The sequence below is a fragment of the Sminthopsis crassicaudata genome, chromosome 5 (genome assembly GCF_048593235.1).
Source record: "Sminthopsis crassicaudata isolate SCR6 chromosome 5, ASM4859323v1, whole genome shotgun sequence".
Lineage (NCBI taxonomy): Eukaryota > Metazoa > Chordata > Mammalia > Dasyuromorphia > Dasyuridae > Sminthopsis > Sminthopsis crassicaudata.
This window is the reverse complement of record NC_133621.1, coordinates 113,358,968-113,586,227: the sequence shown is the minus strand read 5'-3', so window position 1 is coordinate 113,586,227 and position 227,260 is coordinate 113,358,968. Positions and strand designations below refer to the sequence as shown.

General features: G+C 39.7%; 1 protein-coding gene across 3 annotated transcripts; it reads left to right on the top strand.

Moving 5' to 3' along the window:
- The first annotated feature begins 10,362 nt into the window (after nt 1-10,362).
- NRF1 (nuclear respiratory factor 1) lies at nt 10,363-133,187 on the top strand. 3 transcript variants are annotated; one of them, XM_074267946.1, is made up of 12 exons: nt 10,363-11,919; nt 29,438-29,823; nt 42,852-43,083; nt 51,697-51,811; nt 59,722-59,848; nt 67,096-67,236; nt 86,658-86,816; nt 88,678-88,875; nt 89,706-89,807; nt 94,835-94,992; nt 104,291-104,415; nt 130,866-133,187. In XM_074267946.1, the coding sequence occupies exons 3-12, from the start codon at nt 42,861-42,863 to the stop codon at nt 131,027-131,029; spliced, it is 1,512 nt and encodes a 503-aa protein (XP_074124047.1). In that variant the 5' UTR covers nt 10,363-11,919; nt 29,438-29,823; nt 42,852-42,860; the 3' UTR covers nt 131,030-133,187. The 3 variants fall into 3 exon arrangements, with proteins under 3 accessions (XP_074124047.1, XP_074124046.1, XP_074124048.1); XM_074267945.1 differs by lacking the exon at nt 29,438-29,823; XM_074267947.1 differs by lacking the exons at nt 10,363-11,919; nt 29,438-29,823 and adding an exon at nt 13,698-14,460.
- The last annotated feature ends 94,073 nt before the right edge of the window (nt 133,188-227,260 follow it).

Below are 227,260 nucleotides of genomic sequence, written 5' to 3'. Positions count from 1 at the left end.
TCCTTTCGGGGGAATATCTGAGAGGCAATTTTTTATCTTGTCCTCTCCTTGACTTTTTATCTAAGAGGCCATGCTTCTTCTTTAGTTTATTTTACCAATTTTCTTTACATGAATATTCTTTTCCTGCCCCTTTCAAGAACAATTATTTCCACATACAAGAGAAGAGCATTTTACAAAAGAAAAATCAATAGGACTTTGGGACTGATTATAAGGAGACAAGAGAGAAAGAAGAGTACAATGTTTTAAACCTGAGTAACTGATAAAATAGTGATACTATTAACAAAAATAATGAAGTTCTAAAGAGGAGCTCTCTTATTGGAAAGAGGATAGGTGCTGGGTTTAAGATGATAATGGAACATACTGATGGAAATGTTGAATAGACAGTTGGAGTTTCTAATTGAAGATTAACAATGATGTCAAAATTAAATATGCAAAGATGCTGGGCTTTCCCTCTACAACATCTAGGGTGACTAAATTCTTTCCCCAGTACTACCCTACTTTAATTAAAATTGAAATAATGTTTGTTAAACATCCTCTCTAGATCCATGCTTATTATGTAACTTAGGAACTCCTCCCTTTCCCTAATTCTTGTATGATTTCTGGAAGAACATGGACAAGAATGACAGGACAAAAAGCTAAGGATATGTTATAATCTGTACAATGAGGTGATAAATACTTGCATCCCTGAGACCACAGATCTCTTGAAGCATTGGAGCATTTTTTTCAATGTGATTTTTAAAACTCTCCAAACCTTTTATTGCATATTTTAGAGTATCATTTTCTAGGTATTTTCCCCAGTCTTTGTAATAAAATTCCTGCAAATAATGTATAACCTGACTTCAATGCTGTTAAATGCTTCTATCTCTCCCTCTCCACTACTTTAAACAAAATAGTTACTGTAACAGATATTATGAAACACTATCAAATTGTAACCAAATTGATCCTTTTCCTTGTTTACCTCTCAACTCTGCTCAAGATCTTTGATGAAAATCTACTTAAAAGAAAGAATTCTTTTCAATCACTCTACAAGCCTTCATGAAGCACTTATCACATTCCAGACATGGTGATAAGTAAGGTGGAGAGTAAGAAGAGTAAGAAAAAAATAAATATCTGCTCTCAAATTGTTCATGATCTAATTTGGTTAATTCTTCTGTTCCATAAGCATTTGTTTTCTTTGCTCAGAACTTGTATTGTGCTTTCAAATAGTGATTTTGCCCTCTGAATTTTAATTTTCCTTTTCAATAACATCTTTCTTAATTTTCTATTATTATTATTATTATTATTATTATTATTATTACTAAATGGGGGTATAGTGAAGCTTAAAAGTATTGCCTTCATATCTAACTTTCAAGCTGGTCTTAACTAGTTCATTTTTATCTTTAAATATCCTGGCAATTTCCTCTCTGCCAAATGTGCTGGCATCTTTACTTTTAGTTAACTTTATTTTCTATTAGTCCCCTCATCATTTTTTGTTACCTCAGTTCATTTTAAATACTCAGGCATTATAAGTTACTAGAGGACTTAGAGATCATCTTGTCTAACCCTTTTATTTTGCAGATAAAACTCTTGCCCAATAGATCAAATCATTTGACCAAGGATGTCAAACTAGTTAGTTAAAGAACTAGGTTTTTAATTAACACCAAGAAAACACAGGAACTCTATCAGCAAGCACCACACCATCCATATGTGGAACCATTACTTACAGAAAATGGAGACATTTTTGAATGCTGTGGATAAATTTACTGACTTTGGCAGTATACTTTTGGGGATGTCCACATTGATAATGAGATTGACACAGACATTGCCAGAGCTAGCTCAGCATTTGGGTAGATCTGAAGGAAAGTGTGGGAGAAGAGAGGGATTAGACTGACTGCCTAACAAACTCTACAGAGCCGTTCTGCTGACCTCATTGTGGATCTGTAAAACCTGGACAGTCTACTCATGCTATGTCAGGAAACTGTGAATCTATACCTTGCCTTTGGGTGACTTTCCACAGTCCTCCCTCATTTAAATCTAATTCATTCACAAGTCATAGCAACACTTTCCTGATGTCATGGTCCTCTTCAAGAGCAAAGGACAACAACAACCACAGACTTATAATTTCTCATTAGCAACCCCTCCCATTGCACTGAGAGCAAAGTCCCAGAAGTGTAGAAAACTCAACAAATTCATTTAACAAATCTTTATTGATCATGTGAGGAAGGTTATTCCCTAAGACTGCTGGAAGCTCCTTCTAGATATCTCCACATCTCTGAGCATGAAAAATTATCTAACCCTAAGCTCTTTACACTACTCTAACCCATATCAAATTCTGTTTGTTTCCATGCTGACCACCCCCAGAATCTCAGAGTTGAAAAGAATCTCAAAGGTCAGTCTGCTCTAGAGACAGAAAAACTATATTTGGATCTCTCTTCAGATATTTATAATTTGTGTGACCTTGGTCAAGCCACTTAGCCCCTCTGTGCCTGTATCCTCATCTGTAAATTTAGGGGGTTGGACTAGATGACTTTTGAGGTCTTACCCAGCTCTATGTATATAAGCTTATGAGCCATCTAGTTTAATCCAATTTTGACTGAGCATGACTTCAGATCTGAAAAATCATCTTCAAGTCTTTGATTTGAAGTGAGAGAGAATCTATTATTTCCCAAGACAGAGCATTCTACTTTTGGATAGCTAATCCTTAAAAAACAAAACAAACAAACAAACAAAAAACCAAAACCAAACAACAACCAAAAAAAACTTTCATTGAAACTAAATCTTTCTCTATTTGCTTTTCTATTTATTTTTTTTTTCTCCTGGGTCTTTGAGACTAAGCAGAACAAATTGAATCCTTCTTTTCAAAGATAGTCAACCAAATACTTGAAGATAGGTACTGTGACAGCTCTTCTTCAATCAATAAACTTTTATTAAATGTATACTATGTTTTAGACGTCTCTGCCTGGAAAGAATGTATGATCTAATGGGGAAGACAATAGAGAGCAATATATATATATATATATATATATATATATATATATATATATATATACATGAAGATAAATAGGAAATAATTACAGAGGGAAGACACTAGAATTATGAAGTATTGGAAATGGTTTTCAATAAAAGATGAAATTTTAGTTGGAACTTGAAGGAAGCCAGGAATGACAGTACGTGAAGTTAAGGAGAGTATTCTAGATGTGGAGGACAAAGAAAATGCCCAGAGCTAAGAGTATATTGTTTTTGAGATAATAAGGCCACTTTACTGGGTTGAAGTCTTCGTGGCAGGGAATAAGGAATAAGAAGACTGGAAAGGCAAGATGGGACTAGGTTATGAAAGGCTTTGAAGGGGTTCTTCCTGCTGGCCCCCAAGTCTTCTCTTCTTCAGACGAAACATTCTCTGGTCTATCTCTGTATAATATGAAATCCTTCCTTTCATCATCTGGACTTCTTCCTCTAGGGATAAAATACTGGAGTGGTTTGTCAATTCCTTTTTCATCTCATTTTACAGATGAGAAAACTGAGGCAGACAGTGGTCAAAGACTTGTCTAGGATCCCAAAACCAGATTTAAAGTCATGAAATTTTCCTGATTTCAGTGATGACATTCTATCCACTGTGCTGCCCAGCTCTGCTCTCTAGCTTACCAATGTCTTTCCTAAGATGTGTTTTCCAGAACTGAACATAATACTCCATGTGATCTGACTAGTCAGGATATGGTAGAACTATGACTTTACTTTTTCAGGATGTACTCCCCTTTTAATACAGCCCAAGATCACATAAGGTTTTTTTGGCTGTTATGTTACACTATTGAATCATATTGAAATTTTTCGGTAATTACGTTACAAGTTTTACTAATGCCTTTTATTCTTTATATCATGGTCATTTCCCAAGATACTGTTTCTACCTACCCCTATAGAACCCTCTTTTGTCATGGAGAAGAAAAATTAAGCAAAATCAAATAATAACACTACTGTGTTTACTGTGCATATATAATATTCTACACCCATAATCTTGTATCTCTCTACCAAGAAGGACATGTTTTATCAACTCCAAATCTTTTATAAACAAGTTACGTTGTTGAGTCTCTGACATATAATATTGGTGTATTATTGCCTTCCAGCCTACTTTCCCCATTCCCATTGGCAGATTGAATCTATACTGGGTGGTTGATTATGTATGCCCTTATGGTTTTAGGGATACCTGAGAAATGGGGTAGAATATGTCTATATTGCTAAAGATCATTAGCCCTCATTGTTATTTCCTAACTGATGACCAGATATTCAGAGTTAATTAGCTTTTAGAAAGAGGTATTTGCTGAGATGGGATAATAAGAATAATTGAACTAAGACATCTCCTCAAAATTCTGGGCCACATTATCCAATAAGTACCTATAGATTCCTAGTGAAACTGGACTCAGGCTTACAGAGAAACATGTGACAAAGAAATAACTCACAGCGCCTGATCGGATGGAAGTAATTTTATGCTTTTTAATAATTTTTATAACAGTCCCTTTCAGTGTGAGAAGTTCCCTAATGAACCTGAAGGGTCAAGGTCAGGGTCCTTTAAAAATCATATAGCTGAATCTTTCTTTCTTAAAGTTTAATTTGACATCTCTCAGCTCTAGCCTTTATGTGTTATTTATAACTGGGCTAATCTCTCTGATAACATGGTCAATACAGGAAGAGGGGAGTGTGATATTCTCTCTGGGATCCTCTTCTACATTGTTTCCTTCTGATACAGATGCAAGAGGTCTGTCTTCTCAAATTGTTCTTGAAGTTTGAATTTAGAAACAGTTGCTGAAATGACTGATGAAAATCCCTTCTCTGATAAGTGTAGATCTTAAGTTACATCTAATTCTTTCAACCAATCCCAACACATTTCTCCATCTGACTTCATCTAATGGCTCTGAGTATCCTTCCTTACTTGGTCATTCACACCTAGTTTGTATCTTTGATTGATTAATTGATTATGTAGAAGTACTTAGGGTACTTAGGAATTTTAATTTATTTAATTTAATACAAGTTATTAATTAATTATATAATTCAACCAAAGAAATTTGTACTTAATAAAGGTATTTAGGACATAGAGCATCTAGTTAGATACATTAATTAGGATTACTTTGTGGAACATCACCTACACTGCTAAGGTGATTTTTGAGCCCATGAATTACTTTAAATTTATTCCTATTAGATTTTATCTTATTAGAATAGGCCCAGTGTTGGATTCTATTAAGTTCTTTTTGAATTAGAATATTAACTATTTCTCCTATTTTTTTGTCATCTGTAAATTGAATAAACATTCCTACTGTGCTTTTTCCATGTCACTGATAAAAATGGTAACCAGAAGACATCCCAGCATTGATTCATAGTATTCCTTTAGATACTTCCTTTCAAATTGATGTCAAACTATAATTCATTACACTTTAGGTTTAGTCAGTCAGCCATTTCTAAATTTACCTAATCATTTTATCATCCAGTATTCCTTCCTTGATCTCTTCTATGAGGATCTGCTGACAGACAAATGCCATCTCAGAGGTGTTCATGAAAAGGGGGAATGCTGGGATAGCCTGGCATACATATTTAACTTTAGTAGAGCAGACTTCATGAATCTAAGAAAGAATGGGCAGTATGCCATGACCTTAGATTCTACAGAAGGATTTGGGTCAATCAGGTTGAGAGGCTGTCCAGAATAAAATCCTAATGACGCAAAGACAATTGATTCGCCTGAGGGGAAAGAGAGAACTGAAACCCTTCAAAATCTGGCTCCAAACTATCTTGCCAGGCTAAATGATTTGTATTTTATCTTGCAAGCAATAGGACACCACAGAAGATTTAGGACATTATTATTGAAAAGTTATTGGGGTATTCTTTGGGGCAGTTTTTTCAGATTACATTCATCTCTCTTCATATATTCTCTTGCTCCAACCAAACTGACCTGCTTGCCAGCTACTTTATACAACACCCATTTCCCATCCCTGTGCTTTTACATGCATTGATCCCCAGATTTAGCATGTACCCCTCTCTCTTATCTCCATGTTGGAGAATCCTGAGCTGCCTTCAAGGCTCAGCTCAAGTACCTCCTACATGAAATTTATCCTCATCTTTCCAGTTGCCAATGCCTTTTTCTCATCACTTTCACCAGTAAGTGCTTAATAAGTGCTTCATTTATCTTTGTTTCAGATGCAAATCTGAAAAACAAGCTATCTATACCTTTATCTAAATCCTTAACAAAAACTATTTAACAGCAAAAGCAAAGGCAATCAAGACAAAAGAATAAGTGCATTATAAGGCTAAATAAAGTAAGGGGAATGATTTAAAGTTCTTTATAACTAGGCCCTAACTTGGCTTTCCTGCCCTATTTACATGTTATTCCATTTCATGCACACTGAAGTCCAGACAAACTGCCATCTTACAGTTCTTCCTACACAACTCTCCCATCACCTCCTCCAGTTGTCTCCTATGTTTGGAAAACACTATTTCTGCTTCTTAGAAACCCTAGTTTCTTTCACAGGTTGGCTGAAGCCTCAGCTTCTACACTGAGTCCTTCCTGATCTTCCCAACATTTAGTACCTCCTCCTTTTCCCAAATTTTTATTGTTCAGTTATGTCTGACTCTTCATGATTCCATTTGGGGTTTTCTTGATGATGCAGTCAAGAATCACAAATTATGTGAAGTCATTGATAGTTTGCAATCTACACTAACAGAAGGAATGCCTATGGGATACATTGAGATAGATAAAACAAAGGGATTTAGTTTAGAAGCCAAGGAAGAGAGGTAAGTATGTTTATATGCCTTTAGAGATATAATAATGCTAAAGCTTATCCTTGGGTGACAGAGCAAAATATTAAGTATGAACTAGCAAAACAAACTGCAACTCTAAGATATGGAGCCTAGGAGAGGAGCCTAGAAAGGGGAAAGAAAATTAGGGTTTGTTTAATCACAGAATTATTTAATGCCATGAAGACTTTGGACCAGGAATATTGCTAAGAAGAAAAAAGGGTAGGGAAATTCAATGGTTCCTTTGCCATGATCATTAAACTAGAAATCATTTTCTTGCTTTACTTCCAAGTTATGGCAGTATAAAGTTAACTAGAAAGCAGAGGTGTTGAGGATTCCAACTAGGCTAACTTTTTGGGGGGGGAGGGAAGGAAATTATCTTGGGAAGATTCCATATTTGTTTATTTTTGTGGCATGTGCTTTTCAACAAATTAAATTATTGGTGTGGCTTTTGTTTTTGTCTTTGTAGGGCAATCCAGGTTAAGTAACTTGCCCAGGATCACATAGCTGGTAAGCGTCTGAATCCAAATTTGAATTCAGATCTTGCTGATTCCAGTCAATCCTCTATCTACCTTACCATCAAGCTGCCCCTTATCTCAAAATTATTGATACTTTTTTTTCAACAAAAGAGCTGTTAGTTCCTAATGAGAACACCAAATAACTCTCTGACAAAAGTACATTTCTAGGAAATCTTTATCATTATTTAAAATTTTTTTTCAAATGTAAATTTTTGTTATTTTCTACTTATTAGTATTTTATTTTTCCAATTACGTTAAGATAGTTTTTAACATACCCTTTTATAAACATTTAAGTTCCAAATTTTTTCTCTCCTCCCCCCTTCCTTCCCATCTCCCCAAGATGGCAAGCAATCTGACACAGATTATACATATACAATCATATTAAATATATTTCCACATTAGTCATGTTGTGAAAGAAGAATCAGAACAAAAGGGGAAAAAAAGCATAAGAAAGAAAAAAAGTAAAATAGTATACCACGATCTGCATTCAGATTCCATAATTATTTCTCTGGATATGAACAGCATTTTCCCTCATGAGTCTTTTGGTAATATCTTAAATCTCTGTTTTGCTGAGAAGAGCTAAGTCTCTCATAGTTGATCACTGCACAATGTTGCTGTTACTGTGTACAATGTTCTCCTAGTTCTATTTACTTCATTCAGCATCAGTTAATATAAATTGGAAACTTTTATTCTTAATGGAAAGAAGAGATGCAACTTTTAACTTTTAATTTAATATGACAATATGACAATTTAATATGAAACTGGCCATTATGTTTGACCAAAGCAGTTGTTTTATGTATATGCTGTGCCATTTTGGTTTTCATGTTTCTCTGAACTTTTTATATTTGTTATTGTTGTGTTTGTCCTTCGTTCTCAAGGAGGACCATGCCATCAGGGAGGGGATGCCATCACATAAAAGGGAATTGGATTTCAATGAAGGAGGCTGGGCAAAGTCTCCTGCCTCACTTTCCCCTCCAGAGCCATCTGGGTCCAGTGGCCAGATAGATATCAGGACAACTGGAGATGGCCCTAGATGAAATGACTCATTTGTTATTCTTGATCCCACTGTCACTTTCTATTACATCCATATACCACAATTTGTTTCATCATTTCCCATATTTGTTTTTTTATCTTTTTGTTATTACAAAATACTCAGGTGAACATTTTTGTACATATGAGCCTTTACTTGCTGTCAATAATGTCCTTGGGTTGCCTTTGTAGACTCAGTGGTGGAATGTCTAGATTAAAGACTGTAGATAATTTTATGGCTTTTATTGGTGATTTTTATTGCATGAAGTTGTTTTTTCAGAATAATTGAATTATCCAATTCATCATTTCTCATGGTATAATAATAATTGATTACATTCCTGTACCACAATTTGTCTAGCCAGTCCTCAAAAGGCAGATACTCTTTTACTTTCCCATTTTTTGCCACTAAGAGAAGAGATGCTGTAAATGATTTTGTGTATTGGGTGCCTTTCCTTTTTCCTTGCTTTCTTTGATAGTAGTAGTAGTATAGTTCTAGTAGTAATTCATTTAGGTCATTTTGCTGTTTAGTAACTTTTGGGGCATAGTTCCAAATTACTTTCCAAAACAGGTGGATCACAGCTTCAGCATGTACTCAGTAAGTGAAGATAAAAAGAATGGGATGAAAATGGATAGGTTTTTGGTTAGGTTGAAAGTACAAAGATGGATAAAACAGAGACTTGATAGCTTTACTGAGAGCTTTCCATTCCAGCTTTAGGGAAGGGATTATAAAAGAGAGTGCTGGGGATTTTTGTTGTTGTTGTTGTTGTTGTTGTTGTTGTTGTTTGTTTTCTGGCTTTGGTGAATGTTTTTTAAAAATTTTAAATTTAAATATAAAAAATATTATTTCTACATATAATAGAATGTTTTTAAAAATGTATATGAAAATTTGGTGGTTTTTTTTTTTTTTTTTTTTTTTGGCTGAGGCAGTTGGGGTTAAGTGACTTGCCCAGGGTCACACAGCTAGGAAGTGTTAAGTGTCAGAGATCAGATTTGACCTCGGGTCCTCCTGAATTCAGGGCTGGTGCTCTATCCACTGCACCACCTAGCTGCCTCTGTGCTTTTTTTTTTTTTTTTTTTTTTTTAAAGGATGTAATAGTTTGTTAGAATTCCAAATTATCCATTTTGTTTGTGCTTCCTTCCGAACTTCCTTCTATTCTCTTCTGTGTATTAAAAAAAAAAAAAAAAAGATTTTAATAGCCCTCTTCTTTTTGACTTTACTATTGCTAGCCACCCTCCTCCCACCAATTAATAGAAAGGAAACAAACAAACAAAACAATTTGTAACAAATAAGGATAGGTCAAGTAAAATCAGTCTCCATAGTTCAAGCAAAGCCAAAAATTTATGTCTCTGCTTTGTGCCCATTATATCTCTCTTAGGAAGTAACATGCTTCATCAAAAGTCCCCCAAAAGTTGTGATTAGTCATTGCTTTAATCAGAATCCCAGAGTTTTTAAGAGTTGTTTTTCCTTTATAATGTTGTCCTTGTATAAATTGTTCTCCTGGTTTTGATCATTGTATTCGGAATCAGTTCTTACTACCTAAGATCAATCTTTTTTTTTTTTTTTTTTTGGTAACATTTTATCATTCAATAATATTCGATTTTAGAAGAACATTTTTATTAAAGAATTACATGAAATATAGGGAGCATGATTATCAGGTTTGCAAATGACCCAAAGCTAGGAGATATAGCTAAAATATTGGATGACAAACTAAAATAGTATGTTACGGCTAGAAATAGAAAACTTATGTTTTATACTTGGATTCAAACAATAAGCTTATTATTAAAAGATAGGGTGAGACTCAATGGTATGTAGTGTGAAAAAGTTCTAGAAATTTTAGAATGCATATTTAGTGAGCAAATTCAATATGATATGGTGGCCAAAAGAGTTGATGTCATTTTAGGCTTAGAGGTTTAAGATTTCAGAAATAAAGAATTAATAAGTGCCTTTGTATTCTGCCGTGGACTATCTTTGGAGTCAATTCTCAGTGCAACAATTAAAAAATATATATACATTGATAAGCTAGAGGGTAACCAAAAGAAGACAATTCACAGTTCATTTATTTCAATTAATGAATTAAGATGCATTTTATTTTGACACACTTTTCAATGACCAGATGACTGTCTAGACAAAGTTTTTTAAGGAGTTGTAAATGATAGCACTTGTCACTCTTTAATTTTGTAGTTGAAAGCTGTTAACAGAGTTTGTTTTCATTTTGTGTAGTACTGGCATTGTGGAATTTGCTAATGAGTTGTTGTATTTTGTGTTGTCATTGTGTATGTTCTTTTGCCATGTATTTCTCTGCTGTGTCTAACTTAAATGATTTTAATTCTCTGAATTCTTCATAGTTGCACTTCCTTATTCTATAGTTTTGTTTTTCAAAAGACCTTTTTAAAATGTATTTAACACATTTCATGTTAACTATAATATGTCATAAATTTAAAATATATTAAACATTAATATATTACACATGAACTTATGAAAATATAAACTGTAATAGGCAATATGATACATATGTATATATTTACAATCAATGTACCAATATATTTCACTTATAATGAAAACAATACAATAAACAATACATTGCATATTAAATCTAATGTTTACATTCAATGTCAACAATGTAATAGTACATCAATATATATTTATAATAAAATATAATGAAGATAGAAAATATTTACATATTGAGTATATTTACATAAAGTATATCAATATTTATAACATGTAAATGCATCAGATATTACATGTTAAATGCAATGTTTTTAAATTTAATATAGTATCAATAACATTTATAGTGAAAATACATAATACAATAGATATGTTAACTAGAATGTATTTACTTTAATTTCTAATAATTTGGATAATATCCATAGAGCATGTGTTTATATTAAAAATGGATATTTCAGATTAAATGCGATGTTTACATTTAATATCAGATCAACAATGTAATGATATTAATCGGATGTATATTTATTACTAAAACAAGTAATAAATAATACGACATATATGCTGGTGGGGATTATGGGGGAGAAGCAGGGAGAGATGACATTCGGGTTAGAATTCTGGAAGAGTGGAGGGAGCCATAATAATGGCACCACCGGGGGAAGGTCCCCGAGAAGCCGCTTGGATTGAAGAGGCACCATATTGGGAAGGTCATTACTGGGCTGCGAGAGATGGCGCTTTTTTCCAGACTTGTCTTTAGCCATCTTCGATCGGGTGACTACTCTCAAGGCTTCGGCACTTTATTATTCGAGTTGCTCGTGTGGCACACGCCACAGCGGGGCTCCGTTTCTAAGGCACTGAGAAGGTGGGGAGAAAGGGGAGGCCACACAATTGGCCTCGCGAACTTCACCGCCCGCAGAGCAGCCACTCTGACCTTCCCATCATGGCGGCGGGGCGGGCGGGCGGGGAAGCAGGAGTCTCCGTGCGTGCCGTGCGTGCTCCCCCACCCCCTCCCTTTTCCTCCTCCTCCTCCACCTCCTCCTCCTCCTCCTCGGCGGCGGCGGCGGCGGCGGCAGAGGCGGTAGCTCTCGCCATTGCCGCTGGTGGCAGGAGGCGGCGAGGAGCCGGCGCGGTCGCAGTCTCCACGGCGCAGGCCCGCGGTAGCGCAGCCGCTCTGAGGTGAGTGCCCTACCGCGCAATCTCCAGCTATTTCAGCCCCGGCGCAGCCGCAACACGCCGCCCGCCCGCCAGCCCGCCGGCCGGCCCGCCCGCCCGCCACCCCGGCACCCAAGCAGCGCCCCCCGGCCTCGGGGCACGGCGGCTCCGGCTCGCCTCAGGCGGGGGGCCCCAGCCCGGCCCCGCCAAACCGCCACTCCGAGGATGCGCAGGCCGCGCTAGGCCACGGGCGGCCTGGCGGGCCAGGGAGGGAAGGAGGGAGGAAAGGAGGGAAGCACCGTCCTGAGGAAGAGCCTCGGGTCGCCGGGCTCCTCCGCCCCGTCTCGGCCTCGGCCTCCCGCGGGCTCTGGGAGCCGAGAGGCCCCGGGAGGGCGCGGGACCGGGCGGGGCCGCCGGCCTCCCCGCCGCGCCGGCCCCTCGTCCCTGTGCTCGGACTGGGCGGCGGCGGCGGCGGTGGCGGTGGCCGGGGAGTCCGGCCTCCGGGTGGCCTCCTCCCGCGCCGGGGTGGCGTGGGCTGCCTCTCCAGGTAGTCCGGCGGGCCCGGCGGGCGGGGGAACATGGCGCTTTGCCCACCTTTTCTCCAAGTTAGGAGGGCGGAGAAGGCGGCGGCGGTGGCGGCAGCGGCCGGAGCCGGGAGACAGCCAGCCCTTTTGTACACAACCCATGAGGAGGGACATTTTTCCCTCCATCCGCCCACTGGAGACCGTGTCCTTGGCACTGGGGTCCTTGGGAGCCCCCGAGCTTTGGGGGTGAGAGCCCCCTCCAAGCGAGGGCCCCCCGGCCGCAGAAAAAAAAGGAGGGGGGCTCTCGAGCGTCCTCGTGTGTGACTGACCATCGCGAGCCCATGCCTTGCAAGGAGGGAATGCCAGAGCCGCTTCTCCTCCCTTTTGCTTCCCCCGGCCCCCAGCGGAGCGAGGCCGGGGGTCCCCGGCCACTTGGGGAGAGCGGCTGCCCCCCAAGACCCTCCGGCCCTCGGAAGATGGCATTTTGTGATTTTTTACAAAGCTTCCTGTGGTGCTGGTGCAGCAGCCAGATGGAGGAGCTGTTGCCTTTTTTCCTCCAGCCCCTTTTCAGAGCTTAGCATGGAAAAGGCTCCCATCCGAGCCACTGGGCTTGGTGTTGGGGTCGCGGCTTCCGAGGGGAGCCCTCCCGGGATGTGGTGGACGGCCTGCTTTTTTTTTAAATGGTAGGTTGAGTTCAGCCCGGCAAATGTTGAGGCTCCACCAGGTGCCAGAGACGCTGGGGTCCCCAAGCTGGGCCAGTCTGTCAGATGTGACAGGCCCGGCAATGGCACCCACCCCCGTGACCCTCGTCAATTGCAGGGGCTCGGCCCCCACAGTCTTTTCCTTCCTCGGTTCTTAGGCCGAGCCGGCTGGGGCTGGCTCCGAACTTGGATCAATGGCTTAGGAGCTGCCTCCTCTTAATGAGCTGGTGTGGGGGGATGCTCCTACATGGAGGGGACCCCAGAGTCATGTCTGAAAGCCTTAGAGACTTAGTCTCAGAAGGTGCGCTGTGAGTCCCGAGCACCCGCCTTTTTTGTACATCAGCACAATTGTGAGACTTGAAAATAGTTCGTGGACATAATTTAGTATGCTTTTACTGTAAATTCAACCTATCCTACGGATAGGACATGAATTCTACTTACTGTTTCACTATTTTTTTATACTTAAGATTTTTTTTTTTCATGCTTTGAAATAGTCTAATAGACTTAAAAAAAATGTTTCCAATAAATCTGTCAACAGCCCCTGTCTTTCCCTCGTAAGGGTTTTTTTTTTTTTTTTTTTTTAATTTGAATGAGATTGGGTTCTGGATTCAGGAAAAGATTGGTGGGGTGAGAGGGAAGCAGTAGGTGGAGATTTTGATATTTCTTGGGCTCATTCCCCTATTCTCATGTGGATTCCACAATTGATATTCCCCCTGAAAGGTTCATTCCCCTAACTTCTCAGACATCTGAAAGCCTAAAGTTCTTTGAACCAAAGAGCTGAAGTAGGGATTATCCCCAGTCTGTCTCTATCTAAGCAAGAGGGTGCTAAGACATTTATACAAAATTTAATCATTCTCAATGGTCTCGGACTATAAGCTCTGTGATGCTAGGGACAGACATTCTTTTACCATCAGCATCCTAATAAGTGTTGAATAAAACAGCAAATAAAATTGACCATTTTTCCATCAACAAGTGCTTGTATATGTGTGTGGTAGTTCTGATGCTGATTTTAAGCTGTGCTTTTAATATAATATTCTATTTTCCCTCATGTAAAAACCATTTTTAATAATTCTTTTCAGAAAAAAATTTTTGAGTTCCCAAATTTTCTCCCTCTTCTCACCCTTCCCTGAGACAGTAAACAGTTCCACATAGAAAAAACGTGCCATCATGTAAAATATTTCCATTTTCTGACTTGTAGGTTTTTAAGGAATCATAGGGTACACACTAGTATCTCTCTTCAAAGGAAAAATATCCAGATGTTAAAGTCCTGCCTCTGGCCTATACCATTGAAGAATGAAATCACAGGATCATAAATCTAGAGCTGAAAGACTTCACCAAAGGTATTGTTAGGCTTTGCCAGTGCTACATAGGGAAAATGCATGTACGTCAAATGAGTACCTGGTTGAGAAGTCATGAGAACAAAAACCATCAACCTTCAACTGATTTCTACTGGATAATCACTCGCACCTGTTTTTCTGTTGAGAAGGATAGAGGAGCGATTGCTGAGTTGCACAAGTGCCTGTCCTCTCACTTTACCAGGAGTTTGAGTTCACTATCTGTGGCTGTAATTAGTCCAGGAAATTTGATATCTGAATTTAGATCTCTGTGTGACAACATGTGCTGTCTCCAGATGGAGCTGGTTTCTTTGTAGTCTATATATAATTGTGTGTTTGTAAAATCAATCTTGCAGATAAATACAAATCTTGGGTCTTTGAATATTTTATTGGCACTGTCATCACTACAGCTCTTAACTGTTCCTTTTACTGTTCCCTATTAAAACAAAGCTCATGCACAACTAGGGCTAATTTACAAATATGTTTTCCCCAAATCTAGCAAAATTAATAGAGACAACATTGTATTTACCCCTTTTAGAACCAGTCCAGTTTTTCTTGGATGTGGAGTGAAACATTTTAATGCTTGATAATACATTATTAAAAGAGAGTACTTGAGCCACCTTGCAACAGTGCTGTGAGGAAAACATCGAATCTTAAAAGTTCTCTATAGAAGTGAGGTCTACATATAGTGACAGTTGTCTAAACAGAAGAGGCAGAGAGCATAATAGAGATGGACTAGCTTGGGCTTAAGAAGACTAGATCTTGAGCAAACTCAAGGCTATTCAATTTCAGAAAAGTTAACCTGTTTGGTGGTAGGAGAATCTTCATCAGATGAATCACAGGTCAGAATTTAAAAAAATCTCAGTAGAATGGCTCTACTCTAGTTTGTCATCTTTATTCCATGATTGCTGGCTTTGAAAATGAGATCCATCTCTTATTTCATTGTTGATGCAATCTCAGGAATTTATCTAAATTGAAATTATTGCTTAAATCTGGAGTTTGTTTCTTGGTTTGAGTACTTTTGAGACTTGATAGAGGAAAAAGTCAAAATTAGGATATTTGAAGACATCACAGTCAACCAATGAATGAATACTTTTTAGTCTGACTAAGAAGAAACTTCTGTTGAGAGTTATTTTTATTGTATCATTGACAAAACTCAGAATGAAAAATAGCTGTCTGCACAAGGGAAGTAGAAAAACTATGCAAGAGAACTACTGTTTACTCCAGACTTCCATTCAGAATTCGATATTAGGATTCACCCAAATGGTTTAGTTATTGAAAAGAACCTCATTAAATGATGTTTTAAGATCCCTGGTTAGTGTTGTCTTAATGGAGAAATTTTTATATGTAGGGAAAGTGATGGCATGCTAGGGTCACCCCACCCTGTTGTAGGTTACTTCCCTCATGCTAAAATTGAGAAATCATCTGTCACTCTTAAATTATCTGTTCAGTGAGGAAATTTTTCTTGGGTCCAAAAAGTATGTCTTTTCCCCTGCCCCTAAAGGAGATATTGCAGCTATCTTTAAATGCACTAGTATGGCTTAAAATTCTTCATATATTCCTGAATAGATGAGTTCATGAAGGAATTATAGATTGTAATAGAAGCATTAGGACAAGAGGACGCTTGGTTTGTCAGTCTAGCAAGTGATTACTGAGTTTTTAGCATATATGGCTTATGTCAAAACTTTTTTCCAAAACCTACAAAAGTTACTTTTAGATGACTAGTTTTTATGGATTTGCTATGCTTGTATTTTATATACAGTAGTTGTATTTTCTGCTGTGCTGTATTTGAATGTTAACTTCTAAATGAATAAATATTTATAGAGATAGACTGACTAGCAATTTAAATAGAATTTTGATGTGTTTTTAAGTGGTGGCTGAGTAAACTTTGCAAAGAAGCTTTACCATATATTCAGACAGTTTTGGAAATATTTTATATTCCATCACTAGTAGTGATAGTACTAAAGAGCAGAGACATTGAGACCTCCTCTTGTTACTGATGCTGAATGATAATGTTTCTAGCTAGCCTGGCAACAAATATCCTACAGGGAATTAGAGAAGTGAGGAAATTGTAATAAAAATATGATCATGATAGACTTTTAAGCAACTATTGCCTGAGGAATAGATTGGAGTCATGGAGTCATAAGGGCTAGGAGTTTTCTGCTACTAAATGGAAGGGGATGAGGGAAACTCTTTTTAAAATTATCCTCCTTAATTTGTCTTTGCTTCATAATTTTTAGAGAATTCTGAATTCTAGATGGATTATAATATAAAATTTTCTCAAGGGAGTTGCTGAATTCAGGCAATTCTTGATTTATTAATGTTCTAATCGCCTGTCATGTTCTTCCTTGGAGCTGTGGTTTAGATAATCTTTGAGGATTAAATATTTAAGAATGGAAAAAAGTTGTGAAAAACAAAAATAACTTAGGTGAACCAAAACAGGTGTCAGATTGACCAGCTTACAAATTTCTTCATTTTGTTAATTGTCAATTAGATAGATTCTATCAATCTTAAATTCTGTCAGAGATATTTTAACTATCTCCTTATAAATTCAAACATCGTGGGAAGACTAAGGTATTTCTGATCATTCACATATTAGTGTGAATTAATTTAGAAATATACAATAAAAAACACCTGAGAGTGTGTGTATTGAGGGAATATGATTGGTTTTGAGAAGGTAAAATGAGGTACCAGTCTTCTAGAAGAGAGAGCCATAGTTATAAACTGTTTAGATAAACTATGATGCCATATTTTGTTCGGTTCTTACTGGATGCTAAGTCCATACTTAATTCTCTAGCTCAGAGTTCACACCTTTAGTTCAAACCTTTAAAGGAGTTTACACCTTTAAAACGAGCTTGCTCATTGGTTGTAAAGGAGTTCCCACAAGTCCATTCTCTGGGAGGATTTAAGGAGCCAGGATTCAGGAAGAGGAGGATTCAAGATGTAGTGTTGACCGGGGACACTTGGATAAGAACAGATTCACAAGTCTAAAGGAAAAGCCTGCTTGTGGAGATTCACTACTAGGATTGACTTCCGGGAAATCCACAATCCCACATTCTTGGAGGCAGAGTCTGATTCATTCCCATGTCTACCTTCGCTCTGGCTGGAGGTTCCAGAAACCTCCCAAGAAACCTGCTCCCAGAGAAAAGGATTCACAGAAAAGAAACCTCCTCCCAGAGAAGAATTATAATTGAGAGATGACAAGGACTTTACATTTTGGTGCCCACAACGTGGGGCAAGGACTTTTGCTTATCCTGACTAGGATTGATTCTGAGCCCGGACTTCACAATTTGGCGCCCGAACAGGGACAGACATGATCCTGATTCCAGTGGAAAACCCTCCGATCCAGATCTCAGTGGAAAAGTCTCTCTGACACAGAAATAAGCGTGAGTAATGAGGAAACTTTGTTAAAGAGCTAAAGTAGAGTTTCAGTGAAATGAGGCAAATTTTTAGAAAACAGCCTTCTATTTCTGTTCAAGGAAAATGTTTAGAGAGCATTATCAAGATTATGAAAAGCCAAGGATTGATTATAATTTTGGAGGAGATTACTGAACTTTTAAAAACTGTGCAGGTCAAATGTCCTTGTTTTTCTCTGGAAAAAGAATTGGATCTAGAGGAATGGAAATTAGTAGGAGAGGAATTCTGTCAATACTACAACAAAAATGGACATGACTCAATTTCCAAAGACACACTTCAAACATACAATATAATTCAACTGGCTTTAGGAAATTATATAAGTTATAGAATAAGGAAGAAGAAGGAGCAAAAGGGGGAGGTTTCAACTAAATGAGGTGAAAAGGATGAATCAGGTAACAATGGAGTTAAGTACAATTCTGAGCAACAGGAGCAATTCCCATCTCCTCCCTCAATTAACCCTTCAGGGGTGGATCAAGAAGGAGGAGGGGAAGAGGCAGAAACACAAACAGAATCACCTATGAAGCAGCTTGGGGTTCCCTCCATGGACAGAAAGATCTGGGGGAGGCTTTCACAAAAATAGAGCAAGGTCCCAATGAACTTTTTGCGGACTTTGTGGGACGTCTGCAAACTGCTGTCACAAGAACCATTGGAGAGAATTCAGCTACAGAAATAATGACCAGATATCTGGCTAAGGAAAATGCCAATGAGATTTGCAAAAGAACTATATGGGGATTAGACAAAGATACTCCTTTAGAGGAGATCATAAGATGCTGTGCTACAGTGGGAACAAATACTTTTTACACCCAGACTATGATGAACCTGGAAAGGACAAGGTCCCTCCTGGCAAGGGACTTAGAGAAACTCGTCGATGTTTTCAATGTGGAAAAGTTGGACATCTAAGAGCTCAATGGGGATATGGAGATAGAGTGAGAAGACAGGCTGAGAGAAGACCTACATCTACAGTTTCCAAAATTATTGTGAAACTTTGAATTATACACTTCAGTGTATTTATGATCTCATTGATCTGGGAACTCCCTCTAGTGGTGTAGATGGCAAGTAAACCCTAACATTTCTTCCTGGGAAATTCTTGTCCTTTACATCTTCCATAAAGAATCTGAGGTGCTCAAAGCCTTCCATCACTTATATTTATTATAATAATAGCCGTTTTCTGTGCTCACATTTCTAAAATTGCTTGGAAAACATTCTGCTTATTTAACTTCTGGTTTAATTTCCTCATCTGTACAGTAAGGGATTAAACTAGGTACTTAGATCCTTCAATTCCCAAATATGTGATCATGTTCTTTTTATTTTTTATTTTTTCCTGAGGCTGGGGTTAAGTGACTTGCCCAGGGTCACATAGCTAGGAAGTGTTAAGTGTTTGAGACCAGATTTGAACTCAGGTCCTCCTGAATTCAGGGCTGGTACTCTATTCACTGTACCACCTAGCTGCCCCGATCATGTTCTTTAAAATGGTCATCACTGGAATACCTTTTAATGCTAACAGACTCATTATTTAGAATTCTGGGTTTAGTACCTTTTCCTCTCCTTGGGCTACACTTCTTTTTTCATTTTTAATTTGGTGACTGACATAGGATTTAGAGTTGGAAGAGACCTTAGAGGCCATCTCTTCCAATCCTTTCATTTTATAGATGAAGAATCTGAGGTCCAGAAATGTTAAACAAATTGCCCAAAGTCACACAAATAAATGGCAGTGCAGAATTCCAAATCAGATCTTGCTCCAAGTCTAGCAACATTACAGGATATAGTATAGTGTGTTCTTATACATTGGTTCTCAATTTGACTCCAAATAGCTTTGGTATGTAGACCTGGTGATTGTATTGCTAGAGTAAATTCTAAGCACAGTTTTATAACCCTTTGGGGATAGTTCCAAATTGCTCTCCTGAATGGTTAGACCAGTTCACAGTTCCACCAGTAATTCATTATTGTCCCTATTTTTCCACATTTCCTCCCTCTCCCACTTTTATCCTTTTCCTTTTCTGTCATAGTCAATTTGATAGGTATTAAATGGTTCCTCAAAGTTGTTTTAGTTTCTATTTCTCCAATCGGTATTTATTTAGAGCATTTTAAAAAATATGACTAGATAACTTTGATTTCCTCTTCTGAAAGCTACTTTGTATTTTTGATGCATCTACCTTGATGCTGGAATCTTGCTTATTTGTGTTCTTATTTCTTAGTAATTTGAAAAATCTATAGACAGTGCTAGGCAGTACCAATTCATGTGAGCTTAGCTAACTACTGTACTTGTTTCATAGGATCATTGGTTCAGAACTGGAAGGAATTATAGTGAATCATTTAGTGTCATCAATACTATCAAGTATGTGAGCAGGATTTGTATCTAAGTGTTCATGGCTCCCAGTCCAAAGCCCTATCCACTACTCCACTTGCCTTGGAATTGGATTCTTTTTACTATACATATTTGAAAGAAGCCTGCTGATGACCAGAAGTTCTCCTCATTTGGTATAAGTTCCCTAGCCAGGTACACTCGGTTTTCTTTTTGAGCCTTTCCAAAATATCTTTCAGAATCCTTGGTGTTATTATTTATTTATTTATTCATTCTCTCCCTTCCCCCCCCCCCCCCCCCCCCGCTGGGGCTAAGTGACTTGGCTAGGGTCACACAGCTAGGAAGTATTAAGTGTCTGAAACAGACTTAAACTTGGGTCCTCCTGAATTCAAGGCTAGTACTCTATCCACTGCGCCACCTAGCTGCCCCCTCCTTGGTGTAATAGCCATTTGGGTTCTAATCTCAGATTAGTCACATGCTGGTCCCTCTCACCTCTTTTGTTTTTGTTTTCTTAAAAGCTAAAAAGTCTCTGGCTCCCAAACTTTTGAACTGCCTCCTAAAGATGAGTAAATTTGTCACATCCTGCTTTAGTCTGTGAACTTTGTGAAATCTTTTTGGGATATAGCATAGTGGACTGAAAATGACTGGACTAGAATTGAGCAGATCTTAAAGCATCTTGCTTTTCTCAGCCTCAGTTTATAAATCCATAACATTAATGGATAAGCCTGGATGGTTTCTAAGGTAATTCTAATTTAGAAGAGTTAAAATTTCTTTTTGATTCATTGGTGAAAGAATATCATAGGTAGAGCAGTAGAGGGGTTGCTTCTATCTGAAATGCTCTTTTTGATGAAGATTTTGACAAACCACCTCCTAGAAGGTGGGTCTCCAGGAGAAGCAGCCATCTTATAAATTTACTTTATAAACTTTTATTTAGGGGATTCTTGATTTATAAAGAAATTGCCTTAATGCCAGAGTACTCATAAGATCATGGCTTTGGAGCAGTAATGGACCTGAAACGTCAGAATCTGATGAGGGCACTAGTCGGAGTGGAGAAGAGAAGTGGCCTTCCCAAGGTTGTTCAGGACCTTTTCCATTGGACCACATGGCCTCTACCTCATCAGAACTGGGGCCCCAAGAGACCATTGTCTCTCTTACTTCTGGGTGTACTAAAATTTTCATCTGCAAAAACAGAGAATTGCACTTCTTTCCCAAGTCCCTTCCAGTTCTAAATCTGTGATTCTGTGTTGTGAAAATATATTAGTATACTTCCCCCTCCCCCCCCATTTGTGCTTTTATTTGACTGTCATAGTAATCAGAAAAGAAGTAGTCCAAAGCACTAGCAAGATTGCCTGGGTTTAGACTTGGGCTTTTCTCTTTGTGCACATTCAAGGCACTTTGTCTTCTGGGATTCTGTAGCTCTAATATTTCAACCTTTTGTGTTCTGCTTCCTAAGACTTGTTGTTTCTCCTAAATAGGAACTTACAGATCTCTTACCTGAAGTTAGGAACTAGTTACCCTGAAATTCTAGTGCTGCCTTTCCTCTTTTCCTACCCATCTTCCCCCATTTTGATGACTTTCAAAATTGAAAAAGTTGTTTGTTAGCCTTCTGTGATTTAAATACTAAGTTGTATGTACCTGTATAGAAATTTTATGATGTTCAGCTTTGAAAGTATTTATGATTTCCTAGAGGATAAGAACCTTTCATCCTCTAGAGAGTTTAACAATCTTTTTTCCACCACCACTTCTATCCATCTCCTTTATGTTTGGGAAATACACCAGTTTATAACTTGGCAGTTTTTCTTTTTCTTTTTTTTTTTTTTTTTTTTAAGTTCTTTTTTTACTAAAGCTTTTTTTTCAAAACATGCATGATTTTCAACATTCACCCTTGCAAAATCTTGTGTTCCAAAATTTTTTCCTTCCCCTCCCTGCAACAAGTAATATATCTTAAACATATGCAGTTCTTCTATACATATTTCCACATTTATCATGCTGCAGAAGAAAATCAAATCAAAAAGGAAAAAATGAGAAATAAGACAAAATACAAGCAAACAACAACAAAAGTGAAAATACTATATTGTGATCCACACTCAGTCCCCACAGTTTTCTCTCTGTATGCAGATGGCTCTCTCCATCATAAGACCATTGGAATTGGCCTGAATAATTTCTTTGTTGAGAAGAGCCATGCCCATCAGAGTCAATCATCGTATAATCTTAATATTGTTGTGTACAGTGTTCTCCTAGTTCACTTCACTTAGCATCAGTTCATGTAAGTCTTTTCAAGCCTCTTTGAAATCATCCTTTGGCAGTTTTTCTTAAGAAATTTTACTTTTATCTTAGTACTCAATCACTTTTCCTGACATCTAATGATGTATGATATTTAAGTGATCTGTGCACTAGAGTCTTGAGTTTTGCCTTTCTCAAAACTATATTGCTAGGTTTAATAGAATTACAATGCTTAATATTCCAGCATCAAACTGGAATTTGTTTTTCATAATCTTAATGTCCATTTCAAATAAATAAAAATTTCACATAAATTAATTTGGTTTTGTGGACTTTATTTAAAAAAACAACAACAAAAAAAAACCTTCCATATCCAAGAGGCTTTGTGGGGGAGGGGAGGGCTCTCCTCCACATCTCTCTGTGATTTTTCAGAGGGAGGCATGTAGCTTGGAGTAATATGCTTGTCTTTAAAGACTGGCTTAATGTAGAATAAATTCTAAATCCTGGGTTAACCTCATTTTCTCCCACCTATTAACTTACACATCTCTATTCCTTTTCATGACAGGCTTTTGGTTGAATGGACTTGGCATAATAAACTATTCTAGTAATTATCTTGGGATCTTATCATGATCATATTTATCCTCTATTTGAAAGTGTATTAGGCAGCTGTAGCATTAATGGAAACAAGCAGAATATGCTCTATTTATTTAGTTTATGTAGGAGAAGAATTCATTTTTGAACTGAGCTTACAATTTTTCCCCTAGACTCCCTTCTTCTGACTTTACTATTTCTCCCATATAGCTCTAGTCCCCTGTATCCTTAAGTTTGGAATTACTTCACTTTCACCTTCCATTGCTTATCAGTTTCTGAGTCCTATAGGTTCTACCTCCTCAGGATATCGGGCCTCTATTCTCCTTTGTCTTCCCTTGCTTGTGACTTCTGTCTCATGTCACATGACTGCCCACTGGAGTTATTGCAGTAGTTTCCTAATAGTTTTCACCTCCATTTTCTTTCTCCTCCTTCCTTCCTCTCACTTTACATTCTGTTCATCCTTCACATAGTGTCAGATTAATTAGTATTCTGTATGCATAGATCTGATCACTTCTTTTAACTAGGGCTTCAGGAGCTTGCTATAATCTTTACTAAATGAAGTTCCTCCCTAAATAAGTTCCTTGAAGTCAGAGGTTGGTTTTTGTTTTGTCTTTATTTCCCTAGTATGTGGCACATAGGAAGCTTATAATAAATACTTATTGGATTGAATGGAAAATTCACACAATCCAGAGCTTAGCACAGTGCCTGGCGCATAGAAGATGCTTAATAAATGCTTATTGACTAACTGACATTTCTTAACCTGATATTCAAGGCACTCTGCAATAGAGCACCAGCTTGTTTTTCAAACCTTATTTCCATCTGCCAAACTGCTTCCTGTGAATATAATCCAAACTCTCATCTCTGTTCTTTTGTTAATATTGCTTTTTGGGTTTGGAATGTACTTCTTTCTTTGAAAATACTACTCCATCTTTTAAAGCCCAAATTCAAATGCTACCTCCTCTATGAAGTCTTCCCTTAATCCCTCCAGTTATTAATAACCACTTCCCCTCATATATCACTTAGTAATGTGTTTTTATATTATCATTACTTGTGTATATGCCATCTTTTGTCAATAGGGCAGGGAATCATCCTTAACCTTTATGGTTTACCTTTAGCCCACTTCCCTGAATGAAATAATTGCTTAATCATAGTAGTAGTTGTGTAGCTATTGAACTAGAGTTAGGCCTCCAATGTCTTTCATTTTCAAGTTAGAAATAGTGGACACAATAAATACTTGGGGGGGGGGCAGGAAGTAGAGCTCAACTCCAGTTAAATTAAATTAAATAACTTTGATCTACAACCAAATTGATCTCACTACCAAACTTGATTTCACCCAAATTGGCAAAATAAATTTAATAAAACATGGCGGGGTTATGAAGTATATTACATCAGTAGAATTACAACCTTAAGCAATTTAACAATATGTGGTAAAGGTTACAAAAATCATACTTTTAGAGCTGGTAATTTTCACTGGTGGGAAGAGCCTGAAAATATCAATCAAACAAGCATTTATTTATTAAGTGCCTATTATGTTCTTGTCACTGTTCTAGGCATAGAAAATACAAAGTAAAAAAGCAACAGCCCTGATCCTCAAGGAGCTTACATTCAGTGGGGGAAGGCATCATGTACATAAATAAATACAAAATAACTTGAGATATAGAGACTTGTGATTAGGGAAGGTCTTTTCTTGATGTCATGAAAAAAGTTAGTGTTTCAAAGGTTTTCATAGTATTTATTTACAATGAAGAAAACTGGAAGCAACCTAGATGTTTACAATGGGCAATAGTTAAATTGTGATACAATAAAGTAATGGAATTTATGTAATGGAATGGAAAATAATGCAAAGTGAAAAGATTAGAACTAGAAAAACAGTGCATCCAGTAGTTTACCATCTAAGAGAAATTAAATGAGAGTATTCATGGACAAAGAAAATCCTTTTGGAGATATAAAGTGGCTGAAAAGTTATTTTTGTTGCATTGAAATTAAATGTAGATAGTTAAAAATCAAGTTTTGTTAGTTATATTGATATTCAATATCAAGTTTCCAGTAATTAAAAATAATGTACATTTGATGTTTCCACTTCATTATTATCCATTTATTTCTCATTGTCTTGTAATATTACTACTTTCTCTGCTACTGTACTGTAACTTTGCTACATATACATTTAAAATTGGAAGTCGCCTCTTAGCATGATAACTTATTTATCTGATATCAGGGAATAATTTGTTGTGCATAATAATTTTTCAAAGTTCAATGCAGTAAACATTTATTAAGCATCTGCTCTGCATGATAGACAAAAATGAAATAGTTTCTGTCATAAAGGACTCATATACTGCTGTGTGTGCCAATACTTTAAAAGTTGTAGCTATTCTTTTAAAATTAAGTATTTAGTAAGTCCTCTATGTGCCAGGCACTGTGCTTCGTGTTAGGCATTCGGGGCAAAATATGAAACATTTTCTGTCCTTAAGCAGCTTATATTCTATCAGAAGAGAAAATATATACACAGAAAAGCATGTAGAAAATAAAGACATTCTAAGGATGTCTGGACATGAAATCAGGAAAGGCCTTGTGAGAATCTTGAGCTCTGAAGGAAACAAGGGATTACAAGATGGGGGGCAGAGGTGGGAGTCTGAAGAGCAGTCTGGAGGAAGACAGAGTTTGGGGGCCGAAAGCAATCAGCAGGTTGAACCTAGGTTGTGACTTTCCTATTTGGTCCTGGAGGCCGGAGAGGGAGCCCTGGGAAGGGATTGAGCAGGGGGCTGGCCATCACATCTGGACTATAGGAAAAACGATTACCCAGCCAGGGCAGGGACTGATTGGCAAAGGTCAGGATGGGTCTGTAGGGAAGTAGTGTAGCCTAGGCTGGAGGGGAGAAGGCCCTGGGCTTAGAATGTGAGAGAGATGCTGTGGAGATGGGACAAGTTGGGAACCTGGCTGACTAGAGGATACTGCTCTCCAGAGGAAGAGGAGTTTGGATGACAAGGGGGCTTAGGGAAGGAAATAAACAGTTCTGTGTGGGAAATGGTGAGTTTGAAATGTTCATGTGGTATTCAGTGTGAAATGTCCAATAAGCAGCTGGAATTTTCTTAGAGTATGGCCCCATTCTTTTAAGAAATGGTCCAGACTTAACGTAACCTTGCCTGGTCATAGAAACAGCATTGTGAAAACGACATTGTGTATGAAGTAAAAAACCTTGGTTTGAAGCCTGGCCTTGTCACCACTGTGATCACTGGTGTATTGCCCTTCTTCATCTCACTCCTAATATGTAAGATGAGATTTTTTTAATAGTCCCTACAATTCCTAATTGTGTAAAATAGACTTCAGCTGTTGTACTGGGTTGTAATTTGGTGATGTCCTTGGGGATTCTATAATACGTTGGTCTCTCCAGCTCTACAGTAAACGGTCCCGACTTTTATATGCCTTGCTGGTGGTATGCCCACTTTCCATATATTCCCATCGCTTTTGTTATCAGGTTGGCTATGACTTCCAGTTCCTATTGGAGTACAGTGTTCTGCTGCCTGTTGGAAAACCATGTAGCCAAGCAAACATTCTGTCATATAGGGTCTGAGATGGTTTTCTTTGGGTAAAGCAGATGGGCTTTATTGCATGAACTTTGTGATGGCTATTTGGCTTCTTTGAGAACTTTATTTGGTTTATTTCTGTTTTCTTGACTTTTCTGTATACGTCATGGTTCGTAGGTAAATGAGGTGTTACTGAATTATTAGTTGTACTACAGGTAATCTCCAAAAGGTATGTATTATTGAAGGAGAAAGGGATCAGAAAAACTTGGTGGAAGAAGGCAGTAAATAAGTGCGAGTTTAAGGAACAATTTGTGATATAATTTAGCTAGGCCATGTATACATATGGTGAGTTTGGTGAGCTCTGAAGGAAACAAGGGATTACAAGATGGGGGGCAGAGATGGGAGTCTGAGGAGCAGTCTGGAGGAAGACAGAGTTTGGGGGCCGAAAGCAATCAGCAGGTTGAACCTAAGTTGTGACTTTCCTGTTTGGTCCTGGAGGCCGGAGAGGGAGCCCTCGGAAGGGACTGAGCAGGGGGCTGGCCATCACATCTGGACTGTAGGAAAAACGATTACCCAGCCTGGGCAGGGACTGATTGGCAAAGGTCAGGATGGGTCTGTAGGGAAGTAGTGTAGCCTAGGCTGGAGGGGAGAAGGCCCTGGGCTTAGAATGTGAGAGAGATACATTAGTATGAAAGTTATAAAGCTGGAAAGATACGTTGATAATGGAACGAATTGAAGGAAAACAAGCATTTATTAAGCACCCAAGTGCTAAGTGCTTTTCAACTTTTATTTCAATTGATCCTTTACAGCAATCCTATCAGGATAAGGGCTGTTCTCATTTTATAGTTGAGACAACTGAGGTAGATAGTGGTTAAATGACTGCCCTAGAGTCACAGATATTTTTTGAACTCAGTAGTCATCTAGTGTTTTTGAGAGAAAGAAAGAGGTGGGGAGAAAGGGGGAGGGGAGGAACAGAGACAGAGAGACAAAGAGAGAGACAGAGACAGAATGAATTAAAACTGTGTACTTAAAAAAAAAAAAAAAAAAAAAACTAGGCCAGGAGGTGTTGTAGAACCTAGTAGAAAGCAAGAAGATGAAAAGCATGAAAACCATTTGTCCAGGCAGGAGGTCCTGAGCACCTGAAATGAATTGGTAGCTTTAGAAGTCAAAGTAAGAGAAGAGATATTATGGAGTTAGAACTTACTTGTTTTAGTAATTAATCGAATCTGCCCATTCCCTCCTTATGTCCCCTGCCCTGTGTATGTGTAGACATACCAATATACACACCCAGATATTGTGAAGCTTCAAGCCAGAGTCACTGAGAGCATAGTGGGGCTCTTAATAGGAATAGGAAGTCAGAAGGAGAAGCTAATTTCAGACATGTTGAGTTCAAGTGAGGTAAGAATGTAAGGACAGAATGTAGGGGAATGTTTGTTTAGGGTGGAAGGAAGAAGTAGAATCCTTGAAGAGATTGCAAACTCCTTAGCTTTAAAGAGGAACTGTGGGGTTATTTCTATTAGTGGTGATAGCAAAGTTAAGGTAGATTGATAAAAGCATTTAAGTGTTTACTATGTACCAGGCATTGTACTAAGGACTTGGGATACGAATAAAAATAAAGAAGGCAGTCTTTGCTTTCATTTGGATGGGGGAAGATAATATATAAGGAGGTAGTGGAAAGTAGAGGAAAGGATACCCTCATGGGGACATGTCTGGAGATTACAAGAAGTGGGGTGATAGAAGTTGGTTCCCTAAATGAGACAAAAAGCTCACTTGCCAGAGTTATGAGGAAGCCAGGAGCGGAGTCCTAGTTTCTGGTGAATGGAGGTGATTGGTATAGGGGAGACTTCAGGAAATGGCTTACAATCCAATAGGGAATATAGGTGTCTCCTATTTTATTCTATCACCTGTCTTAGTAGCAGAGTTTTCTTACAGGACACACCATTTCTTCTCCATTGATTTGCTGGTTCATCATCAATATCTTGTTACCTCCATGTGGTTATTCCTCAAGGTTCTGCCCCAGGCCTTCTGTTCTCTTTTCTGGTATCCTTGTGAATTCTTCACATTTAATTGTCATCTCTAGACATATAAACTCCGCTTCTACAAATCTAAGTGACTTGCTCAAGATCACAAGTAGTAATTGTCGGACCTGAGGCTCTGAACTCAGATTCTTCTCATTTCAGGGCCAGTGCTCCATCTATTGTGCCATCTCGGTGCCCCATGGCTTCATAATTTAAGCATTACCTTCAACTCCTTATCCTACATATCCAATCAGTTGTCAAATCTTGACAGGATCTCTCTATAGTAGCTCTCTAATCTTTCTCCTTCTCTTTTCTCATAGAGCCCCCATCCTAGTTTAGACCTTCATTACCTCTTGCCTAAATTGCTGTAAAGATTTCTTAATTGATTTCCTTGCTTCAAGTTTGCTCTCTCCTCCATCTATCATTCACATCAATCCTAAAGTGATTTTTTTTCCCCCCCTAAAGTTTAGATCAGACCAAGGGTTTTCCAACTCATTAAATTCCTGGGGTTCCCTGTTACCTCCCTGTTAACCTATTATTCAAGTAAACTCCTTTACTTGGTTTTAAAAGTCCTCATAACCTGCCTTCAACCTATCTTTCTAGGCTTGTTATTTATCTCTGCCCTCCCTAGCCTCCATAGTTCAGCTAGACTGTTCTTCTTTCTCACACATGATGTTCCCTCTGTTATCTGAACACCTTCTTCATTTTCCCTGCCTGTTTGCATTAAACCTCAGCCTCCATCCTCTAAAGTAATAAGAAATAATGGCTGTTAGGTCCTTACTAGGTGCTAAGTCGGTACTTAACAATTCTCTAGCTCATAGTTCACACCTTTAGTTCACACCTTTAAAGGAGTTTACTCTAGACTTCTGAAAAGGAGTTTACACCTTTAAAAGGAGCTATCTCATTGGTTGTAGGAGTTCCCACAAGCCCCTGGGAGTACCCACAGCCCGTTCTCTGGGAGTATAAAAGGAGCCAACATTGAGCTGAAGGGGCAGTCTGGATTGGGTCAAGGACAAGACTTCCCAGGAGAACTTCAGGGAAACTGGAGGAGATTCAGAGCCGGGATTCAGGAAGAAGAGGATTCGAGAGTCTACCTTCGTGATGACTGGAGACTTTGGATTCAGAGGGAGCTAGAGACTGAGGCTGGCTGGTGAGATTCTGACAGGAAAAGATTCAAGACTTTGAAAGACACAATACAGAACTAAAGCCAAGGCTGCCTCCCCAAAAGCTCCCCAAGAGATCTCCTCCCAGAGAACGATCACAAATCTAGAGACAACAGAACATTACAAAGGGCAGCTAGGTAAGGCTGAGTACTGGGTCGGGAGTCAGAAAGACCTACCTTCAGATGTAGCCTCAGACACTACATTCACTTTTCCTGTTTGCCTCTGTTTCCCCATCTGTAAAATGCAATAATATCACCTAACTTCCAAGAGAGATGTGAGAATCAAAGGAGATAATAATTGTAAGGTTTTTAGTACATTATCTGGCACATAGTGTGATACACACACATACACACATTTCCACATATGCTAATGTCATTATTGATATTCCCTGCAACTATCTAGCACTTGTCTATCAAGAAGAGGGATTGTATTTCAGTCATTTCTTTGACATCTGTTGGTTACTATGGCGATTGAAATTCAGAGGTTTTTAGTGTTGTTTTTAAAATGTTGTTTCACCTACTTTTACTGTTAGCATTTCATTTTCTTTTACTGGAAATAAGGAGAATACATTCTTTTCCTCTTTCCATGAGGAAATGTGGTATAAAAACAAAAGAGTGAGCCCAGGCACCAGAAGACTTGGGTTCAAGTCTCACTTCTGGCCCATCCATCATGGCAAGTTCCTAAGTCAGTCTGCTTCTTCCTCACCTGGTAGATCACAGATCCAGGCCCTTTTTCTTTGCATGTCCTACATATCCAACAAGCTGCTGGACATCCAGGCAATTCACACTGTGTCCCTGCTTTTTTCCTTGCTCTAGGGGAAAACTTGCTCTAGTCTGTCATCACTCAGCTCTCAAATTGTCTTCTCCAAGTACAGTTCTGGGTTTATTACCAACTCCTTCATTCCCACATTCAGCAAACTCCAATAGCTCCCCCATACCTTCTAGACTCACACCTCATCTCCCACCCTTCCAAAAAGAAAAAAAGGCACTTCTGTAGATTTTTTAAAGGCCTTCATATCCAGCCTTTTCCTTTTATACCTGGATCTCTCCTTATCTCTCTCTCTTAAGAAGCTTCTCTGATTTGCTTCAGGTTCCATCTATAAAGTCTCACCTTTTGCAGGAAACCTTTCCTTGATTCTCTTTAACTTTAGTGTCTACTGGTGCCTTTCTTCTGAGGTTATCTCCCATTTTTCCTGAATGTATCCTGTGCTTTTCCAGTTTACTATATACAGGTAGCTATTTACAACTATAGTGTAATCATTTGCTGGTGCCTCCTCTCTAGACTGTGAGGTTTTTTTTTTTTTTTTAATTTAATAATAACATTTTGTTTTCAAAATACATGCAAAGATAGTTTTCAACATTCACCCTTGCAAAACCTTGTGTTCCAAATTTTTCTCCTTTCCCTCCCCTAGACAGCAAATAATCCAATATGTTGAGCATGTGCAATCACATTTATCAGGCTACACAAGAAAAAGCAGATCATAAAGGAAAAAAAAAAAAATGAGAAAGAAAACAAAAAGCAAACAAACAACAAAAGTGAAAATACCATGTTGTGATCTACACGCTACCACAATCCTCTCTGGGTGTAGATGGCTCTCTTCATCATAAAACCATTGGAACTGGCTTGGATCATCTCATTGTTAGAAAGACTGTGAGCTTCTTAAGGGCAGGGACTGTTTTATCACTTTTTTGTACCCCCAGCAATTAGCACAGTGCCAGGAACCTAGCAGTCACTTAATACATGCTTGTGACCTGTTGGCTCTTATTTGATTCGTGCTTCCTGTTGAAGATGCTGGAAATCTTGTGGTCATTTTTGACCCTGTTCTTTCCTTTGACTTTTCCAGTGTGGGAGGAAGGCAGTCAGGATAGAGTCTGTGTAGCAAAAAGAACAGTGAAATTGGAGTCAGGACACCAGAAGTTAAATCTGGAGTCTTTTTGTTTCAGTCCCTCACTTGTAAGTTTTTGAGTATCTCAAGACAGAAGCAAAACAGATCCTGCTTACATTCTGTTAGGGGAGACTTGTTTCCATGTTGTATGTAAATATATACAAAACACCTGTGTGATCAATAATTGAGGACCTTAATTGCTGCATCAGGAAAGGCCTGATTAGGAATGTCATTTCCACTGAGCTGGTAAGGAAGCTAGGGATTCTAGGAATGGGGCAGCCTGTTTGTGCAAAAGGCACATGTTTTGTGACTCAGATACATGTTCTTCCCACTTGCTAGGCTGCCTTATTATTAATGAATTATAGTAGCTAACATTGGTAATAGGGCAAGAGAGATCATGAAAGCAAATGGACAGTCCAGAGCTAGAGTGTAGTGTTTAGAGCTGGAACGAATCCTAAAGGTCATCATGTCCTTCTCATTTCACAGATGAGGCAGTGGGGGCCCAAAGAGGTAAAGGAAATGTCCAGGATACACATTTTGAACTTAGGTCTCAGATTCCAGAATCCCTTAGGCCTTATTCAGTCAGTAACTTCCTAGGCAAGCCATTTCACTTCGGGGCCACAGATTCCTTATCTGATGATGAGTGACTAAACTAGATAAGCTCTTAAAATTCTTTCCATTTCTTTAAATAAAGAAAAGGTCTTAGGACCCTTCTCTCTCCATTCCCCATCTCTCGATGACACTTCAGTCAGATAGAAACTCTCAGACCACACAGCTGTTGTGAGCAAAGGAGGCTGCTTAGAAAGTGGAGTTTTTCTGAGGTATCTGAGGACACTTGAATTCTATGAGTGCTTACTTCTGATTGAGTCATTATCACTGAGATTTTATTTTTAAGTGGACATAATGACTAGATAACATATTCATTAAGTAAACAATTAGTTTCAATAATAGCACTTTCTGAAGCATAGCTGCCATGGTCTTCTCTAAAGTTTTTCTTTTAAAAATTCAGGTTACCCGTGTTCTACCCACCACTTCTTCCTCCAGTTTCATTGCTTTTCCAAGCAATTAAATTTTTCTAATAGTGCAGATAACAACTCACCCATCTTCTAAAACTTTCTTTATTACTTTGTCTGTCTCTCATAAATCTTCCATATGGGGTCAGTTCTGTGCACTGGGTTCCTTTTAAGTTTTTGATTATTACATGATGGGCTAGTGTAGCACATGGCCTGCCCATCACTTTATCTGTTAGTTATCCGCTTGCCTCCTTGTCCAGGCATGCATCTTTTGGATATCTTTGATGGTACTTTTTAACATGTGGTTCATTATTGGTAAGGTGCCTATTGACATAAGAAAGGATATTGAAGGATTCTTTGAAGTGCACAGCAAATTTGGAATCGAGCACAATGGGTTCATATCAGGATTTTGACAATTAACTAGTTTGGATGACAAGTCAATTAACCTTGTCTCCATCTGTTCAAATGGACATGATACTTATATCACTTATCTCACAGAGTTGTTGGAAGGAAAGTACATTTAAACCTTAAGGTACTATATAAATGGGAATTATCAGCTAGGAAAGATCAATACATGTGCCGATAGGTTTGTTTCTAGAAATAGATTCTTAGGTTAGGCATCTGAAATGATGACATTGGGTAAGATCTGTTAGGCAGAATATCAAGACAACTTTTTAAGTAGATGCCAAATTATGTAATGGAAGAATCAGCAGAACTGTGAGGCCTTCCACAGAACAAGGCAACAATGCTATATTTCATAGGAAGCAAGATCTGAATGAAAGTATCCTTTGTGATGTGAGCAAAGGGTGGAGAACCTCAGGCCATTTATGGTTCTCATTAATGGAAATGAAGGAAGCTTCCACCAATGCCAGCTTATTTTAAGTGTTTATTTAATTTCAGGCAATTTGGGGGAGCAGCTGTCGCCAAGTGATCATCCAGCAAAGTGATCTGCCAACTGAATTCTGTGACCCAATTACATAAATCTTGGTACATTTAGAAGCATCCTGTCCACAGTCAGTTCAGCTTTCCTCTATTCCATTGCCTGATTACTTCTGACAACCATATTATCCATGTCTAGCATAAAAAAACCAATACCTTAATCTTAAATCTAAGGTCTAACTTCTGTAACTCACCTGTCTTTGATTTATAATGTACTTGTTATGTACTTGTGGGTGCACTTTTATAATCCTTTTGGCCATTTCTATTTTAATCTCTGAAAGATAGGGAAATGAATGTGCTTGTAATATCAAGAAGAAACTCTATCTGTGAATGGGTTTACCCTTTCTGGAATACAGTGTGGAATTAAAATTTACAATAATGGGGGGCAGCTAGGTGGCAAAGTGGATAGAGCACCAACCCTGAATTCAGGAGGACCAGAGATCAAATCTGGTCTCAGACACTTAACATTTCCTAGCTGTGTGATCCTGGGCAAGTCACTTAACCCCAGCCTCAGGTGGGGGGGAGGGGGGAGTTACAATAATGTTCATATACTTTAGACACTGTTTTCAAAAAATAAAAATTAAAAAAAAATAGGATTTTATCCTAAAGAGATTTTTGGTGGAGGAATAATTAATTAATCAATAAAAATAAACAATTATATTAATTAAAAATATCAGAATGATTTGATTTTGGTTTTTTAGAAACTGGACCTGTCATTTGATTAGCATAGAGAAATACTGATCTTCCTCTATCAAGGCATATTATCCTCTTCCCTGAAATTTATAGGCTATGAGAATTGCTTGGGGGCAGTGAGAACTTGTATGATTTGCCCCGTACCATTTTTATATCTGTAAAGACTGGGACTGTCAGTATTTCTTGCTGATTCTGAGACCAGTCTCTCTCTCTCTATCCCTTATATTATGTGATTTGGTTACCAAAAAGCTAAAGTCACTATAACTATCTTTTGTTCTCAGATCAATAAATTGGTAAATAACAGAACTTCACAACATGCATACAACCAGTTCTTAAAATTTTTTCTTATGTTCTGATTTATGTTAAAAACTTGAACATATGGAAATTTAAATAAATATTATAATTAAATATTTTAGGAATATTATCATTAGCTTTTTAAATGAGGCATATTAATAATCAGTAGCAAAACCATTCTAAAACAGGTAAGAGAACACTTAACTTTTATTTTAAGCAATTTAAGAGAAACATTTCCACTAAAGTCTTGATGATTTCTTGTGGAAAGTTGGTGATCTCAGGTTTTCAGTGTTTGGGCAGTTGGAATTCACATTCTGCCAAGTCATACAACATTATAATGGCTTTGAGTACAGCCTAGCAATTAACTGTATATTGAACTTGGGCTACTCCTTCAAGGATAAGAGAGACTCCTCACCAGACTTGTTGGCTAATAGCAGAAATGCTGTTTAAGTCTTAGAGAAATCCAGGAGAGGAATGGAATCATAGGTCATTAAAAAAGGTTGATTTAATTTTTTTTTTTAACCAGTTCAGATTTTTAATTAGTGAAGATTTAGCTTAAAAGGATACATGATTCTTATTTTATGAACTTGACTTAGTGCTTTAATTAAGACATGGCTCAATAGTATTAAAAAAGGACTCTAGAGGGGGGAAAAATGGTCTAAACAATTTATCTTCAAGTTTTAAAAAAAATTTTCAATATTTTTTGTTTTAATTTATTTTTAATACATATTGCTTTATGAATCATATTGGGAGAGAAAAATCAGAACAAAAGGGGAAAACCAGGGGAGACAAAAAAAAAAAAACAATCAGAAAAAAGAAGTGAACATAGCATATTTTGATTTACATTCAATCTCCATAGTTCTTTTTTTGGATGCAGATGGCATTTTCTGTTTATTGGGATTGGTTTGGATCATTGAACCACTAAGAACCAAGCCTTTTATAGTTGAACATCCGCACATTCTTGCTGTTATTGTGTACAATGTATTCCTGGTTCTGCTTGCTTTGTTCAGTATGTTCGTGTAAATCTTTCCAGGCTTGCCTACAATCAGCTTGTTCATCATTTCTTATAGAATAGTAACATTCTATTATACCTTCATATACTACAATTTATTCAGCCATTCCCCAATTCATGGGCATTTTCCAATTCTTTACTATTACAAAAAGAGCTACAAACTCTCTTTGCACATGTTTTTCCCTCCTTTATGATTTCCTTGGGATACAATACCAGTAATAGCACTTCTGGGTCAAAGGGTATGCACAGTTTTGTAGCTCTTTAAGAAGGGTTTGTTTGTTTTTTTTTAATGATTTTTGCTGAAATTAATTTGTCTAGGGAAAATTAATTTTATATAGATCTCAACCCCCATATGCCATAAGCTTCTATAATAATAATTTGTTTTAAGCAGCCGTTAATAATGTTATTCATGAAAAATGGAATTCTCAGTCTTTTGGAAAGAAGACATACTTTGAAGGGAGTAAGAAGGCTTTGGCAGTCATTTACCTGCATTTCCTATAGAAAGAATTACTCCAGTTAAAAATGGAGCTTTAAATAGAAAATGAAATTCTGCACTTGTTCTTTTCTTTCTTTCTTTTTAAATTTGGTTTTGGTGCCCTCTAGTGTTTCAGTCAAGTTATAGTAAATATATTATGAAATAGGCATTCTGAGGAGTTCTCTTTTCTTGAATTGTTAATCTAGAATCTAGATAATTTAAATCCTAATAATTTAATACTAACAACTACATAATTACATGTTCTCTATTATCTACTGTCATATAGAGACCAATACTTTAGCCCTAAACCTAAATTACCTAGATTTAGGATTAAAGTATTGATCTTCATCTATCATACAATCTGAGTAACTTAGATTCAAGATTAAAGTATTGGGTTTTGGTTTTTTTTTTTTTTTTTTTTTTTTAATGCTAGACATGGATAATATGGTTGTCAGAAGTAGTCAGGCAAAAGGTTTAGAGGAAAGAAGCCTTTCCACTACTTCTTGTAATATCAAGCAAAGTAACCACCATGAGAATAGCCAGGGATAAAGTCTAAATGTCTTTATTGTCTCCTTCTCAGTCTGTCTCCTTGCCTGGAGCCCAGGCTAGCTTTCTGGAAGCCAGCCATGGTGGTGGGAGATGGAGTGAATGTCTCTTGTCCCAGTCCTAGTTGGCTCTTGTATACTCTATAGGTGTCAATCTTGTAGAACTATATTAAGTACTAAGTACATATAAAACTAGATAACCATTGTCTCATCAATTCCACTGAGTTAACACCTTGTTGTAGGACTAAATCAAGCATACTGAGCCTAAGTATACTTCTCCAGAGTTCTGGCCCATTACAAGTAGAAGGAGTTTTGCCTAACTAATCTTTGTACTTAGCTACTAGCACAGTACTCTGAACATATACAAATACACAAAAGGTCTTTGACTTCATAAGTTTGGGGAATTTCTTTTGGGGGCTTTCTACTGATATTTAGTAGATAAGTCCTAGAGGAGAAGGAAGTTTCCTGAGGTACATAGACATTCAAGACCTAATTCAGGGTCACACACTTTGTAAGTGGGGACCTATGCTTTGATGACCACCTTCCTTTCCCTGTCCTTCCCCTCTCTGCAACATCCCTAGAATAAATTTAACTTCTTTGCCTCTCTGCTTCTTGATATTTACCATCATGACTTCTACTGCTTCTATCCTCATTCCTGTAATAATTAATGCCACTTAGGAGGAAACTATTTTCCTGCCCTTTCCTCATTGTTCTTTCATTCCCATTTGAATGTCTTAATCAAGCTGTCCCTCCTAGATTTCTTGTTCCATACTGAATTAACTGCCCTTCATCCTGGATATGCTTTCTCTCATATTTTTTTTCCATCTGTTGAGCTTCACCAGAACCTCTATCTTCTTGGATGAGACTCTACCTTCTCTCATAACTGACACATTGGACCCAGAGGGGGAATAAGAATACTTGCTCCTTGTTGTCATTCTGATTCTTTGCCTCCTTAACTCAGTAACTTTTACTTTTTTGAAGTCCAAACAATTAAAATTCTCCAAAATTAGGGTAGATGCAGTACACTGACCCTTGAGTTCTTTTGCCTTCTTATAGAGCTCAGCACCAGGTTCACCACCTTTCATTCCTTCCCCATTTCTACCTTTATCTTGGGGAACTTTCACATAGAGGCTTCCTCAAACTCTGTAACCTTCTATGGCCTGTTTATTCCTTTACTTCACCTTAGCCAAGTATAGGCCTGGTTACATGCTGGACCTTTCTGTTGCCTCTAATGAGGAAGTCTGACATCCTCCTATTGGACCATAATTTCTTATCATTCCTCCTCCCTGGGCTTCACTACTCTTATACTTGTTCCCCAACCTCATGAGAACTATATTCTCTCTACTCTTCAGAACTTTCTCAGGTCCATCAATGGCTTTATTCTCTGCTTTCTTCAATGTCGAACCATTTCAGCTCAACCCTTTTCTCCCTCTTGAATTCTTTCCTTATTGGCCTTTCTTTGTTTTTCTCTTGCCAAGCCTTTGCCCCAGATTACTCCCATATGAATGTGTATTTTTACAAATTATCGTGTACTTGTGTTTATATTTCTAGGGATACTGATTATTAGAATCCTCTATTAGAATAATAAGCTACCTGAGACTAGGGATTGTTTTGTTCTTTGTTATTAGATTTCCCCATTTCTATCCCAGGCTCTAGCATGGTAATAGTAAATGTTTTGTGCTTAATTGTATTTATGGTGAGTACTGGCCTATAGGTTTTCAGTCCTAAGGGTTACTTTCCTTTGTTGTTGTCCTTTGTCCTTTGTCCTTCATTCTCAAAGAGGACTGTGACATGGGAGGGGATGTCATGACTACAAGTGAGTTGTATTTCAGTGAGGGAGGGCTGTGCAAGGGTACCTGCCTCACTTTCCCCTCCAGAGCCATCTGACACTTTGCTTTAATTTTAGTTTTACAGTGAAATATCTACTAGAAAGTTTCATGTAAAAATATCAGCATCTCAAATTCTACATGTTCAAAGTGGAATTTATCATTCCCCTTAACCTGTCTCCTCTATCAAATTTCCATTATTTTGTTGAGGACATTGCCCTTTCTGTCACCCAAGTTGGAATCTTTTTATCTTTTTCTTCTATCTCACCTCCCATAAAAAAGCCATATTGTGTGTGTGTGTGTGTGTGTGTGTGTGTGTGTGTGTGTGTGTGTGTGTGTGTGTGTGTGACAGACAGATCAACTAGATACATGCATTTAATTAAAAAGCACTTATCATTCTTTAGATGCCATTATATATAGGTGGCAAAAATGAAAAGGTCCCTAACCGCAAGAATATCACATTCTCTTAGGGTAGATTCCATGCATACATATAAGTGTATATAAAAGAAAAACAAGTGGATTTTTTTTTTTTTTCCAGAGGGAATGGTCAGCAGATAAAGGTGATAAGAAAAGGCCTATACTTCTGAGAAATTTGAGGCAAGGATTCTAAGGCAAAGGTTAAGGAGGGAGTGTACCTCAGTTGTGGAGGAAAATTGATTTTTAGAAAGTTTTATTGAACTCTCTGAGGAGGTATTTCTCAATGCCAACTTGAGGATTCTGAATATCTGATCTTTTATCTTCCTCTTGACAGACTGACAGGCAGACACACACACGAATGTAAGGGAGAGCCAGGTCACAGTGTGTTTGCCAGGGCATAACATGGTAATTTGTGTTGTTGTATGAAGAAGGTAGCTGTGGCACTCTGGGCCCTTCCTTATTTATGTTACCTCTGGGCCTTTCCTGCCCCAAGTGTTTGGGCATGACTGGCAGCTCCTGGGGGAGTTAGTCATTCTTTGTGTGGGCTTAATTATTACTGTTTCTAACAATGTTACCTGTGCATTTGACCTTGGTGCCTTGCTGACTTCCAGAGGTAAGGGCACTTATCTGGCTATATACAAGCAGCTTTTAGGGCTGAGGTGAGGAGGGTGGTGGTGACACTGGGGTGGGCAGGCAAGGGAGAGAGGAATGAGAAACACAAAAGAAAGGGCAGTTACAAAAAAAGAAAGAAAATCAAAGTAGAAATGATGGCTCACCACGATACTGGAAAGAATGATGGATTTGAAGCCATAGAATCCAAGTTATACCTTGAAGGACCTTGGACATACCTTTGCAACTGGTTTTTCATCTGTTAACTAAGAGAATTGCAATAGATGGTCTCCAAGGTCCTTTTGAGTTCTAAAACCATGATTTATATCTTAAGGTTGCTTTTTATGGATCTGTAAAATACTTGGATCTTATCCCTTCTTTTTTAATAGTGCTTCATACTTAGTTGGGCACAAAAAAAAAATTCACTTGTTTTTTTATATACACTTATATGTATGCATGGAGTCTACCTAAGAGAATGTGAAGGTGTAAAGGTGTAAAGCTTTTTCCATTTAAAGACTCTTAGTTGAGGTGTAAACTCTTCTGCCCTCCCTCTTTTTAATCTAAGTTTACATGTGGGAGTCAGTCCTATAATATGAAGCCACTAGGAACCCCAGGGATATCACTATTTCATTACTTCCTTCAGATTTATTTAAGATATGAATTTATGTTATGTATATTTACTGTTTGGTAGTGTTTTGGAGTTGGGTTTTTTCTTTTTCTTTTTTTGCATTAAAAAAATTTTTTTTTTAGGTTTTTAAATTTATTTGTTTAAAGTTGTGTATAATAATTTCTGCCACCTCCTTAATTTGACTAGGTAGTAGATTTTTTTTTTTTTTAATAAGTTGTCTATGTATGAAGGGAAGCAATTGTTAAAAGTCTCTGGCCTTTAGTAATTGTTGATATAAGGGATATTTGTACTGGGCATTCTTTTAGCTGCATGTTATATTTCTAAGACTTTTGAAAATATTTTGCATTTGTTTTGTTTCCTGCCCTTTTCCGCATCTATTCAGTGGTTCAGAGAAATCACACTTCAAATTTTACCTGTAGTAGTTTTCTCCAAAGTCTTGCCTTCCTGGTTATCCTTAAAAGGACACACTCTTTCCCTTATTCCCTTTCCCCTGTGTTTAGACTCACCCGCCTGGATATGTTCATTTAGGAAGTTTCCTTCAATTCAATATCTATAGAATGTCTGCTCAGCAGATGACAACTGACTAGAATGTTTTCTTGAAATTGATGTTTAAGGTGTACTTTCCCTGCTAGAACTCTAGCAATATCTCATAAGCATGCATGTTTTTAATGTCTTTTAAAAAGTATTTTATTTTACAATAATATTTAAAGTAAAATTCATAAGAATTTGTCACCAGATCAAGAATTCTAAAGCATCTTTACCTCTATTTTAGAAATAAAGAGAGGAAAGGTGGTGGTGACAAAGTTATTGACTGGTTCTTTGAACAACATTGATGGGGAGGGGAAGTGTGGAATCCATTAGCCCCAAGTGCATGGAAACCCAAATCCTTTTGAAAAACCATGCTTCTGTCTTGTCATGTGTTATTTTAAAAATCATTTTGTGAAAGTTTGTGCCCTAGCCTAATAGCTAATGAGATTTGATGGGAAAATGCCATTTTGCACTTTCTTGCCTTGTCCTTTGTCTTGCTGATTTGTACTTTATTTTATTTGTATTTGTACTTTAATTTAAATAGTTAAGAAGAGCTTTCATGATAAATTTCCTGATGTAGACAGGAAGTCCAGACTAAAGCATAGGACAGAAATTCCACAGTTCATTGAGCTTGTTGGTGTGATCTAAAAGGCATATTTAAAAGAACAAAATTTTGCTAGCAGATTTTGCTTCATTTTTTCAACAGTATTTACTCTATATAAGCTACTGTGCTAGCATATGAAGGGAAGACTGGGGAAGATGTAAAGCACCTTAAAGTATTAAATAAATAAATGGAAAAATGGGGATTTGTATTCAGGGAATTAATAATATCAGAGGAGAGGCCAGATAGTTACAAAATTATTACATTTTACTTTCCCCAGGAAAAATGTAGTGCAGAAGCTGGAGTAAGAACTAAGACTACAAATAGTGATAGTTTGGAGCAGTAATATTTTAGAATGGCCTCTCCCTACCACAAGTAGTGGTTTAATTTCATGATCCTTGGAAATCCCATAGAGAAAACCACAAAGCACTGCCACTATGTTTGGCGTATCCCCGAGTTCAAAACTGGGCCCATAACTTCTCTTTACTTTTTCAATTGCCTCAAACCTCTTCTAAGCTTTGATTTCCCTTTTTTCTTCTGTCCCACCACCATCCTCATTAACCAGTTTAAAACCTTGCAATCATCTTTGATTTTATTTTTTCTCATAACTCTTTTTTCCTGTATCAAATCAATTCTAAATCCTATTGATTATTCTCCTGTAATCAAGTTATTATAAAGTGTGGTGCTGGGCAATTAATTTAGACTCTGATCTGAAGACAGGGTGCCAGCTGTTCCCCATACCTATGAAATCCCAGTTCTAGCCTCGGTCCTGGGGCAAGTAGTCTTACCTTGAGTATTGCTTCCTAATGAGTCTCCTTGTCTTCATTCACTCCAGCCTCCCAACCTATGTTCTTTTACAGACTGGGTTTCTTAATGGGCAACTATGATTGTGTTATTTACCTCCTAAGAGGTCTTTGATACATCTTGAGGGTGAAAAAGCCAAGCTCCTTAGTTAGTCATTTGAGGTCTTTCTAATTTGGCCCCATCCAATCCTTCCAACTTGTTTTCAGTCTCTCTCTCATTGTTAAGCTCCAGAGCTACAGAAAAACCAAAACAGTCAGCCTTCTTCTGTGAAGTCATCTACCTTCATGCTATTATCACATTCCTTCTATCAAAATCTTACTTGATTTTCAAGGCTCAGCTTACATTCCATCTTTCCCCTAAAGTTTTCTAGTTTCTATTATAGCTATCTGTATATGTATCTCATGTGCTTAATAGATTGTAAGTTTATTTGGAGCAGAAATTCTGTGATTTTTAAAGCAATGTTGCACTTTGGGTACCTAGTACTGTACTTTAAACATAGTAGACACCTAATGGTTGTTGACTGTAACTTTGGGTCTCTTTTAGAACAATATTCTGTGTTTTTGCCATAGAGTTTTGGATGGTATTTTCTATTTCTTTCTTTTTAAAAAACAGCTACCAAAAGGAGATTTTTTTTTTTTTTTTTTTTTTTTTTTTTTTTTTTTTTTTTTTTTTTTGCTTTGCCATAATCAGAATACTCCATATTTCTCTGAAAAGTAGCTGTGGCATTATATTGGATGTAGAATATAAATAACATATAGACGATGAAACTGTGGAAGCTTTTCAAAGTTCCTCTGCTACTGAGGAAAACTTTTCTTCATCAGTTTAAATTTTATTCCCCTACTGACACTTCTAATTGATTTATGTTTTCTTTCTGTCTTTTGCTTTTCTTTTGAAAGTATTTATTCATGGAGGAGCACGGAGTGACCCAGACAGAACATATGGCTACCATCGAAGCTCATGCAGTGGCCCAGCAAGTACAACAGGTCCATGTAGCCACTTACACGGAACACAGCATGCTGAGTGCCGATGAAGACTCTCCTTCTTCTCCCGAGGACACCTCCTATGATGATTCGGACATCCTCAACTCTACAGCTGCTGATGAAGTAACAGCCCACTTGGCTGCAGCAGGTATTGTAATCTAGGAGCCCTCGGTTTTTGGGTTTGTTGGGGGAAAGGGGGGGTTGTTATAGCTCAAGGGATTCCGTAGGTAATCTTTGCTTTCAGTCATTGAACATGGGGCACAGTGGAAAGAAGACTGGCCTGGGAGTCAGAATAGCCAGATTCTGTTATCAGTAATTAGACAATTCACAGCAAAAACTTCGTTTTTTCATCTATAAAATGAGGAATTAAAGTAGATTTCTAATGTCCCCTCTAATTCTAAAGTGATGTTCCCTTTCAAGAACCTGTTTTCTTTTGGCATGATGTTATTCCTAGTATGAAACTCTACTGAAGCAGAAAAGTAGAGTAAATAGCACATTTACTATATAGAGATGCCAGAAGCCTTGGATTCAAATCCTATCTTTTACATTTCTTACTTATTGGAGTGTAGACAAGTCTTTAACCTCTCTGATCTTCCTTTTCTGGAGATATTAGTTAATTTCTGGGCCTACTCTTTAGGACTATTATGAGGAAAGGAAAGATCTATAAATCAGTTGTTAAACATCCAATTAACAATAGTCATAATGTGTTAGTGGTGGTGGTGATAATTATGAGGAGGAGGAGGAGACTTAAGTTGACTCTAGAATATGTACAACAGTGGAAATGTCATTGTAATAAACATTTTGTCGAGGAATATTTGGGTACTAAGTAAGACCAGCCCAAAGCTAAGATTTCAGAGCTCCAAGGTTGAAAAGGCATAAAGATAACATCTATTAATTGCCTCACCAATAATATAATATAAATATATACAAATATAATATAAACAAATTTTCTAAGTCAAATAATTTTATAGAAACAATCTTCCAATTTCCCCATGATCTGAGCCTTTAAGGAAAAGGAGGTTGTTGATACACATCCTGAAATGGATTTTGGTAATTAGTGATGATGGCATGAAGTTTCTGAGGATGATAGTTGTAGAACATTGGAAAATAATAATAATTGACATTTATATTGGGTTTTTAAGTTTTGCAAAGTGCTTTACATAAATTGACTCTCATAATCCTGAGTAAAATTCTTCATTTTATAAATGAGAAAAAAAAGGTTAAGAAAGTCATGTAGCTAATAAGGATCAAAAGTGGAAATAGGCCTTCTAGATTCCAAGTTCAGCAGTGTATCCAGCATACAACATTGCCTTTCCTTTATGGAGGAGATTTTGCTAAATTCTTTACCAGGAATTAGCCTCCAGCTTAATGATTATTTTATAAGTGAGGTGTTCCTGGGCAGGTGACTAGGTGGGATGGCTTTACAAGGCTCTCTCAGCTTTATGGTTTTATGACAGCATGACCAAATGATCCATATACTTAACTTAGTCTGAAGTTAATAGTGACTTGAGTGTCATTTAAGATACTATATAAACAAATGGTCAGCCTAGAAGTATAAACAGTAGAATTTTAGAACTTGAAGGGACCTTAGATATTTCTGCCTTTATAAGGCTAGAAGCCAAAGTCTGAAGAGATGAGATGAGTTGTCTAAAATGTAAAAAACTTGTAATGGTATCTGTCAACCAGATTAGAAATGAGGATTCTTGGCTCCTGGGGTTTAGTGATACTGCTCCCTTCTTCCTGATCACTTCGGGCCCTCCGTCTTTGTTGGCTCATCATCCATGTCCTGTTCTCTAATTGGACTTACTCTCTTTTTGTTATGCATCCTTTCTCAGTTTCCACACATTCAATTATTATCTCTCCGGAGATGACTTGTAGATTCCTATAGCCTGCCCTCTTGCATCACCAAATACTTTTCTTATTGGTTGTCCTGTATATATCTCAAATTCAGTAGGTCCCAAACAGAACTCCTTACCTTTTCCCACAAACTGACCTCTCTTTCTAACTCCAATGGGTTAGAGGCTGGGTGCCTCATCCTCCCCCCTCTGTTTCCACATCTGGTACCCTCCTTAACGCTTTACTCTCTCTCCTCCCAGACCCAGCTGGTTCTGCTATGTTGTCACCACCTGTCTGGACTTTTGTAATAGCCTCCTGCTTGACCTCCTTACTTTAGATGTCTCTCTTTTCCAATCTATCCTCTGCCCAAGTGCCCACTTCCTAAAGCACCAGACTGTTACTCCTTGATTAAAAAGCTCCAGTGACTTCCTCTTGCTTCTAGGAAAAAAGCAGATACTTCTGTTTAGCATTTACAGTAGAGCTGCTGGCAGCTTTTCTAGGCTATATTGTAGCACATTCTTTTCCTTCTTACCCTTTCTGAGGTCCAGCCAAAATAATTTGCTGTTTCTTATTTACCTCCAGAAACTTTGTTCAGGCCATCTCTCACACGCTACCTCCTACGGGAGGCCTTATCCCTTCATGTATTAGTCCCTCAACCAGGTATTCTTTACTTTCCATTTCTTATTGGTCTTTACGGGCAGGTAGATGGCCCAGTGAATAGAGTTGCTGGGCTTAGAGTCAAGAAGACTCAACATCTTCATGGGTTCAAATCCAGCCTCAGACATGAGCAGTGGGGCCCGGGGCAAGCCTGTCTGCCTCAGTTTCCTCATCTGTAAAATGAGCTGGAGAAGATAAATGGCAAAACATTGCAGTATCTTTGTCAAGAAAACCCCAGGTGGAGTTACAGAAAGTCAGACATAGCTGAGCAACAACCACCGTGAATCTGCATCCTATTTCTCCCAGTGGGATAGGGAATTTTGAGGATGGAAACTTTTTCTTTTTTGTCTTAATATCTCCAACACCTAATGCAGTGCCTAATAATGATTTACTAAATAAATATCTATGGATTGGGTTCTTCTGCCTTATTGCCTTTCTGAGAAAAGAAGGTTCAGTAAAGCTTTGTTAGAAAGAACATAATGCAAATTGTACATGAGAGAAGCACAGGCTGAATCATAAATTATGATGGAAAAAACCCACCATTTTAATAGGGCTACTTAATGGTGTGCAGTGAGTTTTCCAAATGATCAGTTTTATTTACTCAATACCAAGAACTCTTTGATGTTATAGGTAATTAAACTGAAAAATGTTTAAATTTGGAATTGAAAATGAAAAATTAGTGAAATCCTTCCACTTTCCAGGAGAGGGCATGCCAACATTATAAATCTATATTCTAGATGGGATTCATTTCTATTGATTTGGGGGACAAAAGTTGACACTTTTTAAGGACAAGGATTTTATCCATTCACATTTCTTGCATTCTAATAGAATTGTTAGGACTATAGAAAACTAAGGACCATATAATTAAACCTCATTTTATATATGAAGAAGCTGAGACCCAGAAAAGAATGAATTGTCTCTACGTGATCACATGACTAATTAGTAACAGACTTAGAACCAGAATTCAACATTCTCAATATCCTTTCCTTAGCTTTTTCTACTACTTCAATTTGCCCTTTGCAAATTCTGTTTCTTTCTGACTTTCATGTAACTTCTAATTATACCTAATTCAGTTTCATATGCTAATTAGTTTTTAGGTAGCATGATTAAAATTAAAATCTGCAAAGAAAATCTTTTTTTTAAACCACCAAGGTTAATATTCTTTCCAGCTTTATGATTTTATTTGATCCAAAAGATTCAAACTCATGCTCTTGAATCATTTACTAGAAGACAAGAAAAATAATTATTTATTTTACTTGAAGTAAAAAATGAGTAGTATCATAGTTTTAAAAATACTGTTTATGATAAACAGATGAAAATATAAAGAACTTAGATAATCTAAAACATTATGAATCCCTTAAAAACCATTTTTTTCATATTTCTGACAATTCTTTTTGTTTGAGAAATGATTGGTTTAGATATTGGTCTCTTTTCATCCACATATGTATAAAAGTTTTAAAAAAAGTCAAACTTAATGAAGTTTCAGTAGTTACTGCATCTGTTATCTATGTAGTTAACCAGCAGTTTTATGTATATATTAGGAGTGGGTAAAAGCAGTGCACAAGGCAGGAGAGGAAGTATTCTTAAACCTTAAGTATTAGTGGTGTTTACATGTAAATTGGCTACATAGGAAGGTGTACATCAATCATAAAACTTGAAGATATATCAAGATATCATCCTATTAGTAAGGTGAATGCTTAATATTTTTTCTTTAAATATTTACTTGGTCCACCCTCTTTTAGGAGTTCATTACAATTCTATGTCACCACAATTAATAGTCAAGAAAATTTTTGGTTTCATTGGAGCCCATTCCCTCATTTGACCTTCTCGGTATGAAAATGAATGTTCTCGGAAAGGTTATTTGTGTATTTGTTATCTTTGTATTCACCATACTGAACAACTTAGAATATCCCTTTTTTTTCACTTTATCATTGTTAGAGTCCTTTTTCTGCATTCTTCATTTCCCCCCATATATCCTTTTTCAAAAGTGTAATTATCAATAATAAAAGTTTATCATCAAACACTCATATAGCTTATAAGCAAGGGATTACTCCTTGCTTGTATATGCATGTCATATTCCCATTAATTATTCTCTCCTATTATCACATTTTCTCATCTTCCAAAATGGAGGGTTATCGATTAGCATTCATCTATTCACTGGCATTCATATTAGGTCCTTTCCCATTCATTTCCTTAAGGAAAAATCCTATTTTAGACAGAAATGTATGTTTGCTTTTGCTCAGTTCCACATCCATAAAGTGCCTCTGCAGGATATACTAAAAAGAGAATTCTTTATTTTGAAAAATTTAAGGTCCATCGATAAAACAGTTAGCAATCACAAATAACAGAAGAAAGTATGTATATCTAGTGACATCCAGTTTTTTCTTGTTATGACATTAAATTATATACAAAGTAGGCTTTGCAACCCAAAGGCCTAAAAGAGGACTAAAATAGATGATCAGGATTTTTTAACGCAACCTTGACATTCTTTTATCATGATGATTACTTCTAAAAAGCCTTTGACTTTGAGTCAGTCATCAAGCTTTTCTTAAGCTCCTGTTATGTGCCCAGTATTGTTCTAGATGCTGGGGATAAAAAGACAGAAATGAACTTACTCCTGTCCTCAGGAAGTTTATAGTCCAGTGAGGAAAAGGGGATAGAAAATATCTGTCAATGAATCCATTGGAGAAGCATTTTAAAAGTATTTACTGTAGAATCATTGTGCTAAGTGCTGCACATTTGCACATATACATGAGTAAAATAGATGCAAGAGAGATGGGGAAGAGACTAAGCAGCAGAGGGAAACCAGAAGGGCTTTGTGGAGGAAGTAGCACCAGAACTGATCCTTGAAGGAAATGGACAGTATTAAGGGACAGAAGTGGCGGGGGGGGGGGGGTGGAGGGTTTCCCTGGAATACTTAGGTCTTATGAGTATCATGCATACTTCCCCCCTTCCCTCAATCTTTCATGCTTCCTGGGGGCAAAAGCAGGGAGTAGAGCTGGCAGCAGAACTGGTGATTGGCTGGCATTCACCAGAATGCTTCTCTTAGGGGAATCCTCCAGGTCTTCCTTGTTTTGAGGATACATTGGGAAACCTGTCATTTTGTAAGGAGCCCTGATGAATCCTCAGTAACCCAAATGTAAATTAAAAACCAAAGTTAGCATTCCCCAGTAGAGACTTCAAGATGTCTATGACTGCCTGAAAGAATACCTGCAAGAAGAAGAAATATAAATACTGTCAATGTAGGAGATATTGTGGAATGATAAGCACACTAATACACTGTTGGTGAAGCTGTGAAATAATATGACCGTTTTGGAAAGCAATTTGGAATTCTGCAAATAAAGTGACTAAAGTGTTCCATGCCCTTGGAATCAGAGATTACATTAGTGGGCTTATACCCCAAGGAGCCCTATCAATTAGAAGAAAGTCCTCGTATACTCTAAAATACTCATGGCAATACTTTTTTTGTGATAGCTAAGAATTGGAAGCAAATAAATACTCTTCAATTGGGGAATGGCTAACCAATTCATGGCACATGAAATGTTACTACAAGAAATGATATAGAGAAAAGTATGAAAAGATATCCATGAATTGAAGCAGAATGAAGTCAGCAGAGTTAAGAAAACAATTCACAGTGACTACAACAACATAAATGAAAAGAACGAAGACACATCAAAAAATCAAAAAGTAAATGTAGCAAAATTATAAAGAAAAAGGAAGATTCATATGAAGAAATATGCAAATGGAAGGTCCATGGATTTTGCATATTGCATGTGTTTCTGGACTTTTTCAGTTAGCTGTGCCAATTTTTTTTCTTTTCTAAAAATATTATAAAGCATTGCTCTCTAGGAGAGGGAGAGAAGATGGGGAGGGCTATGATAACTAAGATAACATCAAAAACAGAAATTATCACTAAGAACTTGTTTTTAAAAAGAGCCAAGGTTGGGTATCAGTGTTCTGTGATCAGTATTCTCTCAGGTAATTATTAAATTAGATTTTAAAGATGCTAAGGATGATGATACTAGCATTTGAAATAGTATAGCATTCTGCTTTGGAAGTATCTCCTCTTTGGCAATCACTCAGGGGATCTGCTACTATGCCTTTTTATTGAGTCCTAATGTACTTTCTAAAATTGGAGCAAGCCATGAGTTCAGTGCTTCCCACGCCTTTAAAATGCTATTTATTACATGTGGAATTTTTTTTTTCCTTGTTGGATGTTTGAGGTTGATTAGGGAGATAAAATAAGTTATTACTTTATGACTTACCTCCTTATCTCTAATGTATAGTACATTATGTTTATGGGAGTCCCATTAATAGACACTCTCAGTACCAGTTCAAATGAATGTTGATAGTACTTCAGTGGAATCACTTCTTGGTTATAAAAGATGATATAAAACTTTTGATTTTTAGGGAAACTGGTTTAAATAGCTATATACAGATATCCTAAACAATATATCTGTGAAAGCATGCAAGTTAACACACTTTTGATCTTAGTTGTTTGCAGAGTCCATAAATATGTTTTCAATGTTTATGAAAGGAAATGTCCTTGGCCAGTTGGAAACCCAAGAGCTAGGACTTCATGTTATAATTTTCCTGAAGCTTAGCTTTCACTTTAGGCATAAGATCTTTCATTCCAGTAATGAGGCAGTTTTGCTTTCATTGACCTTCTCTCATTAGGATAATTTTCATCTATTCCAGATTATGTATTTTCCTGCTAGAAATAAAGCTTTCATCAGCTAGGCCTTGTTGTTACCATCTCCTTTGTTGGCAACATTCCTAGAAAAAGAGGCTGTGATCCAGAGAAAGTTATCTCATTTGGCCAGCGTGTTTCTCTTAACTTTCTCTCAGATGCTCTTACAACAAGAATTTAATAGGTTTTTGTTGTTTATTTATTTTATTTTATTTTATTTTGTTTCTTAACTGTGTCTGTTTAACTTGGTGTTAGTATTGGAAGGTTTTAGAATGAATAGAAGTGAAAATGAAGTCCATTGCTGTGGGAGAATCTCTTACCATTTGGCAGTGCATCATTTGTCTTGTTACAAAATACATGTGATTATTATAGAAATAGTAGTGAAACCCCATAAGCCTTCTTGAAGACATATGCTTTACAAATACAGATTTGCCTTGATTATAAGAAAAAATTAAGAGCAAAAATCAGATTTAATCAGGTAGATAAATCACTTTATGAAGGAATTTGTTGCAGGATTCCTTTAAAGAGTCTTCACTAGTGCATGTAAAATGCTCCATTTACAAAATTTAATTTATAGTCATTGTGTCAAGATTATAGAGTTCATAACATTGCATTTTTTTCCTTGAAAAAATAAGTTTTCTTTGTCATAAAGGTAGTATATATAAGTCCCAAGATGTCTACATTTACAAGTGTGCAGTTATATAAAATTAGTAAAAAGTTTTGGGATATTTAGATTACTCAGTACGACCTTAGTTTAAATCCAGCCTCAGACACTTAACACTTCTAGCCATGTGATCTTGTGCAAGTCACTTAACTCCAGTTGCCTCACACGCAAAAAAAAAAAAAAAAAAAAAAAAAAAAAAAGAAAGAAAGAAAAGGGGAAAAAAGATAACTTACGTACCTGAAGTTTTCTAGTGTATTAAGCCTTGCATTTGGAGTCATAAGGCATAGATTAGAGTTTTGGCTCCTCCATTTAGCAAGCTCTGTGACATTGGACAAGTATTTTAGCTTTTGAAAACCCAGTTTTCTTATCTACAAAAAGATTGCACAGTCTGCTTTTCAGGTTGGTTGTGAAGAAAATATTTTCTAAGCTCTAAAAACTATATAAATATGGGCTATTAAAGACAATAAGAATGTTGCAAACAACTTTTGGGGGGTCATCACTATAGGTTATTAATTTTCCTGTAATGATTTTGTGATACAAAGTTGCCACAATATTTTTGTGTATAATTATTTCTTTAAGAGACAAGATCATTGAAACATAGAGACTTTCAGAGTTTAAAATGAGCTGATTGGGAATACTTAAAAACTTGAATCACCAAATATAGAATCACCAAATATCAGTACTGAAAGGAACCCATATCAGAGTTTAGTCTCCCCATTTCATTGATAATGAAACTGAGACTTGGTTAGGTTTCTTATCTTTTGGATAAAGTGAGGTATGCTGAATATTAGGATATGTTTATTGAAATAAATAGCAATTTGCATTTTGAACTGGTCTTAGTTTCCGTCTTAATTCCATTCTTAGTTTCCGTCTTAATTCCATTCTTAGTTTCAGTTCATGTATTTTGGTTACAGGTCCTGTGGGAATGGCAGCAGCTGCTGCTGTGGCAACAGGAAAGAAACGAAAACGACCCCATGTTTTTGAATCTAATCCTTCCATCCGGAAGAGGCAGCAGACCCGGTTGCTAAGGTGAGACTTTCCTATTTTAGTGGACTGATGATAGATTTAGAAGGTTTAGGAAAGTATCTTAAATTTTTTGAAAGTAGGGCTTATTTCCTTCTTTATATTTGTATAAGTGCTTGGCAATAGTAAGTGCTTCACAAAATGCTTGTCGATTAATTGATTAACTGATTGGACACTTTTAAGAGCAGAAAATAAGTAGATAGGCTCTTGTTCCTGGAGTTTAAGGTCTGAAGGACCTTAAATTAAGGTCCTTCTGACTCCAGGACTTGTGCTCTATCCACTGAGTAGCTAGTAATCTTGTTATGTTGAGAATAACACATGAACAGACTGGAAAAGATGAGTAGTGGCCAGGTTTAGAAGAGTTTTAGTGACAAACAGGAGATATTATTGTTCCCATCTTACAAATGAAGAAACCAAGACCAGAGAGAGAGAGTAAGGTATTTATCTGAGTCATGCAACTCAAGCATCAGAAGCAAGAATTCAGCCCAGGTTTTTCTGCCAGCAAAGCCAACTTTTTACCCACTACACTGTGCTCTCTGCAGCATTTGAGAGTCTCTGTAAGTATAAGATGGAAAGATGCAGACTAAAGGGTAACATGGCTGATTAGCTTCAGAATATGATTGAATGGCCAGACTCAAAGAGCAGTCCCAGTGAGTGATTTAGTATTAACTCAAGAGACTTGAGTGCCTCAAGGATCTATGTTTGGCCCTTTTATCTGCTTTTTGGATTTAAGTGTACATAGCATTCTTAGGATTGGCAAAGCACATAAAACTGAGGGATACACAGGATAAAAGGATTCCAAAGGGTCTTCCAGAGCAATGGGCCACTCTAATGAGATAAAATGTAATAAAGAGGAATGTAAAAGTCTTACATTAAATCAAAAAACCATTTGCGTGAGTATAAAATGGGGGAGGCCTAGCTAGCAATTAATTCATCTGGGGGGGAACCCCAACAGCTCAGAGGTTTTAAAGGAGAGAAAACTCAAGTGCTCTGAAGGCCACAAAAGCAAAAGCTAGACAGGGTACCTGGCCCTAGGGAAGGGATGGTCCTGTTGGTCTCTTCTTGGGTGAGATCACATCCAGACTATTCTGTTAATACCAGGGCCTCATTTTAGGGATGACTTTAGTCAGGAAGCTGAAAAAGTTCTAGAGAAGAGGGACTGAGAAGTGGAAGGGTCAAGATCATATATTGGTTGAAGGAACTAGAAATGTTTAGCCTGGAGAAAAGACTTGGAGAAAGGGAGGTGAAACCTACCTGTCTTATAGTATTTATGAACTAGAGGTTAGACTTATCCTGCTTAGCCCCAGGGAGTAGAACCAGGAACTGTGAACTGATATTGTGAAGAGACAGATTTGGCTCCTTATAAGAAAAACAAGAACATCTCATGATTTTTTTATAAAAAATGTCATTTAGTGTAAGTAGGTCAATAATTAGCTCTATCCAAAGACATAATGGTTTCTCTCAGGAGTGAACTCTTCATCTCTGGAGGCCTTAAAACTAAGGCTGGACCACCACTTGATTGTTGCATTGCATTTAATTTTTTGAGCAGAGCAGGCATTTGGGATTAAGTGACTAGCCAAAATGTCAGGCCAGATTTGAATTCTGGTCCTCTTGATTTCAGGGCAGGTACTCTCTCCAGTGTGCCACCTAGCTCCCCCCATTATTTATATTGTAGAGGACATAGCCATTTGTACAAGGATGAGTTAGCCTAGGTGACCTCCATGGTCCCTGTCCATGATTAAGGTTGGTATATTTTATAGGAATACTAATATGTTAATACAAGTGTGATAGTTTAGGGCTTCTAACCAATGGGATATAAAATACCTGAAGAAGTTCCAGAAAAAACATAACTAAGGTGATTTCAAGGTTTAGAAAACAGGCCTGAAAAGGAAATGCCAAAAAGATGTCAGTTTAAATAATATGAAAGGGTATTTCATATTAATTTTTTTTTTTTCCCCTGAGGCTGGGGTTAAGTGACTTGCCCAGGGTTACACAGCTAGGAAGTGTTAAGTGTCTGAGATCACATTTGAACTCGGGTCTTCATAAATTTAAGGCTAGTGCTCTATCCACTGCACCACCTAGCTGCCCCCCATATTAAATTTTTATGGAATATCAAGAGATAGTCATTCATCATAGGTGAAAACTGAATGAAACAAAATAGGCTTTTATTATAATAGGGCATATTTATATTTGACCTTGGTTTAAAAACTTTAATTCTATTATTAAGGGAATCTTTGGGGTTTCCTTTCTTTAGAAATGTTGATATTCTAATAAGCATAGACAATATTAATTTAGGTACAGTCCTTATTATAAAATAGGGGACTGAACTAGATGACTTTGAGCCTTAACTTGGAAATTATGAGTCTTTGGTTATAAATAGCTTAGAAATGACAGTAAACAATAAAGTTATCTAAATGGTGGACACTGCCTCCAACTTTGTTCATTGGAGTCATTAGTATTAGATCTCCTAACTGAAGATAAATATATGTTCACTTTGCAAATATTCTTTGGCATTATGCTTCTCGTTTCATTTTGATTAACTCTTAGTTACTGCATTTGGGTTTTCTTGGTAAAGGTACTAAAGTGGTTTGCCATTTCCTTTTAACCAGATCATTTGAGAGTGTCTATAAGTATAGATAGATTTAGAAAGTTTAGCAAAGTATCTTAAATTTTTTGAAAGTGGGTGAGTAAATTGAGGCAAACAGGATTAAATTAATTGCCCAGGGTTACACAATTAGTAAGTGTGTAGAGGCCAGCTTTGAACTAAGGAAAAAGTCTTCCTTAGTCTAGGCCCAGCATTCTATCCACTGCTGCCTGTAGATGATTCAACTAGGGTCACAAACCACTGTCCACTAGGCAGTATTACTGTGATTTACTTGCACCGTATACTTTCTGGTTTGAAATTTATTTTCACACGTAATTTGTGATGAATATGAGGAAGTTAAAGTAGTAATAACATCATTCAAGGACTACCAATGCATAATCAAAAGCAGGTTTGAACAAATTTTCCTCCAGTTAATTTTGTCCAGAAAGGTTATAATTCTGTCAGTCCTTCATTGTAAGGAATAGCTAGACAGAGGTCAAAGGCTGTTTAGTGGGAGATAACGACAATCACATGTCAGCAAATTGTCATGGCAAATTTGAGTTGCATCCTAGCTGGGCAGGATTGAGGCCAGAGCTAATCACAAATCCTTTTAGAGAACAAGACCAGTGGAGGAAGCCATTAAGCTATGTGTCGTGCGAACAGTGCAGCCAAGCCCTGGATTCTCAGTAAAATGTCATTTGCTCAAAATGAAAAATACAAATAATCTCCACAGGATTTGAATTAAATGTTATAGTGAGGGCCTTTTAGGGCATGGAGTTCAAAGCACTTAATAATATTGTGTTTATTTTAGAAATTTAAGTAACATCCATCAGTCATTGCTGAATAAATATTTACCTGTGAAATATAATCCAGGGTCTTTCTGCCTAGAAAGGAAGCTTCTGGAAATTCATAGCATAAAACAGTTCCTGACAAATGAAGAAGGGTCTTTACAAGTTAAAGCAAATTATAAAAATATTACAGACATAGTGATATGACCTAAATTAATTTAGGAATAATGTTATTCTAATTAAACTCTCAAGGGGTTACTTGACAGTATTAGATGAAATAAAATTTAATTAGAGTAACAAAAAAGAAATAGAGGGGAAAGGTAATAATGAAGGGATCTAATAATTTCAGACCTCAGATTAAGCAATAGTACTCAAACCTAGCTGGCATTGGAAGAAAAGCAAAATAAATCGGTGGAACATCATAGGGAAGAATCAGAAGCAACTGAATTCCATACCTCAGTCTTCTGTAAACTTTTGACAATATATTCCCTAGGGAAGGCATTCCTATTTGATAAGAACTAACGGGAAAATCAGAAAACACTTTGCTTTAAATTCAGTTTAGACTAATACATTAATCTGCAAATCAGAAAGGGATACCTGACTAGATCAGATACTGGCAATTGGGAAAATAATCTTTTTAAAAATATTCTGATAGGGGTCTGAGATCCAAGATAGAACTATTCCCCAATGTATAAGTGGTTTAAGGATCTGAACAAATTGTTCTTTAAAAAAAGAATTGCAAACTAATAATAACCTTATGAATATTTGTTTTAAATCACTGATAATAAAAGAAAAACAAATATGAGCAGCTGTTAGATTTTATCTCACACTCAGCAAATTGACCAGTCAAATAGCAAGCATTCATTAAGCCTATTTAGTATATGTCAGGAGCTATGCTAGGCACTAGGGATACAAAGACAGAAAAGGAGGTAGTCTTTGTTTTCAAAAAAGTTGTGTTTCTTTGGGAGACAACATGCACATCTATAAGTATTTGCAGAATAAATATATGCAGAGTATATGCAAAATACATATTAGTAATTAATAGTAATTAGTAAGGGAGTACAGCAGCACTTGGGGTAAGGAATGGCATTATAAAAGGTGGTGCTTGAATTGCCTCTTGAAAAGCATTTGGGCTTCTTTGAGGCAGAAGTGAGGAGGAAATGGTTCTCATCATGGGAATGGCTGAGATCAAGGTGTGAAGGTGGGAAATGGTGTGCCCTTTGAGAGGAATAGAGCAAAATGCATTTGTTTGGACTGTAGAGGTTTGGAAAGGGGATGATATATGATGAAGCTGAAAGGATAGGCTGGCTGGGGCTGTGAAAGGCAACGAAGAGTTTGTATTTGATTCTGAAGGCCATTGCAGTTTATTGAGTAAGGAGCCACATAATCAGATCTGTGTTAAGGAATCACTTGGACAGGTGTGAAGGATGGATTGAAGCAAGAAGAAGATCACTTAGGAGGGCATGCAGTAGTCCAGATGAGAGGCTGAGGACTTGAATTCCGGCAATGGCTCTGTGATGGGAGAGAAAGAGTCAGATGGCAGGGATGGTGGGGATTTGACCATTATTGGATTTGGGGGGTAGAGGAGATTTTGAGGATAAGACCAAGATTGCAAATCCAGTGCCATGGAGGGAATGCAGTTTCTCAATTTCTTTCGGCAGTGTCATTTGTGCTTCCCCAAATCGTCAGGATCTAGCCTGGTGAATTTCGGGGGTCTTTCCATCACATCCTTTACCCCTGCAGCCTTCTCTTCTGTTGTTAGGAAGCTGATCTCAGCAGCTACATCTTTTGTCTTCTTCCAGACACCATGGGTGTAGAACCTTTCATGAGATGATACGGAGCTGCCCCATCATTTCCAGGGGGATGGCCACCTTCTGTAGGGTTTCATCTGTTACTTAGATCCAAGTATTTGTTAATCCTTCTCCCATTTCTCCTGTGCCTTATTCTTTCACCCTTCTATCTTCTGATGGAAGTCAGAATTCTCTTTTGTTTCTTTAGATCCACGTTCTTCTTCATTTTTATACTGAAGCCCTTATTAAAGGCAGTATGTTCTATCAGATTGAAGCACAGAAGTCCTGGCTCACGTCAGACCCACTTCAGACACTAAATAATTCAGTGGTCCTGAATGAGATCTCTTATCTTTAAAATTAGGACATTGAAGGTCCTTTCCAGCTCAGTCTGTGTTCTTTTCACATCCTCCCCCTTTTTAAAAGGAGCACTTCATTCTCCCTGGTAATCTGAAGAAGAGAGAAACATTCCTCAAGCCCTTTTACCTTTTCCTTTTACAGGGGTTCTTGACTTGAGCCCTTGAGCAAGATTTAAAATATTTCTGGGATAGCTTATTCAATACAGTTGGTTTCCTTTACAATACTAGATAATTTATACATTTAAAGGCATTGTTCTTAAAAGGGTTCATAGACTTCACCAGGCTTCCAAGAAGGTCTTTGGCACAAAAAAGTTTCCACCTCAATTAAGCTCGATCACTTGGTCCTGGCAGAAATATAAGCATTGCATACTTTGAGTGGGCCACAGCATAATTTCCCCTGCTCTTACCCACTGGAAGTGAAAGCCTCCTTCCTTTATTGTTCTTTAGTCTGTCCCCTGGAGAACTGCTATGGCAAACTCCTTTTGGGTGATCTTTTAGCTCTTCTTTTGCTCTTCTCATTTTGTCAGTGCTTTCTTATTTCCTAGCACCTCCACAAGGATATCAATTTTCATTTCCCTTTCTCTAAAAAACATTTAACTTTAGTTAAATTATTAATCATAAAATTAAAAAGAAAAAAACCACACAACCTTCCTTTCCCCATTCTTTGGCTTTCTACTCTTCAAGTTTTCCTGCTCTTGAATCCTGCTTATACTCTTCCTTCTTTTTCTTTTGTCTTTCTTTTTGCTTTTTCTATTTTTTTTTTTTTTAAGTGTTGAAGCAGGGTAAAGTGACTTGCCCATGGTCATACAGATTGTGTTAAGTGTCTGAGACTGGATTTGAACTCAGGTCCTCTTGACTCCAGGGCCAGTGCTCTATCCTCTCCCTTTCCTTTTTCTTGTTCTTCCTTTTCCATTTTCTTTTTCTCCTATTCCTTCACTTCTGGTCTTTCTCCTTTCATCTTTTAACTAATCCCATATCTCCCCTCCTCTCCACATTTAATTTTTGATTTTTCATTCTACAATTCAAGAGTGCTCTCTGAATCTTTTTCATAATTTTTTCTTCCTTTTCTACTTCTTCCCTCTCTTTTTTGAGTCCTGCTCTTCCTTTTCTTACACAAATCTTCTCTCACCTTAAGTCTGAAGGCTAAAAAGAGACATAAACAATGGATGCATATTATGCTAGGAAATTAGAAGCAAGTAAATTGAGTTCATTCCGTACAGAGCATGGAGACAACATGTAGAAAGTACATATGTAGGAAGATAACGATTACATTTAGATTTAGGGAACCAAAATGAGATTAGGGTTTTTGGTGGTCAGGGAGTTAAATGATAAGGTCCAGGGGCAGGTTTGGGGTTCAGGGAACCAAATGGAAAGGTTTGATTCCCCTGCAACCCTTTAGGATTCGGCACAAGGGTAGGGAGTTTTGGGGAACTCCCTTCTGGTGGTGCAGTTCTCTGTAAAGGAATTTACAGACCCGAAAACCTAGATTGATAAAAGAGGTTTATTATAGGGATTGGAAGCATAAAGTCTGGTTAGGAAATAGGTGAGGATAAAAGAGAGGATGGCACTGAAAAGAGTATTCCAGTGGACAGAAACTCTTGGCATGCCAAGCATGGAGCTGGCATGTTTGGAACCTCTGCAAAGAGAAGGTTTTAGTTTGGCTTTCTTTTTTTTTTTTTTTTTTTCCCCCTGAGGTTGGGGTTAAGTGACTTGCCCAGGGTCACACAGCTAGGGAGTGTTAAGTGTTTGAGACCAGATTTGAACTGGGTCCTCCTGAATTCAAGGCTGGTGCTGTATCCACTGCGCCACCTAGCTGCCCCAGTTTGGCTCTTTTGTAATAAGAGCTTTGGCTACAAGCTGAAGGGGACTCGTGGGTGGAGTCCCAAGTTGGCTTTTTGGTGGGTTTCAACTTGAGCTGGAATTTGAATTGAATTCATTGAGTTTCAGGACTGAGTCCACCCCACCCAGATAACAAAGATGAAATTGTCCCTCAGGCAGGGTCCCTCATTGAGGCAGAGTTAAAGGAGATTTTCTCTTTCAAGGATTTTCAGAGTTTCAGGGTCCTCTCTTCAGTAATAGCTAAGAAAATGTCAATGGTATTAAGAACAATGAAAAAGAAAATACACATTAATACTGGTCAAAAAGAAAGACACTGTCATATACATTGTGATGTGATTTATTTTGTATCAAGACATACCTTTCTGACAGGCCTTTGGTTTTTCAGAATATTTATGTAGATATACTAACCTGAATACCAGACCTCATACTTTTTCAATAACATGGTTAATGTTAGAAGAAATTATACCTAATCAAAGTGATCTCAGAGCAAAATGAATATTAGTTGAGTATGTGACATTAACCGTCCTCCACTTTGTCCTCTCTTCTCTATCTGATTCAGGAAACTTCGAGCCACTCTAGATGAATATACAACTCGAGTGGGACAGCAAGCTATTGTCTTGTGTATCTCTCCCTCAAAACCCAACCCTGTTTTTAAAGTGTTTGGTGCAGCACCTTTGGAGAATGTGGTAAGCATTTTAAATGAATTGTATGCATTTTCTTTCCTTTTAACATTTCAACAAATTATTCAGTATTTGCTTGGGTAAACACTGAGAAGGATATGAGGCTGATGAAGAATGGTCCTTCCTCTTTTTGAGGGTTTCATACCTTAGTATGGGAGTAGCAGCAGCCGGGAGATGGAGTGGGTACCATGTTACACTCTGACTAAGAATAATCAACATGGTTCAAATCCTGCCAAAGAAATATCTGAAATTTGGGAATCTGGACCTTATTCAGCCTCTCTTTCTTCTTGAAAGAGTAGAAAGAACTGAGAGATAATAACAAAAGTTCACAACTGGAGAATGCTTTACAGTTTACAAAGTAGTTTCTTCCTAACAGTAAGTCTATGAGAAAGTTAATATGGAAGTTATCCTTTGTTATGCAGATAAAGAAACTGGAACCTAGAAAGGATAACTGAGTACCCAAACTCTCACAATTAGATATCAAGTTGGATAATATGGTCTTCTGTTAGAACACATTAGAACTCTTAACATTATACCTGCCATCTAAGGGAGGGAGTAGGGGGAAGGAGGGAAAAATTTGGAACAGAAAGTTTTGCAAGGGTCAGTGTTGAAAAATTACCCATGCATATGTTTTGTAAAGTTAATTAAAAAAAAAAAAAAGAACTCTTACATTAGAGCTAGACTCTAACTACTTTGTCCTTTTAAAAATTTATTTATTAAGCATTAACGATTATTAACAACCATCTATTTTTCTCCCTCTACCCCACTCCCCTGCTGGAAAAAAAGAAAAAAGGAAAAAGAAAGCCCTTGTAATAAGACACAAAGTTAAGGAAAATAGATTTTCAAATTTTCCCAAATGTTCATATGAAAAAAACAAGTGTCATATTCTGTATCTTAAATCCTGTCACTTCCCATAGGAAGTAGGTGGCATGTTTCATCATGAATCTTGGATCATGTTTGGTCATTGCATTTATCAGAGTTCTTAAGTCTTTCAAAGTTGTTTTCCTTACCATGTTGTTACTGTAGATTTTTCTTTTAAATAAAGAATAACTTGCAGCCCTGTGGGGAACTATATTAAGGGATTGTCTGGTAGTCAGAAGGACTTGAAGTGGTATCTCTGAAGTATACTGATTCTCCTTAAGAGTCCCCAAGCAAATCTAGGGAGGAGGTAGGGAAAAGGGGGAGTAAAATTGGAACACAAGGTTTTGCAAGGGTTAATGCTGAAAAATTATCCATGAATATCTTTTGAAAATTAAAAAGCTTTAATAAAAAATAATTAAAAAAAAAAGAGTCCCCAGGCAATTCTTATACTATAAGTTGTAAAACAGTTGTCTGTTTGTATAGATACTTACTACTTAAGTTCCCTACATCGACAAAATCATAAATCTAGACCTAATGTTTCCCCACCTCAAAAAAAGATTGAATCATTTCAGAAATCAAAGTGTAGACATTCTTCCACTATTAAATCATTAAAGAAACTATAGAATATTCATATAGTTCTGTGTATGTGTTAAAATCTACCTAGCAAGGTGCTCACAGGAACTGTATGCAAACTAATGTATACAGTAATAAAGTCAGACCTAAATAATTGCTTATTTTACACTGTTAATGCTATCTAATTAATATGCTTACTCAATAGCATATCTACCAAAATATTACTTTGTGGAGCTAGAAAAAATAATAATATTTAATAGGGAAACTAAAAAAAATCTCCAAAGAAACAGTGACAAAAAATGTAGAAGGGAGGGAGGAGGGGTTAAGGACTCATTTCCCCCCCCCCAAAAAAAAAAAAAAAAGCTGCGGGGAAATCAGAAAAACAATCAGAAATTATTTAGACTAAAAATTTCCATCAGATACCAAGATTAGCCCCAAATAGATACTTGTCTTAGATTAAAAGACCATATCATAAAGAAATGAAAGGTGCATAGGAAGTTTTGTGGATAGGGCAAGAGTTCATGCCCAAACAAAGGATAGAGAATCTAAACCATATAAAGAACTGATTCAAATTTATAAGAATTAGAACTAGTCCCCAATTGACAAATGGTCAAAAGCTATGAACAGGCAATTTTTAAGGGAAGAAAACAAACAAACAAACAAAAAATGACATGCTGGAAGGGCTTCAGGAAATCAGGCACACTAATATACTATTAATAGAGTTACAGACATTCTGGAGAAAAATATGGAGCTGTGTCACAAAATTTACATGTGTGCACACATGTGCACCCTTTGATTCAGTGATACTACTGTTAGGCTTTAATACCCTAAAGAGAGCAAAGAGGGGGGGGCAGAATCCATATGGACAGAAAGCATTATTTATAACACTTCTTTTTGGCAGCAACAAAAAAATTGGGAGACTATCACTTGGGAAACAACAGAACAAATTATGGCATAGGAATATAATGGAATACTTTGGAGCCAAGAGAAATAATGACAGATGATTATAGTTCCAAAAAAATCTGGGAAATGAAGTAAATAAAACCAGGAGGACAATTTATTAATAATATTACAAAACCATCTAACTGCCCCAAGAATAAGTTTTAAAAAGAAAAGGAGGATGAAAAGAAAAAACAGCAAAACTGATCAACATATTGAAAAACTCTGACAGTATATTTAATTTTTCATAAACCTGGATCTTCTGATTTTTTTTTTCATATATCTTTTGGTCCTAACTTGTTCTTTGTAATTTTATAACATTTATTTTTTAATATCTTGTGGTTCTTTTATGGCCATTGGGGTTTAGGGTTTGGGGGGGGGGGAAGATTGGCTCTGCTTTCTTCAGTTCATATAAATCTTACCAATTTTTAAAATATTCGTTGTTTTTATCATTTCTTACAGTACAAAAATATTTCATCATGATCATGAACCACAATTTCTGTGGCCATGCTTCAGTCAATGGGTAGCCACTTTGTTTCTAATTCTTGGCCACCCCAAAATCATAGACTTTTTCTGTAGTGCATTTTGTTGTGTGTGACCCATCTTGAATTGGGAAGATGCGTTCTCATTGACACTATAGGGATTTGTGTAGCTAAAAGTTGAGTGTTAGGAAGTTTGTTCTTTGAGACTGTCCCAGACAAGCCATTTTTCTTTTTTTTTTTTGAATCTTCATCTGTTAAGTAAAGATACTAAGATCTAACTTGAAGAGGAACAGTGAAAATGTATTGGTCTGATCATGATTAGTGGATAAAAATGCTTAAGAAGAATTGGCTTGGAACAAAGTTGGTAAATAACAGGTGTTAAAGTTGCAGTTTACCTGATAGATTTCTTTTGCTGATGATTTGCTGCCATAAAATATCCTCTCTAATTTTACACTTCCCATAAACTATGCAGGAATAAGCCAAGAAATATTTTGTGGAGACAAGGTAGGAAAATCAGGTTGGAAGTAGGGAAAGAGTTTCTGTAGATGGCACTCTTTCCTCAGAATCTGCTGAAAAGCAACTTGGTATTGTGGAATTTTCTGGGAGCTTCAGTTCCTTCATCTACCAAATGAAAATGATACTTTCAATGCTTTGTAAACTTTTAAGCATTATATGAGGTTTAATTATTTCTAATAATGAGGAAAGTCTGGTGTAAAAATTGTGTTGAAACATTTTATCTGTAAGTAGTTTTACAGGTGAGGAAATTGTGGTCAAGGAAACAAGAGTGGATCCTTAATTATAATAACATTCTCTATTAATTATCCATTGAATTTAAATTTTTCTGTTCTATTACAGTAGACTTGGGATGGAAAAATACCATCTGGATCCAGAAAGAGAACCATAGAGACTGAATGTGGATCAAAGCATACTATTTTCATCTTTTTGTTTATTGCTTCTTTCTCATCGTTTTCCCCTTTTTTCTTTTACAACATGACTTTAAACTGAGTGTACATGTATAACCTATATCAGTTAGCTTGTTGTCTTAGAGCGGGAGAGGTAAAGAATAGAGGGAGAAAAAAATTTAGAATTTGCAATCTAAAAATGAATGTTGAAAACTATCTTTCCATGAAATTGAAAAAATAAAATACTATTGAAAAGGGAAAAAAATAAAAAAGAAACTTAAAAATAAATAAATAAATGAAATTTTTTGTTCCTCTTTTTTCTTTGCCATCTCTACCCCAAAGGAGACTAGTTGTTTCTAGTACTGTTCTTCATTTATTGTCTTAAGCAATCAGTTTGTCTTAGACATAGATGTAAAACAGTAGTCATGCATTTCATCAATTGTTGCAGCATTTTCTCAGTGGTTGAAGTTTTACCCACCTCTGCAATCATTGAGGAGCTCCATCTATACCACTATTGTTATCATTGCTGTGGAGACTCAAAAGAATCCTGCTCTCAAGATGATGTTATATCTGGTAGATAAAACATTTAAATAATATTCAAAGACGTATGGTTGTGGCAGTATCTAGATTATAAGTATAGGAGATAGGAGTTATTCCAAAAAGCAGCATGGCTAGACCTTTTTAAAGAGTTGTGATTTAATCTGTCCTTTAAGGTTAACACCTTAAAACCTTAAACCATAACACCTCAAAAGTAGGCTGAAGAGGAATAACTATAGTGTATGAGGAGGACAGGTAGGAGACAAACTTGACTAGCATGGAGAAACTTTGTAGTAGAAGAAAATAAGATTAAAAATGCACAAGGTTTGTGGAAGAGCATGAAGGTCAGATGAGTGAAGAACTTATACTTTATTCTCTAGGCCATAGGGGACCACAGAGTCCTTTTGAGTAGGAGAGTGTTTTGAAGCAAGAAAAGTCGAGAAAGCAAGTCAGCTGGTTTCATTATGGGACATATCTAATTTGAGATAAATGAATCCTTTTGTGAAACTATGAAAATATAAACTAAAAATATCAAATCACGCAAATATTGAGACAGAATTCTTTGAATTCTGCCCTATCAGGATAATAATTCATGCAAACAAGCAGGATTGAGAAAATGTAGAAAAATATTTCTGCAAAAGAAAATGGTGACCACTCCTAGTACAGCTTTTCTGTCAGCTGTTACAAGTGATGGGATGAGGTAATTCCTTGAGGGATTCCCTACATTTCTGTTCTGTAACCCAAGACATTTTTGAGCAGCAATGTAGAAATTGCAGAACACAGAAGCATCTAAGAAAACTTGTCTTGGAGTCAGGAAAATCTATTTTTGAGTCTCTCTCCTGCCTCATATTGGCTTCTATTGCCTTATATGGGCTTTTCAATATCCTACATAGTTGCATGGGTTGAAGTAGTTTTCCTTAATGTCACTGTTATTAAATTCAGAACAAGTGTTCCCTGCATTAGTGAAATCACAGATCTAGACCAATACCCGAAGTCAGCTCAGCACAATACCTACTATAAGTTCCAAAACTCCTTAAGAATTGCAGAAATGAACACAAAACAATAATTCAGTTATGATTACAGAGTGATTTGATGCTTTAAAAATGGCCAGCTTTTACAATAGTTTTATAATAATGTCATAAAATTTTATCACAATACCAACTTGGTAACTTCTCTGTTGTTAATTATTTCATATTCCAATGCTCAAGCAAGAACCTGGCCTATTTTTCTGTAGACTGAGAAATAAACAGCTCGTATTGAATGCAGCTTTCTAGAAAGAAGCAAGAATAATCTCATCAAATTGCTATGGCAACACAAGCTGACTGCAACATAGTATTACATCATTTTTTAAAAAATTGTCTAAGTATTAGAAACCAGAATAATATTAATTTCTAAAGTCAGATCAGCTCTCCAATTTTTTCTTCTATTTTCCGTTTAACCTAAATTGGTTTAGCATATTTAGAGTATTTTATTTCCTTTCTGAAGAAGTAGGAAAATTACTGCTAGATACTAGAGTCTAGATGACTAGATAGTCAGGGGATTAGAGAAAGTATCTCTGTTTTTAAAAAGTCACGATAATGAAACATTCCTGTGCTATTCTCTCCTGGTCCAGATAGGGAAAATGCAAGACTATTAACATCTTTATAATATATTTTTAAAAATTTTTGCTTAAGACCTATGTGAGTGGTTTGTCTTATACAAGATGATATCTGATCCCATCTTGCTATGTGAGCATAAACCCATACCTCTGATTGTCTTTGTGCTTAGGGGAAGAGCACCCTTTTTATCTTAAGTGGATCCTGCAGCCCTTTTTATGTCTCTGGAGAGACAAATAAACTCACTATTATTTATTTTAAGTGTTTAACCTATTTTCTCTTGTGATAGAAATTTGTGCACGAACAATTATGCTGCTTCTTAGAGATGAATTACTGACATTGCAAAGGAAAGGAGGAAAAGGCCAGCAATACTGTTTTCAGACTGGCAGTTGTCCGATGTATAGCAACTTTAATTCTATCCTGAGTGATGTTGAGCACTAGAGAAGAAGGGACTTTGAAGGAGTCCTTCTCTTGCTTCTGTCACTCACTGGTAGTGACAGGTTTGGTCTTGAGCCACAGAGTGCCTCCTTAGCAGATCATTCTTGTTTTGTCTTCCTGTTTGTTTCCAGTTTGAGGTGTCCACTTACTGCCTGAGTGGAAGTCAGACCATTTCAGAAAACTAGTATCCAATCAGGACAGCAGCTTGAGTGAATAAATGAGACTTTTAAGGACATATATTTTACAATAATTTTTTTTTTTGATGGAAAGTGATGATAGTACTTTATTACAAAGTAAAGCTCCTTGGGTAGGAAAAAAAAAAGTATATTTGGTAAATGTGATATAAAGACAAAATGCCTTTGTTGCAAAGAATACAAAAGTAAATTAAAATAAAATTGCTATGAAGCATAGCAATAGATGGTTTGTGATGGCAAACCACCTAGATGGATGGGGAAAGGCACAGGATATAATGCAATGCACTGTTACTAAATTCAGAACTTTGACTTTAAGGAAACGAATGAAATGTGTTGGTCAATTGTTTATAATGTTCAGATGTTGAGAATTCAAGTGCAAAAATAGATAATCCTTACCCTCAATGAGCTGTCACTCAGTAAATACAGATAGAGGAGTGTGATCTAGAAGAGTTAGGGCAAGTCTGGGGAGTCATAAAGAAATGCCATCTAATACTTCTCCACCAGCTCCTTCCCACTTCCCCAGTGTTACCCATAATTTCATCAGCTCCTTTCACTTATTTTGGATGTTTCTTTGGGGCCAGCGGGTATTTTTATCTTCCAGCTGTGGAAGTGTTTGTTTACTGTGCTCCACCAAGGCTCCGGGAGGAGTCTCACCCACCTTCCCGTTGCCTAGCACCGAACTGCTCTTGTTGTTGGGCATCTTGTTTATCCAGGCCTCCTAATTCCCCACAGGTGCGCAAGTACAAGAGCATGATCCTTGAAGACTTGGAATCAGCCTTAGCAGAACACGCCCCTGCGCCACAGGAGGTTAACTCGGAGCTGCCACCTCTCACCATCGATGGAATTCCTGTCTCTGTGGACAAGATGACCCAGGTAAGGGGTGGGACAGGGAGGACGCGCAAAAAGAAGCTACGTATGCCGCGCCCCTGGGGGCCCAGGTCTGGCTAGGCCTCTTTCCACACCTTCTAAGTCCTTTGAGTGAGAAGAAAATTGGGTGGCTGCTGAGCCATCAGCAGTCGCTTGGTTCTGTCTGCAAAAGAAAGGGGCAAAGGGCCCTCGGTCATAGATGGATGAACCTAACCAAAGAGGAATGACTCATCTGGGCTTCCTCTAGTCTTAACACTGGTTTTTGGGTTTTTTTTTTTGTTTGTTTGTTTGTTTTTTGTTTGTTTGTTTGTTTGTTTTATCAGAAACTCTAATTTTTATTATAGATCAGAGCTGAGTGTAGGGAATTGTTAGTGTGTGGGACTTGGAGTAAGTTTCCAGCTACAGTCTTCCCCAAAAGCACTGCATGATTGCTAAGGAAGCCTCTTCTCTTCCTATGAGTAGGGAGTTGTTTGTCCTTCTCCAAGGTGACCTGTGATATCAGGGAGAAGATGCTGGGACTTTCAAATGACTTGGAATATGAAAAGAGGCTTTACCAAGGGAGGGCAGCCTCACTGTTTCCTCTGGAACTAGATGCTCCAAGAAAAGATGCAGGAAAAAGGAAAGGACCCCTGAAGATGGCCCTGGATGTAGTGGGAGACCTTGGCCTTTGTAAGCTAGGATTGAGGCAAAAAATGGCCTCTTTTACCTATTTAAAAAAAAAAAAATCATTTTGGGAGGGAAATTCTCAGGGTTTCTGACCAAAACAGAAACAAGTACTATTTAGGTTGACTGTGAGCAATCAGAATCCAAACAGTGACTCCCTGGGTTTGGGCTGGGATCTATTGTGGGCCAATCAGTGCAGCTTAAGATTGCAGCCCTTAAATCTCAAGGTACCTACCCTAGATATCCAAGATCAACATTTACATTCTTTTGAGCAGAGCACTTGCTAGTATATTCTGTGTGGATAGTAGAAGAGGAAGTTGTCTCCTTAGGCAGGGATGTTATATATATGGCTTATGCAGTTTAGTAAATCCACTGATATTTACATTTTCTTTTAATTTTTAAAATTCAAAGAGAGTAGATTAATTTAAAGCTAATGTTGCCCTTTTACAACAGAATAATCTTATTCAGTTATTCTAGTGCTTATCCCAAAATTCTTGCCTGAGGTTCAGTGGAAATTCATGGGGCCATACCGGGGATACCATTCTCAGTAGATGACATCTTCTCCTTCTACATTCTGGACCAAAGATTTGATCTGGCATATAAAGTTATTGGAAGTTGTATTAATTGTTGTTTATAAAAATCACACGGATCTTTATGAAGATCCTTAGTAATTTAAGTTAACTACACCAAAGGGGAAATGCTATTCAGTTGTCTTTTCTATAACTCCTATTATCCAATGACCTTGGCACTTATACTATAATAAAGACAACTTAAGGAGAGATTTCTTATCAATGCTAAATGTCATATTCTCTCTAGCTCTTAAATACCAGGAATATTGAATCTTTACTTAACTCTTGGCTTATAGAATAAAGATTACTTTAGTTTTAAATTTTAAAATTTGTCTTTATTCCAAATTTATATCATTTTTAAAGCTCTAGTTTTCATGATGCTTCTGTCTTTGATTTCTCCAAATGTGGCTTTCAAGAAACAAATATATTTCTTTTTCTTTTAAAATGTATGTTTAGTTTTGGGTATTAAAGGGCTTTGTTGTAGCCCCAAGTTCTAGATTTCATTCCATATGGTGATTTTTAAAGATCCTAGTTGAAGTAATAATACCCAGATTTGCCAAACCTAACTGTGAAGACATTTCATTTGTAGCCAAAAATTCCTATTAATCTGTTGTCGTTAGTGCTAGTGTGATGACCTAGAATCAATCCATCAACAAATATAATACTTTAACATTTATAAGTATTCCAAATTAATAAAAATTACTCAGTGTCATTTTAGTGTTAAATATATATTCTTGTATTTTAATTTATTGAAATTGGTAATATACTGTGTATCTGAAAGAGGAAATGATTATTTCAACTTGGCCATATGAAATTTGAGATGAACAGGTTCTTTTGCAGATGCTTTGATAAAGGAAGCCAAAAAATATCAAATTACATAAATATTAGCAATTTCTGAGATCAAGGGCACCAATAAAGTTTTTTTTGTTTGTATTTTAAAAAATTAAGAAATTGCATGGTATAGTAGAGCAAAAGGGTTGGCTTTGGAGTCAGGAGAGCTAAGCAAATCTTTTCTCTGATATTTACCAACTGGGACCACAGACCAGGAATACAGTCTGTGACCAAATCACTTGTCTTTTATGACTCAGCCTACCTAAGAATGATCTTATTAAGTCATAGCCACCATTTCCTCACTGCCCATCCCCCTAGTGAGACAAAACATACAAAAGCAAGCATTTATTAAGCACTTACTATGTGCTATACCTCTTGAGCCCCAGGAGGCACTAATACTGACAGAAAGAACTTGCCCAGGGAAATTACATCTTAATAGGGAAAACTAAAGGGTGGGAAGGATAGGGGGACAGGGGTTATGATTGAGAAGCCTATTGGCTTACAGCCTAGTGGAAATGAAGATATAATGATGGGGTTTGGATTCTGTTCTTCAAAGGAGGTTCTGAAAGAAGCCATCCAATCAGAGGCGAGCCCAAGAGTGGAGGAGTTACTACTGGGCTGTGAATTACAGAATTAGTGATGTACCCTGATGGACAGGTTAGAAGGGCAGGATCTGAGCTGTCAGAAGGAGTTCCCATATGCTGATGATATCTGAGATCCTTTTTTAATTCACTATAAAAATTCCATGTGGTCTTACCAAAAAAGTCGTGTGTAGGGATATTATAGAAAACAGTTTACTTATAAATAGGCCAAGCACCTCTTAGAATAAAGGATAAAAACCTTGTTTCTCCTTCATTGAACTTTCAGGAGTTAACATAATATCCTTGGTCATCTATTTAGGTGTCCTGCAACTCAGGAAAAGATTAGCAAAATAAGTTAGCAAATAAAATAATAAACATTTTAAAACTCACCTTCTTAAGGAATTTTTGAGGAATGAATAGAATCTATCTTTTTTTGAAATGATCCTTCTTTAATCCTATTCAAAGACTGGAAAATGGATTAAATGATCTCTTGGCAAGCCAGCATTGATTTTAATTATACGTGGAGAACTTTTAATTTCTCAGTGTCATTTGATTCTTGGGAATGGATTCTTGGGAAACAATTTATTTTGTTGAAATATGTTAAGAGATCTTAGAAAGATGAAGATTATATAAGAAACATTCATCTTGAGTATTGAGGTTGGCTGCAATTCACTCCTTTCTTTTTTCTTCTCCTTTCACTACTTCCTTATACTTCCTTTATACTTGTTTTCCTCTTATTCTCATTGGAGTAACTTGGATTGCTTTGATATTCCCTTTGAGTAATGATGCAACAGGCTGGTGATTTTTCATAGGATTTCAGGGAAATTTTCAGAAACACTATAGATTCAATGCTTGCCTCATTAAGAAGTTGTTCACAGAGGTTGACATGTTTTTGCTAAAATGACAAATTATTGTTCAATTTAGGCTTTTAAAAATTTAATAGAATATAAACATTGTTGATTCTACCCGAAGTACAGCTAAGCATGTCTGTCTGTCCTCTCTAACTTCATCCCTTCCTTCTTTTTCTGTTGCCAATTTTATAGTTTGTTTTACTCTGTAGAGTTGTTTAACTATGTTCTGAGCCAGCAGTCTAAATAATTAAAATTGCGTTAAATTTATGGGGAATTTTTCAGCATTGCAATAAAGAACAAATTTTTTTTTTCCCTTGAAAGGTTATTCAGAGTTTTGCTAATTCCCCAAATATTATAAGTGGATCTTTGATCAATAAATACATTTAGAAATCAAAGTGTAAAAGTACCATTAAGGAATATTTCATGAATTAGAAAACTAAATGAAAACTTTTTTTATTAGATGTTTGGAAGTCTGTTCATTTCAGCTCATGGTTTTCTTGCCATGGTTGAAAATAAGTTTTTGTTCTGGAGAACCAAACATCTGAAGTTTACTTTTACTGGTGTCCAGTAAAACTTTGCCCCTTTTTGCAGAAAATGTAAATCTATAATTCAAGTCCCAAGAGATTGAAGTGATGGTCTGCCAGTTAGGGAGTTTTCAAGTTGGATGTGACAGAAGTGATTGCCTTTTGTTTTTATGCATAGGAAAGCTGAAGCAATTGTTTCCATCTCTTTGGGAAGCATTTTTTTTCAATATTGAAATGAGTTTTTTTTTTTTCAAACACTGTATAGTCTTCCCTATGGCAAAAAAACAAAACATAAACCCCCAAACCACTCACCTATTGCTTTTCATCAGAATCTTTATTGCATTGAAAGAGTTTGAAGGGGATGTTTGGGGAGCAGGGAGGGTTGATTGGCACTATACTTTCAGGAGAAGGAATGATGTGCTAAGAAAACAAGTTGATATCAAGAATTTATTTTTTAATAACAGCTTCTATGGGGTGTCCTTGTATTAGAAAATATGAAGACGAGGATAAAGATCGTTTTTCCAACTCTGATTCTGTGAGTCTAATTATAACTACAAAGTGTTAAGGCTGATTTTTAATAAAAACACATCAGTAATTATATATCAAGAGTGCTACATTTTAAAGGTAGTCTCCATGAGAGACATAACTTATCTCAGCACTTTTGCTATTACTCAAAACATTTTTGGTGCTTCTTTTTTTGGAATTGCCATAAGAGCAGATTTTCAGGTTATGAAAGACTTTATAATGAGTGTAAGACCCAAACTGATGTTGCCCTTTTATCTACTTATCATGCATATGATACCAGATTCCATTTGTCTCTTTCCAAAGATTACATCTGTCCTCAGAAGTCAAATTTGTGCACACTTTTGAGGACATTCAAAAGAATGTGATACAAGCTCTGAAGGGATTTCTAAAAGGGGAGTGCTGTACAATATATTAATCATAATTATGACCCCGAGGCATTACAACATGCTGAGTCATCAGAGAATGATTCAATTATGCTAAGGGGATAATCCATGATCTCTATCAAGGCAGAAAATCGTGTAGTATTATATAGTACTTTTTGTTTAGTTGTTTCTCAGTCATGTCTGACTCTTCATGACCTCATTTGGAGCTTTCCTGACAAAGATACCAGAGTGGTTTGCTATTTCCTTCTTTAGCTCACATATAATATAATATTATTAAATTCTAGCACTGTAAGTCAAAAAAGAGAATTTATTTATTTATTCATTTATTTATTTATTTATTTTAGTTTTATTGGTGCTTTTTGTTTTTAATATCAGTAACTTCTGGAACTCTTTTTCCCAGCATGGAAATTGAACCCTCCCTTGTAAAAAGAGCAAAACAGTTAAGCAAAAATATTTAAGTTAGTGATTGATTCTAACAGTATGCTACATTCTACCCAAATAATCCTCCACCTCTTTACCAAAAGGGAAAGAGGTCTGTTTCATTTTTCTTGTCCAGGACCATTATTTGCATTTTATTTAGAATTAAAAGCTTCGTTGTTTGAATATTTTTTCATTTGCATGGACATAATCTTTGTGTATATTGTTCCTTTGTTCAACCCATTTCACTCGACTTCAGTTTTTGTTTCTTACTGCACAATGATAGTCTGCTTTCTTTATACAGCATAGGTTGTTTAGCCATTGCCTGTCTGATAAGTAACCACTCTGTTTTCATTTTTTTGCTGTCAGAAAAAACTGATACTATGAATATCTTGATGCAGATTAGATCTTTATTTCTGGTTTTGTTGTCTGCAGAGCATATGTTTAGTAATAAGATTGCTAAATTAAAGGATATAAACAATTTAGTTGATTTGTTTTTATAACTAAAATTGATATTCAGAATGGCTTTACCAATTCACAAGTAATTAATACATTTTAGGAAGGTTTTTTAGCCAGAGTTGAATGAAGCAAAAGGTTTTCTTGTGAGACCTCAGTTGACCAGAAAATCCTATTAATAAGAGTGGCCCATTTTCTGAGCTTTCAAGAATAGTGGCACAAACAAGAGGAAAAGGGAGGTTGAGATGAGATTTCTGGGATAGCTGTCCAACTGAGCAAATTGGGGGAACAAAGTTATTGTGTCTGAGAAATAATGTTCTAAATCTTTAAAAGATTTTTACTTCTAGAGGTTTGCTTATAGGAGGAAAATGTTTTATATATATATATATGTATATATATATATATATATGTATATATATATATATGTATATATATATATATGTATATATATGTATATATATATATATATGTATATATATATATATATATATATATATATATATATATATATATATATATATATATATATATATATATATATATACACTTTCTCCAGCATAAAATTTCAAGAATAATTCAGCATTTTTAGCATAAAAATAACTGCTCTCAATTCTAGCTCTAGCCATGTTTTTCTGTTGCTTCTTTTATCTTTGCTGCCAATTGATGAAAACATTTCATTGTTTCAGTAAGTGGAGGGGGGGGGAAGTAACACACTCACAGAATTAATTTTTTCCATTTCTTAAATATGTAAAAACCCTATAAAGAGTTGATGGTACAAATTGTACTGGACAATTAAAAGACATTTCATTGGGAACAAGAAATTAAGGCCCTGACTTTAAAAAGATGCTTATTATAATTGATGTTACTTGGGTGTTGGGTATGGATTTATTTAGTTTTTTGAAGAGGAAACTGTGAAAATAACCATTTAATTGCTCTCCTTCTTTAGAGATCTTTTATGAACTAAAGCTTTTCTTAAATTAATGAATCTGTCTTCCTATCCTCTCAGCAATCTAAGTTAGAAAAATATAATAATAAAAATAAGATATCAATATCAGACAAATATGAAAAAACCCATCTCTGCTAGTCACTGTGGAAACTATAGGGAACTTTATCAAACTGAGGACTTTTTGTGTATTTTTCTTTGTTTCATAATGTGGTATTGGTATACTGTTCAGTGTACTGGCCATGAACTTCTTCATAGTTAACTGACCTGACCTTTGCATCCTTTGCTGTTCAATAGAGTCTGACAGTATACACTTCATTTACATAGCATGTAAAGATCCATGGAACTGCAAACCTTAAAATGGGTCATCAGAATAAGGCTTTTTGGAAAAATGAAAGTATAGATATAGATACCAGTATATGGAGATCATCTCTCTCCTTGGGAGTATCTACTACTCCTTGGTAATATTGCATCTATCTAAAATTCTATTCATCTCCTTAAACTTATTTCTTGTTTATTTTATGGTTAGATTTATCTGAATCTGTTTTACTGAATTTTTCTTCCTGTGACTCATTTAACTTTTCCTTTAAGAATTTAAATGCTATGCCATTTGGTTCATGTACATTCAGCATTGATATTTATTTAATCTATAGTAACCATAGCAAATTATATTTCCTTTATTTCTTTTAATTATGTCTGATTTTGCTTTTGTTTTGTCTGAGATCTTGATCACTACTCTTATCTTTTTTTTTCAACTATATGAATTCTGCTCTAGCCTTTCATTTTAAGTAATGAGTATCTTTTTGTTTCTACTTAGTCTGTTTCTAAGTTGATCATTTTTCCTATGAAATATTTCACCTTTTCTTCTGTTTTAATTTTCCTTCAGTGTTTTGACTTTATTATTTTTATTTATTTATTTATTTATTTATTTATTTATTTTGCTGAGGCAATTGGGATTAAATGACTTGCCCAGGGTCACACAGCTAGGAAGTATTAAGTGTCTGAGACCAGAATTGGAACTCAGATCCTCCTGACTTCAGGGCTGGTGCTCTATCCACTGTGCCACCTAGCTACTCCTATTTTTAATTTTTTGATGTTTTGTTGAGTCATTAACTTCTACTTGACAATTCCAATTTTCGGAGTTATTTTTCTTCAGTAAGATTTTGTACTTCTTTTACCAAGTTGTTAATTCCCTTTTTATCTTTCTTCTATAGATGTTATTTTTTTTCTTTCTGCCTCTCTCATTTAATTTTTAAAATATCCATATTTTTTTCCTTTATTTAAAAAAAAAGCCACAGAAACAACTCTGACTCTTCTAGAAATTCTAATTGAACTTGTGTCCAATCTTACATTTTTCTTTAAGGCTTTGCTTGTAATATTTTCAAGTCATTGTCTTCTCTTTTTGTGTCTTGCATTTCCCTATCTCCATGGTAACTTGCTCTTTGTGGTCAGATTCTTTTTTTGTTTATTAATTCTTCCCCTTACTCTTCAGATTTCATGGGTTCTACTCCCTTCTGTGGGAAATGTCAGTCCAAACTTTTGTCTTTTTATATTGTTCTGCTGCTTTTGTAGCTTAGTTTCTGACTGACATACACATTTTCATATACTTCCAAAATAAGAAGATCCAGGAAGAGATCTGTGTTCTTAATCTCACCTCTGTGTGTTTCTGACCTTAGGTTTGGATCTGTTGAGTTTCTTTAGACTGACATTGGATTCAGTTACTGTTAGGCTCCTGAGAGATTCTGCAGGTTCAAGAGTGACGTAATTGATGATCCTCATTCTGGGACATTCTTGCCCTGGTCATTCCATTATAGTTTTATGTGTGGCTAAAGACTAGAGCTGTTACCCTTCTGCTTCTGGGCTCAGAGTTCACAGCTTCATTTTTAGAATAGAACTTGTTCTGTGCTCAGTTCTCATCTAGAGTCTGCTCTCACTTGCAGTTGCTTCTCTTGGCCCTGAATCAGTGACTCAGAATTGGGTAATGGCACATGCTCTTGCCCTCTGCCCTTGTGCTTTCTTCACTGGGACTCCATCCCCGGGTTCTAGAATGATTTTTACTGCAACCACCAGGTGTCTGGGCACCTGACCCACCCTTTGCCTAGAATCTTCAGACCTCTTTGTTTCCTTAAGCAGTCTTGTGTTTAAGGAAGGATAGACAAAAAAAAAAAAAAAAAAACAAAGAAAGGAAGGAAGGAAGACTCATTTGGACTTTTTCTTAGCTTTCCCAATTAGAATTTGGTATGGTACATTTACTAAGTTGTAGAAAAGGTGTGCTGAGAAAATAGGCAAAAATACTTCCTCTCATTTCACTTTCTTGAATGCAATCCCATTGCATCTACAAACTCTGGTATAGCGTGGTTAAAACTGTCACATGCCCTTTATGTAAAGGAAAGTGAAATTTAGATCAAAGCTTGTTTAGTTTCAATATGTAATATACACAACACATTGAAAAGAACAAGTTAGTGGTGGCCAGGTACTCCAAATTTGGAACAAGCTACTGTGTCTATGATGTGGTCTCAAATTGTACAGAAGATAGTTTTTTCAACTTGGCAAATTCCCAGAGATAGTACTGGTTAAATACTGGAAAGGAGAGTGAGGGAAGCTTTGAGACAAACTTGTAGCTCTACATTCCAAAGTTTTTGAGCTGAAATTAAATCTTACTTTGTACTAAATATAGGATAGGACCATGTCTTCACATTTGATATGCAAAAACTTCATTGGAATGTATTATCATAAGTGAAGGAATCTCGTGCTGTGGCAGCTTTCAAACCTTTTTCTTTGTGGTAACTAAAAAGTCCTCAGAGGGACTGCCATCTAACCATCCTATATAATCTTTTCAACCTCAAGCAATACTATACTTAATTATGATTAATTAGTAATAATAATACTTAGAATATCCTATACTTATTTTTGCCAATGAAAGTCTTAAACTACTGAAACATATAAGGACTTTGTAATTTTTTAATGGTGTTCCGTTCTTTAATAAAAAAGTTAAAACTAGTGAAGTATGACAAGTCAGTAACCATCTAGGCTATCTAAAATGAATTCAGCAAATAAATAGTCATAGTGCTGATAGTTGAAAAGAAGTAGACAAAAGAATAAAAACATTGTTTACTTAAATAGAAATTGATAATATTTTAATTATATACATAGCACTGGCAAGTGCATTTAAGACAGTAGATTATTAGATAAATAGATAGATAGCACATAAAGAAAAAAAAGTATGCATTTGCATAAATAAGTACATCCAAAAAAGATAACAAGGTACAATTTTGGGGGTGTACTAGCAACTAGATCAGGAAAGATAGTGCTTAAATGGAATTTTGAGGGAAAAGAGATACAAGTGAGATGGGACATCATTGCACACATGGAGGGTAGTCATTGAAAAGGTGTGGAGTATCACTTATAGGATAGCTAAGAGGCATGTCCAGCTGGTCCACAAAGACTGGGAGATGTTGCAAAGGTAGCTTGGATTATATTTTAAAGGGCTTTAAAAGCTAAACTAAAGAGCTTGTATTTGATCCAGGAGGCAATAGAAGACCCACTGGTCTTCTAAGCAGAGAAGTAATATAATCTTTAGAAAAAATCACTCTTTCCAGCTGTGTGGAGGATGGATTGGGGGGAGAGAGGCAAAGATTTATGGTGGGGATACTAATTGGGAAACTCTTACAGTAGTCCAAAAAGAAGAGGATAAGAATCAAAATTGGAGTGGTAGCGATGGAAGTAGAGAAAAGGGGACAGATTTAAGATGTTGTAGAAGTAGAATTGATCAAATTGGAGTTAGGGAAACTGAAGGTTCCCCTTGGCCCTGAAGTTGCAAACCTGGATGATTGAAAGGAGGAGAATGTGGGGGAGGGCGGTGGGAATGAGTTCAGTTTTGGACATGTTGAGTTTTAAGTATTTAATAGACAGTTGCAGATGTCAGGAGAAAACCAGGATTGAACATATACATTTGGAAGTCACATGAACAAATGAGATGATTAAACCTGGGGGAACTAATAAGGTACCTAGGAAGAGGTAATAGAGAGAAAATAGAGAAAGGCCTAATGGAAGCATGATATGAGTAATGAAATAGCAAAGAAAACTAAGACTGATCAGACAGGTAGTGGTGTAATTATTAGGTCTGAGGGGCAGGAGACAAGGTCAGAATTGCATTGGTTGCCAAGAATTTCACAGATAGGATATAAGTTCAGTGATCCTTGAGAACACAAATGACTCCATTTTTCTCTTTTTATCCTAGAGTAGAGTGCTTGAGACATAGCAGACACTCAATAAATGTCACTTAGGTTGAAATGAATTGAACTTGGCTGTGAAAGAAAGGAGAAAGATGGGATAGTAGCTCAAGAGTATAAAAGGCCCAATATCTTGAGAATTAGTATGAACTAGGTATGTCTTTATCCTAAAAGGAAGAAGCCAGTGAAAATGAAATTGATGGATAGTACCCCATTCTCTTCCCTTTAAAAATAAAGAGACTACATTGGTTAGAAGGACTGACCTTATTGAGATGATTTTCCTTTAGATAAAAGAGAAGAAAGTGGGGGCAGAGATTAAGTGAAAGGGTATAGAAACATTTTTCTCACTCCCAAAGTTTTAAGATAGTCATCTATCTATATAAGTTGAGCAAATTATAGCACATAAAATGTGGGATAGAGTATAATAAAAATGTCACACACACACACACACACACACACACACACAAACCATCATTTGAATTCTATTTGCTATTTCATTCTTCCCACCTTGTTCAACTTCTCCTCCTTCCATACTTGGGAGAGACAGCCAACTCCATTTTAGCCCTGGGCAGAGTTCATTTGTTCTCTGAATGATTCATACCTTTAGTAGAAGCTATGAAGGTAAATGGTTTCCTTTGAAAGACCTTTTCTTGCCACTTGAGAATAGATGAGGACCCTTAAGCCTCCTGAGCTATGGGCTGCTTGCAGAGTTAAAGAGGGAGAAATAAAAACTCAAAAGTAAAAGATTTGCAATGATAATTCATTAAGGGATAAAATAATTTCCTCCTGTTATGTTTTGAGTTGTCCCTTAATCTTGAACTATAACTAAAGCTTTAAGGAATCTTTCTTTTAAAATCTTTTATATCTTCTGCATTATCTTGACTTTTAACACTCCCATTTCTCCAGCACAGATGCACCTGATGTTTTGTTCTCTGCCCAATCTGCATTAAGTGGAACATTTTTTAGAAATCTGCTTAGATATCTAATAATTTGCGATGGGGTTATTGAGACTAAATTTCTGTGTCCTGTCCAATCTGTCCCTTACGCTGGTTTGCCTAAGACAGTATAGATTGGTATTATGAGCCCTATAAACCTGTTCTAGCCCTTAAAATTCCAATTAAAGAAAGTTTTTGTGCTTAAGCTTTAACTTTGCTGTTGCTGTTGATTGTCTCCCTAGTGGATTAAATACAAACCCATCTTAACAAGTTCTTTGAGTAGCCTGTGCCTTTGAAACTCTCTAGGACCAGTAATTAATCAATCTGGTAATGAGAAGTACAATATAGAATCCTGGGAAAGAGCCATTTAACTCTTTCACTCCTTGGCAGTCAGTTTTTCTTTGCTTTCATTATTTATTAAGGGAGCACGGTGCTTTTGATTCATGCCCTGTGTAAAAGTGGGTAAAAGCCAATGAATTTATAAAAAATGTGATGTAAGTTTGCCCTTATGAATGTAAATATTACTTTTATATCTTTATAAACTGAGTTCTAAAAAAAAGTTCTTCCCACCTTGTCCTTGACATTGTCAAATGGTTCAGCATCAGAAACTAATAGGATTTTATCCCTGGAAATGACATTAGAAAAGCCTCATTACTTTCTGCTTTGCTGTGGTTGGTTGGTTGTTGTCCTTCCTTATCTGGAGGACCAAAATGACATCGCTGTGTTAGAGTGGAGTCACAGAGTGTCAGAGGATGGCTGATCAGAGCAATATGAGTGGGAGTGCTCTGCTGCAGGCTGTGTGCAAGTAGTCCCTAGCGGCCATGCTGTGGTATACTGTCTTGGCAGAAGGGCTTCACCAGGGGTTGGGTAACCAAGGGGACTCAAACCCTACAGTGAGGCAGGGGGATATAAGTAAAGACTTTCCTTGGTAGAATGAGCATATAAGAACAATTTGCTGCTGTGCCTTAAGCGTCTTGGGACCTTTCTATCTGACCTAGTGCTGAAACCTTCCATATGTTTTATCTTCTCTCTTAGAATATGAGCTCCTAGAGACCAGGAGCTGTTTGTGTTGTCAAAATTTGGCACATAGCGCTTAGCGTGTAATAAGCACTTAATCAATAATTGCTTTTTCCATCTTTTCAGTCAGAAAGTAAACATTTATTGGTCAAAGGATATGAACAGACAATTCTCAGATGATGAAATTGAAACTATAGCCACTCATATGAAAGAGTGTTCCAAATCACTACTGATTAGAGAAATGCAAATTAAGACAACTCTGAGATACCACTACACACCTGTCAGACTGGCTAAGATGACAGGAACAAATAATGATGAATGTTGGAGGGGATGTGGGAAAACTGGGACACTGATACATTGTTGGTGGAGCTGTGAAAGAATCCAACCATTCTGGAGAGCAATTTGGAACTATGCCCAAAAAGTTATCAAACTGTGCATACCCTTTGACCCAGCCGTACTACTACTGGGGTTATATCCCAAAGAAATACTAAAGAAGGGAAAGGGACCTGTATGTGCCAAAATGTTTGTGGCAGCTCTTTTTGTTGTAGCTAGAAACTGGAAGTTGAATGGATGCCCATCAATTGGAGAATGGTTGGGTAAATTATGGTATATGAAGGTTATGGAATACTATTGCTCTGTAAGAAATGACCAGCAGGAGGAATACAGAGAGGCTTGGAGAGACTTACATCAACTGATGCTGAGTGAAATAAATAGAACACTTCAATGCTGTATGAAGATGTATTCTGATGGAAGTGGATATCTTCAACATAAAGAAGATCCAACTCACTTCCAGTTGATCAATGATGGACAGAAACAACTATACCCAGAAAAGGAACACTGGGAAGTGAATGTAAATTGTTAGCGCTACCGTCTATCTACCCAGGTTACTTATACCTTCGAAATCTAATACTTAATGTGCAACAAGAAAATGGTATTTACACACATATATTGTATCTAGGTTTTATTGTAACAAATGTAAAATGTATGGGATTGCCTGTCATGGGGGGAGGGAGTGGAGGGAGGGGGGGGATAATTTGGAAAAATGAATACAAGGGATAATATTATTTTAAAAAATTACTCATGCATATATACTGTGAAAAAAATTCTAAATTAAAAAAAGAAAAGAAAAAGAAAGTAAACATTTATTAAGAGCTCACTATGTGCCAGGCATGTGCTAAATACTTTGATTCTCATAAGAGCTCTCTTATATGTGAGTGCCTTTAGTATTTCCATTTTATAGTTGAGGAAACTGAGACATCACAAATATTTTGCACATGTGGTACCTTTTCCTCTTTTAAGATCTCTTTATGGGATACAAGCCCAGTAGAAGCACTCCTGTATCAAAGGATATGCACAGTTTGATAGCCCTTTGGGCATAGTTGCAGATTGCTCTCCAGAATGGCTGGATTCATTCACAACTGGATGAGTGATTTTCAGAGGCAATACAGAGGACTCGATAATTGATGCTGTAGGCAGTAGAGAGCTACTGAAGTTTGAATAGGAGACGACCATTCATTCCTTCATTCCTGATACCCTTATCAAATGAAGCTTTGTAATAGAAAAAACTTTTTAAGTTTTTAAGGACAGTTTTCTGCAATTTGTTATTGGCTTGCAGAAAAAATTTAGGGTCCCTTTGGTTATTATAAATTTGAGCTTACATATTGTTCTTTTCCTAATTTGTTGTGGGACCTCATTTAAGTAGGTTTATTTGCCTTTCTGTTTTTTGTTTTTTTTTTTTTCATGAATTTTAACTGATGTTAATCTAGCATTTCTGGTCCCCTCCTCTTCCCATCCCCACCAAGCATTTCATACATACATCAATTTTTAGAGCTGGAAAGGACTTTAAGAGACTTAATTCATCCCCTTTCAGTTTTACCACCCTTAAATCATGACCCAAACTTTGTTAGTCATTAACAAGCTTTTGAACTACCTAGGTTATGCAGGTAGGAGAATGGTCTTTCTCAGATGTCTTTGGGGTTTAGTCACTTTATCTTTAAAATATGGAAATTAAATCTTGTTTGCCTGAATGTAGGGAACCAGACCAGATCATTTCTAGAAGTTCCTTTCCATCCATTAACTCTAGAGCAGAAATTAGATAGGAGGTTCATCAGTAAGGACTAGGATAGTCAAGAAAGATTCTGTGAACTTCAACTGAGTCTTTTAAAGGACTGTTAGGATGTAGATGTGAAGAGGAAAGGATATCCCAAGTGAGGGCCTAGCATTACAAAAGGCACAAGCAGGGTACCTTCATGTAACTGTGAGGTGACCATGCTAACCCCAGCAGAGCTTGTGTAATGAGAAATATTGGAGACAAGTTTGTATAATTAAATCCAGGACAAATCCTGCAAGGTCTTTTTTTTTTTTTTTTAATGGTTTTTATTTACCAGATAATATGCATGGGTAATTTTACAACATTGACAATTGCCAAACCTTTTGTTCTAATTTTCCCCCTCTTTTCCTCCCCCCCCCCCCATGGCAGGTTGACCAATACATGTTAAATATGTTAAAGTATAAATTAAATACAATATATGTATACATGTCCAAACAGTTGTTTTGCTGTACAAAAAGAATTGGACTTTGAAATAGTGTACAATTTAGCCTGTGAAGGAAATAAAAAATGGAGGCAGACAAAAAAATAGAGGGATTGGGAATTCTATTTGGTAGTTCATAGTCATCTCCCAGAGTTCTTTTGCTGGGTGTAGCTGGTTCAGTTCATTACTGTTCTATTGGAACTGATTTGGTTCATCTCATTGTTGAAAATGGCCTTATCCATCAGAATTGATCATCATATAGTATTGTTATTGAATTATATAACTATCTCCTGGTCCTGCTCATTTAACTCAGCATCAGTTCATGTAAGTCTCTCCAGGCCTTTCTGAAATCATCTTGCTGGTCATTTCTTACAGAACAATAATATTCCATAATATTCATATACCACAATTTACTCAGCCATTCTCCAATTGATGGGCATCCACTCAGTTTCCAGTTTCTGGTCACTACAAAGAGGGCTGCCACAAACATTCTCTGCAAGGTTTTTTGATAAAGATGTTTAGACTAAGATGGCCAGACCAGCCACATAGAAACCCTGGCAAGGCCCATCAAACTGAAAATGCTTCAGATTCAAGTCCTGTACTAGACTGAAAAGGCCTGACTCTACTCACAATTCCTGTGAGTGCCCAGACGAAAGTTTACTTCCCTGGCTTCCATCTCGCAGTGTGTTGTATTCCCCTATTAGAAAGTAGATTTCTTGAGGCGCTTTTTTGTCTCCTCAGTACCTTTCATATATTGCATCGAATAGTTGTTTGATAACTTCCTGTTGCCTGATATGACTGGTATGCCTGTTATCTAAGAACCATCCTAGCTAAATTGAAAGGTTCATTTTTAAATAAACCTTTTTTAAGAGAATTTTAAAGAGGGTGAAGTTGAAAAGATTCCTTCTTAGATACTTAATAGTCATTTAACCTGAGTTTCTTTTTCTGTAAGGCAGGTGTAACAATAACATCTACCTCGTAGGGTTCTTATAAGTATCAAATGAAGTAACATATTTAAAGCACTTTGTAAACTTTAAGTGATACATAAAAGTGTATTTTTTTATCATTACCATCTCTAGAACAGTAGTTGCTTATCTGTGATATAAAAACCATGTCAGTGGGAATGTTTGATTAAAAAAACAAACTGTGGTAGCCAGAAAATGGAAACTGAGTGGATGCCCATCAATTGGAGATTGGCTGAATAAACTGTGGTATATGAATATTATAGAATATTATTGTTCTGTAAGAAATGACCAAAAGGATGATTTCAGAAAGGCCTGGAGAGACTTACATGAACTGATGCTGAGTGAAATGAGCAGGACCAGGAGATCGTTGTGTACTTCAACAACAGTACTGTATGAGGATCAATTCTGATGGATGAGGCCATTTTCAACAATGAGATGAACCAAATCAGTTCCATTAGAGCAGTAATGAACTGAACCAGCTACACTCAGCAAAAGAGTGCTAGGAGATGATTATGAACCACTACATAGAATTTCCAGTCCCTCTAATTTTGTCCGCCTGCATTTTGGATTTCCTTCATAGGCTAATTGTACACTATTTCAAAGTCTGATTCTTTTTGTTCAGCAAAACAACTGTTTGGACATGTATACATATATTGTATTCAATTTATACTCTAGCATATTTAACACGTATTGGTCAACCTGCCATCTGGGGGGGAGGGAGGGAAAAAAATTGGAACAAGGGGTTTGGCAATTGTCAATGTTGTAAAATTACCCATGCATATATTTGGTAAATAAAAATTACTAATAAACAAAACAAAACAAAAACTGTGTCATCATATTAAAGTTATTCCCTTTTATTTTCTTATGTGTCATATCCATAGTAAACATCTTTCATATTAAGTAGGGATGATAAGAAGATTTAGTAAAAGCCAAGAGATAGAAGGGCCAAAAAAGTTTAGGAATTCTTGCCATAGAAGTATACAAGTACTAAATTTCTAATCTTAGTAAATATAACTTGAATATACTGTTATTGCTGTTGTTCAGTCATTTAGTCATGCCCTTTTTTTCATGAGTTGGTGTACTATAGCATGCTGATACTATTCATGGAATTTTCTTGGCAAAGATACTAGAATTTGCCATTTCCTTTTTCAGTGCATTAACACAGGTTAAGTGAACCATCCAGGGTCACATAGTTTCTGAGTTTCTGCGGCTAGATTTGAATTCAGGTCTTCCTGACTCCAGGTTCCAGCATTCTATTCACTGAGCCATCTAAATGCCCCTGAATGTGTACTGTATCAAATCATTATGCTTCAAAGTAAGTTTTCATTGGGACTATTATCTTCAGTTGAGTTTTTGGAGATATTCACCTCCTTTAGTGTTCTTAAGTGATGAAATTGCAGAAATAAAGAGCTTTTCTTTAGAGACCGAAAAGAGAATAATGTTCTCTAGTTTTACATCTGTCAAAAATCCTCCCTCCATCTCTCTCTCTCTCTCTCTCTCTCTCTCTCTCTCTCTCTCTCTCTCTCTCTCTCTCTGTCTGTCTCTGTCTCTGTCTCTGTCTCTTTTTTTCCTGAAAGACTTGAGCCTAACCCATTTTATACAGGCAGAGTTAAGCTTTTGTTTCTCTCTGAATTTGAACTAAGAAAGGCCATTCTCCAAAGAGTCCAGGGTGAAAGAAAGGCATGACTTTGAGATGTTCTTTCTTAAAATAACCGGAGAAGTGACCTCATAAGCCAGTTGATAGCCTGGATTTGCAAATGGATATAGTCTTGTAGTCTGCTGCTTGACGCCACAGAGCCAAATATATACAAAAAAAGTGTGTTGTGTCATATCCTGTAGGCAGGATATGTCTTGTAGATGTGAGGGGTTTATTGATAGAGGTAAAGAAGCAATGCTCAGCACAGAAACTAGGAAGAAAAGGGCGGTCTTCACTGCCAATTGGAGCTGCTGGTATGGCTATGACAGTGTTGGTTTATTTCTTTTCTTTTCTTTTTTTTTTTTTTAAGAGGAATTCTCTACTACTAGAATAGGTAGGAATGCATCTTGTCTGGTCCTAGAAGCTGAATATTTCCATTTCCACTTTACAGATGCATCTTTGTCCTTAGGCCTGACACTATAAAATGCTTCCTCTGTTTCATTGCTTCTGGTGGCTTTGAACTCCAAGGGCATATCTTTTGGCCTCCCTCAGTGTGTGCCCTGCTTGATTTTGGAAACCTCTATATAAACATCCAGCTAAGGAGGAAGGCTAATTTTTGGAGAATGCCTGCAATAAAAACATTGTAGCCAATTTAAGAAATATTACAAAGTAATCACATTTGTTTAACTTTGATTCCTTGGATAGCAGAGAATTGAGGTAGCGAAAATGATGGTGGATTCTTTGTGATTTGTAATCTTTTGATCCAGTTCCTATTCATGAAATAAATCTGAATGGAGTCCATGCTGTAATTACATGCTATTTTCATTTATGTTGAGTATGAGAGTCTTTCTAATGCCTTATAGAAAATCAGAGAAATGTGTTTTTTAAGACATTTCTGCTTCTAGTTTGTTTTTTTTTTTTCCTAACTTTCTGCCTGTTACTTTCTGAAACCAAAATTGTTCTTTGAAAGCTAGTTATTGTTTCTGGAAAATGGTCCTTCTCCTTTGACTTTGTTTTGCCCCTCTTCTGCCCTTTTTTGCATAAGTTTTTTGATCAGCTGGTAACATTAGGAGTAAAATAAGTCATAGTATCAGGAGTACCTTGAGAGAGAAATCCTTCTAGGCAGATGCTCTTATTATAGAGGAGCAATATCAGGAAATATTTCCTAGAACATGGTTTCCCAGCATTAACATTTTCTAGATAGCTGTAGAGCAGTAGTCTCTTATTAGGTGCCCATTAGTCCTGTTCAGGATCTTGTAGAGTCTTCTAAAATCGCTCTCTGATTTGATAGTTTATAAGTACAAAGGTGGAGCGATTTCGTCTAGTACAAAGCAGCCTCACGCCTACTAATTGGGGTCTCTTTTCTAGGCTCAGCTTCGGGCATTCATCCCAGAAATGCTCAAGTACTCCACAGGCCGTGGGAAGCCAGGATGGGGCAAGGAGAGCTGTAAACCGATATGGTGGCCAGAGGACATCCCATGGGCAAACGTCCGCAGTGATGTCCGAACAGAAGAACAGAAGCAAAGGGTGAGTGTCCCTTAAACCATGTCAGGAAGATAGCATTTGCACGAATGGACATTGCCTCTTGTTTCCCCCAACTCCTTTCTTTAGTGGAGCAGCATAAAATTCAAATAAAATACAAAATGATCTACTTTAATAAGCCTAATTGGTTTCTTACCACTTTTCCCATTTCCTCTTCTTGCTATATAACCTCAGGTAAAGGCACTGCCTCTTTTAGACCTCTTGAGAATAGTTTTAATCTTATATAATGCTTAGAAGGAAGACTCTGTGTAAGCTAGGAGTAAAGGTCACTTCAGAGACTTGGATATTTTCTCAGTTCTTATTGTCTTTGTTTATTGTTGAATAATAAGTGGTTTCTCCACTACTTGTGTGGAGTATATTGGTAGGCCTGATCATGCTATCACTAGCTCAGAATCTTCCATTTATTGAAATAGAGAGGAGGCAAATGGCCAGTAAGTTTAAGCCAAGGTCCCTCTTTTTAACATATTTATTTTCATTCAGGTTATAAATTTCGTGGGAATGCCTATTTGAATACCCTAGAACCATCTATATTCAGGGTGTTTGACAAATAATAACAAAGATAATAATGGTTTAAACTTGTGTGTAGCACTTTACAACTTAGAGCATCCTATCCATTATTATTTGATGATGATGCAATTATGTAGTTGGTATAGAATAGTAGAATAATCCCTGGCTCTGGGATCAGTATTCCGTCAATATTTCTTGGCTGGGTAAACTGTAGCAGGCTGTTTAATCTCTGGCTTCCTCAGTTTCTGTAACTATAAAATGAAGCTTTCAGACTAGATGGGCTTTGCAGTCTCTTCCAGCTCACATCTCAGGCACACTCATCCACAGAACATTTTCCTTATAACAGCTCTCTGAGTTGCATTTCACAAATAAAGAAAAATGAGCTTACAGCACTGAGGTACAGATGATACAGATCCTACAGCAGGGTCAGGCATAGAACCTACCTGGTTCTAACTCTGCCCTTTGATACTGTACCACCCAACAAGTATCCCTTTGTAGGAGAGTTTGATCCCTGATCTCCCCCCATGACATGACAAGAATTCAAAACACAAGCTTAGGTGGATCCAGGACCTGGGGAACCCCAAATTCCTCCAACACTATATCTGGCATTCCTAAAGAGTCACTGAGGTCAAAATTACATTCTAGATCAAACAGCTTCTAATTAAAGTGGATTTGAGAAGTATAATAATTAACAAGTTTTCTAGAAAATGTAAGAAATCATTTTCCTAAAATTACAATAGTACTAATGATAGTGATAACTAAGAAACCTCATTAGGGTTTACAAAGTTCTTTCTTCATAATAAATCTATGAAGAAGGCAATCCAAGTGTTATTGTGCCCATTTTACAGGTGAATATACTAAACCTTTGAGAAATTAGGATCTATCTTAAATTTTTTCAATTTGTAATCTCTTTTTGCCCGAGAAATTTATCTGACTATATAACTATGTAAAATAGGTATACAAATCAAACATTTACTGCTAATAAGTCATAATTTTGTAGTCCCCATATACAGTAATAAGACTTCATATAGGGTCGTGAATCACTTTAAGAAGATGGGTTTCAAATAAGTATTTTTATTTAATCTGCTGGGGGGGGGAGTACTCCCATGAGATCAAAAAAACTTAGTCCAAGATCTTTTAGAGGGGAAAAGCATTTATTTGGTTTTAAATACTTGCCCTTCAGTTTTTAGGGATGTAGTTCATAGGGTGGGTTTTGGCTTGGTTGGATAAATAGCAGCAACGTTGACAGGGCTGATGTCATGGGCTGAATAGTGAGTAGTGTGTGACCTCTGCATTTTATACTTTGCTGAAATGTTACTTTCTGGCATTCTGTGGACAGGTGTCATGGACCCAAGCACTACGGACTATAGTCAAAAACTGCTATAAACAACATGGGCGGGAAGATTTGTTGTATGCTTTTGAAGATCAGCAAACACAGCAGCAGGCTACAGCAACACATAGTATAGCACACCTGGTACCCTCCCAGACTGTAGTCCAGACCTTTAGCAATCCTGACGGCACTGTCTCACTTATCCAGGTGAGTCTGATGTTTTCATCACTTGGGGTTCGGTTTCAGCTATGGCTCTTTAGCATTTCAGAAGCTATTCTCTGCCCAAAGATGCTAAGTATCCTTTAACTTTTAAAGGCCAAAATAATCACATTTATTAATCTAATACTAATGGAAATTATACTAGATACTAGGGATATAGAGATAAAAGACACATTCCCTGCCCTCAAAGCTCTTAAAATATCATAGATATATGATGAGCACCCTTTCTATATGACAAGCAGACAGCAATTGATTGAGTGCCCTTTCTGTTCCAGGTTTTAGTGCTTTAGTTCTGGCAATACAGAAAGTACCCATTCTCAAGGTGCTTATATCCTAATGTGAGAAGACATTACAAAATAGGGAGCTAGAATGGGGAGGGAGAGGAGCAGGGAGAATGAAATGGAGAAAAGGGCTATTTCAGGATGAAAAAGCCCCAGCACTGAAGATGGCTCCAGGGTGAAAGCGCCATTGAGTCACAGCAACAAAGTCAGAAGGACAGCTGGGAGAAGGGGTGATGATGTATATTTTTATAAAATATTATATTTGTTTTATATTTTGCTAAATATAGAACTCATCATATATTAAAACATTTTTTTAAATGGGATTTTAAATGGTTTGCTTTTACTCTGTCAGTTCTCTTTCCCTCAGGTGGGAAAATTGCACTTAGCGTTTGGGACTTTGGGATATGACTTGAAGGATTATTTGCAGATCAAGTTAAATGATTTTCAATATATACCTTCTAAAATTTTTGTTTATATAACCAAGCACTTCAAGTAAGGAGTTTTTGTTCATTGACAATTTTGTGTCTCTTTACTTAGGTTGGTACAGGAGCAACAGTAGCCACTTTGGCTGATGCTTCTGAGTTGCCCACCACTGTCACTGTTGCCCAAGTGAACTACTCTGCTGTGACTGATGGAGAGGTAAGAATAAGGGTTATACGTGCACCTGTGTCCTTAGTTCCTCATGGGGCTAAGGAAAATAGAGTGTCTTTTCTGTGGATGGGTAACATTTATTGTCCTTACACCTTTAGTAGAAACAGCAAACCCCAAATTTCTTAAAGAGTCTTGTGCTTTATATAATATGATATTTTATAAGACATAAAAATATTTGTATAAATGTGTATACATACACACATATGTACACATATATGATGTCTTTATGCTGTAACTACCAAAAATTTTATCTTTCTAAAATGTTAAAAAATAGTTTATGAAAAACAAGCAAATTTAATCATTGAGAAAAGAGAACATAGTTTCTTTAAGAAGAAATTTTGTCTCCAACTCTACTAGAATAGCTCTTGGTTTAAGTGTCTAATTTATTTAAGATTTTTAAAAGCCTTTGAAAAAGTTTCACATTAGAATTTTCCTCCTTCAGTTTTTTTGTTTTTGTTTTTGTTTTTTGATCATGGAATTTGTCAGGTATAGCGAATTGGCTCAAAGACAAGGAACAAAGAGGGTAGAGACAAACAATCAGATCAGGATAAGAAGGGTTCAAATGGGATCAGTGTCAGGACTAATCTCATTTAGTATCTGTTTAGAAATGATCTGTAAGAAGTAGTATCTAGTAAAATGTTCCTGTTAGTACATGACTGTGAAATACTAAGCTAAAAAAGATAAGCTGTAGGAGACTCTTGAATAAAAGTGGCAGTTGAAAATCAAATGTGTAAGTGGAAAATATTAGTTTAGAGAATAATATTATAACTTTGTGATCCCTGAACTATTAGTTAAAATCCAAAAAAGAAATAGTCACTATAAGTTATTTCCTGGATATATTCTCTATTATGGAGAAGAAACAGTGTGGTCAAACTCACAAGAGCAGGAAAATGTAGATCTGTTCATTGAATCACCCATGCAGCCTAGAGCCTAGACAATGGGCTCAAGGTGCTGAATGAAATTTAGATATGGTCGGTATGGGAATTTGGTTTGCTTGACCATGCATCTTTGTTACAAGGCTTAGTATAAGGAAAGGAGATGGTAGGGAGAAAAAAGAAATGCTTATTAATTAGGGGGGGGGGAATTATTAAATAAAAATAAATATAACAAGACAAAAACCCTTGCAATATCGGTGCCAATGAAGGACAAGATTTAGCCAACCCTGCCAAATTGGAAAGCCTTTGAATTTGGGGTCAGTTCTGGACCATGTCCCATCTTATCCAAGACCATCCCAGCTAAATTCAGAAATTCATTATGATTGGCTTCAAAGTGATGAATGTTTTGGCCACAGCAACTACCAAAAACCATTTACTGAGTTATAAATGTGTGAACATAATATCTACATCAGATCTATCTCAACTGTAGACTTTGGAAATATTACCATTGAGGTATGAGGATCTCACCTTAATGAATGAGAAATTTGGCTTAGCTCTGTGAGTCATTATCAAAGTAGGAATTTTAACTCAGAATTTCTTTTTTGGGGGAAAGAAGATGAGAGAGAGAGGAGTATGATGGAGAAAGGTTGATTTCTATTATGATTTCTATTTCTGTTATGAATCTTAGAAAAACATTTTAAATGAATATGGTGAAGGTTAAAAAAATCTATGTTATTCCAATTTCCATTCTATCAGTGAACATCATACATTTCTACCCAATTGTAGTTAGTATATACCTGCTATTCAGTGTTCTGTTTTTTTTTTTTTTGTTTTTTTTTTTTAACGTAATATTATTCCATATACATTTTTCAAGTATGGGGAAATGGGATACATTGTAATATACCATATTTTACTTGTCCTCCTACTTCTTAGTTCTCTACTGATCAAATCACTATTCTCTTAATATTCAGTTGCATTCTTAAAAAGGTTTGTTTTGGGGGCACTCTAACTCTGGATGATTTGGTCTGTTGAATCAATCAGTTGTTGAATGTGGAAAGTCAGAACTCTAGGGAAGTATACTTGAAACAAGGTGTTAACTCAGTGGAATTGATGAGATGATAGTTCTCTAGTTCACATGTATACTTAATACTTAGTATGGTGATAGTGATGGTTCTTTAAGTTCACACATAATCAGTATACTGTAATGATGTAATTACAATATGAGGGCTAAGAAGGATTGGAAGATACACATTCTATCTTTGACCATCCTCTGGTCGCTGTCCTGCCTCCTGCACTCCTGCACTAAGACCAAGGCTGATCTTGAGGTCCTCCAGAAAAGCTAGCCTAGCATTACAGTTGAACATTAAGGATGTCATTCATTTTGATTTTAATACCCTTCTTAATGGTATGGGAAGATACAAAGAAATACAAGACTATTTCTACCCTTTATTTTATTTATTTGTTTGTTTGTTTATTTATTTGTTTTGCTGGGGCAGTTGGGGTTAAGTGACTTGTCCAGGGTCACACATCTAGGAAGTGTTGAGTGTTATTTTCTACCCTTTTAAAAATGAAAACACAGGACCAAAAAGTTATACAAAACTTACAAATAATAGTCAAGTAAAAATTGATAGAGTGTAAAGTATATGCAAAATTTCACAATTTTTTTTGCATGCTTTAATATTAATATAAATGTGTAAATATTGGTTAACTCATTTATTTATTTTAAAACTTTTTATTTTCAAAACATAATGCATGGATAATTTTTCAACATTGACCCTTACATAGCCTTATCTTTCAGATTTTCCCCTTCTTCCCCCAATCTCCTCCCCTGGATGGCAAGCAATCCAGTATATGTTATACATGTTAAATCCAATATGTATAACAATTCTCTGAACAAGAAAAATCAATTCAAAAAAAAAAAGTAAGAAAATAAAATGTAAGCAAACAAGATCAAATAGAGTGAGAATGCTATGTTGTGATCTACACCTAGTTCCCACAATCTTCTCTCTGGATATAGATGGCATTCTTCATCACAACATCATTGAAAATGGCCTGGATCATCTCATTGTTGATGAGAGTCACATCCATCAAAATTGATTGGGTTGACTCATTTTAAAGATGAGAAGATTAAGATCCTGAGTCACATAGTTAACCAATGGAAGAGCTATAACTAGAAATGAAGTCTCTTTACCTCCAATCTAGGACTCTTTCTACTATACTTCAGTGGTGATGCTCATTGTTCTTATGCTGAAATCTCTTTTCATCGTTAATGAGTACTCATTCCATTGCATGAATTAGATAGGATTTATTTTGAAATTATAAGTAAAAATGGCAACATTACAAATGATATTCAGACAGTATAAGTGGAATTTATGGTATTACTGAAAAGGGAAATCTGTAACAACATATAGTGTATCTGGAGACCTGAATTAGAAACTAACCTACTAACTCAGGTACCCATTGACTAAGTGATAAACTTGAGACAGAAATAATCAGAATATTTGTTTAATTGAAGGATGGCAAGGGTAAAGGCAAAATATAGAAACATTTGCATGTATTTCAATACCTAGTTTGCACTTCTCAAAAATGCACAGAAACTGATGATGAATATTTATTTTTACATTTGCATATATGAAGCATATGCTGTGATATTCTGACATGGTTTTACTTAGCACAGATTAAATATGATACACCCCGCACTAGACTAGCCCTCTCCAGGGAAGAGGCAGGGACACGTGCAAAGAGGCAAAGGAAAACAGAGGAACAGAAACAGTTTGAAGAAAGGAAGGTTTGGTGACAATAGGTGGCAGTAGTGGCAAGATTAGCATTCTGCCTAGCAGCAGGACTGTCTACTCTAAGCAAAGTAAACTGCTTGAATAGGACTAAACTCTTGAAATCTTCTGTATGGATATAAAGTAAATTTTGGGGCAGCTAGGTGGCGCAGTGGATAGAGCACGAGCCTTGAATTCAGGAGGACCTGAGTTCAAATGTGGTCTCAGACACTTAACACTTCCTAGCTGTGTGACCCTGGGCAAGTCACTTAACTCCAGCCTCAGGGGGGAAAAAAAAAAAAGTAAATTTCATGGTGTTTTCAGCCTTGCTTCCCTCTTTGCCTCCTTTTTTTTTTTTTTCCTTAACATTGGACCCATATACTGAAAAGAATTCCTATCTAATATCTAATAAGTGGTCATCTAGCCTCTGTCTGAAGGTCTCCAAGGAGGAATCATTCCTTTCTAAGTCAACCATTTCACTTGTAGCTAGCTCTAATTGTTAGGAAGTTTTTTCTCTTGACATCAAACGTTAATTTGTCTCTTTGCTCTTTCCACCCATTGTTTAAGTCTTCTGGGACCAAACAGATCTATGTCTGCTTGAAAACAGCTGTCACATCCTTCCTGAATCATTTCTTCTCTAAGCTCCTAGTATCTCCTAGGTTTTTTCCCCCTACTTATCTTCTCTTCCTCTGTGCTTATTGTAATATAAATGGATCAAGCTACTGTTCCTAGATGCTATCCAGAGATAGAAATTTCCTTTTTAAAGCTATATCATGTAATCCCGTGTCATCAGGGGCCCATACCTAAATGGTATTCCCTTCTTCTAAAAAACTTGGATGCTTTTGACCAAAACAAATGATGTGATGTAGTTTGACTATGCTGCCCTCAGTATAAGTGATGGCCTGGTTTGCTTGACTCAGAGCCTATAAAGATAGAAGAGAAAAAGACAAGCAATTAAAAGCTTGTGTGCCTCTGTACATGTGAATTGTACAATTCTGAGAGAGGTATTTTCATTATCTAGCCTTCTTGGGGACTGTGAATCTTTCTTGAGAATATGACAACTTATAAATGTAGGAGAGCCTGCCTCATTTTGTCTTATAGGATAATGGAGAAGCAGTAAGAATCAGATGAGGCATTACTGAACATTTAAAGTCACCAGGAATACGAAAAACCTGTAACTACTTGCACTAGACTCTCATCCCCATCTTCAAATCTTACTTTCCCATTACTTCTTTATTTTCAAGTGGAAAGCAGTTTGTTGCCCCATTTGGTGAACAAATGCCAGTTTAGTAGCCGGTGGGTTTATTTTATTTGGAGTTGTCTCCCTTTGGTCCCTCTGGTTATTGTTTTTCTCTTTGTGTTACCACAGGTAGAACAAAATTGGGCCACATTACAGGGCGGTGAGATGACCATCCAGACAACACAGGCCTCAGAAGCAACCCAGGCAGTGGCGTCATTGGCAGAGGCAGCTGTGGCAGCTTCTCAGGAGATGCAACAAGGAGCAACTGTCACCATGGCTCTCAACAGGTAGAAATTAGAATGGGAAGCCCAAGTTTCCCTCAGAGGTGAAGTCCTACAAGAAGGATAATATATAAAATATTATGTGTTTTACCTATAATCATCATCTAGCTATTCCAATCTAACCACCTATAGAGATTTGTTAAATAGATCTCTTCTTGCATATTACCTATTGATAGAGCCATAGGGAGCAAGTTTTGAGTACTTCTTGTCTATTGAGCTCCCAACCGAAAGCTTGGTTTAAAAGAATTAGGACGAGGCAGCTAGGTGGCGCAATGGATAGAGCACCAGCCTTGAATTCAGCAGGACTGGAGTTCAAATCTGGTCTCAGACACTTAACACTTCCTAGCTGTGTGACCCTGGGCAAGTCACTTAACCCCAGCTCCAGGAAAAAAAATAAATAAAAAAAAATAGAAGAATTAGGACATTTAAGCAAATCAAATCCATTAGATTTGATCATTTCTTTGTATAAGCAAAAGAAAAGGCTTTTTTTCTTTCACCATACTCCTTAGTTGCCTAGATTCGTGTTTAAGCCATTCACTAGCTAATTTTCCTTACTTTTCTCTCCTTTATTTGTTTACCCAGATGTAAGTCTTGGGATCATCAGAGTGTATGGTAATTCTCTTCCCTTGAATGAACTGGGAAAGATTCTTACTTAGCTTTAGCAATTGAGATGATGTAATGACTAGAGCAGGGGTTCTCAAACTAAGGCCCTCGGGCCAGATGCGGCCCTCTGGGTTATGGCAAATGGGCTGAGGGGCAGAGACAGAGTGTGAGGTTTTGTTTTTACTATAGTCCGGCCCTGCAACAGTCTGAGGGACAGTGAACTGGCCCCCTATTTAAAGTTTGAGGACCACTGGACCAAAGCATTGCATTTGCAAACAGGAAGATCCAAATTTGAATCCTTTCTGTTACTTGTTTTTGTGACCCTGAGCAAGTCCCAAAACCCTTTCGGCCTTTGTTTTCTTATCTGTAAAATGGAGATGATAATATAGCCTATTAATAGGGTTTATTAGGATCAAATGAAATCAAATTAGCATGTAATAAGTAAAGTACTATATTTAGTACACATGATGCTCTTGTCACTATGCTGTAAGTCATACTAAATATGATATGGAGTGATAATTAAGTGCTGAATTGTATAGTCTCTACTATGCTTATGGTAGAAATTTAGAAAAGGGGATAGATTCTCCTGGAGTAATCAAGGAACTCTTCATGGAGGAGTCTTGAACTGAGGTCTAAAGTTTGTTTTAGATAGGTAGAGGGAAGGCAGGCAGACATTTCATATGGGGGGTTAGCAAGAGCAAAGATGGGGCGGTAGAAATGATCACCATGTGTGACCATTGTGTGAAGAATGATGGGAGAGACTGGCTTAGCTAGAGAGGAAAATTCCTACAGGAAGTTGTGGGAATTGAAATTGGGTAGATAGGGTGAAGCCAAACAAAGGTATTAAGATTCCATATGGTAGGCAATAAAGAGCCATTATTGGCATTTGAGGGGGAAAATTATATGATGAAAGCAGTGAGGATAAATTAGAATGATAGGTGGACTGAAGGAAGGAGATTGTCAAGAAGGCGTTACATTTATCTATGACTGCTGTGCTTAACAGGAAGAACTAGAGAGAAATGGTCTAATGTGAGAGAAACATTTCAAAGGAAAAAATCAACAGAATTTAGTGCTAATTGTGTATTGAGGGATGATAGAGGGGAGGAACAAAGAATATCCCAGAGTTTTTCCCCTAGGAAGATTGTGAATGAGAACTTTGCAAATAGGAAAGAAAAAAAGCGTGTATGGCAGAGTTCCTTAGGATGGAGACTGTGTGATGAAAGGATGACCACTGAGCTTCTTCAAATGAGCAGTCACTTCCTCAGGTGATACCTACAAATATACACACACACACACACACACACACACACACACACACACACACACACACACACATATACACATAGTTTTTGTTTTTTTTTTTTTCCTTTACTTTGCTCTTACTAAGTCCACAGTGTTAATAAAGCAACATGTGAAGTGACTTAAGGAGCACAGAGATAAGCAATGACTAAGCTCCCAGTCTTAAAATATCTAATTGTTTGAATTTTAAATTAATGCGATTCCAATGTCATTTCAAGCCCCTTGTTGACAAGTAGCCTCACTGCTGGTCTCAGAAACTTTGTGAAATGCTGGCAGTGGTACAGATCTCTCAAATCCAAGTAGTGATTTAGACTCGTTCTCAGTATGCCATAAGGGAAAAGATTCTCCTTCTTTGAAGTGGAAGTAGAAAAGAGACTGAGGAGATACTTAGATGTTCTATATATCTATTAAGTATTGGAAAAGCAATTAGCTAATGATGAATTAACACTTTGATGAAAGTTTACAGATAGCCTGCATACATTTACAGTATAATAATTCCTCATTTTGGGAGATTTCACAGGAAATTAATCAGAGAAAGTGGTCTTTCCCAGAGTCATTTATCAAGTCAAGAACTGATCTGAGATTAGAATCTGTTGCTCAGTCCTCTGAACCACATGCACTCTCAGTGTCTTGGAACTTACTCAGTTCCTTATAGTCTTTGTTCATCGCCATTCATTCTTGTAACAAAAGACACCCAGATAAGTTCCTGAAAAGTAGCAACAGTATTAGAAAGAACCTCTCTTCTCTTTAGCCTCAGAAACCCACATCTTTTACCTGCCAAAAGTAAGCATAGAAAACAAGCAATCGATGAATTTGCTGAAGCTTCTAACCAGCAGATTGGATGTTCCAGTTAAATGTGGGTGCCCTGGGAGCTGTGTGTGTATGATGGAAAATATGAGGCAGGCCCTGGCTCCTTTCACAGTTAGGACAAGGGTTTATTTCTAAAGTCTACATGGGTAATAGTTTCCCTGGAGGTCTTATTAACAAGCTCAAATGCAGCTGAGGTGACTATGGTGTTTACACCAAAGGAGAAGGCACAGAATTTACTATGGCATATAGGAGTCCAAAGATGTTGAAATCTGCTTGCAATCAGATAGTGGTGTGCCAGCTAATGTCAAGGGATAAGCGCTGGCAGTGAGCAACATGTACAGCTCTTATGGGTGATAAGGCAAAATCTGACAGTGGGAGGCTGTCTAGGCTGCTAGAGGAACTGAATCTTTCAAAATTCCTAAGGGGCAGCTACTGTCTGGGACCCCTTTCATTAAATGCCACATTGCAGTCAATTAAGTTGGAGTTAAGTCTTTAGCCTTTAGTCATTATTGTTATTTGAAATAACACTATTCTAAATCTCCCCCCAAGTTTTCAGGTATCATTTAAATTTAATTTATTGTTAGAATTTTTCTTAGTAAAAATTATACTGGTAAATTTGGTCATCCTTAATGTTCATAGAACTGACTATTTAGTTCCTGCCTATTTGCCTTTTAGGTACAACAGGAACAAGTCTGACAGTTACCTGTTTTGATTTAGCACCATAAACAACAAATGACAAGCTTAGGCTAGCCTACATCATGGCAGGTCAGGGAAGAGGGAGAAGGTAGAGAGGTTCTTTTGATCAGGAAAAAGAAGACTCAGAAAAAAAGTCCAGGATTCTGAGCAGTTCTCAGCCATGATTTTTAAGAGGCTTTCAAAACAAAGCTGTATTGAGACAGATGTACTATACATAGTAGGCCCCCAATAAATCTTTGAAGTCATGCTCTTCTGGTTCCCGATTTGAGAATCTATATATAGTTTGTCTTGATTTTTTTTTTTTTATCCACCCAGAGAGTCTTCATGTCTCTCAAAGCAAAATAGTAAGAGGTTTCTTTCTTTAAACAAATGACAGTACAATATCGTGGCTTCAAAAAGCCTGGGAATCACTGCCTTAAAACCACCCTTCTGATACCAAAGCATCATAAATTACCAGTTCTCCAGAAATTTTTGCTAGCCCTACCACTCTAATTTCAGTTATTTAGATGAGCTATCCCCCCAAAATAAATATTTATAAACATTCTTTTTGCACATCAGAAATTCTTAGCTTCAATTGTTGGAGCCCTTACATTTCTTTTCTTTAAATATATTCCTTTATAAAAATCTGTTCTTAGAAATGATTTATCTAATGCCTGAAATATAGTGTATGCTCAATAAATATCTATTGAATGAATGAATGAATGAATGAATGAATGAATGAATATGCATCCATCTTGCTAAGAATTTATATTATCTGGTCTGACCTTACACCTATGACCAGGCCCCTAGGGACTTCTAAAAGTTTTAAACAGTCAGTGATATTTTTGCATTTTATTTATTTCTTAGTAATCATTTTTCCTATCAGTGCATTTGGTTATATTTATATTCATTCTGAATTGTGTAGTGTGAAAAATTGATTTGAAAGTGATAGGACTGGTTTACCACGAGAAGTCATAATTGCATTTTTGTACCTTGTGCCAAAAGGGTAGCTAATGTTGTTTATACTTACCCAGCAGATACAGTTGGTGGGTACCTTGTTTCACCTTTTGATCTGGCCTCTCAGTTTATTCACATAGAGAATGGTTTGGTTTCAGTTTCTTGTCCTCAGGCACAAAGACCGTAGTGTGAATAGCAGATTTCTTCTGATATGAGGTTCTGGGGTGCACTGAGAGCTCGAGGTAAAGTCAAATAAATGGATGTAGTAACCCTTGTCAATTTTAGTATACCTGTACTCTATAGGACTCCTAAGAAAATCTAAGAAATTATTTTAAAGTGTGCCAATCCTAAAATACTAATAGCTACAAGAATCACTTTGCTCATTTTTATAGGTTCAGAATCAGCTTGAATCCAGAATTTCCTTCTTGCCCAGTACTTTGTATGAAATTGCTTTGATATCTTGGAGAAGATTACTATGCTATCACAAATTGTGCTGTAATGTAAGGAGAGAACAGTAACTAAGAATAGGAGAAATAAGAGGGTGTGGTAGTTGACAATAATCAGTTCATATTTCAATTGCTGTTGAATAGTTGCCTATTGCTATTGAGATACTGAGGAAGAAGCTTCCTCCAGTATAAAAAGAATGGGCTTGGTTTTAATATTAGCTATTGTAGTTAACTGTAGTGGTCCTGTTCAGTATTTTTCCTAACATAAAATTCATTCTCCTCTTGCCCCCCCCTCCAAAAAAAAATTTAAGTAACATAGTGTAAATATAACTGCATTTAAATATAAAGATAAATGTATTTTAAAAGTCATCTAAATCCGAATCAATATGAATGTGATGTGAAAGATAACTTAACTGTTATAATGGGTACCTGGAAATGAGATAAATTGTTTCTTCTCCCATGTGGAATAAATTACCAAGCTAAATAAATAGTTGAATAATTGGAATATATTAGATGTTCATTTTTTTCAAATTTGAGTAATTGTTGGTACTAATGAATTGCAAGGAAGGAACTTAACATTTTTAATGTGATTCTTTTTGCTCATTGTTGGTCAAAAAGCATTTAAGTGACTGTTATGTGTCAGTCACTATGCTCAACTCCCAAGATACAAAAGAAAGGCAAAAACTAGTCCCTCCCCTCAGGGAGTTCACAGTCTGATGGGGAAGACAACGTGCAAACAATTTTGCACAGCAAGATATGTACAGTATAAATTGGAAATGATCAACAGAAGGAAAGCACTAGTAAATGCTTCTTGGAGAAGGTGGGATTTTAGCTGGGAGCTAGAAATAGAAAGTAGAAATAAGGAGGGAGAGAATTCCCAGCCTGGGGGAAAACCAGTGAAAACGTATCTAGTGGGAAGATTGAACAACCTGTGTGAGAACAACAAAGAGAGTTGTGTTACTGTATCCTAGACTATATGATCGGGAGTAAGGTGTAAGAAAACTGGAAAGATGGAAAGGATTAAAAGATTATAATAGGGCTTCAAATGCCAAACAGAATTTTAAAATCCATGTTGGAGATAATAAGGAACCACTGGAGTTTATTGAATAAGAGAATGACATGATCTAGCTTGTACTTTAGGAAGATCACTTTAGCAGATGAGTAGAAGTTAAATTGGAATGGGGGAGACTTGAGACACAGGAACAAACCAGAAGGTTATTATAGTAGTACAGGTATGAGGTGATGAGGACCTGTATCAAGGTAATGACTGTATCAGAGGAAAGATTTTTGAAATTAGACTACAGAGGGTGACACCTGAATTCCAAGCTTTAGTGGCTAGGATGATGCTGGTACCCTCAATAGCAACGGAACTTTAAGAGAGAAGAGGGCTTAGAGGAAAGATAATAACTTGACATTAAGATATTTATAGGATATCCAATGGACAATTAGAGAGATTTGAGATTACAAGTTAGGCAAGAGCTTAGAGCTGGAGAACCATCAGCAGAGGGATGCTATATGAAACTATGGAAACTGATGAGATCACCAAAGGGAATAATGTAGAGGGAGACAGGGACTCAGGACAGAGCCTTGGGGGACAGTCAGTTAGTGGGTGTTATCCCAATGGAAACTAGGAAAGAGCAGTCTGACAGTGAGAAAAAGAACCAGGAGAGTGGTCTCAAAAAACCTAAAGAAGTGAGTATCAAGAGGAAGATCATTGCTAATTTTGCAGAGAGCAGTTTCAGTGAAATGATGAGTCTGGAAGCCAGACTACAGAGAATTAAGAGAGTGAGAGGAAGAGAAGCCATAGCCACAGAAGGGAGAAGAAATAGAGGACAAGAACTAGTGAAAATGGATAGAACAAATGAAGCTTTTTTGAGAAAGAAGGTGACATGCACCTATTTGTAGGTAGTAGATGGGAAGAGTTGAAGATTAACGAAAGAATAATAAGGAAAGAGGGAGCATCTCCTGGAGAAGATGGGATAGGATATGATCACTTTTGCATTGGGTTCCTGTAGGAATACTTCTGTTCACCTGGGCATCTTTGGCAATACTATTAATCTTCTATTGATTATGCATTACTATACTAGAGTAATTGAAGAATCTGTGGTTTCATTCTGCAAGAATTCCCTTTAACCAATGCAGATTTAAACTTCTCTGTGGCTTAATGACTTGCTTTGGGAGGGGAAATCATAACCAGGTACCATTCCTATGGTAATGAGCCTCTCATTGTGAGCCCATAATTTTCAGGTACCCATTTTAATGGTTCAAGGTTATCATCAGTAAAATACAAATGTAGGGCAGCTAAGTGGTGCAGTGGCTAGAGCACCAGCCCTGAAGTCAGGAGAACCTGAGTTCAAATTTGGCCTCAGACACTTAATCCTTCCTAGCTGTGTGATCCTGGGCAAGTCACTTAACCCCAACTGCCTCAGCAAAAAAAAAAAAATACAAATGTAGATGATTGCTCCAAAATAATTTCATTTTATGATACTCAGATATATTTAAAACATTAACTTTTTAAATTAGTTCTCTACTAATCAAACTAATTTGGCTAGACTAATCTTCTTACAGCATCTAGTTGAGAGTTTCATGACGCTGTCTTCCTGGTTTTCGTTATACTGGTTGGGCGCTATTCCATTTCATTTGCTGGAACATCATCTTTGTCCCATTCCCTCTCCCCTTTTTTTCCTCTATACTCTTATTGCAATTATCTCATTAACCTCTGTGGGTTCAACTGTCACCTCTATTCAGAACACTTCTGCACTGATATATAGCAAGTCCTGGGGTCTTACTGCTGAACATGAGTCCTTTATTTCCAGTTGCATTTTAAATATTTCCAATAGATGTCCCATAGACATCTTAAATATACCTTGTTTAATATCTTTCCTTCATGTCTAATTATTTGCCAAATCTTATCCATTCTACTTTTATTGTATATATCTCATCTTTTATTTCATCTCCATACATACTACCACCACATAGACTATTTCCTGTGCCTGGAATGCATTCCTATCTTTTTCTCTTTTCATGACTTCCCTTAGCTAAAATGTCTTTTTTTAAACATAGGAAGTCTATCCTAATCTATCCAGTCATGTCCTGCCCCCCAGAAATTGCTTCACATTTATTTTGTATTTAATTTTCAATGTACATATTATTCCCCTCAGGCTCCATAAGAACCATGGCTTTTGGGGGAAAGGAAGGGAGTTATATTTCTAGCACCTTAGCACAATGACTGAACATAATAGCCCTTTAATAAGTTTTGTGTAATAAATGACTATATCTCTTTAGGACCTACAAAAGTTTGCCTTAGGCTGATATAATTTTTGAGAAGTCAGGGTCACCTTCGTACTGTGATGAGACAACAGAGAGGAACTGCAGTGCTCTGCAAGACTCTAGGTTTTTCTACTAGTAGTGGAAGATATTCACTAAGCCATTCACGACCCTCTCATAAGGCTACTTGGGATAAATCAGTGCCTTGAATTTTCAGTGTGGTTAGTCAGAGCTGTGGCAATATATAGACTCAGAATAGAATAAAATAAACTGATACATGTAGATATAAAAACTATGATTTGACCTCATTTTGTATCATGTTCTGACTACACAGATTTAAAGTGTCCCATTCTGCCTTGTCCACTTATTGATAGTCTCATTAATTGGGCACATTGCCCCTGGTGTTCATTCTGGGAAGAAACATCAGTGAATTTGGGGTATAGAAAATTAGAGGGGAATAATAGTATGTAAATATCCAGAAAGGTAGCTTCTGCCAAAGAATGGGCCTCTCCCTCCATTCCACAAAATGTTTGGACTGCAGCAAAGAGGATTATCATTTTGCTGTGTCTGTTAAAACAAGGAAGCTTTGGCATTTACTGATCATTTTGAATTATTAATAAAAATCTTTGATGACGCCTCCATGGGATGAAGAGGGGAGACTTGAGAAAACTTGGGAGTACACATGGAAGTCAAGTTACCTACCCAGCCACCTTTGTGATTTCATTGGAATCAATAACCAAGTTATTATTTAACATTAGTTAAATATTAACAAATCTAGTTGTTGGGTTGTTCATTCCAATAATCCATCTCTTTTGCTACAGAAAGGCCTATTTCCAGTGGGCTGCCTCTGTTATTATAACAGAGAAGGGAAAAGGAAAGCTGAGGGATTATCAGTGAAGACTAATGGCATATGTATTGTGATTATGGATCACAATCCCCACTGTATTTGTAGGCGCTCAGTAAATGCTAATTGATGTTGATCAGGAAGAAAATAATAAAGGTTATCCCTTCCCATCCTAAAATACACACTTCATTTTTCATTTTTTAAGCTGCTTCTGGTTTTGTCCATTAGCATTTTTAAAGCTATTCTTTGGTTTCTTGGGCTTGCCATTAAGCCCTTGGTCAGAGGGTCACAGTTGGGTCCAGGAGGGTTAGTGAGGAGAGGGTGGGGGAGGCTGTCTGAATTGCTTCAGCTTCATGTGTCTCTTCATCTCATACATCCTTCTCTCTTAATCTCATGGCTACAGTGAAGCCGCCGCCCATGCTGTCGCCACCCTGGCTGAGGCCACACTGCAAGGGGGAGGACAGATCGTCCTGTCTGGGGAAACCGCAGCAGCCGTAGGAGCACTTACTGGAGTCCAGGATGCTAATGGTAAGAGAGCATAAATATTTGATTGAATTTCTTCCCTGTTTCCACTTAAACCCTCAAGACATGACTGACAGCAAAAACAACCCTGCTTCCCCCACCCCCAAAAAAGGAGATTAAGCCTTGGTTTGAGTAGTAACCAAAGAGTGCTTTTCTTTGTGGCAAACAGTTAGTGCCTAGGGATCCTTGGCCTCCTGCAGGGACGTGGCCTAAGCTCCTGTACATCGCTCTCATTCAGATTTTGAAAAGTAATTTAGAAATGGAAAAAGCCTGATTACTTTCCTGGCCCATACCAGATTCTATCCATGGGTCCTGATGAACTCCCCTAGTCTCAGAAACTTTTAATCCCAGTCATCGGTGGAAGGCAACTTGGGAAAGTGTTTTCCTGGCAGAAAATGTCATAGTGATGGTTGCTTAATTGTTTATTTGAAAGAGCTTTTGCTCTTAGGTTCTTTCAGTCTTCTATAGTTAAAGCAGGATAGAATAGGTCATCCTGCCTTATTTCAACTCTAAAGCTCTGCCCAGCACTCCTGGCCTGGTGGGCTGTAGTTAGTGTTGGTAAGCTCTGATAATCAGGACGCTTGGAGAGTTAGCATCACTTTCTGGGTTGCTATGTTAGGTCCGCTTCCTATTTTCTCTCAATTCATGGACAATTTCTGGGTTTGGTTTACAATATATAATCACACCACCATTCCCCCTCACCTCTTCAGTTTTGTGAATGCCATTGCCACTCGTGCCTTTGGTTCGAAAGGGGCAAAGTTTACAGAGTAGCAAAAACTACCCTATTCCAACTGGCATATAGATCAATTACTCAAAATTGTGACTTCTCCATAGAAGTTACTACAAAAAATGACCCAAAAAGGAAAACCAGTTCTTGTTATGCTTATCCTTTGAGCTGCAGTTTGGGGTTTTTTAAGGAGATTTTGTTATCTATTCTATTTTTCTCTTTCTAGGAATGAGGGGAGGAGAGGAGGTCAGAATGCTCAGCTAAACTCAATTTCCCCCTAACCCCATCTCTTGATAACAGATTTAACAGTCAGTTAGTTGTTGCTTCTTTCTCCTTCTTTTAGCCAAGATATAGGTGATAAACTCAATCTCTGCTAACTGTACATATCTCTAGTTATCTATACTCGTGCTTCCTTGTTGGAGACTCAGGTTGTTTTTTGCAACTAGGAAAAAAGGCAATTTCTGGTCTGAGGCCAGATAAATCAGTAGGTGTTAGAGCTAGTCTATCTTTCTAACATGTGACTGCTAGGATTTACTGAATTCTAGCCTTGAAGCTTGTAATTATCATTTTCCCTGAACTCAACATTTGTTCTTCTACCTTTGCACATTCAAACAAGCCCTTCCTATGTCTGGAATGCACTTCTACTTCATCTCTCCTTTTTTAGAATTGTTATCCTTCATTCAAGGCTCAAGTGTCTCCTCCATTTTGAAGACTTTCTTTATTTCCTATCACCAGTTTCTCCCTTTCATTCTCCCTCTATCATCACTATGTATTTGTATTTATTCATCTGCAAACCTGTCCTACAGGTATTGCTTTACTTTTTTGTCCTTGACTTCTTAGCATCTAGCATGATGTTTTATACATAGCAAGAGCTTAAGAAATATTAGTTGAATGAAATTCAATTCATTTTGCTTTTCCTATCCCATAAGGTCATCAGGTTGTCATACTTTATCATACCATTGATAAGTGAAAAACAACCATTTTACCTGCACGTTGGGACCCTAGAGACTGAACTTGGCCAACATCAAGTAAAATCAGAAGAAAAAAAAATACAAACAAACACTGAAGAATTCTTACTGGGAACTTAGTTTTCCCCCAAGCAGATTCTGAGCTGGTGATAACACTTTGGTATTTTCTTTTTATCTTTGCAAATTGCTCCGTGATGCCAGCGTTTGTCACATCTTATGATAATAGATTGTAGTTTTTTTCCTGTGTACTGAGCTACCATCACTTAAGTTCTATCAGAAAAACCTAGCAAATAGTTGGACTAACTATTGTTGTTTTTAACTGACCTGAAAATAGACGTTACTAATGGAAAAAAGGTCCAAGTTCCAGAAAACCTAGTTTTGCTATAGATCTTAGTAGCAGTGCTCTCCCCTGGGGTGATTCAGCTATCTTTCTGGGCTGGGCAGAGGAGAAATTCATTGAGGGAAAAGAAGAAAGGCATATGGGACCTATTTATGCAGCTTTAACTAGCTGTGAATAGGGCATTGGGAGATGGTGTCGGGGACAGTTTTTGGATTTGAGTGGAAGACTAGGACATGGCATTTTCCAGCTTTGTGCTATTAAATGAATTCTGGGCTCTCAAGTCCAGTTTGAAAACAGGCAAGGAATGCTTAGACATTATGGACGGCAGTGACCTCCTAGTTACCTCTGTGTCTCTGTGTGTCTCAGGACCTGAAACTTCAGAGACTCAATTTGAATCTTTTCTCAGGAGCTGGGTGTGGGAGCCAGTAAAGCCCCAATGGGCTTGTCCAGGGCTGCAAAGAACAGCTAGTGGGGAAGGTCCCTAACCCCATCATGAGGATAGATACCTCTCCTTTTGTCCAGAACCTTTTAGTTCCTGAAGCCATCCTGTGGTCTGTGATGCTCTTTTAACCATTTTTGATGCCAGAACCCACCTACCTGTCTTAAAAAGTCCTGTCCCTGGCACATAACTGTCTCTCCCCAAAGCCTAATCTAATCTCAGTCAAGATCCATCTCTGATGGAGGAGAGGACAATAAGAGTATAGGGAATGTGTGCCATTCAAAAACAGCCTGTGTCGACAGTTAACCTAAAGACTGGCATTGTTATTGGAAAGAAGGAAATAAACATTTATTAAATACCTGCTGTGTGCCCAACATTGTGCAGAGTGCTTTACTGATGTGATCTCATTGGATTCTCACAATGATCCTGAGAGGTAGGGACTGTTATTCTCTCTATTTCACAGATCAGGAAAGTGAGGCAGGTCAATGAATAGGTTGAAGAATATAGGAGAAGAGAGAAGGAAACTTTCTGAGATGTATTAGAGAGCTAAAAATGGCAAGGTTAGGCATGTCAGAGGAGTCTGAATGGAGTCAAGGATAACACTGAAGTTATAAGTATGGCTGAGAGCGTGATGATACCTGGTACATCCCATTTGTGTGAAGTTGTAAGATGTAAAGTTAACAATCAGGGGCACAGCCCAGAGACAGAAGCTCCCTTGTACCCCCCCAAAAAGGGCAAGAGTCTGTATTCTGCAAACTAATTTGAATAATGAAAAATTAGCTTCTGTAAAGGCAACCCCGTCCTGATAATAGGACAGGTTTTCCTAAGATCTTATTGTAAAATATCTCCCAGATGTAAGCAAATAGCTTTGGAAAATTGTACACAATTGTGAATCCTTGATTTAAACAGAGATGAAAACTGAGCTTTTGAAATTGTAATTTTGATTTTTCAGCAGTCTCTTACCATATTCTTTTTTGAACCCAAGAGGGCAGCATTGATCAGTTCCCCCTTCATTTAGCACTTCTGAAGCAGTGCTAGTGTCTGCTTTCCCAGGGTCCATCTCTGCAGCTCATGACCATGCTACCCCTCAGGGCCCGCTTGTGTCTGGGGTCAGACGCACCGAGGTGACTGTTCCCCACGTCCAGTGCCTCCTAGCTCTGCTCTGAAGGGCTTTCGGTGTTGGGTCTTTTACTCTGCGCACAGAGGAGGCAGCGAGGTGGTTCAGTGGGGAGAGCCCTCGCTGTGGGGGTGACCCTGGAAAAATCTCTTAAGCTCTGTTTGCCTTAATCCACTGGAGAAGGAAGTGACCGACCACTCTGCTGTCTTTGCAAAGAAAACCCCTTATGAGATCATGAGGAATCGGGCCCAACTAAGCAAATGAACAGCAGCAGTGCTGACTAGTCAGCTTAGTCGGTGCTCTTGGCACAGGCCAGAGTCTGGCTGCCTCGGTTTGCCTTGACAACCGCGAGGATGATGGGTATTCCCTCCTGATGAGTGCTTCTCTGAGGCCCATCCACCCGAGCTAAAAATAGCCCATATTAGTTCTTAGCCCTGCACATGCCCAGACTTCCTCTTTAATAGCTGGGCCTACTGTGCACTAACACCAGGGTAAAAAGAGCCCAAGAGCACCCCATGGGCTCGGGGCAGTGGAGAGCCTCTTGTTCTCTTGCTGCGTGGCCGCCTCGTGGCCCTCAGCCCATCGTTCACACCTCTACTTTGTGATAGTTTCTCTCTGATTTCTGGCCAGGCTCCTTAATAAATGGGAAATTTGCTCCGTCCCCCACAAGTTCTGGTCTTGGTCTAGCAATAGCTCAACTTTCTGCCCTTGCTGCTTTTAGCGTAGTCAAATGGACCATTTGAAGAGTTTATGCTTCTCCCTGCAGTCATCCAGCTAATCTGGATCCCCAGTCCTCATGACAGCCCTTCTCCAGCTCCCCAACTCTGCCCTGCTTCCTGTCCCTGAGAGGGTTCATCTGACACATCTTCCATTATCGGAGAGTGAGGACTTAGAGACCCCCAGCTGTCATGGCTGCTGCCATCCTGGTACCTTCCACATGCCCTGAATTAGGGGAGATGGACTGGAGGGTCGAGTCTGTTTAAAAATTAAAGCTGATTACAAGGTATTAACATTACATTTAAAGAAATAGCCAGCAGCCCTCCCCATTTATCTTGACTGCAATATGTTCCCTTTTGTTCTGCCCTGGCCCTGGCACAGAAGTCTGGCTATTAAAAGGCTCAGACACCATTGAAGGGGCTCGCCCAAAAAAGGGTTTAACATGGTAAATGGTGGTGCTGTGACACTGTGTAGTCTGTGATTCTAGCTGAGGCAAAGTTTTCTTTAAAGCCAGTGCAGATTTCATCTGCCCATTGTACTAACCAACTCAATGGCAGCAAGTTGGATGGAATGGAGAACATGGGCAAAGGGAGGTATATGAGATAAGGTTGGAATGTAGAGTGTTTTAGATCATAAAGGGCCTTAAATGCCAAGTGAAGGACTCTTGAGAGGTAGCAGGGAGTAGGGTAACCTTGGGCAGAGCAGCAACATGACTAGGGCTATACCCAAGGAGGATTATTAAGGGAGGATAGGAGGAGGAAGAGGGTGGACTTAAGAAAACCTTTTGGGAGGTTATTGCATTAGCCTAGGCAAATAATAATGAAGCTGTGTACCATATATACGCCATTATCCTTGTTTACTGATTTCTTTACTTCTTCCTCAGTCCTTTCAGCTTTTTTATTTGATAGCACTCAAGCCAGCAAACAAAACACTCCTGGTTTAATTTGGTTTTCTCCCCTCTTAGGGAATAGATCTTATTTCCTACTTAGCTGTGATAATAGTTATGCTTATTACTACTCTGAAAACTTTAAATCTGGCCTCAGATTTTCCTACTTATATGACTCTGGGCCAGTCACTTAACTCCATTTGCCTCAGTTCTTTCATCAATGAGCTGGAGAAAGAAATGCTAAACCCATTCCGGTATCTTTGCCAAGAAAACCGAAATGGAGTGAGAGAGAGTCAGGCACAATTGAAAAACAACTGAACAATAAATAGTGTGTGTGTGTGTGTGTGTGTGTGTGTGTGTGTGTGTGTGTGTGTGTGTGTGTGACTTGCCCAGGATCATACAGCTAGGAAGTGTTAAGTGTCTGAGGATCACATTTGAATTCGGGTCCTCCTGATTTCAGGGTTGGTGCTCTACCCCACTGCACCACCTAGCTGCCCCCATATAATTTTTTGAAGAGACAATAGAGATGTGTGAGGGGGTGTGTGGGGGTGTTAAAGCAGCAAGAAGAGTAAATGGATTAAAGGAAAGGAGATTGGCGTCCAAGGATGGTCATTGAGGGACTCCTATCTCCCAAGACTGCGTAGATGAGAGAGGGTAAAAAGGAGATGAGCATAACTGAAACCTGAGGAGACCCCTTAGCTTGTTCTTAGCTTGTTCTCCCTTCCCTCTCTGCCTCAGACTTCCCCTTTCCTCCTCCCCTCCCCCACCATTAGCCATTTATAGTTCTCAGAGGCTCTCATTCAAATCCCTTATCTGCCTTAAGAGGAAAAAAATATATAGTGGGATGCTGGTCCTGATGATTAAATAATTTCCTGGGGAATAGGGAGCTGCTATTCTTTGACTTATTGTGTGATGGTGAAGATGAGAAAAAGGGAGTAAGGTGTAAGGATCTGTTGAGGTTAACTACTCCCTGGTTTTACACATTGTCAAGCACTTCCTAGTTAATTCTGAGCCAAAACTGAAATATACATCTTTCTCAAAGTACAACCTAGTAAAGAAAGTATTCCCTTTAAGTCTGTGGAATCTGGCATTATTTTTTAGATCTTCTACCAACATATGGCAGGTGATTGTCATGTACCTCGAGGGCAGCTCAGAATTGTTTCCTAATCCCCATCATAGTAGAGTGTGATTACTAGGTACACCTCACCTTGCTAGGTGCTCCATCCCCATCGATTAGCTTGATCTTTATGTTCCAGAATGCCAAAAATACAGGCAATTAAAACACACACACAAATAAAACACCTCAGAGAGTAAGAAATATTTAAATGAGGACAGACTAGGGGCCCCTTCTGGCCCTATGGATGTGAAATACAAGGTGGTATTAGTGTTATTATTTAAAATCCTCCAGGTGCTTGCCCTCCTTGACCTTGGTCATATCATCTTACTCTCTTTGTGTAGTGCTGGCCTTCTCTCTCCCTTCACACAGTCTTGGAGCCCTGAGCCCAGACTTTATAACACCTTTTACACACACCTTCCCTGAATCTCTGCAGCTCAACAACTTTGTCTCCTTTCAATTCCTCTCTTAAAATGATTCTTCCCCAGCTTTTTCTTGATTATTACCAGTAGCATCATGGAATAGTATTTATTGTCTCTAATTCTCAATTGCCCGCTTCCCTAGTTTGTCTGATACATTTGTTACACATAGAACTATACCAGGACATGTGATTTCATTGATTATGGTCATACCCATCACCTCCAATATGACTTTAATATATGCTCTTTGGAATTGCCTATGGCCAAATTACTCATCATCTTAAGACCAGATTACTATTAAGTCTTCATGAATTTAACTAGGCTGGTTCTTTTTTTTTTTTTTTTTTTTTTTAATTTTTATAATTATAACTTTTCTTTTTTTGACAGTACATATGCATAGGTAAATTTTTTTTTTTTTTTAAACAACATTATCCCTTGTACTCCCTTCTGTTCCGAGGTTTTCTCCTCCTTCCCTCCACCCCCTCCCCCCCTCCCCTGGATGGTGGGCATTCCCATACATATTAAATATCTTATAGTATATCCTAGGTACAATATATATGTGCAGAACCGAATTTTTTTGTTGTTGTTGTTGTTGCAAAGGAAGGATTGTATTCGCAAGGTAAAAATAATCTGGGAAGAGAAACAACTAGGCTGATTCTATGGTATAACAGGCCAAAGGTGAACCTTTCCTTTCAGTAGGACTTATCAGAACTCAACATCATTTCCATGTCATGATTAGGTATTAGAGAAGACTACTAGAGGAATATGATTGTTATACCTAAAGCTTTATGATAACTGAATATTATTAGGAACATGCAGTTTTAACCAACATAATACATGGTGTTTCTTTATTTAAAACTGTTGCCCTGTTCTTTATGTCATTTAGCATTTATAAGCAAAAGATGGTATCTGTTGACCTTTGGAATTTAAACACAGGGTCCTGGAGCCAACTTCTTTTATTTATAATATAATCTGTAGCCACTAAGCACCAAAAAAAAAAAAAAGGATGGCTCCTGCTATATGTTTTTCAGGCCAAGACAAAAGCAACTACTATTGACCCTCTTTGTTGACAGGGAATTTGAAGAGATAATTTTGATTGGGATGCCAGGATAGAACTCAGTCAAATTATATTTCAGTACTACCTTTACCATAAGTTAGGAAAAGAAAAGTGAAAATCATTAGACATAGTATAACGAATATCCCCCATTTAGAACAAAAATCTCTTTTTAAGGGAGACAAGGAGGATTAGATAGACAGACCTGAAAAGATCTCTTCTTGATTAGGAAAAGAAGGCAACTCAGAGCTGTGGCCAGGAGGAAGGGTGGGGGAGGAGGACATTATGAAGGATGCAACCTGATCTGAATGGGAAGCTGGCTAGAGGCCTTGGTTGCTGCTGCAGTGGGGTATGGCATCTTGAAAGCAGAGAATGTTTCTCTCTGTATCCTTCCCCACCCCCACCCTGGAAGATAAGGCAAAATCCCTTCTCAGTTAACTTTCCAGACTGGGTCTTTCCCAATTAGGTAAGCTTCTTTTCCTCACTTAATTGTTTTCATCCTAGGAAGAGTTTGGATATATCTGATTTTTGGAAAATATTCCATTCTGTTTTGCTTCTGGACTTTTTTTTTTTTTTTTTGCTTGAAAAACAAGTTCAAATGTATGCATTGTTCTTTTTTCTTCTATTCTCTCCTTTTCTGCCTGTCATTTTCTATTCCTTTTTTTCACTTGTCAAAGCCCCCTAAAGTACAGAATTACATTTCACTAAGGAAAGTAGTTGGAGAAAGGGGATTCAGAGGGATGAGGGTTTGCCTTAGGGGATGATTAGCGCTAAGCAAAACAAACTTTAAGGATACACAAAAAAATTTCTAACTCTTTTTGAAGTGACAAAGAATGGAAGTCTGAGAGAGTTCACTTGTGGAATGGCTGAACAAGTAAGGGTATGTAGACAGGATGGATACTACTGTGCTTTAAGAAATGAAGGAGATGTTTCAGAGAAATCTGGGAAGACATAAGCTAATGCTGAGTGAACAGACTCTAGAGAACATTTATACAATGTGGTAAAGATGAGCAATATAGTATAGACAAGCAACTTTGAAAGACTTTGGAACTCTGTTCAGCATAACAACCAACCTTGATTCCAGATGACTAATAATAAAATGTAATACTCATCTCTGATAAAGAGATCAGGATTCCAGGGCATAAATGAGATGAAATACAGGTTTGTTTTTTGTTTTGTTTTGTTTTGTTTTTGAGATGGCCTGTATAGAAAGAAATTTGCTGGGCTTGATAACATTTGTAAGAGTCGCAAAGCACTTTACCCACAAACATTCCTTACAGAAGAGGAAACCAAGGCTAAGAGATTTGCTCATAGTCTGATAGCTAAGAGGTATTGGAATAAGAATGTAAACCCAAGTTTCATGATTCCTAGGCCAATGTTCTTTCTATCCTAGCGTGACTCTTAATAAATGCTTTTTTATTTCCCATGGTAAATGGCTATTTGCATAATTGTTTTATAAAATAGAATTACCCTATCTGTACTTTAAAAAATTACTTCAGAAATTCCATTCATAACATTTTCCAAAGCTATATATATATAATCTATAGTATTTTAAATTCATCCCTAGAATCTAAAGTGAATTAGGGAAAACAAATGATCACCTAAATTATAAGAAGTTAAATAAGTTTACTTATTGGAACTGGTCATTTAGGGTCATTGATTTTCTTATTAATTCAGGTATATAGATATTTATTAATACCAAACTTTCTCCTTGACAACACTCTCAATCCCACTCCTTCCTGCTCCTTACAACACTATTTCTTCCTCCCTCCATCTCAACGTCTTTCTTTCTGTCTCTTGTTCTTTCTCTGTCTTTCTTTCCCTCTTTCTGTCTCTCTGTCTCACTCACTCATCTTCAGTCATCTACTTATTTCAAGTATTTAGCACAAGTGCCTTATACATTGTAGTTACTGTTTATTTCAATCATATCCAACTCTTCATAACCTCATTTGGGATTTTCTTGGCAGAGATACTTTTAGAGTTTTTGCCATTTCCTTCTTCAGCTTATTTTACAGATGAGGAAACTGAGGCAAACAGGGTGAAGTGACCTTCCCAAGGTCACACAGCTAGTGTCTGAGGTTGAATTTGAACTTAGGTCCCCCTGATTCCAGGCTTGGTGCTCTATCCACTGTGCTGCTTTATCTTCTGTGCCACCTGTCTGCCTTACACATGATAGATATTTAATAAGTATTTATTGAATTGAGTTTGTGGATAGAATGCACAGAGATATTTGCTTCTCCCATAGAACATGAATGATTAGTTATAGATTGATTTTGTATATCTGGGGGGGGTGTTGAAGGGGTGAAGGAGACAAGGACCATTTTAAAAGTCAGAATAGTAATTTCAAGCATCATTTCTCTTAATTCTGAATGATTCTTTTAATCTCTTAAAATCTCTTTAGGTAGAACAAGCTTTTTTTATGGCATATGTGATGAAAAATAAACATAAAGAATGATATAGATGTCATCATCACCTTGCAGATGGATTTATTTAGAAACGGAAACAGGCCTCTTAAGATACTTCCCTTAACTTGTGGCCTGTATTGAATGGAGCATTTATATGTGTCCGTTTATATGTATTTGTTTGTTTGCTGTCTCTCTCATTAGACTATAAGCTCCTTGAGGGCAGGGACTATCTTTTGCCTCATTTCATTTGCCCAGCACTTAGCACAGGCCCTGGCACATAGTAGGCACTTGTTAAATACTTATTGCCTGACTGACTCAGAAGTTCGTCTTGGACATTATCACGTGATTGTTCTTTTGTGTAAAAAATTATTTATTTGAAATGATGAGAAACCCCAGTGCCTGAGCACTGTATGTAATGAACTCTTAGGTGATACGGAGCTGCTCTGGTGAATGCCTAGGTATTAGTTGAAAACAGCCAGCTGATAACACTCCCACTGGCCTTGTTTCAGTCCACTCATTTAAACTAATCAATGGGTCCAAAGCCGATTACGAACTGTCACTCTTCAGGGAAGCACGAAGTATTTTTCTAAAAAAGTCCTTGCCAGGGGAGGTGCCCCGCACCCCTTGCCACCTTCTGGAGAGCCTGCCTGCATCCTGTCTCCCAGTGACCTTCTCAGCCCGAAGACAGCTTGGCTTTGCTAAAAAGCAGCTCATGTGACTGCAGTAATCCTCAGCCAGTAAACAGCTGGGCAGGACGGTTGAGAGAGGAATTGGCCTATTTTTCCCTTCACTGCAGACTCTTCAGTGCATGAGACTCTTGAGATTTGAAACCTCCATGCAGACGGCGGCTCTGCTCTGGGGAAGCGGAGTGTTCCCCCAAATGTGGATCTCTGGTCTAGCCCTGGGTGGGTGCTCCGCCAGGCTTTAGAAGGGCACCAGCAGGGAGCGCCTATCCTTTAGACCTTTGGGAGAATTTTGGCTTTCACACCAGAACGTGGCCCCCTGCTGTGAAATGGGGAACCCTCGGGTCAGTTCCCAAGTGCTTTTCACTCCAGAGCACCCAGAAGATTACACCCTTGGGCTCTTTCTTAGGGGAGGGATGTGGTAATTCTCATTCCCTCTAACTTATCCTTACCCCCTTCACAATGACCTCCTCTGGCTTCTACTTATCCTCGGTTATCCTGCTCCAGAATAGCTCTCCGAAGGACATGACAGCTTCCCTGAATCTGTTTTTCCCTCCCCCTCCCCCAGGGAGATGAGCTGATAGCACTAGTTGGAAGCATGGTACAGAATGTTTTAGCCCTGCTCTCCATACTGGCTCTTTGCCATACTTGCCTGGTTTTTTAGTATCTTTTGTTCCACTCGTCCATTGGGGTCTCACTTCTGAAGAACTGGAGATGCCCTTGATCCACTTATTTAGTTATTCCTTCCTTTGGGGGTTTATTGTATAAGGAAAATATCTTCTTAAACACTGCTAATAGCAGGGTCCAGTTTGTGGGCCATTGACATGGAAAGGAGAGAGAGGAATTCATCTTTAGAAGGAGCCCTCAAAGCTTGTTTGTAAAACATTCTTGGGGTCACATTCCTGGGGTCTAGAGTTACCAGTACTTTCCCTTCCTTCACCACACACAACCCACAATTCCAGGGGTTTACAGTTGGTAATGATTCTTGTAGTTGATGCTTTTCCTCTCCAATGAAGTTATCTCCAGCCAAAGGTGTTTTAATGACAGCTCTAGGCAGGACCTAGGCAAAAGCCATACTTTTTTTTTGCCTAGTAAAGAAAGTGTCACAAGCTGTGTGTGTGTGTGTGTGTGTGTGTGTCCTGCATTCATCTAATAAGAAATCTAGCAAGTCTTGAATCAGTCATCCTTTTTGCTATAAAAATAGTTTTTAATCCACACTGATATCAGAAAATACAGTACCAGCAAAATAAAGGAGTCAGTGTGTACATTTTAAAAAACTATCAGGGACATAACAAACGGATATGTAGGACTTACGACAACTTTGTAAAAACATTTATGTTCATTAACAATGATCAGAAAATATTTTAATGCCTGTGAGAGCTTCCAGGAGTCCATGTTGTATCAGGCCCCTATCCAGTCTGTCATTTACTGAATGGGTCAGCCATTCTCTTGTTTCAGAATAAGGAGTCAGACTCTTACTTATAAAGAGACTTTGTGCCCAGGCTATGTGTGCCTAGCAGGAGTCAGATGTAAGTTAAAAGCAGAATATCAGAGGGAGCCAAACAAGCTATGTTAGATCCATATTGGAGAGATTTCACACAGGTTTCTACCATTTAACCATCATTTGCCTGGCAAAAAAAAAAATCACCCCGATACATTTTTTAAAACTGGGAAATCAATCATTTTATTTTATTTATTATTAAAGCTTTTTACTTTCAAAACATATGCTTAATTTTCAACATTCACTCTTGTAAAAGTTTGGGTTCCAATTTTTTTCCTCCCTTTCCCCTGTCCATTCCCCCAACAGCAAGTAATACAATATATGTTAAATATATATAATTCCTCTATACATGTTTCCACAATTATCATGCTGCACAAGGAAAATCAGATCAAAAAGGAAAAAAAAATGAGAAAGAAAACAAAATGCAAGCAAACAGTAGCAAAAAGAGCAAAAATACTCTATTGTGATCCACACTTAGTCCCCACAGTCCTCTCTCTCACCTCATTATTTTCATGACTAAGTTAAATGTTTTGTATCACTGCTAAGTCCCTTCAAGACCCTCTGGTCTTTCTGAGGCTTTGGATTTAGTGGTTTGGATTTATTTTGACTTTAGTAAAATTATAATTCTAAAAGTTAATCAAAGGAAGCTTTTTTTGTGTCAATAATTATAAGTAGCATTTTGCAAGGGAATTTTAGATGTTTCACCAACACCAGAGCCACATATTATTGAGTTTCAGGAAACTTATCTCTAACCAAGAAAATGGTGGAGCTTCGTTAAATGCGCATAACTAATTTGCGGTTTGCACAGCCATTGAAATAAGACAAATACAAACATAAAAATAACCATTATGCTCTGAACTTCCTGACAAGTAATTGGCAAAGTCTAGATTTTGTCTGTTTATGTGACTTGTTGGTGTGCTGTTATTACCCCTAATGCTTTTGCACACCCCCAGGTAACATTGGCCCCTGATTCTCAGGTTACGATGGCAAATACAGTGTTTCGTTTCTCACATTTGTTTAATAAGAAGCAAATGTGCAAGGCTGAACAGCAGCAGCCTGGCAAGAGCAGTTATCTGAAAAGGATGAATGGTCTTCCTTTCTGTGTGATGCCTTCTCGCCACCTACCCCCCTTCTCTAGCTGGGTATCAGATGAAGGTGTGGTTGTGGTTGGACTCTGCAAAGTGAATGTCTAAGTGGCACCTGTTTCATTCAGCAGGTCTGCTTTCCAGGTGCCCTCCCACTGCACATCTGCTCCGACAAAGCCTCTTTTCTCCTCTGGTCGGCCCATGGAGAGTGCAGAGTCCTGAAAAGAGGCAAGCCAGGTTCTGAATTTGCTTTGCCAGCAGAATCTCCAGTGACATTCTAATTATCCCCCAAATCTTCATTATTAGGGAGGCCCCAACCGAAAGTTTGCACAGTAGGGTTGAAGGAGGGGAGGGGAGGGGAGGAAAGCGTCCTTTCAGTTGTAAAGTGACCAAATTGGATCTAGGAGTCTTTGAAGGAGCTTAAATATGGAAGTTCGGACACCCCTCTGAACATGACTACAAAGACTGCCATCAGGTTGGCTTAAGTAAAGTGGTATCCAGTCATTCTTCTGAGTAGGTCCAGCCTCATCCTCTGAAGTGCTAGTAAGCCAGAAGGAATGCTTAGTGGAGCTGGTCAGCTTTCAGATGCAGATAGATTTCCTCATTTGTTCCCTATTGGGTTTTTCCCTTCAAAAAAGGGGGAGGGGGAGGGGCGGCAAAGGCGAGAACCTGTTTCTCTTTGACTCACGAGCCATGAATGTTGTTCTGGATGATAACAGAAATATGTCCATTGTGGAATGAGCAAGGAAAATGCTGGGAAAACATATTTTCGATGAACACCAAAAGTATCCAGTTACAGATTGAGTTTCCATCCAAACAATGGCAGCTCTCATGGTATTATGCCATGTGTGTTGCGAGACTTATGTACGTATATGCCATTAGATTGAGTATACTTGAAACTCTGAAAGGAACTCGAGGGTCAGCTGGGCCTTGAGCCCCTCTCCAGGATTCATTTTTAACCATCGGCAAAGGAGTAAAGGAAATTCAAGCAGGTCCTCTCCTTTCATCAGTGATCTCTGTCTTCCCTCCCCCGGCTGACCTCCTGGAGTAGCGAATTGCATCTAATGGGGACAGAAGCCTCAGGAACATTGGGTTTCAGCTGTCCTACCTTCATGACCTCTCCTTCCTTTCTTGAGCTGTCTTGACTGGGACCTCCCCTTCCTAGCAAAAGAGAAGGTGTTGACATCATATAAAATAAAAACTGTGCCATTACTTGCTCAATTCTGTATCTGAATGTTTAGAAAAAGTACAATATTTGTACAACATATAAAATCAAGCTGAACCCCTTAAGAGCAGTATCCCAATCAGAGACGCTTTAGTTTCAACTCAAAGTTCAACCTGTTCCAACTATTTATTTATATTTTTCTGTGTCACATAGGAATTTCCAAAAATTCAAAATTCCCAACTTTATCAGACAGAGCTTTATATTCCCAACTCCTCATGTGTGATCAAGTGCAAGTATTTAACCTCATTGTCTATTTGATCTTCTATATAGTAGCCCTGTCAACTGGTATATTAAAGGTTACAGCAGTAAGCTGCTTCAACCTCCTAAGAGTATGACCATATGGAAATAATAAACAGTAGCTCAAATTAATATAATGCTTTTCTTCCAGTGTGCTTAAATCACTTAAATCTTACATTCTTACAATTGTGAGAAGAGTGCTCTGTCCTGCCAGCTTTTAAGCAGGTAAATCATTAATTTTATAGTTAGGGAAAATTTGTTTTTGCTTAGGGTCTGATGATATGAAGATAAAAGTGAAACATTCACTTCACAAAGCTTAGATTTTATTAGAAGTGTATATTCATAAATATGGACACAGCCAATGCAAAATGAATAGCAGGTAGGGAGAAGAGAGAGGTCTCTGGCAGCAAGAGTCTCAGGAAAGGCTTTGATGAATCTTGAAGGAAACCACTAATTCGAAGACGTGAAAGTGAGGAGCAAGAGCCTATGTAAAGGGTACCAGAGATGGAAGGTCTGTGTCATTAGGGAAATGAAAAGGGAGGAAGAAGAGCCAGATTAAATATTTATTAGAGGGATTTCTTTAGTCTCAGAGGGAATAAAAGTAATATATTGAGTATTCTCATCATGGTTAGACTTTTAAGAAATCCTTTCGTATCATTGGAATGATACTTTGGAATGATATCTGTGGGGTCAGAGATGCCAGATAGGAGTCCTTTGCAGTCATGCAAGTAAGAAGGTGTGAGAAGGGCAAAGGGGGAAAGAGAAATCATGCGATACCTAGTCCCTGCACTTTGGCTTATTCTGGGCCCATGTCCACCCATTTTTCCCTACCCAGTATATGTGGACTGGCAAATTATGTGACATTTTCTTATAGCATAGACATCAGGGATGAGACTTAAGTTGTAACTCCCATTAATCTCCCAGTTCTATAATTAAAAAAAGACTGTACTCCCATGTCGGTTTCCAAATCACAACCAAGAGTAAAAGAGAAAAAAGGTGGTTTTTAGGAAAACAAATAGGTATCAGGGCTGGCCCTGTGATTTTATTCATGTGGGGAAGTCCAGAACAATGAAACTCTTTATCAGTGCAGGCTAGCATTTTCTTTGTTGCCCAGAGCAGTGAAAAGTTAAATGGGGGGTCAGCAGCCCCAGAAGACCTGAACCCAGGAGAGAGAGGACTGTGGGAATTGAGTGTGGATCACAACATAGCATTTTCATTTCTTTTGTTGTTGCTTGTTTGCATTTTATTTTCTTTCTCATTTTTTCCTCTTTGATCTGATTTTTCTTGTGCAGCAAGATAATTGTATAAATATGTATGCCTATGTTGTGTTTACATACATTTTTCCCATGTTTAACATATATTGGATTACTTGCCATCTAGGGGAGGGGGAGGAATTGGAACACAAGGTTTTGCAAGGCTCAATGGTGAAAAGTTATTCTTGCAAATGTTTTGAAAACAAAAAAGCTTCAATTTTTTAAAATTAGTATCATTAATTCCAAAACATTTTTGTTAGATCAGATGTGGTATGTACTTTCATTAACACATATTATTAAATGCTGACTATATAAGGTATTTGTTTATACTGTTAGAGTTTGAGGAGTTGTGAGATCCAGCACAGGAAAGATTTTAAAAGCCTTACCAAGATGGATATTAAAGATTACTTTAATCCTGTGAGTTTGATGTGATTATTGGGGGAACAGGTTCCTGTTCCTCTTCCCACATGCATGATCTAGCAAAATCAAATAGCTGTTTGCAGGCTGCCACCTGGATAACAGTATTTTCCCTATCTCTTGGTCAGCACTTTTTAAAACTTGTATTTTGTTGTCAGACTTCTTTGCAACATATGATACAAATCACAAGTGGAGTATATCTGAGAATATTATCAGTCAATTAGTCTTTATGGAGGAAAAAGGGCAAGAAAAGTAATTGGCTGGCCTAATGGCACCCAAAAATTGCAGGCTCTAGGTGGGCTTCACAGGTGGTGGATGGAGTATTCATTCTCATTGCAGTTAATTGAATCCCAAATTTTTTTTTGATATTTTAATAGTTTTTATTTACCAGATATATGCATGGGTAATTTTACAACATTGACAATTGCCAAACCTTTCGTTCTAATTTTTCCCCTCCTTCCTTCCCCCCCTCCCCCCAGATGGCAGGTTGGCCAATACATGTTAAATATGTTAGAGTATAAATTAACTACATGTCCAAATAGTTGTTTTGCTGTACAAAAAGATTCAGGCTTTGAAATAGTGTACAATTAGCCTGTGAAGGAAATCCAAAATGCAGGCGGACAAAATTAGAGGGATTGGGAATTCTATGTAGTGGTTCATAATCATCTCCTAGAGCTAAACAAATTTTTTTAATACTTTATTTTTACTGATTTTTTTTTCTAAATTCAATTTTATATATATTCCTTCCCTCTAACCAATGATACTCTTTTCAATGAAGATTTTAAAAAGGGAAAAAAATAATTAACCATTGACTAAGGCAATATTCCACTCCCATTAATCTCCCAGTTCTATAATAAAAAAAGGAAGGTGCATTTCCTGAAGTCTTCTCTGGGACCAAGTTTAATCATAATTATTCAAGTATTGAGTTTCTTCTTGTTCTTTCAATTAACACATTGTAATAGTCATGTCATCTTCCTTTTACTTTGTATCTGTTCATTCAAATGTTTCTGTGGTTCTCTGATTTCTTCATAGTTTCATGTAGCATAACAACATTCCATTCATGTACCCCAGTTTGTTTAGCCATCCCTCTATCAATGAGCATATACTTTGTTTCCAATTCTTTGCTAACATAACATTATTATGAATAGTTAGGAGTATATGAGATCTTTTTTTTTCTTTGACTCCCTTGGTAGTTGTCCAGCGATAGATTTTCTAGGTCAGAAGACATATGCATTTGCATCGCTTTGTTAAGTGCAATTCCAAATTGTTTTCTGTAAGGGTTGGGCCAGTCACAATTTATTAGCACACAATCTCTCCAACATTGAGCATTTCCAATTTTGTTATATTTGCCAAGTGTGAAATGTGTGATATAAAATCTGAGTTGTGTTGGATTCACACTTGTTGCTAATATTTTGGAGCAATCTTCTATATAACCTTACATAATTTTGCAATTCTTTTTTTTTTTTTTTTTTTTTTTTTTGAGAAAGTAGGGGAACGTATAGTCAAAAAAAAAAGCAATGGATTTGTAGTTCATATATTCAAATCCTGTATTTAAATCCTCACTGCCACTTACTGCCTGTGTAACATTGGACAACCTTTCTGGGTTTCAGTTTCTTCATATGCAAAATGGGAACATCAAACCAAATCGGAGATTTTTAACCTTTTTTGGGGTCCCTATGACAATGTAGTGAAATGGCCCCCTTTTTTGTTGTTGTTGTTTTTTACTTCCTAATTGAAAGAGATATTAAATTGCAGTTTGAAGTTAGTGAAAATGCAGACATAATTTTTTTCACATCAGAGGTCCCAGACCTCTTGAAATCTATTCATTGTTCCCGTGAGTGTACATGACCCTCAGATTAAGAATGCCAAGGTAATTGATCTATAAAGCCCTTTCCAACTCTCAGGCTATGATCATAATAACCATCCCTAAGAGTAAACCAATTCAGACTCTGCTGGCTCAGGTGAGACATTCCAAAGGGTATTCCATTCAAACAATTTGCCATTGAAAAACTTTTTGTTTCAGAACCATTCCTGTCCAAGTGAAAGAAGAAGGGGCTTTGTAATTTATTTCAGTTCTGGTGAGGTAGATAAGAATAAGTTTACAGTTTTCCCTAGAGATTTAGCATTTTGAAATTAAAGTACAGAAATCCTGGACTTCCCAGACCACAGGGACATAAAGATTAAGGAAACAAAATCAACTTCTGTCTAAGCTATAGTAATGTCGAGTGTTTTACATATATATATATATGGAGAATGAGGAATACTTTACCATTCAATAAAGGAAATTTATTACAGGGCCATCCTAATGGACTGACACACACACACACACACACACACACACACACATACTCTCTCTCATGATAAAGAACAAAATCAAAGTTATTTAGAGATTGTGATACTAATAAGGATATAAGCAGGAATTATGGACAATTTAGTAAAAGACTGGCAGGATTTATGCTGTGTGCAACTTATTATAATAGGAATACATAAGTCTGTCATATTCGGAGCTCAAGAGTCTCCCACAGATTCTAGTAATATTCTTGATAGGTTCTATCTAGTTCACCATTCACTTAAGATATTACTGAAGATATGGGGCTTCTTTTAATGTTCATCTAGTCTGCCCCTTTCCTTCTGCAAATGAGGAACTGAAGCCCGAAGAATTCAGGTCACTTGCCCCAAATCACCCAGAAAACAGTGGCAAGGCCAAAAAATTGAACCAAATCTTTTATTACTGTTGACTGTCTCCCCATGCTTCCTGCATTGTCCTAAAACTACTGGGCTTTCTTAAATTAATTGTTCATAATCATTTCAAATATCATTCGTTAGCTAATTCTCAAGATATTTAACAATGAAATCTCCCAGAGCTTTAGAGATTTAGATCTTTAAATATTTCACCTAGAAATGAATAGAGAGCAAGGAATCAACCTACTTAATTATGTGTGATACTGAAGACTTGATCCACTATCTTTGTACACATTCTCTTAAGGAGTTTGTCCATTTAGTATATCTTAGTTATTAGGCAAATGATAACTTATATCATTCCATCCCTAGTATATGGCCCAGTACCCCTCATACTACAGTGCATGTCTTAAATGGCACCTGTTTTCCCCCACCAGATTGCTCATCTTGTCAGTGCATGTGGGGGCCTGCCATCTTCCTGGTAGAGGTCTCTCTCAAATGTTTTTTTTTTTTTTTTTTCCCACTATCATCAAGCAATAATCAATAGCATGCATTAGAGTTTCTACCAGAGAATTCTCTGGGTGGGTTCTAGGTATTCAACTGGAAAAGAAGAAATGACCTGTGTATTTAAAGGGCACAATCATCAAGTTCCATTGAACCCTCTGCAATTTTTCAGGAATTTGCCCTATCCCTTTCTTTTTCTAGATGGAGAAAAGTGGGGAGGGGTGGGGGCTTTGAGAAAATAATCTGTGAGACCAGATCAGGACCTTTCTGTATAAATCTAGTTCTTTGTGTCAGGAAGTGTGCAGACTTAGCTCTCACACAGATTCTCTCATATACTATTGTATTTGATTGGATGTGATTTATCTATATATTTCTGAATAATTTTGCTTAAACTTTATGGTCCCAGAAGGGATTCTTCCTTCCATTTTAATTCCCAAGGAAAGCTCACAATAGTGAGTAGTCAGAAATAGTGTCAATAATCATCTCTGTTTACCCTTTATTTCTGCCTATTTTCCAGTTACATCACATCTCTTATCATAAATCTTATACATCACACCTCTTATCATAAATCCATGGTTACTTTAATAAGCAGATTACTTTTTTAAAAAATAGCATGTATAAATTTTGGCTTGGGTACTTTTTGGGATAAAGAGAAAAGGACCATTGAGAAAAATAGCTTTTTATAGTAGGAGCTGCATTGGTCACTAAGAAAAATGTTCCCCCAAACTCCCTAATATCAGCAAAAATCTGACTTAGAGATTCTGTCAAATTCTTTCTCACTCCCTTCAAGGCTCTAGGAGGCTGAAGTAGACCTATGCCCTCCCACTTCATGTATTTCTTACCAAAAAATCCATCTTTCTGATTGCTTCTCTCTGGTGAGAAAGTTTTGGCCCAAATGTAGTGTATTTTAGTTTGTTCAGCTTGTCTGTTGACGAGGTTAATACTATTTCTCTGGGTGGTTCTCCTTTTTCCTCCTCCTCTACTTTTAAATTTTTTTGACATTTCTTTGAGTCAAGCAGGCAACTAGCCATGTGATAAAAATTGGGGTTTCTACTATTCTAATTAGATTTATTTATAGTAGTTGACTGAGCTCTGAAATCTAGCCTTTCTTCTGTTTTCTCCACTTACTTTGCTAGCTTCTTCAGGACCACTTTCTGTCTTTCACTCCTGATTTTGTACATTTCCCAATTTTTAAAATGCCTTTATTCATTCAAGTCTTCCTCCAGTGCCTTAGTATGACTTGGAAGTGATCCTTCTTAACACATGAAAGTTTTGCCAGTGAAGGTTCAACAGGGACCTGATGATGTCCTATATGTCCATAGTCTGCCATCTAAGTTGGTCCTTTAACCAAAATTTGCTAGCTATATGATCCTGGTCAAGTCACTTCACTCTGCCTCAGTTTCCTCATCTATAAAATGAACTGAAGAAAAAAATGGCAAACGACTTCAGAATCTCTGCCAAGAAAACACCAAAAGGGGTGACAGATAATATTTTTCTCTAGAACAAAAATGACAAGTAGTAAATCCAAACAATTCTAAGGGCCATATTCAAGTACAGACAAAATCTATGGACTTAGAAAGGAAAGTAATTAAGCTTACATGTCCTAAAGGCAGCTAATACCATATGTTTGAAAAACAATTGTCAGAAATACTGAACAAGTCATGATATGTGAAAGTGAAAGAATACTTATTGTGCTAGAAGAAATGATGATAGTTCAGAAAAAAATATAAGAAGACATGTTTGAATTGATGTAAAGTGAAGTGTTCAGAACTAGATGAACAATTTATACAGTTAACATAAGTATTATAAAGACTTTAGAAGACTTATAGCTGAGCAACACAATTCATGCTATCCATTTCCATACAGAGAGCTGGTGGACTCAAGAATGCAAACTAAAGCATATTTTTCCTCTTTCTTTTTTTGGGAAACATAGCTAATGCTGGAATTTGTTTTGTGTGACTATACCTATGTGTAATGGGTGGGGTAGAGGTGAGAGTGGTAACTTTAAACAAGAATAAAAAAGTCTCTGCTCAAAAAATAAATAAATATAATGAAGTAGGGGGATGGCAGTAGGGATGGGGTGAGGGAGATTAAAAGAAACACAACCGCTGGGATGGACAAGAGACCTTTCCCATTATTTCAGTTTATGTGAGGATTACTATTTTTTCCTGCCCACTGTAAATTTTTTAATTTCCTTACTGTTCTTCTCTTACTTCTGTCTTATTTTTTTCTAACCTTCATTTGTGAATTTCAGCCTTCTTATTAGATCTAAATGGCTTCTTATACTTGCCTTTTCTTTCCTTATTCTATTTACATGTTCACATAGCCATTTATTCTTCTTTCTGTAGTACTGGCCTTTGTTTAACCTGACAATGGAATAACTTCACATTCCAGACTTCTAAAACCCCCTTGCAGCCTCTCAAATCCAGAAATACCTTGGGAGGTGGAGGCAGTTCTCCCTACTTTTATGAGTTTCTGGTCACTGGAGGTAGTAAGAGAATAAGAAAAATTGTGCAACTTCTTTCTTTTAAAATCCAACTTTTTCCAGTTGTTCCAAGCATTTTCCTCTGGCACTTCATTTTTAAACTGCACCTGTTTTATTCCTTACCTACCTGCACTCCTTTAAACAGTTTTTATTTTCAGATTATTTCCCTTCCATCTCCTAGCATTCTCTTAGTCTGATAATTTAGCTGCCTCTCATTCTGGATTTCATATGTCACTCTTCAACTTTTTCTTTTCTCCCAAATAAAAAACTATTTCACAACTAACTGGAAAAGTCTTAAGGTTGAAAGAGCTAGATAGTTACAGTAAATTAACAAATCTAAAAGGTTTTCCAGTTTGTGAGGCTGGCCAGCTCAAAGGCCCATCCATCCTTTCCCAAGCTACGGGATAACAACAACTAACATTTTTCTGGTGCTTTAAAAGTCTGAACAATTCTTTTACTTACATCATCTCATTCAGTCCTCAAAAGAACACTATGAGATAGATATACTACAGATAGTGTTGTCTGCATTTTACAGATGAGGAAACCAGCTAGTTGGTTACCAAAGACAGCATTTGAATTCAGGTCTCTTTGCCTCCAAAGAGACCATTCTATCCTTTTCTGTCACAAGAAAATCTGTGGACTGTGTGCAATTGTCAAAGCCTGAAGTTCTCTTTAGGTGTATCTTGTTACTTCTCCCAAAAAATTCAGTTGATTGGTCAGTCAGTCAATGATTTAATAAGCACCAACTACGTGCAAGCACTTGGGGATACAGCAACAAAAATGAGACAGTCCTTGTCCTTAAAAAGCTTAGATTCCATCAGACAGCCTGATAGATGAATTTATACAAAAAATACACATTCAAGAAATGAACAGTGACCTCATCATAGTTTCTTTGAGAATAATACATTTGTGCTAATAATTAACCTTTTTAACCTGCATCAAATGCTTGGCATACAGAACCACAGCAGAGGCAGAGATTAAGATCTTATTCAGAAAGAGTTAGTTTTATTTCCTATTTTAACCATCTTTAAATCTGAAATAGGAAAGCTGGCTACCTGTATGCATGCTAAGCCACTTCTTTCATTGATATCTATCAGTGGGTTTTGATTTCATCAACATGACTGTTCATGCCAAATTACACATGACACACATGACAATATATAATATTGCATATTGTGCCATCCTGTGTGACTTTTGTCCCTTTCCATCCATAAATCTCTCAGATGATATCCATCTGATGTGCAAAGGACCTTTCTCTTGTTCTTTCAGTATTTCACGAATACTGGTAGAATTCACAGCCAGTCCATCCATTATCCTTGAACTTTTACTGTTTCAAAGCAACTCATGAATCTTGTCCTCCCAGTCTGCCTAAATTCCACAGCCACATAGAAAATATCTGTCTGGTCTGTCTTTCCTTTTCTGAATTATTCAATTAAATACTTGTCATCTAGGTATTGAGTAACTGCAACTCAAATTCCCTTATAACACTTACTGCCTTAGTCCAAGTAAGAGATCTTGACATTTTTCTTACCATCCCCCTGAGGACCAAAAAGGATCTCAGCAGCCATGCTGCCTCCAGCTTGTGTATGTGTACGGTATGCACAACGGAATGATAGACACTGGGATAGCCAGCTGCATTCCTCAGAGGGCTACAATCTAGTTGGAGAAACAGGACATACACATCATAATTTAGGATAGTGCCTGCTTCAGTACCAAATGAACATTACAGACAATAAATTGGCAGGGGGGGAGAAAAAATGAGGTTAATGGATTTTTTTCCCTGGGATTTCTCCATTGTGAGAGATTTCTAGCCTCTTTAAGAAATAAAATATATCTAAAGAGAACTTCATGATGTCTTTGTGAATATGCCCAGAAAGGAGTGATTGAGACCAGAGGTACAGAAATATTCTTAATCTGAGCCTTTGGTAGCCTTTTGGCACTGAGTTATACCTAATCAGTTGGAAAATGAAGCAGAGCTTAGAAAGCTGCCTCATTTCATGAGTCACAGAATTTCCACATGCACTGTGGTCTGTCTTTTTAGTTAAAGAAGCCATGCTGCCTTGGATTTGTCGTTTCTGAATCAGTTTTGATCTCCAGGTTCCATTTTGGCCACCTGTGTACAACAAAGAGAAATTGTATTATATCCTGGGGAAAAGCAAACTAAAATTTGATGAGCATCTCCTGTTTGTAGGCTCCATGAAATAAACTTTTCCCTTTGATCACTTCAAGCCCAGACTTTTTTTTTTATTTTGTGTACATATTTTTTACATTACTTTATTTCAAAATCTATTTTTTTACTTACTGTGTTTTATTTTTCTAATTACGTGTAAATTTTTTTTCAGCATTCATTTTTATAAAATATTGAGTTCCAAAATTTTTTCTCCCTCCTTCCCTTAATTCTTCTCCCCCCCCACCAAGATAGCAAGCATAGGCTATACTAAAATAATCATTTTAAACATATTTTCATATTAGTCATGTTGTGAAAGAAAAATCAGAACAAAAGGGGAAAATCACAAGAAAAAAAACAAAAAGATGAAAATAGTATTCAGTTTTCATAGTTCTGTCTTTGGAAGTAGATGACATTTTCTGTCTCAAGTCTATTGGACCTAGAAGTGCCGCGTTGATATCAGTTGATCATCATATAATCTGGCTGTAGCTACTATGTACAATGGTCTCTTGGTTCTGCTCACTTTATTAGCATCAGTTCATGTAAGTCTCTCCAGGTTTCTCTGAAATCATCCTGCTGGTCATTTCTTACAGAACAATAATATTCCATAATACTCGTATACCAGAATTTATTCAGCCATTCTCCAATTATTGAGCATCCACTCAGTTTCCAGGTTCTTGCCACTACAAAAAGGGCTGTCACAAACATTTTTGCACATATAGGTCCCTTTCCCTCTTTTATGATTTCTTTGAGATACAGACCCAACAATGAGACTGCTAGATCAAAGGATATGCACAATTTGATAGCCCTTTGGAGCCCAGATTTCTAATAGTGAAAACCCCAGAAAGTTCTCATCCTGTTTCTGCCACTATGGAGCTTAACTTCTCTAAGCCCCCATTTTTCTTTTTTATAATAAGGGGATTGGATTTGATTCTTCCAATGTTCCTTCAAAATTCCAATATATTGTTAAAATCTCCAAAAATTTGTAAACATAAGCTATTACCAACCTTTAAGATTGACAGAAGATCATAAGGACCTAGCTTCCCTTAACTTTCTCTAAAATATTGTGAGAAAACTAAAAAGAAAAATCTCCAAATGGTGTGAAAGGAGGCTTGTTGCTTAATTAAAATTGAAATAACCCAAAATCCAAGCTGAGCTTAGTATGTAGGGCTAATCAGGTTCAAGACCTGAGCAGATGTAGCATAGGGAGAATCCCAGACCTGATTATTTTACCTCAGCATTTTAATTATCTCTCTTTCAAGGAAAGGCAGCCCCACCTTAAACCATAAGGGGTTTGTTAGCAATGTGAGCCAACAAATGTTGACCCTGAAAACATTCTCTCCCTCAGGTGATATTCATTCTGAGTTAAATCTATTTCCTTGATAGTAAAAACTATAATTAGCTTAGGATTTGGCCACAGGAGTAGTTCATACAAGTCATCAATTAGTTTTAGTGAACAGGGACTTAAATGCATTTGGTCATCTCTCATCTGGGTTTTAGCTGGATAATTGACATTATATATATGAAAGATATGTCCACATCTAAATTATTGATATGGCAAGAAAAAACAAATCAAGAAGAGAGAACATCTGGCAGAGACTTTGGCTTCTGACTTTGCCACTGACCTGCCTTAGAACACTGGGCGCTGCCTCCTAGCCACTACCTTTGGCACACTTCTCACCCATGGGTGAGCTGGGGGACTCCTCGTGCCCAAGGTTTCCTTTGCCATTTTTGACAAAGAGAATAGAGGGGTGACTGCCATGATGAGGGAAAGGAAGGAGAATGGAGCTGAGTGCACTTTCTGTTGCTTTGTGGATTTCTGCACCTACAGGTGCCCCTTCTTCCCCTCAGTGTGACAGCCTAAAGTTCATAATGTCTCACAGCTTCAAAAAAAAGCCCACTTCGGACTCCTCTTTTCTGTCTTCTGAAGTAGAATGTCCTTTCCTCTGTGTGATGTCAGCTGTCATGAAACGGAAGAGGGGGAATATGCTGGAGGCAGCGAGTGACCCTAGTTCTGTGCCTTTGTTTTTACAGGCTTGGTGCAGATTCCAGTGAGCATGTATCAGACTGTGGTAACCAGCCTGGCCCAAGGGAACGGTCCGGTCCAGGTGGCTATGGCCCCCGTGACGACAAGAATAGCGGACAGTGCTGTCACCATGGATGGCCAGGCTGTGGAGGTGGTGACATTGGAACAGTGACACTGACCTGGATCATGGGGTCATTTTCTACTCTACGACAAAGAAGTTTTTTACACGTTTGCAGAAGTGCAATCAAGCGCCATTAAGTCTCCCAACTTTGGAAGCAAGTTTTGTTATCCTTTTTTTTTAAAAGGAAAAAATGGGGGGAGCAGAGGACACATGAAATGGCATTTTTAAAAAAGCACCACTCTTGATTTTCTGATGCAGTGGAGTTGAATTCAACACTGTTGATTTCACTGTCCAGAAAATGCCAAATTGTGGCAGGACTCCTTTCTGCGGAAAACGTGTGTATATATGTGTGTGTGCGTGTGTGTGTGTGCGTGTGTGGAAAAATATATGTATATGTGTACATAGGTATATACACATCTACATATATATGAAATATATATATGTGTGTATATATGTGTATATATATATATATATATATATATATATATATATATATATGAGAAACCCACATTAAATTAGCTGTATGAAATCAAGGTGAGCTGTGGAAAAAGTAATTCACCCAGTTTAGTGGGTGGTAGGTTACACAGCTAGACACAGTTGCTCTGCTATATGTTTCTTCTAGGGCCATGCATTGAGCTACTGACAGACTCAGGCAGAGGTAGCCATGCCTTCTGAGAAAGCTGCCCTAAGAGAGGCAGTGAAATCTTTCTACTGGACTCACCCCAAGGAAAGGGACCGCAGAGTGGGGTGCATTGGGAGGTGTCCACACACGGGCAGGGATTGGGGTGAAGGCAGAGCAGAGGCAGGCACTCCTGGAGGCAGGGCCAGATTTAACAGCGCCCCAGGTGGGCCGGAGTTCCCTCCTCCACCTTCCTTGGAAACTTTTTTTTTTTTTTTTTTTTTTTTTTTTTTTTTTCTCAAACAGCAATTTCAATTTTCCTTTAGTCAACCCTGATTTTGGTCTTATCCATATGAACTGAAGAATAGAAAAGATAGATAAGATTTGAGGAAACCTATGTAAGTGTTTGAGGGGGTGGGGGGTGTATGTATGTGTGTGTATGAGAGAAAGAGAGAGAGGGAGGAGCAAGGGAGGAAGAAAGAGGGAGAGAGTAAGTGTGTGTGTGAGTGAGAGAGAGAAGGAGGGAGGGAGAGGGAAAGAGAAATCAATTTTCAAGGAACAGGAGACACCAACTACCTTAAATGTTTTCTTTCCTGCAACTTTGTGGCTTAACAATATTGAACCCCAGAACTGAAAGGTACGTCTGATTCACATAAGGTGTGACTGTTACTGATGATATTGGGTCAGAGTAAAAGAAAACAAGTGAACCAAGGACAGAATGTGTGTTCCCTACCCTCCAGGACTTTGATTCCCATTCATTTTCTTCTCTACCTAAGTGACTTTGGAGATAGGAATGGAGGGTTTACATTTGTACCCCAGAATCCTGGACAACACAGGTCCCGTATCTGTCCCAGCAAGCCCTGTACAGCTTTCCTGCCCCTAACAGTGGTTGTTTGATCTGTATATTCTTTTTACTCTTAAACACAATTTCCCTGCTGCAAGCGTTGGATTTCCAGTGGCAGATTATCACTTGAATTCCCAGCAAGCCGAACCTCTGCTCCTTGAACACAGGAATCCCTCTTCCTCTCTCCTCCCAGACCTTTTCCCCCCAGTGTGTGCAGCAGTGTATGTATTTAATGTTTTTTTAATACAACATTAAGAGATTCTTCATGTCTTGCTCAGCCTTTGAGAAAGTTTCAGATTCTCGGATTTGCTTGTTTTATATGAAGCTTTCCGATGTTCTTTGTATGTTTTTTTCTGTATGTATTGGGGGGAGGGGAACATTTACATATAAACAGTCCTAAGTCTACAGTTTGTTATTTTTTTAATTATTATTATTATAATTATTATTATTTTTTATTGTCATTGTGAAGATGTCCAGTGGCTTTAAAGTCCTTGTTTCCTTTGTGGTGAAATAACCTCCTGGTAGTTTGAGAGATTGCCAAAAAGATGGAAAAAAAAAAAAAAGCAAAAATCCAGTAGCAGAGCATGGAATCTGTGTTGTTTTCCCATTCTGTTTATTACTGCCTCATTCAATAAATAGTTACAGATGTGGCTACAGGAAGCGGGGATGTGAATTGTCTCTGGTGGGTGGGGAATCGTGGAACAGATCTTGGCCTCTGAGACAAATAAACTACCTTTTAGGAATGACTTTTTTATCTGTGGAAAATATTTGATGTTTTAAGGTAAAGACTTATCTAGAATTATATTTATATTAAGTACTTAATTTTCTGTGAAATAATTACCCTTGAATCAGGACCCAGAGCTCCGATGGGTATTGCCAGTTGGATATCTTCTTGCAAGAGATATCAAGGGAGGACACATGAAATTCAGGTTATCCTGACAGGGAGGACTGGTTGAATGTTGCAGTAGGTTATTTTCTCTCAAAATTCAGCAATCCCCTCCATCTGGAACTCTGCAGAGTAGCTGTCTTCTTTAACTATTTGAAGGGTTGTGATGGTGTAGGGAGAGGATTTGGGGGCACCGGAGGGCAAAGCCGGAAGCAGAAAAGTGCTAACCCTCAGACCTACCCAGAAGTGGAAGTTGGCTCTCTTCTCCCTCACTGACCGTCTCCACGCCAAGCCTGACCACTTGGTGGGCATGATGTGGAGGGGGTTCTTGTTCAGGCTGGAGCTTGGCTAAGATGGGCTCGGTTTCTTGCTAAGTCTTGAATTTCTACAATTCAGCACTATTATTTGTTTAATGTGACATGATAGATCCTTAATAGAGTAGGTCTCTAGACCAAAGAAGGTCGAGAACCACAGAACGAGTTGCTAAGGGAAAATGGGAAATATTCTTTCTAAAGGGATCTTTAAAGAAAGATTCTCATCCAACTGGGATGTTTATAATTGCCTAAAGATGAGAAATAGAGTAGCATTCTGCTGTGGGCCAGTTTCTGGCACAGTGCCTTGCATAGAGTAGGGGTTCCATAAGTATTTTGTGAATAAGTTAATATAACTGAAGTCTACAAAACCATGACAAAATATGAATAGAGCAAATACAGATTGGTTCCCGAATTCTAGAATGAGGGACACTTACAAAGCTCATATTGGTTCAAATATATACCAGGCTTTCCCCAAAAAACTCCCATATACCTACTCTAGCGTTTGCACCTGGAATTTGCACCACACTAAACAAATGGAATCCAGTGAGAAGCTTCTACAGCAGAAGTGTGTAAGAGGGCAGCTGGAAAGGGGACCATCAGCAAAGCCAGCACCGGTGTGGGGGAGTGTACCAGAAGTAGGTCAGGAACATGTATAACCTGCAAGGCTCTGGAAGAGCAGAAGGATCCTCAGAAGTCCCAGCAAAAGCCTCAAAATCAATAGCACTGAGAAACCCCAGGCCCAAGGGTTCTGAGGTCCGTAATGGTTGTGAGATGTCAGAGAAGACCCTAAAAGTCCAGTTCTCTGAAGCTCAAAAATCTAAGGGAATCTGACCACAGGAGGTTAGATCCCAGAATAAGAATGGCATGGGACAAAGCCTGACCCTGGCACAGAGGCCCAACTCAGGATCTAAACCCCTAAAGAGGTAAGTCAAAGAAAAAAATCAACTACTCTCAAAATTATTACAAATCTAGAAATCACCAAAAAGAAGGCATAACTGCCCAACAGCTACAATTGGAGACTTAAAGGAAATAGTTTTCCACAAGCACCATATTATGAGTATTCTGAAGAAATAAAATGAGAGATAAAAACAAAATTAAAAACCCTAGAATAAGGAATTAAAATATAAATGGTTAAGAAAATGTGATAAATATAACCCAAGAAATGTAGAATAGACCAAGCAGAAATCAATAACTATGAGACAAGAAATATTGAAATATTATAAATTATTGAAAGAAAAAAACTAATATAAGAACTGATAAGAACTGGAGAGAACTTAAGAATCATAGAATTCCTCCAAAACTACAATGACCCCACCTCATTCCCCAAATCATGAACACTATTTCAAGAAGTCATAATGAAAATTGCCCAAATCTATTCAAAGCAGAGGACAAAGTAAGGATGTATAGAAACCACTGAACACGTCTTAAAAAGTATAGCCAAAATTCTAAGACCTCTTAATATGGAAAAAAAAAAAATACTGTAGGTATCTAGAAAGAAACATTTCAAGTATCAAATGACTATAGTCAGGGTCACATAAGACCTGGAAATTCTTCTAACAACCAAAAGAGATATAATCTAAAAGTAGATTATTACAAAAAGACAAGATTGCAACGAAAAACAATTCAACCTGAAAAGCTAATATAATCCTGCAGAATGAAAAATATACCTTTTATGGAATAAAGGACTTTTCAGACATTTTTTAATGGAAAGAACAAAGCTGAATAGAAACTTTGAAATGCAAACTTGAGTCAAAAGAAAACTAAAAAGGTAAATTTATTTAAACCACAAGCTTAGCTGATATAGTGCTAACATTCTTAAAAGGGTGAGAAAAAAGAAGTGACCCTTTGGAAACTGATTGTCTTTAAAGGCTATTGAGAATTAAATAAGAGTGTGGGTGTATTATTTCTGTACTGAAGCTTTGAAGAAAGGAAAAGAAGGAAAAAATAAAAGAAATGTACCAATGTGTAAAAAAGGAAAAAAGTAAACCGTGCTGTTTTTCATACATGAAAAGATAAGTCAATAAGCATTTATTAAGCTTCTAAGTTAACATTGTGCTAAGAGGGGGAGAGGGATAGTTGCTGATCTTAAAGAGTCTTAGGGAAAAGCAATGTGCAAACTATGTACAAACAAAATATATAGAAGACAGGTTGAAGATAATCATAGAGATCCAGAAAGGCTTCTTCCAGAAGACAATTATACTTGAGACTGAAGGGAAGCCAGGAAGCAGAGATGAGGAGGGAGGGAGTTCCAGGCACTGGAGAGAGCTGTGCGGAACAGCAAGGTGGGCATTGCTCCTGGAGTAAACAGACTGGAAAGGTAAGAAGGGGCCCGATCATGAAGGGCGTTAAAAGCCAAATAGTCACTATTATTGAATGGCTTGGGATGGGGGTGACCTGAACTTTAGAAAGACCACTTTGACAATGGAACAGAGGATGAAGTGGGGGAGAAATTTGAGTCAGGGAATGGAAGAGAATGTTCATCAAAGGAACCTAGCCCTTTCCTAAAAATGGACAAAAGTGTTTTATAGACAGTTTAGTGTAAACAAACTTCCTGATCCTGAAGTAGGGATTAGAAGGGGGGAAGAAAAGAACTAGAATCTGCTATGTGCCTGGCACATATTGCTTGATAGATGCTTCTTGATTTAAAAGGGAGTGTCTTAGTTTCGGGGACAATGGGAAATGACTGGAAAATTGTGGTACATAAGAAAATGTTTTTGTCTTTTAAAGAAAGAAAAAGCTTCAGAGAAACCTAGAAGGCTTGTATGAACTAATATACAAAGTAAAATGAGGAGGAAAGCAATTTATATGAGGGCAGCCACAGTATAAATAAATCTTTGGAAGAGTTAAGAACTGAGGTAGTGATTGATCACATCTCCAAAGGACATCAAGCATGTTATCTATATCAGGAAAGAGGTGATGAACTCAAGATACAGAAATAAACAATTTTTTTAAACAATTTCTGTCTTAGATTCCTTTTGTGGTCACAAGAATTTTTCTTTTTTAATATAAATTTTTAAGTGGAAAGTAATGTCTTTTTCCCCACTCCCCCCAAACAAGGCCATTGAAATGTATTTTCACTTTGAAGATTATAACAAACCCAGAAATACAATCATACACACAAACACACACCTAGGGAACACTTGTAGTAGGGGAAAGGTGTAAGAAAGGGGGAGAGCTGTTTAAGGAAGGTGTTGGTCAGAAGCAGAATACTGGAGAGGAGGGAAGGGGGAAAGGGAAAAGGGAAGCATAATTTGGGAACACTCTTAACAGAGTTCTCCTGTACTAAAGGGAATGCTTCCCTTGGTCCCCAGGGGAGCATGGGCTCAAACTTAACTCCATTCCTACTCAATGTTCATTCCCCTTCCACCAGTTCTTTTCCAAATGCAGCATAACCACTGAGCTGGGTCCCAAAGATCGTTGCATAGAGCACTAACATTAGACCTCCTGGCCGCTAAAGCTGATAGACTCCACATCTATGTAACTCAGTCTCCTTTTTGAAGATTAGAAGTTTGTAGAACAATTGCCAAAGTAAAAGTTTGAGGTCCACGTCCAGAGGCCACAAACTTAAATAACTAAACTAAAAGACTATGGTGGACTGAGACCTTCTAATACATTGGAGTTACTCTGCCAATCAAAGAGATTCCCTTTTTGGCCAAGCCAGAACCAGTATACAATAACTTCGTAATACTCTGGGGCGCTTCCATCACCTGTCATCAGTCCTCTCTGGAAGCTGGCCCTCCAGCCTCCTTGCAGGGCATTGCGTTAGCTCGGCATTTGATTCCTGCTCATCAGTCCCCCTTTTGCATAGACCTTCCTTTCCCTCCTCTTAGAGCCTATAATGATTTTTCTTGTGTCGTTTTGTTGGTTGATGGAGAAATTTCAAGTAGATTTTTCTGGTGGAGTGATTGGGTATGGTACAGTTGCATGTATTTGAAGGAGATTAGGAGTATTGCCTCTTGGTCACCAAACAAGTAGAAAGCTCAGCCTTCCAGTCCTAGACTAAAAAGTGAGCAGCACAGGTTTGCTTTGATCCTTGAGAATGGACATTAAAGGAACCACAGAAAACACCTAATACAGAATTTGTTGCAGCCCAACTTTTAAAGGATACTATGCTGACTCTAAAGTAAAGCTTTAAACAACTTTTTTTTGGTTATACATGTACATTTTTTTTACATATTTCTGAATCATGTTGAGAGAAAAATCAGAACAAAAGAGAAAACTCATGAGAGAAAACTAAAACAAAAGAAAAAGAGGCAAAAAAGTGAACATAGGATGTGTTGATCTACATCCAGTTTCCACAGTTCTCTCTCTAGACGAGGATGGACTTTTCTATCCAAAGTTTATTGGTATTGCCTTGGATCACTGATCTCCTGAGAAGAACCACATCTGTCATTTTGCTGTTACTGTGTACAATGTGTTCCTGATTCTGCTTTCGGTCAGCATCAGCATTTTGTGTAAATTCTTCCAGGCCTTTCTTTAAAAAAAAAACAAAAACAAAACAAAAAAAAACTTTATTTTCAAAACATATTCATGGATAATTTTTCAACATAGACCTTTGCAATACCTTGTGTTCCAATTGTTTTTCCCCTCATTCCCCTACCTAGATGTCAAACAATCCAATATATGTTAAACATATGTAATTCTATATATATTTTCACAATTATTATGCTGCACCAAAAAATCAGATCAAAAAGGAAAAAAAATGAGAAAGTGCAAGCAAACAACAAAAAGAGTGAAAATGCTATGTTGTGATGCACACTCAGTTCCCACAATCCTTTCTCTGGGTGCAGATGGCTCTTTTCATCACAAGACCATTGGAAGTGCAAGCCTTTCTAAAATCAGCTTATTCATCATTTTTTATGGAATAACATTCCATTACTTTCATGTACCCTAATTTATTCAGCCATTCCCCATTTGATGGGCTTCTGCTCATTTTCCAATTGTCGTCACAAAAAGAGCTGCTACAAACATTTTTGCATGCATGGATCCTTTTCCCATTTTTATAATTTTTTTGGAAACAGATTCCAGTAGAGACCTTGCTAGAACAAAGGGTATGCACAGTATAGGTATAGTTCCAAACTGCCTTCCAGAATGGTTAATTAACTAATTTTTTAAAAATTCAAATCTACTTATAAACAAAATTTTAATTATGATAAGATTTCAGTTAACTATTTTTTGCACTCTACACAAAGAAAGGAAAGGTATTAATACAGGTGTGAAAACTTGCTTCCTGAGCTCAGCACATATTTTTAATCCATTTTCTTAGTGTACATCTAGAGCAGGGGTTCTTAATCTGGAATCTGTGAATTTAAAAAGAAAATCTTTGATATCTCAATATAGCTGGTTTCCATTTAATCTTATATATTATGTAAATTATTTTAATAATTGAAAAACAGTCTGAAAAGGGATCCATTGGCCTCACCATACTGAAAACTGATGGGGTCCATGACAAAAATTCTTAAGAATGCCCCATTCTAATTTTTTTGTATTATAGCTTTTTATTTACAAGATCTATGCATGGGTAATTTTTCAGCATTGACAATCGCAAAACCTTTTGTTCCAACTTTTCCCCTCCTTCCCCCCACTCTTTCCCCCAGATGGCAGGTTGACCAATACATGTTAAATATGTTAAAGTATAAGTTAAATACAATATATGTATACATGTCCATACAGTTATTTTGCTGTACAAAAGAATCGGACTTTGAAATAGTGTACAATTAGCCTGTGAAGGAAATAAAAAATGCAGGCGGACAAAAATAGGGATTGGGAATTCTATGTAGTGGTTCATAGTCATCTCCCAGAGTTCTTTCGCTGGGTGTAGCTGGTTCAGTTCATTACTGCTCTAGTGGAACTGATTTGGTTCATCTCATTGTTGAAGAGGGCCACGTCCATCAGAATTGATCATCATCTAGTACTGTGGTTGAAGTATATAATGATCTCCTGGTCCTGCTCATTTCACTCAGCATCAGTTCATGTAAGTCTCTCCAGGCCTTTCTGAAATCATCCTGTTGGTCATTTCTTACAGAACAATAATATTCCATAATATTCGTATACCACAATTTATTCAATCCAATTGAGGGGCATCCACTCAGTTTCCAGTTTCTAGCCACTACAAAAAGAGCTGCCACAAACATTTTGGCACATACAGGTCCCTTTCCGCTCTTTAGTATTTCTTTGGGATATAAGCCCTGTAGCAGCAATGCTGGGTCAAAGGGTATGCACAGTTTGATAACTTTTTGAGCATAGTTCCAATTTGCTTTCCAGAATGGCTGGATGTAGAATGCCCATTCTAAAGCATTGCAGAGGTTGTCATGAAAATCTATCAATTCACTCTACTGTGCTTGTTAAAGCAAGAATTGCTCAGTACATTTGAAATATTTTCAACATGGGTCAGCTTGAGTTGGTACAGTTAAAACATAATTGAAAATTTTTTAAATTTCTACAAAAATTTTTGTTGGCTGTTTGGTGTCTTAGTTCCTGGGTATTTCAATGTGTTCATGTATAAACTCACTCTTACAGTATAAAAAATACCTAGAAAGAGCTCCATTAAGTACACATGATCAGGACTTTCAGCTGCTGCACTGTTGAATAAGAAAGGAGTTAAACTTTGTCATAATTCAGCTTTTTCTCTTCTCTGTGATATCAATTCTCTTCAAAAATTTTTCTTGTCTTTTCTGCCATTTTTATCATTAAAATCTGGAAGGATTAGAGAGGTCTGTTAAGTGAAATGAACAGAACCAGGAGATCATTATACATGGCAACAAGAAGATTATACGATAATTCTGTTGGATATGACTTTCTTCAACAATGAGATGATTCAGAGTAGTACCATTGATCTTGTGATGAAGAGGACTGTGGAAAATATGGTTCACTACATAGTATTTTCACTCTGTTGTTGTTTGCATTTCATCTTTCTCAGTTATTTTTTTCCTTCTTAATCCGATTTTTTTTTGTGCAGCAAGATAATTGTATAAATATGTATACATATATTGGATTTAACGAAATATGTTAAAATATTTAACATGTATTTAATTACCTGCCATCTAGGAGAAGGGGTGAGGGGAAGAAGGGGAAATTTTGAAACACAAGGTTTTGCAAGGGTCGTTGTTCAAAAATTACCCATGCATGTGTTTTGTAAATAAAAAGCTTTAATTTTTAAAAAAAGATTTTTTTTTAATCTGGAAATCTATTATCTCATTTACATGGAAGTGCAAGTAATAAAAGCTATTCGTCAGGAAGCAATGCTTCCCATCAAAAGAATGAACCTCTAATTAATAATAATTCTCAGGTATCAGCAAGCTAAGTGAAGGAGGTATTCACTATAGGTGAGTTCTGCCCTGCAAGTGAATCTTACTTTATAAAAACCAGACACATTAAGTCATAAATGTAAAATTGGGGACTGAGTGGCTATTTGTATTACAAAATAATTCTTGATTCTATGTATTTAAATTATTCATTAAAAAATTAAATTTATGGGGCAACTAGGTGGAATAGTGGATAGAGCAGCCCTGAAGCCAGGAGGACTTGAATTCAAATATGTTCTCAGATACTTTACAGAACTTAAGGCTGTGTGACCCTGGGTAAGTCACTTCACCCCAATTGCCTCAGGGGGAAAAATAAGTGAATTAAATTTATACACAACTTCTTGGAATTATATTTCTTCTGTAAATTGAGATATATTCTACAATTAAATCATCTACTAAGCAAGGAGTAGTAATAATAGCTCACTTGTATTAACCACTTTGCAATTCACAACAATCCTGGAAGATAGATAGTACAGCCAGAATTATGATGTTATTGATGTAAAGAAGTCCCAGTGAGGAAATTCCCTCTATCAGTGCCCATAGTATGCTGTAGATCATGGCAGGGCAGGACTTGAATCCAGTTCTTTCTAATTCCAACACCAACTCTCTACCTACTATGCCATACTGTCTTTCCATATCATTAGTATTATTCCATGACATTGTATGGCTAGTCCACGTTTCCAGAGCTAATAGGAAGAATATAATATGAGACTCACACCTGAGCTCTTTCCTCATTATGGGCTCTGGTTTTGATTATGTCCCATTGTAAGAAAATATTAAGTTGCAAAACAGCATATCTAGTGTAATAAGAGATATATTTAAATATGGAACTCCAGTCAGGAAAATGACATCTGAGAGTAGGGTTTGAATTTATGGAGCATGACTTCAACTGGGGGATGACAGGATGATTTTGGCCAGGGATGAACCCTCAACAGGATCTGGGAAGAACAGGTTTCCCTGGAATTTTGCATCTCTGATCAAGAGAACTGAAACAAAGGAAAGTGAAATTGTGAAAACATCTTACATAGATCCTTCAAGATCTATACCACCAAGTAACTACAAAATAATTGGCAGTTAAGATGCACAGGAGAGAGGCGGCTAGATGGGGTAGTGGATAGAGCACCGGCCCTGAAGTCAGGAGGACCTGAGTTCAAATCCGACCTCAAGCACTTCACACTTCCTAGCTGTGTGACTCTGGGCAAGTCACTTAACCCCAGCCTCAGGGGGGAAAAAAAAAAAAAAAAAAAAAAGATTCACAGGAGAAAGAAACCCTAGCGTGAAGTCACCAGTAACTCATGGCTTCTGATGCCGTATGCTCAGTGCACAAAGGATGGGTAAAGAACCAGAAGTGGGCAAATTGGACCTCAGAAGTATCGAGGAAACCCATCCAGACTGGGTTTTGTCTCTAATATAAAGCTTTGTTTGCAAGGAATTGGTGGTAAAAGAGATAAAAGGCAGAGATGGAGAGGAGTTAAAGTATACTTCGGTATCTTTGTGAAGAAAACCCCATGAACAGTCTGGATCATAATCACAAAGAAACAGCAATAACAGCACTAAACACAGTTCCTGGCACAGTGTCTTGTATACAGTAAGAGTTTAATAAATGTTTGTTGAATTAAAAAGAAAAGATACAATAGGAAATCGGAAACCAGAGAAAGGAGACAAGGTGAAGAGTTTGGGGGGAAGATCAGTGGAGGCAGAAACAAGAGATGTTGCCATTCCAGTATGCTACAAACCACCTGGACAGACACAAGAAATAGATGAGGAGTTTGGGAGACATCACAGGTCTGGCTAGGAGACACGTTAGAGTAATTACATGAAATCTGCTAGAGCTCTCTGCCCAGGGCAAGAGAGCTAGTCATTTCCTGACTTGTCTTAATGATCATTTTATCCTTCAGAAAGATTATTGCAGAATGAGCTGAGGTTGGCAGAAAAAACTAAGGATAGCAAAAGGGAGGAGAGGGTTAAGCTACTTTGGGAAAAGGTGAAGATCAAAGATTTGGGGGCCACTGTTTGAATTGGTTTGAATAACAATCACAGGAGGGAATGCAGAGCTTTTGTTTTGCTTCTGTTTTCTCTGCAAGGGAGATTGATCTTTGTACTGGAAAGAACTAGGGGGGAAACGAGAGGAGAGAGTAAAAGAGTACTTATTGGCCCCTTGATGAGTTCAAGTTACTGAGCCCAGATGAAACGATTTCCTAGGACAACAATTCTCCCATGAAACCCTTTCACGGGGTCTACAAAGTCAAAACTTTTCATAATAAAATGCCTTTTTGTTCTCCTTTTCTCACAAATGTACAATAGAGTTTTCCAAAGAGTATGGTTGTAAACATGAAGAATGAATTACTATCCCCTCTACAGAATTGTATTTTGCCTTACAAATGGTGCATCCAGAAATGTGGCTGGATTTGTTGTTTGCTTGATCTAGTCCCTTCTCAGCACTACGTAATCATGTAAGGTTTTGTTTTATGTGAAGTCTTGGCAACAAACACAAGTGAAATATTCAAAGTACTAAGTAACTTTTTTGAATCTTATGGTTTATCATAGAGCAACTATGTTGATGATTACCTTGATGGTTCAAAAACCATGATGGGAAAAACTTAGCATAAATCAAGGTAATGACACTAAACCTGGCTAGTAATCATTATAGTCTTCACTGTCATACACTCACAGCTTAAAAAAATTAATTTCATTTAAGAATGTTCTTGGTGAAGCGATAAAATTATTAATTTTATTAACTCAATCCTTGAGTACATGTCTTTTTGATATCCTATATGACAAAATGGAAAATTTGCATTAAGCATTTTTATTGTAAGTGGAAGTAGAATGGCTGTCTCCAGAAAAAGTGCTCTTTTTTGAGTTCTAGATTGAACTAGCTGCTCTATACATGGATCATCATTTTTATTTGAAAGACTAACTGCCAGCTATGGTTATTCAGACTTGGGTATTTGGCAGACATTTTCTAAAATCAATCTAAGTGAGCCTGTCACTTTAAGGAAAACAATTTTATTTAGTTGTTGTTGATGATAAAATTCAAGTTTTCAGCAAAAATTAGAATTTTGAAAAACTTGCATTCTGCTGTGAGTTTGACAGCTTCCCAATATTTAAAGACTCTTCTAATGAGATCAGTCATGACATTAATAAATGTGATTTATTTTTCTATTGTAAAATTAAATATGTCGACATTTGGAAAATCTATATTATTCAGCGAACCAATATTTTCCAAATGATTGGTGTATAATGTTGCAAATCATTCATGGGTAAAAGATCTCTTCAAAGTAAGAAAGAACAGTGGGTTTTAAATAGCTCAAAAAGATCAATGATTTGGTTTCAAATTTCACATTGCAACTAGCCTTGAAAAAATTTTCACTTGTTGAGTTTGGGTGTAGTGTCAAAGAATAATATCCACAATTATCTGAAAAGACTAACAAAATATTGCTCCCTTTTCCATACGAAGCTAGAGTTTCTTATTATATACTTCAACCAAAACAACATATCACAACAGACTGAATGCAAGAGATAAAAAGAATTCAATTGCATTCTATTAAGCCAGATATTAAAGAGATTTGCAAAAATATAAAACAAAGCCACTTTTCTTGCAAATTTTTGCTTTGGAAAATAAAATTATTTTTATTTTAATAAATTAACATGTAAATCAATTTATTATTATTATTGAAAGAATTGATTTTTTAAAAAATGTATTGGTTTTATTTGTAACATGTTTAACATATATTGGAATTCTCACCATCTGGGGGAAGGGGTGGGAGGAAGGAAGGGAAAATTTGGAACACAAGGTCAATGTTGAAAAATTATCCGTGCATATGTTTTGAAAATAAAAAGCTTAAATAAAAAATGTATTGTCTTTAATTTTCAGTATGGTAAATATTGATAAATATAATCAAGGGCATAATGATGCTCAAATGAGATAATGGATGTAAAGCACTTTGCAATCTCTAATACACTATGTAAATGCCAGTTATTATTATTGGCTTCCAATCTAGGGATAACTTGATTCCCAGAAACTTCCACCTCATTTCTGCCATACAGATCAAACAATGTTGATAGAGCAATTCAGGGGTCTGCTGGTAAATATTTAACAATCACACTTTCTATGTCCATATTTAGCTGCTTTTCTCCTGGCTCCCAATGACCTACTCTGATCCCTGATCATGATATAGAATGGACCAGGATGTGTCAGCCAAAACTTCTGGCTGCCTTAATAACCATGTCATACTATTAGCAGCTTGGTGATGTGAGTCAATGTCAAAGCCAGGTCTCCCTCATCTAAGACCTTATGCAGTTAATTATTTTTAACCTATATTCATGGTTTCACATTTCTCCCTACTAAATTTAATCTTGTTAGAATCTCGATTGAGTCATCTTTAAGTTGGACAAATATGCTCTCCCTGAAACTGATAAATTTTTTGTGGCATAATAGTAGAAGCATCCTTCCTGAATACTAAGCTCAAGTACCCAAGGTCTATGACCTGACTCCTCTCTACCTTTCTAACCTTGCCTCCTCCACTGCTTCACAGACATATTCATTGCCTTGTGAGTGCAGTTCATCCATTCCCAGATCCGTGTTTTTAATACCCCATCCCTCGCTTTGAAATGTCTCTAAATGCCTTCCTCTCAATTTATCCCGACTCCTCCATCTATGTCCTACTCACACTTTAAAGCGCCAGACCATCATATTTATGAGACTTTTCCTGACTCACTACCCCCTCACCAACCTACAATGCTCTTCTTCCTCTGAAAGGCTATCCCGATTTTTACCTGTTTTATCCATTTGGCACTTAACATAGACTGCCATGTATCATTGAGAGGTTCAAATGAGATAATGTATGTAAAGTGCTTTGCAAATCTTAAAATGCTATCTAAAGGCTATTTGCTATTTTTGTTTTTCATTGGGTAAATCCATGCTGCTGTGGAAAAAACCATTGGATCTAGGTTCAGGGGTTGTTATTTGGTCATTTTAGTTATATTCCACTCTTCATGACCCTTTTTGGGGGTTTTCTTGACAGAGATACTGGAATGGTTTGACATTTCCTTCTCCAGCTCATTTTACAGATGAGGAAACTGAGGCAGACAGGATTAAGTGACTTGCCCAGGGTCACACAGCTAATAAGTGTCTGAGGTCCCATTCAAACTCAGGTCTTCAAACTCGGGACTCCACATTGTCACCTAGCTACCCTAGTCAATGCCATGGACTGTGTAATATAGTGGGAAAAGCACTGAACTAGGAAGCAAGGGATCTGGACTCCAATCCCAACGTGTGACTTTGAATGAGTTTCTAGGACTCCATTTTTAAAATAGTATTTTATTTTTCCAAATACATGTAAGAGATAGTTTTCAACATTTATTTTTGTAAAATTCTGTTTTTCAAAGTTATCCAATTCCTATTTCCCTCCTCCTCAAGACAGTAAAGAATCTGATATAGGTTAAATATGTACAATTCTTTTAAACATATTTCCATATTCCTCATGCTATACAAGGAAAAATCAGATCAAAAGAAAAAACCATGAGAAAAAAAACAAGCAAATTATGAAAATGCTATACTTCCATCCACATTCAGTCTTCATAGTTCTGTCATTGGATGAGGAAGATATTTTCAATCCTAAGGCTTTTGGAATTGTCTTGAATCATTGCTGAGAAGAGTCAAGTACATCACAGTTGATCATCACATAAACTTGTAACTGTATACAATGTTCTGGTTCTGCTCATTTTACTCAGTACCAGTTCATGTAAGTCTTCGCAGGCTTTTCCAAAATCAGCCTGCTCATCATTTCTTACAGAACAATAATATTCCATAATATTCATATACCATTTAAAGTTTTGAAGAGATTGGTTATCAAGTCCTTCTCTCATTTTATAGGTTAGGACACTGAAGTCTCACAAATGATAAGAACTGAATTAGAACCCATACCCCCTCACTCCAAACTCATTCAGTCTTCCCAATTGTATCGATGTTTCTGCTGTGAAGTATCGAAATGTGCTTTGTAATGATGATCCAATGGCTTGTTCAAAAATAGCTGCTCTAGGGGCAGCTAGGTGGTGCAGTGGATAGAGCACCAGTCCTGAATTCAGGAGGACCTGAGTTCAAATCTGGTCTCAGACACTCAACACTTCCTAGCTGTGTGACCCTGGGCAAGTCACTTAACCCCAGCCTCAGAGAAAAAAAAAAAAATAGCTGCTCTACCTCTTTGTAGTGGCCAGAAACTGGAAACTGAGTGGATGTCCATCAGTTGGAGAATTGCTGAATAAATTGTGGTATATGGATATTATGGAATATTATTTTTCTGTAAGAAACGACCAGCAGGATGATTTCAGAAAGGCCTGGAGACACATGAACTGATGCTGAGTGAAATGAGCAGGACCAGAAGGTCATTATATACTTCAACAACAATACTGTATGAGGATCAATTCTGATGGACGAGGCCCTCTTCAACAATGAGATGAACCAAATCAGCTCCAATAGAGCAGTAATGAACTGAACCAGCTACACCCAGGGAAAGAACTCTGGGAGATGATTATGAACCACTGCATAGAATTCCCAATACCCTCTAATTTTGTCCACCTTCATTTTTGATTTCCTTCACAGGCTAATTGTACACGATTTCAAAGTCCAATTCTTTTTGTTCAGCAAAATAACTATATGGACATGTATACATATATTGTATTTAATTTATACTTTAACATATTTAACATGTGTTGGTCAACCTGCCATCGGGGGTGGAGGGGGAAGGAGGGGAAAAGTTGGAACAAAAGGTTTGGCAATTGTCAATGTTGTAAAACTACCCATGCAAATATCTGGTAAATAAAAACTATTAAAATAAAAAAAAATAGCTGCTCTATATGATATTTGTGAAAATATGTTATAGAATTGCACATTTAACATGTGCATTACTTGTGCATAACATGTGTTAGAGATCTTGTATATAACATGTGTATTACTTGCCTCTAGGGGAAGGGGTGGGGGAAAAGGGAGGGGTTTTGTAAGGATGAATGTTGAAAATTATCCATGTATATATTTTGAATAAATATTTTAAAATATTTTTTAAAAATAGCTCTCACTAACTTACACTACCATGCCCATTCCATAAACTTTCTAAGAACTTTCTTTTCTCTTCCAGTATATATTCTGTGTTCCCCATAACTTATTCCATTTCATCTTCCTTCCAAGTCAAAAACTCCCCCCCCTTTTTTTTTTGGCTGAGGCAGTTGGGGTTAAGTGACTTGCCCAGGATCACACAGCCAGGAAGTGTTAAGTGTCTGAGGCCAGATTTAAATTCAGGTTCTCCTGACTTCAAGGCCAGTGCTCTATCCACTAAGCCATCTAGCTGCCCCAAAACTTTCCTTTTCTTAATGTGAATTAGTCCTCACTAATCCCTCATACTAAAGTAAAAATCACCAATAGTTTCATTCCTTATCCTCCGGGGGTTGAGTCCAATTGTTGTTATTGTTTATTGTTGCTCGAGCTTCATTTTTTGGAGAAGAGCAGCATCTCATAAGGGAGAGAATTTGAACTTGGGGTTCTGAGTCCAAGGCCGGGCTCTGAGTTGTCCTGGTTTAAGGATCCAGGAATCTGAGACCCCTTAGCTCTCAGCTAAGCTCAGGTCTTCTAGCCCTCTGCCCCCTCTCCCTACACAGAACAAACAGAGGGAGGCAAATGCTTCTTTCTCCTTATAGGGAGAACCAGAGCAGAGGACCAGACTACATAGCCATCTAAGGAAGGAATACCATCCGCTCACCTCCTTACTAAGGGGCTCCAGGGGCCTTCAAGCAGCCTCTGGGTCCAGTCTCCATGTTTTTTCCATTTGCTCTTTTCCTCCCCAACTGACCACAGCAATGTTTTTTTTTTTTTTTAACTGTAGAAAAGCACAACTAATTATAGTTTTAACTGCTTATCATTTCAGTCTAATTACTGGGCAGCCCAGTACTGATTATGCACATCATTCAGCGTGTGTCAAATTAACTCGGTGTGAGATTGGATGACAACACCGAACTGTTTGCTTATGCTCAATCTTTAGATATTCTTGCTTGCACAGCAGCATATTGTTGACTGACAATTAAAAAAAAAAAAAAAACAGGGGGAAAAGGGTCCCAAATCTGTGAATGACTGAAACTTGCCTCAGGTTTCTCAGGGATTTTCACTAAGCCAAAAGGAAGAGGCTTAGAAGACCATAGGTTGAAGGCGTGCATTGGTGCATTGTGGGGCAATGGGAAGAACCAAGTCAATTAAGAGTAGGATGCATCTTCTTGCATGGGCATCCCTAAAGGAAGTTTCCTACTAAGACAGAGAAGCCTTCTTAGCTTCCAGAATCCACTCTCAAGCCTAATGGGTGACCCCCAAAGTTAGGGGAACCCCTAGACCTGCATAGTCCTCACCATCTTACTCCCCAAGGACTGCAATGGAGGGATCTCTATGAGAAAGGATGATATGAAGGAATCAAAAAGGCTAAAAGAAAATGATCCCGTTTATCTTTGTGACTCCCTCAGTGCCTAGTACTTGCTATGCACATAATCAAGAAAGACTCCTCCATCATGGATTGTAGAAGTGACTTGGTAGTTATTTGGTGATAGAGCAGAGGCAGAAGTCAGTGACCCCGGAAGGGCCACCCAAAATGTGCATGTTACAATAGATAATGTATTGCGCCTTTCATCCGGAAAACCTGAGTTCAAATTCAGCCTTATCAGTTGTGTGACCCTGGACAAATCATTTAACCTTTCCTTGCCTCAGTTTCCTAATCTATAAAATAGGTTAATAATAGTACCCATCTCAAAAAAAAAAAAAAAGTGACTATATTTACAAATCACTTTGCAAACCTTAATTATTAGTAATTTAATCAGAAAGCCTCTTAACTGGCAGGATGAGAGCCTGAGATTGATAAAAGGTTCAATCTTCTAAAAGTTCAGAGGGCAAATCTTAAAATTAGTATGGAAGTTTTGCGGAACTTAAGAGGAGATCTGGAAGCCATCCCTGGCTAGAGATTGCCTGTCTGAAAAAGTTCCTAAGTCTTGAAAACTTTTCTTAAGTGTCAAATCTGGAAGGGGTAGATAAACTTCTATTTTTCTTGACCTGGTATATTATTTCTAAATTTCTATTGCATCCCTTGTCAGGGAAAAAAAAAAACAACCTAAAAAAAATGTACACTAGTAGTTTGGAATATGGAGAGAGAGAGGATAAAAGGAAGTGCGTGCCTATAGTTTTTGTTCAATCGCATTCATTCTTTGACACCTTTTGTGTTTTGTGTCTCCTTTGGAGGTTTTCTTGGCAAAGATACTGGCGTAGTTGGCCATTTGCTTCTCAGACTTATTTTACAGCTGAGGAAACTGGGTCAACAGGGTGAAGGTTCACACAGCTGATAAGTGTCTGGGGCCAGATTTTACCTCTGGAAGGGGAGTCCTTCTGATGTCAGACCCAGCACTCTGATCCTGAGCCCGCCCAGCTTCCCTACTAGTAAAGGCTGAGACCTGGCTGTGGCAGCAAGACACATAAGCCCAGAGGCTGTGAGGTCTCGTGGAAAAGGCCCCGGGTTTGGCTGTGAAACCCACTTCTGCCTTTTACTCTCAGACCGGGGCAAGTGGCCTAATTTCACTAGAGGAAGTTACCCGTGTGAGATAAATGAAGTTGTTAACCCAGTGATTAGGAGAGACATCCTAGCTGGGATCTCAAGTCTGGAGGATTGAATCCTGACTCCATCATTGGGCTGCCATGAACAATGACCTCTCTGAGTTTCAGTCCCTTGGTTTGTAAAATGAGAAATTTGGACCTTTAGAGTTCTAAGAGGTCTAAGTCTAGGATTCTAAGCTAAAATAAAGTTCCTGCTCTAATGGAGCTTACTAGTAATTAAACATTTCTTTTAGCAGATTGCAAAGAATCCTCCATTGCCAAAAAGGGTCCAGCCAAGGATGCTGCATCTTTGAATTAGGGTTTAATAGTGAAGGAAGTCTAGAAAGTAGTGAAAAGTAGTGAAAAGAAAAGCCCCTAGATAGGATGTAAGCAGGAGGTAGAACTCTGGGGGCTGTGAACTTTAAAAATTTTTGATTATATTTCAATATAATTGGTTTCTTTTATAATCCTACATATTTTAATTTATGCATTTTTAAAATATTTTAAGCACAAGGTTTTGTACAGATGAATGTTGAAAACTATCTTTGCATGTATTTGGAAAATACTATTTAAAATTGAATACTATTGAAAACTATCTTTGCATATATTTGGAAAATACTACTGAAAAACAAGGGGAAAAAAAAGAAATGATATTTTATCCCAAGAAAAGGTCCATAGAAGGCTTCCCCAGGTGACCCTTAAAAACAGGTGGCATCCTATGAGGTTTGCATTCAAAACTTTTTGTGTGGGAGAGTGAAAAATAACTGGTTCTGGAAGCAGAGGCCCTGAGTTCAAATCTCATTTTTGACCCCTCTGGGATTGTAGGCTTCAGTTTTCCCATTTGTAAAATGGAGGGGTTGGATGGGATGTATTCTGAAGTCCCTTCCAGCTCTAGGTTCTATATCATCGCTCTCCCTCTCTGGCTCTCTTCAATCTGAGAAAACTCTCACAACCTTGAACCACCCCCCTCCCCCCACAAGGCACAGTCCAGTTTGAACCCATCACCTCCCTTCCTTCGGAAGCCTGCTGGTCACTCTGCTTCCATCACTCTCCAAAAGCATGGCCTTGGACCTTTAAAGGATCCACGCTTGCTTAAAGACCTTGCTCTCAGTTTCGGGGCTCCCTCATGACCTCCTGATCTACAAGTCCAAAGCTAATGAGACTCTCCTTGGGGAAAAGTTATAGTGCTAATATCCCCTCCTCCATTCTCCTCTCCTGAGCACCTTTCAAAGTCTTCTCCTTGGCTTGAGAAGATTTAGAACCCAGGAAGCTTCAGGAAAGAAGGCGGGTGCCTAACAGGAGGAAATCAATAATGAATCAATTATGGAAGCTTCACCACGGATGCTCTTCAAAGCAGCCTCTTCTCACTGACTTCTCCCACACTCCGGAACAAGGGAGCTGCACTGGGAGTCTGTGGAGATTTCAGGGGTGCCATGGACTTGGATGGGGAAGAACACACCTTTTAATTCAATATAATTGGCTCCTTTATAATACTATGATTACTTGCCTAAGCAGTTAAGAATATTCCTCTGAGAAGGGGTCCATGAGCTCAAAGGATCTATCTATGGTGCAAAAAAGGTGAAGATCCGGGGCTCTAGAACGTAGTCCCCCAGTTGATGGAGCCCTGAAGGGGAAAGGCACAGGGGCAGAATCTAGAAACCTTGATTCCCTCATTGGGATACTTCAGGTGGCAGGGTTTGAAAGGAGCTCCCAATGTAAGGGAGGTGCCCAAAGTTCAAGCATCAATGACCCAAGAGCAGCTACCTGGCTGACCAGGAGACCTGTGACCCCAGGGGGCTGCAGGGAAATATGAAACTCACTTCCAGCTGCACCCACCCTCTGCCACTGCCGAGGGGGTCTGGTCTGGCCAAGGTGGAGAAAGGGAGAAAAGAGCGGGGGGAGGGTCCAGACACCGGTTCCGCCGTCTGCCCTCTCAAGCTGTAGTTGGCAAGTCTAGAACCACCGGATTCTGTTATCTCACCAGTGTGAGTTCTACCATTGCCAAACACAGCAGGAGAGAGGCTGGGCCCGCCTGGGTCCGTCTAGGTCGTTGTGTAGGTGGCGTGGGGACCCTAGGAAAGAAAAAGATAAAGAGTTAGGTCTGGCCAGGTGGGTATCCTTAGTTCAAAGGAACAAATGACTATTACTGGGTATAAAAAGAGTAGGTGACTTAGTTTTGAGAGAACAGATTTATGCATCTGGAATATTGTGATAAATAGCATTCAGGAAAGAATTAATTGGAAGATAAGAATAGGTAATCCTCATTACATTAAAATAAGGTCTTGATTTAGGAAACTATTTGAAGTTAACTGACTTGGGAATGTAAGGAAGGCAGGGAAAAAATACTCCAGTTTTATTTCTGGACTAAAAGGTTTCTGTCTCTAAAATTTTCTATCTTGGGACAGCTTTCCCAAGAACTAATTCTTTAGTTTTGTTTGTAGAGAGTAATGTTATAGGAGCATTTGTGCCTATGTATTAAAATAAAAAATATTTCTCTAAAAAAAATTAGCTCTAGTTTGGATTTTTAGAATTTTCATTTTATCTGCTCAAAAATTAGTAATCTAAGATACGGGCAAACCCTGGTAGTGACCCCAAAGTAACTGCTGATGGTCAGTTGGCTCTCTACCTCTCACCATTATGCCTGTGTTCCCTTTACCTTCTTATCTCTTTCTCAGTCCCCTCTCCATCAATTCTTCTGCTCTTCTTTCATTTTCTTTTTTCCCCCATTTCTTTCTTCTCTATATCTGGGCTGTCACTATGGGGGCACTTAAGGCTCCATAGATTACTGACTCCATTTTGAACTATGTGGGAGGAAAACTAAGAGGCTATTCCCTCCCTTGTTCTCCAAGATAGTGATGTAAGACATCTAGGAGCTAATAGAAAAGTGATGGTGATACAAAGGGAAGAGGTTTTTTGACCCTAAGTCTCCTCTTCTCAATCTCTACCTTAGCTCCTGTGCTGTCTCTTAGTACAATGGGAGATATACTTTCATGGTCAGACTAAAAGCAGCATGGCGGCTGGAAAAAGGGAGCTGATCGCCTCAATCTACTCTGTCCTCACCAGATCACATCTTGAGTCTGGCCAGTTCTGCACATGAAATTTTAGGAGGAGCACTGGCAAGCTGAGATGCATCAGTGAGAGAAAGAGTGGACTCCACACATGTCCCATAAGAATCAGCCCCAGGAACCTTTAGAAAAGGACTTGGGGTGGAGGTGAGGGGTGGGAGTAAGGGAGATGTTAGCTGAAGTGGCCATTCAACTAAAGACATCAGTGTGGGAAAAGCTCAGCCCCTGAAACCTGTTCAATGTGTGGAGAGCTCTAGGTATCAGCAATTCTTCCCATAATTTGAGCCCAAAATTTTCCTCTAAAGCTTCCACCTGTCATTTCTAGTTCTTCCCTCTGGGACCAAATGTAATCTGACTTCCACATCTTCCACTCTGCCCCAGTTCCTTTTGGCCCCCTTCTTTTATTGGGAAACGCCTCTCCCAATTAGAATCTGAGTTTCTTCAGAGCAGGACGATGGTTTTGACTTTATTTATGTCCCCAGAATTTAGCACAATTTCTGGCACACAATGAAGAGCTTAATAAATGCTTGTCAGTTGAATGACATATGGTCCTAAAATTTTGAAGAACTTCTGTTTGATCCTAGAAGGAAGAAACTGAGCAGTGGGTGCAAAGACAGATTTTGGTACTGTATAAAAAAAAAAAATCCTAGTTGTCCAAAAGGGCCCTAAAGGTTAGAGAACACCCCTGTGCTGTAGATCTTCATGTGGGCATCAAGGATGCTGGGAAGAAAATTTCTGCTTATTAAAATGTAAATCAACACATGCTATGCTCACTTCTTTTTTCTGTTTGTGTTTTTCCCCTTCCATGGTTTTTCCCATTTGCTCTGATTTTTCTCTCCCAACACGATTCATAAGGCAATGGGTACTTAAAAAAATTAAATTAAAAAAAAAAGAAAGAAAATTTCTGCTAAGGTGTAAATCAGTGATAAATTCAAATTGAAACAATCCCCTGCTGCCTGAATATGTTAATATATTATCTATATTAAATTGTATTTTTATTTATTTTGTTAAACATTTCCCAATTACATTTACTATGGTTTGGGTTGCAGCTGGGAGTTTTGAGGGCCTCCTGGAGATAAATTTGACATCATTGGACTAGATGGCTTCTGGTAAAATCCTTCCCTACTGTATCATCCATCAATCAACAGTCACCCCAGCATTCAGGCAGAAAAGGGGTGAACAGCAACCTTGGCAGACCATGGATTTCCAGGTCACCCCTCCAGGACTATGCTCCCAGCAATCTGGAAGAAGTGGTTTCTGAGAAAGGGGCCTCTGCCCAGTCTTGATGGGAACTGGGGGGAACTCCTACTTTTTTCCTAGAAGGCTTGAAACTATACTGTTCTTTAGTGACTTTCCCTGGAAGATCTGCTCTGGAGGGGAAAATGAGGCAGGTGACCTTGCCCACTTAAATCCAATTCAATGCATGCCATGGTCCTAAGTCATGGCCCTCTTTGAGAAGGAAGGACAAACAATAACAACAAATCACTGGATGCGTCACTTTGACAAGAGGCAAATCTGCCTCAGTTTCATCACCTGTAAAATGGGATAATAAAGCACCTATCTTCCAGAGTTGTTGTGAGGATCAAACAAGTTAATGTTTACATATATAAACATAAAACTTTTATAAGTTTGCTTTGCAAGCTTTAAAGCACCCTATAAATGCTAGTTATTACAATTATAATTATGATGATGATTATAATTGCTGTTATTGTTACTTTCTTATTTCCCTAGATAGAGAGAGAGAGATAAGCTCCTCCTTCTTCCCTTTTTTCACACCCTTTAAGGTCTGGCTTCACCTGGGACAGGGGACTCGGGTACAAAAATCTCGGACAAGGGGGTCCTTTCATACTATTCTATCAGTAGCAGTCTCTTACCTTAGCCAACCTTCCTTGTGCCCTCTGTCTCCCATACTCACCTGCACTTACCCCGGGGCTGTTCCCCCATCCCTACCCCCCCCACACACACACACAAATGAAGGTCTAGCCCTCACAGGTGCTGAATATCTGGTGGTCTGAGGGATTTTTCCTACACATACTCCCCAGGCCTCAATCTCTCTGGGCCTCACGATGACCCAGGGATGGATGGACCACGACTCTCCTGGGCTCTGAGTAGACCGTCCCCCCAGGAAATTTTTCTGGACCTGGAATCAGATTCAGGTAAAGATTTCACCCCGTCCCAACTGCTCTGGATAAACAGCTGCAAGTCATGGGCTCACTCACCCTGGGCATCAGGAGGAATTTCATGGCCTACCATCCATCAGCCACTGCTCAGCAGCCATCATGGGTCCGTCTGAGAGAAATCTGCACCATTCAGAGAAGAGTCCAGACTCAGCCTCCCCAGCTTCTTCCGGGCTGGATCCTGCACCAGAACCGGACAGCTCCACAACTCCCATCACCTCAGGAAGCGAAGGCAGCTGGTGGGGAACTGAGTCCCCGGGACCCAAATGGGAAGCCTGAAGCCCCTCAAACCCTCGGGGACCACAGGCTGTAGCTAGGACATAGCAATGGGGAGTAGGCTCTAAGCTGGGGGCCCAACTCCTACCCAAATCAAGCCCCTGGAAACCCCAAACCCCCCAGTCTAACTTCTACAATGTATGAGCCATTTTGGGATGACAAAAGTGGCCCCCTTCCCTGAGGGAAGGTCTGCTCCTCATCCCCACAGTGGGGGGCTTGCCACCATCATAAGGAAGGACAATTTGACTTTTTTGTCCCTGCCTCCCTCCACCTTATGAAGGTGACCCGGCAGCTGTGAGGTTGGGGGAGGGGTCAGGAAAGACTCAACCTGAGCTGAGCTGGAGGGGGATTTAAGACTGCCGTCTAAGGGAAGATTAAAGGTAATTTAAGGGGGGGAGGGTAAGGGAAGGTAGAAAGCCCTAACTCTCCTGTCCTCACCAGGGAACTAGAGGGGGCTAGGAGACAAAATAAGAGGAAATGGGATTTAATTACAGCAGGACCTATTCCCGACTACAGGAGCCTGAATTGAATTGTGAGGGTTTTTGTGGTTGTTGTTTTTAATCAAGGATGTGTCTACATCCTTTTGAAATGGGCACAATGCCCATTAGAGGCAGAGGGATAACTTAAATGACCTCTAACCTTTCTTCTTCCCCTGGTCCCAGGTAGGGAAGGGATGGGGGCAGGGCTAGCCAGCCTCCCTAAGGAATACAAACTTGTCCGGACTCGGTAGGAAGTTGACACTGAAGAGGCTCATTCTCACCCTGGCTAATGGGGGCCCCCAGGAACCATACACTGCCTAACCTGCCCTGGCTTCCAAGCCTCCCAACCGGGACCACCCGGGGCAGAGCCTCGGAATGCCTCCACTGGGCTCCAAACCTGGGCTGAAGTTTGGGAAAGGAAGGGAGTCAGAAAAAATGTCCAACTCTACTAAGAGGTAATTTTCCGACGGGGAGCAACCTGCTCTGGGGAGCCATCTCGATGCTCCGCAGCCGGAGCACATCCATTAGGCTGAGCCCAGCTTCCATTTACTGGGTTGGAAAGCCCCCCAGAGTGCCCCAGCCAATGGAGCTTGTGTGGAAAAAGCAGCAGGCCGATCAATGGAGGCGGATCACATTTCCCTCTCTGCCCGAGGCAAGCTCCTAAGTCTGGAAGAGCTTGGGAGGCAGGCTGGGCAGGGGGGAGGGCGGTGTCATTGGCGGTGGCTGGGGATGAGGGATAATAGCTGTGATTGAATCATCAAAATGTAGCATCTGGGGGAAGCGGGGAGCGTGTCTGAAAAAATCTAATTCCCTCCCCCTCCAGGGAGACCTCATTTCCAGAAGCTCTAGAGTCTGCGCGCCCCAAAGAACAGGGATCCCTCCCTAAACATTCTGCAGGGGAAAGTGAGCTTCCCCACCAAGGGGTCAACTGCATCTGCAAAAATAACAACAAGAACAAAGAAACCCTAATTTTCCCCTTCCACAGACCAGATCTTACTTGAGGAGAAGGAAGTTTCCTTCTAGCAAGTGAGACTTGACTCAGACAACACAAAAGATTTCCAGCTTAGCACCCTGCGCTGATGTAGAGTCTCCTTTTGCAATTAAGGGAAAGACACCCGCTTACTGGACATGGCTCTCACAGGAAGTCCTCCTCAGTGATCTCTTACAGGACTAACGCCTGACGTGCATCCCCATTCCATGCGTGAAGGAATCTGGGGGCCAGGGATGGCCAGCAGCTCTCAGCCTCCCATTTTCTTTGCCTCTTTGAAATCCGACAGCCCACCCAAATCCCTTAGGAGAAAGGGACTCAGCCTCGCCTTACAATTGGGGGTTTTCCTGACACCCCCTCCCACTGCCCTGGCCTGGGAATCAGGTCCTCTATGGAGCTATATAATCTTGAGAAGCAAAGCAGAAATTTAGTTCTGTCCCCATTTGCTCTCCCCTGACTCCTCCTTCTCCCCCTACTCATGGCTGAGTCCCAGCCAGAGGCTAAGGCCCCTTCTAGGGATCCCTGGAGACCATTGTGCCCAGAGATTCCAAGAATACTCCAGAGCGCGAGGTATAGAAAAAGGAACTGGAAGGTTCCCCCAGGCCTACCCCAGCCACCTTCTCCAGCACAATCCTCTGAAAGAGAAAAATAGGAAAGGGAAGAAAAGGGAAGGGGAAAGTCAGACCTGAAAGATATAAATCCCCGGAATTCCTCCTCCCCCTCCTGCCTGCTTGGGCACTGGGGCACCCAACCAAATGAGAGAATTACTATCAGGGTCCAGCTCTCCAGCTTTTGTCCCTGTGCTCTAGAATCACACTGAGTTGGGGGAGGGTGCGCTTTGAAGGTGGACCCCAGCAGAAATGTCACCCTAAGGCAGAGGCAGAGCCTGGCCCCACCAAACCTAGCATGAAATCCACTCCACCTCAGCAGAAAATCCCCCTGCCGGCTTTTTCCCCATCAGCATCTCCAGTGACATCCTCTCTTAATGTCTGTCAGGGAGACGTGGTTCTTACCACTGCTGACAGCTTGAATCCCCTTCCCTTGGCCCAGAGCCGTCCCCCAGTGCTCCTCCAGAACCCAGGCTCCCCTTCCCCGCCCGCCCGCCCCCAGGCTCGCCCTCCCCTGGGTTTAGAAGAATTGGAAGAGAAAGGCTTTCCGTAGCTCGGCAGCCATTTTAAGCCTGGAAAGCAAAATGGGGATGGTAACGTTAGCTCTCGGGCAACGTCACACTACAGGGACTGAGGGGAGAAGTTACAAAGACCAGACAGAAGAACGCCGAACAAGAGCTTACCTGGGGATTTTATCTGCCACCCGGGAACTCATTAGTGCTCACCACAATACAAGAAGCTTGGGGATAGGTCAGGACTCATTCTCCCTATTTGGAAAAGGAATTGGGACTCAGAAAGGGATAAACAATTTGCCTGAAGTTCCACAAACAAATAATAACAGAAAAGGCTCAGGAATCAGGTTAAACTAGTTCGGCAAAGTCCCCCCTCCCTTCCACCAACAACAAGAGTCTCTCAGAGGGAGAGCCCCCCACCCACCCAGCCAGGACCATTTCTCTTAGTTATCAGTAAGAGCAAAGGTTCCTTCCCAACTTCCCCCAGACCTTGGGCAGTCACCCCGGGCGGTGGGGAGATCCCATGTAGCCCAAAGAGGGTAAAACCTATAAACATGCTACTCACTAAATTCCCCAGCCCTGCCCGGCTCCCCCGGAGCAGCCCGGTTCTGGCCCGTCCAGAATCTCTCCAGGGATCACCGAAGCTCTGGTGGGACAGGGGTTGTTCCCAGGAGACCCCATTCCGAGAGCCCTGGGGAGAAGAGACCGTGTCAGAGGGCCCTCCTGGGACCCACAGTGTCCTCCCATCACTCCCGCTGACGTGAGCCCGAAGTCCAGGGCTGGGGATGAGAGGTCGGACAAAGTGACAGAAAAATCAGTGAGAGAGTTCCCACAGGTCACAGAAGTCCAGTTACAAGGAGAATTGCAGTGGCTTAGAAGGGTGTCAGTGGGCACATCGCCACAGAGATTGACAAACTCCCAGGAGTCTGGCCCTAATGAAGAAAGGAACTCACTGGAGACAGGCAGAGGCTCTCATTGGCCCAGGGCCCTTCTCACACCTCCAGATGTTTTCCCCTTTCCTTTCCTTGTGACCTAACCCTCACCTGGCTGGAGCCCAGATGCTCAGGTATAGCCTGCTTCCTCCCTGCTCAGGCTGCATCCCAAAGGTTCCAGAGGCATCCAAAAAAATCATGAGAAACAAAAACTCAATGTCTTACCCTTGAGGTCTCTTTCCTCAGCATCCTTAGTCCTCAAAGCCATCCCTTTGGAGGTCCCATTTGCCCTCCGTCACTTCAGGACCCCGAGATTTGACCCGGGCCCTCCGAGCGCCTCTGTCCCGGGACCAGCCTTACAGATGGTGACCCTCCCAACCCCGGCTCCCCTCAGGGCAGTCCCATCTGCCACAGCATCTCAGATTGCCAGCCCCCACCCTGCAGGCTTGGGGGCAATGTAAGCTGATAGCTGCAATAGGAACTGGGAGCTAAGGGAGCTGCCCACCCTGGGGCTCCCCTCTCCCCTTACACAGGGCAGCTGGGGCCAGATGGACTCCCAGGGCAGGAGCCATACGGGAAAGGGCTGGCTGAAGACGGACCACTTGAGCGGACCTTGCTGAACCTCCGTCGGTGTGGGGAGGCAGATTTCCCTCTTGGGGTTTCAAGGGAGGACTCCCCATCTCTGTGCTCTGCTTCTCTTCCCTCAAACCTGAGAGGTCCTGAATTCCCCCTCTGCCTCTCTCCACCTTCCCCTACCACATACACACCAGGAGCACTCCCAGCACTAGCCAGCCCCCCATGGTCCCACGCTCCGATGTCGCATCTTGCTTTTCCCATATTGGCACTACACATGATTGCTCAGAGCAGAGAGACAGAAGCAAAAATGTGCTAGTGCCAAAACGGGCCAAGCAGACATCTCTGGAAGAAGTCTCCCCCTCCTACAGACCACAGCCGGGCTCTTCCTGTGAACTTTGTCGAGGAATGCCCAGGGACTGCTGGGGTGGGGAGGGAGGAAGGAGCTTCTCTCCCCTACTCACCCCTCAAAGGAGGCCTTGGACAGCACTGGCACAGCTCGCTTTGGAGATGGATGAAGGCTAGAAAAAAAAATCTCCTGGTTCACTTTTCTTTCCTTTTTTTTCCCTCTCTCTTGGTTTTTTGCTTTTGTTCTTATTTTTTTCCCAACCACAATCCATAAAGAAATGTATATTAAAAAGTTAATGTATATATATATATATAATGTGTGTGTGTATGTGTGTATATATATATATATATATATACATATATATATATATATATATATATATATATATATATATATATATATATATATATATATATATATATATATATATATAATGTAAAGTAAAATAATTTTTAAAAAGAAAAAATTGTCCTCCATCCCTCCTGAACCCAGAACAGCAGGCCCCCCACCCTGAATCCAGGGGAGGCGCTTGTGGATCTTTCTCTGCTCTGTTTATGGCCCTTTGGTAATTCACTGATAGTGTGTTTTCACAGTGAATTCTACCAGTGCCATACACAGAACAGGAGTGATGGTCTCCCGCCCGCTGCGCCCTCCGTGAAGAAAGCTGCCCCTCTCAGAGATGCCCCAGGCAGGAAAAGCAATACCCTCCCATCCCCACCACCAACAGGCAGCAGAAAAAATGGTCAGACAACCCAATCCACTAAGTCCCACAAAGCTGAGTCAGAAGGAGGATTCAAAACCATTCTCCCGTCAGTTCCTGGCTCCAGGATCATCTCCTGCTACCTGTCACCATAGGAAGGGGAGATGACCATCCTAAACCCGGCATCCAGAAACTTCCCACCAGGAATCATGGCAGAACCTATTCTCCCTACCCATCTGCTCCAGACGGACTCATCTGTTGCTCCTAGAGGGAAAAAGACCATCCCCAAGAAATAGGAAACCAAGCGGATGCCCATCAGTTGGAAAATGGCTGAATAAATTGTGGTATATGAATGTTATGGAATATTATTGTTCTGTAAGAAATAACCAACAGGATGATTTCAGAAAGGCTTGGAGAGACTTACATCAACTGATGCTGAGTGAAACAAGCAGAACCAGAACACTCTACACAGTGATAGATTATAGGATGATCAACTGTGACAGACTTAGCTCTTCTCAGTAATGTGGTGATCTCAGACAATTCCAATAGACTTGCTTGGGAGTTGAGGGAGTTGGAGGAAGCTGCAGGTTGGTTTTGGTCTGATAAATGCACACATCCCTGGGGGTTCCCACCCGAGGGGGAAGGGGGTCCAGGTCAACGCTTGTTGGCATGTATCAATTCTAGCAATTCCAATAAAGGGATGGAAAATGCCATCCACATCCAGAAAGAGAATTGGAGACTGAATGCGGATTAAAGTATGCTATTTTCACCTTTTTTCCCCCCTGTTTTGATTTTTCTTTCACAACACAGAAATGTTTAAAATGATTGTAAATATATAACATCTCTAATTGCCTGTTGTCCTGGAGAGGGGGCAGATAAGGAAGAGACAATAAATCTGGAACACAAAATCTTACAAAAATAAATATTGAAAACTATCTTTACATGTAATTGGAAAAATAAAATACTTGAAAATTTTTTTTAAGTAAAGAGACCAACATTCTCTAGTTGAGAGATGGAGAAGGCACCTAAGGAGCTTTCAATAGCACAAGTCACACTGACCAGCAGGGAGCTAAAAACAAAAACAAAAACCCTGAGGTGAGGAACTAAGGTAAGACTTTGAAGAGTACGAAGGCCGGTGTTGGGAATAATATCTATTCAGTTTACCAACCAGCCTTGTTTTCACCCCGTGGCAAGTAAAATGGCCTGAACCAATGTCCTACCCTCAGCTGGTCCTGCCCACTGACCTAATGAGATTATTAGACTTCTCTATCTCACAGCCTTGCATTTTTTGCACAGAACAAAACCAAGCCAGGACAAACCATATCTCTACTACACATGAGGTAGGAAGGAGGGGAGGGTGTGGGGAAAGGGAGGTCTGTAGCACAATCCATCAGGCTTCCCATTCTGATGGGAGTGAATTCTACGGAGGCCGAACACAGCCACCTGAGGGTAGCTCCAGTTATCTTCCTCCCACCTCTCTATGACTGTCCCACCAATGGCATGTCTCAGCAGGTGCTCCCTGAGACCACAGCTGTAGATAGACCATGGAGCTATACAGTGAAGGAGTTCCTGCTTCTCTTTCTTCCCCTACCTTCCACTGTACAGGAGTCATCAGCAGGTAGCTGTTCCATCAACCAACACTCTCTGCTCTGGGGAATCCTGAAGGACCAACCTCATCTATCCCAATCTATTAAGTCCCAAAAACAGTGGATTTTTGCCCCCAGGGTCTCACAGGATATTCAGAATTTACATTTCTGTTTCATCCAAACCTCCAAAGCTGAAAAAGACAAGGGTACTTTTTGCCTTCCCCACATATCCTTGGGCTAGAACGAAAAACAAGCAAAAAGGCATGACCTAGACAGCGTTGGTGGTGTCCTGCTTCTGTCCTGGGAGTGCCAGGGGAGGAGAGGGGATCCTTACAGAGCCAAGCTCTTCAGCCATACGGGAGGAGAGCTCTCTCCAGCAGAGCGACTGCACAAAGAATGCCAGGAGGCTGGCTGGAACCCACAGAGGAAGTCACCCCAAGGAGCCTGCAGAGGAAAGCAGAGGCACAAGGGAGCTCCGAGCCTGGGCCAAGGGGCTGAAGTTGCATCATGGGCTGCCAGGGTGGCCACCTTTGGGAGAAGCTCCAGTGGTTGCTTCTGAAGCCTGCAGTACCTTGGGGAGAGAGAGAGAGAGAGAGAGAGAGAGAGAGAGAGAGAGAGAGAGAGAGAGAGAGAGAGAGAGAGAGAGGAGGGAGTAAGAGAGGAAAGAAGGGAGAGGGCTATCGAGGAGCACCTTCAGACTGGAGCTGTCATTTCTCCTCCTGAGAAACGCAGAGAAAACTCACAAATGCAGAAAACAAAAATCTGTGAAGACGGAACCCGAGGCACCCACATGCACACACTCATCCTTGAGTGCAGAGACAACTTTTTGTCTTTCCTTGAATCCGAAGTGCTTAGCACAGTGCCGGACACATAGTAGGCACTTAATAAATACTTATTGATTAACTGATGCACATGCACACTTACCAGCTCTGGATCAGGGAGAGCAGGCCTGCAGAAGCACTTTCTATCTGGTAAGTCTTGGAATAGCACAGGGTGTGGCTATTATTCAGAGCCCAAATGCAGCTGCTTATGACTTATAAGGCTCCACGGCCCCTTCATCTCTCCTAATTCTTACTATCAGAGCAACATGCCATACCTGACTCCAGAGGCTTCCTCCCAAAGCACAAGGAGGTTTAAGCCCCTAGTTCTGCTGGGGAGGAGGCCACGAGGATTAATTCCCTCCTCCCTCTGAGACAGAAGGGACCCTCCCTAAGATCTTAGGGTTGAGAGACTTTTTTTGTAATTCCTGGTCTCCCCAATCAAATCCAATACATCTCTGGGTCCTCTCCTCTGGGACTTTCTCTGACAAAAGGATAAATCATCCATTACTGGTTCAGACATGATTGAGCTAATTGGAAGTAGGAACAGAATCATAGCAAGTACATGGACTTTGAATCTATCTCCCTCAGGAACTTATCCTATACCCATAGGCAATTTGAGACCCCTCTGCCTCCCTTAGTTTCCTCCAGAAGAACCCTTTGAATGTGGGAGGCAGTCCTTGAGAATTTTAAGGAGGGCTATTCTGATCTTTTGTCACCTGTCAAAATTTGTCACAAAAGCCATTTGATAGCCATATGACTTTTCCACCTCCATTGCACAGATGGAACAGCTGAGGTCCAAAGAAGGGTAGTGAGTGGTTTACCAAAAATCAGACAGCAAGTTCATGGCAGCTGTGGCCTGGGAGGTGAATGGAATAATGCTTGCACTGTCCCCTCATCTCCTTCCTTCCTTCTCAGGATGCCTCATGGGGTCGGGAACAGTCTCCCTTTCAGACCTGTGGACCTGGGATGGCCCCTCTGGTCCTATCTCTTCCTTTTACAGATGAGGATGCTGAAATCCAGAGGGTGACCTGACTTACTTGCTCAAGGTCACATTGCTCATTAGTAGCACAGAACCCAGGTCTCCTTATTTCCAGCTCGATGCACTATTTACTTCTGCCAATTAATGAAGAGAAAAAAAGACTCCACCCAAAGGGGTCTGAGCAAAGATCTCCACATCACTAAGAGACTCATCAAGAGAGTCCTGATTCCCCATTACAGATTGTTCTCTGGGAGGCCATGACTTCCTCTTTCCCTTTAGACTAATTGCAGATGTGCCACAGGAAAGATAAGATGGCTCTGCATTCAGGCATATGGTGAACAGGCCGGGACAGAATATTTGGAATAGGAGGGGGTGGAAGTACCTGGAGCCAGGTCAGTTCCCAAAAGTTAAAGGCTACCGTTTCCTGGAGGTTTATGAGCTCGTGGAGGTTTGGAGCTTTAGACAAAAGACTGGACTTCAGGTGAGGGAAGGGAGAAGTGTTGCCCATGTCTGCTGGGGAGAAAGCCTTGCTGCAGCCCTGATTGTGGGAGATCCCAGAACTTGGGGCACGGGGGAGGGCCACAGGAGTTGGCAGAAGCTGAGCAGTAAGCCCTATCCTTCAGCTCCCCCTCCCGCCCCCCAAATGCTGCAGGATTCCCTGCGGCAGTTCTGTCGGCTCATGCTGCAGTTCGGTCTCAGAACATCCCCCACCCTGCCATACCTGGAATATTCCAGGAGAGGGAAGCCGCTGAAAACATTCTCCTCCTCCCCCCCACCGCAGAGAGCTCCCCAGGGTATTGAGCCTTGGATCTGCCTAACTGTTACTAAGCCCCTGATGCCTCAGGGAAAAGGAAGAGAAGCAAGAGCTTCTCTAAGTCCCTGAGGGGAAACAGAGGCACGGAGTTGAAGATAGGGAAAGTGAGTCTTTCAGAGAAGCAGGGACCCGACCCTGATCCCCAGAACCTGAACTGGCCCCAAATCTGAAAATGTCATTACTTAATTGCAAGATAGAAGCAGAGACAGATCCTTATTAGGTGTGAACATCAGCAGAGTTGGGTGGGGAAGGGGCAATGGTGGAGAACGGGAAGGGGGGCGGGGGGTTAGCGCTAGAGGTAGCAGATTTCTGGAAATTGCGTCTAAGAGACCAGGCAGGTGAACATAGAAGACGGGTGTGAAAAGCCGAGGAGCATCCTCACCCACGGGGGGTGGGGATGCTGGAGAGGCTCTTCGTTTCTCGAGGCACCCAGAAGTAACCGGGTGACTCCTACCTCTGGCCCCGGGCCTTAAGTGCTCACTCGACGGATTCCACGACCTTCCCACGGAAGCCTCCCTTCCCTTTCCTGCCTCAGGTGCCTTTGGAGCTTCGGCTGCCAACCCGGATCTATCTTGCCCTACAGCCCTCCTTTGCCTGACGGGAAGCTATCCCTTCACTTCAAAGCTTCTCAAACCGTCCCCTTCTCCTAGAGCACCCTCACTCTGCAGCAGACTTCAATGCCTCCCGGAGAAGGAAGGTTGTGTAGTTGAAAGTGCACACACACACACACACACACACACACACACACACACACACACACAGGGGTTTCGGCAATCCAAGTGCAAAATTATGAAGGGGGCTCTGTGAGCTTCCCATCAAACGAATCCCTCCATTTCCACCCGGTCTGAGGGCCCGGGACTTGCTAAACCCGCTCCTCCGCCAGCCTGGAGATTCCCATCCCGACACTTGCGCCACTCCGAACCGCAATCTACGCCCAGGGGCCAAATCTGGAGCCTTCCCCGCCCGGGGGTACCTTGTGTGTACCTCGAGGGGTGGACTACACCTCCCGCCCCCAACCGACTCCGAACAGCTCGGACGTGCCGGCGACCCCTGGACCGCCCGGCCCTGTCCCTAGGTCAGCGACATCACAGCGGGGTCGGATCCACTGCGCACCGACTGAGAGAAAGCGCTTGAGCCTCCTCCCACAGGCGCCCCGGGCCCGGCCGCCAGACCCGCCCTACCTCCAAGCCTCATTATCCAGTCTAGGCGGTAGAAAGGCAAAAAACGAAATCTTTTCAAATCATAATAGCACGGGAGGAGTTTTTTCCAAGTTACCCTGGACCTGGTCAATAGCTCCTCCGAGAGGGTCAGAGTGGGAATCCTGGGGTAAGCTACCATTAGGATGAGGGCTCAGGAGCAGAGATTCGAGAAATCAGATCCTCAAACGGGATCCCCCGTCCGGAGAGCCCCAGAGACCTCCCGCCGGGTCGGATCATTGGGCTGACTCACAGGTATCGAACGCCTGCGGATTAGACTCCAGGACCCGACCGACCGAAAATGGCTGGGGCGGGCGGTGTAGATGCTGCGCCGGGGGCTTCGGAAAGGATATCAGAGCCGGGCTGGACTCTGGAAAGGATCGGCAAGCTCAGAGGCCGTCTCGGTCACGAGACACTCGAGAGTTCCCGGCGCACCTCTCCAAAAGGTAAAGGCCCACAGGACGCTTGGTGAACTTCAGAGGATCACGCGGGGCAGTGTGGTCCACAAGTCCCTCAAATTTCCCTCGCTCGGAGAAAGGTTAAGGGGAAGCAAGGAAAATAAGAGATTGGAGGTAGGGAGGGAGCGGATGGTGAAAAGGGTTAATCCGGGCGCTGTCTGCTCTCCCCCAGTCTAATCTCCCTGAGCCAGGATTAGAGAACTCTCCACCCCTTTTCCCCCTTCCCCCACTATGGGGTTATTTCTAAATAAGATTTAGGAAACCGAGGGGGAGGAAGGCTCCGGTTCCGGACCAGGTCCGAAAACGGAGTGGGAAAGAGACTTACGGACCTAGAGCCCCAGAACAAGATCACGCCAACTGAAGACTGCTCTGATTCTCTCCTTGGGCTCCTCATCTCCCCGAGTTGCAATCAATCGATGCACAGGTAGACAGAGAACCCAAGATGTAGCCGTCGAAGTTAGCATCTTTTCTTGGGGCCCTGGCTCTCGCGGTAGGTTTTCTCCCAGCTTTCACCCCCTTTCCCACACCCCAGACAAAAAGGGGAGTCATTCCTTTCCCCAAGAAAGGAGGGGAGGAGCTGAAGGATGAGCTGGGATTTGAAAAACGTTCTGGGCGGCCCAGAAGGCGAGCAAAACGAAAGAGGGGAGGAGGGGGCGATGAGAAGACAGATTCCTTTCCCAAGAGGCCGGGTGGAGCTGACGCTCAGTTCTCGGAAGAGCTAACAGGGTTGGGGGGTGGGGGGAAAAGACGGGGACGGACGATGATGCTTCGAGAAACAGAACGGGAGAAATGGCAGCTCCCTTCTTCCCTCCCCCCACCCAAGTCAAAGACTGCAAAGGGGCGGGGGATAGAGGCCAGGAGAGAAATCCAAGGGTTCCCCTCTATCCTTCTCTGGGCTTCCCCGCCCCCAAAACGGACAAGAATTATTTCCCTCGGCCAATCGTGACCTCTCCGGTGAAGGCAAATCCCTGCGCTCCACATTTCGATCCCCCACCCACTGCGGCAACGCAGATGCCGATTCGCTTTTCTGTTTAGCAGCCTCTACTTCCCCCGGCCTGTTTGACCGTAGCTGAGGTCCCTAAAGCGCCGAGAGCAAGGGGGTTACTTAGATCCTTGGGCAAAACACAGAGATTACTAGACAACTCCCCAAGACTGAGAAGGGACCTCAGGGGCCATCCTTCCTTTTACAACTGAAGGATCTTGCGCCCTGAGAGAAACGCAATAATTTTTCCAAGGTCATTTGAATATTAAATAGCCTGTTTGGATCAGGAGCCAAGTCATCGGACTCCAAATCCAAATTCAATATTATCGCTATTGCATTATATATGCATGGATATGGCTCTACCCTTAAAATATCACACACCCCACTTCAACGTTTAATCCCCCAATAACACGAGCCCCGTACGTTATAACGTCGGGGTACACAACGCCAGCCACAAAGACTGACTCCTTCCTCCCGCCCCGTCCAGGGGCCAGGTTTCCGTGCTTAGTTTCCTAGCTCAGGTTGCAGCAGGGGGAAGGGAGGCAGATTGAAAGCGACGTCGGTGGATCAGAAGGTTCTCCAGACCGACATGTCCTTCCGATGCCCCCGCCGCTTCTATCTTCACCTCGCTGTTGTTTTTATTTTTTCTCAATTCGATCTCGAGCCCAGAACCCGGAGCCCCGTTTCCAGCCACTCATCCTACTGGTTTCCTTCCCGCGGCGTCTTTCTGATCTCTCCCCCTCCTTCTCCCGTAGCCTCCCCTGCCCTCGCAGCTCCCGGAGGCCGGCTGACTCCACCCGCGCCCGCGCCCGCCCCCTCCCCGGAGACTCACCTGCGCCCAGACTTCAGGGCTCTCTGCGCGCGCGGGGAGAAAACAAAACGGAAAAGCAAAAACAAAACAAAACAAACCGGGCCAAAAACACCACCAAAAAGCAGGCCAATCAAACCGTCTGCATTCGGGTAGCTTAGACTTAAAAGCGAGTGCGAGAGAACACAGTTGCCCAGTCCCCGCTCGAAGTTCCGGGCGGATCCCTAAGCCCTCAGAGTCTGCAGGGCCGGGACTGGGGAAGCGAAAGAGGGAGAGGAAGGGAGTAAGAAGTCCAGGCCCGGGATTGAAAGGGGCGCATCTCGTCCTCCATCCCTCCCCCTACATTCCCACCTGAGAGCCGAGACTCCGGGAGCCGGGGGAGGAGCCCGCTCCGAGCCCCTCTTTTGGCAGGGGAACAAAGAGGAGTCTGGATGGGGAGCTCTTCCTGGGTGTCGGGTGACAGCTCTGCCTGGGGGCGGCTCTGCCCGGGCTACCTGAGGAGCCGCCTCCGCGGGGGCTGCGGCGGGGACGGGGGGGGGGGGAGGGAGGGAGGAAGAGAGAGAAGGCGAGGGGAAACTGGGGGAGATCAAGAGAGAAGCACAGGAGCCCCCCCAAAAAAGGAGAGAGAAGAGTGTGGAGTTAAGAAGCAAAAGAAAGTGGAGAGAAGGAAGAACGAAACCCACAGAGCAGGGGTGCAGACTCCTGCAGGCCGCTCTTCTGGATTTCCTCCCGGAGCTTCAGAGAGCAGGGCGGCAGCCGCGGGGGGATAGACGGAGTGAGAAGATAATGACTCTGTAATCATTTTACCCGGGCCCCCAACCTCCTGGTCCCGCCTTTTCTTCCCTCCCCCAGGTCTCTCATTGGCTCAGGTGCAGCAAAGGTGGGGCTGGGGAGGTCTAGGGGAGAATGGACCAGAGCACTGCTAAGGGAGAGGGGAGGGGAGGAGACCGGAGGGAGAAAAGAAAAAGAGAGGGGAGGGGAGGGGAGGGAAGAGAAAGGGTGGGAAGAGAAGAAAAGGGGAGGGCAGGGGAGGGAAGGGAAGGATGATTCACCTTGAATGTGAATGTGGCTCCAGCACCTCTCTAGCCCAGGCCTGGCCTAGCTCCTGAGGCTACTGGAAAGCTCAGGAGGCCCCAGGCCCTATCGGCTTGGAAGAATAGGCTGAGAACCTGGGAGCCTCCGCTCTTGCGTCCTTCCCTTCCTCACCTTCCATCCCCTCTCCCCTAGAAAGAACTGGGGCTGACTGTTCTCTGGCATATTCCTCTTCGAACCATCCACAAAAATCCCCGGCGCCAGGAGGGAGTAGAGGTGTGTGACTCTCTTGGAGATCCGGAAACAAGAGGCGGGGGAGGGGAAGGGAAGTGTAGGTGGGTAAACAGAGAACTGGACACCTCTTCACCCAGTGGGAGAGCAAAAAGATTTGGCCTTTTTCCCTTGCTCCCGAGCCTAACACGGGTGCCAGGCGCTTGAAGTGGTCGTCTCACTCTGGGGCAACCCTGTCAGCACCTACCACCATCACCTGCCCAGCTAGCTCAGTCTCACACAGGTGTCTCACCACGGCCGCCACCGCCTGGAACAAAGGCGGACTGTCCCGGAAAGGGGGAGGGGAGCGAAGAAGGGGAGCCGCCCCCAGACCCGCTCTGATTCCCCCCCCGCCCGCTTCCTCCCCTCCCTCTCTCTGACTCTTTTGCCGCAGTAACTCTCTGGGGAAGGGGGAGGGCCGGAGGCGGGGCTTACCCTGGGACTCTGGGGTGCTGACTCTTATTAGATCCTTCCGCGCCTCCCATCAAGGGAGGGAGGAGAATTCCGGGGGACTTAGTGAGAAGCGCCCAGAGACAGCAACACACACACCCCCTCCTTATATACAGACTTCCTTAGCCTCCCCTCTTGGGCTGTCATCTGCTGAACTACCCTTCCTAAGTTCCTAAGTAGTTTCCTTCCCTATCCTGGGCTCTATTGCCCCAAATCTTTCTCCCATACTCAGGTCCCTTCTTTGCCCCTCGCTCCGGAGATATGAGTCTTCTCTCGAAGCCTTTCAGACGCCTTCTCTATAACCTTTTTAGAGCGCCTAATGTACCCCAATACTTCCAACGAACTGTACCTCCTAACCACTTGTGGGATGGGGAAGAAGGGGGAAGGGAGAGAAAAAAGAGTGACAAGAGAGACACTGGTAGAAAGACCAGAGAGGGATAGGGAGGGACCTGCAAACTGGCAGTCGCATTTCCAGACCAGATTAAAATACATTAATCCCTACCTCCCCAGGTCATCGCTTTTATCTGTGGCTCCCCCTCTCGCCCTCCACCACCACGGAATAACCTTAGGCTGTGCTGATCTCAGTTTGTTACAATAAACCTAAATCTTATGAATTGTGAATCCTTAGCATGAGAGGTGGGGGAGTTGGGGTGAGGGGAGAGGAAGACAAAAGTGTATCCCAGACCTTCGCTGGAAAGAGCTATTTTAGGCCGGGGAGGGGGGGGTCGGGGATCAAATGTCTCCCATCCAGATGGTCCAAGGGCGGGGCTGGGAGGGAGCAAGGAGAAATACGCTGGGGGACAATTCTTCCCAATCCCATCCCTCTATCTAGGTACCTCCAAAATCTCCTTCCCTTCTGCGATCCTCCACCCCCGGCCCTTCCCTCCTTGACCGCTTTGATTTTTTTTTTAATAGTTTTTATTTACCAAATATATGCATGGGTAATTTTACAGCATCGACAATTGTCAAACCTTTTGTTCCAGTTTTTCCCCTCCTTCCCCCCACCCCCAGATGGCAGGTTGACCAATACATGTTAAATACCGCTTTGAATTTTTTAAGTCCTAAGAGTAAGGCTGTGGCAGACTCGACCACGGCACGATAATAGAGTCACAGGGGTAGGTTGGAGGGAAGGGAAGGAGGGGAGAGGCGATAGAGGAAGTGAGGCTTGGGGCAGCACCACCTTGGCGTGCTCAGGTTGCAGATCAGGTACTTGGAGGGGGGTGGGGGGGAGAAAAAAAGAAGGGACTCAAAGATGAGACTTTGGGCGGAAGGTAGGGGTGGAGGTGGCAAGGCACAGCCGTCGGGAGAGAAGTCGAAACGGGGTGTCAAGAGAACAGAGGAGGGGAAGAAGAGAACGGGAAAAGCAAGGAAAGGGCCAAGCTGGGGTAGGAGGAGGAAATGGAGGATGGGGACGGGGGGGGGGGGAAGAGAGGAAGAGGACCCGCAGAGTGGCCCTGCAGCATTAACCCTTCTCCTCACCTTGCTCCTTGCTCCCACCACGAGGGAGGGCCCCTGCCCTGGGACTAGCGCAGACTCAAGAGACCGAGCCCAGCTTCCTCTCTAAACCCGAAGCTAGCTTTTTCCGGGGATCCCATTTATCGCCGGGGCTCGGGCTGCTGCCTCGGTCGCGGCCCTGGACATTTAGTCCTCTGGCTACGGATGACGGCTCCCTCCTTCCCCCGGCTTTTCTCTCTTCCTCGTCTCGCCCTACCTGGTCGCGGCACAGTCCCCTAGAGTCTTCCCCGGGTGGGAGTTGGGGCGGGGCGCAAGTAGTCGAAGGTGTCTGGATCCGATTCCCTCTGGGAATTGAGAATGGAGTCCAGGGGACCCCAAGAATGGGGCCGGGCCGGTCTGGACTTCACAGGCCGGGCTAGGCCCCTATATAGCGCGGGGCCCCGCCCCCGGCTGCCCCGCCCTGGCCCCCAGCTCCCATTCACCTGCTGTCGAGAACCAGACACCGAGCCGGGAGAAAGAGGAGCCGAAGAGCTGGGCCCAGCCTGGCTCATTCGATCCGGGGGGTGGCCGGGTAGGCAGCCCTGGAGGGGGGAGGGCTCTGAAGGAGGGGCGTCTAGGGGTAGGATCCGATTTCCAGTTTTTCTTAAAGGCTCTTCTGAAAGCGGAGCCTCGTTTTCCCCCTGTCATTCCCCACCCCACCCCACCCCCGCACCCAACCTCCTGCACGGTCACCCCAGGATGGGGATATTGCGGCCCAATTGAACGTATCGGCTGCCTCCGCCCTCTCCGGGCTGCTCTCTTGTCACTCCCTATAACGCCCCTCCTTGTCCCCCCCTCCTCTCTTGCTCGGGGTGGGGGACTGAAACCTCAGTCGGGAGGAAGGGGGCCTCATGCATATTTCAGATCCACTAGGACCAGGCTGGTAACCGGACCTCGTTAAGGGGGAAGGAGGGGGACCCGGAGCGGTATTGTCGGGCTGGGCGCTGACACAGGCGGGACCCGATATCCCAGATCCCTTACTGCGGGTTGTGTGTATTGGGTGGGGGTGGCGGTCCAGCCTTCTGGTCTCTGCCAGCTCCCCCCGATTCCCCGGGCCTCTTACACTAACGTGCAAATCCGTCCATCTCTGTCTAGCTGTAGAGTCGTCTTCTTTCTTCCATCATCCTGACATCTTTCTCCACCCTCCACTCCTCACCATAGCCCACCCAATCCATACAGTTTCTGACCCTCACAGTCTCTCTCCGAAAAGCTATGTATAGAACTCTCTAGATCTCCCAGGTTCCCCCCTTTCTGCAGCCACCCCCCAAACCCCTCTTCTAGCTCATTCACCTTTTACTTCGTTTTAATTCCCAGAGCAGTCATGAGAGCCATACTGTCTCTAGATCTTAGTCCTAGAGAAAATTTCTTTCTAGCTCTCTTATAGTTCTCTCTTCCTCTTTTTCTTCTGTCTTTTCTCGTTCCTTCCCTCCTGTTCAGCTTTCACTCTTATCTGGAAAGTTTTCCTCTCCGAATTTCCCTCCCCCCTTTTCAACTCCAGACCCTCTTTCTTCCACTCTGACCAGGACACCAAACTCTTGAACACAATCTTCAGTAGGATGTGGAACTGGGAGAGTTACTCCAGGCCCCCACCATGGGGCCAATAGTGGGTCTAATTCAAGGGGATCTGTGCAGAGGGTTCTGTGAAGTGTTGTGTGGGACAGGACAGGTACAACTGGGCAGATGGATTTGACAAATCGACTAAAAGATCCACAATGGTTTTTGTTTTTGTTTTTTTTCTTTTCTGGGCATTTGGGAAACATATAGCAAGGGTTTTTTTTCCCCTTTAGCTGTCACTCTGAGAACAGGAGGTCAGTACTACATTTGTTTTGGTATTTTTATTGCTCAAACAAATCTGGTCTGGACACACCCTGGTAGTAGTGGGGACTTAGCCAAGAACTGGAAACGACCACAATCTACTTAGAATTAGACTCGAAATGGGAAAGAAGAGATCTGACTCGGGAAATTCTGGCTCGGATACTTCCTGTCTATCTTGGGGGAGGCTTCCTGGGACTCGGTTCCCTCCTTTGTAAAATGGAGTAGACAAGATGATCTAAGTTTGAAGTCCCTTGCAGCTCTACCTGTTACCCTACATATGCAAAAGTTCCAATCTATATGTGATTCAAGAGTGCTGTCAGTGAGGAGGCAGTGATGGGGTTCATACCCTTTTATCCCCAATTTCTTTGAGAGAAGGAATTGCAAGTAACATAAAGGATCTATTAGGGCTCTTCGTTCCATCGTAAGCTTTTTGAGAGCAGGCACTACCTTTCACCTCTTTCCCCCCAGTTCCTAGCAAAGAGGGGTTGGGTTTTGGGTTTTTTGGTTTTTTGGTTTTGATTGATCTTACCTAATCCTGGGACTTTGAAGGCTTGGTTTAGCCTCTCCAGGCCTCAGTTCTTTCTTCTGTAAAATGGGAGGGAGGCATACAGGACCCCACTAGACATAGGAATAGATCTAAAAGTACTTCCTTAATGTAAAGTATAATACACCTCAAGGATCCCTGGGTCTCTGTCTTTCCAACAAATCTCTATCATTTCATAGTTGTGGAAAGGTGGACAGGAATTAATGTAAGAAAAGGCCACCCAATTCAAAACAAGTAATTCAACTTTTGCTTTACTGTGTCTTATTTTTTCAAATTTGGTCTTTTGTTTCATATCTTGCCATGACTGATGATGTTTTAAAAAAATGGTTTTTAAAAATTAAAATAAGATAATTTTGTAGAAAAAATTATTTTTAAAATATGCTCGATATAACTCCATTTTCCCCTTTTCTTCTAAAATTTTCCTCGGAAGCTCTACATAGCTCAGAGGTGATCCCAGCTTCTCAAATATTTTGTGGGCAGAGATCCCACCAGTTTGGAGAGAAGCCCATCAACCTACTACAATGTGTCTGGTCTGAAAACCAGTCTAGCTAACTTTGGAGAGACTCATTGCCCAAGAATGGCCACCAGGTGAATATTTTCCCTCTTTTGTCCCTCCTCTCCCCACCCCACCCCCAAGCAACTGTCCAAATCTAAGACAAGAAGGGGTTGAGATCTGTTAATGGAGGGAATGACCACCCCACAATAAGTCACAGCGGATATTGAGTGCTAGAACTAATAATACCAGTTTTAGAGATTAACCAAGTTATATCAGGCTGTCAAGCTAAGTTTTGTTTGGATGAGGGGAAGAAGGAAGGAGAAGGGAGGAGGGAGGAATTGCCCCTCACTGTATTGGAATCTTTGATATGGGGGAATCTCATTTTGGGGGGATTCGGCATGATTATCAATGGAATGGTTATGACTTCCCTCCTTGACTGCTCCGGTTGGTACTAGCCAGGAAACGAAATGGTGACAACTAGATTACCGTGAGATGCACAAAGCTCTGAAATCTTGAATGTTTAAATTAAGAGTCTCAAGTCTAAATTCCCCCTCCCCGCCATCTCTGTGGTCGCTGTCCAAATCTCGGGAAGTGCGGAGCGCGGCAAGGTGGGATGTGTACTATTATCTTGCTTAGGGCTGGTTGAATTTCCGTTCCCAGAGCTCTGAGGTCAGCCTCCCCAAGAGGGCCCAAGACCCCGAGCAGCGAGCGAGGGAAGAGCCCAGGCTCTGAGAGAGGGGCGGCTCTGACCCAGGCCGAAGTTAAAAGGACACTCGCGCAGGACGCGCCCAGCCGCCCCTCTTTTTTTTTTTTTTTTTTTTTCCTTTCTATTTTCTTTCCAGCAGAATTTGACCTTTCGAAGGCTAGGAGACGGCCCAGCTATGGGGAGTGAGGAGAGATACGGAGGGTGTTGGACTCCAGAGGGGAGAGAAGTGAGGTTCTTACAATCTTGAGAGAACCCGAGAGAGCCCCATGCCCTGGGCGCAGCCAGGTCTCCCCGTGGGGCCCAAAAGAAGCCTTAAGGACTTGTTAATTCACCACACCGAAGCTGGACTGCCCCTGACTGGCACTCAGAGGTCGGGGAGGACCAGGATTCTGGGGGACGGAGAGAACGGCACGTGGCCCGGAACCAAGGGGCCAAGAAATCCTCGGGGGAACGAAAATGGTTTAATTCAATTTGGCAGACAGAAGGGGGAAAAAGCCTACTCTGTGCAGAGCATCCGGCTAGGCGCCCCGGGTACATACGCAGATCAATAAGAAGACATTAATCTTAGTAATAAGCTCAGTAAGAAGCACCACAAACACGGCGAAAGGGATAACTTCCCGTTGCCCGTCGGCTTGGGGCAGGGAGAAGGGTCCCTGAGTCCTTTACGGGACGGGTGTGATTGGGGGTGGCCACTCCTGGAGTTCACCACCCCCAAGCCTCCTTCCACCGCCTAGCTCGGACACTTAGGAAGTGGAAGCGTAAGATTCGGGAATTAATTGGAATTCTACGGGATCTGCTCTCCAGCGTCCCCGCCCCGCAACATCTCCGACTTCCCTCACTTTGGGGAACATTTAAATGGACCGGTTGTAAGACGGGGAAGGACGAGAGGGGGAGGGTCGAGCCCGGAGTTTCGAGTGTTGACCGGTGTGAATTTGTCTCCCTGCAGCCTGACGGAGCCGCCCGGTCGGCCCTCGGATTTCTGCGGGACTATCCCCGAGAAGCTCTTGGCGGCCTCCACCTGCGTGGGTAGCCGGACCGAGTATGTACCCGTCGGGGATAGGCCGAAACCCTTCCTATCGGAAACAGCGCAGTGGGCGGCCGTCGGTGGCCAGTTCGTTCGCACTCTGAAACGAAAGTCAACGATTGCGGGCAAAGACTCGTGCTATAACTAACGCACGTGAGCAGCTTTCATTCGTTCGACCCGGGGATGGATGGTTATCAGAACAATTCAGACGTCCACCCCCAGTCCTCAAGCTCCTTCACTTAAGTGGGGAGAGCTAGGTTTATCTTTCTTTTGTTGGTTTAAAAAAATTATTATCCGGACTAAACATTTGAAATTCATTTATTAAACACCAGCACCAGATGCAGTGAAAGATACCAACATAGAGTTGGTATCTGTCCTCAAAGATCTTGAATTTTCCGTTCTTCTCTACCTGGTTAATACAAACTAAAGTGACCGATAAGATATGAAATCCCCTACCAACAAACCGATCTCCTTTCTATCGGATAATGCTTCCGAACCTGAGCTCCTGGGAACTGTCCTCAAAAGTGAGACCGGTTCTCAATTTCTCCCTTGTCCCTTTCTCCGTTTTGCGACTCATCTCTTTGAAGGTGCGTCCTGTGTTCTCTGTCTGCCTATTTTGGATCACAGACTCTTCCCTCCCAGTCCCAGCTCTCCTACTCTGGGTTTTCTGGCTCAGGGTTCCAGGAGGGATGTGAGCCATGGCAGACTTGCACAGAGGATGCTCCCACAGAATGAAAAGGGAGGGGGAACCGGATCAAGGAGGGTTCCCCACTCTATCCCCGCTGCTTGATCGGGCAATCCGAATTTCACTGAATTTGGCAAAGGGTGCCAGACACAGAGCCTGCCATTCAGGGGCCATCCCACCAGGCTAGGCTGTAAGAGAGGGAAGTAGACTGGAAAGAACAAAGGGAGATCCAAGAAACAAACTTGCTGGCTCAGGATTCCAGGATGTTGGCGCAACAAGGGCCCTTAGAAGTCATTGGGCGCCACCTTCTAATTGTATAGTTGGGAAAACTGAGTCTCAAAGAAGGGCAATGACATGCAGGGACAGTGCAGAATCTTCTGGCTGGCTGGTATTCTTTTGTACCAAGACACACTACTGTGATGTTCTGGAGCTTGAAACTTATTTGGCCTTTCTTATTGAGTCCCTGGGGGCAATACCTCCTGCTTCCCTGGTGCAGCCTGCCCTGGTCCCCTACCTTGGTCCCCACCCCTTCTGTCACAGGGGAGGGTACTGGCCTCAGTGAAAAAACTGCAGGCCCCCAAGGAATCTTTTTTTTTTTTTTTCCAAAGGAAACATCTGTGAGGAGGGGGTAAGGCAGGGTTTTTGCTGAGCCTGGAGCCCCCTTGGGATGAGGGAGGAGTTTTTGTTGCCATCACCATTGCTGTGATCATCACCAGACTGACTGCCCAAGGGAAAAATGCTAGATGGAAGAAAGAAAAGAAGTGGGGGTGAGGATGGAGTAAGGGTCCAGAGAAGGTCCCTGGAGAAGAGAGAAGGAAAGGGGAGGGGAGGGATGTGGCCAGGGGAGTGGCAGAAGTATCAAGTAAAGAAAGATAAGGAGAATGAATGTTTCTCTGACCTGCTGCCACATTGATAATTCACAATACCCCAAGGAAAGGTCTCTTTCAGGATTAGTTTTTACACTCTTCATTGAGCTGGTCCTGGGGTTGGTCCATTCAGAGTACAGCTCCTCGGGGGTCTGTGTCCTGCAGCCGATGGGTCAGTAGCATCATTTCCATAGAGGAAGGAAAGAGGCTTTACTGTTGCTCTAGTGCCAAAAGCAGCACAGTATGATGGGCAGAGGCGAATATGGAACCAGAAGTTCTGGATCTGAAACTCTATAGGGTGACCTCTGGATCTCAGCTTCATCATTCATAAAATAAGGATAGTATTCTTTTCCTTCATAACTCACAAGTTTGCTATACTTTGTAAATTTCCAAGTGCTTATAATCTTCTAATTTATCATAATTGTTGTTCACTTGTGTCCAAATCTGTGATCCCATTGGCAAAGATACTAGAATGGTTTGCCAGTTCCTTCTCCAGCTCATTTTACAGATGAGAAAACTGAGGCAAACAGGGTTAAGTGACTTGTCCAGAGTCCCACAATAAGTATCTGAGGTCAGACTTGAACCCAGGTTCTCCTGACCTCAGCACTCTTTCCATAGAGCCACTTGATTACTGATATCTGGTGTGGTAATGGAACAGGGTTTTACATATATATATATATAATCAACAAACATGTATTATTACACTAGTATTTCCCTAAGAGATAATCCCATTAGAAATATTGCAAGTTTACATAGGTGGAGCAGTCAATTATCACAGAAAGAGGTCTGTGTTAATAGCCATGAGATGGTTTTCTGTCTCTGAGCCTCAGTTTATTCCTCTGTGAAATGAAGATAATAATAAATAAAGCAAGAACCAACACAGTAGATTTTATACCCAGTGTCAGAAAGACCTAGATTCAAGTCCTATTTTTGATTCTGTGACCCTGAATATAAATCACTTTACTTCTCCAGGCCAAGCAAATCTCTAAGAACATGAAATGCAGACCAGAAGTCAATCTGCATTGGTAAAGGGGATTTTCTTACTGAGAACTCCATATACTAACAAAATACCAAAACTCCAAAACATTATCTATCTCACAGGTTAGTTGTGAGAACAATACTTTGTAAGTGAAAAAGAAATGTGAGATATTAATACATGTTATTATATATATAATATATTACATATTAATATAATATTCACAACATATAATGTAGGTTAGCTACAAGAACAGTGCATAGAACATTGGGCTTAGAATCAGGAAGATTCATCTTCCTAGCTTCAAATCTGGCTTTAGACACTAGCTGTGAGACCCCGGGCAAGTCACTTAACCTTGTTGGTCTCAGTTCCTCAACTATAAAATGAACTGGAGAAGGACATGACAAACCACTTTAGTATCGTTGCCAAGAAAACCCCAAAATGGGGTCATGGAGAGCTGTACACAACTGAAAATGACACAACAACATTCAAAGATATTTCTAGGACTTGTGATTTCATCATCATCATCAAGCTCCCAGTGTGAGAGCTCTCTTCTCCCTGAGGCAGTGCTCAATCTGTTTATAACTTAAGAGGATCATTGATTTAGATCTGGAAGGGATCTTGGAGTCATAGGATCTGAAATTTAAAACTGGAGGGAAACTTAAAGAGAGTCTAACCTTCTCATTTTACAAATTTGTCAAATGAGACCCAGAGGTTAGGCAGCTTACTCATGATCTCAGGTAGTGAGTGAAAAGTTTGAGATCTGAACCCTGGACCTTCGATTCCAAACCTATCACTTTTTCCACTAGACCAGAGGATGGAGAATTCTAAGCTCTAGTCTACCTATCTTTCATAGGTTCATATTAAACTAGTCCTTTATATGAATCTATTCCCCCAATTAAACTTTCTAGTACCTCTTCTCACTGTGTCCATTTCCCTCCTTGGTCTTACTGATTAAAATCTTCAGTCTTCAAGATTCAGCTTGTATCCCATTTCTTTCTTTCCTTAGCTAATCAAGGCTTAGGGATCTCTTCTTCCTAGAGCTTGAAGAGATCTAGTCCATCCCTCTCATTTAGATGGCTGGAAGAGCTAAATGATATCGGTGGAGCTCAGATCTACAAGGCACTGAGCTGGATTGATTCTGTATTGTAGGCATATTCATACAAAGAAGACAAATCTTCTTTCTTAGGAGGGCTTTCAGACTAACCTCCCTTCCCATGCTCCCATCACCCAAGTCAGATACAAGTGCATATGCTTTAATAAAGCTACTTCTAGGATGCTGATACCCATTCATTTGCACCCCCAAATACACATACTTACAGACATGCCCCTTTTAGGATCCTCTATACTCATAGAGTAAAAGGAAAACTGTGGTCACATAACAGAACACTAGCCTGCAAATAGGTTCTGGACAGATGTGGATACCTCATGAAAATACTGATAAATGGCCAGTCCCAGCATCCCCTAAAATCTGGTCTTAGACACTTACTGGCTGTGTGAATGTGGGCAAATCAATTAACTCCACTTGCCTGAGTTTCCTCATCTGTAAAATGAGCTGGAGATAGAAATGGTAAAATATTCCAGTAATTTTGCTAAGAAAACCCCCCAAAAAGTCACAAAGAGTTGGATGTGACTGAAATGACAATAACAACAACATCAAACTTTGGGCACTCCTTTTCCTGGAGACCTAGATAAAACATAGTTTTTAGTTGCCTAATATGATTACTAATATGCCTAATAGTTGGCTAACATGATTACTAGTCTGATTATGTTGATTTATGTATAGGGGTCATGTGTAAGCCAAACCATTTCTGATTTTTTTTTTCTTATTTGACTGAATATAGATAGAATACTTCCTTAAAGTGCTAAGGAAATAAAGGGAAAACATCCCAATGATATTACCTATCTACCTACCTACTTTCACATGATACATTCTCATCTACTTCCTCATCAAACTTTCTACTATTTTTCCTTACCATATTCATCTACCTCCCAGAAGAGAATTACAAAATTTAGGATCATAGAATAAAAATGTTCAACATTGATGTCCTATGTCTGCATTGACAACTTCTGTAACATGCTCTCCCATCTAATACAACTTAATTTAGAAAACACAACAGGAAACTTTCCATAATTCTTCAAACCCTGTCCATCTTGACAGGGATAAAGAGCAAGTCTGTATTTCAGCCTCACTTCCATAGTGTGCACAGTCTGGGAGGGCTGAAATCTACTTGGGGATAATGTAGAAGGAGAGAATGTGTGGAGAGAGACTGATTGCCATTAGAAGATGAAAGTCAGATGCAGAAAAGAGACTCATAAGCTAATCACAGATTCTAGAGCTACTGCATCTTACAGACAAGGAAATTGAAGTCTAGAGAGGCTAAGGTCCCATAATTAGCAATCATCAAAAGCCAGATCTGAATCTGGGTCATGGCCCTTTGTGAACTCCTGAATAGACAGAAGTGCCTTCTCAGGGCCCTGAGACTAAGGGAGGGGAAGATTTTCATGCTCTCTGGGAGCATCTCCCTCCTAACTGTGGGGACAACAAAAGGGAAAACTTCCTCCTCCTTCTAATTCTTTCACAATGGAGAAGTGAAAACGGACTGGATTTAGAATGCTGCCACTTACTAACTATATGACAGAAGCTCCACAAGCTAATCTCTCTGAATCTCAATTTTCTTATCTGTATAAGGAGGACAGCATTTTCCCTGCCCATCTCTCAAGGTAGTTGTGCTTTGTAAACTGTAAAATGCCATATAATCTGCCAAATGTGCTATAAACCTGATCCAAAGGAGCTATTCTTGGTTCTGAATCCTTAGGGTCCATCCTATCTTGTAAGGAGGAAGGAATCCTCCACAGCTGCCCTTTATTTCAGTGCTGGGTGGTCCTGTCTGTATCACAAAAGCACCTGCCAGTTGATGGAGTCCCTTTAAGGAATTGATTTCTCTGAATCCCTAAAGCATTTCCTCCCCAGTAAATCTGCTGCTCTGGGCTGACTCTCCATTCTATGAATGATTTAGCATCTCAGTCGGTTTGTAGTAGTCATCCTCTATACATTTAGGCCTGCAGCTGTGACATCATCATCCATACACGGTGATGAATGGTCTCCCTGTCCTAATGGGGAGACAGAGAGGGAGAGAGAGAATATGTTTCTGTCTGGAAGCAAAGGCCAGAGAAGAGACAGACAGGACCCATCTGGATCTTAGAGTTCTGGAGGAGCTTTGGAAGGTGGGGCTTTACAAATACATGCACTGTAGTCTAGCTGTCCCAGTCCCATGTCCTCCCACCCCCAGCTATCTTTTCTCTAAGCTTCCAATTTTTTCCAATTCCAATTCCAATGGAATAATTCCAATTCATTTAATGTTTTTTTCATAACCAGATCAGTCTTGTGATGGTCCTTTGGTTAAGGGTATCTGGCTTCTGCATGGTGGTGCATCTATCTGGACTATCAGTCAGTCATTTATCAAGCACCTACTGTGTGTCAGGTACTATGAGGCAGCTAGAAGCCCAGTGGACAGGGTACCAGGTCTGGAGTCAGGAAGACTCATCTTCCTGAGTTCAAATCAGGAAGTTACTTATTAGCTGTGTGATCCTGGGCAAGTCACTTAACTGTTTGACTCAGTTTCCTCATCTTTAAAATGAACAAGTATCTTTACTAAGAAAACCCTAAATGGGGTCACATTGCTTTGGACACGACTGAAAACAAGTGAACAACAACATGCGCTGGGTACTGAGCTACATTCTGAGGATACATGGAGAGATAAAGACAATTCCTGCTTGGAAGGAGCTCACATTCACATGGGGGAGATGGCATCAAACAACTATGTACAAACAAGCTATAGACAGGGTAGGCTGGAAATAATCCACAGAAAGAAGGCACTAGGATTAAGGGAAAGGCTTCTTGTAGAAGGTGGGGTCTTAAAAATCTGAAACACAAGGCTAGGCAAGGGTCCATGTCATCAAATTATCCATGCATATGTTTTGAAAATTAAAAAGTTTTATTAAAAAAAAAAGATGGGGTCTTAGCTGGGACTTGAAGGAAGTGAGGAGATCTAGAAGGCAGAAGGAGAGCTTTCCAAGGTTGGAGCATAGCCAGTGAAATGCCTGTATCTGGAGCTGGAGTGTCTCATGTGAGGGACAGCCAGAAGGCTCACATCGCTAGATCACAGAGAGTCAGGTGGGGGAGGATTGTAAGACCACCCCAATCAAGAAACAGTGAAGAAGCTGGTATCGTTTGAGGAAAGCCACTTTCCTACTGCTGCAAATTCCTGTGATTAAAAAATTATTCCTTAAACTTTGGCTAGAAAATACTCTTTGTATACAGAGAAGGGACTATGGAGAGTGAATGTAAATCCACACATGCTATGTTCACTTCTTTTTTCTGTGTTTTTTTTTTTTCTCTCTCTCATGGTTTTTCCTTTTTGTCCTGATTTTTCTCACCCAACATATTTCATAAAACAATATATTAAAATAAACAAAAATAAAATTTTAAAAATAAAATGAAAATTATTCCTTTGGGTTAAGGCACAATCTCTAGGAGATCTCTGTGAAAATGCAAATGGAGAGGTAAAATGTTAGCCACTGTTATTCACTAATGTAACCTATAACGAGACAAGGGCCTAGATCACGAGACACCCTGTTACATGGTAAGCTACATATTTAATTTCTGGAATGCAGATTCCTTCAAATTTATGATAAACCTCCGCATTAGAGCTTCTGAAATTCTCAAGGTGGGAGGATCATATCCACTGGTTCTGAAGATAAAAAGACCTTAGGTTTGAATCCCACTTCTGATGCTTAACCAAGGGTGAGGTTTTGAACAAATCACTTGACCTGTCTGAGCCTCAGCTTCCCCTTCTGTAAGATGAAGAAGGTGGATTATTGAACCACGAAGCTTTAACGCCAGGGTCCTAGGAGAAGCTGCAATGGGGAGGATGGGACTTGGATGCGGAGTCACATTTGGGGGGCAGGGGAGGAAAGCGGATCTCTGGACAGTCTGGTGAGGATAGGCCCCCTACCCAAGGGGAAAGCCGATGGACCCTAGAGAGGGGCTGCTGACAGGAGGGGGAAGGTCTGGGCTGGGCTATAATTAGAGCTACATATAATTTCAGGGGCCAGAATATCCCCCTACCCTCTATACTTCTCAAATTCACAACACCTGCTGTTTTTAGCTTGAAAAACCAGAACCAAAATTAGTAAAAAACAAATATGTGCAAAGCTAAGCCAATCAGCCAGGAAGCCAGTCTGCTTCTCACCAGTCTTGGACAATGACTGGCTTAGGGGCTAAGAGTTGCCCCAAACACAAACCTCACGGTCTAGGAGCTTCCAGGAGAGAAGAAGAGGAAAGAAAATATACATTAATCACCATAACCCAAGATGGAATGTGGTATATCTTAAAGGGAGCCTTATGGAAGAATGCATTATTCTAGCACAACACAACAGAACCCAATGATCCCTGAACGACTGTCTCTTTGCTAAATCAACTCCCTCTCTTCCCCTTCTCCCATCTCCTCCAGTCCCAGGCTCCATGTTAGTGAACATCAACAGAAGACAAACCTTTTCTTTCTCATCAAATCAAGGAGGTATTTAGAAAAAGTTGTCCCCAGAGGGGTGCAGCAACACTATTATTACCATGCTTTATTACATGCTTTAAAGAGGGAGGAAAAGAGAGTTTTCCCCCTCACAATTAGAGAGGTAGGTGCACATTATCCAAGGAAAAAGATTACTCCCCTAAAATCATGGTAGCTGGGGATTTTGAATAGAATAGTGCAACCAGAGATTCAGCTTTCTGAATGCATTATGGTCCCATCTGCTCAGAGAGGCCGGTGAGGATGGAACAGCTGCTGGTTAGCAAAGTTCCTGTCTTATTGGAAGTATTTATCCACAGACAAAGACCACATTTCTCTCCATAATCACTGCTGCCCTTCACCCCCCCCCAATCCTTCCAAAGGGCTTTCAAACTTCCTGCCCAGCTCTGCATCAGGATGGAACAAATGAGAAAACAAGAAAAGGATGTTTTAGAAGTTCCAGGCAGATGCTAAGTGGAGAGTCCTGAGGGGAAGGCATGGGGAACAGACGTCTCACCAAAGGCCATGGCGAAAGCACGACTGTTCAGGACAGATGTCCGTGGGAATCCCCTAGGCTCTTCTCCATACAATTTTGTCAGAGGGCATGGCAGCCCAGTGGTGATGAGGGGACATGTCCACCTTGGTACACCACACACCCCAAATGGCCCAGCAGTGCTGATAGGGCCACATGGGGAGAGCCCTCTTTTAACATAATTTGGGGGTGTGGGATTCATGTCGGCTTCACAAGGCAGCCCTCTCTTAAAGCTTGGGGAAGTTGGTTGGTTTCAGGTAACTGGCTGAATCAAAGTAAGAATAAATTTGTGCAATACCGAGGTTCCATTGAAATTATTTATTATAAAATGTATTATTCAATTTATTATAAAATAAACATTTATACTAAAACCAATAAAATTCCCATTTATCCTAACATGTTAACATTTATGTTGTTCAATGAGATGATTCAGATAATTTCCAATTATCTTGTGATGAAGAGAGCCATCTATACCCAGAGAGAGAACTGTGGGAAGTGAATGTGGATCACAACATAGCACTTTCACTCTTTCTGTTGTTGTTTGCTTACATGTTGTTTTTTCCCCCTTCTTGATCCGATTTTTCTTGTGCAGCAAGATAACTATATAAATAGGTATACCTATACTGGATTTAACATATACTTTAACATATTTAACATGTATTGGACTACCTGTCATCTAGGGGAGGGAGTGGGGGGAAGGAAGGGAAAATTTGAAACACAAGGTTTTGCAAGAGTCAATGTTGAAAAATTACCCATGCATATATTTTGTAAATAAAAATTAAAAAAAAATCCATAGCTACAGACAAAAAATAAAAAAAGAAAACCATTTACATTGTTTTCCTTGTGAACGGGTCAGATCTGAAAACTGAGAGCAATCTTAGTGAACTGGTTTCCTTTCTTATATTTTGCTCAAACCAAATGGCCCAACTCTGTCTTCCCCTCACTCTGCCCATTCTTCTTGTCTGTTCTTCTCAGTCTGTTACATCACCCCCTGTTCCCTTTCTATCCTCCTGTAGGTCCTTTCCTCATCTTCCCAATTATTCCAATCACCCGTTATTCTATTTGCTTACTCAGTTTACCCTCAGGCTGCTCCTCATTCTGTCTGTTCCTTCTGTGTCTGCCCATGACTCTGCCCCTTCTCCAACCCCTTATTCTGCCTCTTTACTATCTGCCTTCTCTGTCTGTTCAACCTCTGTCCTCTTTGCCCATTCCCTTTTTATGTTCCCCTTACTCTGTCTGTCCCCTTGTGCCTTTCATTGCCTGCTGTCTTATCTGTACTGCCTCTCTCTGTCCACTAACTTGGTCCCAATCGTCTTTATTGATTCCTCTCTCTTGCTCTTCTTCCTTTCTCTCCCCTCACCATCTGCCCCTTTGCTGTCTGTCGGTCTTGTCTCTGTCTGTTCTTCAGAGAAGCAGCTCTACCCTTTCCTATGTTTCTAAAACTTTTCCCCCATCAAGCACTGCCATCTTCCTATGGCTGGGCGAGGGTTTTCTTCAGTCCTTTGGGAGAAAATCCTCCGAGTCTCTGCCAGAAACAAGAATAGAAAACACTAAACTGTCTTTATTTTCCGGAATCACCATTGGTCCTTGGCCACCTTTTCTCCACTCACTGGGTTTCATTGTGTGCTACTAGGTCTCAATAGCAATTAAATAGTAATAATCCAGTGGTTCCATTTCATTTTCATTTAGATGGAATGTCTGGTCTTTCTCTCCTACACAGCTGAACAAGGTGGGGATGGGGGAAGAGGGAGGGGGGAAGAGGGGAAGGGAGGCTGGTGAAAAGCCACCTGAGACTGCTTTTCAATGAAACTGTCCATGGATAGAATTACTTGTATCAAGTACATGGGACGTTTAATCCACTTTGTAATCAAACAAAGAATTGCTCTGGGCCCTTGGGAGGCCAAGGATACAGCATTCCACCCAGTTTGCAGATGGGGAAACTGAGGTTCAGAAGTACACTCCTTAAGTCAAGCAGGGGATTGGTGAACTCCAGATTCCCATATTAAGGGCAAGGTGAAGGCTCGTGGAAGAAGTTTAACTTTCTAGGATGTGGAACTCAGCATGAAAGTAAAGGGAGGGGAGAAAAAAAGATGAATAGGAGCAGAGATTTGGGATAAGCACTCTATTAATTGAGAAAAATGATATACAGCAATATAATAATAATAAAATACAGCAAGATACAGCAGAAAGAATGCTAGGTTTGGGGTCTCAAATCTTAGAGACTAGCCTACTAGTTGTTTTGACAAATCATTTAACTGCTGAGCCATTTAACTCTAACTGTAAAATGGGAACAATAATATCCATACTATCTTCCTCACAAGGTATCCATAAGTAGAGGACATTATAAATATAAGTGCTATAGAAATGTATTTATTTTCCAGGTATTAGCACAGAAGTAGGTGCTTAATAAGTGTTCATGCTAGCACATAGTAAGTGCTTGATAAATGCTTATGGAATCAAATCAAATTGGGCATGAATTCAATTTAGAACAACTTCTGGTCTACCTAGGACTGTGTTTTCTTATGCAAATATATGTAAAGTCATCCTTTCATCCAAACTCAAACATCAGATATATTCATATTAAAATGACCCCACCCAGATGTTACTTGCTGTAGGTTTAGGAGACTAGCCAAAAGTTAGAATTTATCACAATTTTGTTGGAATAAACACTCACTCCTAGGATTCTAGACTTAAAGCTGGAAGGGATCTGGCAGACCAAATAATCTATTTCCTTATTTAATAGTGAGAAGTGCTTTGTTCAAGGTCATCAAGGTAGAAAGGACCAGAGGTAGCTTTCAGAATCTGGTTCTTTCAGAACTTGCTGTACTTTTTACTATTCTTTTCTAGCTCTCCCAGAGGGCAACGGGATATTTGCTAAGAGTTTTATGGAAATTTCTGCTGTCTTTTTTCAGGGCAGAACAGACCTGAACATCTGAAAATTCCCCCCGACTTGATTTTGGGAGGTTATAACGCCAAAGCTTTCTGACTTGCTGAGGACCCCATCAGTGCTAAGTATTAGATGGGACAACTCCCTGTCCAGGGATCTGCTTGTCTTCTCGATCAGTGCTGGTTCAAGAGAAGGGTGATTTTCCTATGGCAATAGTGTGTCATTAAGGAGAAAGACCTGGATTTGAATATGAAAAAAGAGTCTGACAGGGAGAACCAGTTCAGCAGTGTGTGAGGACTTGGACAAGATCATGGGTGGGGAAAGGGGGACATGAGGGACACCAGTCTGGCTGAAGAAGATCTGGAATTTTTAGTGGAGCACAAGTTGTTGACAAGAGTCAATACCAAGAAAACCAAGAAAATGAATACAATTTTTGGGCTGCATTAAGAAGCCTCGTGTCCAGGGGACAATCCCTCTGCTCTTTGCCCTGATGAAGTCACAATTAGAGCTTTAGGTGATCAATTGATTAGGTAACCCATTTTAAGAGGAGCATCCATAAACCCAAAAGCTTACAGGAGAGTGATAGAATAGGAAAGGACCTGGAAGTCCACACCCCATAGACATCTTTTGAAAGAAAAGGTGATATTTCTCCTGGAGAAAAGGAAATGTTGTGGATACCAGAAAGCTAACTTGTGAAAGGAAATTAGAATTATACTACTTAGTCTCTGAGAGCAAAGCTAGTAATAAAGGGGGACTGATTTAGTCTTCATGTAAAGCTAGATGGGGCAGAGGATCAAGTGGTATATCTTGAGTTAGGAAGATTCATCTAACTGGTTCAGATCTGGTCTCCAACACTTAATAACAGTGTGATCCCAGACAAGACACTTAACCCTGTTTGCCTGGAGAATAAATAAGCTGGAGAAGGAAATGGCAAACCACTCCTCTATCTCTGCCAAGAAAAGCCCAAATGGGGTCAGAGACACCTGAAAAATGACTCAGTTTAACAGGCTGTGCCAGAGAAGAATGGGTTGCTTTAGAAGGTAGTGGATTCCCCTATCCAGGAAGCAGAAGTTGGATGTCTACATCTCAGGCATGATAGAGAAGGATTTTTTTTTTCTAGTTTAAGTTAGATTAAATGGTCTCTGAATTCTCTTTCAAAAACTCTGAAATATGGTTTTGAGATGAGGTGACCATTATGTTCCCTTGTAGACTCTGGGGTTTAAATCTAAAGGAATTCAGGAAGGAGACACAAATGGAGAACAGAAGGCAGGACCCTTGGGTTTAGGAGCCTCCTTTCTAGCTCATGAGTCTGTCTAGGAAAAGAAGAATAAAAAGTTCTTTGTCTAGAAATGTCTCTTTCTTTCCCTAGTCTTTCTTTTAGACTGGAAGCTTTTGGAGGCCAGGGTGGAAGATGCTAAGTAGTGTGGGAGGGATATGAAGGCTCTAAAATTAAGGAGACTATCCTGAGTGAAAGAACACCGATCTGGGAATCAGGAGACCAGAGTCTAGGATCAGCTCTGCCCTTTTCCAGCTCTATGAACTTGTACAAGTCTTTTGATTGCCCTAAGTCTCAGTTTCCTCATCTGGAAACTTGAGCCAAGGTCCATGAATGGAGATGAACTTGGATAAATTTCAAAAGATCAGTGAACTTGGAGGAGACAAAAATTTGTGTATTTATTTTCATTTACCTTTCATTTCTTTTATATTATTTTATGTTTTTTTAAAAACATGATTCTGAGGGTCAAAGACAGGGGAAAAATGAAGACCACCAAGGCTAGATGATCTCTGAAGTCCTTCCTAACTCCAACATTTTGTAGAAATATCTTAGAACTGATGGACTGGAGGAAGAAAAAAAAAGTTAGAGGGAGGGAAGGTGGGGAGGAGGGGAATAAGAGCTTGGGAAGAGGGCTTCAGCTTAGGGGTAACAGATCAAGTGTGAACATATGGTACAGAAAGCAAAGAGAACTGCCTGAGGGGAAAGGAAAACTAGAGAAAAAAAGGAGGCAATATGCTGGGGGAGAGAAAAAGAGACAGACAGCCAGAAAGACAGACAGAGGCGCACAGAGAAAGAGACAAGAGAAAGACACACAGATTCAGAAAAAGACAGATGGAGAGAGAGAGGGAGGAAGGAATGGAGGGAAGGAAAGAGAAATAGAAAGAGGCACAGAGAAGGGGGGAAGGAAGCAAGAGAGGTAGGGAAAGAGAGAGAGGGAGAAAAAAGAGAAAGAGAGTTAGAGAAAGATAGGAAGAAGAAGGAGGAGGAGAAAGAAGGGGAAGAACAAGAAGAAGAAGAGGAAGAAGAAGAAGGAAGAAGAACAGGAAGAGGAAGAGGAGGTGAAGGAGGAGGAAGAGGAAGGGGGAATATAAAGAGGAGGGAGAGAAAAAGAGAACAGAGAAATAGTGAAAAAAAGAGAGTGGAAAGGGGAGGGGAAGAGTAGAGAGCAGGAAGAAAGAGCCTCTTGGTTCTTTATTTTTTCTCTACCTACCTGGGTACCCATTCCTTCCTGAGTAGAGGGGGTAGGGTGAGGAATTACAGGAGGGGCTGTCTCTTATGGGAATGGATTAAATTGCATCTGGCCCCTATAGGCAGGGATCAGGCAAAAATGCTAATGATTCAATATTGATGCTCCGGGATTAGGGAGTTGTATCGACAAGATACATTAGGCACAAGAGGCCAGAATCTTCAGTCTTGACCCCAAGGCTCCCTGAACATCCCCCTCCAGACCTCCCTCCTAACCCATCCTCCTCCATTACTCAGTGTTGCTAATACAGTTCATCCCAGAGTGGCTGCTGTGTCGGGTGGGAGAGTTTCAAAGGGAAAGGAGAAGTAAATGGAGTCTCGCGGGAATGGGGATGGCAGATGTCAAGTCTCCATAGTTCTGAGTCACTTCATCAAAGAGCTAGAAGGGACCTTCGAGGTCACCTAATCCACCCCCCTCATTTCAAAGCTGAAGAAACTAAATGGCATTCAGAATTTGAACATGGGCCCTCTGGCCCCTGTTCTAGCACTTCTGCGATCGTTGACCATAACTCCTTATTTCTTCATGAAGAAACTGAGGGCCAGAAAATTTAAATTATTTGCTCTGGATCAAGCCGCGAGCATTGAAGACATTCTCTAGATCTGGCACCCTATCCACTGGGCCATCTATCTGAAAGATGGAGAAACTGAGGCTGAGATTAAGTGATTTTACCAAAGTCACAAAATTAGTAAGTGCCTAAACCAGGATTTGAACTCAAAAGTGAGATGTTGTTTCTCTCTTTGTTCAGATTAAAAAAGTCCTACCTCCGTGCCTTGTTTACATCAGGCAGTGTGGTATGGTGGAAATAACAGTGGGACCTGGAGACAGGAAAACCAGGGTTCAGATTTTAGTTTTTGTATTCACTCCCTCTCTGCTTATGAAAAAATCAATGAGCCTCTTTGAGATTCAGTTTCTTTAATTCTAAACAAAAATAATAACCTAACTCACTTAAATGAAACAACCTTGCAAACCTGACAATTGTTATGTTCTTGATTCTTTGTTTTGAAAGAGGACATGAGTTGGATTTAAGTGAGCAAAACTGCAGTCTGGCTCTTTCTTCCATAATCACCAAAGTCCAGTGGCAGGACAAAAAGTCAGGGGACTGGCCATGACCTGGAGGCAGTGGATGACCTTGACATCTTCAGTGTCTGACCAAGCTCTAAGCGTTCCACGTCATCTGTGTCGCCTTCTTAGCCAATGAAACAAATTGCTGTCATCCACCTGGTCTGCCCCATTCATTGGTGGGTTTGAGATCCATCAGTTATCTTCAACCTGGCTTAGCCCATCTGCTGAGATGATTTTTACTGGATTGAAACAAGTGGACATGCAATAGTTTCTTGCAGCCATGGATGAGAGCTGGACTATAGAAATACGGATAAGAATAAGATAATAAAAATACACTAATTATTATCACCTTGTTCTTTTCCTTTTATATATGAAAACAGTGTAGGAACATGTTATAATAACACAAAAAAGAACAATACTTCACTTCATTCTTTTTTTGGATGGAGTTCACATAGAAATAGTTGGGGACAATCCCACATCCTGCTATTATATTTAAGGCTCTTCGGACTCTTCTAGAGCTGAATCCAACTCATCTGTTATATTGTAATTGAATAAAAACATGAGGATTTAAGCTCCTCCTCGGCAGGCTTGCTAAGAGATCCTCAGCACAAATCTAGGCGTGGCAAGGATGATGGAAGTGGTCTCTCTGTTATCCTGGTCCTTCAGAATTCTTATTTCTTCTGCTAGAGCTCTATTCTTTATGATCATTATCATTAAAAAAAGATTTATAGATATGGTTTGGTTGTTTTGCTTTTATTTACAATACAATTGCTTCCCAGCATGCTCTCCTCCCCTATGGTACAGTTCTTTATAACAAAAACAAAATATAAATAAATAAAATATAATATAAAATACAAATTTTAGGAACAAAACAACTCCCTCAAATGAACACCAAACCCCAAAGAATAAAAGCTAGCAGAAATTTCTGATACTATGGAGGGTTATACATGGGAACATTTCCCTCCACATGGATTGGAGATTATGAGTATCTGGCAGGATAACATCTATTAAAAATGTTGCCCTTGAGTGTTTTCAGGACAGGTTTATTTCTGGGTGTTTGTGGATGCTAAATTTATATAACCTGAAGTGATATATTACATTGTTTTCACTATTATTACTACTGCAAACACCCCAACTACTATTACTATTTTTATAACCATCAGCACCAGCACCAGAAATGCACCATTTCCACTTACTAAAAATCTGCTCTTCCTTTAGCAGCAGATCCAAATACCATCTCATCCATGTACACTTTCTTGATCTCCTCTTCCAACCTAGAAATAACTTCTACCAATCTAACTCAAAAAACACTATTAGGTATATTTCTATTCTTCTAAATATGAAAACCTGAAAAAAATCCATGTTTTTTTGGTCAAAGAACCACCACATGGCAACAAACATAAGCCCAGCAAGTATTAAGTGTCAATAAAAAAAAAGTATTAAATGTCTACTCTGTTCAAAAGAATGAGCTGGGCTGTAGGTAAGACATTGGATAAAATAAAGTGCCTTTTCAGAGCCTCTAAATTAATAGGGAGATAAAATAGAGATAAAATAACCATGGGCAAATGACAACTCTCTGAATTTCAATTTCCTCATTTTAAGTCTTTCACAGTCTTGCTACAGCCATCGAGCCTCAGATATCTATATGACTCTGGACAAGTCACTTAACTTAACCTGCCTCAGTTTCCTCATCTGTAAAAGTACTTCCCAGGGTTGTTGTGAGGATAAAAGGAGATAGAGTAAGGTGCTTTTCGAACCTTAAAGGACTACATAAAGCACTTATTATTGTTCTCACAAATGACATCCCATCTCCCATGTTTATACCTTTTCCCTCCCATTTGTGTGTCCTTCTTCCTCACCTCTCCCTGGGAAGAATACCTCATTGTGTCTGTCATGTTCACCACATACTTTGAAGACCTGTGATTAGTGGGGAAGCACTCTCCATAATGCAGATCACAAGCAAGATTTAACTTCTAGTTTTAGAGGGCTGTCTGAGGTCTGGGAAGATAGGGTGATTTGCCCATGTTTAGATAGCTAATTGGGCAGTTTGGCAGCTCAGCGGAGAAGTGCCAGGTCTAAGTTGGGATGATTCATCTTCCTGGGTTCAGTCTAGACTCAGACACTACTAGCTGTATTACCTTGGACAAGTAACTTAATTCTGCCTCAGTTTCCTCATCTGTGAAATAAGCTGGGGAAGGAAATGGCAAATGATTCCAGTAACTCTGCCAAGTAAACCCTGAACAGGATCACATAGAGTCAGACTCGACTGAAAAGTGACTTCCCTGAGATCTTCCTGCCTTCCTGCTCTACTGCAGCAAAGAGCTTTGCCCTTAATAGGCTCTCAAAGGATGTTTGTTCAATTAAATTGACCCAGGATGGTAGCTACCCTCAGAGTGAATCATGGATGCCCATCACAAGGCATTTCTCATCCGACCTTGAACTTCTCTGGCTCTGGAATTCAGCTCTCAGGAGGCTTCTCCTCCCTGCAGATGCTGCTGTTCTTACCTACTAACTTATTGCTGGGTGCTAACCTCCCTCCGTCCCCTTCCCTTCTTCCCTTAGCCACCCACACCAGGGAACCTTAGAAGGGGAGATACTCAGTCATCATGACTTATTCATCTTCACCCAAGCCAGCTATAAGCCAAGATCATTTTACTGAGCCCTTGGAAATGACACAGTGAATAAGCTTTTCTGCCCAGGGCAGAAAGGTAGGTAGGGCAGAGGCCTTTTAAAGCCCTATCTATTCCAGAAGTCTCCTTTGCCCTGGATAAAGAGGAGTTTCTCTGTTTGGCAGGTGAGCCAAGCCACCCAAGAGGAAGGAGCTTGTTGGGTGGGGAATATGTTCTGCTGGGATGCCAGGACATCCTTGGGTGGGATGAGAGCAGCCAAACTTGGCTTTTTTCTGTTCCTCATTCTCATCCTGCCCCCTCCAAGTGCTATGCCGTTGCTCAAATGTCCCACATACTTAGAATAAGTTTCTTTCATCTCCATCCTTTGCAATTTCTCCCTATTTTCAAAGGTCCTTCAGATACCACTCCTTCCATGAAGTCTTCTTGATTCTTTTCCACTCTTGGGCAAAAATAATTTCTCTTCTATTTTTGAGCAAAAATTATTTCTCCCCCCGTCTTGGGCAAAAATGATTTCTCTTCCATTCTTGGTCAAGAATGCCCTCCTGAGATTTTCCATAGTACCTTGGCCGGATCACTCCTTTGTTATTATTAAAGTCTATCTGTATCACACTTATTTGGGTACATAGTAGATTGGAAATTGCTTGATGGAAGGGATTATGTCTTTTTTAAGCTTTGTATCCCCAGCACCTGAGAGGCACATGTATCATGATGTGACATTGGTTGGGGGCATTTCCTCACTTGGGAGTTTTTAATACCACTGCAATTATAGGTCCAGTCTCTATACCCCACTAGCTAGCAAAATGCAGGTCCTTGTGCTTCCTCTTATTGTTTCCTTTTTGTGTGTGAGACATTTAAGATTAAGTGACTTGCTCAGGGTCACATAGCTAGTAACTGTTAAGTATCTGAGGTCAAATTCGAACTCAAATCCTCTTGACTCCAGGGAGGATGCTCTTTCCATAGCATCATCTTGTTTCCTCTCCCCTTATTGGTGAATGAATGAATAAATGAATGAATAAATGACTAGTTAGTGGACATGACCTTGGGACTTTCCTTTGAAATATTTACTGTAGTTGTTTTGAATAATTAATCACAAAACTTCTGGCCAGAACGCCAATATAATCTAATTCCTATTATCAGATCATACTTGAGATACACAAATAAAGTAGCAAAAGCATTTAATTAAGATATAAAACAATGTAAATAAGGAAGGAGATCAGTTAATTAAAAATATTCTCAGGAAGGGGATCAGTAAATTAAAAACATAGAACCCATATGTGAATAAGAGTAATCTCTTACTCCTTCAGGGGAGTTATGATCTATTTTCTCAGCACAATAAGAGAACACAGTTTAGGACTCATCACCCCAGTGGTAAAAAGGAAGAGTATGATACAGCTAGTATTTCAGTGGATAGAGACTCATCTTCCTGAATTCAAATCTAGTGTGACTATGGGAACACAGTTTGCCTCAGTTTCCTCATCTGTAAAATAATCTAGGGAAGGAAATCGTAAAATACCATTCTAGTGTCTATGCCAAGAAAACCCCCAATGGGGTCACAACTGAAAAAATCTATTTCTTTGAGTTTATTTCTTACGAGTCCCTTGGAGCAGTCTGAACCACAACTGAAACTACTTGCCTTGGTTCTGGAGTCCTTGAGAGGTACTGTCGGGACTTCTGGATCTGCCTCGCCACTTTCTATGAGCACCCTTTGTTTTCTGTTTCTACTTTTTGCCTGGGCTGTGTCCCTTTGTACCCCCTCAGTAACTCACCTTTGCAAACCACCCTCCATGGTGGTGAAAGCTCCCCCAACCAGCAATTACACCTAATGAAATCACCCTCTCAAAACCAGCTCAAACATTGTGGGGGATGACAATCAGCAAACTTCTTCCAGTGAGTTTATTATCTTAACCGCAAACATCGTAGAAGATGAAGTTTTAAAGTTATGACTTCTACAAAAACATGAAAAAATGAATATGTGTTAGCCTTTCTTCCTACTTAGATTGTAAGGTCTTCAAGGGTAAAGACCAGCACTAGTCTCCATATAGGTACAAAACAGATGCTCCATAAATAAGTACTTGATCTGGTAAAATAAAAACTATAATATTATGTACTTTTTAAATTAGAATGATGGTACTAATGGATCCACCATCAGTAAGATAGCCTCTTCAAATTGTTGAGTTTTGGGTTTTGTTTTGTTTTTTCCCAGAAGTAAATAGATTTGCACAGATTCATCCACACACCCTTTCACCTGCTTCTCTTGTGACCTATAGCATTTGCAAGATGACTAGCTAGGGCTTAGAGTCTTTTCAGGATAACATGATTAGTAAGCAAGACCTAGAAAGAAAAGAAGGGGGAAGCTTGAGCTACTCTTGAGGTTAGAGCTCCCACTCCTAGTGACTCACAAGCAATTTCCTTTATTGCTGGCTTCCTAGGGACTGGAGCCCCGGACTAGCAAATTAACATTGGTCATGTTAGGGCACAGTTAATACCCTTATGGTGCTCTTGGTCTCATTAGCTATAAACAAAGATCACTGGAACTGTAAACAGCCAAAGCCTGTCAATCCTTCCCCCCTCCTCTTTTCCTCTTTACTCTCTATTAACCTTCCTCCCTGTCCACCGAGCCCCAGACCTCAGAGAAATAGAGAAATATCTCTTTACTCTACCTGGCCAGATTTCCCCCCCCCCCAAATCCCCTTGCCTCAGATAATAATACCCAAGTATTGCATCTCAGGTTGGAAGGGGTCTCCTTAGTCAACCCCATATCCCTGATGGGGATCCCATCTCATCCATCAGGGGTACCACACACCTTCAAGGAAGAGGTTGTTCCATTTTTATTTTTCTTCAAAATTTGTAACTATCAAAGTAAAGAAACATTTGGAAAACTTGATGACACCTAAAACCATTTAGAAAATATATAATTATTAATCACGTATTTTAAAATGCATATTAACTTTTGTCTGGATCTGTGAATCATCTATGTAGGGAATTCAAAATATGGAAAATATCCTCATCCCAACAGCCCCAAAGCTCCTATGAATTTACAGAATTTTTTTTCCTAGTAAATTATTTATTTTTAATACACATTGCTTTATGAATCATGTTAGCAGAGAAAAATTAGAGAAAAAGGGAAAAATCATGAGAAAGATAAAACAACAGAAAAAAGAAACGAACAGAGCATGTGTTGATTTACACTCAGTCTCCTTTAGTTCTTTCTCTGGATGCAGATGGCATTTTCTGTCTAAAGTCTATTGGGATTACTGTGGATGAATATACAGTCTTAAAAAGTTATCTGCTTAAATCAAATAGGAAGTGATTTGCTCCTCATCAATTTCTGATCTGTTGCCCCCGGCTCCAGTTGTTGGTTGAACTTCTTATAGCTTTGCTTATTTGGCTTTCTTTGGTCTTTGGGGGACATTCCCTTCTCTGAATATTTGTTTGCTTGAGATCAAGAAAGAATAAATGTATATGAAACAGAGATTTCGTGGGTTCAAAAATCACATAAGAAGCAAAGATTTCATGGGTTCATAAACACATTAGCGGACAGCCACTGCTACTTCCGCAGCTCATTACAGATCTTATTGCACCAATGGCTATGAAGAAAAAAGGTTACAAACACTGAAGAAAGGGAATATTGATCTCTTTGTATTCAAATTCAGTTCCAGTTCTTTGTCTCTTGAGTTCTCAGAGCTTCTGGCTCCTCGGCCAACCAGAAGACTCCTTGTCACCACACAGCACCAGCTGTGATTTACGGCTGGTATTTGGCTCACCAAGTTTCTACATGTTGGATTGTATTCTGGATAATCCAGCAGGAACATATTTATACCTTTACTAAAGATTGCTCCCTCATTAGTCAGTCCTCTCCATCATTATACTGTCCTTTTTTGCTTTTTGTTCAATGGACTTTTGCACAGGTAGATAAAATGATTGCACTTCATAATTCAAAAAGAGATCATCTTCTGCATACTCATTGTTAGAATCTTTGGGATGATTCCAAAATCAGATAAAACCATTTGAATAAAATGTACTTTATCTTCTTCCTACATATTTTTACCTTGCTCCACTAGGTCTCTATATTTTGAAGAGTTTTCATTCCATGTATATTGGATATTATGTGTATTTAATATGTTAACATCTGACATCATGGTAATTTTCTATAGACCAATGTAATAGACAGGTGATGATCCATGATGATGTTCAGGTTTTTTGTTCAATGCAAATATATTTGAAGATTTTTTGATGCATTGAAGGGATTTGTCACATGTCATTTTACCATAAGTAGAAATCCTCTAATTATAATTTTTGTCATTTAATATTACTCTCATAATTATTCTTTTTAGTCCAGATCTTTAAAAAGTAGAATTGGCCAAGTTGAAAAGGAGATACAAAAACTCACTGAAGAAAATAATTCCTTAAAAAATGGAATTGAGCAAATGAAAGCCAATGACTTTATGAGTAATTAAGAAACAATAAAACAAAACAAAAGAATGAAAAATATTTATTCATATTATTAAATATTAATTATATTAAACATTTATATTTATTTAATATTTTTTAGCCTTGGGAAATTCTTTTTTATTAAAACATTTTATTTCCAAAATATATGTATAGATAATTTTCAACATTCACCCTTGCAAAACCTTGTGTTCCAAATTTTTTTCTCTCCCTTCCTCCCACCTACTCCCCCAGACAGCAAGCAATCCAATATATGTTAAACATGTGCAATTTTTCTATAAATATTTCCAGTGTGTTCCGAATACAATCCTTCCTTTGCAACAACAACAACAAAATTCGGTTCTGCACATATATATTGTACCTAGAATATACTATAAGATATTTAATATGTATGGGAATGCCTGCCATCTAGAGGAGGGGGTGGAGGGAAGAAGGGGAAAATTTTGGAACAGAAGGGAGTACAAGGGATAATGTTGTAAAAAAAAAATTACCTATGCATATGTACTGTCAAAGAAAATGTTATAATTATAAAAATTAATAAAAAATATTTCCAGTGTGAACTATCTTTTTGAAAAAAATAACTGACCTGGAAAATAGATCCAGGAGAGAAAATTTTTAAATTATTGGAACTTGAAAGCCATGATCAAAAAAAGAACCTACTGTTATGACTTGTACGAAGTGATGCTAAGTAAAGTTAATAGAACCAAAAGAATATTGTACACAGCAACAACAAGATTATGTGATGATCAACTCTAAAGGACTTGGCTCTTTTTTACAATGAGGTGATTCAAGGTAATTCCAATAGACTTGTGATGGAGAGAATCATCTGCATCCAGAAAGAAGACTGATTGTGTAACATAACATAATATTTTCACCTTTTTTTGTTGTTTGCTTTTTTCTTCCTCACTTTTTTCCTTTTTGATCTGATTGTATAGCATGATAAATATGGAACTATGTTTAGAAGAACTGCACATATTTAACTTATATCGGATTGCTTGCTTTCTAGGGTAAAGATGAGAGGAAGGGAGGGAGAAAATTTTGGAATACAAGATTTAGCAAGGGTATATATAGAAAAGTGTCTTTGTATGTCTTTTGAAAATAAGAAGCTATTAATAAAACAAAATTAAATTTAAAAATAGAGCCTAGACATTATCTTTCAAAAAATTTTCAAGGAAAACTTCCCTGATATTCTTGAACCAGAGGGTAAAATAGAAACGGAAAGAATCCTCCAATCTCCTCCTGAAAGAGATCCCAAAATGAAAATGGCTAGCAATATTATTACATTGGTCTATAAAAAATCACACATGATGTCAGATGTTGACATATTAAATCCACATAATCTCCAATATATATGGAATGAAAAGTCTTCAAATATAGAGCAAGTTAATATTAGAAGCAACCCAGTACAAGTATGGTGGAGCTACAGTCAAGACAACAAATGATTTAAGAACTTCGACATTTAGGCATTGGAGGGCTTGATATCCTGGAGGGTAAAGGAGCTAGGATTACAATCAAGAATCATCTACCCAGAAAATCCGAGTATAATCTTTCTGGGAGAAAAATAGACATTCAATGAAAGAGAATTTTCAACTTGCTAGTCTATAGAGACCTTTTTGGATGTTGGTCCTGTATCCAGCTTGTTAACTCTCTTTATTAGCATTGGATCTTTCTGCAAATTTGTAATACTTTATCATTGATCTCTTCCTCCTAATCACTGATGTCTTCATCCTAGTCATTGATGAAGATGTTGAGCAGCATAGGACCAAACTAACTCCTGGGCATTCCATTTGAAACCTCCATTTTGGTTGATATCAAGCTATTAATGATTACTCCTGTTGTTACTATTAAAGTAATAACAAAAGATGTCAATAAAAATAAAATCAAATATATATGGGTTAATGAGTTTCTTATTTATCCATGACTTTCATTATAAAACTCCCCATTTTCAATCTTTTTCCTTGTCTTCTTTTTTAAAAAAATTTTTATTATAGCTATTTATTTACAAGATATATGCATGGATAATTTTTCAGCATTGACAATTGCAAAACCTTTTGTTCCAATTTTTCCCCTCCTTCCCCTCATCTCCCCCCAATGGCAAGTTAACCAATATATGTTAAATATGTTAAAATATAAGTTAAATACAATATATGTGTAAATATCCAAACAGTTATTTTGCTGTTCAAAAAGAATCAGACTTTGAAATATTGTACAATTAACCTGTAAAGGGAATAAAAAATGCAGGCGGACAAAAATAGAGGGATTGGGAATTCTATATAGTGGTTCAGTCATCTCCCAGAGTTCTTTCGCTGGGTGTAGGTGCTTCAGTTCATTACTGCTCTATTGGAACTGATTTGGTTCATCTCATTGTTGAAGAGGACCACATCTGTCAGAATTGATCATCATATAGTATTGTGGTTGAAATATACAACGATCTCCTGGTTCTGCTCGTTTCACTCAGCATCAGTTGATGTAAGTCTCTCCAAACCTCTCTGTATTCATCCTGCTGGTCATTTGTTACAGAACAATAATATTCCATAACATTCATATACCACAATTTATTCAGCCATTCTCCAATTGATGGGCATCCACTTGATTTCCAGTTTCTGACCACTACAAAAAGGGCTGCTACAAACATTTTGGCACATACAGGTCCCTTTCCCTTCTTTAGTATTTCTTTGGGATATAAGCCCAGTAGTAACACTGCTGGATCAAAGGGCATGGGCAGTTTGATAACTTTTTGAGCATAGTTCCAAATTGCTCTCCAGAATGGCTGGATTCTTTCACAACTCCACCAACAATGTATTAGTGTCCCAGTTTTCCCACATCCCCTCCAACATTCTGCATTACCTCTCCCTGTCATCCTAGCCAATCTGACAGGTGTGTAGTGGTACCTCAGAGTTGTCTTAATTTGCATTTCTCTGATTAATAATGACTTGGAGCATCTTTTCATATGTCTAGAAATAGTTTCAATTTCTTCATCTGAGAATTGTCTGTTCATATCCTTTGACCATTTAGCAATTGGAGAATGGCTTGATTTCTTATAAATTAAAGTCAGTTCTCTATATATTTTGGAAATGAGGCCTTTATGAGAACCTTTAGCTGTAAAAATGTTTTTCCAGTTTATTCCTTCCCTTCTAATCTTGTCTGCATTGAGTTTTGTTTCTACAAAAACTTTTCAATTTGATATAATCAAAATTTTCTATTTTGTGATCAATAATGATCTCTAGTTCTTCTTTGGCCATAAATTCCTTCCTCTTCCACACTTCCTTGTCTTCTTTATGTTAGAATTTCCATAACAAGTTTATTGGAATTGCCTTGAACTTGACAACATTTTTAAAAAGAAAAAGGAGGAAGAAAAATAATTCAATAAAAATTAATCAATATATTGAAAATATTACATATCAGTATAATATCTCTGCATAAAGGAAAAGGGCATTTTCTCATATCTTTCCTTTGAGGCTAAAATTATTCTTTGCAATATGTCATTGAGGGATGGGTTGTTATTTTACTTACATGGTTGTAGACATTGTGGATATTTCTGAGCTCTGCTTACTTCCATCTGTATCAGTTCATAAAAATCTTTCTATGATTCTCTGTGTTCATCACAATCATTTATTTCTTTTTTAAAAAGCTTTTTGTTTTCAAAATATATGCATGAGGGCAGCAAGGTGGTGCGGTGGATAGAGCACCAACCCTGAAATCAGGAGGACCTGAGTTCAAATCCAGCCTTAGACACTTAACACTTCCTGGCTGTGTAACCCTGGGCAAGTCACTTAACCCCAATTTTCTCAGTTAAAAAAAAAAAGAAGAAGAAGAAGAAAAGAAAGAAAAAGAAAATATATTCATAAATAGTTTTCAACATAGAATTTCATTTTTAAGCATTTCATTCCCTCCCATCTTTGTAGAATCTTAGGTCAGATCCTACCTAGCCTCATTCTAAACTAAAGATTGTCAAAGTCTAGGTACCCCTAAAAGTCCCCAAGACCCTTTCTAAGTATCTTTAAGGTCAAACTTGTTTTTATAAAAATGTATAATTAACATAGTAAAAAGTTTTAATTCTAATACACTCAGTATTGATACTATCACCAACATAAACTAAAGTTCTTGATGGGGTAAGGAGGTTCCCTCAATAAATTATTGTGTTGTTTTTTTTTCGAAACTACTACTAAATGTAATTTAGTAAAGCATCCCAGATAATCTTAACAACGTGATTGTCAAAAAAACAATAATAGAACAACAAAAATTAAATAAAGCAGTATGAATCGGATTGGACACATAATTTAAATAATTTCTTTCAACTATTCAGAACTGGAAGTTAAAATACACATGATATTTGGCATTACAAAGGACTGGATAGTCTTTTTTTCCCCTTATATTTCTTTATTATTTCAAATTTAAAGTTCTTCATGAGAATGTTATTGTTATTATGTAAATTGATATTCCCTCAGTAAGTTTCAAGAGAGCAAATGGGTCCTAAGACAAAAAGTTTCAGAATTACTGCTGTTAACCTTTGAAATTTTTCTTCCCTTAAACCAAGGTCCAGGTCAAACTCTGCCGAGCTCTTCTCTTCCTTCTCAGGAATTCTGAGATAGAGCAGTCTTTGGTCCACAAGATTCCTTAAGCAATCAATTCTTCCTTGTTCATGAAGCTCAGGTCCAGAAGAGCCGTTTTCTTTGCTGCTTTCTCCTTCTCTTGAAGAATGAGCTAAAAAAGCAAACTTCCTTGCTTTGGACAGAAGTCAGAGTAATTAAGTCACCACCACCATCTCCAGAAAAGCAGCAGTTTAGAATTTCTATAATGCTGAATTCCTTCCTGACAATTTTACAGATTAGTCAGTTCAAGAGTTATCATTGCCACTTTAGAGCTGAAGAAAAGAGAGGTTGGGACCTGCCCCTGGTTACAAAGCTAGTGGACTCTAGGTACGGCATTAACTTTCTGCTCTGGGGCTGTGCAGCTGTATGCTATTGATCTGTTTCCAGAACTTCCCATCCATGTCCTATCTTATTTAGGCAGCCCGTAGCATCCTCCAGCAAGAATACTGCTTCTGGTTTTGTCTCCGTTGACCTTCACCCAAAGACTACTCACAGGAACTCTGGTTTCTGAATTTCCTTATGTGAATAAATTTTCTTAATGCGCAATGTTACTCCCTCTCCTCTACCTATGTTTGTTTTGGACAAAATATATGCTTCCAGAGGCATATTTCAGTCACGGGTCTCTTCTCTTTCTTTCAGTCTTAATAATATCTAAAAAACAAAAAAAGTCGCCTGATATTAGGACCTCTTATTCATCTTCTTGGTTACCTAGAATGTGTATATTTGGGAATAAACACTTAAAGGCATGAATTTTATTCTTGGCAACTACTCTGATATTTATTGCCTTACAGTGTTGCCCACAGTACTAAAAGGTCCTATGGTCTTTATCTTTTTGTTTTTGTCTCTGCCTATCTCTCTCTCTCACACACACACATCCCTTTTACTTTCAAAGATCTTTACTTCTTAAAATCTAGCAAATTGAAATGAAATTGTCCTCCTACTCTTTTTGAGGTAAGAAGACCTGAGTTCAAATGTAGCCTCGGAGACTGCTCTTGGCAAGTCACAATCTCTGTCAGCCTCAATTTTCTCATCTATAAAATCATTCTGGGGCAGTTAAGTGATGCAGTGGATAGTGTCAGTCCTGGAGTCAGATCTGAGTAGTAATCCAGCCTCAAACACTTATAACTAGCTGTGGGATCCTGGGTAGGTCACCTAACCCTATTGACTTTTATAAAATAAATGGGAGAAGAGAAAACAATTCAATATTTTTTGAAAAAAACAAAAAACAAACAAACAAAAAAAGCAAATGCCAGAGGGATTACAAAGAATCAGACTCGATTGTAAATGATTAAACAAATAGCAAAGTTCTTTTCTTTTTCTTCTCTCTCCTTCTCTTTCTTCCCCTAGGGTCAGTTCCTCCTACATAAGGCTTCCTTTGCTTTAACAACAAAAGCTCTGTGCTGAGGCTCTGGGAGAAAGAATAAACTAAGGGAATTTTGTGATGTTGCCGAAATAGAGTAGAATTAGGATTGGGTTGGGAAGCACAGCTTCCAAGGCCCCTTCCAGATCCACCATTCTGTGATATACTCACATATAAGGTACTGAGATTAGAGTCTACATAAATACAGAGAAAAATATATCTCTTAGAAAGAACAAAGGAGAGAGTGATAAATAATGATAATAACATTTATATATATATATATTAATATAGCATTTACTATGTGACAGACACTGTACTAAGCACTTTACAATTATCTCATTTGATGTTTACAACAACTCTAGGGGTGAGAGGTAGTAGGTGCTATTATTATCCCTATTTTACAATTAAGGAAATCGAAGCAAAGTAAAGGTGAATGTTGAAAATTATCAATGTATATATTTTGAAAATCTAAATTTTCCCCTCCCTTCCCCCACCTCTCCCCTAGATATCAAGTAATCCAATACATACTAAATATGTTCAATTTTTATGCATATTTCCACAAATATTATGTCCAGCTCATTTTACAGAGGAGGAAACTGAGGTAAAAAGGACAGAGTGACTTGGCCAGAGTCCCACAGCTGGTAAGCTGGGGCCAGATTTGAACTCAGATCTTCCTGACTCCAGGTTCAGCCCTCTATCCACAAGGACCCCCAGCTACTGATCAGCAATTTGCAGACCCAGGGCATCATGTGGAGTCCCTGAGTTAAATCATCTGCCCAGGGTTACAGAGGCAGGATCCCTTGCTGGCTCTCTATCTACTGTTCCATGCTGTCTCTTGGGCTAAAATCGTAAATTGTAGAGTGCAATATTTATGTGAGCTACCATTACAAACAGTCAAGAGCATTATAGATGTGAGCTCTTAAAGGTTTCTGCAGACAGTCTATGCCTTTGGATGGAGTGGTGAAATAACCAGGTCACTGCAGGTGAGTAAGGCATGAAACCAAATAGGCCCAAGCTGAGATGGATGAGTCCTTAATAATTTGAATGGATGGATGCATGTGAAACCATCCAGCTCCCACCCTTCTGGGAATGGTCCCTGCACTTTGTACCAATTCTCCTGCCCATTGCCAGGGGGTGGGAGGTGGGGGAGCCCGGACAGACGCGGAAGGGGGTGATGTTCCAGAAAAATGAGAAAAGAGATCCTGTCGTTGGCCGGCCAGCCCAGTGCCAATAATTAATGGGGAGGTATCATAACCTGGTAGAAAGTCGGAGATCTGGGCCTTCCATCCTTGCTTACATGGCCGTTAGACATCTAACCTCTGGGAGCCTCCTTTTGTGTATCTGTAAAAGAGGGGAAATTATCCTATTGTGAGGATGAAAAGATGTGAAATAATTATGTTTAAGGCAATAGAGCTCATTTATTTAATATATTACAGTTTGGCAAGCACTTACCTCAGATAGCCCTATTAGGTAGTTATTGTAAATATTACTGGCCTAATAAATATTACTTCCAGATGGAGAAACTGGGGCTCAAAGAGTCGTAGAATCAAAGAATTCCACAGTGGAAGGGAGGTCTGACCCTTTACCTGACATATAAAACTCTGGAGAGAGTCCTCCAATCTTCCCTTGAGGACTTTCAGTTTTGGGAAACTCATTACTACCTTCTAAGGTAGCTTATTCTATTTTTGAACAGCTTTGGTTATTAGGAGATTCTTCCCTATATTTTATGGTGGCAAAATCTGCCTCCCATGGCTTTCTCCTACTGATCCTAGTTCCAGCCTCCTAGGGCAAGCAAAGCTCCTTTTCCACATGACATCCTACAGACATCTTTTACAAAAATCAGCATTCATGCTTCTTTCTTCGAGCCTACTTTTTTCTAGGCTAAACAGGATTATAGATTGAAAGCTGGTCCGTTCATTCAATCCACATTTCATTGAGTACATAAGCAATTTGTCCACAGACACACAGACATTATATATATATATATATATATATATATATATATATATATATAATCATTGGATCCAGATGGTTTTGAAGGACAGAGGGAGGGGGGGTAACTTTGCACAGCCTTCCTTCCCTCCAATTCACTTGTATGCCATGACATCATCTCCCTGATGTCTTCAAGAATGAAGGACAAAAAAATAACCTCACATGGACTATTTGTGTTCTACTTGTAGAAGAGCATTCTGATCAGCCATAGCCAGACACTCTTTAACTCATTCCTCACATGGCGATCTCATTTTGGATCTCTTCAAAATGTAAATGTTGAACAACATAAAGAACAACAACCAGGACCACCACCATTTTGTCTCCATGTCCTCCCACCAAAGACATGGCATTCAACAGACAAAAAAAAAGAGAATGTGCAGTCCCCTTGAGTAGATTTTTGCTAATACAAATGAGGGAACAAATGGAGGGAAAAAATCCCGGGATGCCATCCTTCAGTGACATTTTCCAAGCAGAGTTTGAAAAATTTCACTTGCAAAAATGAATTCAAATCTGTGTCCTAGGGCTAGGGCAAAGACTGGGCCTTGTGCTAGAGTAGGAGGAGACGTGGACAGAAATCCCCCAGGAGACCCTGAAAAGTGAAGATATATATTCTATTAATCTGATCTTTTGATATTTCTCAAGAATACAGACATGGGTACATCAGGGCACAGTATGAGCTATTTCACAAGGTACTTAAGTTTTGTCAGTTCTGAGAGTATTTAAGCAGAAAGTGAAAGGTTCATATATAGTCATATGAAAAAATGCTCTAAATCACTACTGATCAGAGAAATGCAAATTAAGACAACTCTGAGATATCACTACACACCTGTCAGATTGGCTAAGATGAATGTTGGAGGGGATGGGGGAAAACTGGGACACTGATGCATTGTTGGTAGAATTTTTAATGCTCTAATCATTCTGGAGAGCAATTTGGAACTATGCCTAAAGGACTATCAAACTGTGTATATCCTTTGATCCAATAGTGTCATTACTGGGTCTGTATCCCAAGGAAATCATGAAGGAGAGAAAAAGACCCACCTGTGCAAAAATGTTTGAGCAGCTCTTTTTTATGGTAACAAAGAATTGGAAAATGAGTAGATGTCCATTAATTAGGGAATGGCTGAACAAGTTGTGGTACATGAAGGTAGTGGAATATTATTGTTTTATAAAAAATGATGAACAAGCTGATTTTAGAAAGGCCTGGAAAGATTTACATGAACTGATGCTGAGCAAAACAAGCAGAATGTACCGCAAGAATGTCTGATGATCAATTTTGAAAGGCTTGGTTCTTCTCAGTGGTTCAGTGATCCAAAGCCATCCCAACAGACTTTGGACAGAAAAATGCCATTTGCATCCAGGAAAAGAACTAAGGAGACTTAATGTAAATTAACACATGCAACACTTCCTTTTTTTCTGTTTTTCCCCCTCTCTTATAGTTTTTCTTTTTGCTCTGATTTTTTTCTCCCAACATGATCCATAAAGCAATGAGTATTAAAAATTAATAAATTTTTAAAAAGTGAAGTGCTGAACAGTCAAGGAGTATTATTGAGAGAACACCTTCCCTTGGAGAGATGTTGGACCAAATGACCAACCCTAAGAATCTCTGGTCCATGCTTTGGACTTCTAACTCTAAGTCCCTTCCTTCCTTCATCAACCCACTAAGATCTCTCTAAGCCTCAGTTTCCCAATGTAAAACCAAGGGGCTGACCAGCAGACCTCCAAGGTCTCTTTCCAGCCTTCAGTCCTAGAATCCTAGAGGAAGGCTGAATTCAAGTCTTCCTGATGTTATATTGATGACTACCTGGCTGCCTAATTGAATAACTTTTTTCATTTCTTCATGAATAACAAAAAAGTATACTGCCTTTGGGGTCATAAAGATCTTGAGTTCCAACTCTAGCTCTGATGCTAGGTATGAATAAAAAAGCCTTTCTCAAACTCTTACTATATACAAAGCTCTATGAGAAATGCTGAGAAGACAAAGAAAAATCAGACTGAGCTTGCTTTCAAGGAGCTCACACTCTAAAGCATAAGATTTCAGGGACAATTCAGACAGAAAAGTCCAATGGTCCTTAGGGTCAAATTGTAAGATAGATGGTCTGTGATTCTTTACTTTCTGTGGACTCCAAGGTGACAGCTAACTTTAAGAATCTATAGTTCTATCCTTCCAGATTTCCCCAGTTGTTAGTGTCTCTCTTCCAATTTAATTAGGCAGTCAGGGGGACTTCAATATGGTGCCAGGAAAACTTTAATTCAAATTCGGCCTCAGACAGACCTTAGCAAATCTTAATTGCTGTCTGTCAATTTTTCCTTATCTTTAAAATGGGGATAATAATAGCACCTCCTTTCCAAGGTTGTTGTGAGAATCAAATGAGAACACATTACATTCTTTGTAAACTTTAAAGCAATATATAAATGCTAACTATAATAATAATAACTATTACTATTAATCTTGTATGTACTTATTTACAAATACCTCAAAACCTACCTTGAAGAAACTTTGACCCTTCTTATTAGGTCCAGGGCATGCTGGAGCCAGCTCTAACAGGCTGCCCAGAGTCAATGGTCAAAATTTTCAGTGTGAGCATTTACTCTTCAGAACTCTACAAATACTACATATTAGGACTTGATTCGCTGTTTTTTTTCCCATGAAGAAAGCATTTTATAAATTTTTTTTAAATTACATGGGTAATTTTTCAGCATTACCCTTGCAAAACTTCTGTTCCAACTTTTCCCTTCCTTCCCCCCACTCCCTCCCCTAGATGCAGGTAGACCAATACATGTTAAATATATTAAAGTATATGTTAAATACAATATATGTGTGTGTATATCTATATCTATATCTACATCTATATCTATATCTATATATACACAGTTATTTTGCTGCACAAGAAAAATCAGATTTAGAAAAAAGGTAAAACAACCTGAGAAGGAAAACAAAAATGCAACAAACAAGAACAGAAGGAGTGAGAATGCTATGTGGTGGTCCACACTCAGTTCCTGCAATCCTCTCTCTGGGTGTAGATGGCTCTCTTCCTTACTGGACAATTGGAACTGGTTTGATTCACTGCTTCTTTGACTTAAGAAAGTGATGGAGAAATAGTAATAATGAAGATTAAATATAAGCATATCATGTAGGGTTTTTGGAGATATGGTTTTTAGACTTTTATCCTTGGAATTCACTCTTCTAGCTGATAATTGCCTTTCCTAGACAATTATATCAGTCAAAGCCCCGGTCATGCCTCCTAATTCTTAGACCTCAACAGCTGCCTTGCTTCCTTGCCCCTGGCTTGTGTAATAATAGTGCCTTTGTTCCTAGAGGGGGGTGCACTTAATCTCCCTTACTGCCCTACTCAACATCCCTTTAGCTTTCCCAACCAATATCTCCCTCCCTAGCCCACACTCACACTGTTGGTTATCTCTCCCATTAGAGTATAAACTCCTAGAGGGTAGAATTGTCTGCTTATTTGTATCAGTGGCTCCCAACATATGCTTTCCATTCATTCATTGACTCCTTCATTCCTTCATGTTGTATCCTCGTAATAAAGGTAAACTTCTTGAAAGCAGGGACAGCTTCATTTTTGTTTTTATAACCTTAGCATCTGGAACAGACATTCAATTAATTTTTATTGATTGAATGACTAATTCACAAAAAGCTTCACAATCTGGACTTCTCCGCCTCCCAGGTCTCACTGGAAAGTCAAATTGCTTTAATCCTCCATCTTTTTATCTGCAAAATAGAAAAAAAATACATTTAATGTGGCCTTGAAAGGGTTGTCATGTGTGAAAATTTAAAAGTTCTATCTAAATGTTAACTATATTATTATTATCACTGCTATTATCATCATCATTATTAGGAAAACAAATCATCTTCACCATCATCCTCATTATTATTAGGAAAACAACTCTGGGCTCACATGGAAATTTGATCTCACTCCGAGAGCTCACTTTTCAGAGTATTTTAAAGATCACTAAGCATTCACCTTACAACAACCCCAAAAGGGCAATATATGAGTGATTCGCCCCATTTTATAGATAGGGATACTGAGTTTCAGGGTGTGACATGCTCATATTCCAAAGTTATTAAATTTTGAGCCACACTGGCTCCTGGGTCTCCCAGTCCTTCCCCGGTATATCCCCTGCTCCCCATCTGCTGGGGGTTTCCAGTCCGAAGGTAACAGATCCAGTACTGAGATCAAAGAGCCAGAGTGAACAGTGAGTTCCAGAGAGACCCCCATCCCACCTACGGATGCAGGATTGAAGAAGGAGCAATTTCTTTGAGGAGAAGAGGAAGGGGGTCAACCACTTGGTGTTATTGCTCAAAAGATCCCCTCAGTCCCACCCTATTCTTGCCACGGGTGACCCAGGCTCCTTTTCCCTCCAGCCTTGGGTGCAGGGGACCAGGCCAAGGCCGGGACCTGGCTGTCAGGGAAAACTGAGACGGGGTCGATGCGCCAGGGACACATGCATTAGTAATGGCCACAGATCCTGTCCTGGCTCGGGTCCCTGTTTCCAGAAGGGTGTTGCAGGGTGGGGGGCAGGGGGGCCAGAGGGGCTCGGATGTCACCTTCCTGGCTGGAGGGAAGGGCTTTGGCAACGAGACTGGGGCATCTGGGACTAGCCCTGGGCTCCCGGAGTCCGGCCCCTGAACCATCAGTTATGTGGCTCTCATCTTTGAATCAATTCAACCAAGAGTAAGATGCTTGGAAATTACTTTTTTTTCTAGACATTATTGAGAAGGAAGAATGGAATAGTATAAAGTGATGGACATGGAGTCAGGAAGAGTTCTAAAACCCCACACTTGACACTCATTAGCTTATGTGACCATAGGGACCATTCTGAGCCTCAGCTTCCTTATCTGCAAAATGGGTCTAACATAACTCAAGGACTTAGCTTGTAGATAAAATGCTTTGTAAACTTTATAGTGCTATATAAATATTGACTCAAATAATAGCAATTATAGCTAGCATAAGATACATTAAGGTTTGCAAAGTGTGTTAAATATTTTATTTTTTCCTCCCCAAAGCTTTGGGATCTGGGTACTATATATCCTCATATCACAGATGAGAAAGTTGTAGCAGCCAGAGGTTAAATGGCTTATCATTAGTGAGTGTTTGGGGCCACTCGGGTCTTCCTAACTCCTGGTTTAAAGCTTGATCTATTTCACAATTTGCATTGTTCAGTCATGTCCGACTCTTCATGACCCCATTGGGGATTTTCTTGGCAGAGATTCTGGAGCGATTTCCTTCTCCAGAACATTTTACAGATGAGGAAACTGAGGCAGACCGGGAGAAGTGACTAGCCCAGAGCACCTGTAGTAACATATAATAAGTATCTGCCTTAATTTGCATTTTTGTCTGATCAGCAGTGACTTAGAACATTTTTCATATGTTTTTATTTATTCAGTTTGTTTTTAGTAAGCATTTACTAAATGCCTACCAGGCAAAAGACAGCCTCTGATCTCAAGGATGACAGCTGGGGCTCAGTAGAGTCAGGAAGACCTGAGTTCAAATGTCCCCTCAGACACTTCCCAGCTGTGTGACTCCAGGCACCTCACTCACCATGTGAGAGGGAGACCCTGGACTTTAGAATCAGTGCAGGAAGGGTAGCCTGCTCAGATCTGCATTTTGGGAGATTAGTTTGGACTGGACAGGGAGAAACTGAGGCAGAGAGACCCAGGGAATAATCCAGGGGTGAGGAGATGGGAGTCTGCATCAGGGTGGGGATGGTGTGAGAGGAGAGAAGCAGGAGTATAGGAGACATGTTCTGAAGGTAGGATGGAGGGGGCTGGCTATGGGCCAGGGTATGAGAAAGAGAAAGGGAAAGAAGATAATGCTTAGATTTTGTGTCTGAGTGACTGAGAAAATGTTGTTGCTATTGCTGTTGATGTTGAGCCCTATCAAACTCTTTGTGTTTCCATTTGGAATTTTCTTTTTTTTTTTTTTTAATTTATTTTTAATACTCATTGTTTTATGAATTATGTTGGGAGAGAAAAATAGCAAAAGGGAAAACCATGGAAGAGATTAAAAAAAAACAGAAAAAAAAAAAGGAGGTGAACATAGAACGTGTTGATTTCCTCAATCTCCATAGTTCTTTTTCTAGATGCAGGTATTTTCAGTACAAAGTCTATTGGGATTGCTTTGGATCACTGAATTACTGAGAAGAACCAAGTCTTTCTTAATTGATCATTGCAATTCTTGCTATTACTGTGTACAATGTATTCTTGGTTCTACTTGTTTCTCTCCGCATCAGTTCATGTAAATCTTTCCAGGACTTTCTAAAATCAGCTTCTTCATCATTTTTTATAGATCAATAATATTCCATTGCCTTCACATAAAACAACTTATTCAGCCATTCCCCCATTGATGAGCCTCTACTCATTTTCCGATTTTTTGCTACCATAAAAAGAGCTGCTACAAACATTTTTGCACATGTGGGTCCTTTCCCCTCCTTTATGATTTCCTTGGAATACAGACCCTGTAATGGCACTATTGGATCAATGGCACTATTCAAATCCAAACTTTGATGTTTATCATCTATGATCTAATCACTTAATCTCTCTGGAACTCAGTTTTCTCATCTGTAAAAAATTGGGGAGGCTGTACTAGATGGCATTTAAAGGATCTAAATCTATAATTCCATTTTTAAGTATATTACTAATCAGCCAGTGGAACAAGGAATGTCAAAGTCAAGGCCCACATGCAGGTCACAAAACTCCCCAGAGGGGCTGAACCAGATTAAAAAAGAATTAGGAAATGTTAACAAAATGAATAAAAGTGCAATAGAACATAGATAATATTAATGTGTGGTTTCCCAAGTCAATATGGGACTGGCATGGATCTGTTTCTGTTTTAATTTGATACCACTGACCTATGCCAATGAGAACAAAGATCTGGAATGAAAAAAAAAATTAACCATCCTCTTTAATTGCAAGGTTATAATTGGTATCCATCTCATCTTTTTGATCTTTACTTTCTTCACTTTGAGCTTTTCATATCTCATATATTTCTTTGAATTTATCCAATTTTTCCTTTCTGATGATGTACTTGTCACAGTCCCACATTCTGACATTCCTGGTTGGCTTTTTCTGTCAATGACCTTGGGATTAGTCCTGGGACTTCTGGGCCAAGGGGGACCCCCATTTTGTAACTCTAATTGCCTAATGGCTAATAGCTCTCAGTGATGGTCCAGGAGAACCCATCAGCACAAACCCCTCCTGCTTGGAGTTTTCTGAGTTGTTTCCTGCCTAGTCTTGGAATTTCTTACACGATGGATTTGGAATTGACCAAGCTCTTACTCCATTCCTATTGGCACTGACTGCTCCAACCTGTCCCCCAGTTTCAAAACTGACATCCCCAATTCTGTTTAAGGTCCCCTCAATATGAGAACAGCCCCTCCCCCAGAGAGTCCCTTTTCGGTCTGCCCTAATGCCTTGGGGTTCTCCCCCACCCTGTTCAGACTATTCTCTGAGGAGATCTAGCTAGAATGCTAATCTTTTTCTGGTCCTGAGTGACTCTTCCTTCTTTTATCTTCTTTTATTAAAAACATTTTTTCTATTAACAAACATTTGTTTTCCTTTTCTTACTTCACAACCACTGTCAGTGGGAAACAAACAAACAAAAAAAATCCTTAGAACAAAATAAACTCCCACCCTGGCCGTGTCCAAAAATAAGTCTTATTTTTCATCCTGAATGTAATATCTTACTGTAATCTCCCTCTCTGTTTCCTGACCCTGGGATAAAAGTAGGAGAGGAGTTCTTAGTTTCTGAGATGATCAAAATGGGTCAGACAGACAAGCAGGAGCTGGTGGGGATGGGTCTTCTCCCTTCCTCTCCCCTTCACCCTTTCCTTCCTGTTTCTCCTCTCTGTCTCAGCAGAGTCACCAAGAGATCTCTGAAGATCCAGAGTCCATTCATTTCTTCATCCATCAGCCAGAAAGAGGCTCTGAGGATGGAGAAGGGGATGAGTTAGCTAAGGAGGGGACACAGAAAAGGAAGCAAGAGGGACAAAGTCTTCTCCACAGTCTCCAAAGCAGCTACCGTTGGGAGTGGAACCCCACTGGGATCCCTTAAACCCGTGACATTATCCCACCCAGGTATAACAACTCCCTTCGTTCTCCTCCTCCACTAGCTGTCTAGCCCTCCCTTGCTCTGCCTAATGTAGCTAAAATGCAGGAGCTGAATAATTCAATAGGAGCTGAAGTTACCTTGCCTGCCCAGGCTTCCTCCTGCTTCAGTCTGCTGGCTATAAACTAAAGCCCCTTCCTCTCTCCATAGGAGAACTTCTCATGGGGTTAGGTCTTAGGGCAAAGATCAAACAGAGGGGCCCAGTTCAAAACTCAGCACCCTCCCTAAGTGGGGCACGGAGCACCCAGTGGTAGTGGTAAATTACTCTTAAAAAAAGAGCTAGAGAGTGCAAAAAGTAGAATGCTGGATTCAGCTTTAGGAAGACCTGAATTCAAATTCAGCCTCAGAGATTTACTAACTGGGTGACTTTGGGCAAGTCATTTAACTTATCTCAGGCTTTCTTCATGGGTGGAATGGGGATAGCAATATAACCTACTTCACAGGGTCATAAGTATCAAATGGCTACCTTGCTCTTGTGTGTGTGTGTGTGTGTGTGTGTGTGTGTGTGTGTGTGTGTGTTTTCTCTTGCAACACAGCCAATATGGAAATGTTTTGCATGATTTCACATGTATAATGGGTATCATGTTGCTTGCTTTTTCAATGGATGGAAGAGGAGAAGAAAGGAGGGAGAGAATTTGAAATTCAAAAATTTAAAAAATTAATGTGAATTTTTCAAACATGGAATTAGGAAATATTCAATGTAATAAATAAAAATACACTTTTAAAAAAGATCCAACTAAAATTTTACCTTCTATAAGCAGCCTTCCCTAACACCTCCTAATTTTAGTGCTTTCCCTCTAAATTATTTTAAATTTATCCTGCATGTAGCTTGTGTTTGCTTATTGTCCCCCCATTAGACTGTGAACTTCTTTTCATTTTTTTATTTTAAATATCTTTATTATAGTATTTTATTTTTTTCAAATACATACAAAGATAGTTTTCAATATTCACTTTTGCAAAACCCTGTATTCCAAATTTTCCCCTCTCTTTTCTCCTTTCCCTCCTTAAGACAGTAAGCAATCCAATATAGATTAAACATATGCAATTCTTCAAAACATTTCCATATTTGTTATGCTGAGCAATAAAAATTAGATCAAAAGGGAAAACAACATAAGAAAGAAAACAAACAGGGCAGCTAGGTGGTGCAGTGGATAGAGCACCAGCCCTGAAGTCAGGAGGAACCAGAGTTCAAATCTGACCTCAGACACTTAACACTTCCTAGCTGTATGACCCTGGGCAAGTCACTTAACTCCAATTGCCTCAGTGAAAAAAAGAAAGAAAACAAAACCCGAAACTATTATGCTTTGATCCACATTCAGTCTCCATACTTCTCTCTCTGGATGCGGATGGCACTTTCCATTACAAGTCTATTGGAATTGAGAGAGGACTGTGGGAATTGAGTGTGGTTCACAACATCAAATTTTCACTCTTTTTGTTGTTGTTTGCATTTTATTTTTCTTGTGCATCACAATAATTATATAACTATTTATACATATATTGGATTTAACATATATTTCTACCATGTTTAATATATATTGGACTACTTGCCATCTAGGGGAGGGAGTGGGGGAAAGGGGTAATTGGAATACAAAGTTTTGTGAAGGCTAAGGTTGAAGAATTGTCCATGCATATGTTTTGGAAAATAAAAAGTTTTAATAAAAATAGAAATAAAAATTTTTAAAGTGTATTGGAATTGTCTTGAAAGATCTCTGTCTCTCTTTCCTCTCCCCTTTATGGCCGCCTTTCCAGCCAAGTCCATCACAGTTGATCTTCACATAATCTTGCTGTTACTGTGTACCATGTTCTCCTGGTTCTGTTCACAAAAATCTTTCCAAGCTTTTCTGAAATCTGCCTGCTCATTTCTTATAGCACACTAATGTTCCATTACATTCATATACCACAATTTGTTCAACTATTCCTCCATTTTTGGGCAATCCCTCAATTTCCACAACAAAAAGCTACTGTAAACATTTTTGTACATGTAGGTCATTTTCCCTTTTTTTATGATCTCTTCGGGATGCAGTCCTAGCAGTGGTATTGCTGGGTCAAAAATCCAACCATCTTTGAAACCTCATTATTTATTCCTTCTTTTCTCATAGCCTACAGTCCAGCCAAACTGATCTCTCAGTTCTTCACATGTGACTCTGTGCCTTTGTGCCCGGGGCTTGAGACGTGTCTCCTTCTTTCCTCGGCCTCAGAATTTCTCACTTTCTTTAAGATCTAACTTCTAAACAAAGGTGGCTTTCTCCATCTGCTAATATCCTCCATCTAGGGAAACAATGGCACCAGCCCCAACTGGCTGAACAGCCAATCAAGTCTTCTGAGTGAGCATTAAAAATCAGGAATCTGCAAATACTGCAAAGCAGAACTTGGCTTATTTTGTTAATTACCTAGATTTCTAAAAGTGGTGGAGAAAATGATAATAATACAGATTCAATTTTTTAAAATGTCACATTTTTTGGTTTGATTTTTTTGAGAGCCAGTTGCTAGATATTTACCAAAACATCTTTGCTTCTGGTCCTTGTGGCTGTTCGGATGTCTTAGTCACAGTGACCCCATTTTGATGGAGTGGAGTTTGGCAGAGGATACTGGAGCGGTTTGCCATTTTCCTTTCCAGCTCTCTTTACAGATGAGGAGACTAAGGCAATGAGGTTAAGTGACTTGCCCAGGATCACAGTTAGTAAGAATCTGAGGCCAGATTTGAACTCGGGAAGATGAGTCTTTTTGACTCCAGGCCCAGCACTCTATCCACTGCATCTTAACCCCACTTACTTTATATTTATTCTATATACATCAATGCTATGAATATTTATATATGTATTTGATGTCAAGTCCATTAAGCATGTAAGCTATTTGAGAACAGTATTGTTTCCATTTTTTCATTGTATCCTTAGAATTTAGCATTAGTACCTGACTCTCTCCCTCTCCCTCCCTCCCTCCTTCTCTTTCTCTTTTTCCCTCTTCCTCTCTCTATTCCTCCTTCCTTATCTCCTTCTCTTTTTTTCTTTCTGTCAATCTCTTTGTCTCTCTGTCTCTGTTTTTTTCTTTGTTTCTGTCTCTTTGTCTGTCTCTGATGTCTCTATTTCTATCTCTCTCTGTTTCTGTCTCTGTCTTTCTGTCTCTCTGTATTTCTATCTCTCTGTCTTCTCTCCCCCTTTCTCCCTCTCTCTCTGTCTCTGTATGTCTCTGTGTCTCTGTCTCTGTCTCTCTATCTCTCTCTTCCTCTTTCTCCTTCCCTTTCCATCTCTGTCTCTGTCTCTCTTTCCTCCCCCATTTGTGGCTGCCTTTCTACTTCTCTGGAAAAGCCTAGCCTCTATTCTCCAGGAAGCCCCCAAAGCACATTCCTGTTCCTCTACCCTCTCTCTTTTGGCTTCCAAAAACAACAACTGCATTACTTGACTCTCTCTTGAAGTGTTTTCTCTCTCAGGGACGTGGGCCTAAGGAAGACCACTAGAGATGGGAGTTGTCAGAGCTGTGAAACATATTTAAAATATTAAATTAAATTTTATTTTATTTTGTTAAATTAAACATTTAATAAAATCAATAAAAATGCAATAAAACACAGATGTTACTATGTGGTTTTCTAAGTCAGTATGTGCCAACAGGGATCTTGATGTTCTGTGTAGTGGCCCCCATTTCTAGTTGAGTTTGACATCCCTGATCTGGACCACACCAAGGAAGAAACGGCACCTTCCCCCAACATCATCGAGTCAGTCCCTGGCCCTCCTATCTCCCCAAATCCCATTTACACTTACTTTGCTTGCACTTTGCATTTATTTACCTGGGCACACAGTTATTTCTCTCCAATAGACTACAAGCACCTTGAGGCTAGCCTTTCTTTTTGTCTTTGCGTTGAGCACAGACCTGGCACTAGTAGGCAGTTAGTAAATGATTTTTGAAATAAATACAAGTTAAAATAACAAGTAAATCAAGGGGCAAAAGTATATGCAGAACCACAGGTTCATAGATTGAGAGTCAAAGGGGCTCTAAGACTCACCTGGTCTAACCCGCTCATTTTGCAGCTAAATCACTGAAGTATACAGAGTAAGGACTGGTCAAAATTGCACAGGCAGAGCTCCTCTGACTCTAAATCCAGGGGGGCATTTCCCCATCCCATTCAAGCCTCTTATTTGGCTTCTTTCAGGTTTTGGTCCTTCTAAATACCAGTGTTAGTTTTCTCAATTGCTCCCTAAATCAATCCCTTCCTCTCCTACGCAGATACCCCTTGGATGTCCAACAGGCCCAGAAGAAGCATGCGGCTGCCCAGTGTGGAGGGCAGATCTTAGGCACTGGTCCCTAGAGGCCCAGGGGCCAGCCAGCTCCCTGAAGGAAGGGGGTGGGCAGAGAAACAGGAGAAATATGGGCGAGAGCCCAAGACGGTTTCAGTCTGGACATTCGTGGCTCCCTCCAGCCATCTGCTGGCTAAACTTGGAACATCACTGCAAGAGAGCCCGCCATCTCCTCTCGGAGCCCCCCGCCTTTAGTCCCTTCTTCCTGGAGACATCCAAGCCGAGAGGCTCCGGCCGTCCTCGCGGCCCCAGGGTGAGGACAGAAGGCCCGGAGTGGGCCGTGCTCATTCCCTTATTTCTCCCCCCTCTCCTTCTCCAATGCCATATTCTCTTACAGGCCTCCAGGCTGGCTGTCTCCAGGACCCCCCGCAGAGCTCTCCAAAGTGGAGAGCCGTTCCTCATCCCATTCCTAGCCTTGGTCCCCTTCCCTCCTCCTCAGCTGCCCTGACCAAGATGCTGGCCCTTCCTGGTGGCTAAAACCGGACTGTCACCTGCCACTTACACAGAGGTGCGGTGACACTGGGAGAAATTCTGCAAGGCCCTGATCTGCTCTCTCTCTCTCACACACACACACACAAACACACACACACACACACACACACACACACACACACACACACACACACACACACACAGCACATTTCCCTATGGCCCCTTATCGCCAAGACACTACTGCAACATCCTTCGAAGGGGACATGGGGGAAATTGTGCAGTGCCCTGCCTCTCCTTCCCCTTGCAGCCCATATCAGCCCGGCTGACTTCAGGGAACGTCTCGATCCTGGCCCATGATGACTAAGGGCTTTACTGTGCCTTTTCTGGGATGGGGCAACAGACTGAATCACAAGAGACATGAATGGGTGGTGATCACTATCACAGAAGGCAGTGTGAATAGATAGATAGATAGATGGATAGAAGATAAATGACAGATAATAGATGGATAGATAGATAGATAGATAATAGGTTGATGGATGGATAGAAAATAGAGATGGATGATTAGATAATAGATGGATGGATAGATTAGTGGATGGATTAATGAGTAGATAGACAATAGTTTGGTGGATGGATAGGTAATAGATGGATAGATAGATGGATGATGGATATGTAGGGAGGTGGGCAGTTTGGCTAGATAAAGGCTAGGGTTCAAGTCCTGCCTATGAAACATACTGACACTAACCAGGATCATTTGGCCTCTCAATGTGCTAAGGAATTTGTATCAAACTCATTAAAATAGGAACATTAAAACTAAACGCTATGCGCCACATTTTAACTTAGAAAACCACACCTGCTTTTAGGTTTCCTTTTTTTATTACTATATCGATACATTAGATCAGACAGGGACTCCATTTCCCTCTGGTTCTGCCTCAATTAGAAGAATTGCACTCTACTGGCACATCTACTCAAAGGCAACAGTATTAAATTGCAAATAAGGCATCCACCTGCGTTGGTGGAGGGAGTTTCCTCACTTGGGAGTTCTCTATCCTAAAGAAATCAGAGATCCAGTGTGCAACTGATGTTGTCCAGCCCCCAGCCCCGGCCCTCAGGCAAACCTTTCTGTTCTTTATCAGAGATTCATAGCCTCGGCATCATCTTCCATGTTTTCTCCCTCAGATCACTTATCCACTCAGAATCTTTTCTTTTCTTTCTTCACCTCTTTCTCAATCAATCCCTTTCTTCTCTCAAGCCACTACCATAGTTCAGATGCTCATCACCTTTTTTTTTTTTTTTTTTTTTTTTTTAAGGCAATTGGGATGAAATGATTTGTCCAGGGTCACCCAAGTTACATTCTAATTCAGGTCCACCTACTCATCGCACCGCCTCGCTGCTCCCTCATCCCCTCTTGCTTGGCCTCCTAGTGTCTCCCTTCTTTTCTTAGTCATCTCCCAACAAGTGCTAAAGCTCTCTCCTTGGGGCTCCAGCAAGTCTCAGAACATTTTCGTTATCCCTAAGAATACCCCACCCTCGCCATTATGCCCCGCTCGTCTTGCCCTGTTCTCCAACTATGGACCTGGAAGTCTTGTCTCCTCAACTAGATCATCTGCTCTCTGAAGACCGGACCGTGCCGTGTATTTGTTTTCCACTCTCCTGGCTGCCTCTCTTTTGTCAATAAATAAATACAAGTTTCTCCTTCACTGGCTCCCAACTTCCCCCTCAATCAAGCAAACATTAGCTTTCTCATCCACCGTTGTTGTTGTGGGTCCGACTCTGCAGGACTCCGGGGGATTTCCCCCGGCAGAGATACTGGAGACTCCACAAGAGAGAGGGGCTACCCTGTGCAAGTCCACCTCACTGAAATCCAGTTCGCGTGCAAGTCCAATCATTTCTCCGTGTCATGGTGTTCTTGGAAAAAGGAGGCAGAACGGCAACAATAGTTGGAGGCTTTGCCATTTCCTTCTCCGGCCCGTTTTACAGATGAGGAAACTGAGGCAGAAAGGGTCAGGTGACTTGCCAGAGATCACACAGCTAGTGTCGGGGCTGGGTTTGAACTCGGGTTCGAGCCTCCTCCGCACCTCCTAGCTGTCTCACTAGCACAAGAGCTATCCAACATTATTCACTAAGCGCCTCGTTTCTCCACTTCCCGCCGTCCCCGGGGGCTCCTCACCCTGCCCTTGCCCAGGCTGCCCGGAATATTCTCCCCCGCTCTGATGCTGAGCCCCTCCAGGTCGGGGGGCGCATCCGCACCTGTCAGGTGCTTGTCTGCATCAGCAGGGCCGGCGCGTAGTAGGTGCCTCACAAATACTCGGGATGGAGTTGAATGGCCACTTCCCCACGGAGGGCGGGCACCCGCCAGCGCGGGACGGCTTCCCCGGCCAGCCTTCGTCCTGCTCCCTCGGGGCGGTGCCCCTTTCTGCCGGCCTCTCCCAGGGACCTCCGAGAGCTGGGCGAAGCCGGGAGGCAGCCAAGAGGCAGGAGAGCCACCTGGTGGCGGCACGGGCACCGCCGGCTCGGGGCAGGAGGAATTCGGAAGATCCCCGGGGAAAGGAGAGGGGAAGGGCCGGCTGTGGAGGCACGGCGGGGGCCCAGTCCTGGGGTCTTACAACGCGGACTCGGACCGTGGAGACCTCGGGCAGAAGCCCAGCTGGCGGGCGGCGTGCTCACAAGTTATTAACTCTCAGAGCCTGGCTGCTTGTTTTTGTTCTTCTCATGAAACGGGGATGTTGTTGTGGGTGTGTGCGGTCCCTCACAGGGGATGCTATGCAAAGGACTCTGCTCTTCAATACCATACTAATTCTGCCTCTTTCCCCCAGTCTTTACCAAGTTCCCTCCTCCTGTTCTGTGCTTTCTCCCTTTCCAGATCTGGTCAATAAATTTGTACAAATAGCTTTTTATTTTCAAAATATATGCAAAAGGGTTAAACCAAAAAGATAAATCTAACCAACTGCCAACTAGTCGGGAAGTGGTTCGGGGAAGCAAGGTAGGAGGCCCCCCAGGAATCTCATCAAATAGGTAATTGTTACTCTGGGCATCTAGGCATGGATGGGGTGGCGCTGCTACTTACCTTTAAGTAATACAGGGCCTGCCTACTTTCAGCCAGATCTTTTATTTCAAGACTCCAAAGCTTTGATCATGCGCAGCCTTTCCTATAAAATGGTGATATTAACGTCTGTAGTCCCTATTCCCAGGAATGAACTTCATTGGAACGTCACAGGAACAGACTGCTAGAGCTGGTGGAATCTGCCAGCTAGAGGATTCAAAGGTGAGGATCCTAGCTGGGGGGGGGGGGGGGGGGAGGGTGTCACCTGTCTATTACCTGATAGGGGAATCCGAAATACTTAGGCAAACAAAATTCAGAAAGTCTTTCTCCGGTTCCCATCTACAGCACGAATAACCCCGTGCCATGTCAATATCTGATGATGATGGAAGTTCTGTCCCTGGTGTGGCCCAACAATACGGAGAACGGAGAATGTTATATGGCTTTATCAGGGTCTTGAGAGCAACAAGGGAGAGCCATTGTTTTTCATCTGCCTAAAAGAATTGAGCACATATAGGGTCCCCATTTCTCAGTCTACATTAAGTCTACATTTTCACAAAGCCCCCAGGATACAAAGGTCCTTTTCTAGGATGCACTTCTGGACAAAGTTCAGCAGATGGTAAGCCCATCTTGGTTCCTACCTCAGCTGTGGATGGATGGAAGGAAGGGAGGTAGAAAGGGAGGGAACGAACATCAATCACATGTCACACACGGTGCTATGGGCTTTATTATTATACTTGTTCTTCACAACCTTGGAAGGTGCTTTTATTAGCTGAGGAAACACAATGGTTCTGTGTTGTTCACAATCACACAGCTAGTCAAGTGTCAGGCTGGTCTTTCTGACTCAAGGTCCAGCTCTTCAGGATCATCAAAGCTTCATTTGGGAATGAAGGCACCTGGATAATCCCAGAGATGAGGCAGTGGATTGCTGAGACCAGGCCCGTCGCCAGTAATTACTCCAAAATTACCAAATCATGCACACGGGGCACATGAGAGTTGCTGTCTACAACCATCATGTGAGGCAGTTTAGTACAGCAAAAGGAAACCAGGACTGGGCCGTGTGGGACCCAAATTCAGTTACTGGGTCTATTTAAGGCCCTCACTGAGTGAATAAGTCACCCAACTCTTCTGGGCCTGTCTCTTTGTGACTCCTTTTGGCACAGATACTGGATTGGGCATTTTACATTTGATGAAATAGAAGCAAAGTTAAGTGACCTGCCCAGGGTCCCAAGGCTACTTAGTAACTGAGGGTGGATTTGAACTCATGGAGAGGAGTCTTCCTGATTCCGGGGTCAACACTGTCCACTGTGCCATCTGGGACTCAGCTTCACCCATAAAATAGGATTCCATGACCTCTAATTTCCCTTCTTTAAGACCAAATCAGCATTTGTCCCTTTTCCACTGAAAAAGCATCCAGATTTTGGAGGGGACTTCATACTGGTCTACTTTGGTCTGGCAGTTATAGAAGGGTGCCTCCTTTCCCCCAAATACAAGAATCATTAATCAGAGGCACTCACTTCAGTCCCGACACCTCAAGCCATTGGACACAGGCCTCCTTACCCGGACCCTCGCACCCAACACTCCATATCTCTCCACTCTGGGTTGTCCGCCACGATTGGAACTCTCTCCTCTCCACCTCTTGGCTTCTTTCAAGTCTTCCCAGTTCCACTTTGTACCAGCAGCATTCCCAAGTTCTTTGAGATGACAGTCAATCCATCCTGTCTAGGTCTTGTTTGCCCATCTGTCTGTATGTGATCCCCCATTACACCGGGAGCTCTCCGGCCTTTCATTCTCTCAGCACACCTGGCAGGGGGCTCAATGCTTGACCTGACAAATGCTGCTTCCTGAAACTTTCTCTTTTGACTATAAAGGGGGCCTTTCAATCTACAAGGAATGTTTCTCTCCTCCTTTGGGCACTGAGGAAAAAACAAAGTAACTGGGAATGGGAATTTTGTTTCATGAGCACGCAGGCTTTACCAAGAAGAGGCCTTCAAGTGTCTCTCATTTGGAGGGAAGTCCAGAAAGCTACCAAAGTCAGCAAAAGGATCAAGGCTTGGGTGAAGACAGGAAGAGGAAAAGAAGAGAGCAAAGAGAGGGAAGGAGAGGAGTCTGAACTCTGGCCCATGGGAGGCAGGCTGTGAAGTCTTGTCTCCAAAGAAACCCTCCAAACACGTGTTGTTTCCCTGTTATAGTCTGCAGTACCATCTAGTGTTGACTGATGGCAGGTCCTGAGGTCTAAAGGAGAACTAGGAATATAATCTCTTTGAACCCCGTTTCTCTGGCCAGACTGTGATTACTACTCATACCTCGTAAGTCCCTGTATTCAAGAAGCCATTCCTGACCTGGACAAGGGCCATTTGCTGATTGGAGCCCTCATTACACACCTCTTGGGAGTAAATGGCCCCTTGGTTGGAAGGTTTCACCTTCTCCGTAAGGTCTGGGCGAAAACGGAGAGACAGGCACTCTGCCCGGGGGAACCAAATTTAGCATGAAGGTCAGGCCAGAAAACTGATCTAGCCCTTTCTTGAACCAATTGCTAACAACACATACTGTAACACACGCTCCCAGACCAATTCATTCATCTGCCTCAGACTCATCCCCTTTAAATAGCAATATGTGCTCCGAGATTGAGATTCAAATACACAGGACTGTCTCCTCAACTGATTTATGGGACAGCTTCTTGGAGTCCAATTCCTAAGAGAAACACGGGCTTGTCTGCTGAGCTTATTGATCAAGGTCCAGCCAAATGCCAAGGTATATACATTTTATTTAAAAAAGTTTACAGTTCTTTCATTATACACAACTATTTGAGAGGTTATAGTCTTAGAGAAGAGGCATTCGTCCTGTTGACAGATGTGCCCACTACATCATCACAATGCAAGAAAAAAAAGGTGGGAGGGGGGAGGAGAAAAAAAAAGATAAAAATCTTAGACTCCAATGAAGGGCATGGAAGCCCCTTTCATCTCTTCAAGTATCACACAATAGGTACCAAATACAGTCAGTAAATAACAGCCATTTCTCATGAGGCCCACAGCCGCACCGCCACGGGCCTGCTCCAGGAGGCAAGCCCGAAGCAGGCCGCTGCCCGAGGGCAGCGTAAGGTGATGGTGGAGAGTCCTCACATAGCTAAAAGCTGCTCATTATTTCCACACCCCCGAGACACCCTTCCACAAGACCCAAGGCTCCAGTGAGAAATCCATTGCCTTCCAGAATCTTCTGTGAATGTTCCACAGGACCAGGGGAAAATGAACGTGGGTTAGGAGGTTAGTGCTTGCTGCCCTCCGATAAATCTGAACTAAGATGATTTCAGGGGACTGGTTTGGGGGTGCTGATTAAAAAACACGCACACACGCACACCGCACACAAACCCTGCGAAACTTTCTGAGTTTGCTGTGTTCCTTTACACTTCCCCGGGCGAGTCCGTGAGACTGGACATTTTAGTCAGGTGAGAAGCCAGTTCCCCAGCTGTGGTCAGGATTAACAGAGGATGCCTCCCTTTCCCTTTTGTCCCCCTAGTCATCACATAGGAGGCTTAATACAAGTAAAACATCAGACCAAAGAGGACTGGGAGGTTTGTGGAATATGCTGAGATTAAACTCCCTTTCCAAAGTTAAACACTTCTCCGAGTTTATCATCAACCTGTTGGCAATTAGAAAAGTTTCTTTTGAAGGGGGAAGATGAGGTCCTGGCGGGATATGGCAACTTTTGAGGCTCCTCCATCTCCAAGGTCCAAGATGTACTGTGGCCTCGGAGAGGGGGACGCCCAAGGACACAAGCCAAAGTGCCTGTTTCTAGGTCATCCACTACCACCAGCCTCCACGGAGGGCCGGGGACAGCGGAACCAATGCTGCCGGGCTGAGATTGTCCGGCTCGTTGGTGTTTAGCCAGAGCTTAAGATCAGTCACAAGAACGAGCAGAGGATGGCATAGAGCTATAAAACCACAGGATAGGGTTTCACAAAGTACAGGTCCTGCCCAAATGGGGGAAAAAGGGAAAGCAGAATGCCGCTGCTAGTTACCTCAATAGCTGCGTCTACTTTTCCTTGGGAAAACTTGATATTAATCTCATCAGGAGGAGGAAGGAAAAAAACTGGGTAAGGTTTGGACTACAGACAGAGCTGGTTGGTGTAGGGAAATCGACTTTGGCTTACTCTCCCAGCCATATTTGTGAGGAGGGGGAGGGGAGAAGAGGGAGCAGGGAGGGAGGGCATCGGGTTCCCTTGAAATACAGAAAGTCCTCTTATAACTTGGGACCAACTATGGGCCTCATCCCCTAGGGCAGCTTCCTTCGGCTTGTAGTAGAGGGGCAGAGATCAGGAGTAAGAAATGTTAATTAGGCAATCTTTTTTTAACATGTAGAAAACCAGTTTCCACATATAAAGAAAATGTACCATCTAGAGCCAAAAAAAATGTACAAATCCATAGCTAGTTCCTCAGAAAGCATAAATGTGTATATACAATCTGAAAGGACACTATGTAATTTGTATAGCAATGGCAAGAGGGCCTGAAAGCTAAGAAACCTAATCACTGACACACTCGTGTACACACCCACACACAGCCATACACAC

Coding starts and splice junctions, on each gene's coding strand:
- NRF1 (XM_074267945.1), top strand. CDS start 42,861: ATGGAGGAGCACGGAGTGACCCAGACAGAACATATGGCTACCATCGAA. Junction 67,237..86,657: donor CTGTGGACAAGATGACCCAG/GTAAGGGGTGGG, acceptor TCTCTTTTCTAG/GCTCAGCTTCGGGCATTCAT. Junction 86,817..88,677: donor CAGAAGAACAGAAGCAAAGG/GTGAGTGTCCCT, acceptor TTCTGTGGACAG/GTGTCATGGACCCAAGCACT.